At 45.3% G+C, this 240,245-nt stretch overlaps 10 protein-coding genes and 1 long non-coding RNA gene across 18 annotated transcripts; 6 read left to right on the forward strand and 5 right to left on the reverse strand.

Annotated features, from left to right (window-relative positions):
* Positions 1-2,761: 2,761 nt before the first annotated feature.
* LSM11 (LSM11, U7 small nuclear RNA associated) lies at positions 2,762-16,699 on the reverse strand. The gene is made up of 4 exons (XM_068161457.1): positions 16,198-16,699; positions 12,155-12,294; positions 11,342-11,425; positions 2,762-9,867 (listed from the first exon to the last, which is right to left on the reverse strand). Exons 1-4 carry the CDS (start codon positions 16,616-16,618, stop codon positions 9,463-9,465), a joined length of 1,050 nt encoding a protein of 349 aa, XP_068017558.1. The 5' UTR covers positions 16,619-16,699; the 3' UTR covers positions 2,762-9,462.
* Positions 16,700-18,507: 1,808 nt separating this feature from the next.
* Positions 18,508-26,084, reverse strand: THG1L (tRNA-histidine guanylyltransferase 1 like). 5 transcript variants are annotated; one of them, XM_068161470.1, is made up of 6 exons: positions 25,891-26,084; positions 24,316-24,492; positions 23,725-23,894; positions 22,953-23,041; positions 22,251-22,358; positions 18,509-20,004 (listed from the first exon to the last, which is right to left on the reverse strand). In XM_068161470.1, the coding sequence occupies exons 1-6, from the start codon at positions 26,082-26,084 to the stop codon at positions 19,843-19,845; spliced, it is 900 nt and encodes a 299-aa protein (XP_068017571.1). In that variant the 3' UTR covers positions 18,509-19,842. The 5 variants fall into 5 exon arrangements, with proteins under 5 accessions (XP_068017610.1, XP_068017571.1, XP_068017591.1 ...); XM_068161490.1 differs by lacking the exon at positions 25,891-26,084 and adding an exon at positions 25,798-25,884; XM_068161479.1 differs by lacking the exon at positions 25,891-26,084 and adding an exon at positions 25,332-25,565.
* A 208-nt stretch (positions 26,085-26,292) lies between these two features.
* Positions 26,293-35,752, forward strand: SOX30 (SRY-box transcription factor 30). The gene is made up of 5 exons (XM_068148120.1): positions 26,293-27,028; positions 28,850-29,089; positions 30,554-30,733; positions 32,013-32,505; positions 34,440-35,752. Exons 1-5 carry the CDS (start codon positions 26,323-26,325, stop codon positions 34,780-34,782), a joined length of 1,962 nt encoding a protein of 653 aa, XP_068004221.1. The 5' UTR covers positions 26,293-26,322; the 3' UTR covers positions 34,783-35,752.
* A 6,786-nt stretch (positions 35,753-42,538) lies between these two features.
* Positions 42,539-74,287, forward strand: ADAM19 (ADAM metallopeptidase domain 19). 2 transcript variants are annotated; one of them, XM_068161525.1, is made up of 23 exons: positions 42,539-42,596; positions 42,842-42,927; positions 45,565-45,635; positions 55,503-55,581; positions 56,635-56,711; positions 58,309-58,501; positions 58,975-59,040; positions 60,390-60,461; positions 61,299-61,465; positions 62,591-62,675; positions 62,908-63,047; positions 64,449-64,626; positions 64,931-65,020; positions 66,258-66,453; positions 66,662-66,770; positions 67,283-67,487; positions 68,032-68,112; positions 68,437-68,545; positions 68,648-68,783; positions 69,022-69,088; positions 69,656-69,871; positions 72,336-72,482; positions 73,239-74,287. In XM_068161525.1, exons 1-23 carry the CDS (start codon positions 42,539-42,541, stop codon positions 73,311-73,313), a joined length of 2,703 nt encoding a protein of 900 aa, XP_068017626.1. In that variant the 3' UTR covers positions 73,314-74,287. The 2 variants fall into 2 exon arrangements, with proteins under 2 accessions (XP_068017626.1, XP_068017634.1); XM_068161533.1 differs by lacking the exons at positions 42,539-42,596; positions 42,842-42,927; positions 56,635-56,711.
* Positions 74,288-75,831: 1,544 nt separating this feature from the next.
* On the reverse strand, positions 75,832-86,109 carry NIPAL4 (NIPA like domain containing 4). 2 transcript variants are annotated; one of them, XM_068161557.1, is made up of 7 exons: positions 85,935-86,107; positions 83,856-84,104; positions 81,142-81,198; positions 80,073-80,163; positions 78,842-79,002; positions 78,173-78,756; positions 75,832-77,744 (listed from the first exon to the last, which is right to left on the reverse strand). In XM_068161557.1, exons 1-7 carry the CDS (start codon positions 85,969-85,971, stop codon positions 77,733-77,735), a joined length of 1,191 nt encoding a protein of 396 aa, XP_068017658.1. In that variant the 5' UTR covers positions 85,972-86,107; the 3' UTR covers positions 75,832-77,732. The 2 variants fall into 2 exon arrangements, with proteins under 2 accessions (XP_068017658.1, XP_068017648.1); XM_068161547.1 differs by lacking the exon at positions 75,832-77,744 and having other exon boundaries at positions 77,754-78,756; positions 85,935-86,109.
* A 5,356-nt stretch (positions 86,110-91,465) lies between these two features.
* On the reverse strand, positions 91,466-150,794 carry CYFIP2 (cytoplasmic FMR1 interacting protein 2). Its single transcript, XM_068161572.1, has 31 exons — positions 150,672-150,794; positions 143,494-143,634; positions 141,323-141,412; positions 141,165-141,242; positions 138,844-138,945; positions 137,650-137,831; positions 137,244-137,340; positions 136,429-136,557; positions 134,982-135,086; positions 131,894-131,985; positions 128,875-128,992; positions 127,894-128,013; positions 127,273-127,398; positions 125,935-126,101; positions 125,513-125,660; positions 125,042-125,195; positions 124,335-124,491; positions 123,503-123,599; positions 122,871-122,947; positions 121,700-121,808; positions 121,272-121,391; positions 119,201-119,400; positions 118,622-118,709; positions 107,606-107,749; positions 105,977-106,067; positions 105,248-105,378; positions 102,103-102,175; positions 101,499-101,593; positions 96,790-97,028; positions 96,182-96,329; positions 91,466-95,618 (listed from the first exon to the last, which is right to left on the reverse strand). Exons 2-31 carry the CDS (start codon positions 143,608-143,610, stop codon positions 95,451-95,453), a joined length of 3,762 nt encoding a protein of 1,253 aa, XP_068017673.1. The 5' UTR covers positions 143,611-143,634; positions 150,672-150,794; the 3' UTR covers positions 91,466-95,450.
* FNDC9 (fibronectin type III domain containing 9) lies at positions 116,080-118,589 on the forward strand. Its single transcript, XM_068161585.1, has 2 exons — positions 116,080-116,188; positions 117,148-118,589. The coding sequence occupies exon 2, from the start codon at positions 117,155-117,157 to the stop codon at positions 117,815-117,817; it is 663 nt and encodes a 220-aa protein (XP_068017686.1). The 5' UTR covers positions 116,080-116,188; positions 117,148-117,154; the 3' UTR covers positions 117,818-118,589.
* Positions 150,795-153,480: 2,686 nt separating the features above from the next.
* On the reverse strand, positions 153,481-185,575 carry ITK (IL2 inducible T cell kinase). The gene is made up of 18 exons (XM_068161598.1): positions 185,545-185,575; positions 184,688-184,881; positions 174,516-174,620; positions 171,435-171,516; positions 170,110-170,238; positions 169,121-169,161; positions 168,176-168,327; positions 167,202-167,267; positions 166,961-167,015; positions 164,506-164,585; positions 163,718-163,854; positions 162,902-162,976; positions 160,186-160,357; positions 159,231-159,447; positions 158,391-158,455; positions 158,189-158,307; positions 156,477-156,634; positions 153,481-155,953 (listed from the first exon to the last, which is right to left on the reverse strand). The coding sequence occupies exons 2-18, from the start codon at positions 184,856-184,858 to the stop codon at positions 155,882-155,884; spliced, it is 1,896 nt and encodes a 631-aa protein (XP_068017699.1). The 5' UTR covers positions 184,859-184,881; positions 185,545-185,575; the 3' UTR covers positions 153,481-155,881.
* Positions 185,576-195,817: 10,242 nt separating this feature from the next.
* On the forward strand, positions 195,818-197,523 carry MED7 (mediator complex subunit 7). 2 transcript variants are annotated; one of them, XM_068161606.1, is made up of 2 exons: positions 195,818-195,877; positions 196,474-197,523. In XM_068161606.1, exon 2 carries the CDS (start codon positions 196,493-196,495, stop codon positions 197,183-197,185), a length of 693 nt encoding a protein of 230 aa, XP_068017707.1. In that variant the 5' UTR covers positions 195,818-195,877; positions 196,474-196,492; the 3' UTR covers positions 197,186-197,523. The 2 variants fall into 2 exon arrangements, with proteins under 2 accessions (XP_068017707.1, XP_068017716.1); XM_068161615.1 differs by lacking the exon at positions 195,818-195,877 and adding an exon at positions 195,881-195,927.
* A 3,277-nt stretch (positions 197,524-200,800) lies between these two features.
* LOC137446160 (uncharacterized) lies at positions 200,801-227,471 on the forward strand. The gene is given in 18 exon segments (XM_068148552.1): positions 200,801-201,040; positions 202,966-203,310; positions 203,737-203,787; positions 205,622-205,701; positions 205,937-205,993; positions 206,946-207,060; positions 207,665-207,704; positions 208,139-208,229; positions 209,162-209,296; positions 213,470-213,542; positions 213,545-213,649; positions 217,976-218,320; positions 220,930-221,277; positions 222,427-222,504; positions 224,166-224,221; positions 225,064-225,148; positions 225,614-225,644; positions 226,653-227,471. Coding segments are annotated over 18 exon segments (2,154 nt in total). The 5' UTR covers positions 200,801-200,994; the 3' UTR covers positions 226,726-227,471.
* A 949-nt stretch (positions 227,472-228,420) lies between these two features.
* LOC137452873 (uncharacterized) lies at positions 228,421-239,459 on the forward strand. The gene is made up of 3 exons (XR_010990186.1): positions 228,421-228,561; positions 232,914-233,010; positions 239,197-239,459. It is a non-coding gene; the product is annotated as an uncharacterized lncRNA (long non-coding RNA).
* The last annotated feature ends 786 nt before the right edge of the window (positions 239,460-240,245 follow it).

A 240,245-nucleotide genomic window follows, 5' to 3' on the forward strand; every position in this document is an offset into this window, starting at 1 on the left:
TGAGCAAACTTGGCTGGCATGTTTTAGCCATGAACCTCAACCCCCTGAGCAAGAACTAACTGTAAGCACTGTTATCTCACATATAGCTTTTCAAGCCTGTCAAAATACTGATTCACCCCAAAGACAACTCCAAACAATGCTGGGAGAGTTGCTGTTGGGAGTATCTTCCCATCACAGGGCCTGTTACAGCATCTGCACCAAAACCTTAACTTCCATAAAACACCAGGACAGGCACATTCCTGCTCCTAGCCACATTCACAAGGTGTTAGAGAAGGTGGCAAGAGAGGCATAAATGTATTCCCCTGAGCATTGTTTTGAACCTGTTAATCCCTGTGTTTGGAAATGCCTCTCAGCAAAGCTCTGGATACAAGGAGGTCCTGTAAAAAGTGTCCATTCCCCCCACCACCACCTTTTCCAGCTTCCCACTCCTCCCATTTCGGAGCCTCCAAGCAGCTAAAACAGGTTTTCCTCCAGTTGGCTCCTTCCACCACGTTGATATCTTTAGGATGTTTCTGAACACTTGCTTGCTTTACCCCAAAAGGTGGGAAGTGAAGTTCTGCAACACATAACCATTCACATGAGGGGTGCAGCATTTTGGGCCTGCTCCAGGCACCACAGAGCAGCAGATGCAGCATCTGATGAGCACCCAGACTCCTGGGCCTGAGCTAGGAAACAGGCTGCACATACTCCAAGGGTCCACTCGGGATTTTTGGCTGCCCCAGTCTCACCTCTCACCAGCGGGAGGTGTCTCACTTCCACAGTCACAGGTGGCACCTGGAGACACAAAGTGAGCAGAGCAGCACAGCCACCCCCTACGCACCCTGCCATCGGCCAGAAGCTGGTGGTGAGCCCCACCACCACCCGCACGGGCTCCTGCACTCCAGCAGGTTGCCAGGACCGCGGTTTGAGGGAAATTGGCCGTCCCCGGGAGCCGGAGCCCTGCCCGCCCCGCCGCCAGCCCCGGGGTTTCCCTTCCGCCTGCTGCCACCTGGTGGGGCGCGGGAGCAGGAGCGCGGAGGACGCCGCCCCGGGGTGGCCGCAGCGTTGCCAGTTCTTCCCAGCAAGAACGAGGCGAGCTGCGGGGCACAAGTTAGTTGTGTGGGATAATAAATCATTCACAGCGAGGAGATACAGCTTGGAGCTGAGAACTGTTCAGAGAGTACAGGTAGCCTCTGATCAGGGAAAAAAACTGCCTCAGCATGGCAACAAGAAGTGACCGTGCCTTTCTAGCTATGAGGGAGGTCTTCTCTGTTATCTTGCCAAAAAACTCGGCTCTCTGCTCAAAACAGGGACAAAGCAACAGCAAAAAGAGGAATTTAAAACATTCTGCAATTCCAGGAAAGCAGCTAAAATCAGAACTGGAATTTCTTGCTCTTTCTGAGCACTCCAGCTCTCATTTTTTCCTTCACTTGAGCAATACTCCAGTTAGAGAAGAATGTCAGTCTACATTCTCTCACACGTGTCACCTACATGCAAAAAAAACCCCTACACCACAAATCTTCCAAAGCTAACAAAGCAAGCAGAGGTATTTGCTTTGCTTGGTGAGCAGCAGGAGCAAGGTGAGACATGACTGCACTCATGCTGGAGCAGGTGGAGAGGGTTGGATGGGTGCTTCACACCTACCTCAGGAGCTAACCTAGCCCTGATTTCACTCACAGCAGCACAGAAAGGGCCCCAAAAGCTCCAATCTGCTACCTCAGCACAGGAGATGGAGTCTTTAGTTCAGCTGCACTGTTTTAACAGACTTTTCCATGCTAAAAAAATATAGTTCCTGAATAATCTTTAATGTTCTTGTCCAGTAAAACACAAGAAGAAAAGCCCAGGTAAGGGGGTTGGTGGCAGTATAGAACATTGTTTCCCCAAAAGCTGTGGAGCTGAACTATTCAGTCAAGAGCTTTGACTCCAATTCAGGAAGGTATCTGAACGCTCACCCACCTTTAAGCACCTTTTCAAAGGAAAACTCATGTCCTTTGCCACTGCAAATTAAACAGACACAGCTGCACTCCAAAGATCAGGGAGTCTACTGCCACCCTGGCTGCAAATCATCTTGTAAGACATCAGGGAAACATCAGACACCGGAAAACCAGAGCAGACTCCCCGTGTAAAACACCACTTTAAAATGCAAATGAAGGTCAGTGGGTTGCAGACCTTCTGTGAATTCCCTGTCTGCTCCTTCTCATTACAAGCTTCCCCACATTGCCACTCCTGGCTTTACACTGCAGATTTTGTTAACAGTGCCTAGGGTGTAATGGGAGTTACTCCTTTCACAAACACCTGAATTCCAGCACTCAGGCATGTTACCTTCTCTGGGAAGCAGCACCTGTATACCCAGCATCTCTGATCCCAATACATCAACATCAGTTACCTTGGGGGTAGATAGGTTTGTGGAGGTCAGGTTCTCCACTGGCTATGAACACATTGGACCAGGTGCTTGGATTCTGTCTCTGGACCTTCCTGATTCCTGGAAAATCATCTCCTGATGCCATGGTGGAAGACCACACACTACAGTAAGAGATTGTTGAGCTCTTACATTCTCCAACATGAAGTTCACTTTTCTGCACCTCTAAAAGACAGCTGATATTGCAGATCAATATATCTTCCAATACACAGGTGACAAGTTTGTCCCCAAATCAAGTAACCGGGTAGCAGTGCTAGCATTCAAGCCTGGTGGTCTCCACATCCAGGCATCGGTGCTAACTGCTGCAGTAGCAGCTTCATCACTCCCAGAAGCGTATTGACAGCGCACAAAGAACCCACCAAAGACTTTGAAGCAAACTGTTACAGGGTTATATTTATTGCATTGAACTCTTAGCAATTTGAAATGTAAACATTTCTATCTGGAAAGCAGAATATTGCAAATTCAGTATTGTTCAATATGTTCATAGCAGCATCAGCTTCCTAAGAAATCAAGGATTTAGGAAGACAGAGAAGGAATTACAAAGAACTTACACTCTCATTCGTCACCGCTTGACCAAAACACAGTATTGCAGCTGTGAGACAAGATACTGAACTCACCAAATCTGGCCTTGAAGACAGAAGCAATTCCAAGAGTGAAGTGCATCATTGTACCTGATATCCTGCACATCCGTGGTGTGCCGAGACACAAGGCTAACAGTCAAGTGCCTGAAGAGGGCAGAAGATCGAGGGATCTGCGCTACCTGACCTGATGCAGTGTTAGTAACAACACTTAGCACTTGTAGAGCACTCACAGCTTCCCCAGCTCCTTGCCATGGGCAAGGGTTGCTCTCAGATGAGTTACAGCTGTGGAGCAAAGGGAAAGGGAGGGAAGTGACTTGCCAAGGCCATTGAGTGAGCAAGTGGCAGTAGAGAGAGCAGAAGTTTGTCAGCACCTGACTTCCAGTCCCACCCCGGTCTGGCAGGGGCACACTGCTCTCTGTGCTTCGCTAAGGAAATTTTAGAGACAAACCATTGGTTAACAAGTCCAAATCCATGCAGCTACAGTGGATGCATGCACCACCTGAAAAGAGGTCAACACAACTGCTCCCCTCCTAATGTCTACTTAGAGTTAAAGAAAACAAACACTTCTCGTTTTCTCATTTCAGAATGATCTGTCACACTGAAGATACAATGACACAGCTGCACTTTGCTCTGAAGCAGTGGAAATCAGAAGCGATCGCTACAGGAGCAGGAGCAGCTTTCATTTCTTTCCTGAGGGAGAGCACTGATCTTTTGAGAGGAAAAAAGGATGGATATGTTTTTGCACAAACTGATCAAACTACTTTTCATTCTAAACGAATACAAGGCTGACTGGAAGTCTCAGGTGTACCAATTTTCTGCAGCTAAGTCATCCAAGTGTACACTGTGAAGCTAACAGCTAATAAAATAGTTATCCAGGAACATCAGAAGGCATTTTCCTTCCCTGACAGGCCTTCACTTCTACCAGCTAAGAGCAAGAGCACTTACAGTGACATCTAAAAGGACTTGCAAACATCACGAGACAAGCCATCTGATATTCCTCCACTAAAGTCATCCTTCCTCCTGCACCCCCAGGAAGCTAACAAGGATAACCAAGCCTCCTGCCTCAGAAGGGGCAATTTGCTTACTTGTTTTGTCTCCCACTGGGTTTCCTCTGCAAAATTTGAGAGTCAGGATCAAGCACGTTGGTTCTCGGGGATGGAGTCTGGCAAACTTCTGGGGTGCAGTTCCTGTGCTGTGAAATGCTCACAACATAACAGAGGCCACCCTGGGCTCTGTCTCTGCAAACTCCCCCTTCACCTGTAGAGCAAATTGCCAAATGCTGGCCAGATTATGCCAGAATGTACAGGTTGGAAAGCAAGCTCCCAATTCAAGGAGATACCAATGAGTGAAGTAATTCCTCTCTTCTTTTTCTTTGCCTGCTTTCCCACCTTGTGCCCCTGCCATGACAGCCTACAGCTGGAAAAATGCCCCGAGAGGTACATGTTACACTTACAGTGGATTGGGCACTTTTCCCCCCATTAGGAACAGAGTTCATCAAGTGCACTGAGCCTGTAGTCCCAGCTGGAGGAAAACCATCAGACTGATAAGGGTGACTCTTAAATAGTAAGGGTTTTCCCCACAACTTTTCTACCAGGTAACAATTGATGCTTTTTCCTCCTGGTACACTGGCAACACCTGACAGGAAAAAAGTTGTGGGTTAAAAAAAGTAGTTGTGAGGTGTTTTTTCTTTCCAAGCAAGTTTTAACCTGTTATAGCTAGCTGTTGCCAATTTCATCTTAGGTTGTAAGTCAGAACACCCAGGTGCAGAGCTTGCAGTTTAAGATGGTGGTTATCTGGAGATCTTCAGAAGCTCAGAGTGTTTTCAGTTTGCTGACCCTGCTGCCTTTCCACTTTTGTTCGAGATTCTGGAGGAAATAATTGCTTCCACCTGTCCCATTCAGGTCATGCCAGTAAACAGCAGAAAGGGTAAGTGTGGACAGCTTGTTGGACAGAATGTCAAATTCAACAGATCAGGCATCTTTCTACCTCTGTTTCTTTTCACCTGGATACTTCTTCACCCACAGGGATTCACAGGTGCAAATAGGTGATTGCTACAGCAAACTAGGAAACCCTAGGACTGTGGTCAGGAAGCTAAGTTGAAACATAAGAAACCAGGAAAAAGAAAGATATAATCAGCTTATTCCAACTGATCCAAGCTAACTAATTCTTCTGACCAAGTAATTCCAGAATTCTGTGGAGAACAGTATGAAAATCAAGGATAGCCAAAGGCTATTAGGATGCAATACTAGAGGGTAACATTCCTTAGGGAAGAGGGGGAAAAAAACCAAACAGTGAGCAGTCAAGCCTGCTCCTGCTGAGAGACCTTGCCCTGCTTCCAAACGACACAGAAGGGAAAGCTGCATCATAAACAATGAATCCAGAAACTGAAGGACAAGAAGCAGATGGAAAACAGCACTCACTGACTGCTTCAGTAATCACCTGGTGAGGACATGCTAAGTACCTGTCTCTAAGTCAGAAAAACAACCACCTTCCAGACAATTAGCAAGCTGGACAAATCAGTTGAGAGAAGGAATTAAAACCATACTATTGACAAGCTCCTTTTTTTCCCTGTGGCCTTATGTATCCTACCACCACAGCCCTTTTTAATGAGTGTTGGGTAAAAATGAAGCACCCATGCAAAAAAACCTTCCCCAAGAAATAATCCCAGCCACAGTACCCACAACTGCAGGGTAACGCTGCAGTGCTCAGCCTGATTCTCCCTACCAGTTCCTCTCCTTCCCCACAGTGTGGCAAGGTTCTATGCTGTGGTTCCATGAAAACCCCCTTGAGACTATCTGCAAAGGTCCCTAGAATTCTATCTGTGTACAAATAAAATGACCTCTCAAAGTAACTATGAGACTTGGCTCCTTTATGAAGGGATACATCATGACACCACGAGATCTGTGACACCATCATCTAAGACCATTGCATCACATTGTTTCTGCATAGTTTCCCAAGTTTCATATTTGTCTGCCATTTAGAAATTATTCTAATCCATTCTCACAACAGCTCTTCAAAGGTAATTCAGAAAACTGCTCCTTGCAGGAAGTCAGACCCTTGCCAGAAACATGCTTTAGGAATCACTGCTGAGCCCCAGGCTGAACAATGCCCTAGAAATGCTGGACACAATGCAACCAGGACTCTTTATCAAGTTCTGTCTGACCCAAAGCTTGCTCACTCTCCCACAGATCTCTGGAGATTGCCTCCTACTCTCCATTCTTTAGCATCATGACTTCAGGTGTCCATGCTCACACCATCTTTGGACACAGCAACAGAGGAATGGTGAGGAGCACACAGCTTTTTGAGCTATTAACCCAGACTGTATGCTGAGTTTGGAACAAGGAAAAGCCTGGAAAGCAGCAGTACAACAAAACAAAGCTCCTTTGCTTCCAAGGGTTGGTTGAGCTTTTGTTGTGATTTTTTTAAACAGATTTACACAAATACTTAATGAGGTAGAAGACTTCATTTCAGAATATCACATTCAGCTTTATTGAAAGAGCAACTTGTCTGAAGTGTTCAATGTGCAAGTGACAACACACATACAGCATCACTTGCTCAGCCACAATCATGATGCCTGAAAGAGGCAAAACTCATGAAATAGGATTTTGATAAGGAGCTTTAAGAACATCAGAAAGAGAAGGCAAAAGGAAGACATTCTGGAAGATCCAAGTTTGTAAAAGAGGCTGTATTTAGGAAGCAGCTTGGAAATACTGACAGCAGAGAGGGAAATAGGAAACAAAGGAAGAATGACCAAATAAGGCAATAAATCGGAACTGGAAGAAAGAATTTTAACCAACTCCACAGATGAGACAACAATGAGAATAGAGGAAGGACTGTTTAATAATGAGGTAGAGCAAAAAAGGTAAACAAACTGTATAGGTCTCAACCAGGTTTGTCAACTGAGGTGATTTTGGAAGAACAGGTCGGTGATGATATAAAAATCAAGGCACCAATGCAAGTCTAAGCACCAGCAGTCTTCTTAGCACATAAAAAAAGAAACTTGTAGATGTGAAGCAACAAGCACCTGCAAGATTTCAAAGAAAAACTTGTGAGGAAAGCAGAGACCTCTAGTAGCAACTGAGAACTTGGTGAGGTGACAACTGACAAAGGAAGAGGGCACTACAGCCACAAGAACATATATGGTAGTTGTATCTCACTTAATGCACAAGGCAATGTAAACGAGGCAGACAGAGGGAATTAAGAATATGAGGTAAAGAAAAGCAAGAATTCAGTTAGATGCCATAGCCTGAGTGGAACTCTGACAACCTTTGGTCAAGTCTGAAGCAAAGAGGAGAGCTCAAAACCAGGAGCCTTTGGCATGAATGGAAAAGGCAGAGGAAAGTTATCCCAAGCAGCTGAAATATAAACAGAACAGTCAGAAAGCAGAGGGGGGAGGGGAAATACTCACTTGCAATAACTGCTTCTGAGAAGTCAGGAGCAGGAATAAGCCCCTTCTTTCCAGCCTCACATATTTCTCAATTTTTGGAGGTTCTGATTACTTGGCAACCACACAGAGAGCCAACCAGGAAAGGTTCAGTGAGCCAGGACAACTAAGGGTGAACATAAGAACAATCTTCCTAAACCAGTTTAGAATGCCCTGAGGAGACAAAGTACTTACAGGAGAAGGGAAAACAACAACAATAAACCAAGGGGGAAGAACTGCAGACCACATGAACAGCAAGAACAGCACAAAAGGAGAGGAAACAAGAACCCCCAAGAGAAGAATCTTTTCAGTACCTAGACTCAGTTTGTAGCAGGAAGGGATTGCAGCAATAAAGCTATGTACAATAAGACACTGTAGATACTCTTTCCTCTTTTTCTTTTCTCCACTCTTGATGAAATTGTTTTGCCTCAATAGTACTTTTTATTCTGAGGCACTTCTGTCCCAGGGTGAACTTGGGTTTGCAGTTCAGTGGCTGTGTGTTGATCAGTCATCCAAGTCCCATGCCATCTGAAATGTTGACATGAAAGTTTCAGGCTCCCCCAGAGGCAAACAGCTGCTTTGTGTGTCCAGGAACTCCTGCTAAATGATGTCTGCAATTCACCCAAACACCAGACATACCCCTAATGACAAGCAAGCAGCATGCTGCATTTGCAGCAACAGAAATACGTGTCACTGAGAGTACAGCTGCTCACTTTGAAGACTTGTGACCTCTATATGCAATACAAGACCTACTATGAAGCAATTTCTCAACTTCATCTTAAACACAAGGAGCTGCTGCAAAGCATAAGGTACTTGAGATGAATTCAGGAACAGCAGTGCAAAATCTAGTGTCATTTGACAACTAGGGGAACAGACTGGATAATACAATATCTTCATTTAGCCTCAAACTTTTGGCATGTAGCTTCCTTGGAAAGCTGTTTATATCAGCAGAAGCCTGGCCTGATCTATAGTAGCTTAACAACCTTGCTAAAATAACACCACTGATAAGCTGAATTTGATTTTTATACTGCAGACTATGCTCAGGCACAGCTTCAAAGCTCAGTTCAACTGGAGTTAGATGATGCATTATTCACATGGATAGGAAAGACCCATGAAGATCTCTGCTCCATGAGAACTGCTGGAGACACAGCACCTCTAGTTTCAATAGAAAGGTGCTTAGACACAGTACAGTTGTGCTCAGCACAAACACTTAGATCTGAGCAGAAAATCTACACCTCTGCAAACTTCACAATTACACTCAGTAGCAAATGGGTGAAATGTAAAAGTACAACTCTCCATCTCTTCCCACAACATTCACAGATAACCTCCAAACTTGGAGGTCCCCAGATCAGCTAAATTATCTGCTCACTGGTGACAGAGGGCTGAAGCACTGAAGTACAAACAGAAGCCTAAGTTTAAATACTGAAAACTAACATCCTGCCATCATTCACAGGAAAAGAGCAGTTTTCAGTGAGGAGGTTTTCCATCACACAGGGAACTAGAGAGCTAACTACAAAAATGAGGCTAACAGCCATCAGTAGTATGTCACTACACCTATACAGAGTAAGTGACTATCAAAATCATGTCTGGAAAAGAAGATATTTGTGTACCAACAGCAGGTAAACTCTTTGTTTCATCAGCAATCTTCTCTTGAGATAACTCACAACATGCAAAATAGCATTTGTGATTCATTTCAGGTGATCTCATCTTAAGCTCCTTAAATTTGTGCTACAAATAGCTCCTATAACTGAGCACACCAAAATTCTCTTCCAACCCTCTCCATTCAGCTTCTTTCGAAGGAGCAGTACAGTCTGTGCTTACCTCCCTCATCTCTCAGAAACAGCTGCACTGCTGACCTTGTCCCAAGACCCCCCAAGAGCAATCTAAGGAGACTCCCTTTGGCTCAGGCTGCTCCAGTTACAATTACTTCCCCTACCTTCTCCAGGCAATGGGAAACCAGTCACAGTACCATCATACATAACAAGAACACTAAATAGCAACGAGAGCTGCAGCAGCAATTCATGCTATCAAATAAATACACTGATGAAGGCTCAGCCAATTCAATGTGCTAAATGGACAAGCAAGACATTCTCTCCTCGAATAAAAATCTGGTTGATGTGGCGTGTGAACACCTGTTGATAATCCACCTTGGGCCGCCTTTTCTTCCGTGACTGGCTTCTCACACGGGTGCCCCCAGCACTGGCACCCTCTGTGTGGGCAGTCCCGCTGCCCACATCAGCTTCACCTCTGGCAGCCAGATGCAAGGTGTCACCTGGCATCTTCTTTTCTCCAGCTCTGCCCAGGCGCTTCTGCCTCTCGCGCTCATCTTCTGCTCTCCCTCGTCCTGATCCAGCTTTCAATCCCAGCGCCTGAGAGTCCTTTGTCAGGGCTAGCTCCTCTGAAGCAGTCTTTGAGTCAGCTCCTTTCTTCGCTGAGGACTCCTGCAGTTTGAGTCTATCAAAGAGCTGTAAGAGAACATTTGTGTTTATCAGTGTGTTCGGGAAAGCAGAGAGGCTGCTTGCTCGGCATTCCTATGGAGCATTTGCGTTTATGGTCCCAAATCAGAGCTCACAATGCACAAGCAGTGAAGAACCTTTCCCAGCAATGAAGACTTTGCTTTCTTGCCAAAGTCAAACAGTGACACAAGGTGAACAGATCTCTTGCATGTGCATGCGTGCACCAAGAAATTCAAGCTGGGGAGCAATACTGATGGGCAGCAGCATTCAGCTTTGGTCAGGAACAGAAAGGTACCATCCTTGTGTCCTCAGACAGGACAAGAACCCCTGTGACAAGGGGCCACCTCAAGGCAGGACACGAATCCCTGTAAGGGGCCTCCATCAGCAAAGAGTGCATGCTGGAAAAATGATGGACCTTTTTGGTTCCCCCCGACTGAAAGATGCCATGTGGGCATTTTGAGAAGAGAATGGACCACAAACAAGAGACAAAGGCTATAGCAGCAGACCCAAAGCACTGTATGGACTCATTGATCTAAGAACACATGGGGCTGCTTTTCACCCTGGCAGAGGGCAAACTTTTACAAAATACTGACAAAAGAAAAGGATTCTCAGCCTGTCCCTTCCCAGCAACAGGATGGAAAGCCAGACCCTGTGAGAGTGAGCTAAAGGAGCAATGACAAGTTGATTATTTTTAACTAATCTTTAAAAAAGGAAGGGTGGGGTCTATCAGAAGAGATTTAAATGGCAGGAATCTGAAAGTAAATTCCTCACAATGAAACTGTTTAGAAGTTTTTGTGATGCTTCTCTGATGTTCAGAAGGCCCAGAGCTATGCCATTCAACAGGAACAGCCCTACCGCAGTTGTTCTCCTTCATTGTTCAGAAGTTCATCTATCATCTCTTCAGTTCCTAACCTCATAAACATCTTTTTCTGTTGGGTTTTGGGTTTTTTTGTTGGTTTTTTTTGGCAGCTGGAACCTACAAAGTGCCTTGCTTTGGTGCAATATGAAGAATCTTGGGCTTCATAGCACCTAGAGTAGAAGTTTGAGTGACCAAGGCAATGCACTGTTTCGTTGGCAGCAGACATAGACTGTCGGTCCATCAGCGTCAGTACCACTGCCAAGCTGCCTGGCAGGACAAGCATGGACTCCATCAGCCACAGGTGAAAAAAATCCACAGAACAAACATCAAAAACCATGCACTGAGCTTATAGAAGGTCAGTATATTGCACTAAGCAGTGGCAGTAACTGTGATCTGAGAGTAGAGGCTCTCAAGTAGAACTTCTGTAACACTGAGCTATGGCCAAAGCACTTAAAAAAGATCAGAAAATCCTTTTTTTTCCCCCCCTCCCCAGTTATTTTTGAGTAATCTGTAATAAAAGAAGGTTAAACATTCAAATGTAAATATAATTTTCCAATCAATGCTCCACTTCTACTGCTTTGAAGAAGGAAATACTGACAAAAGAAAAAGGAGATGGGTACCTACCCTGGTTAGTGTGAGCTGAGGCTCTGCATAGAAAGCTTTGCCCATTACTGGTTTCCTGTATGTCTCATCCACGTCTGTCAGGGCCTAGAAGATAACAGAAATGGAAAGGTCAAAATTAAAAGAAAACATAAGGAAGTTTTGGACTGTGTCACAGCACTATGAAATTATGTTCTGAGGGAAAACTCCAACTAGGACAAGCTGTGCTTTGGAGCTGGCTTCTTAATCATCTAAGTTGTACTGAGGAATAAAAGCAACAGCCAAGCCTGGCATCCATTCTGTACAACTTTCAAAATTCTTGTGAGACTCGCCTGCAAAATCCTCTCCCCACACACCATTTCCAAACTTTCCACAGCTCCAGGCTCACAAATACTTAATAGCTGATTTTCTACCCACTATCTTTAAGATCTTCTGAGGTAGAACACAGGGAGAAGCTTTTGCCACTCACACCCCAGAAAAAAAAAACCAACACAGCAAACACACAACAGTAGTGGCTAACGCTGTAAGATTGGATTTTACAGAGAAAACTTTGGAAGGTTCTGCTACTCTTCATATCACACCTTTCTGTGTTCTTATACAAACCTTTGGAGATGCTGGGAATTCTTCAAAGCGCCCCTCTCACCTAAAACCAATCTAAAATGGCTAGGCACCTCTTAGATGTACCAATCCCACACCAAGCACCACTTATGCCTGAAAGCCAGCACTAACTGCCAGAGCGCAATAGCTTTATGCAACATGATTAATCTTCTCAAAATGTAGTTTGCTTAAATCTGTTGCAAATTTCACATTTTCCATAAAGGCTGGTAAAATAATTACCATATTCCAGAATTTGTCAAATGCAACCAAAAACCCTGTGCAGACTCCACGAAGCCCTTTGAAAGTGCGGATATGGACGTTGATTTTTACACCATCTCGGACACAGCGATGAAGTTCTCCCAGAGGGCTGCCTTCATGGACTAAAACAGAAAAAGAGTATCACTGGCCTTCAACAGAATATAGTTGATAGATAGATAGATGCATATGTATGAATGATATGGAGAAATCTACTCTGTGTAGAAGTATGGCAGATCTTGGTACAACGTCTTCACAGCAACAGAAATCAGAAGCCCTAGAGAAAAGTAACGGGCTGCAGTTGTAATCACTACCCCATCAAAACTCTTCTCACAGTGGGAGCAGCAAAGACTCTGGAAAACATGAAGGTTTTGCTTTCATAACCCACAGACAAATCAGCCTTAGCTGAAAAATCTCTTTGCTACATTTAAAAAAACCCAACCCACACTAGGTATCAAATAGAAGTGGTTCAGAGAGCTCACAAAGGCAGGGAGAGCTCTGCAGAGAAGACAAATGTCTAGTGAAGGCTACCTCAGTTTAGTTACCCTCTGTTAACACAGTATTGTATCAAATGTGGTCCATTTCTTTTCAAGGAGATTTCTGAAACAATGACTCAAAGCTCTTCAACTAACTCAATTGGATCTGTTTAAATTGATGAAAATGGATTGTTTTAATTAGGACTTTCAGCAGCCAGCTGAACACCCTTCAAAGATGTACAAGTCTTTGGCAAAGAAATAAAATGACTGTAAGCAGCTGCCACCAATGAAACCAACACTGAAGCATAGAAAAATAATGCTTTTAGTCAATACAAACTCAAAGGAATTCAGTAAAACATAGAGCTTACCTGGCACACACAAGCCTTATCTGCACATTAGAGATCTCTGCAAGGGTAAATTACCTAGAGGGGTAGCTATTATTTACTTCACAACATCCACCCTCACCATGGCAAAGCTGTTACAGTGGTAAAAATACAGCTCCCCATTTGCTTGTGCAAACATAGCCCTGGGACTGCTGTACAATTCCTACTAAGAATCTAAAATCTCACACAGTTCGTCACACTAACTGAGTATCTCAGTCAGAGATGATCTCTCTACTTTTGTTTCAGGAACTATGTTGTGAAGGTTTGACTTGCACACTAGAAGATGAATCCTTGAGTGTAAAATGTCACCACATGGCAGCAGATCTGCAGCACTGGGCTGCATGGCAAATCTTAGCCACAGCAGGGAAATCTAAAGCATTTTCCTCTGAAGTAACCTAATCACATTTATTTTTTTGAGATCTACTGTCTTCTTGTCAGCCCTCTCAATAAGGAGGTCTTTTCCAACCTTATTGATTCTATGATTCTCTCCAGGTGGTTAGCTGGAGAAAATTGCTGTCACATGAAGATAAGCTGTCTCAGTAGCCCTCAGCTTTGCTGGTGAGGAAGGTCTTTTCATGGGTCTCTGTGCTTTCTTCAGCCAAACTGATGACAAGCTAATGTTCTGAATGCACAGGCCCATCACAGGAACCCCGATGACACCGTCACTCCATCAGACTGATGCTATGAATCAGCCAACAGTGTTTCTCCTAACCAACCCTAAGAATTTGCAGCATCATTTTACATCTAGATCCTCTTTCCTATTTTAGATTCCAATGTTCCCTTCACAGAAGCGCTTTTAAAACTTATTATAAAAATCCAAGTACAGTTTATTTCCAACTACACCTCTGCATTAGGCCCAGTGGAAAACACCACTTCACAGTTCTACCAAATCTTCCCGCTTTTCCCTGCTGTGTGAGGTTTTGGCTTCACCAGAGCAAGCCTCCAGCTTCACCTGAACAAAAGGGCAGGACACATCATCCCAAAAGTTTTCAACAATTTAACATCCATCTCTCATTAAAAATAAAAGCAGCCACACAAGGAATTTGTTCTCACAACGCGTCTCCTGTGCAAGCATCAAAGCCTGCAATGACCCAGCTCTGCATGCAGCTAGGTTTGCCCATGGCTTTGGGTGCTGTGAAGTACCAGTATTAACACTTTTTCGATCCATGGATAAAGGAGCTGCCTCTTGTTTTGTACTCAAATCCAATCCTTAGTTGTATATAATAAGCACAGGCATTCTGAAGAATGACTACTGTAAGCCAGAGGGCAAGTACCCCAGGAGGGAGAAAACAAAGACCCAAACTCTGGTTAAATTCAGCCCCTTACCCTCAGGGTAGACTTTATTAAGAGGCAAGATTTAAACAACATAAACAAGCAAAGCAAGTTAGAACAGTCGAAGCAGCTCAAAACACTATCAAAGGCCTTTCTGCAGTAACCACTTGCACAGGAGTTCTCTGCCCCTTGGTAAATGCAAAGTAATGATGAACAGTTTCTCCTGAACCTATCCAAGAGAGGCACCACTAAAGCAGCTTCCCTCCTACTTTCATGGCTACATGTGAAAATTTCCCTCATGACAGGGAAATTTTTGGCTCCATTTTACATTGCTGATCCACTGCATTTAAGGAGCACATTGTGCCTTGTCACAGCCACCTGGCAGCATAGCATCACAACTGCAGATCACAGCAAACCATGTATCACCATTACTTCCAAAGGCAGCTACCATCCTAGAATCCAAGTTTCAAATGCTGGCCCACCTGCAGTGCAGGCAGGCCTCCTGTTTACTGGCAAAGCACACAATTATGGCTATAAATGATTCTTAAAACTCTCCAGACTGCTGAATAACACTTCCTAAGTCAGTTGTCTGTCTTCAAAGTCCATGCTGCCCAGCCCTACAATTCTGGATATTCAATGCATGCTCTCAATGGAAGCCTGCTATTTATTTCCTAGGCCATCATTACAGTTAACTTTTACAGAGGTGTTTCTGTTCTTTTTTCCCATTTCCATCACAGTAATCCAAACAGAGATATTTTATATTAAGATCCTAAATCAATATTTGAGGTTAACTTTTGGAAGCCCCACACCAGCAGAATCACTATACTTGTGCAGACTGTTAAGCTGACATGGTATTTAGGATCACGCAGCACCTACGGCAATGAATATATTTTGGTGTCAGAAAGTTCTGCCCTGGGCATTCAGAATTGAACATTCTGGGCTTTGATGTTTTATGACACGTACATTAAGGTGATGCCAGTGACTAGAAGAGATACTTGAAGTCCTAAACTCAGTGTTTTTAACTAAGTGCACTAAAGCTACACCTCAATGCCATCAGAGTCTTGATGTAGATGCATGAGCTGCATCCCTTTACATATAGAGGCTATTACCCTGACTGCTTACATAAAGGTATACAAGCAACCTGTACCATCATCAAGAGCTGATGAACTCAGTAACACACAGCTGTCACCTGCCCTCAATCCACTGTTCTACCATCATGTTACTAGAAATGCCAGCACTGTTTATGTCCCTAGGATGCACACTTAGTAACCAAGATATAGCAGCGTGGTACACTTGTGCTGCAGTTATGATTTAACCAGAAGCTGGTCAGGCTCCAACCCCACCCCTGGTTTAAGAACAGAGCTTTTGAAAGCAGAGCAGTTTCTCATCCTTTTTCCTCAAAATCAAGAGGATGTAGTTATAACTAACCAAGTAAGAGATGAGGATGTCAACACAAGAAACTCAGCGTAATCTCTGAGGAAGTAGGTTCTGTGGAACACACCATTCCTCTTTTCTGCACACAGTATTACACAGTCTTACACCTCGCACGCAAGTTACCATCTTCTAACCAAAGTCCGTCAATCCTTCCTCTGAGCCACGCACACCCTGCCGTCACCCAACCACTTCCTCCTAACTCCCCCAAACTGCATCCCAACCCCACCTCCGGGCCCAGCCTGCATCCCTCCACCTCACCTCAACCCCGCACCCAGGGCGGGCGCAGCCCACGCCCTCACACCCTCCGACATTCCTCTGCCCTCAGGCCGCTTCCTCAACCCATACTCCAATTCCCACCACACTGCCCTTACCCACCCCAGCACCCTTCCAGCTGTCGCCTCTCCCCACCTCCCCTCCAGCCGGGCCGCGCTCCCTCAGGCCGCTCTCCCGCCCGCGCCCTTACGGGGCATCCTGGTGAGGACGTTGCGCGGCGCTCGCCGGCGCCGGGCCGCTGCGCCGCCCTCGGCTGCCTCCTGCTCGGGACCCGCGTTCACCATGAGGCTGCGGAGGCGCTGGATGCGCTCGGGGTCGGCGGCGGGCGGGCCGCGGCGGGCGGCGCGGGAGGCGGAGGGGCCGCGGCGGGAGGGAGCGGCACGACGACCGCGCGGGCGGAGCAGGCCGCGCTGGAAGCTCTCGTACTCGGCGAGGTTGTTGAAGCAGGGCGCGGCGGGGAAGGGGAGCGGCGTGTTGGCAGAGTAGAGAGCCAGCAGCGGGTCGAAGCGGCTGGAGCTCACATCCAGGCGGCTGGGGCTGGGGGAGCGCTCGGCCCCCGGCCGGCGGCGCCGCTGCTCCGCGCTTCCCGCAGCCCCCTCGTCCTCCTCCATGGCGGGCTGCGGGCAGCGGCCCAGCCCGCCGCCGCCAGGGGCCGCTACCGCACCGCCCGGCGAGTCCCCGCGGGCCCGCCAGCTAAGGAAGGTCCGGGCGGCGCGGCAAGGGCGGCGCGGGGAGGGGAGACCGCGGAGCACCGCCCGAGACGGGCTCCGAGAGGTGGAGCTGCTCCGCCCACCGCATGACAGGGAAGACGCCGGGAAATCAGATTCTCCGGTGTTGGTGTGGCTTCCTTCTTGGCTACATCTAAAGTTACGGTGCAGCTCCACCTCTGGTCGCTGTACTGAGGCCTTCCCCTGCAGCCCCCGCGGAGCCCCCCGGCTCTTCTGGGAGTGCTGCCCCGAGCAGGGAGCAAAGGCTGCCTTGCCTGGTGCCCAAGCAATGACACGGCTCCTGCGCAAAAGGTGGTTGCGATGTAATTTGCCTTTTAAAACGTAGTTCCGATGTTATTTCCGGTTTAACCTGTAAAAGGCTACACAGTGCAGAAACGTTTCTCAGAAGAATGCAAGGCAACTCTTCTAATGCTGCAGAGTGGTTTTACTGTAGCAATTCCATCACCCACGACTAATCTTTCCTAACTGGTTCCTATACATTTAATGCTTCCTGTTACAGCAACGCAAGAGGCTGTGGAGCAGCTTCAGAGGAAACACCTATTTCTTCTGTGGGTCACAGTATGGGGCTTCTGCAGCTACAGAAACAGGACACAGGTGCTGTATGCCACTAACACCAGTTTGCTTCCTGAACTTTGAGAAGATTTCCCCTACAGCTACAAAGTCACATACGACTTTTCATGCATGAGGGTACCAGGAGGAGTTAATTTCTCTGTCATTTACATTAATACAAATTAAAAGTCATGGCTGTACAGACAATCTCTCTTGGTTTAAAGGTCTGCATCCATATATGAACAGGTATGTTTACTTATTATATACTGTTGTAAGGATGAGTGAATTAGAAAACACTCTGAGGATCAAATACCTAATACAGATACTTCTTTTATGCACACACAATGTACATACATTCTACATTTATGTATCAGGTAGTCATAATATAGATGATTATAACCCCACATATATATGAGACAGTCTCAAGCTGTGCCAGGGGAGGTTGAGGCTGGATGTTAGGAAGAAGTTCTTCATAGAAAGAGTGATTGGCCATTGGAATGTGCTGCCCAGGGAGGTGGTGGAGTCACCATCACTGGAGGTGTTTAGGAAGAGACTGGATAGGGCACTTGGTGCCATGGTTTAGTTGATTAGATGGTGTTGGGTGATAGGTTGGACTCGATGATCTCAAAGGTCTTTTCCAACCTGTTTAATTCTAATTCTAATATTAACATCCAAGCATGAATCATATTTGCCATATTTAATCCTTACTCATGCTGTAAAATCCAAAAGTTATCACCTCTGAACAGTTGCTTTAATATATAATGTCCAGAGTCCAACACCAGATAGTCATATATGACACTTCAAAGTCATCTAAATGACATTTGTGTTTACAAGACAAAATCCCCAGACAGATAGACAGGAAGTTCTTGGCGGTGCAGTGAGTCATTCAGAATCATGCTCTCAACCTCATCTCCTCTTCCTGGGAATTACACAGCCCATTCTACAGACTCAAAATGAAATGCATGCTCTCATTGCATGTACTTAACTGCAGGTATTAGCACACAGCAGTAGAAAGGAAGCCCTGTGCTATTATGAATACACAGACTCAGTGCTTTTTCTCAGAAAGAAATTACAAAGTAGTCAGTTACATCACTACCTCTTTAGTGATTTTAAAGAAACCCAAACCTCCAAAATGTACATCTTAACATGTAAATTCTTCTTGTGGGAAGAACTGAAGGGGGCCTACAGGAAGGCTGGGGAAGGACTTCTCAGGATCTCAGGTAGTGATAGGACTAGGGGGAATGGAATGAAGCTGGAGGTGGGGAGATTCAGGCTGGATGTGAGGAGGAGGTTCTTCACCATGAGAGTGGTGGGACCCTGGAATGGGTTGTCCAGGGAAGTGGTCGGGGCCCCGTCCCCGGAGGTGTTTAAGAGCAGGCTGGATGAGGCTCTGGCCAGCCTGATCTAGTGTAGGGTGCCCCTGCCCGTGGCAGGGGGGTTGGAACTAGATGATCCTTGTGGTCCCTTCCAACCCTGAATGAAACTATGAAACAGACAGTAGGCTGCTAAACAAATTCCTGGGAAATTAATGCAGTACACTTCTTCAGTCACATTTGATCCTTTCTTTCCATTATTATGGCCAATCCCAAGTGCTGGTTATCTCTCCCTTAGCAACAGCCTGCCCTATTACTGCTCTAGCACCATGATTTGAAAATCACTGTGGTTAAAAGGAGTAATAGTATCCTTATAAATACCCCTTATACCATGATAGTTGTATTTCTATACTGAAATAGGTTGTTTCCCCAGCATTGCTACCTTCCACTTAACTGCACAGTAGGAGATAACTTCCCAGGCTACAGATGATGGCACCACAGTGTCTACCCATGTCCTAACAAAATTCATGTCTGTAGTGTAGCTTTATGATTAACTGCACTGCTTGGAACTTCAACCAAGTAGGAGTCCCAGGAACGAGAAAAGCCAACTAATAAACAGAGCAGGGAATAAATTATTGTTATTTTATTAGTTTTAAAAAGTATAAAACCCCTGTACATTTGACAAGGGCTTTGAAAATCAATCACAGGAAACTGTTGGGCTACCCCAATTCCTTCCTGTGAGAATCAGAGGTGTCAGGCAGTTGAACAATTTGTCACTGAACACACTGGCCTTGGGATTTAACACTAAATGTCAATTGCAGTATTCTGGTCCATCTCACTTGAAACAAAAGTCAAGAATTATTTTCTCCTTTGCTGTTAACTGTTCAGTGATGCAAACTTGTTTATAGTTGGGCAGTTCAGCAGAATACCTCATGGTTTAAATGCTATAGAAATGCACAAAATGTATGGGTGCTCTTTCTACAAATATGCAAGTACAAGGAAGGAGCAGTCTTAATTTACAAGGAGTTCTGAACATTCAAAAGATTATGTGATTGTAGATTTTCCATATGGGCATATCCTTGTGTGTGAGACAACATACCAGTGTCTCTTTTTCAGGGGACAACAGTGCTAAAACCAACTTAGCTGTTGCAGAGAGGTACAAGTTAACCCTGTCAGACACTCCTCACTTGTCAGCAACCCAAGCAGAACAAAATGTAAACTACCAGTCAATGCTCATTAGAGGTATCAGCTATCCTCAGACAGAATCTCAGGATATTCCTCCCAGAACTGGTCCCCAATAATGTCACAGTGCAGGGGAACAACTTTAGTCTTAGCCCGGGTCACTTCAACTTCCTTCTCTTCTGCTTCCTTTGGCAGTTTTATTTTCTTAGTCACGACTTCATTAATCTGAAAATACAGTTAACACATTAGCAGACATGCAAGACTCCAGAGGGGATTCACAAATGGACAAGAAGCAAAGCTACAACAAAAGCAACTACCAAGCACAGTTATCACCAAGGTTGGAAGAGACCTCAAAGATCATTGAGTCCAACCTGTCACCACAGACCTCATGACTAGACCATGGCACCAAGTGCCACATCCAATCCCCTCTTGAACACCTCCAGGGACGGTGACTCCACCACCTCCCTGGGCAGCACATTACTAATGACGAATGACTCTCTCGGTGAAGAACTTTCTCCTCACCTCAAGCCTAAACTTCCCCTGGCACAGCTTAAGACTGTGTCCCCTTGTTCTGGTGCTGGTTGCCTGGGAGAATAGACCAACCCCTTCCTGGCTACAACCACCCTTCAGGTAGTTGTAGACAGCAATAAGGTCTCCCCTGAGCCTCCTCTTCTCCAGGCTAAACAATCCCAGCTCCCTCAGCCTCTTGTCGTAGGGATTGTGCTCAAGGCCTCTCACCAGCCTTGTTGCCCTTCTCTGGACACATTCAAGTGTCTCAATGTCCTTCTTAAACTGAGGGGGCCAGAACTGGACACAGTACTCAAGGTGCAGCCTAACCAATGCAGAGTACAGGGGCACAATGACTTCCCTGCTTCTGCTGACCACACTATTCCTAATGCAGGCCAGGATGCCATTGGCCGCCTTGGCCACCTGGGCACACTGCTGGCTCATGTTCAGACGGGTAACAATCAGCACCCCCAGGTCCCTCTCTGTTTGGGAGCTCTCCAGCCACTCCAACCCCAGCCTGTAGTTCTGCGTGGGGTTGCTGTGGCCAAAGTGCAGCACCCAGCACTTGGACTTGCTGAATGACATCATATGGCATACTACAGAACTTGAACACTGCATCTTTTGAAAGAGAATCAATTCTCAAATCAAAGACCAACACACAAGCAGTTGAAACTGTGTGACATCATCACATGGCTTGAAGAAATTATCTACCAATTCACATAACTGCTTCCAAGTGTTCTTGAATAAAGTGCAACATCTAATCTGGAGCTAAAGCAAATGAGAAACCTCAGAAATGTCTGCAGTTAATAAAAACCAACCAAACAAAAAGCATAAAGAACAAGTGAATATGTTTTCAGGGATCCTGATAATATGAAACACACATATTCAGTACAAGGGTGATGAGACTCTGGAATAGGTTGCCCGGAGTGGTTGTAGAAGTATTTAGTATCACTAAGGTTGGAAGAGACCTCAAAGATCATCGAGTCCATGAGGTCTGTCACCACAGACCTCATGACTAGAGTAAGGAGGACACTACTGCCCACTACAGGCTTGAACTCACAAACCTTCCCATTAAGGGTCTTATGCACTACCAACTGAGCCACAGTGTTTAAGGGCAGAGTGGATGAGGCCTTGGGCAACTAAATCTAGCTGATGGGAATCCCTGCCCATGGCAGGGGGATTGGAGTAGATGATCTCTGAGGTCCCTTCCAACCTAAGCCATTCTATGCTATTTCTAGTTAAGATCTTATAGTACAGAAGGACACTAAGGTCATAAACATTTACGATTTTCTGGGGTCTCATCTCATACAAAACACAGGATAGGAATTTCTTTCACTAATTCTGTATCAATAATGTAATCCTAGCATGAACATTTCCAAGTTACCATTAAAAAGAATTCCCCACTAATAGCTGCAATCCTTACCATGCCCCTTTACAGAAATAGAAAAAGAGTAAAACCATACTGTGAGCTGAGCTACTTTGCTGAACAGAAGTAATTCCTTTGCAGTGGAAATACTTGGAATCTAGTCCTGTGAAGTGCCTGGCAGAGACCCTGATTTATCAAATTGACAACAGCCATTAAAATGTAATTTTTCAGGAAGCAGAATACTTCCTCAATTGTCAAAGCTGGTAACACTAGGGAGCCAACTGTACAATTCATTATACATGGGAGATTTACATAGCAAATACATCAGTCTCATGAAATTCTACATATACATTGGCATTAGTTGATAAACATTTTGCCTCAACAGTCCTAGTTTGTATCTAAGCTAGACATCACTGACTAGTCTTTATGCTGTGCTCATAGACACAAGCATCTCAAAAACACCTCCAAAACAATTAGTCATCGTACACATCCTCATATGGTAACTATGGTTAGTTTTCAAACACATTTACCCATAGACTTGTGTAGCTTGTAACATCACAGTGCACCTATTCAATACACAAAGTAAGAGTTTTTTTACCTTCTGCCATATTAAGACAGTTCCTTTTCTATACATCAAAGGTTCATTGTTGTAATTGATGTTGAATTCAGAAAATAAGATTTCGTTCTTGTCTCCAGCCAAAGTGCCCTGAGAGAAAATTAAAAGTATTAGAAAACAAATAAACCAACAAGCTGAATCATTAGGGTAGAAGATGGCTGAATATTGACATTAAGACAGTTTTTTCACCTTTAAATTACAAGGGTTAGTTATCTCTCCCAACAGAAGAGCTACTGCCAAATGAAGATACTAAAAGTAGAGAGGCTTTTTATTACATTTTCAAGACCAGTAGAAGACATTCAGCAGACACCAGGAGAAAACAGAAATAAGCTGCTGAAGTTTGCACAATGAGACAAAATACTACAGAAGGGACTAGAAATAAATAGCAGCTGAATCCTGCTACTGTACTTAGTGCATAAGGATACTGGACATTTACATGATGTTTCTTTCTGAACTTGCTAACTAAGAAATTAAGATTCTGCCAATATTGGACAAGAAAGATACTACTTGCTAATTGTACTGACACACAGACAATTCAAGAAGTTGTTGAATCTACAGCCACAGAATTATTACAAGAAGAACAGACAAACCAAACAGTGCTGCTGGGCAAGCAAGATTCCACTTTGCAAATCTTAACTACTTTCTTTGTAGCTGGAAAAAACAATGACCTGAAGAGACTCTTACCTGGAGCCTATCCTGTGCTTGCACTGGTGTCAAACCACTTCGCTGTACAAGCATCCAAAACACTGTATTATAAAGGTTATTAATATGGCCTACAGAAAAAAAATGAGTGAGAAAGAGTATTTAGTAGAATGATTACTAAGGGAAAAAAAAAAAGCTTTGTTTCCAGAATTGTATCCAAGAAAGAGCTAGGATTAAAGAGGAGTTAATAGTATCAGTTGCTAGAGAAGATACAATCTTTCTGATCAATTTTGAAGGTACTGCTTATGGGAAGAATGACTACAAGTTACATTTCATTATCACTCTGAAAAGGCAGTGCAGAGCATAAAGGGCATTTACATGTAAAGTACTAACCAAAGCCTGGAAAGAAAATCCAATGGTCTATTCTAGTATGGAAGATAGAGCACTTTTGATTGCTACATGGTGTGAATTTGAACACTCACATCTCTTCACCAGAGATTATTACCTTGGCTAAACAAATGTGGGGCACAGAAAATAATAGATTCAGTTTATTTATAATTCTAATGTTTTCTGTATTGAATTCACTCCCAGAATGTAACAAATCTAACTACAGCCCACAGGCTCATAATTTCAGCCAACATTCTGTGTTCATATAAAGCCCAATATAATTGAAATGTTATGTATTTAAAACCACCATCCTGTCTGCTGTTCTTTCACTGGTACCTATATACAAATACACTTGCACTAAATGCATTTCCACTTGGAGAGGAAGAAAACTCAAGTGCACAAATCTCCATTTCTAAGAAATGCTTACAATCTGCTTGTCTCCAGCTCAGGTAGTCCTTTAAATTTTGGTTGCTGGGATACAACACAATTCGTCCATCAAATCCTGGTGGGTACAGAAGCTGCTGGTCCTTGAAGTAATCCTTCCAATAAAAAACGTAACTTGAGGCAAACTGGGAGACCACATGGGTCATGAACTTACTTGCAAACACAAAGCAAAAGGGAAAAAGAAACATGTATTACTATATATCTGTGATTATCTGAGTTATCAGTAAGTCTGGTGGAGGGCAGCATTTCTTAAATAGTGGACTAAGAGAGCAGCAACAGCGTAGTCTTTGAAGAACAGAAGTACAGAGAATCAAGAAAAAGAGATTTGGTGTGGTAACACTTTGTTAAAACATCATTTGTTTTATCAAAACTTAAACTCTCTGCACCACTGAGCATATTTTCCTGAAAGATCACATGCAAAGAGTTCATATGAAGGACCTTAACTAACTGTCATGTGTGCATCCAAATACAGCCCTACTTCTGTGTGCAAAATAAAGGCAAATCTAAAGAAGAATTACAGCTTTTGAAAGAGATGTTAAAAACAAGTTCACTTCCATATCAAAGCAGCTGTTACCTTGCTCTTCTTTTAAACCATCTACTCTTCTTCTTGAAAACAAAACTATATTCATCACTCTGTCCATAAGCAATAGCAATATCCTCCAGTTCTTGCATCACTGTCTGGGCACACCGGGTCATCAGTTGAAGAGCACGCTCATCATTTGGTTTTTTGAACTCATGCTGCTCAGAGAACCTTTAAAACAAAAGTGGTTGAACAAGAATCCCTTAAAAAGCTACTAAAAATGAAAATCCATTCATTTTCCTCACATATTGATTTCCAGCATCCTGGCACAAACACAATAGTATCATAGTATCATAGTATCAGTCAGGGTTGGAAGGGACCACAAGGATCATCTAGTTCTAACCCCCCTGCCATGGGCAGGGACACCCAACACTAGATCAGGCTGGACAGAGCCTCATCCAGCCTGCTCTTAAACACCCCCAGGGATGGGGCCCCAACCACTTCCCTGGACAACCCATTCCAGGGCTTCACCACCTCATGGTGAAGAACTTCCTCCTCACATCCAGCCTGAATCTCCCCACCTCCAGCTTCATTCCATTCCCCCTAGTCCTATCACTGCCTGAGATCCTGAGAAGTCCCTCTCCAGCCTTCCTGTAGGCCCCCTTCAGATACTGGAAGGCCACAATTAGGTCACCTCAGAGCCTTCTCTTCTGCAGACTAAACAGCCCCAACTCCTTCAGTCTGTCCTCAATACTGATACCTAATACCTAAATACTGATACAGACATCACTCCAGGTATGAAAGGTAGTAACAAAAAAGCTCTTTTTATACACTCTGGATAACTCATTCTCCTTCCCATCAGTATCTCACACTAACCAGTCCTGCAAAATGACTGGTTTCCATATTTTACTTGGAAAAGTGTGACAAATATTACTTTTTGTAAACTCACTTTCTCCAGGGGCTTATTGTATTCTCAGTCCAGTAAGGGCAACATTATCAACGAATTTGTCAAAACTTGAGAGCTTTACCAGAACAAGAGATCAAATCTCCAGCAAAAATGTGTCACTGACCAGTCTCTCGCTCGAGGGAACTCATTTATCCCAAAGAAAGGTGAATGCCATATAGACGCTGATTCCAAACGCGAACAAATATCCCTGTGTACCAGCTGCTGTCCTTCCCCCAGCACACCCAAGGCATTGGTATACCACTTCCCTACCATCCTGCCGAAGGTACGGTTCTGAAGCCGCCCATGGCCCTTGAAAACAAACACCCGCAGTAACTTGGAGAGGCTGAGCGAAAAGTTCGTGTGGATTCGGGAAAAGACGTTTAGTAACCACAGCACCTGCTGAATTCACGCAGGGAACAGCCAAAACCAACTGCACGGCACCAGCCGGGATCCCTCTTCCCACCACAGCACTCGGCGCTCGCATCCTCAGCGCCATAAGGCCGCTGAAACTCCTACCAAAGACCAGCCGCACCCCGCCCGGGCTCCGCAGTACCCCAGCCCCAGGTTTTTCCTCCCGGGCCCCACCATACCCAGCCCGTCCTTCCTCCCGCCCGCTGAGGCGTCGCCATAGCAACCACACCGCTATAAGGGCCCCAGCCATTGGCTGCCCGCCCGGCCTTCACCTGTGGAAGTTGCGGCCGTCCAGCCGGACCACGATCCAGCAGTTGGGCAGACAGGTGTCATCTGCCTCGAAGTCCCGCACATACTCGAACTTACTTTTCGCCATGGAGGGGAGGCGACGGCGGCCGCACAGACAGGGCGCCCACCACCCGCTCCCCGCAGTGATGGCCGATGCCGCCCGCCAATAGGCCAGCATGGCCGGGGCGGAAGCGGAAGCGGCAGGCCGTTCTGGGCGCCTTGGCGGACCTCTCTATGGTTGCAGCGGGCCCCGTGGCTGGTGGCTGGCGCGCGGCGGTTCTGCCAGCGGTCCCCATGGCGACCACGCTGTGCCGCCGGGACACGAGGCGGGATCGGTGCGGCCGTTGGCGGACGACTGCGCGAGGCCGCGGCGAGCGTTGGCCCAACGTCCGCCAGCGGCATCCGGCCGCGGCGGGATGGAGGGGGTGGTGAGGGAGCGACCGCTGCGCTCCAGGGCTCCCCCAAAACCGCCCCCGCGAGTCCGCCGCCCCCCACTGCGGCCGCCCGCCCCGAAGGAGGAGGCTAAGGTCCCATTAATCAAAATCGAGAAGCCCGACCCGGAGGCGGGAGATGCCCCGGACAGGAGAGAGTCAGGCGCCCAGTTCAGGTGTTTCCCAGCCCGGGAGACAGTTAAAGAGGAGGCCCACGGCACCATCAAGAGAGATGGAGACCACAAATGGGGCGGTGTAGAAAGCCAGAACGAGGTGAAGGTGCTGGAGGAGTGGGAAAATGGGAAGAAGCCCTGGAGCGCTATCAAAGTGGAAACCCCTGAGGTGGCTTCTGAGACCTGGAGGGTGAAGATGGAAAAGGGAGATGGCCCAGAAAGGGAGAATGCTCCGGCTGGCTCCCTTTGTGGGCCTGCTCGTGCCAGCACTGATGCCATCAGAGTGCAACAGCGTCAGGGGTTTGGGATCCTCGCTGAAGATCGGAAGTTTCCAGTTGTCCTTCAGCCCTTACCTCCTGGGACCCGCATACAGATCCATGGCCCCGTGCTACCAGAGCTGATGCGTGTGACTCAAGTGCCAGAGAAACAAATGCCGCTTAAGTTACAGCCTGTAGTGGCACCTCCAGTAAAGATTGAAACTAGAAATGTGCCCCTCACAGTACTGCCCTCTGATTCAGGTATTCTGCTATGAGAGCTTGCCAGGGTTCAGGAAGAGGCATTCAGTTCTGACCGGTTACCGGATAGGAGAACACAAATGGAAAGGTTGTGTTAGAAAACCTCTTTGCTAGACAACTTTCCTCTTCAGCATAACACATAAGCACGTTAGGAGCACAGAGTTCCCTAGTGGTTAGTTAAAATCAATGCAGTTTTGTCCACTTGCTCCCTGACTGCGTTAAACTCTGTAGTGTTCAGGGATGCACGGAGTTGTTCAATGTCTTAAAATGAGGTGTTGAAAGACTTAAGGTTTTTACCTTTCAGGAAATTTTCTTTCAGGAAATTTCTTGCTCAGGGATCAGTTGTAAGGGGTTGTGGGTTCCTCATGCTGCTAGCTCAGTTAAAATGAAATCTGTGTTTGCAAAGAGCCAAAGCTGGGTGTCGTGTAACAGTCATTTGCAACCACAGGTTCCTCCAGGAAAATGTGTCTTAATCTGAAAAAAAGAGAGGAAAAAAGCAAACACAAACCCCCTAGAAACTCAGCACAACCATAGCCTTAGCTGAAGAGCCCACAGGTGTGGGACCATAGCCTTAGCTGAAGAGCCCACAGGTGTGGGACCATAGCCTTAGCTGAAGAGCCCACAGGTGTGGGACCATAACCTTAGCTGAAAAGCCCACAGGTGTAGGACCATAACCTTAGCTGAAGAGCCCACAGGTGTGGGACCATAACCTTAGCTGAAGAGCCCACAGGTGTGGGACCATAGCCTTAGCTGAAGAGCCCACAGGTGTGGGACCATAGCCTTAGCTGAAGAGCCCACAGGTGTGGGACCATAGCCTTAGCTGAAGAGCCCACAGGTGTGGGACCGTAGCCTTAGCTGAAGAGCCCACAGGTGTGGGACCATAACCTTGGTGAAAAGCCCACAGGTGTGGGACCATAACCTTAGCTGAAGAGCCCACAGGTGTGGGACCATAACCTTAGCTGAAAAGCCCACAGGTGTAGGACCATAACCTTAGCTGAAGAGCCCACAGGTGTGGGACCATAACCTTAGCTGAAAAGCCCACAGGTGTAGGTCCATAACCTTAGCTGAAGAGCCCACAGGTGTGGGACCATAACCTTAGCTGAAAAGTCAGCAACTGCACGTGTGTAGGACTAAACTGTCACACAGTCATTGGATCTGGTCCCTGAATTGTTGGGGCTTTGGATCCATAGTTCTGGTGGTGATGACAAATTTGCAGTGACATGAACTACAGTGTACAATGTTTAGCTGATAAATGTGTAAGTTTCTAAGTTCATAAGAAAGCAATTTAGCCAAATGAAAGCCAGACTAGTGTTTTAACAGTCCCATATGGTTTGTGTTTGGGATATATGTGTTTTTTTAACAGCATGTAACAGAGCAGGTAAATTATTTGTTAGGCCTTGCTTCAGTGAAGGTCGGTGGAGCCTAGAAAGTTCCGTGTAACATGAGGAAAAAAAATTTCACTGTGAGGGTGATGGAACACTGGAACAGGCTGCCCAGGGGGGTTGTGAAGTCTCCTTCTCTGGAGATACTCAAAACCCACCTGGATGTGTTCCTGTGTGATCTGCTCTAGATGATTCTGCTCTGGCAGGGGAGTTGGACTAGATGATCATTCGAGGTCCTTTCCAACCCCTCACATTCCCTGATTCTGTGGTACTCTCTTGCCCTTTGATATGTTTCTAGGAACTGTTTTGCAAATGGGCACTGAGGTTTGTGTGTTCCAAAGCCATAGTGATTTCTTTTGACTGTTGCCAAATACCCTCTTGATGTACTTGTGTTGCTTCTATTGCTTGGAAGATGATGGTCTTTCCTGGTTTTGTTGCCTAGGAATGCCAGATACTCCATTTGGCAAGGACAAAAGTGGCCATGTGAAGCGTCCAATGAACGCGTTTATGGTGTGGGCCAGGATCCATCGGCCTGCCCTAGCAAGAGCCAACCCTAATGCAAATAATGCAGAAATCAGTGTTCAGCTTGGACTGGAGTGGAGCAAACTGACTGAAGAGCAGAAGCAGCCCTATTATGATGAAGCTCATAAAATTAAACAAAAGCACAGAGAGGAGTTTCCTGGTAAACACATATTTATTTACCTGAATGCTTTCGAAGTGCAAGGTTTAGTGAGAAATGGATCTCTTTCATTACAGCAAGTAAGAGAGTTCCAGAAACATTACAAAACTGTCAAGGATATGGCCCTCCTCCTGTCAGCTTTCCAGTGCCTGAATGCACATTAATTTTTTTAAGCATCCAAAAAATGCTTCATCTTTCGTAGCGTCTAATGTTTCTCATGGTCTTAGATCACCACAGCTACAGCTGGTCTTCTGAATGCTGTAGTAGTTTTAACAGCCAGATAGTGAGTTTAGTGTGAGTATGGCTTGCTGCTTCATTTTGCATGCCCCAGAAAGAGCTGTCCAGGTGGCCTGTGGTGACACATCCATCCATTCCTTAAAAGCAGGAAAGGGAAACGGCCCAGGAAGTATAAAGAGTATTGTGTTCTGTGGGATTCCCAAAGAACAGTGCCCAGGAAGTATAAAGAGTATTGTATTCTGTGGGATTCCCAAAGAACAGTGCCCAGGAAGTATAAAGAGTATTGTGTTCTGTGGGATTCCCAAAGAACAGTGCCCAGGAAGTATAAAGAGTATTGTATTCTGTGGGATTCCCAAAGAACAGTGTGGAAGATGTTTCTCAGCCTTTTGTCAAAAGAGTTAAAAACTTGCACTCTGAACAAATTAACCCCTAAGAGTGCAGTTCAGTAAACCAGAACTTAAGTACTCTGAATGCTTTCAAAAACGAGATACCAGGTGTTGTAGTCCTTTCTCTATTACCATACTCCTGCTAATTCATGGTTATGTCTAATCCTGCTAGACAAGATCTGACTGATCTGTCATGAGCAAGTGAAAGAAAAAAGTAGCACCCTCCTTCTCTTCTTAACACCCTTCAGGAAAGAAAAAGAAGGGCTTCCTTTTACGTGGCATTAAGAGTTAGTCTGTGTAAGAGACTGAGCTACTCACTGTCAATTCAGAATACATGTTAGTCTTTGGTTAGTGTTATGTCAGAGGCAGATGTAACTCCTCCCAAATCTGTATAGGATTCCTAGTGGTTTTTATTTTCCATTGTATCTTGTAACTTACAGGTGTGTGAGAATGAATGGGTTAAGGAAACAGGAAAGGTCTCTGTTTTGAATACAGTCATGGCTTTCTTCTGCACTGAGAGCCCATTGTACAGTGTCATGTTCTCCTTAACATGCTTCCCTCAGCTGTGCCACATCACTCCCCCCTGTTCTCTACTTCTTTGTCTCACAGTTAACAATTTAGTAACACAACAGCAATGCCCAAATATGTCCATTTTATTTCCACCTCTGATAAAATGCCCCATTTGCTAGCTCGCAGGAGTATTGCCATTGACTATAGAAACAGGTTTTGGACTGCTTTGTTTTCGATACTACAGGATTACAGGTATCATAGCTTGACATGAAGAATGAGACCATCCCCAAAACTGGATGTCTGCATCTTTTGGTGTTTTTTCCATCTCTGACAGGCTGGGTTTATCAACCACGCCAAGGCAAAAGGAAGCGTTTTCCTCTGCCTGTCTCTGCTGTATTTTCCAGCGCTTCTCAGAGCATCATTGCTACAAATCCAGCTGCCGTTTGTCCCTTCCAGCCACCTGCTTGTTCAGTTGTCATCCCCAGCGTTCAGACCGGTATTGGACATGCAGTCTGTGAGTTTTCAGGAGTGAATTATTTTAGAAATTCAGGATTTATCTATTGTAGTAAAAGTTACACATGTGGTAGTGTAGATGTAGTTAAAATGATTTCTCAGTCTTTCTTGACACCACTGTTTCTGTTGGCTCTCCTCTGCCTCTTAGTCTCTACCTACTATTTCCACTGCCTCTTAAATTCTTCTGGCATCTTCACTGCCCACAAGTCTCTGCTATTTTCTTTGTAGCTCCTGGTTACCTCCTGCTGTCTCTTGGTCTTTCTGTATCTCTATTACTCAGCACTCACTTCCTGTTAAGCTACAGCTGTTTCTTGTTCTCTCTCCACCTGACATCTATCTTCTCCCACCAGCTCTTAACTGCAGCAGTGTTCAGCACTGCCTTACTAAACCTGAAGAAGAAAATGAAATACCTGTTTATGCTGTTTGGTAATATTCAGAGGTAAAAGTGAACACTCACCTCTGTTCTGGTGAAGTTCTGAGTTAGTAATGTGATCCTTTCTCAAACCCATCTGTAAATTTGACTGAATAAAGTATTCTTGGTTTTCATTTTATAATACTATGTTGTCCTCAGATGCTACTGTGTTTCATTCCAGGGTTTACTACCCTGTTCTGGTTGAAATTATTCTTAAATATAAACTGTAAAAAAGTAGATTAATTCTGTTGACTCAGAATTTAGACTATTGGCCGAAGTAGTTGGGTTTGAAAAACACTTGTGCAATGTGTTTTGAAATCTTCCTGTGTAAAGGCAGCCCTGTTGAGATGATGTGTGATTTAAAAATGTACATTCAAGTGTATGGTCAGCAAAATGTTTCAGAGATTAGCATGGTGAAACATAAGAAAACATTCTGGAGAGTAGGATGTTTTAACAGCGGCTTCTGTTCCTCACTGCTGCTTTGGCACCACACAGATTCGTTAAGAATTTGGCTCACTCCAACTCAGCTGGTAGATTTAGGAGGTCTTCTGAGCTTCAGGCACTAAATGCCAGCCTCATTCTGTGACTATATCAGAAGACACAGCCCACACCACCCTCATAGCCTCAACACACACTAGTGAGTTCCTTCTTCTCCCTTGAGTTTCTGTAGAAGGAAGCTTGAATGTGGGTCCAAATCCATCTGTCAGAATACATGCAGGCCAAGTGATGTGTGACTGAGTTGCAGGGAAGTAATGACAGAATGTGTTTGGGGGGAAATGGTTGTCTCTGGCTGTGGTTTGTTATGCTGCTGTTCATGAAATCTCTTCCTTCATTCATGTCTAATAAGTAACTGTTCTGTTTCCTAAAGGTGGGGCTCCTCCTGCCATCCGTCTGCCGGCTCCTTCCCTTCAACGTGCTGGTCCAATTACTTTTTTCCAGACTACTAGTACAAGCACCACATCAGTGGTTGTTCCAGCTCCAACCCTACCCCTGTACCCCGTAATTTCACCACAGCATGTTGCTGAACCTGCTCAGAGAGAAACTCTGAATGCATCATCTGGGCTCAATTGCTCTCCGAAGAGACTTACACCAGTTTTCACTGAGAGCTTTAGCAGAACCCCAAGTAGCATAACCACCACTAACGGCAGATTTTCTCTCTGTAATATTGAGCCCCCAAAGGAGTACCTAGGGCTTCCTATGTTTCCTAGACCTGTACCTCTTCCCCAAGCTACTCCTTTTCTTCCCTCACGTATTTATGAGTCTCCTCCCATTGGTCAGCCAGCCAGTCTGTTTGGAGTACCTCCTCGGTTTCCATTCTACCACCCTTACATTGTGCCTGGACCTCACTATTTCCCTTCAAGGTAATGAAACCCTTCATTTCAATACCAGTAAGAACAAATTACAAAAGGCAGAGAGTCTTTTGACTTACTGAAAGCAGATGGAGCATTCAGAAGGAGAGATGCTCTTATCTTCCTATAGCTGCTATGTGGTAGGACCTGCTGACCTGAGGCTGCCCATTCAATATGCCCAGTTATTGAGGGCTCCATAGTACTGTTGCAGTAATTGGCACTCCCGAGACCACGGTCAATAGAAGTATTTTCTCTCTACTTTATGCATCTAAGTGCAGCTGATCTCTGCAGAAAAGCCTTGGGAAGACATAGTATAAATGTATTTTGAAAACTATTGGATAGAATTAAAGTAGATGTGGGAAATGTCTCCTAGCTACAATGATTGCAGCTGTCGTAGCTACCAGTGGTTCTGAAATCCAGCCTGGTGGGAAATGTCTTCAGAATTCTTAGACAAGTTCCTCTGCAGTCTCTGGGCAGTCAATCAGAGATCACCTAATCAAAGAATTTACAAGCTAACACATACTGTCCCTTGGGTATCTCCTAAGCTATGCATGCACAGAAAGCATCAGTGCCCTCCCAGCAGCAGATGTGCTGCTCAAAAACAAGTCATCTGATGGCCTGCTGATGCTTATTCACTGTAAGGCATCATCTTTTCTTTCATGGCTGTGCAATATCAAACAGAGCAAATTGTTATGGCTATTAAGACTTAAAATCTGCCCCTTTATACACTGCTCACTCCTACCAATAGCAACAACCAATATGTTCCTGTGACAACAAGCCTACATGGTCATAAATTAGGCTGATGATGACTCATGACACTCAGAAGAACTTTATGAGCTGCTGCAGTATAAGTTATTTCTAGTTTTGAGGTCACAGGACACATATTCCCCAAACTGCTAAGCATGAGCTTTGCTTAGCCCTTGATCGCTGAAATGAGAGAGTTTTTGAAGCCGATGAGGAAAAGGAGTGTTTTGTACCCTAAAAGACTCTTCTGAGTCCATACACATCAATGGACTTCTGAAGGCTGGCAGCCCTGCTAATGCCAGGATCTTTCTAATCCAATGATTTATAAGTCCACAATCCTATAAACTTGTATCTTGCATACCAGAATCTCAGAAAATATGCAAACCTCAGAATATTTTCTGAGTGGCACTGACAGTGCAAATGAATGTATGCAGATTTATGCACTGTAAATGTTCCCTTAGAAAGGTGAACAATCTCCTCAAAACCTCAATGGACACACAGTGTCTGCACTGTAGAGTCCTGTTACTTCTTCACATGCTTTGTATTCTTAGCAATGTAATCAATTTCTGTAACACTGTAAATTACAGTAGCTGACATACTGCATCAGAATAAAACTTGCAGTGTCTGACACCAGAGGACCACAGTTACATCTGGCACAGTGACTTCCTGCAACCTACTATGGAGTTGCTTTTTAAAAGTTCATTACTGCACATTCTTTAAACAGTAACATTGACAGCCACATATGGGGCACAAGGATTCCCTCCTCCTGTTCAGTAGCAGTGTAACAGATGCAAGAGTTCACTCAGAGAAGAGATAAGAGCATTTTATGCCAGCTCTGTCACAGAAATAACACAAACTGATTGTTGATAATTTGTTTTACTGTTCTGACTATGTTGGTCATCATCCTGCAGGCTGGTCAGATGCTGGTTTTTTCCATGGTATTATTTCATTGATAAATACAGGCATTTGTGTTTGTCATGCCTGTATCTGGCACGGAGAGCTGCACGTGCACAGCTATGGAATCTGTGCATGACTCTGGTTGTGGGCCCAGTCTAATTTAGGCATGGTTTTTAAGTCTGCATGTTTGGGGTATTTCAACAGGTTGAGCTGACTGGCACAGACCATTAGTGTCTTTCTTAGCTGAATGGATGTCCAGGCAATCTGCATTTCTGAAAGCCAACTTTCAATCTCTTTCATTGCAGCACATGTCCATTCAGCCGGCCTCCATTTGGCTTTGGGAACTTCTCCAGCCCAGTGCCTGAATGCCTTGGCTTTTATGAAGACAGATACCAAAGACAGGAGGTGATGTTTTCACCTTTAGGCAGAGGCTATCCTTTCAAGGAATACCCAAAGGAAAATGAGAACCTTGAACCGGTGCCATGTCACAGCAGCTGCAACACAGATCAGTATTCCAGTCCCCTACCACAGCTGGATGTTGAAGTATTGGAAGAGGTGTTGTCAATCACTTCATCTCCCTCCAGCATCCACCTAGTCAATGTAACTGACAGTGATGAGGAAGAAGTAAAGTTGTTGCAAGAACTGTAATTTTAAAACCAACTTAAAAACCAGACAAATCAAATATTGTAGAATGTTATTAATGCTTTCTTCAACACTGACTTCAGTGTGTTCAATGGAAGATCCATGTAGCTTGAGAGATCTGGAGAGGTCATTTTGAAGTCTGATGATCTGTTTGCATTTTGAGAGATCACATATAAATCTGGGGAGGTCAAAAGCCTCTGGAGTTTCACCAGCTTCTTCAGGGCATTGTTTGGGCTCTATCTCAGGAGACCACTTGCACAGGAATTTAGATCTAAGCATGTGATAATGTGCTTTCCTGAGGAGAGGTGTGTTTAAGGACATCTTTTTAATGCCAAAGTAGGCCCTTTGATAGCATTTGCCATAATTTTGTAAGTATTACTTTAGGAGCTTTAGCAAGTGAAATAGTTCTTGTTTATGACTGTAATGTAATTCTTACTGCAGTAAAATACTCTAAGGCCTGGAGAGTGAAGTCAGTTGTTCTGCAGTGCTTTACATTTTTCCCTTGATGAGGTAGTTTTCAGTTTAATTTGGTTAATTTGTAACTGTAGTGCCTTGTTTGTGGTAAAACTGCGATATAACACACCAACAATTTACATCAGTTTCAGTAATATCTTGGTCTGAAACAAGTGCCATTAATCAAAATGGGATTGTCCAGAAGGTGTGGTGAGGCATGCTAGCACCCAGAGAGAGCAAATCATATGAGTTCTGACCCTGTGGCTTACACTAGTAGTCTATGACTTTATCCCTGAGTGTAGTTAGTGCTGCAAAGACTTCTCCAGATAATACCAAACTCCCTGAGATGTATCAAAGGCTTTTAACAGGGAGATTCTCTGTGCCGAACTCAAACAGTAATGAAATTCAAAATCTTTTGGCCAAAATGTGTGGTTAATGTTACTTTCCCCCCCATTTTTTGGAACAGAGGGTCATTTTCTTCTGTGACTCTTGTTATGTTGCTGCTGTTGTATTTGAATAAACTCACCTGAGCAATATACCTCTAGTGCTTCATTTTAAACCGTGGACGTTGAGTGGGGACGGGCAGGTCCTAATTCATGTAACTCACAGGCTTACTGTGCATCTAAGCTGCATCATGGCTGGAATGATGAGCTGAAGTCAGTTTTCCAGACAATATAGAATTAGAATAGAATAGAATAGAATAGAATAGAATAGAATAGAATAGAATAGAATAGACCAGACCAGGTTGGAAGAGACCTTCAAGATCATCATGTCCAGCCTACCATGCAACCCACCTAATCAACTAGACCATGCAACCAAGCACCCTATCAAGTCTCCTCCTAAACACCTCCAATGATGGTGACTCCACCACCTCCCCAGGTAGCCCATTCCAATGGGCAATCACTCCCTCTGTGTAGAATTTCTTCCTAACCTCAAGCCTAAACCTCCCCTGGTGCAGCTTGTGACTGTGTCCTCTTGTTCTGGTGCTGGTTGCCTGGGAGAAGAGACCAACCTCCGCCTGTCCGCAACCTCCCTTCAGGTAGTTGTAGAGAGCAATAAGGTCTCCCCTAGCCTCATCCAGGCAAAGCAACCCCAGCTCCTTCAGTCTCTCCATATAGGGCTTGTGTTCCAAACCCCTCACCAGCTTTGTTGCCTTTCTCTGGACACGTTCCAGCAAGTCAACATCCTTCCTAAACTGAGGGGCCCAGAACTGGACACAGTACTCAAGGTGCGGCCTAACCAGTGCAGTGTACAGGGGCAGAATTGCCTCCCTGCTCTCTGGTGTATATATGTGTGTCTGTATAATTGTGTGAATTCAGCTACCACAGAAATGTGGGGAAAGCTGGAAGCTGTGTATGGAGAAGTCCATCCATCCTAGGCTGTGAGAGGATGCTGAGGAATGGTTCAGAGGATGCTAGGCTGCCCATCTCGTGTAGGACATCTTATATTTTATGAGTTGTCAGACTGGAACTGTTGGGCCCTGAGCATCCTGTCAAACCTGAGCCCTCGGTTCCCAGTATCCATCAAGACAGTGTTATTGGCAAAGATAGGTACAAATTAAACTTCCATATGCCTCAAAAGATAGTCCTAAATCAATGTAGAGTAGACAGCCTCTGAGTTCATTGCACTTTAACTTTTCAGTCTCATATCAACATTTTCATGCTTTCCTGCTTCTGTAGGCTCATAACATTTTCCAAGTCCCAAGATTGAAACCTCTTGTTTTAAAGAACATGAAAGCACAAATCCTGTCCACCCTACATGTTGCAACTATTACAAACAGCCCCCTGCACTTGCAATGCAGAGGAATCATGAAGAGGAAAGTCTTATAAATAGTAGAAAAAGCCTGCTCATTTCTAAATTATCTTCTCACTGAAAGCTGATCTGGCCTGCAGGAATGTGTGTGGGCATATGTACTAATTCCTACACAAGTGTGTTTCAAGGTATAAAACAGCTGTTTGTGGGATTATTCTCTAGATCTAACTTTCCTCTTCTCCCATTTTTCTTTTTATACTCTATGGAGTAGGATATAAGACATAGTTTAATGCACCAGAACCTAGAATTACTGCTTGCCATGGATAATACAAATTTCATTCTTCCTATATGGGAGTCTCCCGCACCATTTGAAGGGAGATGCCTCAGGGGTACTCGGTTTTACCCTGCTCTTGTGAACTCAGTGCTGACAACTCAGTGTGAGCTTCAGTGGGATGAGGGATTCAGCACTTGCTATGCAACATCCATCTGCTAATGGGACCTATGCTGTTCATGTATGAAAAGACAGTATGATATCCTCAATAGATACTTACTCTGTTTACAGAATCACAGAATCACAAAGGTTCGAAGAGACCTCAAAGATCATCAAGTCCAACCTGTCACCACAGACCTCATGACTAAACCAAGGCACCAAGTGCCACGTCCAATCTCGTCTTGAACACCTCCAGGGATGGTGACTCCACCACCTCCCTGGGCAGCCCATTCCAATGGCTAACAACTCTCTCAGTGAAGAACTTTCTCCTCACCTCAAGCCTAAACTTCCCCTGGTGCAGCTTGAGACTCTGTCCTCTTGTTCTGGTGCTGGTTGCTTGAGAGAAGAGACCAACTCCTTCCTGGCTACAACCACCCTTCAGGTAGTTGTAGACAGCAATAAGGTCTCCCCTGAGCCTCCTCTTCTCCAGGGTAAACAATCCCAGCTCCCTCAGCCTCTCCTCGTAGGGCTTGTGCTCACGGCCTCTCCCCAGCCTCATTGCCCTTCTCTGGACACGTTCAAGTGTCTCAATGTCCTTCTTAAACTGAGGGGCCCAGAACTGGACACAAACCAGTAAGGCCAGGAGAAGAGAAGACAGGTTTAACACATCCTAAATATATATTAATGAGCAAACAAAATATAGGCCTGATCACTCCTTCCCTCCCAGCTAGACCTGAAATCCTGAATTCGTCATGTGGGATCTGTGTCTGCAGGTCTACAGCACTGGACCCAGCCTTCATCTGAGCTCATTTTGAGACTATTAGGTCTTGTCTGCAACAGAAGTGAAAATTATACAAACTACTCATCCAAGCCCAGCTTCCTCTGAATCATTCTGTAGCATGCACTGGCAGCCCACATGGGGCATTATCTTGTGACAGAAGAGGTTTTTAGCTCCCATTTCTAGGTCATTGTCAAGCCACCTTCAAACTTATCTCCTAAATGCAGATTCCTGACGTGCCAGCTAGCTGTGCTGGTATTTCTCTTCTTGCAATGTGTGAAGTGGGTCATAGGCAGGGCCATTCCCTTGGTGCCCTGCTTCATGGCAGGGCAGAGAGTGAGACATGAAAGACATATTCTGCTCTCTTATAATTATTTTCTTCTTTCTCTGATGTTTACCTTAATCTAAACTAAAAATTGCCTTGCATGCTTCTTAGCCTGAAAACCAAATGGGGTGCAGATTTTTCTGAACAAAGTTTATTTCTCTTCCACTGCTGCAGAAGTCTGAAGACTGTAGTGCTACCCAGTACATCACTGCCTGAGGCTATCCATTTGCAGAGACTGGTATTTTTTTTTCTTCCAAATTACTGGATTTATGGACTGAATGTTATTAAAAGCCATTGCACCATTATACCTGTTCCCCTTCTCTCGCTGCTGTGTTGGAGAAGCTTGCAGGCAAGTGTGGAGGGGAGCACTACAGATGTACAAATACAGTTAAAAAGATGCAATGTGTTGCACATACAGTCTTCTGCCATGAAGTTCACTTGCCTGTAGGAATGAAGCAAAAGCAGCAGCAGTGACCCACCCTTCAAAAAAATCATAGAGAGTGCTTTGATATGATTTCAGTGACAGCACATTGGGACAAGCCCTTGTCTTGTACCTGATCATCTTACAGCACTTCTCCCTCTTTGGCTGGACAGCTGCTCTAGAGTTCTTCTAAGTATTCCTGCTGTCCTGCATGGGTGGTGGAAAACCAAAGCTAAACAGAATATTCTGGGCCAGCCAAAGCTGTTCTCAACTGTTAAGACTCAGAATAAAGAGGTTCACTGTTAAATCGCCAGTTCCCTTCACAGCCTTCCTCCTTTGATCATCTGAGGGAGAAAAATGTCCTGAAAAATGGAAGTTTTCACATCCCACTCAAGTCAGCCTAAGACAGAAAATTTCTTTTATCAGCATGAGTATCTGTAAAGCAGAGGCTAGGCAGGACAAAAAGTCTTCTACCTTCTCCTGCTAAGACTTGGATTCTCAGTAACATTTTCTCCAGTGTCAGCAGGAGTCTTTTCAGAGCAGTTCATTCAACAACAGCTCCTATTTCTGAAGAGAGAGTTCCAATGAAATATTACTGAGCTTTTAGTCTGAGGTATATATCTAAGTCATTCTCTGCATAAATCTGTTTCTTCAACAGGCATTGTCCTCTGTGGATCTAGCTTTCTATTTCCTTCTAGGTGGCTAACTCCTAATTTACTATGAACATAGTGAGATCTCTCCCGTCTCTTCATCTTTTGCTTTCCACCTACCAACGACAGTGTTAATTCATCTTGCCAACTGTTGAGTATGTGCTGAAACTCCCCTTCAAAATCTTTCTCATCAGCTTTGCCCTAGGGAAACTGAAACACCTCATTTTCAAGCCTACTGAACGATCTCATATACTGACCATGCCCTGGGTGCTGCATGGAGGCTGCAGGTGTGTCCATCCCTTGATCACAGCGGATGTAACTGATAAGGGAACAGAGCACAGGCTCCCGAATTCCCAGTTGATGCTTTTAATCGAGCAGTTGGGATCCTGGAGGAAATGAGTCTGAGTCTGTGTAATTCCCAGATAACTGAAAGCTTGACCTTTCTCTGTGAATCAGGCAAATGTCCCATTGACTCCAGTAAGATCTTTTTGTAGAGATGGGTCAGGGCAGGATCTGACTCATTCTGTGCCAGAGGCAGGTAGCATTGCAGCACTGTTAGTAAGGGCAGAATATCCTGAATCTTTCCATGCAGCGATGTCTGAGTACTGTAAGTGATATATCACACAAATATAGATTAAACTATATATAACCACTGCACAGTCTGTGGCTGTATTTTTATGGAGGGAGTTTCTGGTGATTATAAATTGAGATATCAGTTCTCATATTACCAAATTCCAAAGATAAAAATACCCCTCCAGAAGAAATGCAAATATTGCATGTATCTCATTTTAATGATATTTGGGTGGTGACAGAAATCACAAGCAGATAGTAATTGGCCTGAGCATTTTAACAATCTTAAGATAAGGCTCCTTTATTCCATGTTATGTTTTTGGGGGGTTTTCTTTGGGGCTTTTTGTGTTTGGTTGGTCGGGGTTTTGAGCTGATCTTCTTTTAGAGAAATATATGGAGCAGTCCCTGGAAGGATTTGTTGTGCTGAGAAGGTTTGTGGCAATCTTTCCATGCAAATATACATGGTCCTCATCAAAGTTTGTTTGTTTTTTTTCCTTTGTGCAGAAGGAAATTTTATGCAGGGATGAAAGCAGATAGCTAAATCTGTGTCCAAATTTGGCTTGCATTTTTACTTATTTATAATAAAGGCATCAAAAATGGTGCCATGGTTTGCTTCTATATTACAGGCAGCTATAAATAAATGGGAAAGTTCACCAAAATGTCAAGTTTTCTCTTCAAGGTACTCCACGTGATTAGGAGAGAGCTGGAATCTGGTCCCTGGATTTTTATTCTGGGAAAAAACATGATTTAGTTGTGTGACAGAAAAGTTGTGACCTGTCTATGGGTCAGCTAAAATGTTGTTCATAGTCTGCTCACCTTGATAATTCTCTCTAGCTGTCCCCAGGACATCCTAGCTTTCTTCTGCCAGGGTTATATCAGGAATAAACTGACTTTCACTTTCATAAAGGTTCAGTGTGTGAAGTGCTGAGGGAGAGTGGGGGCATATATGAAAGCCTTAAACCAAAACAGCCATGTTTCCTTTGGGCACACTGACATGGGTTAGCAAAGACTTTCAGTAAGAGAGAGATCAATGGTTTCAATAGCATAAATAAAGCTCTGGGCAAGAGACAATATCATTATTATTATTATCTAGCAAACCTTTATTCTGAATGAAACATTCATTTCCTACCAGCCTAATTTACCGATATACTCTGAAACATAGCCAGGTGAAAACTCTCCACATTTCTTAAGCTGGTTTCCTGGTGGTTCACCTACACAGCCACTTTAAGTACAGAGATGAATGGAAAGGGTTATGTTGATAATGTGGATCAATGGCTGCCTAAAGAGTGTGCTTAAGAGGCAATGCTTTTTCCTGCCACTCTGAGCTGACCCCATAAAAATGCTTGTCATGAAAATGATAGTGTGGCTACAGTTGAGCTAACTGAGAATCATAGCAGAAATAACCTGACACAGGGGAAGGCAGCTGGTTTTCACGGGCTCAGCGTGTGCAGGGAGCATCTACAGCATCACAGAGCTCATGTTTTTGCAACTGGTGACCTGAGCACAGCCCTACTAACTTGGACTCTCTTGCTGCAGCCTTGAGCCACAGTGGCTAAGCCAGCAGTGAGGCACTGCATCTGGCAGTCCTTTGGGTACTCATATTTGTGAAGAGCAGAGGTCTAGCAAAGAGGTGGTGTGTATACCACAGCCTTGTGTTAGTGCTGAAGGATGCAGGAGAAGAAAGGGATGCTTTTCTGGGAGCTTTATGGGAGTGAGTGGACATCACTGAAGGGCAGCACAAGAAATATGAGCTGTGGATGCTCCCGTGCCCTTCCCCAGCCTTAAAGAGACAGTGGACCGCTTGTTGCTTCTGCCTATTTATATGGGCACAATAAATTTCATCCTATATCCCTTCAGTTGTCCAGAGGTAATGCGTTTCCCAGGAGCTGAGGGATTCAGGATGGCTGTGGAACCATGAAAGGTTTGCTAGGATTACATACAAATATAATAAACGAATAAAGCCATAGCACATCTCCTACAGGAGCCTCTTCACAACGATTTGGCTGCTGCCTTCCACCAGGTCCCCTCCTCTTCGCTAGCTTTTAAGGTACAACAGATTTCCGTGCAAAAGAGCTAGGGCGGGGGGAGAGGGGAAGAGGTTTTTCATAGGGATCCCCATGGAGATGCTTGGGGTGCTGGGAGGACAGCCCAGCCTCACATCCCCACGCCCAGGACAGAGCTTCTATTGCACGCGAGGGGCATCTCCGAGGTGCTGCTCAGCGTGGGGTGGAGGAAGAAGAGGAGGAGACACCCCCGTCCGCCCCCTCCCCCAGGCAGGGGGCTGCAGAAGCGGATCTCGGGCCGGTGGTGGGAGGAGAAAGTCGCGCCGGGCGGTTTTATATACGGCGGGGCGGCGGCGGAGCGCCGTGTGCTGCCCGGAGCCATGCGGGGCCGGGGGCTGCTCTGCGGCATCGCCCTCTCGCTGCTGCTACGGCCGCCCCGTGAGTGCAGGGTGCCCGGCTCGGGAAGGGCTGCCCCGGCCGCCCCCCACCCTGCACATATGCCTCTGGCTGCATGAGCCCCCAGGGAGGGAGGGAGGCAGACCGGGTGGATGCTTTGAGGGGTGTGGGGGGGGGAATCCTCCTGCTTCCCTTACAACCAGCGCAGGGCTCTCCCACCCGCCCCGGCCCCGTGTTCTGGAGCTCCCGAGGGTGGGTAATGAGCGGCTCCTCTTGTGTCTCCCCAGCGGGAGGGGTCGTCGCCGGCTCGGAGCCGCAGCCCGAGGTGGTGGTGCCGCGCTGGGCAGCCCCGGGGAGCCCCAGCAGCGAGAAGGTAGGTCACGCCCGGCTCCTTGTTCGTGTTTTGCTTTCAAAGCCCCGTGTCGTTTCCAGGGGAGGAACGATGTCACGGTCAGGGCAGGACCTCGCCATGTGCCTTTTGGGGTGTTTTCTAAGCTGAGCTCTGTGACAAGCCGCGGTAAGCCCATCTGCAGCACGGCCAGCTGCTGCGGCGCCGCCGGGTGCCGAGGAGGGCTGGGAAAACTGGCTGGCACATCTCGGGCACGGAGCCTGAGACCGCGCCGGGTGGCTTGCGGTCACTGTGCAGAGGTTTCTGATGGTTCGCTCTCTGCCATGCCTTCAAACCTGGATCGGGTCTGCCTGATCTAAATGTCTGAAAGGGAAGCGCAGCGACGCAATCAGGAGCAGAACAGAGGCATCAGCTTTTGGAGGTGATGGTTCCGAGCTGCGAGGGTGCTTCACTAAGAAAAGTCACCCTGAGCTCAGGTCTGTCTGTGTCTTGCACACCACACGTATCAGTACAGGTCTTACTCCCACTTCTCTTCTGTGGACAGCTGAAGTGGCATGACAGTAATCTGCAGCCATTCTGAGAAATACTGGGGTTTCAGGCTTGAACATCAACCACAAACCACGGCTCAGCTTCCCAGGATTTGCATTACCACAATCAAGAAGTTATCAGTTGCATAATCAAATGAAAGAGGAAAATCCAGTGGGTGTTATTTACATTGTGAACCAGAAAAAGGGAAGCTGCAGTGTTATACTAAAGACAAAGCATGGCATCTCCCCAAGAGTAGTGTTAGTATGGGATTTAGCTCTTCTCTATATGTGGGACTTTATAGAAGTTTTTATTCTGTCATTAAAAAAAAACCAAAACAAAAAAGGCACTACAATGACTCTCCCATGGTCTCAATTCTCTTTAAAATATCCTTGGAATACTGCATGGAAGTTTTGGTCCTTTATGTTATTGGTAGTGCTACAAATAGATCTGGACAGCCTTTCCCTTTATAGAGATTTGCTGGGTCTCCAGGGTTGTACTTGGTTTGTTTCAGGCAAATTCCTCTTGGCTTTACAACCAGTGCTAGCAAAGCTAATGTACAGCTGGAATATTTCACTTACACATCAATTGATGGACTCCGAAGTCATAGGATTATTGAAGGAGAGGGAAAGTGTTGCTGAGTCTAATGATGCTTGCACACGCTTTGTGAAGAGACTTTGATGGTGGTGGAGATCCTCAGATCTCCCCAAGATACAGGTGAGGTAACCACCACTGCTTACATGTTAGTCAGGAGAGTGACAGACCCACTCTGAGATGCACTGAGCACCTGTGCTTCAGTAAACTAAACTCAGCCCTGTGGAGTTAGCCACCATAGTAAATGTGTTAACTTCTTTTGCATCATCTGTGTGGGCCTAGGGCAATGTCCTAGAAATGGAAAAGAAAGATGAACAAAATGCAGAATATGAGCAGGGAGGTGGTAAAATGAGAAATTTGTAACTGAGCTTGGAATTGAGGTGGCAAGCAAGTGTGTCACTGGGCTGACATTTTTCATCAGAACGTCCTACTCAGCCAGCTTTGCTTTACTGTGCCTTCAGTAGACCTCTTCTGCAAAATCTCCTCCAGCACTGAATTAGGAAATGGTTTGAGTTAATCCTCTCCCCAGCTTTTATGGCTTGTTTTTGTGTGTGTTTGGGTTTTTTTTCTTTCAGCTGAATAGAGAAGTCTGTTCTTATCAGGTGGATAATTTCTCTTCTGGGAAGTTTATTCATCCATTTCCTATATGTGAAAGCACTCAGACTCAGAAATCCCCAGCAGGTCTTAGCTTGTGGTCTTGCTTTGAGGGAGGTAAAACTGGAGACCTTTAAGTTGGTCGTCTAGGAAGCATGTTCTATACTTTTGGTCCCCACTGGGGTTTTCTGTGTTTTCATTGTTTTACATTTTTTTTCCCCCCTTAGATGTTGAGTTTAATGTATGCATTTGCCATTGCATTAAGAAATTGGAGTTCCTTCTGTTAACACAAGTAGGCCTTGGGGAACCTACTGTAGGCAGACGGCAAACCAGGGCTGTGTCCTTGTGTTGAAACACATTAGAAAGTTGCTGTCATGGTTCCCAGTGCCTTGGCAGGCTGGGACTAATACAAGAGCAGCTGTGAAATACTATCTGAACAACAGCTACAGCCTAAGATGTCTAAGGGACTCTGTTGCACGCCTTTTATTGTCATTTATGCTGTGACGTGATCCTGAGCACAGTGTAAAGAAGGGAGTGTAGTGCATCCCTCCCACCCAGCTGCGCCTCTCAGCACTCCAGCAGCAGGACTTGTTGCTTTGTCTGAGCCCATTATCCCTCCTGAGACACCAGGATCATTAGCTCAGTTACAGCATCCCTCCAGCATGACTGTAGTGCTTCTTGGCTCTGCATTGTGGCATCTGGGCACAGACCCCGACCAGTGTCCACTGAGATTCATGACTGTGGCAAAGAGATGCAGCAGCCTGTCTGGAGCTGGGAGCCACTGTGGCCCATTTCTTCCCTTTGCCAGCACTGCAGGTCTAAAGGTAGGAGGAAAGTGAGGAGTGGTTTAAGGTCAACTGCAGTTTCCAGTGGAATGATTTATGTTTCTGGATGTGTTCATAATTATGATGATGTATGAGTAACAGGCACTGTCTCTTTCGCACACAGCATCCATTCAGAGCTGAACTTACAGTAAAGGCAGAAGGCCAGGAGCTCATCTTGGAACTGGAGAAAAATGGGTAAGTGTGCTTGTGTCTTAATTGTGGTCACACTAAAATAATGAATTAGGATTACAGTGAAGTCAACAGGAAAACCTCCACTGACTTCAACAGGGTCTTAATAATGGCAGGATGAGGAAGTCCTTTTCTGGATTTCAAGGTTATTCCAGGTCTGAGTCCCCACTGATGTTAATCAGCCAAGCAGCACTGACTGTAACAGCTTTGTCAGCAAAAAGCAGATGGTGACCTGCCCCACAGTGTGTATACTTATTTTTGCATCATAATTCTTACTACTAATTAGAAAACATTGCTAATATGAAGTCCATTATTTACCAAATGGCTGAATGCTTTAGAGTCAGTGTGAGTCTAATGAGGATTTCATTTGCTATGATCCAAAGAGGTCCTGCTCTGTTTCCTAGGAGAAATGGTCTGACAGTTTCAATTCCATTAGTGCCTTTTGTGCTAAAGTAGACTGCCTTAACTGAAATGCAGCCTCCTCTCAGGCATGATACAGCAATGCTGTGTGGTGTAACAGGGCATGATGTACATTGGATTTAGCTGAACCTGCAGGAGACAGAGGCAGGTCGAGGGATTCTGGTCTGCAGACTGCTCCAGAGGCTCTCTGCCCTTTGAGTACATTAGTTTCCTGTGGGGGAACAGTAGCTGGAAATTTAGCTGCATGAAGCTTGTCTTTGAGCAGTCCCCTTGCACTCTTTGTGTTTTATTAATTTTTAAATGGATCTGAAGATATGCCTAAGGAAACACAACCAAATGTTTGTCTGCTAGAATCAGACATCCCAACCACAGAGTTTGGGGTCTCTGTTTTCCTCCTGAAAGAGTAAAGTGTCAGAAGATCTTAGTACTTAGATGCCAGTACATAAAATTAAGGGACACTCAGGGCCATTTTGGGGGAAAACCAGATTTTTCTTGTCAGCCTGCATTATAGACTGAAATCTGATGAAAGATGAATATATCCTGTGAGGTGTTTTCTGTCACAGGCTACATAAGCTATGGGGAGTGCAAAAGCTGGACACATTTCCCAGGCATTCATGCACCTGTGTAGAGCTAAACAGAACCAGCTATAAATTCTGTGTGTTTTGGCATTTCTCAACTGGAAAAACGGAGAGTGGTAGATGAGACCAGACAGCATAAGCACTGCTAACTCAGTCCTGTCTAATGCAGGAAAAATAGGTGTTGCTGATGGAAGTGGTCAGCAAAGCCAGACTTTGAGCTGAAGCTGGAAGCTACACAACTGCTAATACTGCTGCAGGTCTCCTTCCTGGTGGAAGGACTGTCAGGTCTTGCCTATTCCATAGTTGCTATGCAAAGGTGAATTTATTTCTGACACAGTAGAAGCTGGCAGGATAAGGAACCTTGCTGAATTAATCCATTTGTGCTCCAAGCATGATGACATAACCTCCAGGTGTCTTGTGGGAGCTGTGCTATTTCCAGTGCAAGCTCATTGCTGGTGTTAGTAAACAGAATTACAATAATAGAAGCCTTCCATTGTGTTTATTTCCTGAAACACGTTTTCATGCATCGAGATGTATACACACAGGTTTAAGTGTGCTCTCACACTTCCCCTGTGGGAAGAATCTCCTTACCAGGACTGATGAAATACAGCGAGTGGTTTGGAGATTCTGTTTTTGACTCTTTTTGTGTGTGTGTGTGTGTGTGTGTGTGTGTAAAATGCAAGAGATTCATAGGCAGCAGTGCTTCACATGGGAGCCTTGCCAGGCCTCGAGTCCTTGTTCAAGGAATGTGGTGATACAATCCCAAAGTGCAAATCTGAACTTGAGTAGATGAGAGGTTCTGGAGAGCCACCACTTTGTGAACCTGCAGAAGTAGTTTAGAGACAAATTAGAAGAGAGATGATGAAGCAAACAAAACTATGTTGTCTCTAGGAGCCCTGTGCATGCTGTAATTCTCAACATCCATAGAGTACTTCTAAGTGAAGACAAACTGATCTCCTTGTTACAACATGCAGCAAGGAAGAGTCCAGCCTCGTTGCTCAGGTTGCCAGCCTGGGGTTGCTCCCTAGCATCCAGGAGCTCACCACTGCTAGTGCTTATCTTACAGAGAAGACTGAGATTTTAGATGAGATTTAGGGTACTGAGTAGTTGCAGCATCAGTGACTTCTCTGCAGAATTTTTTGGGCACTCAATGGAAGAGAAAGTGAAATTCTCCAAGTGAGAAGTGTCCATCCAAAGCCATCTGAAACCTGGCTGTTCCTGGTTTCAAGTTCACATGAAAGGGAATATAATAGTACTGAAGCTTTAAGGAAGATATTTGGGGCTATTAAAATGAAAATAAGCCCCAGAATTCTGGGTCATGTAATTGATGCACTTTAGAGGATCTTCTGGAAACCCACTTTGCCATTGAGATTGGTGCTCTCTGCATCCCCTCAGTCCTGGGCTCAGTGCAGGGGTGCTGGCTCCTGTTGTACTCTCACAGCCACATCTCAGACTTCCACCACTCAAAATAAGCATGAAATGATTGGCATAGTTCAAGTCTGGTTGGGATATGATCTACCCAATGGTCCCCAAAGCTAGAAAGGAGGTATGCCAAGCTAGGGAAACTATCGCAAATGATGTTGCCAGTGAATTAGGCAGCCTCCTTACACATCCACCACTCTTTTTATGGAGACACAAAGCTGATGAGAATGAGCTTGCTTTGAAAGGGGGAGAAAAAAAGAGTCATCATCTGTATGGCTTTGTTAGGGATGCACTAGCTTGCAAGAAATGTGCTGCTTTCAGTATGTGGAAGTAATGTTCACAGCAAGCCTGATTTCATACTCCATATAAAAAGGACATTGTGTTCACCCACAGAGGTGCAGCACGGAAGTTATTGCATGTCTTTCTTCAGAACTGTGCACAGCTCTGTAGCTTGTGCTAAGCTTAGCACATGTCTGAGTTTGGGTTTCACATATCTATGAACACAATTATTGCATTAGCAGTTAGCATAGTATTGCATTATTTCCTGCTCAGGAGTTTGATAAGGCGGAACCACGCCGTAGTTCCAAGCCGAGTTCACAACACTGGTTAACGTTTCTGAGCAATGATAAAATTCTATCTCCTAAATGACTTCAGCTTGTTTTAAATGACTCAAAACCATGTCCTGCAGCTGTGGGATTGCAAAGCTCAAAGCTGCACAAACAACAAATATATGTGGAGAGATGCCTATAAAGCAGCTTTAGATTTGGCTGGGGCTTAGGAACGGAAGAATCTGAGTTGCAAACCTTGGATGAAAAGTGACTTTTTAAAAGGCATTTGCATTTCTTAATAGAAAACAGCTTTGAGCCAGGCAGGGAGGGGATGCTGAGACACTCTGAATGTGCGTGGCAGCATTGCCTGGTGTGAGCCTTTTCTTTCTAGTGAAGAGGAGAGCTCATGTTTGCACAGCAGGAGCCCACGTGGAATTTGTCTTCTCACCTGAGTGCAGGGAAAGTATCAACAAGGCTTTTCTTCCCTCTTCTCACCTTCCTCTTTCTGCCTCTCATGGGGACATGAACTTGGGAAGATCCACTCAGCTGCAAGGGGCAGTGGAGCCTTCTCCAGGAGACATCACCTTCTCCAGGAGACATCACCTTCTCCAGGAGACATCCCTGCCTGTGGGGGTATCCCATCGGTAGTGCAGAACCTGGCTGCTTGCTCTGGCTGCATATTTTGACTGCCACTGCCTGCAGCAACCAGGATGGTGTGGGACACTTGGTGGCAGAACACCAGTGGAGATGTGCAGCAACTGGCTGAGGACACTGCAAAGAAAATCCAAAGCTCATCTGGCCTGACTTTGGGAACAATCCAGAGAGCTATTTTTAGGCAATTGAAACTGATAGGGAGCAGCATCATTTCCAGGCTTCTGGCCCCACCTGGGTAGGCACTCCAGCCCTTTTTGATGCTCTGATAAGCAGTCTGATAAGAGCTCTCTGTCACTTGTATTTCACTGTTTCCTGCTTTTGCTCATGTCTAAAGCCTCTTCTACCAAGTGAGTGAGGAGGAGGGGAGGTTGCTGCCCACCTCCAAGCAGGAAGGATGTATGAAATTATTCCACTGATGGGCTACACATCATCAGTGTCTAACGGGCTTCCTGCATGGGGAGGGGGTAAGGGTTATGTGAAGGAGGGAAATTGAGTTTATCCTGCTCTACTGTCTCTTGGAGTCATCAGAAAAACAGGATTGGAAAGCCATGGCTGCATCTCAGCCTCACAGTTCCCTTGGGATATTCAAGTGGCTTCTTTGTATGGGGCAGGGAGGAAGAGATGAGGAAATGGAGTCCATTAAATCTTTTGGTCCCTGACTCATTATCAGCCAGTTTCCCATTTATTTTATTTCCTTTTTCCTCTCCAGGCAACATTTATGGTTCCCATTGGTAAGCAGAGGGGCTATGTGACAAATGTTGCTTGGGTCCTGTAACATGATTTACACAGTGACTGTTGCAGATGATGTGGGTGGCAAAAAGAGATGGAGAGTCTTTAGCCTGTGATGTTTTCCCAGGCATTACAAACAGCTAGTTTAGTTCCACCTCAATAGCTGGGAAGTTACTTGTTCTTTCCAAAGTGCTGCTGTTCACACAATAAACATGTTCTCAGACATATCAGCAAAAGCTCTGGAGGAAGGCAGCTTAGCAGCTCCAGGCTTTGTCTGGATGAAACTCACCAAGAAAAAAAAGTAGTTTGGATTTCATTGATTTTTATGAAGTGACAAGTTTTGGCTGGAGGATTCCAGAGAGGTGAAGTCTCTGATTTCCCACTAGTGGGGGATGTGAAAAGCAGGCCTGCCTGTTTGTGTTGCCATGGATCATGTGTTGGTGGTGTTCAAGATGGGGGTCACATCAGGATTTGATAATAATTTCTGACTTTAGGGAGCATTCAAGTGACTGGGAGATGAGGGATCACATTCTCCTTCTTACCCTACTTGGATCCTGTTGAGAAAGAGTGGAGTGGGGCCACAAATTGTAGATGGAAAACTGATGTCTAAACTTTCTTGGGAGAGTCAATTCCCTCCACCGCAAGATGCTGGCAGCCTGTCTGGATAGATTTATTGTGATTTGAGGAAAAAGATGTAAGAGATTGCAGACTTCATTTCTCTTGCTCCCATGACTGAAAAATTAAGAATCTGTTTCTCACAAGAGCTTCATGGACCATTTAGCATCTGGGGTTTGTGAGGAAATAAGAACTATATGTTCCTTAGATACTTATGGGTGTTTTCAAGTTGGCAGCTGTCCATGCAGACTAGTCCCCCTGTAAAATGAACCCCAACAAAGTTGCTCATGGGACCAAATTATAAAAAATTATCCTTGCTCCAATTAGCAAGAGCACCAGAATGCCACCAGGGCCCTCCCAGTGCACAGGAGTGGTCTCGGGCTGGTGGAGCTGAGCATGTTCACAGCAGTCACCTGGGACGGAGGGCTCTGGGCTCTCTGACTTGTGCTAACAAATGGTGCTCACAGGTGAGAGAAAACTGCTCCCATTTATCAGGAAAATAGAGGTGAGGCTCTCCAGAGCAGCAGGCAAATGTGCACTCCCTCAAATGAACCTGGTTGTGTTAGAAAGGCCCCAGCTTTCCTTCTGCTGTTTTTGGGTGTGTTTTGATGTGCTGTGCAGCCCCTCCCCTCAGCTGCTTCTCCACACCTCTACAGTGTCCAGATGAGCTGGAGATCACTTGCACTGTTCCCCAGTGCCACAGGGGCAGCTGCCCACTAAGAAAGCTTGATTTTTGCCCCATGTCCTCAGCCTGCCTCTCCCACTGATTGCCATCAGTTCATGTGAAGCATGCAACCTCCCTGGCACAGCATCTCGATGTGGCCAAACAGAGCCACACTGCCCTGTGATGTCAGATCTGCATGGCCCAGGGCTTCCCGAGAGCAGCACAGCAGTGTGGGGAGGAGGGTTTTGTTTCAAACAATGATATCATTGACAGGCTGGAGCAGGACCAAGATCACTCCACACTGGTCATCAGCAGAAACAGTCTCAAGCCATCTGTACATTATGGCACTGAGCCACTCTTCCTTCATTTGGCCTCCTCACTTGTATTGAACTCGGCTCCCAAGGTTTTCTGGGGAGCAAATCCTGCCAAGAGCAGGCTGTCCCACCCTGAATTAGATGCTGGGCTGGATATTAGGGAACAACTGATCTTGCTGAAAGCTGGCCACTGTTGGAAAGGTGTGAAGGCTTCTCTGGAACACCCTGAACACTGGTGTGTAACTTACCCTGGCCTCAAACAGCCCCTCATGGCTGCAGCTGTGATTAAGATCTAGCAAGGGAGAGTCCTCCCATCCAAAAATGGCTTTTCTCGGACGTAATCAATTCTTCATGCTGATAGCTCCTCTAATGAGGAACTCCATGCTGCCTTTTAGGAAGATGATGTGTGCTAGCAATCTTGTCAGCTGCCTGACTGGATTTCAGAAGCCTTTAAATGACCTTATTTTGCATCCAAACTTTTGCAGCTTCATCTCTAGCTGCTGGAGAGGTAGTCACTGAGGCATATAATGTAATAGTGAAGACAGGATGGAGTCATGCTGGGTTTTTTTCCAGGCTTTCCTTCTCCAGCAAGGAGGTGAGCTCTGTGCTTTTCTGGAAATGGTGAAGCAGGACCTTCAACACTTTGCAGGGCTGAACTTCCCTGGAATCAGCTGTTCAGCCTGGCAGTGATGCTATCCAAAAATGATGGCAGATAAGGTTTTGGGGTACATGTATCTCAAATCTCTTTTGTTTATCCCACAACAGGCACAGATAGCAAGGAGAGACAAAACTGGTAGGAGTAACTCTGGTGCACTTTGAGATGAAAAGAAAGCTTCTTTTGTATTTATTTACAGTTTGGTGGAAAGCTTGATGCTGGCTGAGGAAGTGAGTTGGGCTGGAAAAGAACTTTCGCAGGCACAAAGTGCTATAGCACCCCAAGGGTGTTGCAAGACCTGCTGTTGTTTTTCCTCTTTCCTCACTGCTCTCCCCACCCCACCCCAAGCAATACACTGTGATAGCCTTTCTCAGCAGTGCTGCAAAAGCCCCAAGGCTGCCCTCTGTTAAGGCAGGGAAGAGACTTCAAAACACGACTATTGCAAGCTCAAAATAAGAATCTGGACATTTTATAGAGAACCTGCAATGTAGGATAGGAGTCAACTGATGGAAAGAGGCTTGAAACTCACCTGGCACTGCTTAGTCAGATGGTTCCTGCTTTCAGCTCAGCAGCTGTAGAAGTGCCCCTTAAATACAGGCAGACCTCTCATCTTTGTAATTCACTCCAGAAGGGGCTAGAGCCTCACTCTGCAGGTAGGAAGAGATGTGCCCATGTGTGGTATAGCTTCATCCCAAAAACCTAGTGTGCTGGGCTATAGTGCTCAGCATGGCCCAGCTTGGTGCTGGGACTGGGCACCAGTGCCATGGGGATGGGCAGGCATGAAAGCACTGAAGTTTTATGGCCAGTGCTGGAGAAGAGATAAAATGGCTATTCATAGTGAGTGCTTTCTAAGAATAAAGGAGTGGGAAGAAAACATAAGCATGCTTGTTTGGGAATGGAACAAGTAGGCTGTGCAAGCCTCAGCTACTGGAAATCCATGGGCTGGTGTCTAATTCTGGCTTTAGTAGCACTAGGCAGATGCACACTGGTTTACTGTACACTCTCAAGATGACAGACTTACACTGACCAGATACCTGCCAGGGCACGTTGCTAAAGTCAATTTCCTGGAAGTTAATGCAATCTGTTGACAAACTTCATGCAGCCTCCTGCTGAGCAGGCTGCCGCAGTCAGGGAGATGAAGGGAGTTGTTGTTGGTTTTTTTTCTGTGGGATGGTGCTTCTGTCCCTATCTTCAGTTTACAGAATGCAGCAATCTTGTCTTCTGATCACTGACAGGATCAAGTGATGAGAATTTACACATCAGAAAGAAACAAAATGAGCTTTCAGGGGCTGCAGTGAACTTTGAAGGTGGAGATAAAAGCTGTTGTATTCCCAACATCAAATGCTATCCAATCCAAGGCAGCATGGGTGGTTTGTCTGACACTAAGCCACCAGTACTTGTTCAGGTGTCTGAGCCTTTGGATGCCGGATGAGGGAAGCACTTTCAAACACTGATAAAAGGTGGTGTTTCCTGTTGCTCTGGTCTGATTTAATTGGATATCCCAAGCACCCAATCCCTTATTTAAACAGAGAGGCTTTCAAGTTAGATTAGACCTGACTGCCACATACCAAAGCCCAAGGCAGATGAGAAAAATCCGCAGAGCTGCTTCTGATGCAGATTTCTTCATCTAGCCTAAAGAAATCAAGAAGCAAACTTCATCTTTCTTGCAGATAATTTCATGCAGCAGGTTTTTGAACTATTAAAGAGGGAGCTATTAAAGAAAGAATGAAGTACAACTGCATTCTTGCTGGCATCCCCCTGCCCAGGATGCACGTGGCATCCTCGTGGCATGGCAAGTGTGGCACTTTGGTGGCCTGGCAGCACTGTGGGGTGGCTGCAGAAGTGTGTTTCGTAGATGGGATGTGTTCTGTGATCCTTCTCCAAGGTTTTTGAAACGAGGCCATTGTTTTTAAAAACTGTTTTAAAGCTACATTTTATGGCTGCTCAGATAGACACAGGATATGACCTTCTTGGTTTGGCCCAGATTTTGACTTACTGTACTTTTTTGCACCACTGTTTAGCAAATGCAGATGTTTAAAAAGAAGGGGAAGGCTGTTTCCTCTGGAATAAAATCAAAATGCTTACTCTTCAGTGCACAGGAGCTCCTTTTATAGCCTTGGTCTGATCCTGGGCTGAAGACAGGGAGAATATTGTCTATATGAGGATGGCATGAAAACATTCGAATTGGGGAATCAGCATTTTCCTAGGAAAAAGATGAGAATTGGCTTCTGGGCTGAAGTTGAAATGCAGGTTTAATTGTAGTCATGTTTGCACACTGGAAGGAGTCTGGATTTGAGCTGATTATTCACACAAATGCCTTGATACATCCTGCACTGGCCTGTGGTGCGCTAGCTACACTGAACCAGATGATTTTAGTCTAATGCCAGTACATCTGGGGCATAACTTGCAGGGGTGAAGGAAACTGCAGAGAGACTTGTTCCCAGTGAACAATGCTGGTTTCTGGGTTTTTGGGTGTTTGGGTTTTGTTTGTTTGTGGGTGTTTGTCGCTTGAATGGTTGGTTGGTAGGTTTTATTTGTTGGTTTGTGTGTGGGGTTTGTTGCTTTTGTTGTTGGTTTGGGGTTTGTTTTGTTTAGCTGTTTGGGTTTTTCTAACTGCTTTCATAAAAATGGAGTTGTTCACTTGCAGCTGTTGGAGCTGGGTATCAGCATCTAACTGTACTCAGGCTCCCCTTTATTGTTTCCATTTAGTAAATGGCTTGAAACAGCACTTAGGAAGATGGTTTGCTCCACCCTTTCAGAAGTGAATGTGCTCCATGAGCAGCAGACAGATGGATGTGGCAAGGTCAGCTGTGCTTCCACCTTGTGAGCCTCTGTTGTCACAGCGCACTGTGCGCAGGGTAGCACAGCCTGCAGAACCAGTCCCGCAGCAGCTCTGGTGGCTCCTGTGCCACCAGGCAGCCATTAGCTGCTCCATCCCTGGGGACAGCATGTTAACAAGTGCTTCACAGATGGGAAGTGCTGGTTCAGAGCAGAATGCAGAGATGCAGCACAGCTGCTGTCTCGCAAATACCTGTTTCCTGCCTTCCCTCTCTCTGTTGCAGTTAGTGTCACGCTACCAGTAGCAAATAGTGACCAGCCCGAGTCTGCAACAGTGGTTCACAGCAACAGGAATGCTGACTTCAGAAAAACCTGGATCTAGCCAATGTTCTAGCACACCTAGGAAGCAGAAATGCAGGTCTAAAGAAAAGTCTTACTGTCTTTATTTAGTATTTTTTTTAACCCCTGTCTTTGATGCCTTCTACCACATTTGCAGAAACCTCTTCACCCCAGGCTACACAGAGACTCATTACAGCCAGACTGGACAGACCCAGACCATCCCTCTGGCCCACACGGTGAGTGCAGGGGATGCTTTCCCTCCCATTACATGCAGGGGAGATCATCAGGCAGAGGGATTAGAGAAGCAGGAGGGCTTCTTTCTCCAGAGCTGTCTTTGAGGCCACAGGTCCCCACAGCTCTAAGGGAGCGCAGTCTGGCTTCCTGACCTGGGGGGATCCAGTGAGGTGGTGTCTTCACCTCCCCAGAATAGTAAAACTATCCTTCTGTTCTGCCCAAGTGCTGCTGTGAGAGCCAGGGTCAGCTGTCAGTGTTGCTCCCCCATCTCTGGGTGCTGGGGAAATGGTTATGTCTCCTGCCACTCATCCTTTTGCGTTTAGTTTTGCCACTGGGTACTCCATGCTGGGGGCATTCCTGCCCTTTGGGAAACCCAGCCCATGTAAGCTGGCTCCTGTTCAGTAAAATTCCCATAAATTACTGCTCTCACACGGGCTATGGCTGACTCTGCTGCAGTGGCACAAAGATCTGCATTGGTTGTGATGCGAAAATAAGAGATAAAACCCCCATGAGATCATCTTTCCTAATGCTGCCCCAGGGTGAGGGGAAATGATGTGATGAATATGTTGGTGTTTTTGCCCCAAAGCCTCCTTGTCCCTGCCAGAGGCTGCCTTTGTCTTGCCAGGAGCCCACAAACAGGGGACTTCCCCACTGCCTGTGGCATCATCCTCTCTGGGGCTGAAGGCACATCCTTTGGGGCCTGACCCAGGGCCAGCTGCCATCGATAGGCAGCTCCCATTACAGGCAGAAAGCTTTGGATTCGCCTTAGTGCTGCAGCGATCCGAGTTGCTTCCTTGGGGATTCAAAGCTCTCAATTTTTACTGGCAACAAGGAGCTGTTTGATGCACTTGCACGGGCTGTGCGTGGCAGCTGAAAGGCCAAATTTCCATGCAGCCTCACAGAGATTTAGCTCTGATAGTCAACTGCCAAGCACTGTGGAAAGAGAACAATTGCTAGAGTATTGGCCATGCTCATGTAGGATTCAGCAATGCCTAAATATAGCACAGGGCCAGCCCAAAACTGCATTGCCAGCCCCACTCCCCTCTGCCTTCCAGGAGCACTGCTTCTACCACGGGGTCGTGCGGGGCCAGGAGCACTCCAGCGTCATGCTCAGCACCTGCCGAGGGCTGCGGTAAGTGCCTGGTGGTGCCAGAGCTGTGGGAATGCTTCTGCTGGGCTCCTCAGCCTGCTGGCACATGAGCTCTGCTACCCAGCAGCTCACTTGCTGTCTTTCTTTCTGGGCAGATTGACCTTTTCTCAAATGTCACCCCACCATGAGTCCTGGGCATAAAAGGAAAGAGGCTGGGGGCAGTGCAGACATATGGGTATCATTAGTAACTGTGGCCTCTTAGCCAGCTCCCAGACTCCTTCCTCCTTTGTGCTGGCAAGGTGGACTCATGCAATAAGTGAGTTTAGCTCAAGTCCATTTGAGAAAAAGACTTATTGGTGACTCTAGGCTGCATCCCTTACAGAGATGGGGACAGGACTTACCATGTCCCAGCCCAATACTATCCTTCTCTCAGCTTCTCAATTAGCAAGATTTCATGTGCACTTTGAAGCAGTGTCTTCAGGTCTGAACTTCCTCCTGAGCTTTGCCCCCCTGCATTCTCTTTGGGTGGTGTCAGGGCTGTGTGTTTTATGCACTTAAAACCTTCATTTGGGTATTAATGGAGTCTTTGGCAGGAAAAGACGTTTTGTGTCCTCAGCAGGAGTAAAAGAAGCAGCTCATTGTGACCAAGGAGCTTCATTCATTTGCACCAGCTCAGAGTTTGTTTCCAAAACACCACATGGGCTTTATTGATATTAGTGGTCATCTGCCCATGAGCAACGATTGGAAGCTGTGCTGGTGGGACCAGCTCCAGCCAGGAAACAGCCTGGGCCAAAGCAAACCTGAGACATCTAAAGTGAATGTAGCACAAGCCAAAGAGCCCAGCAAGATAAACAGGACAGTGCAGCCACCTGTGGCTCACAATAAACAATCCAAAAGCAAAACTAGGCACAGGTGGTCCTTGCTTCTGCATGCCTGTGTTTTCTGGGGCTCTGCCTTCCAGCTGCTGAGGAGATAGGGCTGTCTGGGTGTGCACATACAGTAGGGTTCCTGCACCCCGAGCTGTCAGCTTGTGCTGGTAATGTCTCAACATGGTTTTCCACTTGCTGGGAAGGCACAGGAGCTGAGCACGTGGCTGCTTTCACTCTGAGCCTCACCAGGAGGCATGCTGCCCATCGAGACACACATCTTCTAGTGGACATTAAACACAGATCTCCTGCCTGTAACATGCTTATTGAGAAAAGCAGAACCATATGGCTGTGTGTGTCCCAGAGAGAACTGTGTGGTTTGGCGTTTTTTTCTGTGGACAAACAAAATCTTTGCAATTTTAAGGCCAGTTCTGTTAAATACAAATTTCCTTAATTAGTTGAAAAGTGTCCACAGCTCCTAAACACAAAGGTAGTCTTCAAAAAATCAATACCTCTCAGATTATTACTTGCATCACAGGCACTAGTAGCCCCTTAATTGAATGTGTGAGGCCCACTGAATAGACTTTAATATATGCAAGCACAGGAATCTGCTCTCTCAACTAAAAGTATTCCCATCCTCTTATATAATTAACTGAATGGCCTGGTGAGTGCCTTGCCAGGGTCAGATGGGAGCTCAGCATCAGAAGAAGAATTTGTCTCTGGTTGCTGTGATAGTAATTAACTTTCCCTCTTATTGCTTCCTGCTTCAACAGAGGACTTATCGTGCTAAACAGCAATTCCAGCTATATCTTAGAACCAGCTCCTGACAGCCCAGACCAGCACTTAATTTACAGGCTGGACAACCTGAGGTTGCAGGGAGGAGCCTGTGGCTACCAGGGCACTGGGGATGCAGCTGAAGACTGGCTCAGGGACTTCACAACTGGGATGAAACCACCTCATCAGCGGGTGAGCAGTGCCCAGACTGGGCCCATGCATGATGCCCCAAATTTCCTACCTTTTCTAAGAGGGAGGGGACTGCTGTTCTCTGGGAGCATGCCTCAAACAGGGAAATGCAGTAAATATTCAAGATGGGGTTTAACAAACTGATTGTCAAATAATGGCTCCAACAGGGAAATAAATTTAAGTGCTTGGGACTGCTGTGTAGTGTGAGGGAACCAGGCTGTAGCTGCTCCTGCACAGATTTGTTCATGTAGAACAAATGGGCTGGCTGAGGGTAGGCACATGAGCACTTGCAGTAGCTAAAATGACTTGTGATACTTGGTGACTGTAGATCAATAATATCTGGAGGTCCCAGTGTGTGAAGGGGTGGGGTGAATGGCCTGTGAAATACAAGCAGGAAAAAAATAACCTGACTATAGATTTTGCCAAGAGTTTCTTGGGGGATGTTGAGGCAATAACCTGCGTTGCTGCTGCTGCAGGTGAAACGGGAGACTCTGCAGGCTACGAAGTATGTGGAGCTTCTGCTTGTGGCTGATTATGCAGAGGTAAGAAATGGGATTGTGACCCAGAGCAAGCATCCTACCTGCAGAAACTCCTGGGTGGTTGCAGCTGGTGCTCAGGGTCTCTCTTGCCTACGCTCAGGTCCTACCCTCACCAGCAGACAAAGGGCTGCATCTTGGTCACTTTTGTCATAATAGCCACGATTCCTCTGACTGCACTGTCAGTCACTGTTGGCCAGGGAAAAGATACAGGCTGTGATTTGGACAAAGGTCTAGTGTTGAAGGTCAGTTCTGGATGCCCAAGTTACCAATGGTCAGCCCTAGTTTTTGATGGGAGAAACTGCCTTCAGCCTAGGGTGATTTGTGGGTTTCCAAGATTGATGTGCTTCTAACTCTGCAGTACACCTAATCTCTAGAGAAGATAACTGCAATTATCCTCTGCTCTGAGCTGGTAGCAGATATATAAATAGACATTTTTAAGGCTCCAGATCATAGAATAGGGCTGGAAGAGACCCAGTGAAATCAGCAATCCCTCCCCCATCCCCAGCTTGGTCAGCACAGCAGACATACTCACTGGCAGTGCAGACTGTGCAGTGTTTTGCTGAACATTTAATCTCCAGCACAAACTGGAGTCAAGCTGCTCTTATTCATAATTTACAACTTGAAACTCCAGTAGTGAAAGCCATGTAGTGCTCTGGGCTATAATTTCTTCTGAGCAAACAAAAAAGGCAGAACCTACTTTGGTTTCTCTATTAGGCAGCAGGAGATGAGGGAAGCTATGACAGAAGATATTACAGCCAGGAACTGCCATATGTTGTTCCCCATTAGACAAGCTGGGGTAGGCACCCTGGCAGTGTCGCTGCTGACTGCCCTTGCTTTACTGTCTCCCTTGCTAGAAGAATACTCCCAGGTTTTGTCATCTGTTAAACAAAAAAACTAAACATTTTGACACATTAATTCCTGGAATCAGTTTCCTAAAATTAACCTGTTCATTGCCAAGTGGTTTTAATAGGCAAGTTTGTTGGATGAGTGAGATGTGATGAGCTGCAGCAGCCTTGACCTTACACATGAACTCATGTTGCCATATATATATATATATTTAACCTGGCACATTTGTCAGTTCTTTGTCAGCCCCTCACTTTGGGGACTGATAAGTTTGTGTTGCTCCCCTGTGTTACTACCACTGCATGAGTGACATTGCTGCAGTGGGATGCCAGGGATGAATGTTGAACATATATGTATGGGTGGGCTTATAATCAGATGTACAGTGGAGGAAGGCTTTTGGGCTTCACTTCATAGTTACCTCCCTGTTCCCAGAGTAATGTGACTTGTTTAAACACATTTCAGCCCTTTATAGTCATCTTTGTGCTGCCTGATGTGTTCATTTTGTTCAGTTTCAGAAGCACCACTTCAACATTGAAGCAACAAGGCTTAAATTACTGGAGGCTGCTAATTACGTAGATAAGGTGAGATCAAGTGTGTGTGAACTGAGGGAAGCAAAAAGCAAATCCTGAATTATGAGAATTAATTGTGACAGAGGAAAAGTGCCTTCCTGGGAGAGAGAAGAACATTTTGGCAGTTCTCAGTGGCTTGGGGAGTGAAGGGCATCCACCAAGCAATTCTGTTGTGGGACATAAGGGATGAGGTGGGGAAAAATCCATTCCTTACTTTAGAGCCAACATGTACATCTGTGTTTTAATACATCTGTAGTAAACATGTCACCTAAGTAATGCTGTTTGACAAGGGACTAAGGTAATCGCATCACATGCTAGAAATCTTGGTAAGTGGAGCTAGAAGGAGCCTTCAAAGGTGATCCTTGCAGTGGTGCCCAGTGCTACTGAAGTAAAGATCACTACTTTTCATACCTACTCTCTTCATACTCCTCCCTTTAAACTCCTTCCAGCACTCACTTCACCCTGCTGCACATGAAGACTCGTTCTGTTTGTATTCAGTGTGAGCAGCAGATTATTTCCTTCCTCTTTTCAGGAATTTTGACACATCTAGAGATAAGGATGATGTCAGCCTCCAGTCTTTTTTCCCCTACATTATCTCTTTGTCATTTATTTTAAAATGAAAGTCTAATGTCTCTGTTTCAGTCGAGTTTAGGTTTGTGAGTTGTTCTCATTTCTCTCTCTGCAGAGCTGTGGTGCCAAGTGGCAATGAATTTCCAGGGGTCAGCATCTTCTCTGGATATGTGTATCTGCAGTAGGATTTAGCAGGGTTTCTATTCAAGACTTAAAACACAGTAAAATTAATTGGTTCATGTGCTCATTTTGTTGTCCCCTTTCCTTCCTGTATCTTAGTTTTACAGATCTTTGAATATCAGGATTGCCTTGGTGGGGCTGGAGATCTGGAGTAACTGGAATAAATGTGATGTAAGTGAGAATCCCTACTCCACCCTGAAGTCCTTTCTGGCCTGGAGCAGTAAGGAGCGGGCGTACAGGAAGCACGATAATGCTCAGCTAATCACGTAAGTTTATTTCTCCTGAAGTAAGTTGTTCCTGACAAGTGGGTTGGGTGGGTGGGAAATCAGCATGTAAGACTAAATCGTTCTAAGATTCAGAGTGGCAGGTTTATGTACTGGCCACTCAGCCAGCATTAAGCTCTGGCACCCAGAGCACAAGTACATTAAGAAAAGTGAAGGTCCCAGGCTCTGCAGCAGACTCAATACACATGCATCAAATTGCATATCACAAGCAGCTGCACATGAGCTCTCACAGCTACACGTGCAATGGCAAGAAAATGTGAACCATAAGGAAAACCTGCAAAGGGGAGCTAAGCCCTTTGTGGAAGGCATCTGTTCCTAACTCCTCCCGCTGAGACACAAGGGACACGGTGCTGGGAACTACCTAATGGCCTGTGGTTCATCCTACTCATTGCCTTAGGCCAGTAGCTATGGCCAGCAGTGCAGATGTCACTGCAAGAAAAATGTGCAGCATTTGTCAGACCTCCTTACCTCTTCCATGGTAATTAATCTACCAGTAAATAGTGATGAGTCAGAGGAGAAACTTGTAGGGCTGAAATACAGACATACATTTGCCTTTTCCCTTCTTTGGTTGAGGGTTTTTTCCTCTTTAACATTACTATATTTCATGTTCACCTGTTCACGTCCTGAGCACAGTTTCCAAGGCTTGCTAGGAGGGATGGTGCAGAATTGTAGCCTGCCAGGCAGGAGTCAAGTATAGCTACACCTGAGAGGTGTTGCCTAGTACTCTGTCAAGTCCCTGAATCCTAAACTGGCAAATATCAGGCTTAAGGTACATTAAGTATTCACAGGCAGGACCAAATTAAGGATCCAGAAATGGTCTTTTCTATGGTTGTTGCAAAGCTCAGCAGGAGCACTTTTTGGCACCAGACCATTATAAAAAACCAGGATTGGCTGGCTGGCCCATAAACCAAAGTATTAAATCCAAGAAAAATATGTCTTAAGGCTTCATAAATCTGCTATAATGCTTTTGAAGATACCACTAAAGAAAATGTATTCACCTGACACTGCATGGATGTATAAAGCTGTGGGCTGCAAGATGTGTGTCTTTGCTTTGCTTTATCAAGTGCCTCAGTGGCATTTCATGGTCTTTTGGGTTGATTTTTTTAGGGGTGTGCCCTTCCAAGGTACCACAGTAGGTCTGGCTCCTGTGATGGCCATGTGCTCCGATTTCCAGTCAGGAGGAGTAAACATGGTAAGCAATTGCTAATACCTAATATGGTATTTCTTGCCAGCAGTGAATACAGAGGGTAAAGGCCTCCTGAAGGCCAGGAAGAAAATATTTCCTGTGAAGGCTTTTGGCTCACCTGCTCATGGGCAGGAGCAGCTTCAGCAGATGTTCTCTACGTGTAGTAATGATAAATGTTGCTTACTCCATTGAGAGATGCGCAGGTAAAATGCTGACATACATCTTTGTCCTTGCACAGGATCACTCTGATAATGCCATTGGTGTTGCTGCTACCATTGCCCATGAGATGGGACACAATTTTGGCATGAATCATGATTCAGCTGGCTGCTGTACTACCCCTGCAGCAGATGGAGGCTGCATCATGGCTTCTGCAACTGGGTGAGTTCATTTTGTAGAGTCTCATGGAGAAATTCGAAGGGCTTTTTCACAAGAGTCTTGGTGGACTGAGAGCCAGAAATGCAGACTGAGGTGGGTCTGTTGCTGCCTTCTGGAACCAGTGTCTTCATAGAGAAAATACTGCTGGGAAAACTCTGGCTTGTTGATTGGTAGCAACTGGCTAAATGTTCAGTACTGCAAAACCTGGACTGCCTATTGCCAGTGAGTACAGCGGCATGAGGGATGAGCAGAACATGTGGGACTTGGCATGTAGAGCTTTTTACATGGGGTTTATTTCTGTGTTACATCAGAGATGTGTAGGTGGTTAATAAGGTTTCTAAAGCATCTTGTGCAAAAGCTTGTTTGTGTTATAATGTGGCAATGAGAGGGAAAAGAATTGCCTCAGGAAAGAACTTTATTTGGCTTTATTAAAAAGCACAGCAACAGGGCTGTGTTTCTAAGGTAGGAGACATGAAACCAGATAGACTGCATGTTGTCTTAATACTGCTTGGTTTCAGTGATCCACAGGAAGCCTGTTTAAAAATGAAGAAATAGCTGCCTTTGAGACAAAGTGGAATTGAGGGTGGCTCAGGAAACCCACAGGGATTCCAGAGCTCATTTTAGATGGGGAACCACAACAGCTTCTGTATTTCAGTCACGTAAAAATGTCAGACAAACCCATTCACTTCAAGCTGCATTCTCTGTTTCCTCAAGCCTTCCTTCTCGGGATTTAGGAGGTCTCAACAAAATTTTCTCCATAGATGACTTCTTTTATGCTTACCATTTCCTCCAAAGAGGCAAAAACATTTAGGTGAGAAGTGAAAACATTATGGCATGCAAGCAGAACATGCAACATGAATGCACACGTGCACAGTCACATGCAGAGTGCCTAGGTTCTGGCACTGTGGCAGCAGAGATTAATAATTCATGCAACAGCAACTACTCACATCCTTTGCAGTGAGGCAGTAGATAGGGAAAAGGAACTATTATTTTTAGCAGTTAGAATCACAAGCAGTTATTCACAGTCCAAGTGCTGTATTCTCCGTCTCATTCAAGCAGTTAGGAATAAGCCACAGCTTCAGTATTGAGCAGGTAAGGATGGACACACTTGTCAGCTGTCAAAGTCAAAGCTAACTCAACATATTTTGTTTCTATGTCATTTGGTTTTTTTTTTTTTTAAGGCTAGACAGTCTTGCAGTGCAATCTATCTTCTCTTCAAATGTAAACCTGATGGATCTGATTTTGAACGGGGATAGGAAGTCGTGATCTACCTTAGCACAATCTCATAGGCTTCAGAGTGACCTTTGTCCTCTGGCACTGGTCAGGATTTGCTCATGCTCTTTTTGGTTCTCTAAGCCATTGCCCAGATGTGTGTTGATGTTTTCCTACACTGTCCATATTCAGGCACCCATTCCCCAAGGTGTTCAACCAGTGCAACAGAAAAGAGCTGGAGAAGTATCTGCAGTCTGGTGGAGGAATGTGTCTGTCCAATATGCCAGATACCAAAAAGATGTATGGTGGGAAGAAGTGTGGGAATGGCTACTTGGAAGAAGGAGAGGAGTGTGACTGTGGAGAGGTGGAGGTAATAATTGTTTAGATCCAACCATTTGGGGTTTAGTGGGCCACAAAGGTTTTGTTATGTATTTTGCAAATGCAGTGATGTGATCTGTAAACAGCTATTGTTTGTGCAGGAGAATTGGATGCATTTATACAGTATGCACTGTACACACTGGGGATCACAAGTATATAGTAACAGGAAGGCTCTTACATTGTTTGCATGTAATTAATCATGTGCAAGGTTAGCATCAGCCTCACACTTCAGTGCTCTTGCATGTTCTTGTCTTGAGTATCTGCTTTGTAAACTGCTTCATCTTGCTGTCTTCCAGGAGTGCAAAAACCCCTGCTGTGATGCTAGCACCTGCTCCCTGAAGCTGGGTGCTGAGTGTGCCCATGGCAGCTGCTGCCATCAGTGCAAGGTGGGATCTTTGGGTTTTCCTAAGGGAGGGGAGGGAATAGTAGTGATGGAAGTGTGTGGCTGAAAAATGGAGTGGGAAAGGGAGCAAACACAGCCTAACATGGAGTTAAGCTCATCACCTGCAAGCCTGGTCTGATTTTTAAGTACAACAGCTACAGGTGCAATCGGACTGTTGAGGTCCTTTCACTAAGCTGACTAGTTTAATTGACTTTGTTATCACAAGAAGAGCTGTGAATGCTGCTGGCATGAAGTCACAGTGTCTCTCTCAAACACTTAGATGGGATGAATCAGTGTGAATATTTCTTTCCTTTGGCTCTACAAGGAATCTAAACAGACCTCTTAAAGCAAACACTTCCTGAGGGGATTAGGCTGTATGCCATCTCTGCTCTGAACCCTATTTTCTGGGATGCAGTTGAATTCCTTTATCCCAGGAGCTTGATCCTAGCAAAAAGGATTATATACATGTGCTTACATATTTTAAATCTCAGCTTTCCTTATAGAGGCTGGTTAAAATGTGTTTCTGATTTTGGAGCCAGAGATCTCAAGGTCTGACAACAAATTTGCTCAAAAATTAATATAGGCAAATATATTGAGCTCATACTTGTGTTTGCCTATTGGCCATGCACTCTTACAGACTTATCCTGAGTGTGTGGAAAGCAATTTTCTAGGAATCAATCCAGACTTACTCCTTTCACAAGAGACTTAGAAAACCTCCTGGTTGTAACTGTGTATGCCTTTCTCTTCACCATGTCCATGGTGGACAGAACAGAAGTGAACTGTGTAAACTTGTAAGCAAGGGAGATATAAGCTATGCACCAGAAAAATGTCTCCAGCAGAAATGATGGGGAAAGACTGAAACAAACTTTCCAGACAGGGAGGCTAGCTTACACAAACATCTGTCAGAAGTAGTTTAGGTAAACTGATTCCTACCTTAGGATAGAGGGAGGTGGATTCTTGTCCCCTTGAGATTTGGCAGCCTTACTTTCTGTGCATGATCTCATTGCTGCCTGGGGAAGGGATACAGCCATTAATTTGATTCTCCAGAGGTCACCCTGTTAATGAAGTTACAGTGTCACTTGGAACACTGCTGGCCTCAAAAAGCCTAAGACAAGGAGGATGAAGAGAGACATGCAATATTTTTATCTTATCTACAGGGAGACATTGTGCAGACATAAACCCACAAAGAAGCCAAGCAGTAATTCAGGGTTTTTTTTCCCCCCCCCTTTCTGTCTTTTTAGCTGATGTCTCCAGGAACCCTCTGCAGGGAAAGATCAGGACTCTGTGACCTCCCAGAATACTGCACTGGCGAGTCACCGTTTTGCCCTCTCAACTCTTACCTAATTGATGGGGCTTCCTGCGATGGAGGAAAGGCCTATTGCTACAGTGGCATGTGCCTCACGTACCAAGACCAGTGTGTGCAGCTCTGGGGGCCTGGTAAGGACACTGCTTGCAGTGAAACATCTTGTCCTTTAAGCAGGAAATGTTATGTGGCATCCTATCTTGCTCACTTGGAGGAGGCACCGAAATTTCCCATGCTCAAACCATTCCAGAAAAGAAAAAGCCAACAACTGAGTGGTTGATGTGGGGTGAGATGGGCTGCCAGGCTCCACAGGAATCATCCATAAGAGTCTTTTCCATGCAGGAGCAAGGCCAGCACCAGATGCCTGCTTTGAGAAGGTTAATGCTGCTGGAGACATCTATGGGAACTGCGGGAAGGACATCTATGGCAGCTACAAGAAGTGTGAGATGAGGTAGAAAGCAGCCAAGAGTTGCTCCTTGGAGATGTTTTCCTGTATTTAAAAAATAGGGGCCAGTAGATAAAACTGATCCATGCTTTGGTTTCAATCCCTCCCTCTGCCTCCTGGGAAACCAGCTGCATCCTTGTTGGACTTAGAGCCCTTATGACCGAAGCTTGAAGTTTATCATTTTCCCCCCCTTTTGCATTTTCAAACATCTAACTGATGGGTTTTTTTTCCAAAGCAAAAGAAGAGGGGATTTTCAAATCCATAAGTAAAATATAGCTCTTTAACTGAAACAAAAAAATCCTACTCTTCTCTGTGATTTTTGCCTACCTATGGGGACAGTGGAATGGTACCACTGGTACCCATCAGCAACTGTTGCTTGGGCTAGCTCTTGGGAGGTGCTTGCTCTTCTGCTGTTGAACAATGACTCAACGCTGCTGCTTTTATTTATGAGTAGAAGTGATGCCTGCAAAACATTCAGCAAGGCAGAATAATCACTTTAGCCTTTCCTTTGAAATCAGAGATGCTAAATGTGGGAAGATCCAGTGCCAGAGCTCTGCTTCCAAACCCCTGCAGTCCAACGCGGTGGCCATTGACACAACCATCCGCACACAGAGGATGCAGCTGAGGTGCCGAGGGACCCATGTGTACAGATCTGAGAGTGAAGAAAAGGAGATGCTGGATCCTGGCCTGGTGTTGACTGGAACAAAATGTGGGAGCCATCATGTAGGTATAGTCCTGCCTGTAATGGCCTGGGGGAAGGTTCAGGAAAGTGCTGGAAAAGTGCTTTGTGATTTTTCAAGCCATTCATTTACGTCTAATGCCTTTCTAGGGGATTTTTATGTTTGTCATAAAAATAAATTCCTAAAGGCTTCTGAGAAGCAATGGAAGAATAGGCTCTAAAGGCTATACCATAAGTCTTTGCCAGACAAAGTTCAGGGCCAGTGCTATATTTAAGATTTGTTAGTTGGTTTTGGTTGTGTTGCTTAGAGGTGAGACATGGAATTGGAACTCAACAAGAGCTCCTCCGGGGACTTGCCACATGGGCATGGCCAATCTGTCAGCTTGTGAGTTTGGATTCTTGTCAGCTGGGATGTAGGGTAGCAATTGCATGTTTGCTTGGGAGCCAGGTTAACTCCATGGCCTGTTGTTCCCCCCAGGGTAGTACTTGTACTGCCAAATTGTCTGGGACCCTGCAAGTCACAAAAGGCAGTGGTGTGGTATATAACCCAAAGAGCTAATGCTGATTTTTTGGATCCTTTCTCTGCAGGTTTGCTTTGAGGGACGCTGCCAGAACACATCCAACATCTTTGATTCTGAAAGCTGTAGCAAGAAGTGCCATGGCAATGGAGTAGGTGTCCTCCTTTTCCTCTCCATTTCAGGCTGAAGCAGGAGGGGTTGCCCACCATTCAGCTGTGGGTGGTCATCCAGCTCAGTTCTGATCCTGTGCTACCTGATACCAGGTTCACACTGGACTTGGGCTTCTTCGTTATTTTTTATCCAGCAAGGGCTTGTTTGCTTGTTGGTTTGTTGGGTTTTTTGGCAGGGTTTTTTTTGGGTTTTTTGGTTGGTTGGTTGGTGGTTTTTTTTGTATGTGTGTGGTTTTGTTTGGGTTTTTTTCTAGCTTGCAGATTCTTTAGGAGCTGGCACTAAAATCTGAGTCTTCCTGCTCCAGGTCTGCAATAACAACAAGAACTGCCACTGCAACCAGGGGTGGGCCCCCCCATTTTGCAACAAGCAGGGTAGGGGAGGAAGCCTGGACAGTGGTCCTCCCATGCCTGAAGGTAAGTGGGACCAACTCTGCTATAGTGGCACTTCAGAAGGAATTGAATTAGTATGGGAGCAGAGAGTTTTCAATTTAATTAACTCTTCTTTCTTACCCTCAGGTCCTTCAGCAGTTGTGATAACTCTTGCAATCCTGGCTCCCATTCTCCTTCTCATTGGAATCCTGTTTTTATTCTATTATTTCAAGTGCTGGAATAAACTTGCCATCTGCTCTCTAAAGAAAACCCCACAATTCAGGTACATTGTCAGTACCTTGTCTGCTTACACCCCACCCTCCCAACCCCCCTTTCAGTATCAGGACTGAAGATAAATTGCAAAGGCTGGGAGGAATATAACTAAATGGGTTTATTGGTATAGTCAGTATTTGCTTCTCTTTTTTATTTAGTCCACTCAAAATATAGTGGAAAATACAGAGGAGAAAAAGATGAAAACATAGCAAGGAAATAACACGTTCTTTTCTTTTTCTCATTGCCAGTGACACATCTGGAAATGGGCATGCAAACCCTGCCTTCAAGTTGAAAACTCCCCAGCAGCAGAGGAAGGTAGGGGCAAGGTCACCTTTCCACCTGCCTGGGATGGGATGAGAAGCAGCTGCCCTGAGATGTGGGATCTGGTTCCCTTTCACACTGCCATAAGGGAATAGTTTTGCCTAGGGGTTGGACAAATAGACAAATGTCATCCAGGGCTAGAAGTCAGTGGAGGGTGAAGGCAGTATCTGTTTCTAGCAGTTTCCTTAAAGGCAGGAGCTGGGATTTGACCAGGCCTATGTAGCCACTTGTCTCTCCTGAGGATAGATCTTCCTGCCACATCTCCCTGTCAAAACTGTAGAACTTGCAAACCCTGGGTTTATTTGGAAGTGGCACTTAAAACTCTAATGCCAGAACTACTCTGTTTTCTTGATTTCCATTTTTGCCTCATGATCCCAAATTGTCCCACCCTATCTAATCAACACCTACTAGACATATACAACACATACTGGGGCTTCAGGGCAGTATTTCTCCTATGTGGCTCATAGACCCCATGGAGGTTCTCAAAAGTGTGGCTCAAGAATGAAGAGGTTGTTTAAAGTGGAAATGCATAACTCTAGGGCTTGTGGTTCTTCTGCACAGGTGATTGGCTTCCCTGAAATCCCATCAAAACCTCCTCCTCAGCAACCTCCAGGGCTTCAAATGAACACACAGAAGCCATCCACCTTCTCCACTAGCTACAGCTGTGGTGTGGGGCAGCCTGCTGGGCCAGCACAGCCGACACCTGTGAAGGACATTGCCCGGCGGCCACCCCCGAGCAGGCCAGCCCCTCCTGCTCCCAAACCCCCCGTCTCTCAGGTAAGGAGTTGCACAGCTGCCCAGATGTGGTTTGATGGGAGGTTTGTTCTGAATGAGATTGGTGAAGCCTCTCTTAACACTGGTGGGAGTGCAGGAATTACCATGCAGTGTGTGCTCCAGCTTGCTACAGGGCAATTACCAATGGTCCTCCTTGCTTTGTAGCATAGCTGACAATGGCAGTGCTGGACACTAGCATGCACAATTAATTAATTCACAATTAATTTTAGTTCAGGTCCCCTGCTTGCTCTGACCTGAACCTAGAGTCAGCTTGGATCACAAAGCAACATTCACTTTTCCAAGGTCTACTAAACATTTTCATCTGCAAATCAAATAGATAATTTCCAGGAACTAAAGGACTGTACAGATTTTTCCCTAAGCAAGCCTAGCTCTTCCTGACCATTGCATGTACTTTATCCCCTTCTGAGATTGCCAGTCAGTGCTAGGTCTGATGTTCAGTACTGAGTGCAAGATCTTCATTCCTTGGGATGATACCCCAGCTACTTTACACTTGGCTATTTCTTGGCTAAAGCCTTGGGTGCCTCAGACAAATGTTGATGTGGAACAGAAGTAGGACCTTTAGCATATTGCAGAGAAAACATTTGACTTAACCCAAAATGACTTTATGTTATGTGAGCATCCTAGCCACGAGGCTGAGAGTTATAAGGAAAGGGTTTTGATTTACTTATGCTGGTAATTTTGTTCAGAGCTTAGTACAGACCCCATATTCTTATGGAAAAGGTGGCAAATCACTCATACTGACTTAAAACATTTCTCTACTAGCTTTATTAGGTTAGGGCCAGTAAAGAAGCAAAGGGCTCAATTACAGAGGATAGCAGGAGGCTAGCTCCAAGACAGCCTCTCTCTGAAGGATATAAAGGAAAACAAACCCAAAATATTTTAGCAAATGAGATTTGTTTCTAGGTCCATTGTTCCTGTGAACAGCTGGCACTTCAGCAGGAAAGAAAGCTCAAACAAAAGGAGGAAGCTGACTGTAGTCAATAAGGAATAGGTATCCTTCCCAGCTGGTTGTTGACAAGATCCCCACAATCTATTGTGCTCCCTCCCCGACCATCCAGTCTCCTTAGCTCAGTCAGACCTACTAGATGGAACAATTTTCCTAGGATTTCCAAAAGAAACCTTGCCCCTTCTCAGTTGGAGGAAGGCCACAAGATGTAGAAAGTACACGGGAAATAATGTCACTGTCTGCTAGTGTCAGCGTCCTTCCTAGATGTTTGCAGTGTCTGCCAGATGTGCTCTCTTGCAATCCCTATAGGAGCTCTTTGGACCCAGCGGTTGGTGGTGGAATTTAGTCTGCCTTGTCCTTCCTGCAGTCACAGGGCAAGGTCCTTGGAGAGCAATAGATCCTCAAGCATCAGCTGATGCAGCCGTGGAGCGTTGCCTTTATGCATAGTCTAAGGACAGTGAAGGGTTTTTGGGTGCCCTCCAAGCTGTGAGTGCAGCTGTGTTTATTAGAGCAGCGCCTGTAAGCCAGAGACTTAGCACAGGGACTAAGAAACAGCAGGCAGTTAGTTCTTGTGTGGGTAACTTCTCCCCAGGGGTGTGCTTTGCAGTGAAACTCATTAGACAAATGGAAAAAGTAATGCTCTGAGTATCCTACAAGGGACAGCTGTGTGCACAAACAAAGCCATAAGCCATTGTAGGTGGCTGCAGGGCTTCATGTATGTGTTTGTATAGGCTCATGTATAGATGTCTGTAGGGCTTACAGGCATTTGTATGGGCAATCACACCGTGAGTGTATGCATGTGGAACTTGCTTTCAGGTGCATCAGTAATGGGGCTCACTGAAAGGCTCTGGAACATAGCCTCCCTATTACCTGCAAAATCCAAGGCTTAAAACTTCTGCATTTTCTAGCAGCCAGCACATAATGTGCCTTCAGCCTATAGCTCTATTTAGGAGGCAGAGCAAGGTAACCCCTTTTACCTTGTTTGGTTGCCCTGAAGCCAGCTGCCCAGCAGCCTCAGGCCATCTGTTTTTCATGAGCCTTGATGGGTGAAAAACTCATAGATGTTGAAAACCACTAATCACCTGTGTAATACAATTAGCCATGATGGCAGCCACCTGTGCTCCCTCCCACCTTGCTTCAGAGAGGGAGAGGTCTTTGCAAGCATGGTTTTAGGTGTCTCACTTCAATCTTTTGTCTCAGGCAAGGATGCTGTAGACTGAGTTGTGTGGACTTCTGCCTAGTCTGCAAGGTTTCTTCTGTTCTTTGTAAATCAGCCATTAGATTGTAGTATTCCTGGGGCTAGAGACCTTGAGGTGTGCAGCTGCATACCCAGGCTGCTGTCTCAGACCTACAAAAAATCCACAAGAGTCAAGAGGTCTGAAGGGCCTGTGGCCATAAGCAGAAGTTCAGGTCATGTACTGTGAATGCAAAGTTTTTCTCTGTTCTCAGGCTGAGTGTCTGTCTAGGCTAAGAACTCAAAACTGTTTTCTTTCTGTGTAGGATATTTCTAGGCCCCAGCCACCCCAAAGAGCTCTGCCAGCTGATCCTGTCCCAGCTAGACCCAGAGCCTGGCCAGGGAACAGCTCTGCCACCTCACTGCCTCCTGCACACCACAGAACCCCAGGACGGCTCCAGCCTGCTGCAGAGGTAGGCTCCAAGTGCAGTGATGGGGAGCACAGCAGCACCCCCTCACCCCTGTGTTCAGAAGGGAGTAACTTTGCTATCAGACTGCAGACACCTTCATGCACAGCCCTGGTGGGTGGAAATTGAGAGGCTGTTTGGTTGGTTACCTTTGTTACAAACATCTCTGTTTTAACCTGTTCTTATTAAGCAAAACAGTGAATTCAGTCCTTCACATCCCTGAGCACTTCCTCAGAGAAGCCATTTGTGTGAATGAGGCTGAGCAAGGGGGGTGGGGGGTGGGGGGGTGAGTGACTCAGAATGGTTAGTGAAGGACAGAAAACAGGAAGGTCCATGCAATTCTTGAAGACACTGGTAAGAAACAGAAATCCTTTCTAGCCATGGGTAAGGAGATGCTTTCTCTGCAGGGAGTGTTTCCCAAAATTGCCCTTGATTAGGACAGTTTATCAGGAATTTCAGTTGCTGAGTTCAGCTCCCTGCAAACTGGACCCCTTGATACAAAACACTCCTACTCCACATGCCCCAAGGGCTGCTTCCAGCCTGAACTATACTTGAGGCTAGCTGTGAAAGAGAACTGCATGAGCTTCACCATGCTCCTAGTGGGAGAGCTTCCTGTGTGATGGATTTGGGTGTGAAAGAATGTGAACAGAGACAGGCTTCCTCTGGCTGGCTCTAAACTCAGCTCCAGGACAGGAAAGGGCAGCTTTGCTCTTTCATCAGTGCTCACTCCTCTCTCTTGTCCCTGTTTTCCTTCTCACCCAGACCACTGGTGTCAGGACAGCTGGAGCAGTGAAGGTCTTCGAAGTGGGACATCCAGGCTCCCGTGGGCACTCATGAAGCAGTCTGTTCCTGACCTGCTCTGTCCTTCACAGGGGACTGGACTGCCTTCCTCACCCAAAAAATATTCACTGCCACAGACAACATTTTGATTCCTCTCCTCTAACCTCACCTGTTTCCTATGTGACTCAATGAGCTGCTGTGCGGCTTGGCAGGAGCGCGCCCAGGGATGGTGCTGGTACGTGCCAAGCTGGCCTCAGCGTGCTCTGTGATGGCCTTTTCCATGTAGGGATGACTTGTTTATACGGTATTTAAACATTGTTGTGCAATATCCAATGCAGGGATGGGGTGCTGGGGGGTTTCACGTGTTTTTAATCACTTATTTAAGGGTTATGAGGAACAACAAGCATTAAGTGCAAACGCTGGCTCTGATGGGCTTGCTTTCATGTAAGGCCCAACCCTTTTGGCTTCCTCAGCCCATCCATGCAGCTGCAGGAACATATGTTGGTGCTATACAGAAACTGCTGCCTCTTGGGAGAGCAGAAGGCAGCTCTTGATAACTTTCTTCAGCTCATTCTCAGTTTACAGTGGGTGGTAAGTGGGGCCATGACAGGGAGCAAAACATGGAAATATTCCTGGTTAATGCAAACTGTGGGTCATTGTGGATTTGGATTAGATTTAACAGACTGATTTTTTTCCCCCATATAACCATTTTCAGCAAGAGCATTGCAAGCTGTCTGTCCTCCAGCACTCACTTGTCTTGCCTCAGTGCAGTAGGACCTGACAGCATTCCCTGGGCACAGTGGCCTGTGCACCTTCATCCATGTCACTGGGACACAGTCAAGGTACGACAGGGAAACCCTGGCCAAGACACAGAGCAAATGGTCATGAGACAGCTCAAGCAAAAGCCAGTGCTGAAACCTCCTCTCCGGCATACGGTACCATGGATAATCAGTAGACACTTTTGCACATGTCTCCTCAGGCTTTGGTCTGTGCTGAGCAGTAAGTCAGCATGGCCCCTCTGTTCCTCATACCAGTGAAAAAGCTACCTTAAAATTGCCCAGGTGGTAAAACTGCAGAAAGATTGATGCAACACATGGTGCTTTTCTAGGGCAGCTCATTTACTCCAAGGTTTCTTCCACAGTGTGGATGGAGAGAGCTTGTCTGTGTGCACTTTAAGCAGCTGATGGTTCTGACCCCGAGAATCCTCCCTTATGAATTAGTTTCTTTTCTCCTAATGGTTTGGGCTTTCGTACATTTTCCTTTTTGTTTTCCTCAGGATTTTAAATGACAACCTTTTGTTATGCCAATTTTTTTTTCTGTTGTTTATTTTTTCCTTGAAATGATTTCCCAGGAGAACACAAGGAATTCTGGAGCTATGGTTACAACAACAGCTCCGTTGTCTGATTTATTGTAGACAAATCCTCAAACAGTGTGATTGCTGCTGCACATGTGAGAAACTGTGTTATTGGCATAGAGGAGAAGTCTTGTCTGATAGTTCTCTTCCCCTAAAGAGACTGAAAAATGCCTGATTAAACCCTGAGCACTCATTAGATTTGTAGTTCTGTGTAGCAGAGTATCTGTAGGATGACTTAACCCACTCTAGTTTTCACAACTTTACTACCTCTTTCTTCACAAGGAAACAGCTCACAGGCTGTGTCTTGAATTTCTGGCTGATTATTCCTTATCTTGATCATTTTGGGCCTTTTTAAACCTTCTATATGCCTGGAAAACAAACCAACCTAAAATATTTCTCTCTGGAATCCGGGATGGCAAGTGAAAGACTTCAGCTTTCTATTTGTTGTTTCTTCCTATAGTTGGATTACATTACATGTAAGCAATCTATATTCAAACAACCCCAAGTCTGCTGTCTGTTGGGGTGTGCAGGTAATGTGGCTGTGCAGTAAGCTGGGCACATGCTGTATGTACCCTGTAGTAGTACAGATTCAACCACAAGAACTTGATCTCATATCTGAGCCCTTGCTGAAGACAGCAGCACACTCCTGCTACAGGCCCTGAGCTTTACCAAATGACCACCCAACATCACTAAGAACATTCTGACAGCATATCATGTGAATATGGGATCAAGCTTTAAAGAAGTGAATAAATTCCCCCAGAGACACAAATCTCAGATCCTAATGGAAAAAACATCATTGCTGGAATATCATAAAGCCTCCAAAAGGCAGTTTGCAAACAAATCCTTTTAATATTATTTCTTTATATGTGTGTAAGTTAAATGAATAAGAAGAGAGGAACTGCAGGAGGAGAAAATGATGGTAAAATGTGATTGATTTTGTTTGTTTGTTTGTTTTCCATATTTCTTTTCAAAAAGAAAATGCTACCTGGGAGACCACACACCAAAAATGCATCTCACTTTCTCGTGTGTCCACATATTAATGGTTTACAATAATGCTCCCTGTGCATCTATGCAAATACTTGAAGAATGCAATTCATTGTGCCTTCTGCCTAGTTTTAATAAACTTGTCAGTTGTGTTTAACAAATACTCTGCTGCTGTGCAGCGTTTTTGGTTCGTGTCTTGTCCAGAGGTGGCAGGATAGCTGGAGGAATGGCTTGTATGAAATGCAGTTCTAGGCAGTGATGAGTCTATTTCTAAATGAATCTATTTCTAAATCAAAGTGCATAAAGCATTGCACCAATTAGGATGCCAAAAAACAAAGCTAGAAGGAATTACTGGGATTATTTTCTGCTGCCAAAGGAGGGCGCTGCTGTTTCAAGCTCTGCCCCTCTCTGCAGCGCCTGGCTGGTTCTTCAGCCTGGTTCTCTTTTCTGCTCTATCCGTAAGAACAGAGAATGGTTGAACTTTCAGATCCACCTGCAAAGGTTTGGGTTGGGGATTTTGTTTTGGGGGGGGTTGAATTATTTTTTTGGTTGGTTTGTTTAGGATTTTTATTATTAAAAAGCCTTTATTTCTCTTTCTACAAAAGTACTGAAATGTCTTCACAGAATAAGAGATTGCATATTCCTCTCCCCACGAGCCCCAAGTTGCATTTGCTTAGTGATGTCCAGACCCAGGTATAATCAGGCCAGCATCTCAGGCAGCAGCAGTGTGTGCTGTGGTCCAGGGCTAACCCAAACACAACTGCCTCTGGACTGAACTAGCTGGGTAAACCTTGCTAGAGCGGGCTCAGATTTTGCTGTTCCTAGTCTAGGATTTGCCAGGAGCAAATGAGTTCCAGGCTCCCTGTGTAACAAGACTTAGCAGCAAGAGGGAGAAACTTTCAGCTGCAGTAATACTCTCCTTTTTCACCTTCAAGCTCAGTGTTGTTTCTGCCATCCCTTCATCCTCACCACTGATACAGTTCCAAGAGGGTTTCAAAGGTGATCTGTGAGGATCCCACTGCTGTCTGGGTACTCCTACAACTACCTGAAGGGAGGTTGTAGCCAGGTGGGAGTTGGTCTCTTCTCCCAGGCAAGCAGCACCAGAACAAGAGGACACAGTCTCAAGCTGTGCCAGGGGAGGTTTAGGCTGGAGGTGAGGAGAAAGTTCTTCCCAGAGAGAGTTGTTGGCCATTGGGATGTGCTGCCCAGGGAGGTGGTGGAGTCCCCATCCCTAGAGGTGTTCAAGAACGGATTGGATGTGGCACTTGGAGCCATGATTTAGTTGTCAGGAGGTCTTGGGTGACAGGTTGGACTTGATGATCTCTGAGGTCTTTTCCAACCTTATTGATTGATTCTATGATTCAAGACTCCAGTAACATCCATGCTATATTGAGAGAGATGGAGAGTGGTGAATGGGACCACTCTGGAATAAACTGCACCCCTACAGCTCTGCAGAGCATCACTTACTTATGCCAGTTCATCTCAAATCTTCCTCCAAACAAAAGAAATAAAAATTTTCAGGCTTAAATGATAGCAAGAGAGGTCCTGGGGCTCAAAGATTCAGGAGGCTCTCCAAAGTCAAGACATTATCTAAGGAAAAAGGCATATAAAATTTGCAGCCACTTGGCCTTTCAGGCTGCAAAGTTTTTCACAGACCACAAAAAGTCTTGAAGATGGTGGGGTAATATGGGGTTTACTATGCCAGAACTTCCTAGCCTAAGTAGGGGCTGATCTTGCTTGGGTGAGGTCTCTATCCAGCCCAGTGGCTTCATCAACCACATCAACATAGCCTGAGCATCATAGCTGGTAAGGAAAAAATCCCAAACAAACAAGCAAAGGCCCACACAGAACTAGCTAGCAGTGTGCTGCAGGGAAACTCCTGCACCTCACAAACCCAAAACCTGATCAAAATTTGTCATGGTCCTGTAGAAACACTTCCTGGCTTGGGTTTTGCCACAGAGCCTAAATGGGCAGCTCCTCCAACATTCACCATGTTTTGCCCATATTCACCAATATCCTCATCTCAGATTTGCAGAGCAAGTGATTAAACATGGATGAGCAGAGTCTGATTAGCAGGTGTGCACCATTCAGTCCTTGTCCCTCAGCTCCATTTGAGATGCTGGTGTGTAATGCTGAGTTCATGCAAGTGTCTAGAAGAAAAAGACAAGACAAAAACTACTGATCAATTACTCATTCAGGGCCTGGAAATAAACACATCAATGGCCACCCAGGGGAAAGAGTGCAAGACTAAACACTAGTCCCAAGAATAAGAGATGGGAAGGGGCCTCAGAGAGGGGCTTTGCCACAAGAATATCATACTTCAAGATTTTACTTTTCAGTGGTTGCATGCACTGAAGCCCAATGAGGATTAAGCATACCCCTACTGCTACACTGATTCAATTCTAAAGCCCAGAGAAAGACTTGGCTTGACTCAACCGAGCTCTAGATAAGCCACTGTTGGGTTTTCCCCTGCTTTTCCATTTTAAATTGTTCACTACCATCTGGGATGTTGACATCAAGCCCCTGCCCCAACCTCCAGAGCCTTGTGTATAATGCACTAGGTGTAGATCATAAATACTTTGGGTTTATCCTCGGGGGTGATGCTGGAGTTGTCCACCTCTATCAGGATGTTCTTGTCGTCTCGGGCGACTGGAGCTTGCTCTCCACTCTGAAGAACCTGTGGTAGATTCCATAAGCTGACATCCATGTCTTTGAAGGCATGAAGCAAGAACACCCCTAATATGATGGTGAGGAAGCCACAAACTGTCCCAATGATGTCAGTTACAGTCATGGTGACCCACTCCTTGAAGAGGATGATGGAAGTTGTGACGACGATAGTGGTGAACAGCACGTAGTAGATAGGAAACACCAAAGAGGTGTTGAAAATGTCCAGAGACTTATTGAGGTAGTTGATTTGTGTAGTGATGGATGCCACCAGCGTGACAACCAGGATCCATGTCAAAGGGTGCTGCAGAACAGGCTGGCCAGCAAAGAAGCCCTTGATGGCAATACCCAGGCCCTTGACTGAGGACACGGAGAAGGCACCGATAACGGAGCAGATGGTGAGGTAGATGAGGATGTTGCTTTGGCCATAGCGGGGTGCGAGGTAGAAGATCAGGATGAGGCAAGCAGCCAAGAGGATCGCAGCATAAGCGAGGAAACCTGGAAAAAGGAGACAAGTCAGTGGGCATGGGGAGCAGTGTGAACTATCCTGCCCCAGGAGAGAAAAGCACCACCTCCTGTGTACCTGGCTCTTTCAGCTTAGACAACATTTCATCCAGAGTGGTGACCTCCTCATCCTCTGGGGCGTGTATGACCATCACAGTGCTGCCCACGAGGCTGAGCATGCAGCCCAACTTTCCCAGCAGGTTGAGCCGCTCTCCAAGCAAATATGAAGACAGGATGGCACTGCATAGGACAGAACATCAGATGATGCTTTAAAGGTCTTTAAAGAAGGAACAGTAGATAAAATAAGGTAAAGAATGCCTTCTTGTGATACAAGTCTGCAGTAAATGAATTAGATTCCAGTGTGTTAATACACAAACACATTGCTTCCGCTGACAGCTGAACCTGCAGAGATGCAAGTGTGATCTATAGATCACAGCTCATGTATCAGCAAGGTGAAAAAATGCTGAATGTGTTAGCACATCCTCAGAAATGTTTTCAGGGTCTACAGATTCACTCATGAGCTGTTGAGCACTGTGAAGCCTTTAGTGCCCAAGGAAGCTACTTCAGGGACCGGTGTGAGAGAGGAAAAAACCTCAGCCTAACAACAAAAGGACTGAATCATCAGAACCATTAAGCCCCAGATAAACTCTGGAAGTACTGGGGGCTCTAGATATACCTTCAAAATTATTCAGTTATTGTCCAGAAAGTTTTGGGGCAAGACTCCAGAGCAGTCCCAGCTCTCAGTGTGCTTACACATGTCACCTTCTGTCAAACCTTCACTACCCGGAGTCACATATTTTGACCACAATCCCCTCTTTAAAAATAAAACATACAAAATAAGGTTTCAGCCCCTTTGGCAACAAACAGAAGTACAAAGACACAACAACAGAGCACCCTGAAAGCCTAGAAAATAAAAAGCAAACAAAAGGCAAGTTTCAAAACAAGTCTGATATGTTTGACTTTTAGACTGTTTGGCACAGTTTACTGTAGGAATCAAAACAAAGAAATCAACCTTGGTTTGGCTGAAGGGCTGGAATCAGGGGGGAAGTAACACTGACATTTGCAATAATTTAACCTGAAGTGTGTGTGGCTGCTATCCACAGGCAGCACTTCCAGAAGGGCACGCTACTTAATCCAGTGGTTTCCAAATGATCCCCCCAAAGGACAACTGTTGGAGTGGCTTTTGGCAAACACTGAGACAAATTTTCCTCCTGTAGGCAGAATAAATCATACTAGCAGCACTTCCAAGTCTTTCTGTCTTACAAAACAAACAGACAAAGCAAACTGCAAACTAGAGACACATAAATCACCTTATGAGCACGCTCAGAGCCCCCAGAGGCGTGACAATAGTTGCAGGAGCAAAGGCATAGGCGGCAAAGTTGGCAGCTTCCCCTCCACCCACTAAACAAACACAAGAAAAATAAATACCAGTGAGTTAAAGCATACTTTTTGTGTTTTCTCTTGTGGGCTTGCTAACCAGGAAGACGTCAGCTAGAGAGTGGGCTTCACTACGGGGGTTTCATGCTGCAGCTAAAGGGGGCTGAGTAGTGGGTGAAAATCTTTCTAATAGAAATGAATGCAAGCTGGGAGGCATTCTTGGAGCCCTGCACCCACGTGGGCAAGGGCTGGGGGTGCCAGGGCTTGGCCATGTCACAGCAGACACAAATTAACTCATTAAACCAGCCCAGACGGGCAGCTGCAATGTATTTTGCTGATTAGTTGTGGGAGCTGTTGGGAAGCTTCTCCTCACCTACAAAATGTCTCCTTGGGGCTGTGGAGTTTCTTTCTGGTTGAGCTGTCCCTGTTTTCTTGAACAGTGAGTACTGTGTGTGTGCTTGTGGGCTGTGCTATGGTGTTTGTGGAGCAGGAGTTGCAAGGGCAAAGCAAGTTGGGGGCACCTTGAGCTGCAGCTGCGGGAGCCAGAAAAGGCTGTCCTTTGCACTGCTGTGAGTCCAAGTTTGAGAAGAGACTGTACTGCTGCAGCATGGAAAGAAGGCTTGTTCTATTCTTAAGAAAGAAGCTGCTACCAGCATCTCCTTGCTATCTCCCTTGTGCTGCAGCAGTAACCTATCCTGGGGCATGCGTGGGAGGCTGTTTGCCCTGTGCCTGGTCCTACCGGCAGAGCCAGACTGCTGCTTTATTACAACCTGGCTTTTCATGCTTTTGGTCAGGTAAAACTGAGCTAGCAAGTTCTACCAGGCCTGCAGGAAGATGGTGCTGGAGAGCCTGCATGGCTCCCTGCCTCCACTCTCCTTAAGGGACCCCTGATGATGAGGGGACACCTTGCTGGAAAAAGGACTTTAAGACACAAGGCTCATTTCACACCTGATTTACAGACCCAGGAAAAGCTGTAAACCCAAGGAAATAGCTCTTACTTACTGGTTAACAATCCAGCCCACCACAGCCAGTCCTTTAGGTAGCCGTGGCCTCCATCTCCTGGGGAAGAAAAGCACAAGAGTTAACAACCATGGTCTTCAGAGTACGAGATGGGAAAAGTCCTTCTGGAGAAGGAAAAATTGCAAGGGGAAGAATGTGCCAATGAAAACTTCCTGTAAGGACAGAACATGCAGATGTGGCATCCTACATGGAAATGATGTTGAGTCAAGGAATTAGCAAAAGCTGGCACTTAAGGCTGGACAATAAATAAAATCACAATAATGATGAAAAGAAAAGGACAGATGTAGTAAAACAGTTGTTTTATCCTGGGTGGCAATGGGAATGTCACCCACTGCCCCAAAGCTACAGAGATTATCAGCCTGGGGTGCAGCCTGCCTTGCTGCAGCATGGATCCTGGGGCTATCCTTCATCCCCAAGAGCTATTCTCACTGGTTCATCAAGGTGCATGAGCCCCTAAACCCAGTTCAACCCCAGCTGAGCTCCCATGGACTGCTCCTGTTTCATCTTGCATGTTGCACTTGCCTATTTGCTGTGGGGGTGCTCCTGGAGCAGAGGGACAAATGATGGCAGAAGCTGCTTTGTGCTGGATGCCCCCCACAGAAAGGCTGTTCCTTGGGATAGTGCCACCCTGCAACCTGCCTGTGAGGATCCTGTGCTTCACCTAGCATTGAACCAGCTTGCTGTGGAGTCTTCTGCATGGCCACTAAGGTAAGGCAGGGTTTTTCAAACTCCAGCTCGTGTGGGGGTTGTAGCTCTCAAAGATGAAGTGGAGAATGCTGGTTGGTTGCTCTGTACAAGCATGTGGTGCATTAGTTTGTGTTGCTTTGAGGTTGTGGTGAAGGCTTCCTGCATCCTGTCCCAGAAGGTATCTGCTCCTTTTGCATCATAGTGGCACGTCATAAGGCTTCAACATGAGCTGTCAGAAATCCTAATATTGACTTTATGTGGAACAGTCACAATGTGAGTGAGGGTTTCTGGTGAAAAATGATTCCTGGTGTTGCAACACTCAACATGTGCATCTAAAAGAAGGAGGATGGATGTAGTGTTGGGAACTAATCCAGTTCTGGTCTTATCCCACAGGCTGTTAGCCTTTAGGGGCCTGAGCCTGTTGACAATGTGAACCCTGAACTATCTCAGAGAGAGCCCATGGGTTTGATGCACCTGCCCTGACTGGAGCTGTCAGCAGCAGCAGTGTTTGATCTGCCTTGCAGAAAAGTGATGTGCTCAGATAGCAGGGGTGAAACACTTGGACTGAGAGATTCAAGGTCAAGATAGGGAAAGGGAGAATGAAAAGGTGGCCAGGAATTTGTTAGAATTCAGCCTCTTCTGGTTTCTCAAGTTTACAAATGCTGGAGTTCAAATGTCATGCTTTGGCATTCCTCAAAATTGCTGACTTGTTTCGAGGTTGGTTTGTTTGTTGTTTTTCTTTTCCTAAGAACCCTTTTTGTCAGCTGCAGTTTTCTGTCATGAATCTCTAATTCCTGGTTTAAACATCCTGGAAAAAATAGGGAGGGGTTTGCTTTTGTTCACTTTGTTGTGGGAGGAGTTCATGGAAGGAAGGAGCAGAGAGACATCTACAACTGAAGTAATACTGATATTTCAGTGTGCACAGAAGGTGAAAAGCAAACCTATGTGAGTTTAGCAGCTGCATGTAGCCAGGCTAATGGCAGGGGATGGTGATGGACTAGAGGCTGGACTATGGTTCAGGTGCCTTTGGTAGCTTTGCTACTCAGCTGCTGCTTGGTTCTGGACAGGCACTTCATTCCCTGCACAGTAAAATAGAGACCACAGTGATACTGACTTGGTAGAATGATTTAAGAATTGTTCCTAGAGCTGGGAAGTGGTAGCATTTTAATTACCCCTATTTTGGTTTATAGTTATGCAAGTAGGTCAGTTACCAGGTTGGATTTACACTGTTGCTAAAGTGAGTGTTTGCAGCGGTGATGGGATGCGTCCAATTCCACCATGCAATTCTGCTGTAGGCAGTGCTCCTCTATCATCTCCCATCCCTATATATGTGCACACAAACACAGGCCTTGCCCTGAGAGCTTGGTGTCAGAGGAAAGTTATCTACAATTGTTGAGCAACATACCTCAGAAGTATCCTCTGTGCAAACCACAGGCAGGGTTGACACAGATCACAGGCGTGCAGCCCTGCATTAACAACTGGCTCTTGCTGATGCAATTAAAGCACATGGGGCCTCATCCTCATCTCAGTGCCTTGGTAGTAAAGCTGTCTAGTGCATCAGCAAGAGTGAGACCAAGGTCATGGAGCTGTGCTCTTCTGCTCCAGTCTGTGGCACAGGGATCACTTGCATTTTTTGTGCAAAGGGGCCAGTTTCAAAGAGCTTTCAACAGTCTCCTGGCCTCACACTTTCCCATGCAAAAGCTGTGACCAGCATGCATTCATCTGGTGGGTGCACATCTGACCACACATTGCCTGTGACTTGCTATTTTTGGCTCATGATGGGACTGCTGCTTTCAGCTGAGCTCTTCCAATGCAGGGCTCTAAATGAGCTCCCCAGCTCCAGCACATCTTAGCATACATGTGGAAATGGTCTGTCTTACACTGCTGATAGAAGGCTGATGTGTACCCAGAGGTATGCCCTTGCCATATAGGTGCTGGAGTCTGACTGAAGTGTGTGGTTCTGGGAACAGGTAGACTTCCCTCCCTCCTGCTCCCCACAAAAGCCTTACCTGCCCTAGTGCCTCCCTTCTCCACCAGCCGTAGCAGGCCCTTCTTCTTGAGGATGACACTGCTTCCAATGAGGAAGCTGGAGAAAACAGCCAAGCCCAGGCCAATGTAGAATCCATAATTGCTTTCCAGCCGAGTTACCCAGAAGTTATTTGAAGTCTCATTGTCCTGCACAAAGTCAGCTGGGTCAGCATCTCCAATCACCTGGCACACAACCCGGTGGGAAAGGCATGAAAGGGTGACCAGAGACCCTGTGAGACCACCATGGAGATAAAACAGCATATTACTGAAATGACAATCAACAGTGCCTCTATTGCTCTTCGCACTCATTTAGATGTCTCTTTGAGTAGCTATCCATGCTGACACCCTAACAAATCCCATCAGCTCTCAAAACCTCAGGATGCCTCTTTACTTGCATGTGGAAATGGCAAGGTGTCGAGAGACAGATCTGTGGAGCATAGTTCAAGCATAGCATTGACACTGAGCATGTTTGCCAGTCTTATACACCGAGCTGGAAGGGAGTCACCATCCCTAGAGGTGTTCAAAAAACTTGTAGGCATGGCACTCTGGGATATGGTTTAATGGCCATGGTGGGGTTAGGTTGATGACTGGACTTGAAGATCTCAGAAGTCCTTTCCAAATGAAGCAGTTGGATGATTTAATTGAAATAAGAACTACTGTAGTAAGTGTAATTTGAATTCCCAAATATCTACTTGAGTCTCTCCACCAAACTCCAGTGTTATGAGTTTGAATTATATCTTATCAACACTCAGCCTTGCTGATTCAAAGGCTTTGGTGTTTTCCAGCCAACTAACCCTTTCATCTGCCAGCTTGTTTGTAGGTTGAAACTCTGGGTTTAATGTGAAGTGATGCCAGTTCTTTGTAACTACGTCCAGCTCTGTGTACAGAGAGGAGCCACAAGATTGCTTGTAAGACAACAGGCTGAGTCTGCACCAAAGTTTCATAGATGCTTCTACTGCCTAATGGTTTTATTCTACCAATTTGTAGAGTGAGTGCTCATAAAATATGCCAAGTCCTGCCAGCATGGAAGGACTAAAAGAAGGCAATATTCTGCTGTTAACAAAGGCACCAAGTCCCTGCATCTCTAGCCAAGGTGTGCTGCTGTGTGTGGGTGGGAAAACTGCTGAGTTTCTTCCTACCCTTACATTTCTACCACACCCAGCACACCTCCCTGTTGCAATCTTTACTCCAAGTGTAGTAAAGGCAGCATGACTGCAACAGTAGGGGATGGAACAACCAGGTGGAGTGTTACAAAAGTCCCTTTGTAGTAAAAGACTTTAATTTTCTGCCTGAAATGAAGTAGGAATTATGGAGCAAGTATTTGTGTCTCAGCAGGCAGGGGTATGCAACAGTGAAACTGGCTAGTGATGCTGGCCAGTGTCCTGTCTCTTCCTGAACCAAGAGACTATTTTAGGACTTCTGCACCTTCACCTTGTGCCCCCTGCATATGTCAGAGGATTTGGATCCATAGTGGATATAAACTTCTCCTAATGGAGGAAAACAAACAAAAAACCAACCACACATAAAAACCCCACCAAACACAAACCAGTGGCTTTCTAGATAAGTTTCCAGAGCTTCCCTAATAGGTTTATTTTCTAACAGCCAAACATCCTTGATGTGGAAATAACTCCTGGGGAGCAGAGGGGACACACTGCCTCCTCGGCTAGATAAGTGTCTGCAGTGTGCTAGTGGGCACAAGCATAAAGCAGCGGGATTGAGGTGATTACCAATTGGATTAGGTAATCTTTAAAGGAACAAAAAATAGATTCTAGCTTCTCTCTAAGGCTGGCAGAGCCGGCTGCGTGTGGCTTATAGATGAAGGGAGTTTTCCAATTCCCTTACAGACCTCAGAACAAGGAAAAGAAATCTCAAACCCAGAAAACCAGCAGCGACAGGAAGCAGCCTCGAAGCTGGGCGGGGTGGATGAGACCGACGGGGGTCCAGTGGAGTTAGCCCCGGTGCAGGAAGCCCGGGCTGCCGCCTCCCTCCTGGGGACCTTTCCCGTCGGGCTGAGCCCCGGGGCTTGTCCCACTCCCCTCGCCGTGCCGGGGTGCACCCACCGTTGCTGCAGCTGCTGTTCCATTCCAGCGGCTCCATCTCGTTCGTCTTTGGGACGGCTCAAAGCATCGCGGCAGGGACCGAGTGCAGAAGCAGCTGCTGGCGGGCTGGGGCCGGGCTGCCCGCACACCTGCCCGCCCGGCTCCTCCTCCTCCCCTGGGCTCGGCGCACCGGCAGCAGATGCCTGCCCAAGCCCTGCACGCTCCCATGAGTAAACCACCTCCCCCTGCGCCCCAATCCCCGTTGCAGAGCCCCATTGCTGCCCTGGCCCTGCCCGCTCGGGGGCCGGAGGGGCAGAGGAGGAAGGATGTGGCGGCAGCAGCGCGGGGTTCAAAACTGCTTTTGCACAGATTCGGGACGAGGCTTCTCTGCCTCAGCCCAGACAGGGATCTCTCTTCTAGAATGGCTTTTTTAAACTTGGTGCAGGTGCTGGTGGAGCAGGAGGTTGTGCTTCTGGTTAGGTGGTGTGGGAGCCCAGATGCAGACGTGGAGCACTGGGTGTATGCTTAATGGATTGTGCACCGTGCAAAGCTTTGGACTTTGTATATGTGCAGAGCATAGTGGAATAGAAATGAAAAGTAAACAAGAGAAATTAGATCCTGAATAGTATTTGTGCTCCCAAAAGTATTTCCTCTTGCTGAAGAGGCTGTCACTGCAGTTGTGTAGGAAGGAGACATTTCAGAAAGTGTCCTAATAGGAAGGAAACATTTCAGAAAGTGTCCTATTGCCTCAAGAATGGGTGTTTGTTCTCCACTTAGCATTGTAGCTGTGTGCAGCAGGTTGTAGGACTGAGGGGTCAAGAAACATCCATGTGTCTAAGGAAGATGGATATATCCTAATGGAAGTGTTGGGTTCCCAGCATCATGTACTTGCTGGACAAAGGCATGTTCCCTGCTGAAGCTTGCACCAAATTTCCCTAATGATCCTTCCTGACTTTTGAATTGTAGTGGGAAAGGCCAGGCTCCTGGCAAAGGTGCACTTGGGAAAGAAATATCAACAGGAGATGAATGTGACGCCAAGGGCACGCTTATGTTGTAATGTGTTGTGTAACACAGGGCTAGAAGTCCAGGACACAATTTTGCTATCAGCAGCTGTAGTTTAAAACATAGGTCTCTCCATACTGAGTTCCAGCCCTGAGAAAGTCAGCTGCAGTCTGTAGGTTCTTCCATCACTTAGACTGATTTTATACCCTTTTATCTTGTAACTGCTTAGTTGACAGGCCTCATAGCCCATACTATGGGCTGCAGCCAAAGCCTCTCTTGCTAAGAATAGCGTATGAATGTTTTGGAGCTTTGTTGCACACCAGTGTGTTCTGCCTTTATACCCACCCTCTTGTGCCAATGTCCTCCCTTCCTGTGTTTGTGCATGGTGAATGTGTGTATGCAGAGACCTACTGCTGATACAAGCCCTTTCCTCGCAGCAGGAGCCATTAGGCAGATTTTGATGTAGGTCAGCAGAGATAAGTAAACTCAACCACAAATCCAACAACTTTCTGTCAGCAAGCCCACATTTATAACTAGAAATGAAATCTGTTATAGCACAGCATAAAGAGGCAAGATCTGCAGGCTCTGAATGTGTCTGAAAATGTACTTATTTTTCTTCCCTCATAAAATGTAAGCATTGCAGCATTGCTAGCACCATATGGCTCCTTCACTCAGCACCTGATCCTATCTCTGTACAATTGTTTTCCCAGCAAATGAAATGTTTAAGTGCTCTGTGAGTCATTTGTCTGTAATCAGATCTGTTCATCAGTCATAGACCTGTGGGTCACTGCCTGGGAGAGACTGTGCCAGCCAAACCCCATGTCTTCCCCTTTATCCCAGAAGCACTTGATGATCAACCCAAATCATGTGGCAACAGGTTTTGATGCAGGAAATTAGAAGTGTGCTAATTTACCAGGGATCTGGGAGCAACTTCTGCTGCTGTTATATGTTAGATGGGCAAAAGGCACCCTGAGAAAGACAAATGGTGGAAGGATTTGGCCTTTATTTGGTAAATTTACTCACTGATGTTGGTTAAGAGTTGCTCATGCAAATGTAAGGCTGATTGCAGAAACTGAAGTGATGGTGGTGGAGCGGGACAAGTGTTTACAGCTTGCTGGAATTTGTGTCCCCTGGTCCCAGGCTGCTCTGTCTGCTCACTTTGATGCTCAGCAGTACTGTGGGGCTCTCCCCTTTGCTGGACCTTCTCCAACACTCTGAAGTCTTGCTTGTAGCTGGGGAATCCTGATGCTGATGTGGTTATCGGTGGCTAAACTGCGTCCAAAATAATTCCCAAGCTTTTGTGAGTGAGCATTGTCGACATCTGTGCAAAGAGCAGTTGTGCACAAAGAGGTGTTAGGGAAGGAGCCAACTTTTATGGAAGGAACTTGGGATTACAGCCACAGGAGAAGGGGTGGTGCAGTCAAGAGCAAGAGGCATTCCGAGTCACAATTTTACCTTCATCCTTCAGCTTGATTTCTGGAAGGAAAACATGCTGCTGTTTACATGCCCATCTTTATCCTCAAAAGATATTTGACCCCACAAGCCACTTTTTCTGAATTTGTCAAGGGGTAAGATCTACAAAGGAAGCTCTCTTAAGTTCTGGGAAGAGAGGAGACATGACAGGATAGAGGTCACAAAAGGAGAGGACACTGAAATGTGAGCAGGAGCATGCCTAGTTGTCACCACTGTGGGAGAGGCTTCAGTCAGATCTCACAATCAACCACGGGATCCAAGTGTGTCATGTATCTCTCTCTGGTGCAGGGGCTGTGGGGGTGTGGTGTACAAAATCCCAAAGTCACAGGAGTTGCATTTGATGGATTTAGCAAGGCTGCATGTGGCAATGTGGGAGACAGAAGCCAGGTAGGATTGGCATGGAATTGCCTGCTATGCTTATTCAAGGGCAAGTTGAGACTGATAACAATAAAACAGGGATGGAACCGATGCCTCCTTCATTGCTTCATATCCTCATTTTAATGGGAAGGCTGTAATTAAGGGAATTTAGCTCCAAGCTGTGACCTCAAGGGTTGATACTCACATCAGATGTTTCCTTAAAAATAACTCATCAGAAATCAGGGAGTCTTCCTTAGCAGCTCATCTTCTAACAATGTAGTTCCTCCTGAAAGACTGGTTTCCAGGCCAAAAATTTTGACTGGAATCCAGGGGGTAGAGCAAGAGAGCTTTGCATACAAATAACCTCCTCAGCAACATCAGAAGTCCTTTCCCTTGCTCTTCTTTGCTCATCTCTTCTGGTCTGGAAAAATATGATGGGTATCAATCGTCCAGTGTTACAAATGATGATGGTGAAAGTACACTGCCAGTAGGTGATAAGAACATTTGCCCTTTGATATTTGTTAGGCACCTTTCCTGTGGAAACTTTGAGGAAAAAAGTTACACAGCTATGGCTTTGGGTAGTTGGGAGGGCTCCAAGGAGATGTTTGCTTCTTCAAAGAGAGGGTAAAACTTTCTGACGATGACCTGATTATGCAGGGGTTAAGGGAATTGCCTCATGTTCAGATGGTTGCAGCACTACATGAAAGGATGCTCAAAGCTTTAAGGGCTAGACTTTTTTAAGCAGACAGCTTTTACTTCAGTCTGTCTCAAGATAACCATATCTGTAGTGGCCGAGGCTGTCATTTTGTGCTACAGGAGTTTAACACAGAGATCCCAAGCCTGTCACACCTATGGTAGGTACCCACCCTTGGTGTACTGCCCTCCTTGTGCCAGGGCACACACCTGTGGGTCTGTGCTGAGGAGCAGCTGAGTGATCCAAGGTCTTTAGGCCATTAAACACACCCCAAATTGTTTCTCCCAGGGCTGACAAATTTTTATGCAGATCAGTTCAGTGATGCAGGTCATTGTGGCTCCATAAACCATGTATGTTGGCAGAACAGGAGTGGTTGGTTGGTGATGGATAGGTGATGGATGTTCAGAGGGCATAGGAGGCCGGAAGGCATCAGAGCAGCAGGGGGTGCCAGTGGAGGAACACAGTTATCAGCAGATCATTTGTTTGCAGACCTTATCTGCCAGGTGTTTGCATCAGAACTTGAAATGAAGCAAAACTTCATGTGAAAGGCACCCTTGGCTTGCAGGAAGGAGTCACAAAAAGGGTCATTTTGTTATGATTTTTGAAAGAGTAAAACAATCATTAATGAACTGTTCTTTGCATGGATGAAGTGCCTATAATCTGAAGATGCAAATATATCATAGAACAGCTTGAGTTGGAAGGAACCTTAAAGATTATCTAGTTCCAACCCTCCTGCCATGGGAGTAGACAACTCACAATAGACCAGGTTGCTGAAACTCTTGTCCAGCCTAGTCTTAAACACTTAAACAGAAGCGTGAGGAAGAACAAAGATGTGAGCTTCTGTTTTTAATGCTGATCCCTTGGGGTTGGTTGTCAAAACTCAGTCTTGGCCTCTGATACTCAAAGCAAGTATTGCTGCTGCTGGCTCCAGGTGACACCATGCAGCCTGTAAGCACTTGGCACTTCTTAGGGCTGATGTTTGTACTGAGGTATCCAAGAGACAGCACACAAAATTAGTTTAAAAAGAAGAAAAAAGAAAGGGGGGGGGGGAAAACCCACAAAATCTTGATGGAGGAAAGGATCAAAACCAAACAACCTGCCCAGTGTCAGTGAGTCAGGGAGAAAGCCCTACTCTCCTCTGCTCTTCCCTGTTGCAAAACCATGTTGAAATCAGTAAATATTGGGCAACTTGCAGCCATCAGGCAAGCAGTCAGCTACAGGAGTATGTGGTGCACAAAGCTGTTGGCACATCATATGTCCAGGGACTTAAAGCACGTTGGAAAGATCAACAGAGCTGCCTAGCCATGGAGTAAAATTCACTACCAATTTTATGTGAAGAATCACTGCAATTGAACTTCTTTTAAGCTAAGAAGCTGTTTCCATGAGGAAATTTTGGGAAGAAGCTATGAAAGGGAACATCAGTTACAGTTTTGTCTAGAGCTGATGAAACTTAGATGCTCCCACTTCCATAGATCCACTTGTTTCACCCTAATTCCTCAGGTCTTTTCCCCCTTGCTTCCCACTACTCCTTCTGCAGTCAGCAACCATGGCTGCTCCTTCAATGCTTTTAACACAAATCTAAGAATGGTTTCAAATGAAAACTTGGGGGGAAAAAAATAACAAGGAGAGTCTCCTGGAAAAAAAGGCCCCTGTGGACTTGACAAGGCTGTGGTAACAAGAGGAAATTAGCTCCTCAGTTGAGCTTTGTTTTGAGCAGAGCCTGTCAAATGCTACTGAAAAGAACCGTAATTTCCCCTCCCCCAGCCCATTTATACTAAAATAAGTTTGCAAATGAAAAAATCTCTCGTGGAAGGATGTTTGTCTCCAAAATCAGTAACTTTTTGATAGGGAAATGTTCATTGATTGCTTTGGTGCTGGCCACAAAGCTTCACTTTTATTTTTCAATTCTATTTTTGGGGTTGGGAAGACTAAATCAACACATGCTGTCATTATTCCCTTGTAGCTTTCTCTTTGTGCCAGATGCAATCAGAGGCTCTCTCCAAATAACTGCAATGACACCACGAGGTGAAGTCTGCCCATTTAATGAATGAGCCCGAGTTTTATTTCTCTTTATCACAAAAGTCATCCCACATTTGTTGTACATCTTGTCGGTGGATGTGTTATGGGGCGTATCACCATGTACCAGATGCTTTACTCTTGCAGAAGCATTTCTAATGGGGATGGAAGCTTCTGTTAGCTAAATTTTTTTTTCATAGGACAACAGCAAAAAGAAGAATACAAAAATCAAAATGTCATCTCCAGCTGCATAGCAAATATGGATCAAAAATGTAACACCGTTATCAGCTCACGAGCATTAAATATACCTCACCATAAATAAAAGTCATTGTACAAAATAACTCAAGCAGCTTTTCATACAAATATGGTACATTTGACAAGAGTTTTGGAGAATATTTTCCATCTTTTCTTGGTGGATTTTTGTTTGGGCTTTTTTTACACTTTTGTTCTCAAACACACATAAACCTACTGGACTGGAGGAATGCAGGAGAAAAAGGACTAACGTTGTTCGGTGCTAGTAAGTGCTGTCAGAGTTTTAAAGGAACACCACTGAAGTGCTGAGCTTGAGCTAGTTTGCTTCCCCTGTCTGTTGTATCGTTGGAAGTCAAGTGCAGCATCGTCCACAAAAGGCACGTGCTCTGCCAATAGTCACGTTTCATAATGTCAAAGCCAGAGGGAACGTGGAAATAACCTTGTCTTGGCTTCATCCATGACACAGGCCATCATTTCTCCTCCTTGTAATTCCTGTATCGAGCCAACAACTTGTCTCTGAAGTAGACATTCCAAGTGGGGGCTGGTAAATCCTGGGGAGTTTGCAGACTACTTCAGAGTAAGCAGAAAAATAAGCAAGCCCAGTGCCAGTGGACTTAAAGTATCCAGACAGGAGTCCACATTTCCCTAGGGAAAACTCTCAGGGATCTGCAGGTTGTAAAAGGCTGTGAAAATGTAGGGTTAAAGCCTATCTGCAAGAAAGACACCCAAACTTGGCAGAAGGTCTGCAAGTGTTGAGAATATGCCTGACCCTGTGGCAATCTGTACTATTTAGCTCTACAAATTTGCTCCCTATTCTCATTAACATCAAAAAAACCAAAAAGGGGGGGGGGGAATCCTCTTTTCATGGATTTATTTAAAGACATAAGCCTGGACCTCTTTCTCATACACAGTCAAGGAGGGTTAGAGAACCCAAGCTAAAGACTGTTTGTATCCTTTAGATGATAAAAGGACAGTAACATCAAATCTCAGAAATTAAGACCAGAAGATTATTCCTAGCTGATCTCTCATACTACTTGAGCAACAAGGCAAAACTTCTGCATACACTCTACAGTCAAACACTTTACATGTTCTTCATGCACTTTGGACATTTTGCTCAAAAACATTTCAGCCCTCAGAAACTGAAGGGATTGAATTTCCACCCCCCCCAGCAGTTCTGAGGGCAACAAATGAAGATTTCATCTACCTGTTCTTTCGTGGGCATGCCACTGTGTTTTCCAGGCTTTCAGAGGATTATTATGGCAGAACTACAGCATAAGAATGCAGAGTGATATTCATGTTTAGGTAAAATATCTCATGATTCACTCCAGACCTAAACAGATGAAAAGAGGCATTTAAATTCACCTGATGATATCCTGTTTTGTCTAAGCAGCTCAGACTGGGCCATGTGGGGCAGTTCATTCTTTTGTAATAACTTCTTGCTTATGCTGGTTTCTGAGAGGACTCCAACATCCCACAACATGTCAGATGCAGCAGGACATTTAATTTGTACTGTGCACAGAGGTGGCTCTGGGAGCCAGACAGGGACTTGTGCCACCTTTTCAGCAGCACTTTCATACCAAAATAACAAGCACTTACTATTTAGGTCAGGGAAAATAGGACCTTGGCTGGATCTATCTTCCTCATATCTTGTTTTACACAAAAAAATAAAGTGCTTGATTCTCCTCTTCCTTTTAAAAAATATATATCTGTAGATACCCTTACTCCAGTAGTGTAGAAGTGCTGGAACATGATGGAAAACCAGAACTGACATCTGCAGTGTAAGAGTAAATAGGGAGCAAGAGCCCTACAGTGTCATTGAGTCCCAGATGCTCTTCTGCTGCTCTTTCTCCTCCATGGCATGAGGAAACTTGCCTTGCCAGGTTGGGTCCTTCCCTGCCACTCAAAGATTTCAGCCAGACTTCCTGAGATTTCATTTTACTTTCAGATTTCTATGCTGCACAATTTCCTCCCTGCAGTTTAAATGTCTGTCTTGGTAATGAAAGGAAACTCAAGGTGTGACAATGTCCAGCACTTTTTCACGTGTTGGGGATTCATTGATTATCAGGGGAGTAGGTGGTGAGTGTCTGGGAAATCTCTTGCTCACCGTAGGCTGCTGGCTGTTGTTTTCTGAGACAAAATACTCCAGCTGGGGCACTTCTAATTAAATAATATGTTCCTTCTGAGAGAACAAATGCCCAGGCTCTGCCTTTCAAACATCTGTAATAGCATGCAGTTTACAAGCACAATGAAATGCGTGGAAGGGAAATACATACGTTATCACATCTGTATACTGGAACAGCAATTATCTGCTGGGACCTGGCTAAAGCTGAGAAGTTAGAATATTGCTAGTGGTGAGACTAGCATGATTTTCTCGTGGAGCATGAGGTTTGATCTGCTTTAACTTCAAGTACAACCATTTGTGTCACTTCAATGACACAACTGAGGGGAAGCAGGGAACACCATAGGTTATGAAATCCTCCTTGAAGTTCTGACTGAAATTATTCTCATTATCCAGGGATCTTAGGCTAGCTGAGTGGGAAAAGGAAACAGACTCTGAATACTTTTCATTCCCTCTGAATGCTTTTAAACCTGGAAAACTGCATATTTTTCAATGCTTATCATGTATTTTACCTCTTCGTAACAATATCAGTCTCTGAGTGATGGGAAGTTTCCTAAGCCATGCTAAGAGTTACCATTCGCTAAAGAAAGATATTTGGTCACTGTGCCCCTAGGAATTTGTGTAGAACAAGGGAAATTAGCATCCCTGATCACATGAAAATTACACAGCCAGCTCTTGTCCTTAGCTAATGATAAACTATGCTCAAGGTAACTACCCTTGCCTCCTCTCAGGAGCAATGATTCTTTCCACCCAAACTAATATATTCAAGAGCACATTCACATGAATGCAACCTCTTCTGTAGCCCATAATAAATCTTGTTTAGTCCACATAAGATGTGTCTTCAGGGGAGAACCCTTTACATTAAAGTGGATGTTCCATAGCAGGGAAAAAGCTAAGCCATTTTCTTTTTCTCCACCTCTCTGAAGTGCTGAGCATTTGGTGACTGCATCACTACAATTCCAAAACCCACAAGCCAAAGGTCTCCTTAACAGATGCCAGAAGGTCCAATGGCAGAGCATGAAGCTAGCTCCAGCCTGGGCATGCAGCCATCCAAGACAAGCCCAACATGGCTCCTCTGTGCCCATCACTTGATCCTCAAGATGCTGGCACAGGTGTCATTTTGCCTTCATTCCTTCTTCCCCTGGAAGCATGAATCAGGGGCTTGTCTTCAGCTCCTCCTGCTTGGTGGCTGGTGGCACATGTCACTGGGGGTGTTGATTTGCCCCATTGCTTGTCTGGTGGGAGTGAGTTCCTGGTGCTGCGGATGCGCAGAGCTCCTCCACCAGGACCCCCACATTCGGGGCTGCAATATGGCTTCAGAGTGATGTGTTCAGTTGGATGAATCACAGGGACAAACCAGACCACTTCATGGAAGAAAAGCACATTTTGCCCACCCACACCCACCCACCCCCAAGTCTGAAAGCTACAAGTACAACCGATCACAGGGATGGCACAGAAGAACATGCACTCAAACAGGGCTGGGGGGGAAGATGTGTCCTTGGGTGTAGTAGGCATACCCAGTCTTGCTTTGTTGCCAGGTTTCACACCATCGAGTTTATCCCTCCCAGCTGTTCTGGGTTCAGTCCCTTCTCCCTTCCCAACCCATACAGGGTCAATGTCCACACTAGCAGGTAGTGGCCAGCGACTGGTGGATGGGGGGCTGGAAGCAGCGCACGTGCTCCACTGTGGAACTGTCTGTTTCCACTGACTTCATGTACTTGTTCAGGATGGCAAAAATCTCGTTGTTCAGGATCTGGTACTTCCTGATCCTGTCAGCCATCTTCTTCAAGGGCTGGAGGGATGGTGAAGGAGAAAAACAACAGATGAAGAGAGTTTTGTATCACCTGATCGGCTATAAAGTACCAGTGCCTCTGCCCTGCTGCTGCAAACTTCTGCTGAAGAAAAGCAGCTTTAACACGTGTTACAGTTCCACTTAGCACCTCCCAGGGACCAGTGACTCACTTCATTATAGGGTTTGATGACTCAAGACAGAGCATTAACAAAGTTAGTGAGTGGTCCTAAGTTAACCATTCTAAAGTCTAGACTCCCAGCTACTTATTGATAAAGCCACTGAGATCACAGGATGGTTGCTGGAATGATCAGCTTCTCAGGTCCAGCTGCCCAACCCCAGGAAGAAAGGAAAAGCTTTGGGAGAAAACAAGATTCGATTGTCAAGTCAACTAAAACTTTGGCCTCTCTGCTGAGACTGAAGATGGAAATCTCACAGTGAATGAGTTCAGTTTGGGTAAGATTTAACACCAAGCATGGCTGCCACTTAGGAGTTTGGTCAAAGCAAGACAGAAAACAGAGAAGTGTGCTCCTTCAAGCCCTTTGGGTTCTCATCATTCAACTTACCACATTTTTAATGATCTCATCCTTCCCATCCTGCCTCTGCACCTTCAGCAGGTGGTAGCAGAAGTCAAAGAGGTCAAAGCGCCGTTGCTGTCCAAGGAGAACAATGATAGAACAACCTGCCCAGTTCAGACCATCTCCAAAGCACTGCCTGGAAGGAGGACAAGATGACGGGTTGGGGAGAGATGACAGGACAGAGTTAAGTAAGAGAAGTCCTACCATAGCACCAGGAACTTTCCTTCATAAATTCCTAGAAAAGGAGTATACACCTAGAGAAAATGAACTTGGACGCTGAGATATGCAGAATTACATGAGGGGCAGGCTGTGAAGGGTGCACCACAGGGTAAAATGGATTGAGGACTTGGGTTATTGACCTTCTCCTTCTGCACATCACCTTGGCATGTCCCTTTACTTTGCTCTTTTCACCAGCTGTTCAGATAGAAAGTGCTCTGGGCATCTCTTTATGTCCAGGTACAATCAAGTTCTTTCATCAAGGACCCACGTTCCCCCTCTACAATGGCTGAGGCTCTCACAGCATCCCAGGGGCGGGCTGGCTGGCCCCACAAGCTCGTGAGAAGCATTGACGACAAAGGCAGCCAAAGGACACTCACTCTGCAGTGAACTCGTTGGTGCCCACGGGGATGCAGTACACGAACTGCATGGCACTCCAGAGCCGGTGGAACTCCACGCACTCGTCCACGTGCATGACGCCGTTTGTTGGGGGCGGCCCGCGCCAGATGGGGTCCTGCAGGTAGCTCCTGATTCGCGTCAGGATCACCTCGAACATGGACAGCCCGCAGCATAAACGCTCCTTGGTCAGCAAGTCACCCTCCCGGGCGATGGCTATTTGCTGAGGAGGAGGAGGACAATCAAAGAAACAGAAGTGAAGTAGTAATACAGTTGGATCCTCTCGTCGGACTTAACGCTTCCCAGTCTCCCTGGCGCTTTCAACATTCACACACGTCCCATGCGAGGTCCAACCTTACCTCTGATGGCTGCTCCCATGGCACTCCCCACCAGAGAATGCTCATCCCTCAGAGGGAAGAAGCCTTAATGTTGTGCTCATTTGTATGACACCAAGCTAAGTAAGTTTTGAAAGAATAACATGTACTTCAGAACCCAAAAGCTGAAGGCAAAGCTCTGATCAGAAATACTGATCCTTAATTCTGCTAGCACACTGTCCCGTTGGTGCTACTCAGCGTGGGTGGGTTTCATCTCATCATTTCTGCAGGTTATGAAAATAAGACAGGAGACAATAGGGACATTTTACTTCCCAGGACATTGCCATCATCTCTTTAAAATATCAGTAGTCTACAGCTTTCCTGATATCTTTTGTACTTAGTATCAATAAGCTCTGAGGAAGATGAGAAGCCACTGGAACCTTAATACTGGAAAACCTGTGGTTTGTAAGAAAGCAGAATCATTTTTTTTCCCAGATGTGGAAGTTTCACACAGGAGGAGAATTTCTGTGGCATCCCCTCTGGGATTTACGCGTACAAATCTGGAGTGGCTCCCTTGGGTGGAGCTCATTTAGCTTTTACACTAGAGAAAATTGAAGAGAATTGACTTCATTTCAGTCCCATTGCTCACCCAGAAGAAGAAAAAAATGAAAAGGACATTTTAAATAAGCACAAAGGGTTTCCCCCTGGCATGGAGCACTGACCCCATGCAGCCTACTGAGTAGGGCTTGGGTGTGAACATGGACGTTGCTGGCTGCCCTGATATCTTCTTAGGTGCCCCATTTCCCATCATTTCCAGCAGCATTGCTGATTTCTGTGGCAGTGCTACCAAAAATAACACAGAAAATGGGAGCTGACTGCTGTCAGAGTCGTGCCCATGGCTGTGGGAGGCTCTGGCTCTGCTGTGCTTGCCCCAGCACTCTGACCTCATAGACAGAGCCTTCTATCCCCCTCACCACTTTAGCAGAGGCAAGCTTGACATTTACTGAGCCCCTGTCTATCCCAGAGGACTTCCTGGAGCTTTAAGTAGGTTTTAAGCATTTGTTCCATTTCCAGCTGTCCCTGTAATGCCTATAAACATTACAATTAATCATGACGGGGCTCAGGGCATCTGCTACAGCAGGCACACAGGTGTCCTGGCTGGATGACAGAGCATGAATTATGCTCAGTGTACCTGGGCCAACCTTATTCCACTGTAAAAAATTGTGAGCATGCCTGCACAACCCCTTTCCTGGCTGCTAGCTTTTGCTATCAGTACCCTAAAGCATTTTCAGTTTGGTGGCTACTGAAATTGTGTTACAGTTCCTGCTTGTGTCACAATTTTGAGGATGTTCTGGGAACCTTGGATCACTTAATGTTCAACTAATAGCAAACACCAAGGGAAAGCTGGATTGCTGTGCAGTGGCCAGATTAGGTTTGGGTTCCCTAGAGTTGTTAAACACAAGAATTGTATCACTGGTTTCACAGCACCCACTTGCATGTGTTTGCTTAGCAAGTAAATATTTATTTTATCCAGGCTGTATCTATAGCTGAAGGCTGTGCACTTTCCTCACCTGCTCCAAGCTCTTATGGGTACAGATCAGCATCTGCACACGGTAGACTACAATGGCAGCATGGGGACACGGTAGAAGTAAAGCCATTTCAAATATAGAGTAGGTGTTAGCGCTACTGGGCCACTCAGTTTAGGAAGGATGTTGACTTGCTGGAACGAGTCCAGAGAAGGGCAACGAAGTTAGTGAGGGGCTTGGAACACAAGCCCTATGAGGAGAGACTGAGGGAGCTGGGGCTGCTTAGCCTGGAGAGGAGGAGACTCAGGGGTGACCTTATCGCTCTCTACAACTACCTGAAGGGGGGTTGTAAACAGGCAGAGGTTGGTCTCTTCTCACAGGCAGCCAGCACCAGAACAAGAGGACACAGTCTCAGGCTGCGCCAGGGGAAGTTCAGGCTGGAGGTCAGGAGGAAGTTTTACACAGAGAGAGTGATTGCCCATTGGAATGGACTGCCCGGGGAGGTGGTGGAGTCGCCGTCACTGGAGGTATTCAGGAGGAGACTTGACAGGGTGCTTGGTTACATGGGTTAGTTGATTAGGTGGTGTTGGGTGATAGGTTGGACGCGATGATCTTGAAGGTCTCTTCCAACCTGGTCTATTCTATTCTATTCTATTCTATTCTATTCTATTCTATTCTATTCTATTCTATTCTATTCTATTCTAATCACTGTTTGCTAAGATCTGGTGATAGAACAGATGCTTTTCTACTAGTCCAATGACCTTAATATGCTGTTTCTGAAGAAATCTTAATCTAGACAGGGAGCTATCTGTCTTTCAGAGGATTTAGTGCCACTCATTTATGTGCATTCACAGGCAGACTTTGGTTCAAAATTCATCATCATCATCCCAGTCTTTGATACAGCACTACTGCTGTTGGGTGGATAACTAACATGGTGAAGGCAGCTGGACAGCTGTTAGACTCATAGCCAGATCTGCCTCACAGTCTAGGGTCCCACTGATTTCTAAAATCAGGAGAGGAAGTGTGCTCTTGAGCTAAGTTTTCAAAGGATGCCACTGGCTGAGCTGTTCCCTCTGTTATCCAAAGGAAAGGATTCCATTTCTTTCAGTGAAAAAACCCAGACTCACCAAGCACTTCTGAGAATTCTTACTAAAGAACCTTATGACTGGCATTTAAAGGGACTACTCTGACTATGAATCACCTATTAAAGAGCTACTTCTGCATTCCCAGTGCAAACCAATTACTTACAACAATCACCAACAATTTTCCTGCCATTGCACAAATCCAGATGTGCCACTCCTCTTTTACAGCTTGTTAACTGGCAAACTTCCAAGCACCATACCCAAAACCTGCAAAGACTGACAGATCCTCACCAACTACAGCAGCCTCGGGCCCAGTCCCTTCACAGCACATAGTTATATGAAATGCATAGGGCCACGTTTTGGGGGAGGCATCTAGCTGGCAACTTCTGCTCAGATTCTGGACAATTGCTTAAAGGCACTTATGTGTTCTGCAGGGAAAAAAATCCCATACGGCCTGTGTCCAAAACTGCATTTCCAAATGTATGTCCAAAACTGCGTAAGGAGCAAGCTTAGAAGCTATGGAAGCACCTACAGAAAGCGACTCTTGTGTTCCTTTACATCTGAGCTCAAAAAAGACCTGACACTCAATTTGTACCTGTGTGATGAGTATGGGAAAAGTTTACAGCAAAATTAACTTTCAGCAGGACATGAAGTACCTTTTGTTTTCACCATCACCATAACCATGGCAGGGATAAGCAACAAGTGGACTCTAATAGCAGATTTCAATGATGATTTTGCATGGAAAAAAGAAAGAGAGAGACCAACACAAAGACACAAAAACACAGAGGTGAATTCTTTTTCTCGAGTGTCTCCTTTAAAAAGCAGTCAATGGAAAGTGAGAGAACTGTCTACAAAGTAAGACAAAGCCCTCAGGTAGCTCAGCCAATTCCTTTGTTTCACATGATTTCCAATGAAGCAAAGTTCAAAATGTCCTTGATCCATCAGAAAAACAACACACACCCCCCAACCTTCTACAAGCCATAGATCTGTCACCTCATACAACTGAGTGTCCATTCCATTCCCTCAGCAATACATTACAGGAAAAGGGTGTGGATTTCTTCAATGCTTTGAATGATTTTTATCCCATCAGCCCCACTAAGCAGGCAGTGGAAGTTTGCCTGTTGATATCAATGGAGATCATATTTTGCCCCTTACATTGATCAGTCTATGGAGGTAATTTTAATGGTAGTCAATTTCTGCAGAAGAGATCTTTTCCAAGCTGATACCCATCTCAAGAAGATACTTAAATGGAGCTGTAATTTTAAGCATGTGCTGAAGCTCTAAGCATGTGCTAGAAGGGAAACCATTCCTAGATGTATTCCTTCACATGGATGAGCTTATAAAATGGACCACACTGCAGCCCTAAAATGGGATCACCGCAAGTGATGGCAACTGATTTGAGTCAGGCACAGCCCTTCAAAGTTTCTCCTCAAACCATCCCAGCTATTCTCCAGTTTTTTAAAACAGAGAAGGAGAGCTTTTCAGAGCTGTTATTCAGAGCTGGCTTCTCACACGCTTGCCTTGCCTTCCAGCTCCCTGCCAGCCCTCCAGACTGGAGGCACCAACACACCATCTCTGGACTCACTCACAAATTTCCCTTCAAAGCATCTGCTAGGGGAAGGATTCTGATTTTCTTCTCTGACTGATGTTTAGGGGGGGGGAGGGAAAAAGGTAAAGAAGAAAAAAAAAGATCACTTTCCCAAGGCCCAAGAGGCCATCTGGGGACTGCTATGAAGTTCCAACAAGCCATCCCTTTCAATGCAATCCTTACCTGCGGAGTGCCCAGCCTCTCTATTAAGGGAACCAGGTGAAGTGGGGCATACTTGGCTTCGAGACGCTTCATGCGCACCTCCAAGCGTTCTCCTTCTGTCAAGCGAGCAGCAAACAGTGAAATGAGAGGAGGAAGTGGAGACCTGCAATTTCCGCCGAGTTTGCTCAGAGCTGCCCCCCAGCAACCATCCAACCAGACTGGATCAGAGAGCCAAACCGACAGCAAATGAGGGAACCGGTGATGCGGAGAAGGGAGCGATGTGCGATTGCAGTGTCAGCAGCAGCTTAATCACACATGTCCAAAAGCATGTTCCTGTTACTGATTGCTCCTGTTGAGATGGACATTTCATGCTGTCATTCTCCAAAGAGGCTGTGAAATGCCTACAAAACCTTAAGGGAAACCCCAAACTGACTAAGGTTTCAGTCTGACTGTGCTACAGAAAATGCACCCCTGGCACTTGTTTCCACCTGACTTTTGGCTGTATCCACTGATCTGTTTCGAGGGGGAAGCAGGGCCAGAACTAATCCTCAACAGAAATGGGAGAGAAACAGCTTCTGGGCAGAGACCTCTGAGTCTGTCCACTGCTTCCCTCTCAGCTTCTTACCTTTGATGTAGACCCTGGGCAAAATATTTTGGAAGGGAGCAGCATGCAGCAAATCACAAACTTCTTCCTGGGACTGAGGCAGGAAGAAAGAAAGATAAAGTAAGTTAAAAAATACCTGTAGAGGGTTGAGTGAATGGCTCAGAGGCCTGGGCAACACTACAACAATTCATGTCTATGGCACCTATTCAAATCCAACCCAGCTTAGTAGTGACTCCAATGGTTTGAAGCTAAATGAAATACAACTGGAAGAAATACCTCTCAATTTAAACCAGGAAGTTTCCTTAACTCAAGTAAGTTACTTCCTGCCTGTACAAGGCTAGAGCTGTGTTTATATTCAGTCTCATTTACTAGCACTGCAGGTCAGAAAGGATAAACAACACAGAGGTTTCAGTTTCATCTTACCCTGATGACTTCCTGCTGTTTACTTTTACAATGTCCAGGTGGAAACTACCCTTTGACTTATTTCAGGACGTGTACATGTAAAATACACTGATGCATGGCTCTACTGCAAGCAGATACATAACACATTGGCCTGAAATTGTTTGGTTGTCCACATGGTGGTCTCAGCCAGGGCTATCACATCAGAATCCCACTAGTGTAGGCACCAGGGAGAATAATACAGAAGTCCAGAGCGGAATAACATCATGAGATGCCACCTGAGAGAATGCATGCTGATGCACTTGAGAAAAAATAATCCCAAACATAGATGCACAAAGAGGAAAAACCTAGAAATAGGCAGGTGGAGACTGAAGAGTGATGGCTGACAGTACATTGTATACAAGTCTGCAATGGGAAACAGCAGCGAGGAAACCAAAGCCGTTTAACACAGAGGCATTGCGTCACAACAAGGCATTCGTTTGCTCCTACAGAAGTCCGTTTCTGGGACATGCTTTCAGTTCTGAGCTTATTGTAGAGATTTAGACACACTTGAAAACAGGGCATGGCAGCGCAGCAAAAGATACTTGGGGGCCAGATGGAATGACTCAGCTGGGTCTGTTTGGGATGCACGGGTGGGTACCCCACCTTCCAGCCAGGAGGGAGAGGACAGCATAGCATGGAGCTGCAGGAGGCTGTACTGGCGCATGGATGCTGGAATGAGAGCAAGTTTGTGGGAGTGCAGTTTGTGACACAGTGCTGGAGGGACAGGAGCAGTCTTGGGGGTGCCTCCAAGGGCAGAGAGATGCTGATGCTAACAGAGTGTGCCTGTCACCTTGGTTACTTTGATTGCAAAACACTATTTGTTTCCCAGATTACTGTTCTTTCACCGCTGTTCCCCTCTGATAAAGAGAGTATTTTCACCATCTGCAGCCTGCATTCACCTGATACTTGTCCCAAAATCAGTCATCTTAGTAATAGATCTCCTCCTCAAGGCCCAATACCTAAGAGTGAGAATTCTGCTTAAAAATGTAGTCCCAATTAACCCCTCATTCCTCAAATGAAAACAACAGAAAGAGGGTAGAATGGAGCAGACCACACATCTTCACTAGAGCTGTCTCTGCCAGCAAATGCCACCAGCCTTAGATCACTCTGACAGCTATAAAGATAACTGCACTGTAAAAGCAATAGCTCCTGCTGCATTAAGAGCCCCATTAGAGGGACATGATGGCTCTACACATCCAAGATCCTCCAGTACCTGCTGCATGCAAAAAAGCTTTTACCTTCTGAATCTGTTTCTGCGTGCAAAACCGGGAATCAGAGAGGGAGAGACTTTGGCTGGCATGGAAAATAGACAGATGTGGACTTCGATGGGCAGCCTTCCTAAAGGGACCCCCACATTCCCACCATCATCTTTTATTTTCTGCTATTCTAAAATGCCAGCATGCTGCTCATGTACAGTTGCTGAGACCAAAGGAACATTTTTGCATTGAAATGAAGGATTTCTATAAGAAATCACCATGGGTCCCTTAAGTGTCTATTGAAAGGTGGGACAGAAAAGGTGAATACAGTACATCCAGCATAAAATCCAACACTGAGAATAGCAGAAAGCAGTGACAAAGCCACAAAAGGAGCAGAAACTGCCAGCATATAGTTGGCAACTCTAGTCATTGTATAAAATAAAGCCTAGCTGATAGGTGATAAACATCCTTTAGCTTTCTTCACCTTATGCAACTACTGCTCAGTGAACGTGTTTGATGCACCTCATCAGGAACTAAGGTTAAAAGGCAAAGGCAGAAATATCCACTTTGATGACAGGTAGAGATTTTCACTTTTCCCTGCACTCTGTGGTTGGTAAAATTCAGAATCTTTGAGCCTCCTTCTTGTTTTCCTTTGGAACAAAACTTTCTGGCTTTGCTTGGAACCCTCTCTTATGCTAGGGAAGTGTTTCTGAAACGTTTCTGCAAAAACTCAAACAGCCCTCCTAAAACCATTCTGAGGTGAAACATGCATTTTTAATACAAAATTGTGTTGTTGAACACACTTCAGTTGGCTCCAGGCCAAACTGTGAGAGAAATTCATTCAGAAGTAATTTTGTTGTGTGAGAACCTAGAAGCTAAGAAGATGTGCGGCACCAAGCCATAGCTTTTGCCCTCTACCAGATGGGCATCACATGAGCTGAGAGACTTGTGCATGTGCTAAACACTTGTGTAGGGGGCAAAACCAAGTTGTCACTCCAGCTAAGTTTTCAATGAAGGTAAATCATAGGAAATAGATCATCATGGCTGCTGAGTTTTCCTTCTTGTTGGATTACTTCATCCCTATTGCCATTAGCATCAATCAGTGCTTCTTCATTGCACTGGCACCCCAAAAGAGCAAAGGGCTCAATCTGCTTCTCACTGTACAAATATGTGTACAGAAAGGTGTTGATTCCTGCCCCAGAGAGCTTACAATCTAGAAATAAGCTCCAGTTGGTTTTATTTCTGTGAAGGACAAACAAGGGGGTAGCTTTGGATCCAAGAATTAAATTTAGATCTTCCAGTATTCAGATTCTCTTTCAGCAATCCCAGATGCCAGTGACCAAGCCCCAGTGCACACTATCCCCATGGGCATGGCCGCAGACCTCTACGACACAGCCCCAGAGAGAGACCCTGAGCACATGAGAAGCTGGAAAAGAACACTTCCCAAACTCTTCTGCTGGAGAACCCACTTCCACTTATACTCTTTTGCTGGCAAGTATGATCTGTTGGTGCAGGGATTTTTGCCTTACCAAAGCCTGCTCAATAAGGAGGCAGAAGAGAATGGCATTGCCCACTTCTCTGAGGCTCTGGAACACATCAGTCTTCAGCTCTGCATACTCAATGATATCCTTCAGCTGATGGTGGAAAAACTCCAGGATACCTTAAAAGACAAGGAAGGACAGTCAGAAAAGTGAGAATCACCCTCTGATAACTAGGGTGAAGAGACAATTAATCAGTGCCTGTATTTCCGTAACCACAAACTGCAGGCTAAGTGGATAGATGAAGAGTGGCTTTGATGACAACCAGCACATGGTGCTTTCAGTAACCCTTGGGAAAAAGGCTGTAATTCATGTGGAGTTGTTGATTTCCTCCTCAGAGGGGTAATGGTAGGCTGTAGTCATGCTGCAAAAAAATCTTTGCATCAACTAAGTAGAGCTTTTGAAAAATACCAATGAATTCACAACAACAAAAGCTTACAAAATCCTGAAAACAAACCAGAACCTACCAGGAGACATTCCCTTATCAGCCATCTGTGTGTTCAAAGGGAAATTTCCAGCAGGAGAGCTCCTGGTAAAGTTTCCTATAGATGTTCCAATGTCAACAGCAAAGCAGCTGCAAGCGTGTCTCAGCAAGGCCAGCTGCATGTTGTACTGGTGTGCCAGGTGACAAACCTTGTGTAATAGCTAGTGTATGCCTGGGCAGATGCTGTACCAACATGGGGGTGAGCTCCTCCTCAAGTAACTATCTCCAGCACCTACCTGGAGAGCCATATTCATGTCTTGGCAAGCGGCATATCTTGGGCATTACTTCAATCAGAGTCTTCACATACTGCAGGATGGTGCCTTGTAGCTGTCAGAGACAAAGGGAGGTTAAACTGGAATGATGGCTTCTCCTGGCAATGGTTTTGAAAGAGCCTGGTCATGGATGGGTTCCACATCTGACAGCACAGGATGAAACATCAGCTGGAATCCAAGAACTTGCTTCATTTGGATGTGACTCAAATATAAAATTCTGCTCAAGTATATGGAGCTAAGAGTGCTTTTACAGCTTCCTCCCAAATAATACATCACAGCTGCATGGATTTTCTGACTTCAAAATACAGCTTGCTGTGTTTGCATTGTTTGCAGATGAAATCCAAACAAGGCTCAGTCTTAGATCCAGCTGGACTTGTGCTCTTAATCCAAAAAGCATTTTACTAGAGCCACTAAAGGAGTCATTCCCCAGCACAGGAAATGCTGCTTCCACCTGAGGAATGGTCACTAGATACTCCCAGTTTAAAAAATGAATTTATGTGCATGTAGAACAAGTTTCTGCAGAGCTGATGTTTTGAACTAATATAGACAAGAGCAAAGCATATTTCTCAATGAAAAGAGCTTGCTGTCATTTGGAGTTCTACACCTGCATCCTGTGGACACATTACAGGGGATTAGGCACTAAACACTATGTAGCCAAACATAAGATTTTTGTCTTTGTGCTGCATGCTGTCTGACCTCACACACCAGCTACAGCATGTTTGATGGTGACACAAATTGTATCCTCAGGAACTATAGTGCTTACTGGATGTACACTTGAGATTTTCAGTTTTAAATGGCTTTGTTGGACAAGTTCAAAATGACATCATGGCAGTCAAACCAGAATTGAAATGTTTATAATGAATGAAAAAGACCTTTCCCCTAAAGTGAGGGCTTTAGGAGGAAAGCACAATGTGAAAAAAGAAATTCTTGCACACTCTCTCCTCCCTTCTTAGTGTCCATAGGGAGCACATGGGATCATTTCCCTCTGGCCATCACATTCCTCTTCTGAAAAAGGAGCACTGGAAAGCAGAGAGGGCTATTGGCAGCCTGGCTTCAGAACACCCAATGGCAGTGGACAACATGGCTTGAATAACGACTGACCTATGGCAGGAGTTTTCTTATAAAGCCTCAGAAAGTTGGTTTCATCAGTGCTGCTGCCTACTCTCTACCTTCCTGCAGCTTTCCAGGGGTGTCACAAGGCAATGAGACAGAGTGCTCTTTTGCTATTGCTGAGCACGAGCACATCTCTCTGAGGTCTCCCAGACTGCAGCAGAGGCAGTGCTGAGGGACTGCAAGTGTCATGTCCCACCCTTCCTAGTGGCTTTTCACAAAGCAGCATGCCAGCTCCACCACCCCCAGATGTAGGTGGCTGATCACTTTGAGATGGTGGAAACACTCCATCATCTCACAGGAACCAATGGGATTCCTCAGCAAGGGTGAAAATTAGATGGTTAATACAAGTGGTTCAGGCTGCTTCGAGGGACTTGAAAGTGTCCTGATGTAAACACCTTGAACCCAAAGCCCAGGCTGACTGTCCAGCCTGCATCTCACAAGGCAAGGTTTCTCCATTGCCAAAGTTAAGCTCAGAATTACCAGGCTCTTGACGATCTTCAGCAGCTCTTCCATGACCACTGCGATGCCTTGATAGCCAAGGAGCCTGCAGATCGTCTTGAAATGAGGTGGCCCCACGAAATTGCGGTAGGAGCTATAGATGTGACTGTAGGCAATGTTGAGAGGCTGAGAAATTAAAAGCACAATGACAGACAGGAGCTGTAAGGAATTCTCCTCTCAGAGTATCATGTTCCATCACTCCAAATAATTTTTAAGGAAGAGAAGGAGAAATAATAACACCCATGATAGTTTCCATTTCTTTTACTCCTTGTGGCAGAGGAGATTGCTTTTCTTCCTGCACAGGCAGATAGATTCTAATCTCAACACAGAATAGAATAGAATGAACCAGGTTGGAAGAGACCTTTGAGATTATCGAGTCAAACCTGTCACCCAACACCATCTAATCAACTAAACCATGGCACTAAGTGCCTCATCCAGTCTCTTCTTAAACACTTGCAGTGATGGTCACTCCACCACCTCCCTGGGTAGCCCATTCCAACGGCAAATCACTTTTTCTATGAAGAACTTCTTCCTAACATCCAGCCTAAACCTCCCCTGGTGCATCTTCAGGTTGCACTCGATGATCTCAAAGGTCTCTTCCAACCTTAGTGATACTGTGTGATTGAGACTGTGTCCTCTTGTTCTGGTGCTGGTTACCTGGGAGAAGAGACCAACCCCTACCTGGCTACAACCTCCCTTCAGGGAGTTGTAGAGAGCAAGAAGGTCTTCCCTGAGCCTCCTCTTCTTCAAGCTAAGCAACCCCAGCTCCCTCAGCCTCTCTTCATAGGGCTTGTGTTCCAAACCCCTCCCCAGCTTTGTTGCCCTTCTCTGGACATGTTCCAGCAAGTCAACATCTTTTCTAAACTGAGGGGCCCAGAACTGGACACAGGACTCAAGGTGTGGCCTGAGCAGTGCTGAGTCCAGGGGCACAATGACTTCCCTGCTCCTGCTGGCCACACTGTTCCTGATACAGGCCAAGATGCCATTTGCCTTCTTGGCCACCTGGGCACACTGCTGGCTCATGTTCAGCCTACTACCAACCAGTACCCCCAGGTCCCTTTCTGCCTGGCCGCTCTCCAGCCACTCTGACCCCAAATCACATCACAAGGTTTATTATCCTGATATGCAGAAACACTGGTTTAATTTCCAAGGTAATTTACTCTCCCATACATTTCCACTAAATGACTTCAGTTCACTGGCCTTTTGCCTCTTTAACCCCAAATTATTAGAATAGAATAGAATAGAATAGAATAGAATAGAATAAACCAGGTTGGAAGAGACCTTCAAGATCATCACGTCCAACCTATCACCCAACACCACCTAATCAACTAACCCATGGCACCAAGCACCCTGTCAAGTCTCCTCCTGAACACCTCCAGTGACGGCGACTCCACCACCTCCCCAGGCAGCCCATTCCAATGGGCAATCACTCTCTCTGTGTAAAACTTCCTCCTGACCTCCAGCCTGAACTTCCCCTGGTGCAGCCTGAGACTGTGTCCTCTTGTTCTGGTGCTGGCTGCCTGGGAGAAGAGACCAACCTCTGCCTGTTTACAACCCCCCTTCAGGTAGTTGTAGAGAGCAATAAGGTCACCCCTGAGTCTCCTCCTCTCCAGGCTAAGCAGCCCCAGCTCCCTCAGTCTTTCCTCACAGGGCTTGTGTTCCAAGCCCCTCACTAACTTCGTTGCCCTTCTCTGGACTCATTCCAGTAAGTCAACATCCTTCCTAAACTGAGTGGCCCAGAACTGGACACAGTACTTGAGGTGTGGCCTAACCAGTGCAGTGTACAGGGGCAGAATGACCTCCCTGCTCCTGCTGGCCACACTGTTCTTAATGCAGGCCAGGATGCCATTGGCCCTCCTGGCCACCTGGACACACTGCAGGCTCATGTTCATCCTACCATCAACCAGCACCCCCAGGTCCCTCTCTGCCTGGCTGCTCTCCAGCCACTCTGACCCCAGCCTGTAGCACTGCATGGGGTTGTTGTGGCCAATGTGCAGAACCTGGCACTTGGATGTGTTCAATCTCCTGCCCTTGGCCTCTGCCCATCTGTCCAGCCTGTCAAGGTCTCTCTGCAAAGCCTCTCTACCCTCTAGCAGATCAACTCCTGTCCCCAGCTTGGTGTCATCAGCAAATTTACTGATGATAGACTCAATGCCCTCTATTCTCTACTAAAAGAAAAAGCTTTACATACAGGTAACCAGTTAGATTTATTTTTTTTAGTATGGGCACTTGCTTTAAATGAGGTTTACTAAGAAAAGTAGGAAGAGCAGCATCTGAGCTTGAGAGGAGTTGGATGAAGCATAAAAAAATATCCTTTTTGCATCCTGAAAAGCTCTACATCAGCCTCTGTACTTAACAGACATTCCCATGGGACTGTGAAAAGGGCAAAAATTCAACCCTGGTCTAAAGAGAATAGAACCCAAGGCTCTGCCTCTTCCCCCCATTCCCACCCCAAATTTTTGCATCAGAAATCAGAAAGTGATTTTCAGGAATGTATGCTGCCAGTGTAATCTTGGAAATGTGGAAATTGCTGCCATGTTTTATCCCTGGAACATTTATAGGATCCATTTGATGATAAGGAAACAGAAGTAGGGGGAATTAACTAACTTGTGGATGTGCAAAAAAAAAAACCTCCAAAAATCCTGAACATCAGATTTAGCTGAGACACCACATGCTCATCTCAGGCTCTGCAACAGAAGTGTTGGCATCATGTTTCTGCCCAAGAGAGAAGGGCTGCTCTCCCTCCACCACATCTATAACTGCAGCCTCAGTAAACAGCAAAAAGGCATAATCTTGAAAAAATTCTGGCATGTAGGGCCCCTTCCAGCAAAACACAGATAAACCTCTGGTTCATGCTTACATCTGTCTTAAACAAGAATAAAGCACCACATTAAACTCTATCCCAAAAGCACCGTGCAAGGCTGATGGTGCTTCTTGTGGAAAGCTGCATGCTAGAGGCACGGATCCCATACTCCAGGTACTGCAGATCCCATGCTCCAGGGGTTCCCTTCCCTGCCCTTAATGGAACCAAGGGAGCAAAGGGACCAATGCACTGAAGAGCTGAGGGTGAAAGGGTGAAGCACTGAAGGAGCAGAAAAGAACAAAATGTTGTCTATCCTCCATCAGTGCTGTTCCCAGCAGCTACAATAAGCCAGCTGAAGGCTTCAGTTTTCCTTCAGTTCTGACTCATTTCCTTGAGATTGACTTTAGCTCTTCATTTGAGCTACTAATGAGTTACAAAGTTAGGTAATTTGCTAAGAATTGGAAAAGTATTGTCTTGACACTGAGACTCTTGTACGTGTCCAGAGAAGGGCAATGAGGCTGGGGAGAGGCCTCGAGCTCAAGCCCTATGAGGAGAGGCTGAGGGAGCTGGGGGTGTTTAGCCTGGAGAAGAGGAGGCTCAGGGGAGATCTTACTGCTACCTACAACCACCCTTCAGGAGGGGGTTGGTCTCTTCTCCCAGGCAACCAGCACCAGAACAAGAGGACACAGTCTCAAGCTGTGCCAGGAGAAGTTTAGGCTTGAGGTGAGGAGAAAGGTCTTCCCAGAAGAGAGATTGGCCACTGGGATGTGCAGCCCAGGGAGGTGGTGGAGTCACCATCCCTGGAGGCGTTCAAGAGGGGACTGGACGTGGCACTTGGTGCCATGGTTTAATAGTCATGAGGTCTTGGGTGACAGGTTGGACTTGATGATCTTTGAGATCTCTTCCAACCTTATTGATTCTATGATTTTGCTCTCAGTGACAGCATTTCAGCAGACTGATGTACTGCTCACTTTCATAGGCTTGTCAGTTGCTTTAATCAGTTAATTAATTGCGCCTCCTTTTGCTACATCCCCACTGCTCTGGTTCAGCAGCTTATTGCCTACTGTAATTCCTAGCTACTCCGAAAAAGGAGAAAGAAGACACAGTAAGAAAGTCTTCTGCTGTCTGTGGAACATAGTTTTACCTCCTGGTCCTGGTAGTTGAAAAAAAACCCCTTTAACGCTATTACGTGCAGAAAAGCTACACCTTTGGAGGCTCTGTAACACCCTCACAACAGCATGAACTTTCCTTCCCATCAAAACTAAACTAAACTAAGCTAAACTAAAACTAAACTAACACTAAACTAAGGGGCCCTGAGTAAGTATGGGCCAGAGCTTAAAAATTATTTAGGCAGACAGAAGCCTACCTTCAAAGCTCCTTGGATTCCAACTCCTGTTAAGAGAATGGCATTACAGCATCCTGCTTAGGTTCTTCTCTGCATTGTTAGATAACCAGGTCTTTAAATATCTACTTGGTAGAGGCTGATCCAGAGTCACTAGATAGACAAACTGACACATGTGAAAACCAGCAATAGTTTGTTTTGTTTTTTTTAATAAACATGTCTGTTTAAACATCAGATAACACCCAGCCTGGAACATCTGCCAAATGGCTGACATGATTACCCCAGAGGCAAACCGCAGCCCAGCCATACTCCCATGGTGTTTTGCTGCTATGGCTTTTGCAAAGTGTTGTTCTAGCCCCAGGTGTCCTCAGGAAACACTGTACTACAGGGGTGATCCGGGCAGCCCCAGGATGGCTCCTTGCACCTTCTTTCCATGCCTCCCTATATGCTCCTGTACCCTGTTATTTCTCCATGTTTTAGCACACTGGTGGCTCATCCAGACTAGAGGGGGAGCTAAATATCCCCATTTCAGGGGGCTTGTGAATCCACACTCATTTCTGCAAGCTTCTTTGCTACTCCATAGCTAGGAAATAGGTCCTCTGTCTGTACATGTGCCATGGTCTCCTGAAATTGGCTACCACCAGTACTCAGTTGTGGAGCGACTGGGCAGATTTTCCTCATGACAGAGCTGACATTTTGCTGTACAGACAGTGAGTGTCCAGTGCTGCCACGCAGCCACCCACCTTCTGCGCTTTCTTACCTCTCAGCAAGATAATGGGGCTAGGGAGAAGCTTTCAAATGGGCTTTCCCCTCAAGCAGGGGTCTCAGCAATAAGCCTGATCAGAAGAAGACCCATTTTAGGATGTGCATTGACTGCAGATGAGCAGGATGATTCATCCCTGCTTGTCTGCAAGATGAGGTAGGTTCATCGAGCTCTCTGCAGAGCCACACAGCGCATTAGCAGCAGGCTTGTGTCTAATAATACAGCTCTGCCAGCAATTAAAAATATAACTCCATTTAAGGGTGAGATACACAGCTTGGGGGAAAGACTGTAGGATGTAAAAAATGACACCAGTGGGTATTTTAAGACAAAACAGCTGAAGGTACAAGCTGGCTGCATAGCTCGGCTTGTTCCCCCATGTGGGGCAGCCACTTCCACCCCCTTGAAGAGCCAAAGCAAAGCCCCTGATCTTGCTGCTCTTGGGAGCAGCAGCTGCTGAAGACACTGTGGAGGTTTGCCCCATCTTTTGTTTGGGGCCAAATGGGCAGGTTTTGGGTCTGTGAGTGCAGGCAGGCTGGGATTTGCAGTGCAGGGCAAAGTTCCTGGTGTCCCATAGAGACCAGGTGTCCCACACTGTGCCTAGATCTCAGGGACAGCCTTCTGTACTTGGGAGCTTGTGGGTAAGGCCCTTACATTTCTTTGGGAGGTCAGGAGGTTATTATGGATGCTCTGGAGCAGGTTCAGCAACAAATGAAGCAAAACAAAACTCGGATGTCATTTCCATGTCTTTGAGCTTGTTGCTGGACATCATCCAAACCTGTCTGAGCTCTCCTGAGGAATGGCAGGGACAGTAATCTGGTAGGATGGATCAGAGAGACAGGTAATAGACAGACAATACTGCCTCTGCCAGAACCCCCTCTGAAAAATGAAGAGCTAATAAAAGAGGACAAAAAAGGACTTGCACACAGCCCAAGACTTCTCCAGGCTCCCAGCCAATCTAACTGCAGCACAACAGCCAAGATGGTGCCTTAGAAAGTTAAAAACAATTTTGACCAGTATGGTCAATGAAGGATCTCCTAAGTCAAACAGCCTGAATATGGCCTGGTTCCTTCCCCTGCCAGAAGCAATCTTCACTGTCCCAATAGAGCTGTTATCACGTTCAGGTGGATCAGCCAGTTGCTAAGACTATCACACAAAAAACACAACAGATTTCCTGGCTGGGGTGGACAGGACAGGCATAGTGCAGCAGGCATGTTTATATACTGTATGGAGACTGTGTTTGTACATAGTCTGTGCCTCAGCATAATGCCTCACTACGCCAGCTACTGATTTGCAGGGCCTGTAAACACTGCTCTTACGTACAAGAAGCAAATGGCCATGGCAGGCCAGGTAGCACAGCCCACATGGTGGAGGGGATCAGCAGCCCCCACTGCCAACACCTCCTGCAGCAACCACAGCTCCTTAACACCTTTGTGTTGCTGCTGCAGACACAGCAGCAGAAAACAGAGGCTGCTCCATCCCATTCACACACCATAACTATTTTTACAAGTGCCGACAGCATTCATGGTCCTGCAGGTTTCACCTGCCTGCACACTTGTTAAATAAACAGGAAAGGAATTCAACCAGGGAAAGGGAAGCAGGGGGACTTCCAGCAAGTCCAGAGTGACCCTGCATCTGGCAGTGCCATGAAAAACAGAAGCACTCATGAAAACACATAAGTGAAGCCAAACCTAAAGCATTTAGAGAGCTAAGAAGGGGTTAACAAGCAGTAAGTGCTGGGTTGCTGGTAATCTTGCAGCCTCTTTGTGGGAGACTTGGCAACCTGCTGTGTTTTATAAGTGGCTGAATGACAGAAATGGCTCAATTTCTGCTGGCCACTGGAGTGCACCAGCTGTTTGCATCCTACAGTGAGGAGTGAAGGGTCCCAAGCAGGACCATGGTCAGGTCCACACAGCGATAGTGAACACCAGTGCTGGAGCAGGCCTAGAACTGGCATGGTTTTGGCATCTTCTCATCCTGGGAAATGAGAATTTTAAGCTCAGTCACTAGCATAGAGTGGTACAATCTTGATTTTGGAGCAGGTAATAGCAACACCACTGAAAGCTTTGCCAAGGTTCCTTTTGAGCTAGCGGTATTGATTGTGGTATGCAGAAAGGTCAGCAGGAGCCTTAGCTGGCCCAGTCCAGCTATTGTTGTTTTCCTCCTTTTCCTCTCTTCCTGCTAACACATCTTATTTGTGAACAGCTGAAATTTAATTTCAAAGCAACACTGATACACAGTGTTGAACACAGTGAACACTGATAAACCCTGTAAGAAAGCAGTTCTCTCATGAAAATGTTACCACCTTGTACTATCACTTTTCTGAAGCACAGATTTGTATCCTCAGCTGTCTCCATACAGACAGGGATGTACTTCACTCACAGCATGAGACCAGCTAAGAGCTCTCTGTCTTCACTGCTCTTGTAAGGTGGACCAAGCCATGTAAAAGGAAGCCATCTGGGAGCACTTGTTTCCATCCCTGCCTATAATTGTTTTCAGCTCACTGGCAGCTGCAGCTTACTCAGTGACAGAAGGAAATACAGATCTTGGAAAACACAACCAACACATCCAGAACTGTAAAACATAAATCAAATGCAAGGGCCACACATACTCCCTAGGCTTGTAATAGCCCTTTTCTGATGCAGTTTGTATCATCTCATCACTGGTATTTAGATGATCTTTGCAAGGCTGCAAGCACTTTTCCAGGAAACACATAGAATGAGTAACTCCAGATTCAGAACCAGTATTTCTTCTGTGAAAGTTCCTCTCTCCAACATTTTGGTTTCAGAGAGCAGCAAGTTGCTTGTTCAGAGCCTCTCCTCACGAGGCCCAGTGCCACATCTGTTCCATCCTTGCCACAGTCTCAAGCTTCTCCCCCAAACACACTGGCACTGGCTTTGCCTCTCTCCCTCCTGCCCTCTCACCAGACAGGGGACATCCCTGAGTCATCCATAAGGCTGTGATATTCAAAGGAGGATCTGTGTTGGACCTGTCTTGTCTCCCTGCCATGGGAGTTGAAAACCCAGTTCCCATCACCCAGCTTAGAAAATACCAAAAACTAATGGTCATTGCTGAGGCATCAGTGATGAAAATCTCCTGCTCACTTTTGGCTTAAGCCCCTGAGTGATGAAGTATCAATGTGTACCACAGGGGAGGATCACAGATCTCATACCATGTGCCAATGCTTCGCTTCTATTCTATTCTATTCTATTCTATTCTATTCTATTCTATTCTATTCTATTCTATTCTATTCTATTCTATTCTATTCTATTCTATTCTATTCTATTCCTATCCTATCCTAACCCCAGACCCAGTTTGGGGGACAGTGGATAGGGGGGGAAAAAAATCCCAGAAAGCCTCAACCAATCCAAACAAGGCAGCAGACAAAACTACTTGGCTTGGTTTTTCCTCCTTAGAGACACAGTGGCTTTTAGGGATAACATTCCCAAATCACTCAAAGATGCCTGCCCATCCTTTCTTATTGGTTGCTATGGTGAGAGATGACGGAGCTCCCGACGGGTATAATACAAGGCAGTGTGTGAGGAAGGGATTTAGCAGAGGCAGGAGGGAGGTGAGCAGTGGGAAGAGGCGAAGGCACTGCCTGCTTGCGGCCACGCTGCTCACCAGCACCAACAGGCCACCGCCAACCTGCCTGGGGAGGTAAGCAGCTACCCGCGGCTCTGGGAGGGCTCAGCCATGGGAGCATGGGCTGTACTGCTCTTCAGCTAAGCATGGCTAAAATGGGCATTAAGATGAGCTGGTTCTTAAGAGGATTGAAGGAAAGTTAGTTGTAGTAAAAGAGAGAGGAAGGAGGAGGAAAACAAAGTGGTTCTACTGCATGCAGCTCTTGTGTGGAGCACTTGGCCGGTGGGGAGAGAACACTGTAGTGGGGCTCACAGAGCACTTTGGGCATCTGAAAGGAGTGAGGTACTGAAGTATTTGAGGCTGTTACTAAATAGGAATTTGTGAGTGGTTAGTGTCTTTTATATGGAGGAGAGCTTTGTACTTCATGTATTTATATTTCCCTAAAGGCATTGATTTTATACGTCACCAATCTTCAGATTTCACATTTAAGATCCTGATACTACAATGCTGCTGGAACAGAGAGAGCTTATTTAGCAACAAGTAAGGTACAGAAAATGCAGAGACAACTTAAACCAGTGAATTAATCATTATGCAGCTTTCAAAGCAGCATTTAGGTGTAAAATCAAAATATGAATTGGGAATTTCACCAGGTGAGTTGGAGCTAGTTTCATGATCAGTTTTATATAAATCACATCTGCACAGGAAACAAAAAAAAGCTAATAAAGCTTCCTGACCAACTAGTCAGAAAGAAGAGATTTTTCTGAAACTCTAACTAGAGCATGCAGTCTGCCCTGTGTCCCAGTTGGCTCTTTTTTGTTATGAAGCAGGGTGATACAGTAGTCTGGGCACCAGCAGGATTAATCTTTTGTAATTTCATCCAGCTAAGACCTAGCATCTACTCTAAGATAGCCAGGCATAGTCCTGAGTCTAGTCTAAGGGCCAGTAAAGCCTGTGGAAAATCTTCACTGATGCTGGCAGCCTCTGAGCCTGTGCACCAATAGGGAAACTCAGCCTCTCCCTGCATCTGGTTTCAGGGGCACGATGGACATTGAGGTACACAACATCACTTACACCAGTGCCACCGTCTCCTGGGCCATGAACAACCCCTGTCCAGAGAACTACTACCACGTCATGTACCGCCCCAACTGGAACAGTGTCTTTGCTGGCTACCTACGCCAGAACTTCCACCGTGAGGAGCGAGTTCCGCACCCCCTCAGCTCCCTTGTCCTCCATCAACTCACACCATCCACCATCTACGTCCTCTGCATCACCTGCAAGAACTCTTATCCCTCCAGCAACCACTGCACCACCTTCCACACTCTGGACAAAACCCCTCTGGTTTTTGGTGGCTCTAAGCATGAACCGACCCCTTCGATGTGGATGGTGAGCAGCCTGCTGCTCCTCTGCTTCACTGCTCTCCTGGCCTATGGCTGCCTGCAGTTCTGGTCAGCACGGTGCCACCGGGCTGCGAGGCTGAAGCATCCTGACACCAGCCCTGAAGACATGGGTGAAGGGAGCAGCTCACCAGAGGGGCCACCAAATGACAGACTGAGAGAGGAGCTTCTGGAAGTCCCCATGACAACTGTGCTAATGAGGAGCTCCAGTTTTATGAGGGAGAGCCCATATAGCTCCCCTCAGTGCTTTTTTTCCTATAAAACCAGTGATGATAAAAGAGCCATCTTGCCACAGCATGGCCTTCAATGAGAACAAAATAAAGGGACACCCTGCTTGGAGGTTTGGTTCATGCTGCTCCTTCCTAGCTCTTGCCCACAGGACTGCCTGTGTGTTCATGGAGGCTGTTTGTACCAGAACATGTTGAAGGGAGAAAGATTCTTGTCAAGTGGCAAAAATACTCTCATTTACTGAGGTCTTGTAGAAAGAAACCAAGTCAGGTCCCTGTGGGCTGGGTTGACTGCAGTGTCACTAGCCAATCTGCATCAGTGCTGTAGGTTCACTCCAGTCATCAATCAACATGCACAAAAGAAACTCCACTCAAGTACTTTCACTCTTGAGTGATTCTCCATTAGCATCACACTCCAAGCCCTCATAATGCCTGTATGCAGAGTCATCATGGCCTGACAAAAGAGCTTTTTCTCAGTAGCAAGTACTCTGTATTTGCACACATGAATATGTTTGGAATTCCCATTCTGAACTACAAATGAGATTCCTGAAGTGGTATCTTCCTTGGGAAGGAGCACTGCTTTGGAGCTCAAATTTGCTCTCCTCTCTGTGCATTTAGATGGATTTGCCTGTTGTCAGGGCCAACACCAAGCACAGAGCAGTGTCAGCATCTCCTAGCATAGGCATGTTAAGGAGAAGAATATGGGAAAACAATAAAAACAGCACACTGAATCTGCTTCTTGCATGGCTTTTCCGTTTCAGACAGCAATGTGGCCCTGTACATTTGCACCTGCCATTCTGTTAATGTCCTAGTTCTTGCATTTCTTTCTTCCTAAATAAATGCTTCCACCATCCATCCCTTCTGGCTGTTGTGGCTCATTTACTGACCTTGGATCCATAGAGGTAATAAGGCTGAACATTGGCTGGCTTGTCCCGCTGGGGTTCCTGCGTGAAGGGGATTGCTGTCCTCACAAACCTGTGGTAGGCAGGGTAGATGGGGAAGAAATTGGCAGAGCACAGTTAATTGCGCTGAGTGCAGGTATGGCATGGGCTGGGGTAAACTGCAATCAGCACTTCATCACTCAAGCTACATGAACTGGAATGCAAACTCCTGCCCCAGTCCACTACTGGTGCAAATAATGTCAGTTTAACATACCCAAAGCGGCGTTTCTTCTCATTTAGGGTAAGCAAGAAACACATATATGAGTAGTTACCACAAGTCTGTGGTACAGTAAACAACCCTCTAAACTAAACTAGCTCAGTTGCTTGCAGTTCCCTCCAGCTTTGCTGCCTGAATTTGTTACTAACATTTTCAAGACCAAGGGGAGCTGATGGGCTTCACTTTAACTGCGACCTTCACATCCCACAGAGAATGAAAGTCTCACCCCAATGCATGTGAATTTTATGTGGCAGGTTTGACATTTTGGAAAGAAAAGCAGGTGCCTCTGCCTTGTTTTTATTCCTCACCTGTTGGTGGATCCATTGTAGCAGTAGTTGGGAAGAAAGTCGAAGTTGAGCTCCCAGAAGACGTGGAGGGTGATGCGCCCATAGGGTGCGGAGACGTTGTGGTTGGCCTCCCGGAACATGGCATCAAAGCTGTCCAAAGTCATGTGCTTGCACAGCAACCTGTGCGTCAGGCGATTAATTTCCAAGAGCCACTCCAGCTCCTGCAGCACACAAAGCAGCAGCACATGCAACATATTACCAAGATGACAAGAGAAACAGCTGATTTCATCAACAGAGGAACGATTTTATACCCACACCCACACGGAATTTTCCCGGTGAGATGTAACAAATGCTACAGACATCAATTGAAATCAGTGGCCCAAGGCTAGTATCACTTCCACTGAAGGGGTCCTGGTCCAGTATCTCCTAACTCAGGTTAGGATCAGGTGACCCGCCTGGTGGATGTGGGGAGGCCTGTGGATGTGGTCTACCTAGACTTCAGCAAGGCCTTTGACACCGTCCCCCACAGCAAACTGCTGACTAAGATGTCAGCCTGTGGATTGGACCACTACACTCTGTGCTGGGTTAGGAACTGGCTGGAGGGCCGGGCCCAGAGAGTGGTCGTGAACGGTGCCGCATCCAGCTGGAGGCCAGTCACCAGTGGTGTCCCCCAGGGATCAGTGCTGGGCCCTGTCCTCTTCAACATATTCGTTGATGATCTGGATGAAGGGGTAGAGTCAGTCATCAGCAAGTTTGCAGATGACACAAAGTTAGGGGCAGATGTTAGTCAATTAGAGGGTAGAAAGGCTCTGCAGAGGGACCTCGACCGACTGGAAAGATGGGCAGAGTCCAATGGGATGGCTTTCAACAAGTCCAAGTGCCGAGTGCTGCACTTTGGCCACGGCAATCCCGTGCAGAGCTATAGGCTGGGGTCGGAGTGGCTGGAGAGCTCCCAGACAGAGAGGGACCTGGGTGTGCTGATCGACAGCCACCTGAATATGAGCCAGCAGTGTGCTCAGGTGGCCAGGAGGGCCAATAGCATTCTGGCCTGCATTAGGAATAGTGTGGCCAGCAGGAGCAGGGAGGTCATAGTGCCCCTGTACTCTGCTCTGGTTAGGCCGCACCTTGAGTACTGTGTCCAGTTCTGGGCTCCTCAGTTTAAGAAGGACATTGAGACACTTGAGCGTGTCCAGAGAAGGGCAACAAGGCTGGTGAGAGGCCTTGAACACAAGCCCTATGAGGAGAGGCTGAGGGAGCTGGGATTGTTTAGCCTGGAGAAGAGGAGGCTCAGGGGTGACCTTATTGCCCTCTACAACTACCTGAAGGGTGGTTGTAGCCAGGAGGGAGTTGGCCTCTTCTCCCAGGCAACCAGCACCAGAACAAGGGGACACAGTCTCAAGCTGCGCCAGGGGAGGTTCAGACTCGAGGTGAGGAGGAAGTTCTTCACCGAGCGAGTCATTCGGCATTGGAATGGGTTGCCCAGGGAGGTGGTTCAGTCATCGACCCTGGAGGCGTTCAAGGGGAGATTGGACGTGGCACTTGGTGCCATGGTCTAGTCATGGGGTCTGCGGTGTCAGGTTGGACTCGATGATCCTCGAGGTCCTTTCCAACCTAAGTGATACTGTGATACTGTAACTCTGCACCAAGTAAAACTCATCTGTTCCCCACTGAGCAGTGGCTAGCTTTCACACCAGAATCCTCCAGAGGTGGTAATGCTACACTACTTGACTCTGGTGCTCCTGTAATGTATCAAAGGCAGCAAATCCTGTACACACACAATGTCTCAGCCATCTCCATCTAACAGGGAGAATTAAGCCAAGATTTACTTCTCTCAGGTTACAGAAGTCTCTTGTATGAGCTCTGCAAAACCAAACTGCTGACTGTCACTTTGTGATACATGTAGATACTTAATGGTCCAGTAATAATGCAATTAAAGCTGCATAGACAGAAATAGCAGAGACTTAGCAGCATAAAGGAGAATACATGGCTGGCTGAAACCTACTGTAGATGGGACTGGAGTAGGAGACAGTTGACTGTGTATTCGTAGCAGTGTATTTTTCTATTCACACTTGCAGTCAATAACAGTTCTTACCACTATGGATGTCAGGTCCTCACTCTCAAAGCGGCTAATGGCCTGGTCTAACGATTTGTACATGGCTGCTGAGATACGCTGGGTAATGAGCCTGTTCAGGTCGATTGATCTGCCTAGCAACTGGAACAAGAACATATTTGCATGTTAGATACACATGGGGAAAAGGTACTTTATTTCTCTTTTAACAGACACAAACTAAAACTAAGCATCCCAATCTTCTTGAATGTGAAAGTGGTGATGCAAACACCTCGGCTCAGTTTACCATTAAGCAAAGAGAAAATGCGGAGTGTAACTCATTGTCCCCTGAGTGTGGTGCGGATCAGAAAGAGATTCACCACTTCTCGTTCCAGCACTGACCTTGGCTGAGCCCAGAACTAGGATGCCAGCCACCAACAATAGGATAGTAGATCAAGAACTGTGAGTAGTACCTGGACGTGCCTCTGTTTGAGCAGTGTTTCGTAGCGGTTGGATGGTGGGTATGGAATAATCACTCCGTAATTCTTACATTCAGCCCGGAAACGTTTGTCCAATAAAACACTGAAAACGTGAAGCAGTGTCAGAAGAAAAGGAACATACATTATCAGCTTCTCTCTGTATTTTGTTTCCAGAGTTGTTTTCATCCTTCTTTTCACAGAATCTTAGAACTGTTGAGGTTGGAAGAGACCTTTAAAATCATTGAGTCCAACTGCCTGCCTAGAGCTTGCAATCCCACTGCTATCGCTAAGCTACTACCACTAAACCATGTCACCTTGCTCTGAATGCCACACACTAACAACTCCAGTCACACCACTAAATTGCAGTGGGTGTTATCTGGGGACTGATGTACTGTTGAGGATCATTCCTGTCTTTTATAGATGAAACATGCAAAAATGTAAAAGATTGTGCTGAAAGCTATCAGTAGTGCCAGGTACTGAGGTGGTCCCACAGGTGTGCTCCTCCTTGAAGGTCTGCTGTGGGAACATTTGGTTGGTGATGACAATTTTTTTTCCTTCCCTAAGGCCAAATGTGGTCAAGAGACAAAACTCTTCAAAGAGTTACACTGAAGACTTTATTCACATTTGGGGACATGAGAGGAGGACTCTCATTAGAGTTAATCCATGTTCTTCACATTGTCAAAAAGGACCCATCTCCTCAAACAAGCAAGGGACTGCAGAAGTCCTACAGTTAGCTGCTCTGATGTGTGAGCTAACACACTGAGCACCCTTCTAGCTTTAATGAGTCCTGCTTTACTAGGGTGAGGAAAAGATTCATTGAGATGGGAGGTTTCTATTCATCTACCTGGTACACAAACAGTACACAAAAAGTCAAGCAAGAATATATCTTCAATAGCTCAGTTTGCTTTTCTGCTGCTCTCACAAATTGTGCTCAGACAGCTACTTAGGAAGCTAATTATTATTTTTTTCCATGTTTCACCATGTCTCCCTCCCACCATTCATTCATTTTCCTGGTCTGCACTGGACAACCAACCTCTGTGGGACAGGGATGATCTATTTCTTTATGTCTGCTTGCAGTGGCTACTCCCTGAGGGGAACCTTTTGGTTAACAGCAATTTGGATGCAGTAATATCATCAGTCATCATCAGCAGTCAGGTTTTCCTACCTGCCAGCCATTGCTTTATAATAGGCAAAGATCTGATCTGCCAGCTTGTACACAAATTGATCAAAGCACAAGTTGACCTGGAGGAGAAAAACAAGACCTTAGGAGGGTGTCACCAGCACAAAGCAGCTCCTTCCTACACAGCCAGGATCAATACAGCTTCTCACAGAGCTCTAATTTAATACACACACATATGTCACACTATCTAAAACCCACACTGCAGTTCTCACATGCTAAAGGTAAGAAGAAAAACCGCAGTTACATTTCTCATATAGTTTCTGCATGTTCTTATAGGTCCTGGTCCTCCATCCCCAGTCATCCTTCTCTCAAGGATCTCCAGTTTCTTTTTACTCTGGTATCTTGTAACTCTCTTCCCATCATGCAGACTGTTCTATGACCCCAATGTTTGACAGCTGTTTGGCTTCCACAGTTCTGCAGATAAGCTAAGATGAAGCCCTCAATCAGCAGTCTGTAAGCTCTCTGGAAATGCTGATCTTCTGAAAACACAGTCTGATAAGATTTTCTTTCCAGGAAATGCCTATAATGAATTCACTGAACTGCTGGGTTGAGCTGGCAGAAAAGCCAATGTGACCCCAATGAAGTATTTCCATACAGTATAGACAAGAAGAACTTACTTCAGCTTCAATTTCATCATACAGGAACTGCTTTTTGAACTTGGTCAAGGCATAGTATGCGCTGTCATTATAGAGGTCCAAGGGGTACAGTACGTATCTGAGGGTTAGAAGATAGATCATGTCTTAAATTAACTTTGGAACATATCAGCATAAAATGCTGTCAATGCATGTGCCCTGCTTGGTGCAAAAAATGGCTTTTCTCTGACTTCACTCCTATTACTTCCGCTGCCTCCAGCCCCTCACATACTCCCTTTCGCTCCTTCTGTCCTGCTGGCAGCTGCTAGAACAGATCTGAATTTGAGCAAGCTATGACTTGTTCACCCTGCTCCTTCTCCGCCTTTAAAAAAGCTTTTATCCAGCCCTCACTCCACAGAGTGCTCTGGCAATGGCTGTAAAATGGAAAACAAAGTTTTCCTAATGAGGAACATATTATGAACATAATTAAACGTGCATAACAGCAATTTCTCTCAGCATTTATTATGCATATAAAAAAAAGAGTTCAGGTGCTTTAGCCAGGGCTCACATCCCTTTGGTTGCACATGCTGGCTGCTGCACACACATGACAGTACCACAAGGTTGTGCCCACATCAGAGTACAACAGTTAACAACTGCTGGTTTATGACACATAAACAAGTGCCAGTGCCAGGAAGCCACCCATGTGTGTCTGGTAATGAGGTATTCCCACAGGACACATTCATGTGACAACAAGTCAAGGAACATCTATTTTCCCTCCCACGTCAAAAAGACTGTTCATCACCAGCCTAACCTTCTCTAAAGCAAGGTCCCAAGCCCCAGTGCATGCACAGTCCCAACACAGCCCATCAGCTCTTACTCCATCATGGAGGGTTCTTTGGTTTCAAGAATATGGTCTGTGAGGATCCAGGGCATGGACATCTCGATGGGGAACTGGATGCGGCGGCCCATGGTCAGCTCCAGAAAGAATTCCCGGAACCAGAGCTGGGACAAGTCGCAGCACTGCTGCAGAGCTTCTGAAACACAGAGGCAATTCCCCCGGCAGGAGGGTACTCATGTTACCCCTACAGGGATAGCAGTGAGGGAAGTGCATAGGAGGCAGCTGCTGCAGCCTCATAGTGAACTGGTTTTGAGTATGGAACATTTCTCTAGTGTGTCTCTGTTTTTAAACCCAGATCGTGACCACGCTGCCTGAGCACTTTGTAATGAAAGAAGAAAGAAGGGATCATTCCTTTTGCTCTACAGCTCCAGGGATAACCTTTCAATAGCTCAGAGTTACTCTGGCAGATTTCTTCTGTGCTCAGTGGCTCAGAATTTTGTCATGGACAGGAAGACAATTTAATCCTAGAAAATAAACTACCACATGTGGCTGTTTGCTATTGCTGACTCATTCCTGTTCACATAATGATTACTACCTAGAAGCATGCCAGAATCAGGCAGAAGTAGGGTTTCTGAGAAAAATCAGGGGAAATCTTCTACATTGGTCATGAGGAGAAAAACTTATCTACCTTTGCCTTTCTGTGCGTGCAAGAGTTGGACTCAAGCCTCCCCTTGCCATAACCTTACCACTGATGTTGAGAAGGTGGGTGAAGAAGAAGGACTGCTTGTGGAACTCCTCAATGGCCAAGACTATTGGCCCATCCAAGCTGCTCCTCAGAGTCTTCTTTGATCCACTCTTGTCTGCTATGAGGGACTCCAGCATGGTCCGCACCATGTAAAGCTTTGGAAGAAAGTTGACCTGCAGTTACTGCTCTCCCGTGAGACACACAGCACACAGCCATCATGCTCTGAAGCAAAAAACAACTTCTCCCAGGTGGCTGCTGCTCTCTGCACCTATAAGCCACTGTCTTTCTGAGCTAGAAATAATTAGAGGGTTTGGAAGCAATAAACAAATTAGGCAGCAAAGCAACATATAACAGACAACAGTGTGAGGACTTTGTGGAACAGAGTATGGAAACAGCTAATTCACAGGGTTGGAGACTCCTACATGGCCCTAAACCCCTTAATTCCCTATACAGGAGACAAACATTTACATACCTGTGTACTTGATGGTCCTACTGCTCGTCGTGGGACTTTAATATCAAATCCACCTTTAGGATCCTTCTCACCTCTCAGGCAAGGATCATTTGGAGGCTCTCGCCCTCCCTCCCAGTCACAGATTGTCTTCCGAATTGCCTGAAGGACACTGGAGTGGGTGGGAAAACAGTGCTTAAGCTTGATTCTACTTCAAGATGAAAACATTCTCTGCTGTGCAGATATAGGAGGAAAAGTATCTGAGGTGGGGCCATACACTGTCATCGCTGGGGGAGTCATGCCCATAAACTACCCTGGAAGGAGCTACTGGCCAGGGTTTGTTGACTAGTCATATACCCCCATGGTATATGCAGGGCCATGTGCTTATAGTACAAGTGTGTTAAATAAATACATGGGCTTTGCATTCCATCCAAGGACAGACTGACCTGATGAGAACATTCTTCTTCTTCCTGACTGCCTGCCTGAGTGGCTCTCGCAGGGTCACCTGGGCAAAGTCCTGCAGGGCTGCATAAATAGTGTTGCGGATGGCTTGGTTAAAGACGCTCTCCATCCGGCCCATCAGCACTTGCAGACCTTTGATCATGGCAATTACCTGAAGCAAAAATGAAAACCTGATGTGTTTGCAGTTTTGCCACTCTATGAAAAGCTCTGTAAATCCAACAGCAAGAGAAACTGGGACTAAATGTATTTAGGCTGGATGTTAGGAAGAAGTTCTTCATAGAAAGAGTTATTGGCCATTGGAATGTACTGCCCAGGGAGGTGGTGGAGTCACCATCACTGGAGGTGTTTAGGAAGAGACTTGATGGAGTGCTTGGTGCCATGGTTTAGTTGATTAGATAGTGTTGGATTATAGGTTGGACACGATCTCAAAAGTCTCTTCCAACCTGGTTAATTCTATTCTATTCTATGTCCTGTAATTAGGTGGCTGACTTTATTTTGATGTTCACTAATTTGCAGATCACAAGAAGGTGAAGAGGGCATTTGCACCACTTTGTTTCTTGCAAATGGCCTCTGTCCCTTGGCAGGCTCTGTTTCCCCTCCTGATCTCTCGATATCTTCAATAACACAATCCCAGGAATACACATGTGCTCCACCCGTGGGTGCAACTGCATGGCTTGCACAGACCTCCATCCACACCATGGCACAGCCTTCCTAGTACAAGAGTACACTGACAGTTCCCAGAAAGGAGAGATCCACAAAATTAAGACAATGTTCAAACCACCTTGGACTGTGTAAAAGATGAAGGTGTGAATACCTCTCACAGCCTGGCTCGGAGGACTATTACCACTGTCCACAGGCAGTCAGACCAAGAGTTGATGGGTCCTGGGGACTGGTCGAGGATCCCTTGTGTTTGCACAGCCTTTGGGCATAGCTTCTGATCTTGCTCACACTGCTCTGCAAGCCCACACCCTTCTGTTTATTTCAGGAGCCCTCAACACCTTTCTCAAGTTTAAAACCGCAATATTAAGAGAACATAGAGATTCACCTCTGTCCTTCTCCAGCACACAAACGCAGCCTAACAGCAGGATCAGGAAATTAGAGGAGAATTGCATTGGTGTAGTGTTTCTGTGCCAGCAGGAGCTCCTAAGAACTTAATTTGCCCTTAGCTCTGGTTAAATTAAGAGCCACAGGGATCTGGAAACCCCTATTGTGGACCACAGGGATGAGGAACTGGCTCAGATGACCTTCCCTCCTCTCCCCCTGGCCTAAGGAACATGAACAGGAAAACAGCCCTGGCTTATTCTAGTACAGCTGGCACCTACCTCCACAAAGGCAAACTTCTCTTCACTGGTGTAGTTGTACCGGGTGGCTCTCTCATACTCTTCTGCTGTTCCTGGGCAATCCTTGTTACAGAATTTATCTGTGGGGTGAACCAGCTTCCAGGAGTACTAGAAGATGGAAGGAGACACCATCAACATGGCAATGATTAAGAATCCAGGCTGGAAAGACTGAAGAAGGCCCTATGCCAGCCCTATGTCCCTAGACATTACTACAGCTGTTTGGCATTCTTTTAGGAGCAGAATCTGTGCTTATTCCTGGCCTTATTATCACTGCACCAGACACTGTGTCTGATTATTTGGGAGATTGTCAGTCAGACTGGACTTCTGACATCCATGGACTTGTGACAATTGGAAATTTTACAAATTAAGAACTTCCATCAATCATCTGAATTACAGTTTTAGTTGCTCAAGACCCAGACTCATCCCAAACAGCTTTCAGTACTTAACCAAAGCGTTCTGGTTAGGAGAACAGTCACTCAGGCCTGCTCTAATATTGGTGGGGACACTTCAGCACCTCAAAGGGTGGTTCAGGGCAAGATGATAAAGCTCTCTTTCTCCATTTACTATAGAGGATGCTCAGGGTCATTAACTGCCTGATCTTACCACTTCCATGACATGAGCACTCCACTTGGACAGCAGCTGCAGTCCCCGTAACGCGAGATCGAAGAGCTCTCTGTATTCTTCATCTGATTTCTGGCTGTCCAGTCCTGAGCCAGTGACCACCTGGAGAACATTGCATTACATCAGGGCTAGGTTCAGCAACTTGCTGCGGAGGCTTTATTAAGCCAAACATCAGCTAGAGATCTCTCTCTCAAATCCCAGCTGAAATGAATTCTGTGTGACCTACAATCAAGTTAAAGTTGAGCACTGCACATATTATCCCTCAGGAAAAGGGGTTTAGCTTGGCAAGGCCTTTTTTACTCAGGCAGTCAATTTATTTCCTGCAGAAAAATGAGTCTGACATGTCACCTCAGAGAAAACAATTGACTGGTTTCATTCCACTTTCCCTTTCTTTTTTGATGGCTGGTACTACTGAAATCTTTACTGATTCGAAGTTCAAAACCTTAAAAGCCCACAATCTCCCAAAAGCAAAGGGCTGAGAATGCTAACAATTCATTTAACCAACACTGGTGAAGGAGGATCACACATTTGCAAAAACCAGTCACAACGACATCAGAGAGGGCACTGACATGAAGTAATGGAAAGAACAGCAATGCCCTCATGAGCTTCCCTCAATGCCCTGACCAGAAAAGACCTATTTGCAAGTCATGACGGTTCTGCCACACAGCTAATAAACATTTAGTTGCATTTTTTCCCCCTGCTAGTTATTTCAACAAAGCTGTGCTCAAAGAGCAGAAGCTGTTGCAGTGACTTTTCTGGAGCACGTGATTTGCACCTGCAGAGGCCTCTCATAAATTCATTAGACACTGCCAGATTGAGAAGTGGTTTCTTTCTTTCTTTCACCTCTGTCGTTCTTCCCTCCTCACTGTAAATCCTTGGCAGACCATACACCTACTACACTTGTCCTCTCCCAGCCTTGTCCATCCAACAGTCCTGATTATGGTGAGTCTCCTCTGAGCTTACCTCACTGTTGCTGTAGCGAGCAAGCTCTGAAATGAAGCGGATGTGGTCATCTCGAATCTGGACCATCTGCTCACAGATGTTGTACTGGGGACTTATGCTGCTCTGAGTGCACGTCCACCTGGGCAAAAAAGCAAGGGTTTAAAAGATAGGACAGTCAGCTCCAGGGACAAAGCCTCGCTCTCAACTGTTCTCTTCCCTTCAATGTGCTCAAGATATGCCACCTTCAGGACAAATAAGACAACCACTGAGACAGGCTGCCATCGCATGTCCCCTGGTGTGTGGAGTCTTCAGAAGTGGTCTCATGCAGCATGGTGGGGACATTTGCCTCATCTTTCAGCCTGAACAACTATACCCCATCCACTTTGAAGGCTGCTCTCCATGTTGGGCTCACCTATCTTAATGGGCAGAGATGGATATTTCCCAGGCCAGCATTGAACAAGCTTTCAGGGAAGGATGAACTGTGAAAACTCCTCATCTCTTGCATCCTTTCTGCTAAACCTTCCATGACAAACATCCCCTTAGAGGTTATCCCTTCAGGTCTAAAATGGCTGGCTCACAGAAAGGGTCTGCAAGGGGCCAGCAAGGGAATATCCCTCCCACTCCATTTTTGGCTCTGGCTCACACTACCAGCTCAGTGAACAAATCATGAGCAGAATATGACAAATGAACTAGATTTTCATTTACACTGAGCCACCTGCACCATATAACAGTGTAATGGCATCCTAAAAGAAGGCAGTGCTCCCCTTCCAAAGGCATATGGAGAAATAATGTGGATAGGGTCTGTTTAACTTAACATCTCCTTTCTCCCCATTCTGTATTAGCCACAGAGAAACAAAACAGCTCCATCAAAACACTCTGTGCAAGCAGATTTCTGTCAGTGAGACTCTTGTGTCTTACTGTGATCACAACACAAATGTTCAGAACCCCCTGAGGAGCTGTCCAACTTAAGACAGATAGTCTAGTTGAGGATGCCCCTGCTTACTGCAGAGGGGGTTGGACTAGATGATCTTTGGAGGTCCTTTCCAACCCAGACCATTCTGTGATTCTATGATCTTCTCCAATCTAGATCAGCTGTACAAAAGGAAGGTGAGAAACCTGCCTGATAGGGACATAGACATGAAGACATATTCCTGCAGTTAACTGAATCATCTGTTGCCAGTATTTGTGGTGCTGGAAAATCCTGGAAGTGCTGGGCCACGCCATCCCTTGTGAAATCCATCCTCCCACAGTCCCATCACTCAACTCTTACCCGTTCCAATGTCCTGTGCTGCCCACCAGAGAATGGGCAGGGTAGCAGGAACGGCCAGGGCTGCCCCAGCCCTCCCTGCCACACACAGCCTAGGCCACAGTGCGGAAACAAAGCGCCATGCAGGGAAAACACCAAGTAACTCCACTTTCATGGAGACAGGGAGGAAAAGAAAGTGACAAAAACAGTATTAGTAAGACATGGGGTTAACATGGAACCACCTTGGCAGAGTTAGTGTTGGGAGTCCCATGCAATTTGCTGCGAAAGCAAGTGAGTGAGGAAGGAACGCTGGTTAGCACGGCACGGCACACAGACCTGGTGAGACAGAGTTCAAGACAGACATTAAAGTTGTGCACAGGTGAACAGCCCGTGAGCCACCTTGGTTTTGAGATGAGGCTATGAATGCAGCTGACACATGTTTCGTTGAAATGTGCTTTCTGAAGGGTTTAGGATAAAAATATGCAAACGTTTATTGGCTTTCAATTTACATTTTGTGGACTTTTATTGTCCAATTTTCAGCTAAAACCTTTTGCTCAGGAAATGTTTGCCACATTGTCTTCAAATTTCTCAGGAACAATTAATCTGCACTTTTCAACCAGCCTTTGGGGAGGGCAGGGGAGAGCTGTTCTTGGGTGAGCGACATGGTGAACAGAAAAGCTGGACCCTCCGAGGTGGAAGGAGATGAGCAAACAGAAGCAGAGACGCAAGACTGCAGATTAGTTCCTGCCCTGCTGAAGAGCCAACTCGGCTTGGCTGCTTCTCACAGACGCTGGAGAAATCTGACTTCCACACCACATGGTCCCATGGGTGAAAGGCCACTCATTGGTGAAAGCTGGACTCCAAGATCTCCAGACATCCCTTCCAACCCTTAACATCCTGTGATTACAGCCAGACACAGCTCACATGGGCTCTGCTTACATGTGGCTGCAAACACCATTCCAAGCATATCCAAACCTAACACCAATTCTAGCAGCAACTGAGCGCAATGCAAAGCTACAAAGACAAGGGGGCCCTTACATGTCTGGTATGATGTGAAATAACACCTGAAGATTCAACTGGTGGGACCAGTGAGCTGCCTGTGAAGGCAGGCTGGGAAGCAGTGCTTTACACTTCCACACCACTCCTCAGCTTTCCCATAAACACTCAATTTCTGCACTTCTCCTACAGTACTCCTTCATCTTGAGTGCACCTGAGTCCGTAGTTCACCCTTCATTCCTGCTGCCTTTCCTTATGAGCCCTGCCTGAGCTAGGAGGAGATGCCCTGGCTACTCCAAAAAGGTCCACTGCTGTGTTCATACTCTGGAGGATTTTGTCCCTGAGATGAAAAATGTGGATTAAAATCTCTCCAGAGCAGGGACACGCTGCTCACACTCACACACTGGGCGTGCACACCTCACAGGCACTCAGTGGCTGCCCCAAACCATGCACCAGCCTCCTGCCCTTCCTCCTGCCTCACTGCCAGCCACTGAGCACCCTCCCAGCCCCTGCCAGTGGGTGCTGAGGTACAGACGTGCCCTCTCCCCTGCCTGCACCCAGGGGTACGGTTACACATCGGTTAAGAGCTGGCTGCACACACACAGAGTCAGGGGCTGGTGAGGACATCTTCCCATGCAGGGCCAGGGAGGGACACAGAGGGCTGGCACGCCAGGACTCACACCTCACAGGGACACACACAGGTACCCGTGCACAGACCTCACACATGCTGGGGAGTTATAGCTCCCACAGCTTCCGGGACACACACAGAAGCCAAGAGACATTACGGCAGGCACTCACTTGGATTTGTTCTCCTCATAGTGAGCACTGGTCTTAATGTATCTGGCCAGTTCTATCTGCATATCGCCGAATAAAGGAACCACCTGCAGCTGCTGGAAAAGAAAACAAAAGATGGTTGAAACATGGCCAAGAGACAGCCTGTGGCCCCACTGCAACACCAGGGAAACTGCATCCTGCATCTCTGAGGCGATGGAAAGTGCCAGGCTGTTTAAAGCAAGGTGCAAATCTGGACCCAGGGTCATTTCATACCTAGGGAGTGTCTGAAAACAATCACAAGGCTTTCTGTGCGAGGAAAATCAGTTCCTGCAAGTGCCCTGGTGCCCTGGACTCACCAACAAACACCATGCCATGACAGTTCAGTGCTGTAACTGGCCAGAAGAAAGGCTCTTTTTATAACAGATACAGAAGTGTGTTCCTGAGCAGGGCTTATTGCCTCCCACCACAATCCTTCAAGAGAAGAGCGGGACAAAAGCCAGCACGCTGCTATTTTGGCAGCAAGGTGCTGCAGCTCCCTTCGGAGCGGAGCTGTAGGCTGCTTTGCTGCCTGGATTCCCAGGCATGTGGCATCTATCCCCACAGACTCAGCCTATGCTTTGGCACTTCTGCTGTGTGTGATGTGCCTTAAAACTTCTCTACAAGGACACAGGTTTTGCTCACCCTTTGTATCTCAGGAGTATTTGGACAAGAAATAAATTCACAGTGCACCAGAAGTACCACTAAGCTTTCAGCTGAGACCAAAGTTCAACCAAAAGCTACTGACATTGCTTCAATAAAACATGAAGCTTCTACTTCACCCAGCTACAAAAGCCTTGCCCTACAATTCAGGCAAGGTGGTGGCAAATTTCATGTCCTGTTATCACCTGCTTCTCTTCTCAGGCTGACCCCTGTGGAGGATGTGTAATGCTGTCATCAGGGATTCCCGGTGGCGCTTTCATAAAAGGTTTAAATGAAGGGGTAGTTCATTTTCACTACTCAAATTCCTGGGCAATCCACTAGAAATTAAATCAGAGGGCAGTAAGGAGATGCAGTAAGAGGAGTAGTTGGCTTTTTCTTATTGAGATCTGATAGTCTGGAAGTGGTACTTAACTGATTAGGTGAGACCACAGCATATGTTGGAGAAGAGAAGATGGAAAAAAAGCTGGGAAGAAGACAGTTATTCCATGCAATGAAACATATTTCACCTGATTCTCTTATGGCCCACAGCACTTTGCAATGAACAGCACATCTGTCTGCATACACAAAGATGACCACACTCTGGTTACACTGAGAGCTTGATTTAAACTGAGAGTGAATTAGCAAAGCTGAGCCAGGGAAAACTTGGTAGACTCCAAGGGGTGCCATGATAAATCACCTTTGCAGAGCTGCATGCCTTAGCAGTATCCCCAGTGGCATCCATGAGGAGACCTTGTTCATGCCACTAGGGTGTCTGTCTGCAGTAGACCCCTGTCAGGGCTGGTCCCAGGAGATGATGCAAATTTGGGTAAATAGGTCCTCCCTCACTCAGGGTGAGATGCAGCAGCTGGTACATCAATCTTTCATCTATCTGGGCTCCCCCATTCCCTCCCCTTGCACAGACCCAGCACATCATCTACAAACTGCAAGCCAGGAGTAAGCAGGGAGGCATCCTCTACCATCATCACAACTGACCTCTTCTTTCTGGCTCCTCAGCAGCTCTCTGGTTAAAGCTGCATGGAGAATCCACTTTGCTGCAAGAGCAATGGGGACGAAGTGCTCTGTGCCCCCTTCAAAATCATCACCTTCTCATTTTCCCTGATGTGAAGCAAATGCTGATAACAAAAACTAATCTTTTCATCTCAGGAGAAAGATTAATGCAGTGGAAGCAAAAGGACTCTGGAAGGTCCGCTCAAGCTCAGTAGGTCTAAAAGAAAACTAATTGCTCCATCTGGGAAGTTATTCTGCTGTCCTCCTGCTACACTGTTATTTTTGCTGCCAATACATTTGTTCCTTGCCAGCTCCCACCATGCCTCCGAGAGCTGACCTGCTCCACACCTAAAATGCTTCTTAGACCCAGGCTGTGTGCAGAAGCAACAGAGAGGAGGTGTCACTTCCCATGGTGAATGGTGTTGTGTGGGGTCTCAGCCCCCCTCTCCATCTGCCACGGGTGGCAGGTGGCTTGCACACACCAGGTTTTGGTGAGGAGCAAGGGATTATTATGGGATATCTCACACTGAGTGGCCCCAGGGCAACACTGCCTGGCCTCCAGCTGTGGACCAACCTATGGCTGGACTCAGCTGCACAGCTGCTTCCCACCCTGTCACGGGGTGTATCCACTTCTTATGGGCCTTTCCCCAAACCCCACATCTCAGATAAGACAAAAATGGTTCATCAAACCAAGAGGTGGGCCCTATGAGAAAGTCACTGAGCACCTTGGGTCTCAGCTGACACAAGCTCCCCAAGAAACTTTTCCTATCCTACCAGCGCACAGTTTACACCCCAAGGAAGGCTGCTAGATCACACATTGGCTGGCCAGCTACATCCTCAGCAGCTTGATGAGGGAAAGGGAGTGCAACCATCAACCACACAGATCTCAGTAAACCAGTCACGTTTGCTGGTGGCCTCAAATCACAGTGATCCTCCAGAGACTGCAAAGCTGTCTCAGAAATGTGCAGAGACAGAAGTGATGCCAGTCTGGCACACCCTTCATCCACAAAACAGATAACCCACATGCCATTCCCATCCTTTGTCATTTGGCAGGATGCAGGCAGAGCTGCACTGGCAGCTCGCTTCCCAGCATGGGTGTAGGGTCCTCAGCTCCCACCAGCTCCCCAGCTCCAGTGCCATAGCAGCAGAGCCAGTCCCAGCCACCACTCACCCATCCACAGCTCTGCTGGCACCATGGGCTGGCATTGCTCATCTCACCCACGGTGCAGCTCTGTGCCCATGCATGTTCACAGCAATTCCATTCCTCCTCCTTTGGCCTAGATCATTTCTTTACCCGCTGGGTTTTTTGGACCTGAAGATGGTTCCTGTGATTTGGGGTTATTTTGGTAGCACAGGCAATGGTACTCATGGTACAATAATTCACTGGCCTGCAATAAACCTCAACCTCACCAGACAGGCCACTGACCTTGAAGAATTTGTCTATTTTGCTAAGGTTGATTCTCTTCTTGGCATCCAACTTGTAAATGTTGCTGACATTCCCATCCATGAGATACAGGCCGAACCCCATCACCTGGAGAAGACAGAAGGGTTGCATTTCATTAGTATGAAGTAGCACAAGTCGAGTTTTCCATCACTTAGCATGAGGAAAGCCCATTTCAGCTCCTGTCCCACCTGACACTCATCAGAAGACTGTATATAACCTGTCCATATCTGTGAGGATGTACATGGTAGACAGAGGACATGTGATGGATTGCTTTGATCATTTTTTCCTCCTCCTTCCCAAATAACAACTCGAACAACAACTCCACCCAAAGGCAAACATTTACTCTAGAGAAGAACTGAAATAATTTAAAATAGGTTCTTTTAATTCATTTTTTCTCTTTAATTCAGTACAAATCATTACAGATATCAAGCTACCCACACTATGCTGCAGAGAACCTCAGCTGACTCATACCATGGTAATGAAGTTCTTATGGTAACAGGGACTGCAATTACTGCACTGACTGACTGAAAATAAGGACAAATAATCAAAACAAGCAGATACCTTGGCATGTTCACCTTGAGGGCTCTTTGGAGTTGGGAAACTAAACCTGGAATAACTGCCTTCAGCAAGGAATTATTGTTGGGAAGGGGTATCAAGAAGGAAGTTCAAAGTTCCAAAGCTGGTTGTGATTTTGGCATGTCCTATACAGTTACCCAGGTCAAGCTCATGAGCATGATCCTGCACATCCATGCACAACAAAAAAATCCCTTCCAGCTTTGAAGAGCACAGGACACCCATCAGTGCTCTCATCCACCAGCTGGAGACCATCACAGTGCACGTGCTTATCCCCAGGAGGCAGAGCTACTGGAAGCCTTGGGAGGGATTGGAGGAAAAGACATAAGCAGAGATGGGGAAGAGCAGGGTAAAGAGAGAGAGGAAGGAACACTTTTGATTGTGAATATGGGAGAAAGCCAAAAAAGGACAGCAGAGAAATGGTGGGAGAAGTTCCAAGTTACAGCAGGAACAGAAGCAGCTCATGGCACTGCCAGAGGTGCCACTTCAGAACACTGGGGTTGGACATCTCTGCGCCACAGCCACATCCAGTCTGTTGAGCTAGAAAGAAGAGGTAAAGAGGGAGAAAAGGAGAGGACTGAGATATCATAGCAGAAGACACAAAGTAACAGAGATCAGAAGGGAAACAGGAAGAGGAGGAAGGGAGCTTTCCTGCCTCATGCAGAGAGCCTTCCCATCTCATAGCAACTCGTGCGTCCGGAGGATGCTGGCTCTGCAGGGAAGGGCTGCATCTAAACCCAAAGCAGGGGAAAATAAGAAAATGAAGAGAAAAGTGTCCTGGGAGGGAATTTCATTTTACTAAAACAGAAGTGAAACTATGCAAGCACCTAGCCCCATAAGCATGGCTGAACCTCACCTTTAGGAGCATGTGTTTCTCACTGGGAGTGAGGTACATCTTGTTTTCATAGTAATCCACACAGATGTTGACAATATCAGCCAGCAGTTCCTCATAGCCAGGGATAACCTCTAGTTGTTGGTGCAGACACTGAAACATCAACAGGGACCACATTACCCACATGGACAGAGGAATAGCAAAAACTAGGGGAGAAACATATTTGAAGGATTAAGAGTAGAATGAGAAGGTTTCTTCAAATCTTGTTGGGTACTTATGTCACTGAAAGAAGACTGACCTCAAGGTACCACCTATAATGAACAACTCTCCACCTGCAGGACAGCTCTCCCCTTCAGACTGATCACAACAGCCAAACATCAGGCAGTGAGATGTGAAGCACGCCTTAGAAGCAGACTTTCTGACTTTCTCAGGTCTCTGTGCATTATTTTACCTAATTAGTAGAAGCTATAGAACCTGCGGAGGGTGGAGAGCCATGGGGGCTGATCTGCAGTCCCCATGCAGTCACAGAGAGGGATTGGATGGAGTTCCTGGGAAAACCAGGGGAAAAGGTTCTGGCAGAACCTCCTCCTCCTCCAATATCTCTTCTTGTCTCTTTTAGACCTTCATCTTTGTCTTGACAAAGACCTTTAAGACACCCAAAATGACCCATGAGAAGATACTGCTAGAATTAGATGGCCTGACCAAAAGACCATCAGTTAGTGTCGATGACCCAACAGCTATCATCACAATCTGGTCTGAAGTGCTTGTCAGCCTTGAAGAGACCATTGTCTCTCTCTACACAGGGAAGAGTTAAGTAGTTTGGATACAAAAGGACCTGCCTGCGTGATGCGGTTGTGGTTTGCCAGGAACATGGAGAGGTTCTGGGACTCCTGGATCGACTGAGGGTCTGCCATCTTCCGTAGAAACTGGGCAGCTCTGGAAGGCAGAAATCCAACATCATCAAGGATCACTCGCCACCCATCCTGCCTGTCTGACCTGCAGCCACAATACAGCAGCCCCAGCCACCTCTGCAGTACAGCCCTGCTCTGTGTTTTACCAACAAGGAACTGAAACACAACAGGGCTCAGAGATTTGCCTAAACTCAAAAAGAGAACCTACAGCAGCACAACCCCCCAACCTTTAGCCTCCTGATGTCCTCCTGACCTTGCTGTAGGAGAGCCCAGGCGCTCCCTTGCGTACCAGGCACAGTCCTGTCCCCCTTCCTGCTGCTTTGCCCCCTCTCACCTTTTGTAGGCAGAATGGTCATTTTTGACGCTGCATTTCATGTTCTTCAGCTCATCCAGGACAGCAAACATGTTAATGAACTTGCCCAGGGTGAGGAGATAGGCTTCAGAGACAAAGTCCTTCCTGCGCTCGGCGTGGCACAGGCGCTTCACCTCGCTGCAGAACCGCTCGATAGCCTTGCGCTGGAAGGCAGCAGGACAGGGTCATCCCAGCACTGCCTCATGCACGGGACTGCACCACCACTGGGACTCCTCTGCACCCACCCAGCCACCACTGCCTTCCTTAACAAAAGCATTTTCTCTTGGGGATGGAGGGTCCTGGGTCCCTCTCCACTGTCACCATGAAGCTAAGCAGCATTACAAACAACTGCAGGTAAACATCCTCAGTGCTGGAGGCCAGAAAAGGACTCAAACCCTCTATGTGTGCCTGCTCAGAGGGCAGCACTTTCTGCAAGATCAGGCTTCAGTTTTTTAGATGGGGCATAATAGGACATAAAACCTAAAAAGGATGGTGAAACTCAACTGCAGCCAGTTATGAACACAGGCAGTGATGGGCAGAGGTCTCTGGAGCCCACAGCAGCTCAGTGTTTTCCATATGGTCATTGCTCTTTTGGGATCTAAGTGCATTATTTTGTCAACTGCCTGAAGTGTAGCAATTGCTAAATTTAAGCTTCAATGCTCCTTGCCAGCTGACTGTTGAGTTCAGGGGACTGTGAGCACATCCCTGTTCTGGGTGGCACAGCAGGAGGGTGTCCAGATGCATGGCTGCATCCCACCCCAGGCACCAGCTGCATCATCAGCTCTCAGCTCTTCCTGGCTTTACTTCAGAAGTAAGAGCAGAAGACTGAATTGTGCTGGCACCAGTGGAGACACAGCAACACACATCCACCAGCCACTACCCCAGAAAAAACAGGAGCCTTTGCCACCTATTAGCTCCGCACAGTGGGGGCTCTGGTCCTCCATGAACTTCAAGGGCTGATGTGTGCTCACTCCCAACACGTATACAAAATTTTGGAGATGAGCAACATTCTCCTTCAGACAGGTCTCAGTTATCTGCAGGTAGCTGCAAGAGACCTATGAAGGGGCTCAGGGCTTCTCCAAGCTGGCCTGGCAGCTTAAGGATAGCATAGGCCTGTGTAGGGTAAGTTAAGACCAAGGTAATAAATTCTTGGTGCCATTATCCTTGACCACTCACCTGAAAATACATGAACTTCATAAGCTTGGTGACCTCTGGTTCCAGGACTTCCACTGTCTTCTCATAGATCTCCACTCGGTTTGGCTGCTCATTACATTTTACCTGTGTTGCAAAGACAAGTCACCCCTGTCAGCATCAGAGTCTCTAGCAGAGCTGTGGACTGCAACAGCCACCATCTGTTGCTTTTTTCACAATGAATCCTGTCCCCACCTGAGAGCAATAGAGGGACCTGAGAGGCACCTTGTAGGTGACAGCAGAAAGGGCTATTTCTCAGAGGTGAAACTCTCTCCTGACTCTGCAATATCAAAGTCTCCTAATGCATTTGTCTGAGGTAGAACACATGCAATATGGAGCCTGGACTTGCTACACAAGATGGGAATCTTTCATCATAAAGTTATCTGAGACTCTGTGTGGCAAAGTCCCATGGACAGACAAGGTACCAGGCTATGGCTCTGCTGTCATCTCACTGGTTCTGTTGCTGAGTTGTTAAAAGATGATGAGATTGTAAGTGGCTAGCAGCAGTGAAGTGAGTCACCTTCACTGGAATCCTAGGAAGCTAAACTTAAAGACTTAGTTGCCATTCTTCTCATTTCCAAACAGTTACTCAGAGTCATAACCAAACTTCCAAGGAAAACCCCAAATGCCCAAGGCAATGCATCCTGCTGTCCTCTGTTTTTGTTTCCAGTTGTTGTTGACACAAGGCTGTGATGGGGCTGACAGCTCTGGTGCAAATTTAGTAACCCAGCAGCTGATGCACAGTGCATGAGGGGACAAATCAGCTGGCTTTCCATCTGGGAAGATGCAAAAGTAGCTTTGCCTTTTCTGTAGTGGGGAATCTACTGCCCCTGCCCTGGTATTTCATATTGAGGTCAAGCAATACTGACAGGCCATAAGGATGCAGCTTGCATTAGAAAGGAGTGGTGCATATTTAGCTGTAGGCTCTGTTCTTCCCCTGTAAAGCCACAGTCTCTGGTGTAGCACAGGCAGGTGTCCATGGCTAAGCAGCCAGGCTGGGAGGCTGAGAACAGGCTGCAGCCATGAGCCCCATGGCAAAGCACAGGGCCACTGCAAGATCAAATCTGGTGAATCTGTAAATGAATCCCCTGCCATGGTGCTGTCTGCTCCTCTCACACACAGCACTGGCTGCCTGGGGCCCAGGATGGGGCAGACTGCAGGGACCCTACCAGCTGTACTTGAAGAGGTACAAACCATGGGATTGACTGGGATGGGAGAACACTAAAATGCCAAAACAGATTATCTGTAGCACTGTTTTGTCATCAGCTCAGCCATTCACTGCCTTCTGCTAGCATAGCCAGGAGAGGCAACAGCAGCACAGCATCAAATATAAATGGGAGATAAGCAATTACCCAATCAGCAGCGGAAATCTCCCTGTGGCTGGGTCTCATGAGACCATGGAGAGAGAATAACCTGAGGGGAACGGAGGTTCGACCTCTCCCAGGGAATCACAAACATGGGCATTGCCAGCCATGTGGAAATATTTTTTTCCTGGCTCCATGGAAGCACTGGTTCATGGAAGCACACTGCACTTGCCCCAGTGCATTGTCAGTCAGCATTTTTGCAATGAAGCAGCATGTGCTCATACTGCAGAAGATGAGCTCTGAGCTAGAGGCTGAATCATGATCACTGGGCCACATGGGTAACCTTATTCATGTCTGAAGGTGTTTGCAGGGTAAAGCCATGAAAATTCAGGTTGGAGAGAGGAGAGCTAGAAGGCAGTTGAAGCAGAACTAGCAGTAGATGAGGAGAATGATTAAATGGTGGGAGAAGATCAGGATCCTTAGGTTATCAGCAGCAAAAAAGGGCATTTGGAGAAATGTTTCTGGCATACCAAAGTGCTCCTTGATGCATCCTACAGCACTGGTGTGCTCAGCTGAGTCCTGTTCACAGTGCAGGGCAAACAAGCTGGTGTTGCAGGGATGGAATAACTTCAGGAGCAATTGTTTCTGAGGAGCAGGGGAAAGGCTGCTGAAACCAGCAACTGTAAAGGCAGTTGGCCTGCGGTGAATGTGACTGAGCTACGAGGCACTGCTAGGAGGTGTCAGGGCTTTCATGCCTGTGAGGGTACAGAGGCAGATGGCCTTTTGGGGGGCAGCAGTGTAGATCTGCTTCTGAAATAGCTACCAGCTGCTGAGGACAGTGGTTAAGACTTTGGTGGGGAGAGGACAATTCAGAGTCAGTGGTTTCTCTTCAACCCTTCCATCTACTTCAGCGTCATCTGCATTTTCTTCCCCTGTCTCCAGTACAAACAGACTCACACAGAAGACAAAACCAAGTGGGTGTTCTGGGAAGGGCTTGAGTACCTGAGGGATGGCTCGTGAGCAGCTCCTCCACGTGTAAAGCATCACAGCATACTCATGGCCTTCCTCCAGCATTTCATTCTGGGAGACAGAGAGGTGTTACTGGGGCAGGGCACACACTGGAGGCTCAGCATTGCTGGGGCAGTGTCCAAGGGACTTACCATGCTGGAGTGCACTGTTGCCTGCTCAATGTATCTGGCAATGCCAGTCACAAAGGCATTTCTGTCTTCAAAGTTGGTGTCAAAATTAGCCTGTGGGTGAAATGGAGAGATGGGGATTAAAACACAGCTAGCTGTTTGCTCACCTCATACAGTCCAGCATGGGATGTGTTAGCACAAAGCAGAATCAGTAGGGCTCCTGGGGCATGAGAGCAGCTTGTGTACAATTTGAGGTGCTGTACCTCTAGGTCTGAAGTAGATTAGTATGTGCAGCCTGAGATGTTTCTGAACCATGTGTATTCATTAGAGGAAATCCTGTGGGGTTTATGTGTGAAAATATGGCAATCAAGGTTGACAGACTCTTGTAGAATTAAGCCAAACTCAGGTGGGGATCAGCTACGGGGAACTGCAGCCACACCAGAGAGCAAACCTAATTTCTAAGGATTGTAGCTTGGTAACTCAAAGACAGATGCAGCCTCATTAATCTATATTTGTACCCTGGCTGCTAGGGGAAGACCACATCCTGTCAGCAGGAATTGCAGAGAATAAACACACAGAAAGGGCAAGGAACGAGATGTCTGGAAAACATAAATATGAAAGTCAGCATTCATCCAGATGCTATTATCAGTGCTAGTGTTGCTCTTGCAAGCAAATACTTTGGGATGAACGGTTGTTTTGAAAGCTGAGCTACTGCTTTGGGTTAGGACAAGAGAGCAAGAAAGTGCAAAGCAGGGCAGGGGATGAAAAGCAGTTTCTCAGCCGCTCTGCACTGAGTTCCTGTTCACACGCTCTGCGCCTGGGTAATTTCCTCCATGAAAGCTGACTGATGGTATCTGCTGAAGGGCAAAGCATACAGAAGTCCCAGATACCCAGAGCTGCTCTTTGCAATGACATTAGCATTGCAGCAGCCACATGTACCTCAGTAACTGATTTTCTGAGTAGGAAAGCCAGGGGTATGGACCCATGGCCACAGGGCTACTCTTTTTAGTGCCTCCAGGACATAATATGTGACAAGAAAAGCTGAGAGTGCATATGCATTTCTGGCTACCAAGGGAGAGAGCCACACAAAACCAAGTACGACAAGGAAACAGGCTTGGCTGGCATCTCTAGATCCAGTTTAGATGAGGTTTTTTAGGCCTGGCAGTGTGCACACACTCATGGCCCTGAAAGGAGTCAGTGCCATAAGGTTGGACCCTGAGCCCCTCACAGGACACAAGCCAGCAAAGAGTAAAAATTATTTGAAGAAAAGGTAACCAGAGATGATATAAAGATTTTCCAGAGACAGCTGATACTTCAACAGCCCAGAACTGCCTTTAGGTCTGATAACCCAGAGAGATATCAACACTCCTGAAGGAGCTACTGAAGCTACTGCAGGAGCCTGCAGCCTGACCTGCTGAAAGAGACACTGTAATTTCAGACCCCTGATACATGGCACAGCAATCACTGCATGGCTGTATTTAAACACTGCTGTGGGTAAGCCATGAATTCAAGAGTGACAGGATGGTGAAAGCAACCCCATATTATATTTAACCCTGGGTGTGTGCTATAGGGCAGGGTGTGGTGTAGTGGCCAGGAAGCTGAGGCACCCCACTGCAGATCCAAAAGCAGCGAGTTTGAGCCTTGCTCTGGGCTCATGCCAAGCTCTGCTGGGTCAGTGCAGCTGCAGCTAAATCAGTGGTTGTTCAAGGCAGAGGAGCGATTGTGGCAACTGCCCTCCCTTGCATGGCATCAGTTCCCCAGACCAACAGCTCCAGCTGTGCTGGAGACACAGGCTGGCCAAAGTCAGGCAGAACTTTGGTTCTGACCTACTTAGCTGCACGCACTGCCAGAAAAAGGAAGCACAGAAATATGTGTATAATAAAATACTGCTGAGAACTTTCTGCTGTTAGCACAAATCTTATCCCCTGCTTCTTATTAGTTCATGCACTCTAGTCCTTATTTTTTTAAGGTCTCTGTCTTTCTCAGCCTCAAAGATCCCTTTCACCAATCTTTATTGCTTCCCTTTTAAAGCCTTTGGGGACTGATTTGTGGGTAGATCTGTTCTGAAGATTTCCTTCAATACAGTGTACCCAGGATGTTTTCAGCTCATTCTCAAAGCACTACGTGCCCCACTGCTTTGCATGAGCTACAAGAACAAGCCCCCTTGTCCCACCACCTCTGGGAGCTGAAGGTACCTGGTACATGATGGAGGATGGAGGTGGTTCGATGCATGGCTGCTGGTCTGGGAGAGGCAGCTCCTCCAGTAAGTCCACATTGGACAAGGCATCCTCTAAGGTGACGTGAGTCGTCATGGCTCCGGATGTTCAGTCTCCGCACTAAATCCAAAGGAAAAGAGAGGGTGGTAAGACAGACAGCAGGAACAAGGCTGAGTGGCAAAGTACCAAAGGACAGAACCACAACTACCCAGCACTTCAGGAGACTTGATCTTGGTTTATCTTGTTCTCCTTTTCTTAGCTATTTAACCCTCATCTCTCCATGTCATCTCTCCTTCTGTGAATCAACAGCAGAGTGGGAATGCAGAATAAGAGGAACACAACTACCTGCTCAGGCCCTTCTCTGCTTAACTCTGTGCAAACTGCTTCAGCCAGACACAGCTGGCTGCTGCAGTGCAGCTTTGGCAGGGCTGAGTGAGAGTGTGTGCTCTGAAACACAGAGCTGTGCCATCCAAACTCTCTCTCAAAACAGCACGATTATGAAAGTATGACCAATGCTGACACTCACATGCTTTCCTCCTCACACACATGAATGGTGCTGGAAACTGTAAACAACAAGTTGCATTCTCAAAGGTGAACTGGAAAGCCTGCACAGGCAGGCTGTGGCACTGCAAGCAGCAAAAAAATAGAAGTTAAAAATTTTCTGGTTTTACCACACATGAGGTGTCCCTTGCCCAGTCCCAGCCTGCTGTGGAGCTCCTAATGGTGCCAGCTGCACACAAAATAAAAAGTAAAGGGAAGTGTTTCTGAGAGCTCCCTGGCACTTACCTTAATGGGAGCCTCAAGACAAATCTGTGTCCCTTAGATCCTTTCACTTACCTTGGCTGTAAGTGCACAAGTATGGAGGGAGGGCTGCTGTCACCCAGGCTGAGCACTTGTATAATCACAGCCACAGGGCTTCCCCAGTTAATACCTAATCCATGTGCAACAGCTGTGGCTGACCTAAAGCATTTGCCTCCTAGAAAAACACCCTGCTACATTTCCACATTTGCAGAGAGAGAATTCCCTTTAAATACTGACATATCATTTGATTAGCAAATCACTTCCCCAGTAACTTTTTCCTCACTTAGACCCTGTCCAGTTTCAAATGTGAGCCATGGAGTTTCAACACTCTAACCTGAAAGACAGTGGAGCTCTCTGCTATCAAAGTTTCCATCCAGACACTCACACCTTTCACTGAAACACCCAGCAACCTTCACTTTGGCCCAGGCAAGTGGGCTGAGCTCTTTGCCTCCCTTGTTAAAGAGCACATTTTCCAATCCCTTAATCACCTCTCTGCTTTTTCTCTAAGCCTAATCCAGTTTTGCAACTTCTTTTGCTGAAGTGCAGACACTGGAGCAGGACACGGTGCTCCAGCAGTGTCTGTGTGAGCACCAGCTACAACAGCTAGGTAACCTTCCTCCTTGTGTACAATCACATCACTTACTCTGGTCACATAATATTCAGCTGATCATCAGCTGCAAATCCCTTAGGTCCTTTTTTTCTTTTTCAACTGAATCACTGTTTCCAAGAATATACATTTGCTTCTTCTTCCCAGTGCTGGGAGCACAGGAAGACAATGGCTTTGGGACACCCATAGACAGGCACACGTACTCTCAGCAAGGACCACAGCCAAGGGGGAGGCATGCTGTGTGCAGTCCAGGAGTGGCTTCATGTTGGGTGATAAGAAGGATGAGTCTGCACTGTGTCTCTTGTCATTGTTGATGCCTGCACACATGGGCTGCAAGAATATGCATGAGGCTGGTAAAAGCCATTCCACCTCCACAAATAACTCCCCAAGGTACTAAGCAGCTAAAAAACAGGCTTGGTTATGCCTGCAGCTGAAGCACCATGAAATAAGTGCCTGGAAAAAAAAAATCTCAAGCAGACCTTTTCCTACATGCTCAAATTTGTGTTTCCTCCTTCATCTCTTTTTGTTAAAATGGTTTCCTGTTACAAATTGTAGCAACTGTCAAACCCAGACATTACAGTGCTGGCAGCCACAGGCAGAAGCAGCTTTCTCCCTGCCTGCGAGCACCCTGCCCTCCTACCTGCCAGGCAGGCAGCTCCACTTGCCCAGCCCCATGGACCTCCTTAGCTGCTCTCCACCATTCTCCTCTCTACCCACCATCCTCCAGTGCCTGAAGACTTGCTTCTGGGCTCCCAGAAGAACACCTCTCATAGTTTCACTTGCATCATTACCTACTTATGGCTTGGGAAGACAAAACCCTTCCATTTTACAGCTTTGAGAGCTGTGACTATTTATTCAGGCTAATTTCTCATTCTTCTGTAAGTCACAGAATCAAACAGAATGATAGGGGTTAGAAGGGACCTCTGGAGATCATTTACTCCAAAGAGAGCAATTTCACCTAGAACAGGTTGCACAGGATGGCATCCAGGCAGGCTTTGAATGACTGCAGAGATGGGAGACTCCACCACCTCTCTGGGCAGCCTCTTCCAGTGCTCCATCACTCTCAAAGTAAAGAAGTTCCTCCTCGTGTTTAAATGGAACTTCCTATGTTCAAGCTTGCCCCCATAACCTTGTCCTGTCACTGGGCACCACCCAAAAAAGACTGGCCCCATCCTCCTGACATCCTTCAAGTAATTATAAGCATTGGTAAGATCCCTCCTCAGTCTTCTCTTCAAACTCTGTGACCACTTATGCAATGTGCTGGCAGTTTGCTGCAGCCAAAAATGCTTCCCCAATAACTCTGTGACATGCAAAAAGCTCAGCAATTCAAGGGACAAAGTTATTGCTGTTGTTTGGGTGACACCGGAAGATAACAGTCACAGATGTAACACTGCCGGGCAGTGCACAAACCTGCAAGACTAAGCCAGCCCCTGCCCTCAAGATCTTGCACTCTAACAGAGGAAGGGAGACAGTGTGAGGAAACAAAAGAACAGAAAAGGAAGTACCAAGCCATAGAGAGCAAGTGGTGCAATCAGCTGTTGGCCCACCTGGTACTTTGCCATGACTGAGCAGAGTGCAAGAATCTGGATGCAGATGGAAAAACTACAGACTTTGTGGTTTTAACAGATGACTCCTCACAAGGACTCCACATTTCTGTTCTACGCTTTCTTAAGCCCTGTAACACAATCAGCAGAGGCTATAGGCAAAACTGTGGTCTGTGAGGACTTCCCCTGGGTCTCATGGCTGTAGCATACTGCGACAGACAGCAACCTCATGGGTGGAGCACATGATGAAGGGGCTCATTGCACCAGGACTGGGATCCTCAATCCAGATCACCCATGGAGGAGCAGCTTTGAGTGATCTCTGTCAGATGCCTGTGCCATGGTCCCTCACTTGCACCTTGGGGTGGCTGTAGAGCAGGCGAGGTCCCTTGTTGTTGGTTGAGGTCTACTGTCAGCAGTTAGAGGGGTTGAGCACTGCTACAAAGGCTCTGAAGGCATCAGTGACTGCTTGGCCCAGTCCAGGAGGTACTGAGTGATGTCTCCCCACTATGGGAGCTGTCCAGGAGACAAAAGGGGAAATACTACAGCCACAGACTCAGTCCACCCTCCCTCACCTTGCTGCAATGAAGTTTCTAACACAAATGTGCTAGGGCTGCAAATACAGCATCATCCCCTCAGTCCAGTGACAAGGGAACAGCTGTCAGGTAATGTGGCAGCAACCAAGCGGCTCCAACCCAGGGAAGACAAGGATCCCTGGGGACACTCATCAGAAAGTCTTTATTAAGCCTTAACCACCATCCACCACCTGGGCCCCAGGGCAGAGGCAGCCACAGCGGGAAGAAGCCAGTCAGCCTGTGCTTGCAGCAATGGCACACATAGCCATGGGGCTGGGGACAGAACTGCCCGGGGAGCTGTGCAGCAGCCTGCCCAGAAACAGGATTTTTTTGATGCTCTAACGTGTGCTCATCAGGGCAAGGCTTTCCCTTGCACACAGGAAGCCATGTCCTGCCTGCGCTGACTCAGACACAGCCATGCAGGCTGCTGGGAGCTGTCTCACAAAGCTATGTTCTTCTCTATATCCTGCTCCTGGGCAGAGAGATTAAAGTCCCTTGAGTCCTACATGTTTTGGCAAAACTAAACATGAGCCTGGAAAGAGCCAACCCCACCTCAATGAAACCCTGGAGAGGGATGCAGTCACCAGGCTGATTACCTCTTCTGCTAATGAGTGTCAGTGCTAATGAGTGCAGTGCTGCCCACACTTTCTGCCCATCTGCTGCAGAAACTTCCTCTCCCCATCTCATCTCTCAGTTGCAAACCCTTGGGCCATCTCTTACAGCTTCTAAAACCAAAGGACCACATTGAGACAATGGGACTTCTGGACACCACAGGGAACTGGCCACACGGTGTCCATGCATAGGGCATGGCCCCACTACCCCAAAATGGAAATGAAGAGTTCCTGATATTGTGACTCTGTTGTGGCAGGGGCCTGGGAACCAGATTTACCAGGCAGCATAGGAAGGCTTTGACAAGGAGTGACGATGGACATTCCAGGGCAGATCCTACTTTCCCCACCAAAATGCTTGTCTAGAAGTATTGATGCAGTGTCATTCTCTTTGCAGTGAGAGGAACAAAAATTACTTTATTAATTGAGCAGCTTGGGGGAACAAAGAGTTTCAAAAGCAGGGCCACAATGAGTATGTTGCATGCAGGTAAGCTCTGCTCTGAAGCTGAGAGCTTTGGGGAAATGACACAGGCTGTTTCAGCTTTTCAGTTCACCTGCTCCTACAGCATACATGCATGCTGGAGATGCAGTAGCTACCAAGAAAAGGAAAGGAAGAATGGGAACTACCCTGGAGACTGGCAGAAATACAAAGTCCAAGCCCTGCAAGTGAAGGGTGAAATGAGCAGTAAAATTACTGTTGCTGAGGAAATGGCAATGTAGAGGAGAACAAACTTTTCCTGGTCACTTCCTAAGGACCTAGGATTCCTCTACAGTCCCTGGGTAATCTGGGAAAGTCAATTTATTTTTGACCCTGTGATAATGCTTCTCCCTCTTACTTTAAAATAGCTTTTAACCAGTGGTCAGGAACCATTAAGTAGTGCAGCAGACTGACGTCTCCAGTGCATGAAAGCAGAGTGTTTCTGGTACCCACAGCCTCACACCAATAGGAGGATAAATGCTTCTGGCCACCAATGTATTTTTAGTCAAGGAGATTAACTTTCAGGGTGCAAAAGTTTAGTTTAACCCTTGCCTAAAGTGCACAGGATTAAAGTTCTCTGTGTTTTAGGATCCATGTCATTGACCCCTTCTCTTGTACTCTAAGAATTGCTGGTAATTGCAACCACCACCACAGACAGGAGGCTTTTTGCAGGAGGAAATAAACATAGCCAGGATAAGGAAGCCTGGCAGAGCTGGGCTCCTGCCCTACACAGACACAGATGTTAATAACCATGAAATTACCCTTCTCATAAAAAGGGAAGCAAAACAGCGTGACTCCTGAAGCTGGGTTTTTTGTATCTGCGCTCTATCTTTTCTGCTGTTCCATTAGGGCTGAACTCCAGCCGTTCACACTGTCCTTGTCTCTCAGCAACACAATTATATAGGAATTTATTTCTTTTTGAATAATTTCATCTTTCTTTTTTTTTTTTTTTTTCTACGAAAAGAAAGAGGGTGAAGGAAGGAGGCAGGTACAGGAAGCTGTATTTCCAACGTAGTTGAGAAACACAAAGCAAGTTTACATGCAGCCCCACTACCGACAGCTACAGAGCTTCTCGGCAAACTGCATGATAAAGGCCAGCACTGTTAACAGTTGGCCAATTACTGCTCTTCCAAAATCAATCTTCCTTCTTTTTCGTGCAAAGATGCTAACTGTTTGTTAGTAAGGTTATTACAATGAAACCAGCGAAGTCTGCTTGAGAGACTCAAGCCAGAAAACGGAAGAATTTTCCATGTTCCTCAGACTTCATTGATAACAATTAACTGTGCAGAGACAAGGAGAGAAGAATTATCCTGTGCCGAGCTTTACTGTAGAATTCTATAGCTGTGACAGCCACAAAGACACCGGGCTAGTCACCCATCTCAGTGACTAACCCCAGACAACTGTCATCACACATAACATGAGGCTGCTTTTTCTTTTGGTGTCTGTATAGGGAAGGAGGGGTGCAGAGGGTTTAGCGACTCAGCCTAATTCTTTGAGACCGTTGTGATTCAAACCCCTCAGTCAGGAACCCCCCGTGGAAAGCGGCAGATGGCGAAGGGGGACAAGCTCTGCTGCTGGCTGTGTCCTTTGACAGCACACACAACTGCCACCCTTCCCCCTTCTCCAAAACAGCCTTGAGCGTGCAGGGAGCTTTTAGTATGCGGCTCTTTTCCTTCTTATTCCTTCCCGGATCTTCCGATTCACGGAAATTTCCTGCCAAATTCATCTACTCCTCCCCAGGTGGGATGCGGCTGGCACCACGCATTTCCAGCGTCTTCGGGTGGCAAATCCGATACAAAGGAACGCTGCCCGGGGCGCACCTTGCTCCTGAGCAGTCTCACGCACGGCAAACCCGGCGCTTTGGGAAGGGAACCGTTTTGCCGACTCTAGCCGACACCAAAGCACGAACCTGCGGCCGCAGCTCCCAACCCCGGCTCAGACCCTATCGCTTCCTCCTTCCCCCGCCTCCCCCAGGGACACCATGTTTTCACGCCAGGGTGATGCGGGCGCTGGTCTGGAGCACCCGCCGGGGCCACCTTCGGCCCCAAGCCCGGCGCTGCCGCTCCTCCATTGCCTCCACTCCCCTTCCTCCCTGCGCCGAGCATCACCGCGACCCCGGCTGGGATGCGCGCTGCCGCTGCTGCCCGCGGCGGGGCCTGCAGCGTCCGCCGGGCCCGGGGCTCGGTCCTTTCTCCCGGTCCCTGGGGGCGCGGAGCCGGGAAGCGGGGGCTGGGAGAGGAAGATTTGCGCTATTTTCTTCCCCCGGCGCCTTGCAGCGGCTGCGGAGAGGCTGAAGGCTGCAGGTAGCTCTAAGCATTGTGGGATACATCCCCGCACATCCCGGCCCGCCCGGGCCTCCCGCTCCCGCTCTGCCCCGGGGCGGCAGCACCTGCCCCGCCGCTGCCCCCCCGCCGCCGGCGCTGAGCCCGCCTGGGGCAGCACCGTGCTCGGCGGCGGCCACAGCTCCGCGCAGCCCGGGTGTATGGAGGGGGTGAGGCCCCCGCACAGCCCCCGCACAGCCTCCGCGCCCACCCCCGCTCTGCTCACCTGGCGCTCTGCGGGGTGCGATGCTCCGCTCCGCGCCGCGCCGCGGGATGCTCCGCGCTCGCCCGCACAAAGAGCAGGAAATGGCTGCAGCAAGTGCACTTCCGCGGCTCTCCGCCGGCCCCTCCGCACGGCGGCGGGGGGAGCCCCGGCCCCCGCCGCGGGAAGGGGCTGGAGCCGCACGGGCGGCTCCTCCCCCGGGCAGCGCTGGGGGATGCGCGGCGGGGCCGGGGGCTGCATCCCCCGTGCGGCGCGGCCCTTCTGCCGGGAAGGCGGGGATGTCGCCGGTAAGGGGGATGGGGAGGGCCACCGGTTCCCTCCCTGGTGCGCGAAGGGGACAGGGCTGGGGGCGGCTGTTGCGGTCCCCCGAAGGCCCGACGGTGGGTGAGCGCCTTCGGGGTCCCTTGAGAAGGGAGAACCTGGTTGGGATTCCCGGCTCCCCACTGCTGAGCCGGCTGGGTCTCAGATATTCAGCCTCTTCCCTGCGGAGGACCGGTACCATCCTTGGGTTGCACCTACCAGCTTAATGAAAGCCCTGCTTACAGAATACATAGAAAACCTTGAATCACTGAGTGTGTTAGGGACCAAAACCAGAAGGCAGTGCCTTTGCTCACAGCTCCAAACATCTTCTGAGTCAGCACCACATCCAAAAGATCTTCCTTTTGGCATTTTTGGCAACTGGCATTTCTTCAGGGACAAGTTTCCAGTCCTTCTGCTCATGCTTCTTTTTATAGTTCCAATACAGCTATTCAGACCTACTGTAAAATCCAAACTGGGCCTCTCACAGCTTTCAGAAGAAATCACCTCGTGGTAATTGACAAAAACCTGTACGGACCCTGTCTTCATTTCTCTGCAGCCCTCTCAGCTTCTGATGCAGCTGTCTGTTGAAAGACTTTGGTGGATACCGAGGATACATTTGTTTGGTGGTCCTGGCATTGTCCCTTTCCTGTGCTAAAAAAATCCACTGCCATGTGGCCCCTTGTGGGCTAGAGTGACACTCCTGATTCCTTAGATATCTCTGCTTTGTTGTCCATGCTAGTGGGGTGCTGAGCTTGCTGCTCATGGGTATATGTTGATTCTGCAGGGAAGCTTGGTTTACACTGTGTCTCTGTTCCTCTAAGTTGAAGGATGCCGTGGGCTGAAGGCACCAGGTTCTGCAAACTACAATCAGCAAGACAGTCTAAGGAACTATCCATGCCTGGAAAAAAATTCTATTAAACTCATCTCTGAGAGTAGGCTCTTCCTTCCCTGTATAGCATTCTGTCTCACCTTTACCTGGAAGATTTTGTAGGCTTCATTCCTCTTTTTACTAATTATTGCTTGTCAGAATAAACTTAGTAAACATAGTTACCACAGGTCCAAAAGATTTAATAGCTAATACTGCTCTTAGGCTTTGGATGAAGCAAGGTCAGCTCAAGACAACTCCAGCAGAGAAAAATGCTGTGGATTTTTTAATCTGTTCCCATTATCAGCCAGGCCCAGGGGAATGGGAATCCCGTGAATGTTATGATATTGTTTTAATTTTCTACTCAGCATTATCTTATAGAATAATAGAACAAACCTATTGCAATTGTCCTGCAGATCTCTCTCTTCAGGCTGGCAAGAATGGCAGTGAGGGACAGGCTCCATGCAGCTGCACACACAGCTGGTTGTGTGTGGAGGACAGAGATAACATGATGGTGAGGTGATCATGAGAATGCACATAAAGTTGAAGTGGCTGCCAAGTGAGATTTAGCTGAGCCATCCACCTGAATCCTGCCATGCTGACAAGTACAGCATTCAGAGAGGACAAAGCCAAACATCACAAAGAAACAAATTCATTAAAAAAGGTGTCAGGAAATTCTTGGAACAAGCACCATTAACCCCTACTTCCCAACACATGCACAGAAAAGAGCTTTTTATGGCTGAGGTTGCTGCACTCCTGCCCCTGGTCTCAACTGAGAAGCATCAGCTGCTTTTTCTCGATGAGGTTGCTGCTTGAGTGCCTTTTTCCAACTGGGACACCAGCCTGGCTGTGCCAGTGCCCAGCCATCACAGCAGCAGGTTGAGGACATGCTGGGACAGTGCTGTGTGCCTTGGCTCCAGCCAAATGTGCCACATAGGCATAGTTGTGCATCCATCATCTCTGATAACCAGCAAAACCAGGGACAACCGCAACCTCCCACCTCCCTGAAACGCCGCCAAGCAGAGAGGATCAAAACTGGCAAAGGGGGCATGGTCTAAACCATCCAGCACATTGCAAATGCTTTCCAAAGAAATAGGGAGGGGGATGCATCAAAGAATTATCCACTTCATGATGGGAGACTGATATTCTCACATCTACTTTGCAGGGAATCTATCTAGTTAAGGTACACGAAGGGTGCAGGCCTAAACTTGCCATAGAAGCTGGGATGGTGGGAGAAGGCTGTATTAATGTCAAGCAATTTTCTTAGTACAGCACTGGCCTTTGGAGACTCCTGAAGTCCCCTGTCACTAGTTGTGGGGAAACACCCTTTGGTAGCACTCAGAGATTACTACCTCTTTTTATGAAGATTCAGACAATTTAAAGCTACCACAAAGGATGGACTTAACAAATCCATGTGTCTATATGGTAAATGACCCAATTTGCAGGGAGTCTGAATACTTCCTACCCCTGTAAACCCAGTACATAATCCACCTCTGAAACACAGATGTTCTGGGCAACAGAAGTATTCCAGAAAGGCAGAAGCAGCCTCTTCTTGCTGAGGAGGATTTGGAGGAAGAGCAAGCTGTATGATTGTAAGTGCATGAGGATGGGTTTTGCATTTTTGCTCACATATAGTGAAAGCCACAATAGGGCCTCAACACTTTATTGTTTGTTTAAACACATATAGTTTACATAGAAGTGCTGCAAAAGAAAACAACATGAAACATCACAATATTATTTTGTGCAACACTCTCTAGCTAATAAATATTACACATCCAAGTATAAATACAATCTCAGAAACATTACCTAGCACAGCAATATTGCTGCTACTTAACAGCAACCTCTTCAAGAGCTACAGACCCCTGGTTCCTCCAAGGATGGAGGGGGCAGAGAGCCAGAAATGTCTGCAGATGTCTCTGCCACAGAGTGTCTGTGCTTAGGGAAGAATAATGTCAGAGTATCCTGTGGTTGTAGGGACTAAGTGCAATCAAGATGGGAAGAAAATACAGTTTGTGGCCATCTGTAGCTGGCTGTCCTCAAACTTCACTGGCTAAATGCCATATTTAACATCACCAGGATGTGACAACAGGCTTACTCAGACTGAAGGATTAGAGGGACAAAGATAAACAGCTTAAATTCACTGTAGGCAGAAATTCAGAATCTGTTTATAGATGCTCATATTCCACATACTGGTTCAGACTACCAAGAGATTTTGGCAGCAAGCCTGATTTGAAGCACTCTGATCCTGCATTTAGGATTGACAACCTTCAATCTGAATGATAGGATTCTCCTTGTCTGGGAGAGTTCTTCTGCATGATATTTGTAGGAGCAAACCGAAGAAAAGAATGTGGAATCAAAGTGAAATGTGAAGACACCTAAGGCAGGAACTAATGCCTTGCCTGTACCCATATACCTGAAAAGATATTCTGGCTCCTACAAGCTACCATGGAACCATGGGTCTGAAAAATACACAAAACTAAGCCTCCTTCTATGAAGAAATATTTTTACACACAGTATGTGAGATCATGGGATTACATTGTTTCCTTGTTCCATTTTTGTTGGCAAACATATCTGAACCTGACATCTGTGAGAGATTCCTGCTGGAAGATTGCACCTCAGAGTTTTTGTAGACTGCTGTCACCTGAGGTTTACTCATGTTCTCACCTGCCCAAACACAGAAGCATCAAAAATACATACTGCATACATGCACTTATCATCTGTGAGTCCTCTTGACTTCTCTAGTTCTTGTTAATACTTAGCAGAAAGTTCTGGTCTTATTTACATGTTCTGCAGCGCACCAACACCCACACTTTTGGTCCTGAGGTCAGTTATGTCAAATCAGTCTTTCTTTTGCCATGAAAATACAGATTTTCATTGAAATACCAGGAGATGGATATTGTTTGTACCACCTTCTGCTGTCACCACATAATGTGGAACTCCTCATGGAATAAGTACCCTGGCAGGCCATCTACATAAGACTTTTTCTTTGATCAGTCCATTTGTTAACAGAAGAGATGGAATAGTCTTTACTTGTGATGATTCAGTTACTCTTTGAAGTATGAGAAAACTCTTCTCATTATCACTGGTGCACTGAGCACATACTCTGCATGTTTTCTCCTCAAGGCTACTGTTCTGAGCCCTCTGGCTCCTTCATTCCAAATGCACCAGTTCAGGAGTAGGTTCCTGTCTTGTCCTGGACTACAAACACATAGCACTCTGTACTGCTCAGTCTTCCATGCTTCATTCAAAGAAATTGGATGGAGGTCATGGTATTTATCTTCTAATGTAGCAAGACTGAAGCAAACTTTCAGCTTTGACTTTCCCCCTCCAAGAATGTCTCCTTTTTCACCAGTGTCTCATTTACCCAGTCAGTTTCAAGACTCCTTGTCAAGACTTCACTTTTTGTCATCCTTCCTTACAAACGTGCATGCACACGCAGACCACTCTTCAGGTTACTGGCTAACAGAATCCAGTTCTGGTTATGCCACAGTTTGAGGGAAAATCATACAGAGGAAGAACAAAATAATCTCAAAATATCAGCATTAGAAATGTAGTCCCATGTATTCCAGACTTACTCCTGCTCAAAGCTTTCAGGTCAAGCCCACTCTGAATTAAAGAGCCAAGGAAGTGTCTAAACACTCCTCCTCAGTTAAAGGCAGGTTTGGGTTTTTTTTTCCCCAGGGAAGATCTTCATTTGGGAATGAACAGAACTGGAATATCAATGTCAGCTCTCTTACTTTTGAGGCTGTATCTTCAGGAGAAATACACTTTGGTGGATTGTGTGGTTCCAGACTTCTCAGTTGCTGTTTCTGTTTGCAAGATGCAAACCACATTCTTAGCCAAACCAAAGCCCGTGTCTGTCTAGGCTCTGGAAAGACCTGAGGCTGTCTTGTCTGTCTGCAAATACCAGACTCTGCCCTCTCCTTCTCCCCAGGCATATGGCAAGTGTCTATGATGAGAGGATTCCTGGTAATGCTTTGTGTAGGGAAAATCCAGCCATCTGCCCTCTCAGGACTCTGTTAGCTTCACTTAGTGGAGGCTGCAATGATTACAGATCAAACTCAGAGATTTCACTCAGCTGATACAGCAGAACAGAAAAAGAGGGTCGGTCATCTTTCCTCTGAGGAGGGAGAGAAGAGAGAGGGAGTACATTAATGTCAGCTTGAGAGGAATGGCAAGGTTAGGAAGGGAAACCTTGTGAAGAAACTGAGTATTAACAAAAATACAATCTATTGTTATAGAGAAAGTGCCAGCAGAAGAATGAACTTCCTTCTGTGCAATGTTTCTTTCCTACTAGCAGTGAATTTTGCCTAGTGGACACTAAGTACCTTGTAATGGGTTGACTGTCACTTTTACCATCACTATCAAAACACAGCCTTCTTAGGAAGCAAACTTGAACTAGAGTTAGGTGCACTACACAGACTTCTTGGTGATGTTAGCACACTCTATAGAACCAGCAGCTTAAATAAAAGGCAAAGAGCCTAGAGTTGTCTTGCTAGTGCAGATGAAAGCTACAGATTGCTTTGCCTCGAGGATTTACTTTGTGCTAACATGTGATGTGTATATCTCTCTCTCCTCCTGAAAACCAAGGGGAAGAAAGCTCTTTTATTTCAGAGCCAGGGTTCTTCCATGACAATACTCACCATCTTCCAGCAGTGGCTCATGACCTCATAAATTGCCTTGGAGGCCAGCTTGGGTTTGTAGAGCCGAAATCCTGCATTGATTTCTTCCACCACTTCTCCATTGGTACGGTTCTCATAGGGGATTTTACCTTCACTGAAGACCTCCCACATCAGCACTCCTAAAGCAAACAAATGAGAAAAATCACAAAGAAGCAAATAAAATCCTCAGCAGGCCCATGGCCACCTTCCATCTTCCTGCACTGGGAATTTCTCACACCCATTTTGTCCTCTTGGGCACAGCAGGATTTCAGGCCTGGCAGAAGAGATGAATGGACTGCAGAGTAGCAGAGCAGAAAGCTTCTTGCAGTCATGAGACCATGACATGACAGAGGAATCCTCTTTTGCAAACCCCACTGGATGGGGAGATAACAGGTCTGACAGATGTACAGCACTGCTGTCTGCACATTGCACAAAGGAGGACTGGCCAGTGCAAACAAAGCTCACCGGTATTTCATTCAGCCTGGAACTGGAGTGAGCCAACTTCATCAGACCTGGCTTGACTGTAAATCAAACTGAGCACCCTTTTGGAAGCATTTGGCTGGCAGTGTACAGGGCAGTCTCTGATTTGTGAAGCAGAGGAACATTCTTATCAAAGTAGCATCTCTTCCCACGTCACTGCTGCTGTGCTGTGAGGTGTGAGAGACAGCTCCACTGGCAAACATTGCCCCTTGTTAAGATGTTGTGAGTGCTGATAAGCCTCTTCCATGTGCCAGGTGATTTGGAAAGAGGAACGGTGCTCTCTGAAACATCTCCAGGTTTGCAAAGGCACTTGGAGCTCCCACTGCATTACCTGTAACCCACCACATGAATGCACAACTTCAACACAGCAGAAGACAGTAAAGGGAGAGGGGAGCACAGCATTCACAAGTGCAGACCAGCAAAGGTTATAATCCTGCATTATTTACTGCTAGGCCCAGGGCTGAGTGGCACCCCATTGACTGTGTGCTGTGCGCAGCACACTGCCCTGATTCATTCTACAGGACCACGATTTGTATGTGAGCTGGAGATGGGCCAGACACATCAGTGTGCTGGATCAAGAGGCCAGGGGGTAGCCTTTGTTGTCTCCACTGCCAATGACTTTGGGGAAAAAGAAATATACAACTGTTTTCTTATCTGCGAGTGTCCAGAAGGGAGACCAAAGACCAGAGGCAACTCATGAAACAATGCACTGGGGAGCAGGAAATGAGGTGAGAAAATGCAAACAGTCAAAGAATATTTTCAGATGGGCATAAAGCAAATGGAGTCAGCAGAGCAAGCTTAGGAGGGCAGAGGGTTTGAGTGAAGCATCAGTGCCCAGCAATGACATGCAGAGACAGTGCCTAAATGCCTTTCCTTGCATTAGATAATCTTCTTAGTGACTCTCCAGCCTTTGGTTTTTTTGGACACTCTTGCTAGACCTGCATGAAACAGAGTTCATTATTTGATCTTATACAGCATTGTTCAGGTATAATACATTAAATGGGCAGTGTTTGCAATGCTCCTAAGTAGCTAGGGAGTTTACTCTCCTTTTCTTCCTTTCTCTTAAATCGTTTAGGCTTTTGCTTTATTGAGGCAAGACATCCTTGGAACCGAGAGATTGTAGTGCCTAGAAGATTTTACTTGAGGTCTGAGCCCCTAGGTTTCCTGAGCTGGTATGTGTTGAATTTTTTTCATTTCTGACAAGAGGCTCTTACCAAATGACCAAACATCAGATTTGGTGCTGTAGTTGCTGTAGGAGAAAACTTCTGGAGCAGACCACTTGACTGGAAACTTGGTGCCAGTGGAGCTGGTATACTGATCATCAAGGACAATCCTGGAAAAGAAAAGAGTCTGCTGGGTAACCCACTCCATCTCATGATAGACCCACAGGAGCATATGCAGCCTTGGTGCCATTACCTTGACATGCCAAAGTCAGACACTTTGACCACATGGGATTCCCCCACCAGGCAATTCCTAGCAGCCTGCAAGAGAAGAAGGTGCAAAGGTGAAAGCTGAAAGGCTATCACAGCCACTCAACTGGTTTTCTAGTGGCAAAGCAGACAGTACTTCTAAAGAGGATCAAAATGACACTGTACCATACAAAGATGGTGAAAACTTTAGGTTCTCATGCTTTCAGTACGTTTTGCAGCCAGCATGTTCCTGTTGCCAAGAAATCTGTTCAGCCATCAGTCTGATTTGCAGGCTTTTGTTGCCCAGAAAGGGCAAAGATCCTAAAATATCCACAGCTACTCACAGTCCTTGCTGCCTTAACAAAACAGCAGCAGTGCCTGATGCAGTTTGACTGAACACCATGTAACTAAAAGTCTTTTATCAGCAATGCACTTTTATACACATATTAGAGCAGGGCTTTAGGGCATCTTTCCTGATTTTATACATGAAGAGTGGTCAGTACCCAGGAACTGTAGGGGCTGGGGCTCTTGAGTCCACTCTTGAGTCCACTCAGAGAAAGAAGCCAAATTCACAGCCTTGTTTCTTCACTCCCAAACACAATTAAGGGAAACAGGTTAAGAATGCTCCAGGGAATGCTTTTTTATTTTTTTGTTGTTGTTCTCTTTTTTCTTTCTTTTTTTTTTTTTTTTTTTAAAGTATTGATGCTGCTTCTGTAATAAGGAGAGGTACTGGATCCATTGTCAATAAAGAGGCAGGAGAAAGGTGAAAGTTGAAATTAAGGATGGGAGAAAGTGCAGGACAAAGCCCATCTGAAGCAGGGAAAAGGTCTGTGTGAGACCAACTTACCAGGTCTCTGTGGATGACAGAGTTTTGTTCCAGATAAGCCATTCCTTCACACACATCTTGGCACATCCCCAGCAGGGTTTCCTTTGAAAAACTGCCCCTCTGGCTCCTGAGGTAGTCAGACAAGCAGCCATTCTCCATGAATTCAAACACCAGGCACAGGGGGGTGTTCTCAAAGCACACACCATAAAGCTGGACTAGCTTGGGGTGAGACAGCTTCCTGTGGGACAGGGAGGGAGGTGGTAAAGAGGCTCAATGCCTTCTATCCTTACAGCAAGCGTGTTATATACAGCTGCCTCTGCCACCCTGCTGCACCCTTCTCTCTTCAAAGCCCAATTATGAAAGCAGGAAGAAGAAAATAGGTAGAACCAAGCCTAATGTCAAGTAGCAGTAAGCATCATCCCATTTTGATGGTAATGGTTACCAAGAGACTTTTCTTCAAGGAAAGTCAGCCAATCAAATAAAAAGTACAATCCATGTATTTCTATGTTAAAGAGAGATATGTAAAAAAAATACAAGGTCCATAAACCCCAAAAGAAGTATTTCCAGTTGTGCAAAGCAAAACCAAAAGAAATAATAATAAAAAAGAAATATGTTGGGTTTTTTTTTCAGTAGAATTTCCCTCAAATTTTAAGAGATTCTCCATCTAATTGTTTCTGACTGAAACTTCTCTGCTCTCTAAAACACACCATCAGTCAACCCTGTCTTTGAGAACAGCAGAGATCTGGAAGATGATTCTGGATATTGATGGATTTAGAAGCACAGTAATGCACCTGCACTGTGATTTGCCTTCCCTTGTAACCACCAGAGCTTACTGGTCTCCCTCTGCTATTCAGATACCCAAGTAGATAATCCAAGTTTAGATTCCCCAATCACATTCCTGAACACTGTCACAACATTTTGGTCCAGTCTTACGAATCCTACAGGGTCGTATTTTCTTGGTCAATCTGTTACTTACATTAAGACTTTAGCCTCCTCAATGAAATCCTCTTCAGACATTGCTCCTTCACGAATGGTCTTTATGGCTACTTTTGTCTTCTCCTGCCAGTAGCCAAGGTAGACTACCCCAAACTGACCACTGCCAATTTCCTGTACGCTAGTGAGCTCAGAAGGTTTAATGACCAATTTTCCTGTTGATTGCAAGGGAGAAAGAGTAAGGATCTAGCAGTAAAATGTGAAACAAAAAGCTTTTGTGGGTTAAACAGTGAGACAGAACTCAAAGTGAGACTTTCTGGCTCTCCCTCAAACTGTCTGTCTGACCTTTGGGAGCTCATTTGGCTAGTTCATGCTGCAGGTCATGTTCAAGAGTAGGAACAACAACATCCCTTTTCTTCCCCCCCCCCCCCCCCCCATTAATCTTGCCTATCCAGTTCCCCAGGAAGGTTTGTTCCTACTATGTATATTGTGCACTACCAAGCACAACAGGCTTTCAGGTTACTTTGATGTCTCCAAGAGATGATGCCAGCAAAATTCTGTAGACAACAATGTGCAAACAGAGGCACCTTGCAGGGTGCTCTCAGCTTTTATGAAGTTATGCTGTGCTCATGCTCCCATCACATTTGCTCAGTATTTATTTCAGTCTTTAATGCTTGACTTTGTTAGAATAACCTTTATTAGAATAAACCAAACCAGGTTGGAAGAGACCTTCAAGATCATCGTGTCCAACCCATCAACCAATCCAACCCACCCAAACAGCTAACCCATGGCACCAAGCACCCCGTCAAGTCTCCTTCTGAACACCTTCAATGACGGCGACTCCACCACCTCCCCGGGCAACCCATTCCATAGCGCAATCACTCTTTCTGTATAGAACTTCTTCCTAACATCCAACCTGAACCTCCCCTGGCGCAGCCTGAGACTGTGTCCTCTTGTTCTGGTACTGGGTGCCTGGGAGAAGAGACCATCATCAGCCTGTCTACAACCTCCCTTCAGGTAGTTGTAGAGAGTGATAAGGTCACCCCTGAGTCTCCTCTTCTCCAGGCTAAGCAGCTCCAGCTCCCTCAGCCTCTCCTCATAGGGCTTGTGTTCCAAACCCCTCACCAACTTTGTTGCTCTTCTCTGGACTCGTTCCAGCAAGTCAACATCCTTCCTAAACTGAGGGGCCCAGAACTGGACACAGTACTCGAGGTGTGGCCTAACCAGTGCAGTGTACAGGGGCAGAATGACCTCCCTGCTCCTGCTGGCCACAGTGTTCTTGATGCAGGCCAGGATGCCATTGGCCCTCTTGGCTGCCTGGGCACACTGCAGGCTCATGTTAAGCCTACCATCAACCAGCACCCCCAGGTCCCTCTCTGCCTGGCTGCTCTCTAGCCACTCTGACCCCAGCCTGTAGCACTGCATGGGGTTGTTGTGGCCAATGTGCAGAACCCGGCATTTGGATGTGTTAAATCTCATGCCGTTGGACTCTGCCCATCTGTCCAGCCTGTCAAGGTCTCTCTGCAGAGCCTCTCTACCCTCCAGCAGATCAACTCTTGCCCCCAGCTTGGTGTCGTCAGCAAATTTACTGATGATGGACTCAATGCCCTCATCCAGATCATCAATAAAGATGTTAAAGAGCACAGGGCCCAGCACTGATCCTTGGGGCACACCACTAGTGACTGGCTGCCAGCTGGATGTGGCACCATTCACCACCACTCTCTGGGCTCGGCCCTCCAGCCAGTTCCTAACCCATCGCAGTGTGCTCCCGTCCAAGCCATGGGCTGACAGCTTGGCCAGCAGTTTGCTATGGGGGACGGTGTCAAAGGCCTTGCTGAGGTCCAGGTAGACTACATCAACAGGCCTCCCCACATCCACCAGGCGGGTCACCTGATCATAGAAGGAGATCAGGTTGGTCAGGCAGGACCTGCCCTTCCTAAATCCATGCTGGCTAGGCCTGATCCCTTGGCCATCCTGTAAGTGTTGTGATATTGAACTCAGGATGACTGTTCCATGATCTTGCCTGGCACTGAGGTCAGGCTGACAGGCCTGTAATTCCCTGGCTCATCCAACCGGCCCTTCTTATGGATGGGCACCACGTTGGCCAGCTTCCAGTCCTCTGGGACCTCGCCAGTGAGCCAGGACTGCTGGAAAATTATGGAGAGTGGCTTGGCCAGCTCATCTGACAGCTCTCTCAGCACCCTAGGATGAATCCCATCTGGTCCCATGGACTTGTGGGGATCCAGGCTGCTAAGGAGAGTTCCAACCACCGCCTCATGGAACATAGGGAAACTGTGCAGCTCCCTGGCTCCTTCTGCTAGCTCTGCAGGCCAGCTGTCAGGAAGACGTTCTGCCCTTCTAGTAAAAATTGAGGCAAAGAAGGTGTTAAGTATCTCTGCCTTTTCCTTATCCTTGGTTACAATGTTCCCCTCCGTATCCACCAAGGAGTGGAGGTTTTCCTTCCCCTTCCTCTTACTATTAATGTATTTATAGAAGGACTTTTTGTTGTCCTTCACAGTAGAGGCCAGTTTAAGCTCCAGTTTGAGACCCTGGAGTTCTCATCACCCTCAAGGCACTGCATGATCAGTTCATTCAATTATCAATGGTAATGACAACGATGACAATCTAGTGAACAGTACATTGCAACGATCTCAGGAAAAGTAGTTCTTGTGGTGACAGTCACATGAATATTCATCAGTATCCATGGGGATATTCAGGATCACCCAGCTAATCAGTGAGGATCCGTGAGAGCACCATACCATAGCTCAGCCCGGCAGTGATCGGGGCCTTTTTTCTCCAGGAGGACACCGCGTACCGCAGACGAGTGACGAGACCTGAATAACAGAGGGCGAGCTCAGTGCTAGGTACAGTCACAGTCATGGGGAAAGTTTCTGTCTACCCTAGAAGGCAGTCTGGTACTGGAAGCAGGTCTACTGTACTGAGTTCCCAGCTCCACTTGAGGGCAGCTGAACCTCTATTCAGACTGCAGTTTCCTGCCCACTAGAAGGAAGCCTGTTCTGAGCAGTATCGGCTCATTTCCCATTTTCACTCTGTCAGCAAATGTGAGCAGTGAGTCTCTGTTAACTCTGGCAAAATTCCAAATGATATCTTTTATTTGTAAGCTATGTTTGAAGCCCAGGGTTCCCCTTGGTACTTCTGGACTGTGGGGATGGGAGTCTTTGGGTGATTCTCATGGTTATGGATCCTAGCCATGTCCCTAACTGTGTCAGATCAAAGCCCATGGATATATCACCTCCTGGGCAAGAAGGCTCTACAACATCATTGAAATGGGTAGCTTGATCTGGCAGTGGTGACATACTTCTATGGGCCCCCAGGAATGAAAGTACTCTCTATAGTATATTATTGTGACACTCATGTTGGTCACAGTCAGCTTCAGAAGGAAGGCCAGAATGATGATGAAGTGCTGTAAGCTGGCCTGAGGTGGTCAGTGCCAGGATAAGTGGAAGAAAAGGTGATGCCATTTAACATTTCATGGTAAGGACAGAGGGCTTGGGAGCCTCCATTGCTGAATGGTGAGCCAGCCACTTCCTTGGTTGGCCTCAGCCTTCCCTCACCTCCTGCATTGTGCTGGTGATAGTTGATGAGTTCAGGGATGCAGTCAAACACATGCTTTTCTGCCAAGTAGTATCTCTTGGGAAAGTCAGTCGTCTCATTGATGTGATAATGCTTTATAACAGGATTGTTGTCCGTGCTGAAAAAGAGGAGGTTTTCTTTGAGAAACCAGGTTGCAGCAAAAGGACAGAAATTTGGAGACTAAATCAAACAGGAGAAAGTGGGCAAAGGTGAACCTTCCCTATGCAGAACAAGTGGAAGCAGGAAATGAGGGAAATGAGCTGCAATTGCTAATGAAAGCAGGGTACTTCTGGGTTCTGCCTCTCACTCACTCATACATGGTCTCATCTCTAGAAAGGCTGAGATTTCCTGATAAGAGCAGGTTCAGCACCAAGTTTCTCTGCCTCTTCTTTCCGAAACAAAACTGTCTGCCCCATCACTGAAACCCTTTCACTACTCTTGTATTACCCACCTCTGATGAGTCCAGCATATAGCCCATGTGGATGCTGCCAACACTTCAACTGGAGGGATAATTCCATCAAAATTGCAAATCCAGTGATTTCTCAGAGACTATTTATAGACATATATTTAGATGCAGGGAGAAGTGGAGCCTTTCACAGACTATGTGAATGGCAGCTAACTCTTCTGCCTTTTTTGGAAGTGTTTTACTCTATCATTTTCATGAGCCTTCTGCTCTCTCTGTGCAATGCCAAAACAACAGAGATCACACTCTCATAGAAGCCATTTCATTGATGTAATTGATGGGAAAAGCTGCTGAGCTCAGCTGTACCTCAATGCTTTGGTGAAAACAGAGACTGTGTACACGCCAGGCTGTCTCGAATCTCTCACCATGAAGGCACCTTCCCTACCCTGTAAGAAGAGCAAAGGAGAGAAAGCTGGTTAGAGACATAGTGGAGAAAAAGAAGCAGGCTGGGGGCAAAGCTGTGCTTGTTCCAGCCCTGTCTGCACTCAGTCATGAGGATGTGCTATACATGTAGGAAAAAAAGGAGCCATCAGCCAGCCCTGATGGCTGCCCAGGGTCTGCAGGTACACCCAGCTGGTCTCTTTTGGGTGCCATGTATTTTTAGCTCAGTTTCCTGAGGAAATGAGACTTATGCTGCTTGTGTTGAGTATGCGTGGGTGTGGGTACATGAGCATGTGTCTCTCTGTCCCTCCAAACCTCTCCTCTGGAAATTCTGAACCCACTGATTGCTTCCAACCTTATCTGACAAAACACTGATGATATTAATTACACACAAGTTCAGTGAAATGGACAGCCAGGAGAAAAGGCAAACCTCTTTGAGTGCCTCTATCAAGAGAGTAGCTACAGAACAGGAGCTGCAGAGAAATTTATTCACCACCAGGGACTCCATATGGAAGTGTATGAAAGATAATTTGTCAGTGTACCACAAATGGGAAAAGATGGTCAAGATCCTGCCATTTCATAGGTGACCCAGTCATCCAGCATATGAACATAAATGTGTAGGAAAGCAGGCTTCCTCCACTCTGCACTCACAGAGCAATTTTCCCTTTTGAATATTCTTTTGCTGTGATTGTTTTCTGCTCATCTGAATTCTGAAGTGTAACATGGGGCACAATCTGGCAGAGCCAAGCACTAAGGGATCAGATGTCAGAGATTTAACATCACAGTTTGGATGGGATATGGTGTACTGTGCTGAGATATACATTGATAATGTACTGGGTAGACCTTACATAGGCCTTTCAGTACTTAAACGGGGTCTATAAGAAAGATGGGGATAGACTTTTTAGCAGAGCCTGTTGTGACAGGACAGAGGATGATGGCTTTAAACTAAAAGAAGGGAGATTTAGATTAGATATAAGGAAGAAATCTTTCATTATGAGGTTGGGGTGACACTGTCCCAGGTTGCCCAGAGAGGTGGTGGGTGCCCCAGCCCTCGAAACATTGCAGGTCAGGTTGGATGGGGTTCTGAGCAACCTGATCTGGCTAGAGATGTCCTCACTCACTGCACTGTCACTAGATGACATTCAAAGGTCCCTTCCAACTCAAACCATTTTATGATTTAGTGACTTTTGTTTGCAGATGCTTCATCTACCACCAAGTGCCTGATTATTTTGTTCCCTCCTTTCCTCAGCCTTCCAGGGTTGTCTCTTAAATGTGTCAGCATAACATCTACCCTATTTGCTATTTGCAGTACACAATATTTAGCACAGTGAAGCTCTAAACACCATCTCCAGATGCTGCTGTAGAGGCATCTACATTGTGTAAAGTGAGAGCTATTAGGACTGGCTGTGTGGGGTTGCTTGCACAAGCAGGGGAGTATTTGAGACAGCATCCTGCCTGGCTTGCTTTAAGCACTGCTCTTGCCTTTACATCTCACTTAACAGCAAGCTTGGTCAGATCACTCATGAGCTTGACCACACTGCTGGAGGAGCTGTGGAGGCTGTGAGGTTTTCAACTAGAAAGCTCTGCAGCCATATGGGGGTAGCTGCCGCAGCAAATTTGTGTTGGTAGGACCAAAGGGAAAAAGTGAGATCAATAAACCATGCGTGGACACGTCCCACAGGAGTTTGTAGGAACTGAAAGAATCTCTAAACCCACAGAAAAACGTTTTTGCTTTCATAAAATACTATAATTCCAAGAAACACACTTAATTTGGGACTCCTGCTAGTGCAAGAGCTGATTTGAAAATAAGGTGGTGTTGTGTGTGTGTGGAAAGTTTGAACAAGAATGCATTCTTATTTTCACTGTTGTCTTCACTGGAAAACTCTGGCTCAGCTGAAAAATTAAAGATGTGTGCTCATGTGCACACCCTCAGCAAACTGAAACAACAATCCCCAAACCCCTACCCTTGGCTTTCACCCAAAACATTTCAGCAGAAGATTAGTTAGATTTTCAGAAAACTACTGGCATCCACAGGCCACCTGCAGAGACAGAAAAGATGAGCTAAAAGCACAGTTTTCAACTGACATGGTGTTCTCAAACAGTCTTATCCATCAGCCCCAGCTGCTGGGTGTGTTTGAAGAAGGATGTCATAGCTCCCTGCCCATGCTCAGCTGCCATGAAGGTAAGGGGGTGTGTGTGTGTGTGTGTTTGCTAATGGTGCTTTATCTTGCATCACACACTAAGAAAAGCCAAGGACAGCAACACAGCAGGAACCCAAGTTTCAGCTCTCTCTTACACAAAGCAGCCCTCACAGGCTTCTCCTCATTTGTCATTAATTAATTATTATTGCCCATCCACCCCACATATAACTCTGGTTTACCTCATCCCTGAGGAGCGTTTCTGCTCTGCTTCTGCTGATGTTCTTATTGTACCATCTGAAAACATCAAAAGATTGCAATTCAGCATTTCTAGGCTAGTGAAGTTTGTGCTGAAAAGCTTCTGAATTGAGCCCTCAGCACTGGCAGCAAGAGATTATGTGGGGTAGGGACATTTCAGGCTTGTGGCTTCTAAAACAAACCCAGAGCACTTGGAGGTACAAGAAAAACACAGGCACAACTTACTCATATATTTGCAGATTCTCGGGTGATTTTTCCACCAGGTAGCTGCTTGGCACGTAGCCTTCATGCCTGTTAAAACACAACATGATGAGAACAGGCAGGATTTTCTCTGTGTATGTGGGAGTCAGCCCTGAAAGCTCTGCTTGCTCTTTGCATGATAAAAATGCTGATTGTTATGTGTTGAGTAGGGTTAATGGAGAAGAAAACAACTGATTGCAGCTTGAAACTTGGAGAGTTTCAAAATGGTCACACACGTGTCCAGAGAAGGGCCACGAGGATGATCAGAGGGCTGGAGCACCTCTCCTATGAGGACAGACTGAAGGAGTTGGGGCTGTACAGTCTGCAGAAGAGAAGGCTCCGAGGAGACCTAATTGTCGCCTTCCAGTATCTGAAGGGGGCCTACAGGAAGGCTGGGGAGGGACTTCTCAGGATCTCAGGTAGTGATAGGACTAGGGGGAATGGAATGAAGCTGGAGGTGGGGAGATTCAGGCTGGATGTGAGGAGGAGGTTCTTCACCATGAGAGTGGTGAAACCCTGGAATGGGTTGTCCAGGGAGGTGGTCGAGGCCCCGTCCCTGGGGGTGTTTAAGAGCAGGCTGGATGAGGCTCTGTCCAGCCTGATCTAGTGTGGGGTGTCCCTGCCCATGGCAGGGGGGTTGGAACTAGATGATCCTTGTGGTCCCTTCCAACCCTGAATGAAACTATGAAACTATGAAATGTTATACTCTGAATATCAGCCTGAGCTAAAGACTGGTTTGAGTTTGGTTTTGTTTTAAATTGGTTTTCAGATCCTTTTTCTTTAGCTGCCTGAATACCAGCAACATCAAAAGTTACCATAAATAACTTCCATCACTTTTTTTTTCCTGCATATCAGAGGATGCTTCACAAAAGTTATACTGGAGGCCAGCATATGTATTAATGGAAAAACAAATTTGATTTAGAAATGATTTGCAAATTGGCTGCTGAAAAGGGACTTACCCATTCTTATCTTGAACCAGCCACCAATGCTCCTCGGAGCTGTCAATCACATAATATTCCTCATTACATTGTAATGTCAGCTCCTGTGGATTCTGAGCTTCATAGTCGTATATGGCCATGACTGTGGCTTCCTTTGGGTCCAGCAACAGTTTCTGCACAAATTAGGAAAATGACTCATCATATTCATATTCATAAAACCCAAAAGGCATGCTCTCTACAATGATATTTCTCTGGCAGAACTCTGGGTTCAAAAGCCTCAAAGCTAGGAAAGCGCTCCAGGGTGTCTAATGAGCTATGGGGGCAACATGAGAATTTTCAGCACCATCAAACAATGAATTTCATAGGAAAAAGAAAAATGTAGTTGCACAGAAAATAGTTTTCTGCTCCTTCTTAGAGCAGGACCACCTCTGTCTGATCGGTTCTTCACAGATGTTTCCTAAACTCCTCTTAAAAGCCCCCACTGATAAAATCTCTGTGGCCTCCCTGCTGCCCTCCAGTAAGGCATTCACCCCTAACAACCACCCCGCTTCTCCTTTCTAATTAAATAATAAGCTAATGACATTTTGCCCTATCCACAAGTGGGTTTGTAAAATCACTTCTCTGTTCTCATCACAGCAGCTCTTCTCATATCCCTCTTACTTCCCTAGTTTCCCTTTCTATAGACAGGGAAAAAAATAACAGTTGAAACTTCGTTCACCATTGGAAAGGTATTTGTGAAACCAAGCTGTCTCTGCAGGATTGAACCTAACTCTACTTGGATGCTGCTGGTTTATAGCACATGAGAAAAAAAATATGGCAAAGGTATACAGAAACCCCCAGGTAACATTATCAGAGGTGATATTCTAGGTCACTGCACTGTGGTGAACCTTAATGAAGATATATTCACCTCTGCTAGCTAAGCACACAGGGCATTAAGGATAGCTCAGCTTGGCTCATTGCACTCACCCAGTTATCTTCAGGAGTGGGAGGAAGAGGCTTCATTGAGGCTGAAATGAAATAAAGAAAGTTAATTTGAAGTACATCTAGGCAAAAACTGGAGAAACCATCAAGGTAATGAATTAATAAAGGTGATATAAACCCAGTGACTAGAATGCCTTGGTTTTTCAGAGCAAGATATGCCAACATCCTGCACCCAGCACAGTGAATTTCAGCCACACAGCAACACAGCATGGATTCAAAACTGGAGTAAAGATTGCTTAGGGAAATATTCAGATATAAGGTAAAAGTGTCTTGAGTGATTGAATGTGATTTTTCAGGAGACAAAGTAAAAAGTATGCTTGGCCATTAAAGCCATGGAGGAAAACCATGGTTAGGACAAAATGGGACACACAGCAAGTATTTCAAGGAAGTTGTTATCATGGCTTATTGACCAACTGCAGCTGATCAACTTCTCAGTTCTCCATCTCAGTCTGAAGACAGGACCAAGCATCACACCGTGGATAATATTAATTCAAACCAGAGAGCATCATATACAGTAAATGATAAACCAGAATATCACAAGAGGCCAGCAACATGTCTTTTAATGGAAAGCTAACATGATGTTCTGTACAAAACAGATTTGATACTTCACTTATGCTAGGAATGGGTGGTTGTAGCCAGGAGGGAGTTGGTCTCTCCTCCCAGGCAACCAGCACCGGAACAAGAGGACACAGTCTCAATCTGTGCCAGGGGAACTTTAGGCTGGAGGTGAGGAGAAAGTTCTTCACAGAGAGAGTTGATAGCCATTGGAATGTACTGCCCAGGGAGGTAGTGGAGTTACCATCCCTGGAGGTGTTCAAGGGGGGATTGGATGTGGCACTTGGTGCCACGGCCTAGTAGTCATGAGGTCTGTGGTGACAGGTTGGACTTGATGATCTCTGAGGTCTTTTCCAACCTTATTGATTCTATGATTCTATGATTCTATGAATAAATATTTTGAAGGACAAATCCTATACCATTTTTGCTGGGGTCATACTCCACGCAGCCAGCTGCCATCTTCTCTGTCTGAGCACAGCATCTCCATTTGCCATCTATCCAAAAATCCGGATGACACTTTAAAACCAAACTGTTGTTATTTCTGGTTTCTGGAAAAAAAGGATGTGAAAGGAAAAGGAGGGGGAAAAGGAATTTATTTGCATTCACATCAGCTCTGAAAGACATCTAGAACTGAATGGAAATAATCTGCAGTTCAAAGAAGCTTCTTATTCTTGTCAAACCAAGCTCTGGTGAATATTATCAGCTTCCTCCATTGTTGTTTTCTTTTTTTCCTGAATGGAGTGAATGCCACAACTGACCTGCTTCTGATGGAGACCATACCTCTCTATTGCAGGAGAATGGAATCCTGCCAAAGGGACTCTCTCTTTAAACTGGTAAACACCAAAACCACAGAAGGAAGGTCTCATTAAAAAATCTGGCAGGTGATGTACTGATGGTTCTCATGAAAGACCACAGTTCCACAGTGTGTATATATGTAGGACGTGGACACTTACTGCTTTGGCTTAGTGCTCAGAAGGAGCTGTACAAGCTGGCATTGAGCAGCAATAATCCAGTATTCAATGTCTGCATGAGTGATTAAATGTTCTTTTTGAAGCTCTCTGCAATGATAGCTTTCCTAAAAGGAGCAAACAAAATCTGCTGGCCTGTTCTTATTGTGCAAGGGAGGGAACCATCTCACAATGTTGAACACAAAGAGGTGATAAAGTAGAAGCTTGGAGCAGGTGTACTGCAGAATGTGAATAACTGGTTGCAAGAGTTAAGTGCCTGAACGTTCCAGTGTTTAGATTCTGCTTCATTTCTGCCTGTAGTGGTTATTGTGCCTTCACTTCAGAATCATTGCAGCCAACCACAGCACAATTGAGGAGGCGAACAGGAAATGAAAGGTCCCCACAAAAATGTTACTTAATAATCATGAACCTCTAAATAACAACAACAAAATATATTAATAAGAGCTAAATCTTCTATGCAGAAAATATTATTTTATTCAGAAAAATCTGCCATAGAAATATCTTCATCTCTTCCAGCAAAAGAACCCTCAAATTATGTAACATATTAACAGCTTCTCCTAGAAAGAGGCAAATAAAGCATTCCATGTCCAAAATTTCCACTGCTGCTGAAAACACCCCCACCAAATTTAAAAGCAATTAAAATGCCTCATTCCCCATTCCCATTTTTCATGCTTAGATATAATATAGTCTCCTCCATCACATCTTCTCTGCATTGTGAGAAAACTGCTCCGACATAAGTAGCTGCAACAATTTGGTGGGCACAGAGGTTTTATTACCTTCCTTCAGGGTAAAGACCCATCTCTGCCGGCTCTCCCGGTTGGGTGCAAACACATAGAGTATGTAGTTATCGTGGACAATCTGGGTTGGGGAGTAAAGAAGGGAGACAGATATTAGAAGCAGTCCTGGGCCCTGAAGGAAAGAGGTAGCAGCCCTCATACCAACAAGCTGTGTGCAAAACGGTGATGTGGGGAAGCGAAGTAACAGGGACTGTGCTGAAGCATCTCTTAGACTTATGATGATTGAAAATAGAGAGTAGATACCCTGGTCAAGAAAGCAGTCTAGACAAGCAGTGTTTTCCATCAACTTTATACCATTAAGACATGCCAGTGAAATCAATGGAGAGGTAACAATTTCTATCTGCAGAGGATTCAGCCTGTTACTTGTTGACTGCAGTTTAGGCTTCTAAAGCTTCTCTGGGGACACAGCATCTGTTTCTTAGCAGCTTCTTGTAAGATACCTTCACTTAAGATCTAAGAGCCAAATTTAGCTTTTCTTGTGTCTGTATAAATCTCAAGCAACTCCCTGGAGATTCTTTGCATCACTAGTATTCTTCAAAGTTTTGAATAGCTTTCAATAGGATTAGAGGGGGGAAATGAGATGGAGTAGATGAACAACAAGAAGACAAGATGCTGTTTTCATCAGTTTGGCCTTTATGATGAAAAAAAGAAGGAAAAGAAATAAAGAACATGTGTGAAGATCTCCAGAAACAAAAATTACTCAGAAATTGAATCAGATGCCTACATTCAGGCCCAAAGCTTGGTGTAACACATAATCTGTATTTCTTTTCTAATATTTATCTTTGAAATTTAATTCCAGGTGGGACCTGGCCTCTTTGATACACAGATGAGGTGACAAGAAAGTTCCTCACAGAGAGAGTCGTTAGCCATTGGAATGGGCTGCCCAGGGGAGGTGGTGGAGTCACCATCCCTGGAGGTGTTCAAGAGGGGATTGGACGTGGCACTTGGTGCCATGGTTTAGTCATGAAGTCTGTGGTGATGGGTTGGGCTTGATGATCTTTGAGGTCTCTTCCAACCTTGGTGATTCTGTGATGCTTTGAAATATTTGACCACTGTCTTTAAACATAAGTTTCTATGAGAGAGCAGCTGGTTTTTAAAGTTTCTCCAGGGGCATAGATGAGGCAGTGTTGCTTAGTGTTTAAAGAACAGGAAACATTTGCTATCTCTTGGCCTGAAGCCCTTGCAGGCACAACCAGCCAGCCATGTGACTCAGTTGCTTTGCACGCTATGGAAAGACAAATTATAACCTCTTTTCCAAAGAAACAGAAAGAGGGGAGGAATAATTCCCACTTAGTTAAAGCCACTCCTGTTGTTGTTATTGTTATGTCTGTATAATGTTCTGACAATCCAAGGCAAATTCTGAAGTATATAGTAAGCAGATCTGCAAAAGAGGTAGCCATGAGCATGCACAACTGCACACACCCGCTCATTTCTTGCCTTTCTGCAAGGGGCTCATTTGCCAGAGGAGCCACCCAAAACCAAAAAGCCACTGGTGGTTCCACAAAAGATTTACAGCTGAGTGCAGATGAGGTGTTTTATAAAAAAATCCAGACAACATAATTTCACAAAACACCACAAAACAGGCAGTGGGATAAAATTCTGATGTGCTACAAGATGGAGGGATTACCATGACCTCAGCAGAGCACTGCTCAGCAGGACTGGTCCACCAATACTGGCCAGTGCCTTCACTTTATTTTGCTATTCTTACAAGCACTGGAGATATGGAGAGACAGATTTGGAAACAAACAGATCTAAGCATTTGTCCTTCTTTAGTCCAAGTTCACTCAAGAGCAGTTGAGGATCCCCCCTCAAGGTTTCTCACAGTCAGATGGCTCCTACCCAGCCCCAGTCAAAAGCCTTCCTGCCAGGCTGCTCATCAAGAGCCATTTGCAGCCAAATGCCTGTAAACAAGACCCCAACAGGGCAACATTTTCTAATATTCTAGGTCAATTTTTATGATCTCAGCTGATGAACACCACAAGCTGGAGGGAGGGTTTCCTGACCTAACCTAGTTGGGGAAATGATTTCCTCTCCCTTCTCATGTTTGCAAGGTAACACAGAGCACGGTAGGCATGTACTTTTACCACCTCAAATTAAGATTTACAGAGAACTCTACAAGCTCCTTCATCATTTGTCAGAACGACAGCACCAAGCCAGGCCTGCAAAATGATGCTGGCTTTGAGACAACAAGAATGACCAAATATAAAGAAAGAAGAAGGAAATCTTGCCCTATGGTTGTCTTTTGTACTTTTTATAAAGTTACCTATCTTTTCAACATTTATTGTGTTCATGGCTTACAATTATTAGCTTTTACCTGCAAATCTGAGCCCAGACAATTCACTCTTTTAAAGCCACCTATGGACAGAGATAGCCCTGCATTCACTGAAAACCATACATCATAATGTTAAAGAAAAATACCATCCACAATATGATCACATTCTGATAAACGGCATCACAGGGAATAAGATAACACGCTGGGAATTTGTGTTGCAGCAACAGCAAATATTCTGTGGCATGTCTGTTTACATGGCAATGTAAATGTGTCTCATATGTGTTAATAATTAACACTAGGCGATTTGTTCCTCATCCAAGAGCTAGCACTGTCCACCTCTTGTTCATTAAGCCATCTCATCACTGAAAGCCCTCTCTGTTCTTGCCTGGAGCTGTCTCATTCACCAGCTTCTGATGTGAGGGCCACTGAATGCATTTAGTTTCAACACCACACAGGTAAATTGGCCAAACCCCTGGGTGTTCCCTGAGTGAAAGACAAGCTTTCTCTGAACCTGAGTTAGTGGGATAGCTAAGTGTTGTGTTAAATGTGGTAGAAGATCTAATGGTCCTTTCCAATTTAAAACCAACGGGCTTTAAGAGTTTATGAATCTTGCAGTAACGCTCAGGTTCTGATTCTCCAGTTCATTTCACACCTTGATCTGCTGTTTCTTCCTTTGTTGCTATTCATCCCCGTGTTTGGTTCATGAATGGCTGCACTGTGAGGGAGAATTGTATTGAAATACCAAATGAAGTGATACCTCTATCAGTATGTTCAGCAGGCAGACTCACCTGGAAAGGGTATTTATACTGACAGGGAATGATGATATCACTTTTCACAATTTCCACACATTTAATTCTGGAGAGCTCCACAGAACCCTTCAAAGTCCTTTTTTTCTAAAAGACAGAGAAAAGCACTTGGTTAATACTAATGATTGTGGATTGAGTGAAAAATTAGAGAAGGCTGTCATGTCCAGAGGAGATTTCATTTTAATGGAGCAGAAGCAAATTATGTAAGACACTGAAAAGTATAACAAATCATTCTCACACATGGCACCTCGATACAGACTGCACATACACACATATATACACAGACATATATTTCAACTAAGCACATGGATCTTAGTGAAGCAATCAAAACCTTTGATTAGGCACGGGAATGGACTGCCCAGGGTGGTGGTGGAGTCGCCATCACTGGAGGTCTTTAAGAAAAGATTGGATGTGGCACTTGGTGGCATGGTTTAGCTGATGTTGTGGTCTTAGGTCATAGGCTGGACTTGATGACCTCAGAGGTTTTTTTCCAGCCTCAACAATTCTGTGATTCTGTAATGAAGGTTTTATTTTTACCTTCCAGCAAAATTAAATGCTCCTTTAACCAATCAGAACTAGTTTTGATGAGGTGTTCAGTTAACTAACTCTCCTGTTTCATACTGAAAAGCTATGAAACAACAAACATTTTATTAAAGAGGGAAAATTTGGGTACAGAGGATTTCAAAACTTTGCATTTCATCTCAACTGTAACATTTGCACTGCATCTATTATATGGAATCATAGAATTGTTAGGGTCGGAAGGGACCTCAAGGATCACCTAGTTCCAATCCCCCTGCCATGGGCAGGGGCATCTCACACTACATCAGGTTGCTCAGGGCCACATCCAGCCTGGCCTTAAAAAACCTCCAGGGATGGAGCTTCTACCACCTCCCTGGGCAACCTGTTCCAGTGTCTCCCCATCTTTGTGGTGAAAAACTTCTTCCTAACATCCAATCTGAATCTACCCATTTCGATTTTCCAGGGAACAAAACACTCTTCTGGTTTTGTTCTGTATGGGGTTTTAGCTAAGGAGAAAAAAACAACAGGAAATTTTGAAACAAATAATATGCTCCAAAAACTGCTGACAAGTTTTTCTCTGGCAGCTTCTGCTGTGTTATTATTCATCATATACCAGATAGCTAGGAAACAGTTAGTTAGGAAAGGGTAGTTAGGAAAGGGTAAGAAAAGGACAGGCATCCAAGTGTCCTGGCTACCTTGGCGTACCCTCTTTCCTACTGAGCCCTCACCCTGCAGCTCCTCAGCCTGTGACACAGCTTTTGCAAGAGCAGGGTGAGGCAGATCCTGGCACAGGGCAGGGAGGAGCTGAGCTGAGGCTCAGTATCTGGTGCACACTTCTGAAGGATTCACAGCCTCTTCGGAGGCAAACTGGTTTCCTGTTTTGATTTGTTTTCAGTCGGGATTAGACACTCACTGTCCCCCAGCTCAGCTTTGCAACAGCATGACAGAAATTGGCAAGATTTAAGAACCCCCCCAAAACACTGCAAAAGCTTCTGTTTTTGAAACACAGGCAACTGTCAACAGGGAAGTAACAGCATTGTAACTCTCATGGGTTATCACTTGGAGACACAGCAAGTTCTCGCCCTCCCTCATTCTGCCAACCTTTGTGTCCTTCACTCTCCAGCTCCCTTCTTGCCCCTTGCTGCATACGCCACCCTGTCCCTACAGATCTGCCCCTCTGGCAGAGGCTGTCCCCACCGCTGTGCTGACCCCCATGGCTGCTCCACTGCTACCTTTCATCATTAAATTTAGCCTGAACAAGGGAAGCAGCTGATGCCACTGGAGATGGGGTGAGGTTTGCCACAGTGTTGTGTCAAACAGCCTCAACACAGAGGGGCCCCCAGGCTCCTCGAACCTCATTCTTGTTGCACAAATGGCTATTTCGCCTTTGCATACTTGGACCTAAGTAAAGAGGGAAATTATGACACTGTGGTCTCACATTGACTCTTGCTGGACCTTACTGGTGTATTTGGGTTTTGTACTTGTATTTGCTTGCAGTTTAACCAGTGCCTCTGGATTTATTGCCAGGACTGTCTGCTGTAGACAATATCTGCCTGTGTAGCACTATGGTGTGGAGTGGGATTTTTTTGTATCAGTAAACCCAAGGCTATAAAGCACTCCTATATGTAAATACCAATTAACTATCAAGAGTATTGCCAAGTCTCAGAAGGCTTCACTGCACCCCATTTCCACTGTGTATTTTCTTTAATTATTATCCATTCACATCTTTCATCCAGACTTGGCTTCTTCTGTCTCTTCTCCACAGTCTCCTCTATCATCTCTTCTGCCCCTGGGATTTCTACCCTTTTGAAGAGACACAAAGACATTTATTTCCTATAAGAACCTTCAATTTTGCTAGCACTGAACCATCCTTCATCTTATTCCTTGGATGTCTAAAGGTTAACCACATGCACTCCTCCTCTGAGGCTTTAGGAAGCAATGCTGTGCCAGTCAGGTTTTGTCCTTTTACGGCAGACTGGTTTTTGTTGATGCCACTCTGGAATCTGCTGGAAGAGAAGGTACAGACTTCTCAAGGAGCTTTGTGCAGTGATTCCACAGCTCTCATGACCCAATGATGTAATTTCAGCAATAGCTCCCCTTAATCTCTCGGTGCAATGTCAGGGTGCATCTCTCAGTCAGTGCCTTGCCCAGCAGATCCGCAGCAGATGGGACTTTGCTGATACAAGGCAATTACAGACCCACAGCAGCAGAAAAAAAACTGGAATGACTACTCCCAAACCAGGCATTACCCAGAAACTGGGCTGGAAGCTAAACCTATCCCTGCTTTTGAGATGTCTGACTGCACTTTAATCCAACAAAAGCAACTGGGCCATTTGGAAGGGAGTGGAGAGGAGAGGAAAAGCCTCTTAAAAAAGTGCTCTCCAACAAACCTCAGAGACTTGTTCTTAAGAGGGTGAGCCAAAACATGCTGACAGATCTCCATTTGTTGTTGTCAGTCTGCCCAGAGTATGATTAAGTAGATGTTTTAGCTGGTTGGTCAGAAAAATCATCAGTGGTCTTATTGTGTAATGTGTGTGGAAAGATAACCAAGGCATGCTGCTGTCCCATGAGAAGTACAGTGTGCTGCTGATCCCTCTGTCCTGGTTTATTTCTTTTGATCCATTATCTGCAATATTGACAGTTCTGGGAAGGAGAACTAACAGCTCTCAATGGAACCAGGTGCATTACAAGCCCAACTCATTACTGACTTCATCTCTGGTGTCTCACCTCCTCTTGTCACACAGCTTCAGCAGCTCCTTCGTTGATTAATCCTTTACTTTGTGTCTGCTGCATAAACTAGATAACCACAATGGTCCTTATTTGCCTTAAACACTAGGACGATTGACTATGAGATAATTCAGATAGCCCTTCCCTAAAACACACGAAGGCATCTCACTGTGCATGCTTGGGGAAGGAGCCACCTGGCATCTGCCATGTGCTAAGACTACACAACCACCAACTCTGATACTCACCCAAATCATGGCAGCATGGCAACTCAGGAAAATAAACAGCTTTTCACCAGCTCATGATCTGCAGCAGGGGAAGGGACCTTACGTGGAAACCATGGCAAGTGCGCAGCAAGCTGTCAGCAGTCGCTGCAGGTCACACAGATCGGCACTTTGAGCACACTTCCTGACCATGCCTCTGCACCCTCAGGCTCTGTGGATGTCTAAGATCTTGCAAGATATGGAGTTGTGCAATCTGAGAAATTTGCTGCTTTCTGGCTAGCACTTTGCTGTTGTTGCTATTTGTGAAGCTCATTCATCAAATGCATTGTACCAAAGTATTTAGGCTGAAAGTCCCATGGTGGATGCTTCAAGGTTTTGCTAAACCTCACTGCATTTACCAAAGGGTTCTGGCAAAAAAATAAGTAAATAAAAAAAAAATAGTAGTACCAGTTCTGGAAGCAGGGAAGGGAGAGAGCCCAAACTAGTGAAAGGTAAGGCAGGGATGGGCAGAGCCTAACTTTAAGGAAGATGGGAGAGCAGGCAGCATTGTCTGGCAGGCAGAAAGGCAGCACGGCATGTTTCATAAAGCCAGCTTGCTTCAAAAGCTGTATGAGAACTTGTGTCTTGCTTCTTTTGTGCTGGTGAGGGAAAAACTAGTAATTCAGATTCATGCAGTCCCAAACTCCTCAGCAGTGCTCACACCAAGGGCTCTCCACACTGCAGCTAAGATTTCTCTGCCCCATGTCACTGGGTGTTTGTGTTCACCTCCCTACCGCGCTGTAGCTCGTCTCTATCATCTGTAAAATGCTGTCTGCTTCTCCCAGCCCAGCCAGGCACCTTATATCAGAGAGTAGTATGGTCCCCTCTCTAACCCCACTGTCTCCCATTGGGTATGGAGTCCTTCCTCCCACCACAAGGTCCATTTGCTCCCCAGTTGCAGCTGGACATTTTTCCCTTGGTAGGAGGTTATGGAGTATCTAATCAGATATGTATTTATTTGGAAGGTTGTCTTTAAAACCAGAATTAAATTCACTTCAGACAAGCATTATACCTTCAGGGATGTGAAAGGAATTCAGAATGCACAAAACAATGGGAAATGGTTGGAATGGTCAATTTAATTAACAGGAGCATCAAAATGGAGATGTTCAGAAGAAAAGTCTTAACCTGTTTGCAACAGAGTTTTGGGGGAAAAACCAAGTCTTTTGAAGTCAGATATTGTGTAGAATCATCAAGGTAAAATTGACTGTTGGACGAGGAACAAAGTGTTGCTTTTGTTACTGTGGGTAGCTGGGCTGTTAGGAGTAACTCAACATGTAGATAATGCAACCGAAGCAGCTGAAGTATTTTTTAGGAGGCTGATAAAAGGCTTTTCAGCCAAATTTATTCCTTTGTTCTCCTGTAACAAGAGATTGAAAGCAAATTTCAAGACACACTGAAGTGCCATCTTTATATCTGAATATCAAAGATCTGAATGAAAGAGCCCAGAACAAGGCTGACTCATGCTACGTGACCTCTTGAGCATCTGACCAGTGCAGGAAGAATAGTGCTGATGTAAATAACAAGGGGACCCAGTCCTTTTCCATCTGTGCCTTTCATTCCTGCCTTTTATAAGCTGGACCAGCAATAGCTCACAAGTGCACAAAACTTAAAGACATTTATGTGCCTGCACTTCCCAGGTGTTAGGTGTAACTTCCCAGCCCTGGTAACTCCTCAGAAGACCTGTATAGGGCAAGATGCCTGTTTTTGAAGAGGGAAGACTGTGGCATACTGACATGGAACACTTCTCTGTAGTTGATACACACAGCCCCAAGTACTCTGCAAGTCCAAGCCGTGCCAAGATGAGCAGCTCTGATGCAGAGATCATGTAATGATAAAGCCACCTCATTAGTAGGATACCAGCCTTGAAGACAGTGGCCTATTCACTAAGCGTGGCATCAGCCTGAGACATCTGTGCCACTTTTATTAGACTCCAGTCAGCTTGAAATACAGGGAGAGATGATTGTTTCTGGCTGTCCCCAGGTAGGAATGTGATATGCTGAAGATTGTGTAAGAACCTCTACTTAGTGACTGAAACACTAAACTCTCTGTCTTCACTCTCCTATCTGATGACCTGAAGGATATACCAACCACCATAAGCAGTTAGGTGGATGGGATATGGGTAATTCACCAGTTGAAGTGTTTTTGGCAAGTCTAAGTAAGGATGTTTGAACCTCTGTCCTAGACATCTCTCCACAGGGATCCACTTGTCTGCTTCTTCTGTGGTACTGTAAGTGTACTGGCACCCTGAGAGTATCACATAGTGTCTGCATTATCAGTTATCCTGGTGAGGATCAAGCTCATTGAAACAGTTAAGATGATTATTCCCATGTGCTCATTTACTCACATGTACAGTAGCCATAAAATCAGATGCTGGAAATGAAGAATTTTTGCCCGTGGAATTGATTAGCATGTTACAATAAAGGCACTTCTGATGTATTTTAGTACAGACGGGGGCTGAATACATGTGCCTGTTATCAGGGCTTTATGTTAAGACAGCCCTGCATTGTGCACTGAGTAATGAATGCTAGAAAACACAGCTTCTTATTGTTGTCAGTTATTGGGGGCTCATTCTCCTAATGTGATATGTAAATATCTTTCATTAACATTAACAACGACTGTGTGCTTGGCCCCTGAGGAGAACAGCGCTTTCTGTCTCGCTGTGGCTGTGATGATGAAAATGCTGTTACACTGGCTGCAAAAATTTGCCTTTATGATGTTGGTTGTCTGGATAGGTTTTGGTAGAATTCACAGAATCATCCTTGTATCCCCTTGGCCTGTTTATTTCCTTGCTTTGAACTGCTGTAAGAAACATTTAAACATCCAAAAAAGGATTGGATGTGGCGCTCAAAGCCGTGGTTCAGTTGTCAGGAGGCGTTAGGTATTAGGTAACAGGTTGGACTTGATGGTCTCTGAGGTCTTTTCCAACCTGGTTGATTCTATGATTCTATGATCTTTTTATACCCACATCATCAAAATGCAGAGAAAGGGACTGGGTGCTAAACTCTGTTAAACACAGGCAAAACATAAACCTGGGCTTAACACCTGACTGTATGTTTGACTTTAAGCCACCCAGCTGAAATCAGTGAGACTTCTCAACCCATTAAGCAGTTTGCTAATTGTTTTACCTGGCTTTATGCACAGGCTGTTGTCACTGACTGGGGACCAGAGAAGTGTGTACTGTGCAGCACTGAATTCCGAATACAAGAAGCTGCTGGACCACTTGGTAACAAATTCTTAAAGAAACTCTCTGAAAACTCTTAGAGCAAACATCCACAGAGATTTCTATTGAGAAAAGTATAATTTAGAAGGCAAGGCAGTTGCTGGCCCCATTTGTACAGTGCACTATGCATGCCTAGGGATACTCTCCATCACTGCGGCCAGCAGAGAACAGTAATGTCCTTACCGCTTTGTCCTGAGCCTCCAGAGCAGGGAGACCACAAGCAAACTGCCTGCTGGCAAAGGTGATGACATGTGCTAACCCCTGCCAGCCCCACAAGTTGTCTGGTAAGCCTCTGCAGAGCACTGCCAAACCTGTGCCAGGTCCTGCACTAGAGAATGAACACTATACACCACTGAATCCAACACAGGCTCATGCCCTCTGGTTCCAGTTCACACACAGGGACAGGTACAGCCCGTGTGTCAGGCAGGTACTGTAACTGCCCCATCACTGCCTCTGAATTCAATTGCTGAGGGTTCACTCTGTTCTCAGCACAAAACAAGATGGTGCTTGCACAAGCTGCCCTTACCTTCCTCTCCCAAACAGTGATGATGTGACCACGCAGAGGTCACACCAAGATGGTCTGATTTTAGGGAAGATTACTGAAGAGGCTGAGGATCAGTTTTGTGAGCATTTCATAGGGCAAACTCTTTTCTCCCCATTTTGTTCTGTTCATGTAACAACTTGATTTTAACAATTTGTGTCAGAAAAAAAAAACCATGTTGTGGAAAATCAGCCCTATAATTCAAGAGGGGATTGGACGTGGCACTTGGTGCCATGGTTTAGTAGTCATGAGGTCTTGGGTGACAGGTTGGACTTGATGATCTTTGAGGTCTTTTCCACCTTTACTGATCCTATGATTCTATGATATAGCCATTATCCCTCAAATGTGTGTAAGAGCCTAAAGGTACATGAGCGTTTATGTGTACTTGTGTATCACAGAATCACAGAATGTCTTTGGTTGGAAGAGACCTTCAAGATCTTCAAGGTCCAACCTTCAACCCAGCAGCACTGCAAGGTCACTGTTAAACCATGTCACTAAGCACCAGATCCACATGCTGCTTAAACACCTCCAGGGATGGCGACACCATCACTGCCGTGGGCAGACTATTCCAATGTTTTATAATCCTTTCAGTGAAGAAATATTTCCTAATATCCAGCCTAAATGTGTACATGTTTGTAACTGATAATATACAGAATACAGGATACAGAATTAACCAGGTTGGAAAAGACCTTTGAGATCATCGAGTCCAACCTATCACCCAACACCATCTAATCAACTAAACCATGGCACTAAGTGCCTCATCCAATTTCTTCTTAGTGCCTCATCCAGTCTCTTCTTAAACACCTCCAGTGATGGTGACTCCACCACCTCCCTGGGTAGCCCATTCCAATGGCCAATCTCTCTTTCTGTGAAGAATTTCTTCCTAACATCCAGCCTGAACCTCCCCTGGCACAGCTTGAGACTGTGTCCTCTTGTTCTGGTGCTGGTTGCTTGGGAGAAGAGACCAACCACCACCTGTCTACAACCTCCTTTCAGGTAGTTGTAGGCAGCAATGAGGTCTCCCCTGAACTTCTTCCTCTCCAGGCTAAGCAACTCCAGCTCCCTCAACCTCTCCTCATAGGGCTTGTGCTCCAAACCCCTCCCCAGCTTTGTTGCCCTTCTCTGGACAGGTTTGAGCAACTCAACGTCTTTCCTAAACGACATAAGGCAGCTAATATACCAAACTCCCATCTGGCCTAACTGACCTTTAGGAAGTCCAGGGGATAAAATTTCCAAAGACACTCATATAGCACATGAAATCTATGCCCCAGTGAAAGTCACTGAGTCAGATTTTCCAAACTATTTCAGCGCCTAGAGATGCTGAGAGACAACTACTGCAAATCAGCAGGAGCATGTAGGCAGAGTGCATGCTGAATTCATCTCAAGTCCACCAAGACACGAAAAGAACCAAAGAAAATGATGTGTAAATATCTGGAAACCAACACAGTAGAATCATGTAAATGCTTCTGAACATTTTACCCAGAACATTTAACTGGAACAATTATAATGGAATTAAAAATCATGAAATAATGACATCTGAAAGCAGTTTGAGGAGAATGTCAAAGCAAGTGTACGCACAGTATGCAGCAATAAATATTTCCCTGTCTAAATATGGAGGTAAGGAAAACATGGACCATAAAATAAAAGCAAGAAAAACATTAGGTTGGGTCATATTTGAGAGCAGTGACTTGGAAGTAAAAATGACTATTCACCCCTAAAGCTGATATCTAACCTCAATTGCATTATGATTCGAGGGCACATCACACTTTGATTTTTGTGCTGGGTTCAATTTCAACTTAATTTTCTGCAAGTGAGCGAGATCAGATGGTCTGAAGTCACCATTGCTGAGCAGCAAGGCAACATGATCCCCAGTAACAGTGCCTAAACATAATGGATTAACAGCATGTTCGGTGACTGTTGGAAAACAAGCAATATTATTTACAGTTGTAATGAGGCTCAGCAAACATCCAGCTAAACAGAAGAGGGAAATAATCCATGCTTCACCAGAACACTTAGCACAATGGGGAGTGCAGAATGACTTCCAATTCTTTTCATATTTAGCAAATCTAAGAAATGCAACCATAGGGATACAATGCCTAGTCTGAGCATGGATCTCATCATCAGATCCCTTCTGAAGTTAACTCTGAAGACATGAGCTGTTACTCATGGCAGATGAGCTAATTAAAAAATATAAGACTGGTCTCCTACCAGCCACCACACTGCTGCTCTGAAGAAAAGAATGAGAGGCTGGAGATCTGTGGGTGACTTTCTTTGCAGATGTAATTAGTGTACACTTGTGATCTTCTCAGTACAGCACTCCAGCTCACCCCTGTACATGTGAGCTGCCAGGCACACGCTCACACATCTGTTACACAGACTGGTTACACCAGCCCATGCTGAATGCCAACAACAAAACCAGATCCATTCTATATAATAGCAACACAAACTTTTTCCTCCATGCACACCAAATGCTCACTGATCAGAAGCTATGAATGACCCACATGGTTACTTTGCAACTTTCAGTGGATGTAGCTGCAGCATGGTACAGAGAAGTTAAGCAAATAAAATTCAACACAGGTCACTCTTCCCTCCATTAGCATCATTCCCTTAGCAAACTTCACCCTTCCTTCTATTAGCATCCTTCCCTTCCCTCAGCAAACTTCACCCTTCCTTCTATTAGCATCCTTCCCTTCCCTTAGCAAACTTTGCCCTTCCTTCCATTAGCATCCTTCCCTTCTCTTCGAAAACCTCACTCTTCCTTCCATTAGCATCCTTCCCTTCTCTTAGAAAACTTCACCCTTCCCTCCACTAGCATCCTTTCCTTCTCTTAGCAAATTTCACCCTTCCCTCCATTGCTCTGTTAAGAAAGAGAAGATGGCTGACGTACCCCATGGCGATCTTCATAGTAAGCCAGCTTGGATTTGGTTAAGACAAAGAAGCGCACTTTGAAGTTGGAGGGTGAAGTCCTTCTCTTTTGCTGGGATTTTTTGATCAGCAATTCCTCCAGGAGCACACAGTTATTCATGGCTGAGCTGAGAATGGTTGTGTCCCAGGACATGAGAGACACTATGCAACGGGTGTCTGTCCAAGAAAGAGACAGGAGAAGAAGACAGTTAATTCTTTCTCTTTTTTTTTTTTTTGTTGTTTAAAAGGTGTTCAAAAGGCAGTGTAGGTGCTTTGAGCTTTATCTTCCCATCTACAGCAAAGCTTCCTTTCTGCCAAACCATAACCACATCCTCTCTGAAGTCATAAACTGAACAGCACATGTCGAAATATACGCTAAGGCAAATGTTGTGGAAAAAATAACACTTGAGGGACATTCAGTGAATCAATGATTAAGGATTGATTAAAGAGGTGTGACATGATTAAGCATCTGTCTCCTACTTGTCTATCAAGTAAATACAGTTATGAATGCATGAAATGAACATGGATGTATAGGGTAAGTTTCTCTACTGTCCTCTTTAGAAGTAGGTCATACACCCATATTTCTGTTTCGAAGGAATAGTGGTGCCCTCCCCTTTAGAGTATTTAACAGTTCACTGTGACTCCCAGAGATTTCATGCATCTTCTTCTGAGGAAGTTTCCCACATAAAATGAAAGTTCCTACTCTGTAAGCAAAGAAAATTGCATTCAGGATATACTTGTGTAAGGAGTGATGAACATTTGTAGTTGCTAAATATTTAAACTGAAAGCAAATGGTTGCAATAACTGATAACTAGTCAATTATCACTGGTCATGACTGACTGCTTCAGGTGCACTCCACTGAGTCTATGGCTGGATGTTCCAGGAGGCGCAGGCACAATCGATACAAGTGCAATCAGCAGTGAAATGAGGACTATCAGGACTTCAGGGCACCATTCAGGGCAGTCTGCACCTGGGTAGATCTGGAATTATAAACAAAAGAATATGTACCAAATGCAGTCAGTACAACTGCACTGTGATATTTAACAACAAATGCAGTTTGGGCTTTTTTTTTCCTCTGCTCTTCCTTTTTTGTAATAGCTTATTTTTTATTAGTGATTGTATAATTTCTGATGCTGTTGAGGACTGCAGAGATGGAGTCTGGTGGAATGGGAGGAAACTGCAAGAGAAGTTATTTTCATTAATTAGGTGCTTTCTGGAAATTATTTCAATCTAAATAATTTACTAGTCCTGACTTCTGGCTTCAGTTCAATGTAACATTAGAATACTACTACTACTACTACTACTAATAATAATAATAATAATAGAATAATAAAAAACAGGTTGGAAGAGACCTTCAAGATCATCGCGTCCAACCCACCAACCAATCCAACCCACCTAAACAACTAAACCATGGCAGAATTAGAATTAGAAGTAGAATCTGAGGACATGGCTCCCTGATGCTGGTATATTTTTAGAGTTGTTTCCAAGCCCCAAAGAAGTTATTTCATTATATTAAATTCAGTTCAGGAGGAAAAAAAAAAACAATATCTGAGCAAATATCAGAATTTCCAACACTGTTTAAATGAAGACTTGGGCTTTATAGGTCAGTTTGCAGACAGATGTAGAAATTACATTTCTCCATGGAATGTATTGGTTATCCCTTCCAAAAAGAGAGGTGGCATATCCCTTCCTGGCTGTTTTGTATTATATTGTTTAGGCAGCATGTTCCAGGGAGCATCAAGCATTCCTTTACCAATTTTGTTCAGTGCTAATTGAGAACATGCAGTTGCCACAAAAAAAAAACAATTTGAAGATAGCACTTGGTGTGCAGATCTGTAAGAGGATTTGCTAAAAGCAATGCAGTAGCATGGAACAGAAACAACGACAAACAAAAGCTGTTTGGCAGTTGAGACATCAATCAATCAATCAATCAATGTATCTATCTATCTCTATCCATCTATATATGCAGTGATCTTGCTGAAAATGGGATACATCACATATTGAAATATTAATCTAGCAAAACTATGTTTCATTTCTTGGCAAACTGACCGAGTTACAAGGAACCCTCGTGGTTGAACAAGAGAGGTGACGAAAGTCTGTGATCTCCTGAACAATGATCACTGCTGCCAAGGGGGATTTCATATCTATTTGCAGACTAGGATCTATATTTGGGCCAAATTTCCCATTCTTCTACAAAACAGCTTGCCTTGTGCAATGCACATGCATAAAAATGGCAGCATCTGCTGTGAATTTTCTAAAACTGCAGGCTGTGTAAACAGCAATTTGGATACTTAACAGACCCTGTTTAGGTGCCTACAGCTCTAAAAGACAGGACTGCTTTCGCACGTGCATCATTTTCCCCACTCTTGAGAATCTGCTGGTTTAAATCATGCTCTGAGATCCTTTCTTGTAACTAGCACACCAAAACATGGAAAGTCGGCAAACTGTACCCTGACAAACTGTATGGACTTTGCTCTGCTAGCAACAGGGAATCTCTCCTAAAGGGCTGTTGCTCTTAACAGCGTTTTGCCTGACTTTTATCAGTACAGATAAATCTATCACCAGTTTGTAACATCATTGCATGTCTAGCTATGAACGCTTCTTTAGGACTACATTACTCTTTCTAGTCTCCTCTTTGCAGCAGCTGTAGCGTGTCAAGGACTTTCTCAAAAGTCTTTGTGGCTTGAGCCAAGGGGGCTTGCAGTCTGCCAAGAGAGGTATGCATGTTGTCTTCTCAGAAAACTGAATATAAATAGAAATGCAAGGGTGTGACACTGCAGCTCTGCAGAAAAAGCAAGGCATACAGGGCAGGAAAGAGATGAGACGCCATCACATAGACCTCTGAAGGGAGCAATGCTGATGGAGATGAGCGGATGTGGGGCAAGTAGACATTAAGCAAGGGTGGTAAGTAGTGGGGGAAGAGCTAAGAAATTATTTGAATGTATTGACTGGCAGCTTGATTTCTTCATGAGATAAGAGCAGAAGGGTAAGAGTTAGAAGAGGGGAGCAATTCGATCAAATGTTCAGATAGGGGCTTGGCAACTGCACTTTGTTTAGTGTAACAAAGTGGTATGATGTGACGTGCTCTAGGAGCTTGGATGGGAAGGGATGTGCAGGTCAAGGCAAGTGAGAAACGAGGAGCAAATGAGAGAGAATTGAACAGGCTGAGCTGCTGTGGAAGAGAAGCTACAGATTTGATGCAACACACGGTGAAAGACACACACAGTTGTAAGAAAACAATGACAGATTTTGCTCTGGAGCAATAAAGAATCTGGTAGTTATACTGGAACTAGAAGAATTTAGCAGGCAGGACCAGCCATTCTGAGTTTTCCATGTTGAGTTCAAAGTGATGATGGGTCACAGCTAAGATATTAGATAGGGATAAAAGTAAGAATGACCATAAGGAAGGAATTATGTCATCGCAGCTGGATTGGGTCCCACTGATATAAACACAGGAGCTGATTTCAGTGAGAGCTGCTAGTTCTGTTTTGCAGCATCTTTATCAACTGGTAACTCTTCACTGTTACACTGGGGAGAGAGGCAGGGACTGACATATTTTAGTATCCACTCTTGCCACAGATCTACACCTTTATGCTCCTTTTTTTTTCACTTCAACCCCTTTTTCAACTTCACCCATGCATAGCAAACACACAGATATTTAAGTGTAGCAAGCCAAAATCAGAATATGAATGCTCTCTAAATCTAACAAATACATACCCAGGATGATATATATACACAAAAGCATGACTGAAGAATTGTCTTTTTATTTGATTATACATTTGTGAGAGAGTAGCCTGCTTATGTATATTTGAATTTCATTTAATTTCAACAATCATAATTTCTTATCCAGTTTTTAAATACAATTCTTTCTTACTTTCAAGACATGGGACTATAGACATACATCATATGTTATCATCCACCTGCATGACTAACAGTTTATAACACTTTTAACCAAAGCCTTAGCCATTTCAGGGCTTCAAGACCCTTCTGCAGTAGAGCAGGAGAGAGAGATACATAGACAGAGTTAGGGAGAGATACATAGAGTTAGGTAGAAATACACCACTTGTCTAGGACCAAGTTGGCTGCAGATGACTGGAAGATGTGAGAACAAGTCTTGTAGAGTTCTACACACAAACTATATAGTCTTCCTGAGAAGGTTCCTTGGATGGCATGGAATATCCCACTAAAATAGTTATCTTACTTCTGGAACTTGACCTTGCTTGGTGGTACAGTGATGTACTGAACTCATGAGCACACTCCTTTTCTTCAAGGCTATTGGCACCACTATATATTGCATGGTACAGATACTCAGTATCCTTAATAGAATAGAATTTAATCTAACTGTCCTAAATATCTTAAAACTACTCTAAGTCTGTCCCTTAAGACAAGGAAGCACAGCCTGATGAATTTTTTAGGGATCCTACATCTTGTCTGCTTAAGTGCTTCTAAGAGTGTGCTACCATGCATCCTTTGACACTTTGCTATCCATATTCAGGACAATCTGAAATATATTAAATGTTTCAGATCATAGAATCATAGAATTGTCAGTGTTGGAAGGGACCTCAAGGATCATTAAGTTCCAAGCTCCCTGCCATAGGCAGGGACACCTCATACTAGGTCAGGTTGCTCAGAGCCACATCCAGCCTGGCCTTAAAAACTTCCAGGGATGAGGATTCCACCACCTCCTTGGGCAACCTGTTCCAGTGCCTCACCCTCATGGGGAAGAACTTCTTCCTAACATCCAATCTGAAAGTACCCACTTGTAGTTTTGATCCATTTCCCCTAGTCCTATCGCTACCTGACATCCCAAAAAGTCCTTCAGCATCTTTCTTTCTAAGATACTGGAAGGCCACAATAAGGTCTCTTCAGAGCTTTCTCCTCTCCAGATAGAAGTCTGAGCTACTTTGTGCACTAAATACTCCTCTGTGCTGGGCAAGGTGAGGTTACAGATAAGCTGTTCTCAACTGTGGCCTCAGTGGGTTCATTTCAAATTATTTTTTTCTTTTAATCACCTTAGTTCTTCCCTTGCTACCTCCTGCAAATTGCTCTGTTTCTGCTCTGGAAAATGTTTGGTTTTTTTTTTTAGGGGTTGGATTTTTCTCTTAGGGGATTTACCCAAATTATGCAGTTCACACTTATATTAATGCAAACTGTGGAAATCTCCCCACCCGCACATCCTGCTCTGATAACAATGCTCATGTCCTGAAGGTGGCAAAGAAATGTATAAAGTTAAATATAGAAAGTTTGGGGCTTTAAAAAAAAAAAAGGAAGAAAAAACCCCAAAACCACAATAGACCAGAAGGCTACAACCATCCCTTCACTCCATACAATGACCTGTATACTTCTGCCATACGTAATATTTGGCCCAGATTTACTGCCTGGGTGCCTGCTCTTTCCTTTCACCAGCTGTACAACACAATGATCATAATTTAACTTTCAAGCTTCCAGAAATCAACCTGCTTTCTACTTCAGCTCCTGTTAGAGTGTGAGAAACTCTATTTAGGCTACTCAGCTGTCTTGCTGTCTTTGGCAGTTCATTATCACCCCAATAAACATGTCTCCAGTGGACCCAAAAAGCAAGACAGAAAGCTGCAGAAAAAGGGAAGAATTGCTCCGGTCTTTATGAGCCAGAGGCCTACAGCTTTCCTCTAGGTTTTACAACTGCACCTTTGAATCTGCTCACACTGCTCACACTGCTCCCAGTGAGCAAGGGAGTTGCTCTTGTAGAACCAGAGCAAGATGCTCCTGTGAGCTGTTTGGGAGCCCTGGAAAAGTAGATGCCTTGTTCTGAGCATCTGCTAGGAGGATGCAGTGAATTATCTATCCATAATTGGAATTCCTGAAGTGAATTACTCCCAGGCTTACTGCTGTTGGCATTAACGTAGAGAATATGTTTAATACTGCTGAACTTGCACGGGGTTAGGGCTGGCTCTTCTGTGATGAAGGTACAAATAATCCTTTGCTCAGCTCTTCTCTCTTAGGCAAAAAAAATACAGAAAGGAAACCTTAGTTTCATTGGGTCATACCCAAACTGAGATTTTGTTCCAGCTCCTTTTTTTCAGTGCCTGTCTATCATGCTGTCTGTTACTATTTCTTTCTGAAGACAAAGGTGTGACTTACACTGCTGGCAAAACTGCCGTGCTGCAAATCTCACCATTTATCCTGGCAACGTGACACGTTTGCAACTACCCAGGTTGCTGATGACTGGGTAGGGATTACTTCTTCATGCCATACAGGCACATTTTTTGAGACATGTTCATTTTCAAGTTAGAACAGGCAATTACTGCAGGCCGGTAAAGACACAGCAGACCCTCTGCAAGTAAAGATCCAGCAGTAATGTCTGTCTTAAAAATCAGGTAAGAGCACTGCTTCCAGAAACAACATTAAGACTATGAGCTGACTGATTCTATCAGAATGTGCCTGGATTTTGAGCCATAGCAGTTTAAAAACCCGTAGTGAGATAGCTGTTTCATTGCTAAATAACCATGCAGGCTCTTTGCTGAGATTTGAATCTGTTTGAATCAGCTACCAGGCTGTATAGTAAGAAACAGTTCAACTGTGGTGCGCTTTGAGGATTGGTGCCCCAGTTTTAACACGATGGGAACATTATACTTTGTTCCTATATTCGCAGGTGCACCAATAGGCAGCAGCTGATACTTTAGTCTGAGGAGTCAGAAAGAAAAGGCAGCACTGTACTGCAAATTCATTAACTCCCAAAGCCACAGCAGGAGACAGGGAGATGGGAATTAACCAGAGCAGATGGAGACATAAAGTTTGCTTAAGTCCCCTTCACCCCCAACAGGCTCATTTTCTCTTCTCCTCCTCCCTGGTATATCCTGCAACAAAGCCTGTAACAATCACCAAAAAAGGAAATTCCTGAGTTGATTGTTGTAAGATATAACACTCAAGCTAAGCCCAAGAAGAGATTACAACTGAGTTTCATTTTGGGCTTATTTTTTTCAGACAACATGGGGAAAACCCCACCATACTATATAGAGTGTGGTAGCAATCAAAAAATGGAAGAAATATGTTCCAGCACAGAAGACAGCAGCACTGTTCTAAGACTATGCATGGAAATGGGTTTGTATTTACTGTGCTGGTACAATGCTTGGATTCAAATTCTGCTAGAATAACTTCTTTTAGCAATAAAATAAGAAATGGCACACACTGTACACAGTGCTGCTGAATTAACAGAACTGGAATGCCTGGGATCGAAAGATGCCAGTTTGCCTAAAATTAGTTACGAAGGAAACCAAAATAAACTTAACTAAAGCAATAAATTAAGATGCTGTGTCTTTGAGGCAGAGAATATCATTGTATTCATTCACCATCTCCTGAAAGTGTCTAAGTTCATCCCCATAGTTTGGAGAAGCTGTAGGAATTGTGCTTTATTGTTGATGGAAGGCTTGAACTCGACAGCATCCTTATTTCAGGAAGGAGATGAAACATAGCAGAAAGCAAATTGGAGAGTGCTATGCATGACACTCATCCCCATTCTTAATTTCTCATTTGGAATCACTGAAAAGAGAAATGTTATCAGTTCCCCCCAGGCTGTAAAAGGTCATTCCCACGTCTTCTGAGAATCAGGCATACTACCAAGAATGAGACTGACACACTTTTTTTTTGTCTTTCATGAGTGTGACGTTATATCCCCTCTGCCTTGGTCACTGCATGCAGACTGGGAAAATGACTCAAGATCACATAAAAAAACCCAAGTGCTTGGCCTTCTGCTGTCTCCTACTATTTGAAGTCACAGCATTTTACATCCTTGCTGCACAGTTCACTCAGTGCAAGACACTAGAGAATCCAGCTCAGCTCCTGTTAAATGAATGTGAAATCAAACTCTGGAAAGTCCACTAAAACCAAAGGTGTGTTAGTACTTCCCAGCACATGTAGTTTCTTGTACACCTCTGGAGGTGGTGCTTTTTATTCCTTGCCTGTCTTTCAAGGTATGGTGCAACAAGATGATATGAGACAAGATAAGAGCCTGCTGTCACAGAAACAAGGAGAATCAGTCTCCCATCTTCCCAGCACCCTCCCTTCCTTCTGCCTGTGGGTTCTCCTCTCTTAAAAGCTCACCCTGATGCTCACAGGATAGACAGCTCAGTGACTTAACTTACTAGAAGAACTGAAAACTTCATCCAGAAAAACGACAGTAATGTTTTCTGGGGCATTTGGAATTGCATCAGTTTACTTTGCAACCCAGTGCCTGACAGTGATGGCACAAGTAGTGAGAAGAAAGGAGTGCACAGCCAGAAGTGGGGTGCTGGAGGAGCACTGAAGGAAGAAATAGCAGCGAGACCAGAAGGAAAGTGTAGGGTAGGAGGGTAAAGGAATAAGACCTCCTGTTCCAAAGCAGAAAACTTTGTAGCTGCAGCATTGAACTGCAACCCTGCTTGCAACCCTGCACTCAGTTCCATATTTATGTGCCTTGTTAGGACCTGCATCCTGGGGTACTTTTGCTTCTTCAGAAGGATTGTTTGTACACACTGAAGTGGTACTTAGAAAAAAACACCATGTTTTAAAAAAAAAAAATTAAAAAAAGGAAGAGAAAAACCAAACCAACCAAACCAATAATTAAACAAAAGAGTCATCTTGGATCCTTGTGGCTGATTTTGTGCACAATTTTCTGCTCCTGACTGTTCAGATTCTCAACTGACAAGATCACTGGCTGATGAAAGAAGCAATGTGGTAAAATAATTTTGATTATAGAGAATACAGATTAAAGGTCTCTTGAAACCCTCCTGCTGATCCCAAAGGATGTTGTGGCTTAATATGGAGAGTCTGAATGACTGCAGCCCACGGCACCAGAGACAACCACGGCCCCAGTTCAATGCCTGCACCCAAACAACTCCTTCACTCTGCAGAGACTGTTAAGTTCTTTCTATACCTGTGGTGGAAAAGCGGCAACTGGTGGCAACTTTTAAAACTCCTTCATTCTAACCATTCCAGTTTTCTTAAGCTGGCTCTTACTAGCAGGTTGTGCATTAGCACAACTCCTTCGTTTCAAAGGGCTGCTTAGCCCAGGTCCAGCGCTGAAGCGCTGAAACCTGAACAAACCACCACGGGCAAACCACCTTATCCTGTTAGGTTTCTTCTGCATTGTGCTGCCCACTGTGTCTGCCTGTTAGGAATTTGTGCACAAAGAATAAGAGCTTTCTGTACCCAGGCTCCTGGGTCTGAGCAAGCCATTCACACTTGTGACATTTCAGTCCATATGGATGCATTTCTGAAAAGAACACTAGATTAATTCACATCTTGGGGCACCACAAAATCCTTAATGTATGGACCTTTGTCTTGCTTTTTAAGTAGAAGAATAGGCTTCAAGGACAGAAAAGGGAAAAAAAAAAAAGATACTGAAAGATACTGCATCAGATATCAGATGGCATCAGATCAGTCAGCCCAGAGTCTATCAACAATCACAGATTGTGCTCAGACCACTTTACTGACAGTTTTCCTAAAATCAAAGTTGCAATCCATTACCAAATGATGAGAATACCCTCTTTTGGAAAATAGCACAGATTGAGGATTACTTACTTAGGGGGAAAAACAAACAAACCCCAAAGAAAGACAACAACAACAAAATATCCCTGAATAAAACATCATGAGCACAATGTGAGACTTTAGAATATTTAGAATAAACCAAACCAGGTTGGAAGAGACCTGCAAGATCATCGTGTCCAACCCATCAACCAATCCAACCCACCCAAACAGCTAACCCATGGCAACAAGTACCCCATCAAGTCTCCTCCTGAACACCTCCAATGATGGCGACTCCACCACCTCCCTGGGCAGCCCATTCCAATGGGCAATCACTCTTTCTGTATAGAACTTCTTCCTAACATCCAACCTGAACCTCCCCTGGTGCAGCCTGAGACTGTGTCCTCTTGTTCTGGTACTGGGCGCCTGGGAGAAGAGACCATCATCTGCCTGTCTACAACCTCCCTTCAGGTAGTTGTAGAGAGTGATAAGGTCACCCCTGAGTCTCCTCTTCTCCAGGCTGAGCAACCCCAGCTCCCTCAGTCCTTCCTCATAGGGCTTGTGTTCCAAACCCCTCACCAACTTTGTTGCTCTTCTCTGGACTCGTTCCAGCAAGTCAACATCCTTCCTAAACTGAGGGGCCCAGAACTGGACACAGTAGTTATATTTCACTGTATTAGAAATAATTAAGAGGATCCAAAGTAATTCTCATTCAACTGGAATTTTTTTTAGAGGGTGAAATGATCGACCTTGAATCTGTGAATGATATTGCATGTGTTAGGACCTTGTCAGATACAGGCCATTGCTGCCATCTGCTGAGGAAGAGAGAAAACAGAACAGAAATAGCTAAGTGTCCAAAATTCTTTTGTTGGCCGTTGCAGGGAGAAATTCGTTTAGAGGTGACTCCAGCAAGCCCATCTCCCCATGATTCACCAGAGGAAAAATCGTAAATTTTTATTTCAATTCCACCTAGAAGTTAAAAAAGAAAATAAGGAAGAAAAGGCAAGCAGTGGAACCCAGCTGGTTGTTAGTCTTTACGTGGTCATGCTTAGTGTATCCAGATGATAGGAGGATGCAACCACTCTGACACGGGTAATGCCCACACTTCTCATGCGTGAAAGCAGTACACACAATGCCATCACTACATACTACATAGAATTACATAACGTTTTGAGTTGGAAAGGACTTTTAAAGGTAGATTAGTCCAAAGCCCCTGCATTGAGCTGGGACATCTTCAACTAAATCGGGTTGCTCAGAGCTTGATCGTGCTTCCTGGAGTGGGGCATCTACCACCTCTTCGGGCAACTTTGCGCTTTAGGAGGGGTTTCTGGTGAGGAAGCCCCAGAATAGCAGGTGGGATGTGGTCCCCGGCCCCGCGGGGACTGCGTGCTGCCACGTCCCGAGACAGCGTAGCACCCTACGGCGCCACAGCCAGGCTACTGAACCCAGCAGCGCCCTCCACGGGGCACACGCCACGCCCCTCAGGGACTAATGACTTGCCCCGAGCCTCGGCTCCTGGCACCGCCTCTCCAGCGCACCTCTGCGCTGAGTGGAGCAAGCTTCTGACTGGTGTTCGGCAGAACCAATCAGTGCGTGCCCCCCCCGAAGACGGCGAGCCAATAGATGGGAAGGGAAGCGGGCCGCAGCCGGAAGCGGCGTGGTGTCGGTTCCGCTGAGGAGGCTCGGCGGGCAGGTGAGGACTGGTGGCTTCTTGGCTGTGCTGAGTGGGGTTTCTGCTGCCGAGTACGTGGTTCAGTCGCCAGTGGGGTCTTTCTATAGGGCAATCCTGCCTCGTCTCTCTTTATCAGTGTCCTGGCGAGCCCCGCGGCGAGACTTGGGCCTTCCCAGAGCCTAGCCTGGCCCACATCAGGGCAGGTCGGCGGCGGCTGCGGAGCCGCGGCGGGGGCGCGTAGTTTCCTGTGGCGATTCTTGCCCGCCGCCGCAATGCGCGGTTTCCCCTCTCGTGGGGCGCTGTGCTAATGGGCCAGGCCTCAGCTAAGAAAAGAGGATCCCCCTTCTAGTGGCAGCTCTGGTTACAGGCTGGTCTGTCCTGGTTCGGGAAAGGAATGCTTTATATGAGTCTAGTGATGTTAATCCTGCTGAAAATAATAGCTTGAGGAAAAGCTAACATGGATATATTCGGGAGATTCTTGTATTCTACACATTGAGATGGCTTTCTTCTGGCCCTGGCTTCTCACAGCCTGCTCTTTTATGTTGCCTTTGTTTCTCTTTACACGATAAAGCTGTCTTGCAGTTTGTTAAACGTATGTATCTTGGGACATTCTCTAGGTACTTTTGCCTGGCAAGAATGGGTGAACCTCAGCAAGTGAGTGCTCTTCCTCCGCCTCCAATGCAGTACATAAAAGAATATACTGATGAAAATATCCGTAAAGGCCTGGCTCCAAAGCCACCTCCACCTGTGAAAGACAGCTATATGATGTTTGGTAATCAGTTTCAATGTGATGATCTGATTATTCGACCCTTGGAAAGCCAAGGTATCGAACGGTTGCATCCTATGCAGTTTGATCACAAGAAGGAATTAAGAAAGCTTAATATGTCAATCCTGGTTAACTTTCTGGACCTTTTGGATATCTTGATAAGGAGTCCAGGGAGTATAAAGCGAGAGGAAAAACTGGAAGACTTGAAACTGCTTTTCGTTCATGTCCATCATCTTATAAATGAGTATCGGCCTCACCAAGCTAGGGAGACACTAAGAGTCATGATGGAGGTGCAGAAACGACAGCGTCTGGAAACAGCAGAGCGATTTCAGAAGCACCTGGAGCGAGTTGTGGAGATGATTCAGAACTGCCTGGCTTCCTTGCCTGATGATCTGCCTCATTCAGAGGGAGGACTGCGAGTGAAAGTGGAGAAAATGGATATAGATGATAGCAGCAACTGTCTTGGGCAGAGTGAAATGCAGAGGGAGCGTTCTGGCGGCAAGAGAGATCAGGTTTTGGACAAAGATGCAGCTATGTGTAGCATTATTGATGAAATGACGTGAGGAAAACACTACTTGTAGTGAGAGGCAGAATGGTTTGCATTGGACAAGCAGACAAGGTGTTTATTGTGTGCCTGTTGGAGGTTGTGAGTGACTGGGCAGATGAAAATGTTTTCTGTTACACTTTGTTTGACACATTCTACTTTTTTTGAGTATGTTGCTTTGTTATTTTTTTTCCCCACATGCTTTATAGTGTGGAAGCCAGTCAGGGAACTGACCAAAAGGAATTGCATTTGGCAGTTCCTGCATTTCAAGTGTGTGCTAGTTGTGTACAGTTTCAGTGGCTCCTTCCAGGAATGTGTAATTCAATATTAAAAATAAAATGTATTAAGTCTGCAAAATCCCTTCCTTCCTAGGTGATTTTTTCGTGGTATAACTGTACTCAAGAGAACCTAAGAATTCCTTCATTACAGATGTTATGTTGTGTATGTACAGATGTTATGTTATGCACTGGTTAGGCCACACCTCGAGTACTGTGTCCAGTTCTGGGCCCCTCAGTTTAGGAAGGATGTTGACTTGCTGGAACGAGTCCAGAGAAGAGCAACAAAGTTGGTGAGGGGTTTGGAACACAAGCCCTGAGGAGAGGCTGAGGGAGCTGGGGTTGCTCAGCCTGGAGAAGAGGAGACTCAGGGGTGACCTTATCACTCTCTACAACTACCTGAAGGGAGGTTGTAGACAGGCTGATGATGGTCTCTTCTCCCAGGCACCCTGTACCAGAACAAGAGGACACAGTCTCAGGCTGCACCAGGGGAGGTTCAGGTTGGATGTTAGGAAGAAGTTCTATACAGAAAGAGTGATTGCGCTATGGAATGGGTTGCCCGGGGAGGTGATGGAGTCGCCGTCATCGAAGGTGTTCAGAAGGAGACTTGATGGGGTGCTTGGTGCCATGGGTTAGCTGTTTGGGTGGGTTGGATTGGTTGATGGGTTGGACACGATGATCTTGAAGGTCTCTTCCAACCTGGTTTGGTTTATTCTAATAAAGGTTTATTCTAAAGGTAATTTGACACATAGAAACATGCTCTAGGGAGTCTCGAAAGAACTACATGAATTAAAAATAATTGGATTTTGACTTTCTTAGATGTAATTCACAATCAGCTTAGGAAAAAAAAAGTCTCTCATCACAGAGATGCTTAGACTTGCTGATACTTTGCAGCTAATATATATGCATGAAGTGACTCACTTTGCAGTGCAGGTGCTCTGTATTTGCCCTTTAGGTGGGTTCTGTGCCCAGCTGAGCATTTTTCTCAGGAGGGAGTCTGCATAATGAGCCCTTGTCCTAGCAGAGAACATACATCAAATAAAACCTGTATCAGACCTGTTTAGAGAACATTTGAGTTGTGTCATCCCCACCCAAAGCAAGAGAAAAACACTGATTTGGTAATGAAATGATGGCTTCTTTGCTCTGTCCCTGCTGTCAGGGAAATCCTACTCCCATCTGTGTGGTTTCACACCACAGGATGGATGTTTCCTGAAGTACGTACAGCACCACAAAGCCAGGTAAACTTCATGGGTGAAGGAACTTGGAACAAACTCAGATTTAAAATGTGATCTAATAAGCCATGTCTGATTCATTTGCTAATTGTGCTGTTGTCAGAACCGTTACTTCAGTGAGCAGGCAAAAGCATCTGGCCATTGCGTGTTGGGGACTGAACTCAGGGTAGATAAAAGATGAACTGAAGCAAGTTTATGACTCATTGGAGAACATCAGCTGCTATTTTAAGTGTGCATGATATCACAAGTAGCAATAAAGAAGTAGAAACATGGTTGCTGGTTTGGGTTTTTTTTTAGAAATGTATAAATAATTTTGCAAAGTTAACACTTCTATCCTTTATTGAGCCACCACTGTTTCCTTCCTTCTCTCCAGACTATTGCATGTAGGTAACTAAAGAAGTTCCAAGTGAGCAGAATTAATCTGGGGCCTACTTTGCAAATGTTTCTTCTGTCTTCCACGCGAGACAACATTTAGTGCTTCCTGAATGAGAGAAGTCATGCACTGTGGGGCTACAGTTTGCCCATGGGTCTTTTAACTTTGCCCTTCAAAAAGAACTGTCTTAGCTACTTGGTGTTTTTCTGCTGATTTTGGGGGACATTTTTATGCTCTTAATAAAGTTACAGACTTGGGTTAAAGTTAAAGACCATTGTTTCAAAATGCTGCAGAAGCTAAGTGCTAGCAGCAGGAGCTGCTACCAGTTGCAGCGGACTTGTTTGGGCAACCACTGAGGTAAATTGGTTTTTAAATCCTATGATCCCTCTGAAGGCTGCTTTCACTTTCCAAAAAGTTTCATGACTAATTTTAAAATTTTCTTAATTTCCATCCCCCCTTCCCCCTCCCCACCTCTCTTTGTGTTTAATGCAAAGCCTTAGAAAGCTGTGAGAGGCTTCCTGGGCTTTTTACAGCCAAAAGAGTGACTTTGTGGACAGGCCGAAGCATTCTGCACACGCAGGGATGTTTGTCATCTGCTGAGCCACTGGTATGATGGCATAGCTATGGTGAGTGGGGTCACCCAGCTTCTGCTTAGAGCTGCCTTGCCCTACCTTTTCCATTAGTGCAGAAGTTTCAGGATCCTGCCATCAAATATCAGAGTTGTTTCTGTAGCAGCTGCCTGCAGTTTCCTGTTTCTCCAGAAACAGGAGGAGCAAAGAGGAAGCCTTTTCTTTAGAATCCTGCTTCCAGCCACTGCATGTAAAAATCCCCTTTTATCCACCTTTCTCGAAGTTCTCTCCACAAGCATGTGGCCAGTGTTTGTCTCTTGGCTACTTTAATTTCTTGGCTTTCCTTCTTTTTGCTGAAACAAACTGTCAACTGGTGGGTCTAGAGGCTCTCAGTGCCAGGCAGCTCTGTTGGTTCTGGTTCTAGCCCTATGTATGGTTTTTGGGTGTGCTTCTGGAAGCACTTGTGTTATTTCAGTTATTGATAAAAAATAACTCCTTGCAACAAAATTTTCCTGTATAAACCAGTGTAAAGTAGATTAAAGTTACTTCAGCCAAGAAGTTTGTTTGCCTTCCATCAAAATACAAACAGGGACAGAGTGGCCAGGGGATGCCATTCCTCAAAAGCTGCATTTCAGCAGTATTATGTCCAAGCAAGCCCTGAACCTTTTAAAAAGACCTCTGTATTCTTTGTGTGTTACTTTATATAGCAAAAGCCCACATTCATGCATTTTGAAGGGTCAGATGATGAAAGACTGCAACTCTCTTAGGATACAGCTGTTTAACACAAGAACTGCTTGCTGATCCTGCCACATTAGAGCCACCAAAGCAAACTGCATCTGCCTAGAGATGCTCTGAGCTGCTTCTGTTAGAACCAGAAGCTGATGATTAAATGCTTGAATAGTTCTTCTCAGGAGTCTTGTTATTTTCCCAAAACCTTTTATTATGTACTTTATATAATCTCTTACCCAAATTCTGTCTAGTATAGCACACAAAAAAAGTGTGGGCTGCAGTATGGGGCAGTGGGTTACTGAGGGCTGTATCAGCTTGGTGATGCTGACAGTAGTTTTGTCTACTGTAATCAGGCAGATCTGGAAAAAACGAGAAGTAGCTTTTTGAAGTAGTGCCAAATGTTTTAGCCTTTCAGTCAAACCACAGTCAGCAAGAATTCAGCTGTGAATGATACCAACAGCACTTGGCTGTGCTGCTAGAGACTGACAGGCTAGGCACCGGAAGGGCAAGCCGGATGAGACCGAAGGGCATTCTCGGTTGTGTCTGAGGATGTGCACTAAGAAGTAAAGCCAGAAGTTTACCAAAAAGGTTTTCTTGAATACAGGTGCCTGAGGGGTGAAGAGGAGTGCTGCTCCTTGTCTTCAGCCACGATGTCTTACTTCTGTATGAATTGGATTCTTCTGATCCTGTTTACAGGTAATGAAGCGGTAACTGTAAGTGAAGGTGGATGGAAGTAACGTGCAGCACTACTTCAGAGGGTTGTGAGGAGATACTCTGTTAAAATGGGAAGAGTGGCCATGTGGCACAGGAACTGCAGTGTTGTGTTATGGAATAGTACTTTATCACAGTGGCTCAATAACCTCCCGGTGGTCTTACCTCTTTAACACCCAATCATGTTGAGGATATGATGGTTTTAAAGATGCTGCTTCTGGGGCTGTCTGTAGTCTTGTCAGTGAGTGATCTTTTGGGCAGTTTTTAGATAATGATGATCTGAGATGAGCAGAGAACTTGAAAGCATTTCAGAACAGATATAAACCAAGGATATTTCATCTCATCAGGCTGTGTGAAGATGAGCACTTAGGAAGACAAGGAAAAGGTCAGCTGTGGCTTATGGTAGTTTTGTAGCCAACGTAACATTTTATTGGGACAAATTGGCATTTTCTCCTTTTTATTTCCTGAGGAAGCAGTCTCCCTAGGAAAATGCTGTTAAAGGCAAGAGCACTAAAACCAACAGGATGCAGAGTGGTACAAGTCTAGGTAGATAAACATTAAAAATTTAGTGGTAGAGTATGTTCTGCAGAAATAAAAGGGATCTTTCAGATATTATTTAGTTGATTATGAAGCTTTTTAGGATGAGATTCATGTAGAGCTTATTTTTTTAAGATATATATTAAGTGAAATACATTCTTTTCAGAGATTTGTTTCTAGTATGCTGTTGTGGCAAAGCCTGTGGATGCAGACTTGTTTTTAACTGAGCTGAGGAAAGCAGATTTTTCACAAGGGACAATTGCACTCAAGCTATACAGTGCTTGGGAGTCACTTGTGCATGTTGGTGGACCTTGGGAGCTCCCTTCCTAATTATAGACTGGGCTAGACTTTTACTAGAGATCATTTGTTGCCTGTAGCTGCTACAGAGAATTCTACCCCTGCAGAGTTTATATGGATAGATCAAAATATTTACCCTATGGTCCCATGTTACTGAATTTGAAGGGAAACATGCAGTGGAAAGTGTAAACAAGCTTTCTTTGAAGTACAAGCAAGCAGGAGCCCTGCTGTGTAACCTGGAAGAGAGTTGGCTAGAAGATAGCTGTGACTGGATCACCAGAGCACAAATTATTTTGGCTGCCACTAAATATAGCTTTTATTAAAACCCTCCCTGAAAGGAATATTGACTGAAGAGGTCCAAATACAGCAAAAGGAACACGAATAGGCTTCTGGCTGCTGGGTCTTGCTGTTTTCTCTGAATAGCATGATAGAGCCTTCTGGAAATGTGAAAAAATTACTTTAATGAGAACCAAACCAGTTAGAAACTGCATGAGGGAAGAAAATAAGGCAGTGAAAAAAGAGGGTGTAAAATTTATCTGAAAAACATCTTCTGAGAGCAAGAGACAAAAATCTGTCATTGGGGGTGAAAAATAAAAAGGGAAATGTGTTCAGCAGTGACCATTCTGATGGAACCTGCTGTTCAGTGGCTTGAATTTCCCACAATGGCTTTAATGGAAGTCAGTGTCTCATTTTTCCCCTATAAATCACTTGTATTAAATCTGAACTAAGGGAAAAAAAAAGAGAGCTAGCAGACCAGATGTGGCTATAGAGAATCCCCCTAGTTGTGCAGATCCTAACTCTTTTCCTCTCTTCACCTCTCTGCCTGGCTGCAGATGCTGCAAAAAGTGAGTGTCTTCTTTCTCTAGCTATAGACACATTCTGAACAAATCACTGACTCGAGCATTGCTCCTCACTGTGTCAGTCCTGCTGGCATTCACATCTGCTTGTGGAAATCCCAATCCAGCAGTGCCTGGTGTTGTTTGTGAGATGGGAGGTAATGGGTCATGCCAGGTATGTGAGAAGTTTTCACTTGCATGCACTGTGCTCAACAATTGCATTTGCCTTTTTGTCCACAGGCCCCACTGTATCAGGTTCAGCAGTGAGAGGAAATGTGGGTCAGAGTGTCACTGTGCCCTGCTTTTACAGTGTTGAGAAGATACAAGACATCACATCAATGTGCTGGGGTCGTGGCAGCTGCCCTGCTTCAAAATGTGATCAGACCATTATCTGGACAGATGGATCGAAGGTGACAGAGCAGTACAACCATAGGTACATATTGAAAGGGAACCTGCTGAGGGGCGACGTGTCCCTCACCATTGTGAATGCTGAGGAAGCAGACAGCGGGACATACTGCTGCCGTGTGGAGGTCCCGGGGTGGTTCAATGATCAGAAAAATGATTTCAACGTTGTGATAGAGAAAGGTGAGTACAGAGGTGCTTTTTTCATGGTGCACAGTGCTACTGAGATTTCTTAGAAGCACCACTGAAGAATTTAAGAGGAAGGACAGCATAGAGTAATTAATTAATCTAAAGCGCTGTGCTTGTACCCTTTTCCTAGAAAATAGTGCTTCATTTTCCCTCCTTCATTCCAGAGTAAAGCCCACAAAATCAGTACAGACAATTTTTTTTCCTTCCTTTTTTTTTCTTACTCAACTCTTCCTTTTCATTTTTAGTTTTTCTCCCTGTAGAAAGCATAATAATAAAGGGAACAAGTGGCTGAGCGATGTACTTGTGCAGCTGGTGCTAGCAAGTTTTTATTATAGAAACACTTTCTCTTTTTCACTATATTAATGCACACTAAGGTCAACTATAACAAATGTTGGTTTTGTTTTATTTTTTCAACATCAGCTAGGATCTCTACTGCAAGTCCTCACACTCACACCTCTGAACAGACCTCAGGTAACTTTTATCCAAGTATTCATCTCAATAGCATATATAAACTATACTGCAAATGGGGATCTTAGGAAAGAAGCAAAATGATCGTAGAAATGTCTTGGCTAAAATTCACTAAACATTGCCAGAGAACCAGAGGGCAGAGCTTGGATTTAAATTCTGCCTGGCAGTATATAGAGAGTTCAACAGAAAGAACATGAGAAGGCTGCTTCCAGGTCTTTTGTTTAAGTTGATGTTTCTTTGGTGCTGTGAGCATTGTTTTTCTTGTGGCTGTTTTTATAAGTTGTTTTCTTTGCTGCATAAAATCTCATGTTGTCTTCTGGAAATGCATACTATGTACAGTAAACCACCAATCTTTAGGAGCTGGGTGTGCCCCCTATTTATTAGATGTATTTGTCACTCTATAACATAGAACTGTTTTATTTGGCCAGCTCAAAAGCGCATCTGACTCTGGATCCCATCTCAGTGGCAGACAGCAGCAAATGAAGCATCATAGAAACAGGGCAGTCATTTTATGATACAATGGCAAAGGATTCTTCCACCCTGGTATATTATGTCTCATGTCCTGTGTAGCCTATGCATATTTAATAATGTGAAACCTCTCTTTTTAGTGGAAGAGATTGTGAAAAACTATTCCTTATGCAGTTTCCCCATTGCACTCACAAGTTTATAGACTTCTATTGTATGCCCACTCAGCAACATATTTTTTAGAAGTCTGAAAAAGTCAACTTTAATTTCCAATACACAAGAGAGAGCTCATAGTGTAACAATAGATTATTATCTGGATTTTCAAGGAAAAATAATAGGGATGCCAGATAGCAGAGATTTCTTTCTCCAGCTAAGCAACTCTAAAATGTTACAACAGTTGCATTTCCTTTTTAGAAGGAGAAGTGAAACTTTCTCAGACTGTTTCTGTTCTGGTTGCAAGCAACATGGCTTCCACTCTTACCACTCACAGGTTTTCTTAACCCTTTGACACCTTCATTAGCTGCTGGTGGAACAATTTTTTATGGTTTCAGAATACAGGTGAATAGGTGCAGGTTCATACAGAGGGAAACTGGAAAAGGCAGGTGGCCATGTTTCTCTGATGTAGGAATACTCCAGCAGTCCAAAGGAAGAGAACAGTGAAGCAGTTGATCCTGTCCTCTTCAGAATAATGCTTCTGGGATAAGGGCAACAACTTAAAATATCAAAGGAACCAGCTGGGATTGTCCTAATGTGAACAGGAGATTTTGTTTTCAGGAGGGCTGTATAGAATCTGACAACACGTGGAGAAATGGAGACTGATGATATAGAAGACAGAAGTTTATAATTCTGAACTTTAAATGCTGCAAAAGCTTTGCTCTGCTAAATGATCTCAAAGTATACTGCAGGTTCTTATGCAAACATATCACACTGTGGTTAGTCTATTATATAGCTGTCTGGGACTTTATAAGCATCACTAGCTTTGTCTAACTGTACCACTTGCTCTTTCAAGGCCCTGAGCTAATCTTAATTAGTTTGAATCAGAAAGTTTGCTTAGGCAGCCACTGCCTCTTCCTGGTTCCAAAAAAGATGCCTACCTTGGTTGCTCTTTCCTTCTAGGCCCTGTACTGAGATAACAACAAATGCTAAGTCTTTTCCTGGAAGGAATTCAAAGCTCTGAAAAGGGTGCCAGAGGCTCCAATATTCAGTTTTGTGCTGCCCCTGAAGACACCAACTGCTTTATGATACACAGACCTGAGACTCCTGACTGAGAGATACTTAAGCTTGGTGGTCCCAAGTTAGCAGTACAAATTCATCTCTGTCAAGGCAGAATGGTTCCCTGTGCAAGTGATGTGTTTTTCTTGCCTTTGCTCAGCTCAGGGGAGCACCAGTGAATTATCCTTTACCACTGCAAGAACGTCACCATCGCTCTCTGCTTCGGAAGCTCCTCACACTGTAAGTACCTCTGTTGTGCTGTAGCATAGTTAGACAAACTGCACAGAAATGAGAGGTTATTGGGTCATGCCTGCACTTCACTTCTACTCCTGAAGTGCAATTGCTAGGGAAAAAAAAATAAAATTCAGTCTGCAAATTTAGTGCTTGTGAAAGAGGGGAGAAAACTGCTTTGCCTGCATAAAGCACTTCCTACTAGTGCAGGAAGAGCTTCAGCAATATCTGTGTTGCCTTTCAGGCCTCTCATCCCTGCTCAAGCACCTTGGACTGCTTGGATGTGACTGCAAACCTGCAGGTACAGCAGGATGTGGGGAAGAGTTGAAACTGGGCAACCTGGCAGCACAGGGATGTCCTGCCCTCCCTGTACAGTGAGGTTCAAAGAGGCAGCTCTGTGTCTGTCCTGCTGAGTCCTCCAGCACATACTGCAGGATGACAGGCAGTAACATCACCCACATTTTATATGGAAGAGAAGACAGCCAAGCTAGCCTTTGGGAAGGTCTGCTGCGGGCATTTGTACTGCTGCGGGCATTTGTACTGCTGCGGGCATTTGTACTGCTGCGGGCATTTGTACTGCTGCATGTGCAGGCTGGAAGTCAGGAGCCATACTGTGTTTCACCACCTTTCCAGGATTTCTAATGAGATTAGCTATCTAATGGCTGGCTTCAGAAAGTTTTGCCTAAATAAAGACCTATGCAAGGAGAAGGCATATTTGCTTATTGGTATAAAACCTTGAAGAACTACTGAACAAGCTGACAAAAGGGTGGGATAGCAGAAGATATTTAAATACTAAAAAATAATGCCTTCACTTTAATCATAAGAAAGAGTATCTTCAGTGAACAGTATTAAACCTGAACAAATGGGATTTGTCATAACTTCAGATCCCTTGATAATCTCAAAAAATAATCTGTTCAACAACGTGCTCAGGGAGGAGGTGGAGTCACCATCCTCGGAGGTGTTCAAAAAAGGTGTAGACATGGCCCTTCAGGACATGGTTTAGTGGGCATGGGGGTGTTTGGTTGGACTGCATGATCTCAGAGTTCTTTTCCAACCTTAATGTATCTATGATTGTATGATTCACACAACTGTTAAAGTGATTCTACTTGAAACTAGTCCTGTGCCTCACATTAGGCTCCTGCTCTCAAGTGTACTTTTACTGCAGGGCTGCAAAACACACAAAAGACCTTTGGGTACTGTATGGGCTTGTTGCTTACAGTGTCACTAATGCTTGTGTGGTTTGTGCTTGACAGAACATGTCTGCATCACTTCCCAGGCAGCAGTATTCAGAAAATGGATTATACATTGGGATTGGTTTATGTGCAGTACTCCTAGCTGGCCTTATTTTGGCTCTGTTCCTCATTAGACGTAAGTATTTTTCACAAGCGGTTATTCAAGGTACATCTAATCACAGCCATGGCAGAATGCCACAAGTCTTCTGCTTCAGGGAAGTGAGTTAAGGTCTGTGATGGCTTCACCCTGTACCTTGCTCTGTGGTTGCTTGCTCAGCTCTCCCCCTTAGCCTCTGAAGCACAGAAGGGCAAGGTGCCAATGTTATTTCTTCATCTCAGACTCCTTAGCAACCAGTCGACCCAGGGGCTGATGAGGAGACGCGTGGTACCACCCCACCTCTCCTGCCCTACTTTTTTCCTACTACCCATTCCTCAGTTGCTGCAGTGTCCCAGTCATTCCCAATAATAGGAAGGGCACTGGCTTCATATAACTGTATCCACTCTTCTGGGTATCTGACTTATTGCATGGAGGCTTGTGGTCAGTCTAAGCCATATGAATTAGATCTCATGGCAACAGTGGGGATTTCCTATGCTGAAAACATTTGTTTACAGTTCCCGTATTTAGTTTCTTACTCTTGAGTTGACTTTTTGAACCTGTTACTTTATTCACTTCTGACAGCTTGCAGAAAATGACTTATTTTCTTTCTTTTTCCTTTATTTTGATTCTGGATGGACCTTAGAACGTTTATCCAATAGAAAGAAGACAAGTGACTTTGCAAAGTAAGTGCTCTGTTTCTGCTTTAGCTAACAGGACAAACTAGGTTGCAGCAAGAAAATGTTGTCAGTATGCTGACTATTCCACCATATACTTTGACTTTCTTTTTTAATCTCAAATTTATAGGAAACATTGAACAAAAATAATAGTTCCTGCTACTTATCATTTATAGGAAACACTGAAAAACAAAAAGTTCCTGCTACTTGTCATTAGTAAGCAAGAATGAGTGCCACTGTCAGTTCATTACATTAGGGAGCATGCAAAATTCAAGTGTGGGTTATCTCATAAATGGAAAAATGATTCATTATCAGTCATGTTTAAATGAGTGCTTTTGCATATATTACAATTTTCCACTGAGCTGGTTGATTTAGTTATCTGCTCTTGTGTGTTCCTGCTGCCTCTTTTGCGTTTAACCACGTGGCTTTCACTCTTTGTGCAGCTTCATTGCGTTTTGGAAGCCAGGAGGTTCAGGGAACCATAGCGCCCTGGAAGATGAGATCCATGCAGAAGAAAACATTTATGTAATACACTAAGGACTGGATGTCTGCTTGCCTTTGTCATCTCTGGGACATTCAATAGTTTGCAAAATATTAGCTGCTTGGCAGCTAAATGTGACTGGAATAGAATAGAATTAAGCGGGTTGGAAGAGACCTTTGAGATCAAGTCCAACCTATCATCCAACACTATCTAATCAACTAAACCATGGCACCAAACACCCCATCAAGTCTGTTCCTAAACACCGCCAGTGATGGTGACTCCACTACTTCCCTGGGCAGCCCATTCCAAAGGCCAATCACTCTGTCTATGAAGAACTTCTTCCTAACATCCAGCCTGAACCTCCCCTGGCACAGCTTGAGACTGTGTCCTCTTGTTCTGGTGCTGCTTGCCTGGGAGAAGAGACCAACCCCCAGCTGGCTACAACCTCCCTTCAGGTAGTTGTAGACAGCAATAAGGTCTCCTCTGAGCCTCCTCTTCTCCAGGCTAAGCAACCCCAGCTCCCTCAGCCTCTCCTCACAGGGCTTGTGCTCCAACCCCCTCACCAGCTTTGTTGCCTAATACTGAAGCATTATTCTCATAATTTTAATAAAACAAAAGAAAGCTACACTTTTAATTGAAAACTTTATCAGTGTGTTCCAGAAACAGAAACCCCCAGTGGCTTGAATGGAAATTACCAGAATCCAGTTATCAAACTCTAAAATAATTTTCCATTACATTTATCACCTGCCTCAAATTCTCTCTTCCTTTTGGGGAAGAAAGGAGGAAGTGCCAGAATGGCTACTCCATCACAAAAGGAAAGCCACACATGTTTTTAAAAAGTTTGTCTTTGCTGTGTATTGCATCTGTCAGCTACAATCTCAGAGCTGCCATGACAATGACAACTAGACTCCATCCCACTGACCACAACTCTCTGACATCTTTCCTTCAACCAGTTCACAACCCACCTCACTATCCAATCATGTAGATCATGCTCCCTCGGTTTAGCTGTGAGGATGCTGTGGGAGATAGTATCAAATGCTTTCGTGAGACCAAGATAAACCACATATACTGCACTACCATCACCTATCCACCTGGCTATGTCCTGGTAGAACGTTATCAGGTTTGTTAAACACGACTTCCCCTTGGTAAAACCATGTTGAGTGCTCCCAGTGACCCTCTTATCCTTGATATGCCTGGAGACAGCACCTTTCCAGGCATGGTGGTGAGGCTGACCGGTATATAGTTACTTGGGTCCTCCTTTTTGTCTTTTCTGAAGTCTGTAGTGACATTTTCTTTCCTCCAGTCCTCAGGCACCTCTACTGTTCCCCATGAATTACCAAAGATGATAGAAAGTGGCGTAGCAATGACTTCCACCAGCTCCCTCAGCACCTCTGGGTGCATCTTATCAGGACCTGTGTATTTATGGATGTCCAGATTGCTGAACTGATCCCTAATCCTGTCCTCATCAACCAAGGCAAACTCCTTTATTGTGACTTGGTCTGGGGCCTCAGGGGTCTGGTACTCCTCAGGACAGCCTCCATCAGTATAGAGAGAGACACAAAAGGCATTCAATAGCTCTGCCTTCATTTTATTGTCTATTACTAGGTCATCCACCTCTTTCAGCAGTGGGCCTACATTGCCTCGTGTCAGTTTTGTCTGCAATGTATTTAAAGAAGCCCCCTCTGTTGTGCTTGACCTCTTCTGCAAGGTTTAATTACAGGGAAGTCTTAGTTTTCCTAGTTACCTCCCTACATCCTCTGACAACAGCCTTATATTCCTCCCAAGTCACCAGACCCTCATTCCATGATCTGTAAGCTTTCTTCTTCAACCTGAGTTTGTCCAAGAAGTCCTGGAGAGCCTGATTAAGGTGAGATAATGCAAGTGAGTGTGCTTGCAATGACTCATGAAAGGGGGAAAGGCTCCTTGTTCTATTGAGGAAGGAAGAAATGAAAAGCAAATTGGGATAGGTGAAGCTGGTGTGCTTTGTATTTTCACTCATCTGGTGTGTTGTCTTGGAGCTGTCTGTTGGAGCATGCTTTGGAAGTTAAAAGTGTGGAGGTGAATTCATTGTTGACTGAAGACCTCAGATATTAGGTGATTACTGATTGCTAGGCTAGGAAAGGCGATGGAGGAAACTAGCTCTGCCATGTTCTGTCTTCATGTCACATGTTGCCTTGTGCAAGGAAGTACTGAAATCAGAAAGAACCTGCAAGCTGTGGTTTTGCATTTGGCTATTAGTGACAAGTGCTGAAGTGACTGACTCCACCGCAGACCTGGCTTTTCTTGTGCTGGGCTGAGCATGTTGCTGCTGTTGGCTCTAGCCCATGCCTGGATCTGGAGGAAGTTTGATTTGATCTCTGAACTTGGTCTCAGAAAACATCTTCAGCAATTTCTGCTTTCTGCAACTTTTACCAAAGCAATCTCTACTGGGATCAGAGTTAGACAAGTATGTGACTTCCACAGTTATCTAATTCCAGCTATTCATGTTCTTAGGGAGTTTGAGGACCACCCTTGAAGACTCCTAATCATGAAAACTTCTTGCCTATAAGGATTTTTGTCAAATATTGCAGACTGATTCAGACTAATCTTCTATCAGAGAATTTTCATGCAAAATAAATTTATGGAATATCTGATAACCAAAATCTTGCTTAATGTTTCCTTCCTCTTGAGCAGTTATTTGGTAAACAGACTGCACAGGCTGTGCAGGGCAAGAACCTTGCCTTGGATCTGCAGTACAACACATACAAAACACATGCAGGCAGAAGCTCTCTACTTTTGCATGACTTCCACTCCTGTCAGTGGATGTTGGAACAGGCATTTCAAGATGAGCTCCAGAGATGTGCAGGTTGAGTCCATTTACCTGTTAAGAGATGATCAGCAGCACACAGACTTGCAGCATATTGACCATGATAGGGTTGCAAACTGATTCTTTTGAGATGGCTCCCTGCCTTTCCTTTTCTGCCTGCAAGAAGCCACTAGATAGCAGTACAGGTGCAGAAAGCAAGCTGTGTTTTTCTGGCTCTTCCCAGGAAGCTTGGATTTTGAATGGCCTTTTTCAACTCACTATGCTGCATTTAGCCAGGCCTTGCTAAAGAAACAAAGCTGACATGATGCTGTTATTCATCCTCTTCCTTCCCTAGCCACCTGCAACATGCTGTTTTGACAAACTTCATGGAAACTGGGAGCTGGATAGAGATTCAGATTTGTGTCCCAGGTGGGATTCAGCTGCTCCCTGAGCTGAGCGTGGGCTTGCAGTCACTGCTAAACGGTGAGCAATGGGAGACAGAGGAGAAACTGGGATCATGGCAGGCAAAAGGTCTCCAGGATATTGGATGCATCAGGTTTCATTAGTTCTGTTCACAGAACAGCTGGGGCTGTGTGTACTTGGCATTCTATGGGATATACCTGGTAGAATACCGCAGATTGGATATTTTACTGACTGCTGGTTAACCTGCCTTAAGTGTTGACAGTAAGACACTGCTGTGTTGTTCTGTCTGTCCTGCTGCCCTGAAGGGGCATGTGAAGGGACAGAGCAGTCAAGTGGCATCACTTTGATTGAAAATAAGCTCAGAATAGTTCTCTGAGCTTCATGCTGCTGGCTACATGCTGGTGAAAGCAAGCAGGCATCCTGACTTTGCTGGAGCCTAGTCTGTTGGGGTGTAACACAGTGATAGGGCGGTAGGTGAGGATGCTAATGAGATATAGCCTCTGACTCTGATGTACTACTGAGTCCAGCAGATCTATGAGCACAAGAGTCCATCACTAATGCTGTCTTGAGAGGGGATATCAAATAGCTAATTCCTCTCCAACCTTCCTGTGCTACTCAAGATTTTGTGGCCCTGTTCATGGTGCCACTTAGGTTTTCTGGGTTTACTCAAACTGGGCTACCTATCTAATCCTGCTGTAGAAGCTCTTGCATACCTGCTACCATTCTTTTTGCCCTTCCTGGAACCCTGTCTGGATCTAACATAGAGTTTGAGGGGACTAGAAATATGCATATGATCCAAGGTATGTTTGTACAGTGGTGTAATGCTGTCTTCTGCTGGTTTCTACTGCTAAAATCCAATTTGCCTTTTTTAACTCTACCAAGCAGAGGGGTGATATATTCATGGACTTCACTACTCATGGTAAGGCAAAAATCTCCTTTCTGGAGGGGTAATGTCTGGTTAAAGTCCATCATTTTATCCTTGGAACTTGAAATTGCTTCTCCCATTTGCACCATGCTACATTTATTTGCACAGGATTTTGTCTGTCTGCAATTCTTCATTCCTAACCTTAATGCTCTGAATTACTTTTGCTTTATTGCTGATCTTTTCCAGAGCAGAACTTACAGATAACTACTTCTATCAATTTGTTTGAAAGCATAAAAAAAAAAAAAGTCAGAAGGTTTAAAAAGTATTTCTTGGAGATTGTGTTGCAGATCATGTGGAAGGACATTTTTTTGGCACGAGAACGTTTGTGAGAGTGTTTCCAAGGCTGGTTTTGCAAATAGAAAATAAGAAGCTGGTGAAATAGAGAGGGAAGTCTTAAAGCAGAAGGCAGAATCAGAGGAAATCAAGAGATTTAAAAGTGCAAGTTAAGATAAAATCAGAGGTGGAGACTAAACCAAATCTTTTGGAGTGTAAAAGTGCAGAGCTTGGTCTTGCTGCTTGGCACCACGGAATGGTAATGTGCCTTTTCTTCCATGCAAAGGCCAAAAAAGAATAGTATATTGAAATCTGTGGAGGTAGCACCATGCTGAGTGTCTTCGAAGAGGAAAGTGAATGGAATAGAATGGCACAGAATACAATAGTTCAGTTAATCATCTACTCCAATTGCCTGACCGCTGTGCTGAACAAAACTTAGTGCATGCTAGTAAGGACATTGTCCAAATGCCTCTTAAACACTGACAGGCTTGGGGCATTGACCACTTCTCTAGGAAGCTTGTTCCAGTGTTAGCCTCCCCTGGCACCGCTTTGAACGGTTCCCACACATCATGTTCTAAGATATCACAGAGATCAGCATCTCCCTCTCCACATTCCATCCTCTGAAAGCCATTAGGAGCAACAAAGTCACCCTTCAGCCACTTGTCCTCCAAACTAGCCAAACCCAGAGTTCTTAGCTGCTCCTTATTGGACATTCTTTCTAGCCCTTTCACCAGCTTTGCTGGCATCCTTTGGATACACTCAAGGACCTTAACATCCTTCTTAAATTGTGGGTCCCAGAACTGCACACAATACTCAGAGTGAAGCTACACCATTGCCAAATCCAGCTGGAGAATCACCTCTTGACTGGCCTCTATCCGGAAGCATAGGAAGGAAGCAGTTGTGGGTACATAAAATCTGGAAATGGAGAAATGAGACTCCAGTGGAGCTCACTCAGCACCTCTGCAAAGTACAGATTTCTCTCCTTCCAGTCACTGCCCTGGAGTCTCCATCAGCTAAAATGTCCCATTTTGTGCTGTTTCACTGGATTATGATGCAGATCTTTATAGGTGAGTCTTCACCTGCTCTTTGTGTTCTTGCTCAGGAGACAGGAATTCTGTAAAATTAGCAGCAGTGACACTTCTGTTATGAAAACAAAATGGTAACAAAAGCTTGGAATTGTAGTCAGAACTTTAAAAGTTTTCTTAGCTTAGTGAGTTAATGCTGATTGAGAGATTGTTATTTTATTTTCTGTTTTGTTTTTAAAGGATGTTTGTGGTTTCTTCTGTGTACAGGCTTGATTAATTTCCTTGTCCCCCCCAGATTATCTCATTCCTTTCTTACTCCTAAAAGTGTACTACTGGCTTCTCTTCTTCATCTATCTCCCCACCACACTACAGTGCTGATGCAGTGTAATGAATGCATGACAAAGAAAGGATATTCTGGAACTCTGAGGGCTGTCTGCTGCTATGAACTGAGCATGGGAAAGCAGGGCTGGAGATTCTTCTCCTTTTACTCCCACATGTTCAGTTCATCCATGTAAAAATCTGAATCCTGAAAGAGATAGAGGTCAAAGAAGAGTAACTTGGCAGACTGGGTCTTGTCAGAGTGGTTGGTGTCAGATACATTTCTGAATGAGCTTTTAAGCATCAATAATGCAGTTTCCAAACTGCCTGCAGTGGCTCAGGAATGTGGGTTCACCCACTTTCAGTGGGACATAAACTCCTAGTGGGAGTTGTGCTTTTAAATCGCTTGGGCATTTCAGGAATTTCTGTCTCAGGTGACTAAATATGAATGGCTCATCTGTGCCAGGATGAAATACTGCAATAACTCCTACAGTGACTGCAATGCTCTTAAATAGATTTGAAAAGCAATGGAAAAGTCTGCTCAGCAGTGAGGTGCCCTGAGCGGCAAGAGGTGATCCCTGCCCTGATAAAGCAAAGTAACACAACCTCCATGCTGTCTGCTGCACAAGTTGAGCTTTGCCAGCCCTTTTGCTGTAGCCCAAAGAATTCCAAAGTGGTTTTTTTTTGTCTTTTGCCACTCTCAGCAGAAGAAACAGGAGGGCTCTTTCCTTGCCATATCTTCAGCCTCAAAATAAATTGGAGGCACTTGCCTCCATTTGTTCTTATTTCAAAAAAGTTCTTATATGCAGTGCTACCAAAGGGTGAGAATGCATTCTTGTTGCCTTCTCTTTAACTCAGCTACATGCTGAGAATGGCTAGTTTGAGACTCGGGCAACCAGCAGAGAATGGGCAGTCAAATGCTTCTTTTCTGTTTCTCAGTCATTTTCTCTGCATTTTCATCAGTACAGAAGCTTCAAGAAGAAAGAATAAAAAATAGGGTTGATAGGGAAAAGATGTCAGGTATCTTCTATAAAGAAGAAAAAAAATATTCCAGAAACAGATCAAGGAAATAACAATTATTTTTCAAGCAGCTTTCTTGGCTGGAGGAGAGACAAGAAAGCTGGGGAGGGAGTTTTTAGGGTATCAGGTAATGATAGGACCAGGGGGAATGGAAAAAAATATAGGAATGGGTAGATTCAGATTGGATATTAGGAAGAAGTTTTTCACCATGAGGGTGGTGAGACACTGGAACAGGTTGCCCAGGGAGGTGGTAGAAGCTTCATCCCTGGAGGATTTTAAGGCCAGGCTGGATGTGACCCTGAGCAACCTGATTTAGTGTAAGGGGTCCCTGCCCATGGCAGGGGGGTTGGAACTGGATGATCCTTGAGGTCCCTTCCAACCCTAACAATTGTATGATTCTATGTATGTCTGTCCATGCAGTGGCAAGGCTGCAGGACAGAAGACCACCACAACAGCAGCTATTGGTGTTGCTGCATAATACTGCTGCTGCTGAAGGTTGGTTCAAGAGAGACTGTATAAAATATGTGTGTACCTGTGTGATCTGAGCAATTAAGAATCCTCTTTTCTATTTTGGAAGATATATTTGATATCTGCAGTCCATTTCTCTCTCACTTGGATTAAGAATGTAGGGCTCCAAGCCCCACTGACTTCAGTGGGACTGCCCAGGCATAGCTGATGCTCAGGGTGCCTTGGATCAAATATGGATGCTGAGGAGGGTCATTGCCACAGACTCTAGGATGTTTCAGCAACCTCCTAATTATTATTACTTTATTTTTTTACTACTTCTTTCAGAAAATGTCTGTGGAAGAGGCTATACCTGAGACAGAAGTTGTTTAGTCCTTGCAGAGGTTCATACAGTTGAATCAAGGCTGTTGTGGTGGAATGGAATGGGGTGGAATGGAATGGAATGGAATGGAATAGAATAGAATAGAATAGACCAGACCAGACCAGACCAGGTTGGAAAAGACTTGCCACACCAACCTGCAGTGCAGGCAGATGTTAGCAATAAGATCTTCACATAAATTATTAAAAGAGGATTTGAAACTGCAAAACCTGTAACTTTCTAGCACCAATACGGATGGGAAACTGCACTGGAGACACTCTGGGGCCTTCTGTCTTGCTTCTTCCTCTGGGCATTTATTTATTTATTTAATCTATTTATTTATTTATTTAATAAATTCAGATCTATGCTCCTTTCAAAGAGAGAAGGCAGCAAATTTTAGTTGGTTAGAGGCTGACTTAATGAAGCTGCTTTTCTGATATGTGGGATTGCGATGAAATGAGCATAGAAACTAAGCCCATTTTTCCTCAAGCAGTAGTGACCTTAACTCCAGGAGCAGTTCAATATGGTCTCAGTTTTGCACACAGCCTTGCTGGGGTGACTGGAAACTGTGCATTGACCTGCTTAGTGACTAACCCCCTATCCCCTTGGGATGGTTTCAAGCTCAGCTGGAGGACCTGTGCTGTTCTGTTGTCACAGAAAGAGGCTGTTTGCTTCTTTTGCTGTAACAAGGCAAATGAACTTACCCTTTACAAGGACTAAAACAAGCAGCCATCTTGCAAAGCCTTATCCTGGATTCAGGAGCTCATTTTTTTTTGGCAAAAAAAAAAGGAGAGCTTCTGTCCTTCACACCATATTGCATGCTGTTTTGTCTGCCTCTGCTCCTCTAGCATTTGGAGCTGTGGAAACCTGAACCGCTTGGCTTCTCTTGCAAATGGGATAAGCAATAATGAAGCTGAAATGTCATCCCAATAACAAGTCACGAGACAGCCTGCCACAGACTAAAACCTCACCTGGGGAATAGCCCATTAAAGACAGAACAAAAGAGACATGGACGCCGTTGGAAGCATCTGTTTGCTATCTGGGAGTCACGCCAAAAAGAAAAGGCGTTCAAACAGCTGGCAAAATAGAAATGTTTGGCAAACCAGGGCTGAAGCTGGTGATAATAGCAGCAACTGCTCTAAGTCCTCTTTGGAGTAAGCAAGGTGGTCATGAGACATCAGATCTGTGGGATGATCATCCTGCTGAAGCAGAGGACCAGATCTGGATGCTCCCCAGGTCCTTTAGTTCCTGCTCCAGCATGTGTAAAGGATAACATGGGGGGAAAATGGCAACAGGGTAGGAGGATCAACACAGACTAGGTGACTGTAAGCCAGAAAGTATTTGTTTGTTCATAGCAAGCTATTTTTTGCTATAGTGCCTTTCATGAAGGAGAAATCCCTTTTAGGACAATCTGGGAACTGAACAGGCAGTTCAAGAAGGAACAATGTGTAGCAAAGATTCAAACTGGAGGCCAAGATGTGTGTTGGCTGTAAAGATCAGTTGAAGCTGGTCATTAAGAGTCAGTGCACAAGGAAAAGTGCATATGGTCTTTTTAACATCAGCATAATGTGAGCAGTTAAATCTTGCACACAGTGCTCTGCAAGATAAGTGGAATAGCTGGCAGGGCTTGCTCAGAGAAAAAGCAGTGCACTTTCTGAGAACAGGTTCCCATAGTTAGATCCTACTGCTCTGCCAGCTTAATTAGGCCCTAATTTCACACATGAATAGGTGTTTTGGAACCTGCTACTTACACTGTCAGAGAAAGGCAACCATGACAGCATTTTTTTTTGAAGGAGGTGATTGTGGACTGAGAAAACCAGATGCATTTCACACCAGGTTTCTGAACAACTTTGAAACAGTCTCTTAGAAGGGAGATGGAACAGGAGTAGAGTTCCCAGATTCCATTTTCACAGGTCTAGTCTTCACTCAGGCTGCCATCAAAAGACCTCAGCTTCCCTCACCACATAGGTGATGGTGACTGGGGCCAGAGCATGGAACCCCTCCAGCACCAAGCCACTGTCTGCAAGCTCCTGCCTATTGCCCCTAGTACCCTAAGCCATTAGCTGCTTTGGGAGAAGGCTTGGGGTATTAGTAACTGTTGGCTGCCTGTAGGCAGGAGTGTTTCTTTTCCTGCCTCATTGTGTTGTTTAGATAGAGTCATGCTTTGGAGACTGTCAGCATTCATCTTTCCTTTTTCTTCCTTACAGCCCATGCCGCATCTGAAACTGTTGTTAGAGCAGTGATCGGGCAAAGCGCTCGGTTGCCTTGCTACTACCAGGTGGCACGACATAAGGATATCTCTGACATGTGCTGGGGCAGAGGCCCATGCCCAAATTCCAAGTGCAATGACAAAATTTTGCACACCACTGGGAACAGGGTGACGTTCAGAAGGTCTCAGGAATACAATCTCCGGGGCTATATTTCCTACGGAGATGTGTCTCTGACGATCCGGAGAGTGAAGGCAGAAGATGCAGGCACTTACTGCTGTCGTGTGGAGATCCCAGGCTGGTTCAATGACATCAAACAGAACATACAGCTGGAGGTGGTCAGAGGTGAGTTTGAGGACCTTTGTGATACAGCCAGCAGGGAGAAACATAGAATCAACAAAGTTGGAAAAGACCTGAAAGATCATCAAGTCCAACCTGTCACCACAGACCTCATGACTACTAGACCATAGCACCAAGTGCCATGTCCAATCCCCTCTTGAACACCTCCAGGGATGGTGACTCCACCACCTCCCTGGGCAGCACATTCCAATGGCCAACAACTCTGTGAAGAACTTTCTCCTCACCTCCAGCCTAAACTTCCCCTGGCACAGCTTGAGACTGTGTCCTCTTGTTCTGGTGCTGGTTTCCTGGGAGAAGAGACCAACCCCCTCCTGGCTACAACCACCCTTCAGGTAGTTGTAGACAGCAATAAAGTCTCCCTGGAGCCTCCTCTTCTCCAGGGTAAATGATCCCAGCTCCCTCAGCCTCTCCTCATAGGGCTTGTACTTGAAGTCTCTCCCCAGCCTCGTTGCCCTTCTCTGGACACGTTCAAGAGTCTCAATGTCTTAAACTGAGGGGCCCAGAACTGGACACAGTACTCAAGGTGTGGCCTAATAGGAGTTTAAAACTGGAGTTTTGCTTGGTTGGTTTGTTCATTTTGGCCAAAGTGTTCTCCCTTAATGATGTAGTTTTCAGAGAGATCTGCAACCAGTTGCCAATTTGACTCACAGTTTTGGTGAGAAAATAGTAAATTTTACCTTTTATTTTTCCTTTTAAATGAAATATTTAATTTCTCATTGTGTAGGTGTATTTGACATTTAACAAAATGAAGGAATGAAATGAGAGACTTATCATTTAAAGAGCCCTTGCAATAAGACTCAGTTTTTCATTTGGGGTTCACCTCAACACCAAAAAGACTCTGGTTTAGTACATGTCATAAGAAAGCCCACATGTTGAGAAATTTTATCTTGAAGGAGTTTTTACACAACCACAAAATTCCCCTTCCTTTTTTTTTGCTGAATTGCAGGCTAGGGAAAAGGTCTTGCAAAGTCTGTGCTTTGCAAAGCAGAGGCAAGAAGATGGCACTCCCCACACACACACTGCAGAAGGACAAATTTCACCCTGACTTTTCCAGAGTGTTCAGGAGTGCAGTTGGTGCTGGTGTACACAGCGCTCTTCTATCATAGAATCATAGAATTGTTAGGGTTGGAAGGGACCTCAAGGATCGTCTAGTTCCAACCCCTCTGCCATGGGCAGGGACACCCCACACTAGATCAGGTTTCTCAGAGCCACATCCAGCCTGGCCTTAAAAACCTCCAGGAATGGGGCTTCTACCACCTCCCTGGGCAGCCTGTTTGTGGTGGGTTTAGGCTATGCCTTTAAAATTAAGTTACAGATTTTAGAATAGAATAGAATAGAAGAATAGAATAGAATAGAATAGAATAGAATAGAATAGAATAGAATAGAATAGAATAGAATAGAACAGAATAGACCAGGTTGGAAGAGACCTTCAAGATCATCACGTCCAACCCTTCAACCAATCCAACCCACCTAAACAACTAAACCATGGCAAGAAAAGTAGAAGAATATAAATAAATCACTGTTGGGTGTAAGAAGGAAAACAAAAGATTATTCTAAACAAATTCATTGGGTCTAGAATAAGAGGAGCTGTACCATAACAATTCTTCCTCTTTTCTCCTCTCTTCTCATCTTGTCTGTTTTTGCTTCACTTGGGAGAGATAATCTGCGTGCTTTTGGCTTGTCCTTGGCTAAGTCCAACTCCTCTGCTCTTTTCTCTTGTCCCTTTTGTACAGGGGGGAAAGAGGAAGACTGAGGGGAAGAGACTAGTAGATTCCCCTGGTCTTTGGCCAGGGGGGTCCTTATGCTGTTTATTAATTGTGAATATCTGTATAATATTGCAAATCCTGTATACTTGGTGCCATGGTTTAGTCATGAGGTCTGTGGTGACAGGTTGGACTTGATGATCTTTGAGTTCTCTTCCAACCTTGGTGATTCTGTAACTCATTGCATTCCATTGCAGAGTTTAGGTGTTGCTGGTAAATACAGCTTCATTTGCTTCTAACTGAGTTGGTCTGGCAAAGTTAACATTGGGAAGGAGAGGGAAACTTCAACCCACCACACTGGTCCAGTGTATGCCTGTTGTAAACTGTGGATCAGGAAAGTGGAGGAAAAATTCTGCAATCCTATGTCTGTCTCTTGAGTTGAAAGGCAACAGGGCTTGTGGAAATGCACTGGTTGAAAAGACTGGCAAGAAGCTTGTGACTGAAAAAAAAAAAGGAGCTATTTTATTTATTTTATTTTATTTTCATGAAGACATTGAAAAGAAAAATAATGAAGTTTGTAAGTTTTTCCATTCTACCACACAAGGTTCTGGTCCTTCCATTTCTCTAAGAGGGCCAAGGAGGTGGTGTTTGAGAGTTGGAGACCGAAACAACAAACAAACAGACCACCGAAAAAGAAAAGCCCCAAATGTGCTCTGGCTGGGGAATGTTTTCTGCTAGTAAGACAACCTTTTAAAATAGTAACTCTGCCATCTTAATTCTTAGTATTTTAGCAGCTAGATAATATTCATTCATTTCTTGGCTGCCTTTCCTCAGGCTGGGTTGTGAATGCTCTAATCTAGCTTTTCTCTTGGCTATGCTTTCTCCATGCAGCCCCTCCAGTGATGACAACCACCACGAGAAGGACAACCACCAGACGTTTTAAAAGAACAACTGTTGCTCCCCAAACAACCTCTGACCACCAAACAACAGCAGAGATTGCTGTCCTCCTGACAACCACCATCCCAGAAGCAAAAACTGACGCCACTGAGTCTCCACCACTGATTACACTGGAGACCACTGCTCCCCCAACATTTGCTGTGACAGAAAATGATGCTTTTCAAGCAACTACAATGGCAATTAGTACTTCCCCAGATTTTTCAACTGTTTTCCAAGCATATGACATGAGGACTGAAGATTATGGCATGCTCTTCCCAACAGAGTCTGTCCCTCTGCCTGGAGGTACGAAAAATAAGCAGCACTAATCCTTTCTTTTTTTTCTGTTCAGCAGCTATGGTCTGTATTAGCCTGACTCTGGCATCATAGACACTCTCCAGATACTTCTGGGATTTTTTCTCTGAGATGCCTATAAGTACTCTTCAGTAGATTAAAGGAAACACAATATTGTGGACAATGCCAAAGTGGGGTGCATGGCCAAGATGGTGGTGGAGGTGAGGAGAAGTTCTTCACAGAGAGAGTTGTTAGCCATTGGAATGGGCTGCCCAGGGAAGTGGTGGAGTCACCATCCCTGGAGGTGTTCAAGAGGGGATTGGATGTGGCACTTAGTGCTGTGGTCTAGTAGTCATGAGGTGTTGGGTGACAGGTTGGACCTGATGATCCTTGAGGTCTTTTCCAACCTTGTTGATTCTATGATTCTATGAAGATAGCAGAGGGTCAGGCTTGTATTCAGAGGAGTTTTCACAGGCTGGAGAAATAATGTGCCAGAAACTTCCTGAGGTATAACAGAAAGTCCTGCACCTGGGATGGAGTAAGAGATTCACCTTAACTATGCACTAATTTTTGCTCTTGATTTAGGAAGGTCAATTGAAATGGTCTGCTGTAAATGTTAGTTTAGAACTCATTCTGCTTGAGCAATCAAGTCAGTGAGAATTGAAACCATGCTTCAACTTGAGTACTTACGTTGTCACCACACGCAAAGGCTGCTGTTATTATCTGTTACTATCAGTGACCTATGATCATCCAAACCATTCCTATGTTTCTACTCTAGCCACATGAGTGACTTCTTCTTCACAGACTGCACACAAGGCTGATTTTTGTACATTTTGGGGTCTTGTATCACATGAAGTTCTTTCTGATCTGAACCTCTGAGGACAACTTTTCTGTGTCCTCTCTTGTCTCCCAGCTGTAGCAACATGTCCTAGTTAAACTTGGTAACAACTCATTTCATCCACAGCTGAACAAACATCTAACTAGTAAAGCTGTCTGTACAAGTAAAGTTATCTGGGTAGGATGAGCTGCAGATATCAAAACTGAGGTGCAGATTTTCACCCCTTAGTTGCAGATGCAGAATCATGCAAGCAATTTTCAGTGCCATGTGAAGACCCTCCTAATCAGTGATCTGTATAAGCATTCCTTTTTACCTTCTTTCAGTGACTACTGAATTACTCACTGCAGAGGAAACTGAAAGTGCTCACACTTCTCTCGTGGTGGAAGACCTGCCAATTACAGGTGAGTAGGATAATGTTGCAAGGTCAGAAGCTACATGTTCAGAGAAACGAAGCTGTCATAAACTAAAGTATTGGCTATTCTTCAGAGAGCACCAAAGAGGTACTGATAGCTCTTCATTGCACCTGGAAGTAAGAGGTATTTGGAGTCCACACAGAAATGGTTTGAAATCAGGATGTGAGAGCAGCTGAGAAAAAGATGGTTTTAAGCATACAAGGAAAGCAGATTTTGAGTCACCCACTACTGTCAAGTGTCTCAGGTCTGAGAGAAGTTAAGAACTGGTCTTTGTCACCATCTAAGATGAATTCTCAGATATCTGATTTGTCATCACTGTGAGTTCATTGAGCTTTAAATTTTAAATCCTCCTGGAGTGTTGTTTGCTTTGAGCCTCACTGAATATATGCAGCTAGATGTGGCTGCAAGCTCAGGTCTCCAGTGCTCAACATCAGTCCCTGGTTATGATGCAAAGCAGCAGGCAATTACCACAACTGTCAGTCATTCCATCAAGAGAAAAGGCATTGGTATACAAAAATCACAGCATAGATGAGAAATGAACAAACTTACCTGAAGTTTGCACTTTATGTCTCTCATTCAAGTATAAAAGTAGAATGGCTCAAGTTATTCATAGTCTACCCACCACATGCCCTCAAACAAGGACTTAAAAATAGGAAAGCTAAAATTCAAGGATGACATATCATATCTGGATGTTAAGACAGTCCTTTTAGTTTCAGCTAGTGCCAAGGATGTCTTCATTCTTGAAAACACAGTATTTAGATTTTAGCTCCACCCCTAGACCTGGAGGCTTACAGCAGAAAGAGAGTTAAAGCAACTGTCCCTTTATGCCCTTGGAGAAGGCTCACAGAAGAGACTAAACTGGTCTCTTGAGCATTTGTGAGGGTTTCTCACCCTCAGTTGTCATCTTTCTGATAGGGTTCCAGAGAATGCCTAGGTTGTGCCAGGGTAAATAACAAGTTTTGCAAAAGGTCTTACCTCTGGGAATCTGGGGGCAAGTTAAATTGTGGCTGGGACCACAAAGGCAATAACAGCAAAAACTGTACCATGGCTGTGTGAGTCACACTCCCACTCATGCAAGGACTTGTGTTAGGCTGCTTCTGTGAGCCAAACTGTCATAAGGTGTGAAAATGCTGCAGCACAATTGAGCACTGTCTAGTAAAAGCCACAAGCCAAGTTAAGTTCTCAACTCAGACCCCTCTTGCTCTGTGAAATAATGCATTAAATGGACCAACTTCATCCTTATTGTAATGTTCCCTCACTTAGATTTGTACCTCACTTAGATTTGTACCTTGTTTACTATCTCTGCTCTCTGCAGCATTCAGTTATGATTAGAGAAGTGAATACTCCTTCACAGCAGACAGATTTTTACTGTCTTGCTTTATGTGCTATTCCTGGGAAGCCTCTTTCCTTGATGAAGACTGGCATTTCCCAATGGCTGCCTGATGTAGCATTAGTTTCCACTACTGTGGTGGAAACAGATTGATCCCTTTTGGCTACAAGGAGTTGTATTTCTCCTATTCAGGGCCACATTTTGCCCTCCCCATTGCCTGGGAATTTGCTACTGCTTGACTAGAGCAGTGACAACCACAGTGTCCCTCAATCCTTCAGGTGGGTGTGCCAGTAATAATTTCATTCTCTCTTATTTTCAGAGATTTCAATAAGTTCCAATGAGAAGGCTGAGAAACATGATGACAATGGAGAGGAGGTAAAACTTCCTCTAAGTTTCAAGAGTGTTTAACTCAAAGCCATAAGGATAGCAGGACATGCTAGTGAATTTTGATGTATTAGAATAGAATTAACCAGATTGGAAGAGAACTTAGAGATCATTGAGTCGAACCTATCATCCAACACTATCTGATCCACTAAACCATGGCACCAAGCACCCCATCCAGTCTCTTCCTAAACACCTCCAGTGATGGTGACTCCACCACCTCCCTGGGCAGCCCATTCCAATGGCCAGTCACTCTGTCTATGAAGAACTTCTTCCTAACATCCAGCCTATTCATACTAAAAGAACAGTGTTTGCTAACAGTAGCTTGGACTCTTTAGAAGTAGCTCAGGAACCATCTATTCACCTTTCCAGTGGATAAAACCAAAGCCAGTGACCAACTGGCTGAACACTTCAGAAAAACCTCATCCCCATGACTCTCCTGTAAGAGAGGCAGCAATAGCATCCTTGGAGTATGACAAGGCAAAAGGCAACTTAGGAGGGTTGTTACACTTCCTTTTCTGTAATTAGGAGAAGGATGAGGGTGACTACATTTAGACATTATTAATGAATTCATGGTAAGTGGGATGGATTTAGGCTCAAATACATCAGAAGAAGTTTTATTAAGTACTTAACAGGTAATGACTGTTGTCTATCATGATCAGCTTGGCGTGTTTTCTTCATAGTTTGAACTGGCAAGCTCAGAAAAGCATTGCAAAATCCAGCCCAGGACAGATATTTTGGGGCTCTTAGCCAGAAGGGCAATGCACTCCTGTGTGAGCAGGTCTGAAGTGAACATGTTTCTAAAGCCTTTTCGGTTTTTCTTTTCTGCCTTCCAGTTTCCCAGCCATGCCATTCTCATTGCCGGCCTCACAGCAGCATCCATTCTTTTCATACTGATGCTCTCATTGCTGTTTTGGAAACGTAAGTATCCCTAAGCAAATAATTGATTAATGTTTCTAATGCTGGCCTAGTGCAGATGTCCTTCTGTGCCTCTGGTTAACCTTCTGTAAATCTGCCATGGCCCCTTGGTTCATTTTATGGGGGTTGCTGCCCTTACTCCAGGACTGTACCACCATGAGGAGACCAGGGAGCATAAGTTGGTGGGCATGAAGCAGGAGGAAGCCTGTGCAAAGGGCCTGTTCACTCACATGCTGCAGGTCTGGCTCATCTTGTTGGCCCTTGCTTTTTAGTAAAGTGGTCCTGTACTTTCCTGCAATTGCTCCTGCCAGACATTGATGTAACATGTCAGAATGAGATCCTTTCTTTCCTGTTTAGCCCAGAGAAATTTTGCAACTTGCTGCCTTTGCTTCTGCACTCATTTGATGAATTCATTAGAATTATAGATTTCTTTTTGCCATTGTGACATTAATATTATTTTGCTTCTAGGTAAGCACACAAAGAAGTTTATAATGAAAAGGTAATCCATTTTGTAATTTCCTATTAATAGTTCCAGTGTAATTTTTCTTAGAGGCAGGAAGGCATTGGCCATTAATTGCAGTGGGTGTAATATTTGCTTGTGGTGCCGAGTACCAAACTTGTCTCATCTGAGCAAGCTTCAGATAACATCACTCCATAAAAATCAAAGAATGGTTCCTGGATACTTTATCTAGGTAGCAACTCACAGACATCCAGAGCACTGGAGAACTTCAGCAACTGATACTTACTGTTATGTAATGACCTCGATTTAAGGAAGTCCCTAATCTGCTTTATTCTTTGATCAAGTAGCAGGGCATGACCCTAGTGGGGTTATTTTAATGAAATGAAGTGATAAATCGTTATGATGATCAACTGGCACAATGATTGCTCAGAAAGGAGATGTATGGACAGTCCTCCATGAAGGGTATACTGCAGCAGTGTGTCAAACCAAGCTTTCCACCACTACAAAGGTCTTCCAGCTCTCATGGGGCCACTGCACCCTCTCTCACACTCCTGGGGTTGCACTGAAGTGTCTGAGGTGATAATTTTGAGGCAGATATGAAATACAGAAGTGTGATGACTCACCCTGTGGAGGTGTAACTGGTAAGTTCATGTGTACTGGCTTATCTTAAAGAAAGGATTTTCTCTAGGCAAACCACATGATAGTCCAATGAAGTATCATCCCTTTGCCATAGACCAGTAATGTTCAGTGGTAGATTGTGCCCTCCTGCACACCTCACCAAGGAGACAAAGACTGGGGGCCAAGGAATCTTTTTAGCATCTCATGATGTTTACCCTCCAGCTGCCACAGCCCTTTCCTGTCCATTAGAAGAAAGTAAGCAAAGTAAATAATTCTTTAGTGTAAAAAGCAGGCACTAAGCCATTGAAGTTGAGGGACTCAGTAGCTTCTGGTCTCTGTTTCAATGAGAATTTGCTCATGTTAGGGATAAGAAAGGATGCAGCGATGTGCTTGTGGCCCATCCACAGAGACCTATGCTTCTCACTACAGCCTTCGACCAGCAGGAGACCTTGAGAAAGTCTTCAGTGGCCCTGAAGGAGAAAACAGCATGCTTTCCCTGTGAACAAGCTCCTACAGCCTCTGGAGAAGCCATGGAAAATTAAAAGGGCTTGTTTCATGCTTTCCCTGTGAAGAGCTCCTACAGCCTCCAGAGAAGCCGTGGAAAATAAAAAGGGCTTGTTTCATGCTACATTGAGAGATGCTTATGAGCCCTCAAAATACCAGTGGCTGTCAGCCAAAACCCAAAGCTTCATCTGTGAAAAATCAAAACCTTTGTGCAGATTTTGCCATGCCACCTTTAAAACTCTTTGCATAAAGAAGTCTCTTTGAGAAGGTGATTATGCATTATTCATAGGAGTTCCTGGGATCTACCTTCTTACTAATACCACGCTACAGAATTCATTTGTTTTCCTCCATTTTTACTAATGCTCTTCCCTGAATAAAACTTATACTGTGAGAAACTGAAGAGAGAAGAAATAATGTAGAATGCTGCCTAAATTATAACTGCCTAAAGGGGGAAAAAAATAGTAATAATTAAAGAAATAATCAGTAAATAAAGTTCTTATTGCCTTTATATAACCAAGGCAAAAAAATTAAGCCACAAGAATGCTGTAAGTATAAATCAAAAATGCAGATTACTTAAGGGGTACCAATGCTGCCTGTGATTCAGCATGTTTGAATGACCTGTGGAGACTTTGTTAATAAACTTTGTAATTTACCACTAGCAATTGTATTTTTTATGCCTCATCTTGAGGCATTTGAACAGGATTAGCGATTCCCCGGGAGCTGAGATGACTGATGTGCTGTCTCAGCTCTCCAATGAAGTGGTGCAGCATTTCCAGAGGTGGGAATATGCCCAGAAGACCAACTTGCAAGGAAATATTCCTAAAAGGGACTTCACACCCTCCCCCCTTTTGTATCTCCTTGAGGTCTTCACTAACCCTACTGGAGTGATTATGGGAACACAGCATGGGAGAAGATTCAAATCCATGACAGTGTACAATCTCCATGCCTGGGTTCACTGAGCCCTGCTAGGGCGAGTTCAGACAATGGTAACTTGAGTACTTCATGTTCAAAGTATTCAAGAGAATACTGTGGGAATAGCATCTGATCAGCAGAAACCATCACGTGGCAGCTCTGGTTTTCCCTGCTAGTCATGCTTAGGGCTGCGGTGAGACTTTGTGGCTCTACAGCATCTTCTTGCAGACCGTGAATTAGGGGCTGTCAGTCCTTCTCCTTTGACCCTGGGTTCAAGGTCCTGTTCTGCCCCCTGATCTGGTGGCATTGTGGAAGGCAGAGGAGAGTCCCTAAACAGGATGTGGCTGCAGGCTCCCAAGTTGGGTCTGCTCAGCTGAGACCCCTTGTCTGTCCCATGCTGGTTAATGCAGCTGCTACTAACCCAGTACTCAGCATGTGCAGAGTCCATGAGCCGGGTGCCTGTCACTGCTTCCAGGCATGGATCCCCCCAGAATCTCTAAGGAATAAAAGAGGGGAAAAATAAAACCCAAACAGTTTTGATGTACTCCTTAAAAACACCACAACAATAAAAGCAAGCAAACAAAAATCAACCACAAACCTTCCTTTTCTTCCTCTTTTTTTTGTTGTTTCTTATTCCCCCAAGCAAACTTGCTAATTAAACCAGCAATTGCAATTTCCAATTGGCAAGGGCTGGGCCAATCCTTTTGCTCTTATTAATTAGCTCTGCACTAATGACTTCTTCAGAGCAGGGCTGGTTCTTGCTGGGGAAGGTTCTGGTGTGTTTGCCGTGGTGCTGGCTGTACTTGAAGGTCCTGCTTTGGGAAGCTGCACAAGGGCAGAAGAAATAGGAGTCAACAAAATAATTTGATCTGATCAGCCATGTGGAAATGCAGTCCAGGAATCCTGTAGGGGAGCTCTGAGTGTAAGTTATGTCTCTGAGCTTTTTTTCTATTTATCTTTTTAGTCAACACAATTACTGAGGCTGAGGTTTAGGCTCAGAGTAGCAACTGGAAGCAAGGAATCTGGGACAGTTATTTTTAAATGGAAATACATTGAAGTAATTTCTGAGGAACTGACCCTGGCTGTCAGTATGCTCAATAAAAGGTTAAAGGGAATGCTTTAAAAATGTATCTAGAGGAAAAAGAAATGATGTTTTCCAAAAGCAGGAGAAGCCCCAGAATGCATTTTCTGGGTCTAGCGAAGAAAAACTGGATGAAAGCAGATTTTTTTTTAGAAAGAAAAGGCTGTCAGAGAGTGTATCATTGGCATCTAGAAACGTTAGTCTTTAAGACCTTTACCATGGAAGGAAAAAGAAGTAATGCACTTGAGTAAACATAAAGCAGTGCAGCCCAGAAAACCTTCCAGTAAGCAGCTATAACCAACACAGAGTTTTTAGCTGTGAAGTTCTATGGGGCCGGTGTCGGCGAACTTGGACAAAAGCTGGCCCCTGGCAGCTGTGGGGCTCCAGCTGTTGCGTTGTGCGTGGCGTGCACTTTGCCTTGAGAGTCGCATCGGTACAACTTGTTGCTGCCCTTTTTACTCTCTGAAGTAGATCTCCCTGCAAAGTCTGCCCTCGCTGCCTCCCGTCCCTCCCAGACTGCTGCTAACAAACAGAGCCATTGGCTTTATAACTGCCACGCGTTTCCCCAAAGCCTCCAGTCCTCCCAGACCTCTCATCCTGCTACCTCTTACGCTGCCAAGTGCTAAGACCTGCAATCACCCAGGTTTAACTCCTCCCCCCGGTGCCCTGAGCTGCTGGAGTTATTACAGCATTTATGGGCTTGCACTGGGAGCCTGTGGTTAGAACGAAGCAGGTTTTAATTTGTTCAGAGTCCGTGTCAAGCCTAAATGGTCTTATATCTGGGGAGTCTGGCTCTGCTCCATGGAGCAAGGTGGTTAATTAAAGAAGGATTTAGCTTTTGGTCCAAGTAATAATTTTCACTGGACTCCAGCACTTTGTGGACAAATGTCTGCAGCAAAAGGACCAATTAAATTGGGTAAGAAGGTCTGACGTGAGGAGATAATGGCTGAACTACATGATCAGTATGGGGGAGGCACAGAAAAGCAATTAAAAAGGGAGATTGGAATATTTTGAGACATGGGATTGGCTAATGAGAAAACAGGAGGAGATACTAAAACAAAACCAAACAGCAACAACAACAAAAAAGGAAGGCAAGTGCTGAGTTAGGAATACAAATCCTTTAAAAAGAAACCAGAGGAATGAATTAAATATCATTTTGAGATTAATAAGAGACCTCTCTTAATAGACTTTAGTGGAGCTGACTGCTCTGATGGTCCCTTTCCAACTCAGCAGCACATTTCATTACCTTTCTGTGTTTGTTTCTTAGCTGGAATGTGCTTTTCTAGGCATTTTTTAAGGTTAATATAAATAAATCTCTGGGTTCCAAAAGTGGAATCTAATTGGAGCTTAAGAAAGGGAAAGCAGAAGGGGAGAGTGTGGCTGAGTATATAGGAAATTAGAAATAAGAATAAATAGCGTCATGGGACTTGGGGAAAGAACAGAGATAACCACACAGTGTGAGATGAATGCATGAAAAAGTGGAAAATTTTAGCCTGGCAGAAAGAGGAACTGGGATGTGCTGCTGCAAGCGTGACAGCAGATGGCAAAATTGAGCTGCAGAGGAAGTGCTGGAGAGATTAGAAGAGGTTGTAAAGGCATTGCCGATTTGCTGCCACCAAGCAGAACAAATGCAACCTCCTCCAGTCACTATGAAGGTACCGGCCAGGACCTCATCTCATAGCTGGCTCCGACACACGCTTTCAGCATGCTTGGCCTGGGCTCTGGCTTATGTGTCCTCTAGCAACACAAGTTTTTTTGCAAGTCTCAGTAACAGGTGTTCCTGTTACTGTAATTGGTGCTCCTGAGCCCCAATCCCCGCTGGGAGCAGCGTGGCTTTGATTTCTCTTGCTATTTTAAAACATAAACCCTCAGGGCTCAACACCTCTTGCAGTCACTGCGCCAGAAGTGACTTGGCAAAAGAAACATCCACTACTAACTATCCTTTAGCTCATCTCAGCATCCACTGCCTCCTTCTATCAAGTCTGTAAGAAAAGGCGGTGATCTTTTGCACAGAGCCCTCCAGATGATGGCTTTGGGGAGTGCTCAGAACTGATAGAAATGCTGAGATTAGCCTGGGGCTTCCTACGTAACAACCTTTGGTAGGAAGCTTTGTCTCCTCCCCTCGTACCTCAGTTTAAGAGCCCGCTGAAATAGGAGGCCCCAAGGACACTGGGAAGCCTGAGGAGGTGGTGGAGTCACCATCACTGGAGGTGCTCAGGAGGAGACTTGATAGGGTGCTTGGTTGCATGGTTTAGTTGATTAGGTGGTGTGGGATGATAGGTTGGACGCAATGATCTTGAAGGTCTCTTCCAACCTGGTCTGGTCTGGTCTGGTCTATTCTATTCTATTCTATTCTAGATGCAAACTGAAGTGTGCAAAAAGCATTAGAAGGACTGGGGACAAGGTTGCTGGGAAATTGTCTTTGGTAGAGGTTCATTGACTTTCTTTAGCCTTTCAAGCATGGAGCCTTCTCCAAAGGGAAGGGGAAATCCTCCACTTCCCCAAATGGCTTTTTAAAAATGGATTTATTTTTCCTTTAAAGAATGGAAGAAGCTGCATGCTGCTGCTGTTTCAGAAATGCAGGCTTCTGTGGGTGTTTTTTTATTGTTGTGGTTTTTTTTTTTTTTAACAAAAATATTTCAAGGAAAAATGAAAGGGGTTTAGGTGTGATTTTATTTATTTATTTGAAGCCTAGGAAAAGAGGAGTAGGGCAGGTAGTCCAAACCAGGGAATAATTCCTGCCTGTAGTTATGTTTTCTGAAACAAAAGCCCCTGTACTCTGCTTTGGTTAGGCCACACCTTGAGTACTGTGTCCAGTTCTGGGCCCCTCAGTTTAGGAAGGACATCGAAACACTTGAACGTGTCCAGAGAAGGGCAACAAGGCTGGGGAGAGGCCTTGAACACAAGCCCTATGAGGAGAGGCTGAGGGAGCTGGGGTTGTTTAGCCTGGAGAAGAGGAGGCTCAGGGGTGACCTCATTGCCCTCTACAACTACCTGAAAGGTGGTTGTAGCCAGGAAGGGGTTGGCCTCTTCTCCCAGGCAACCAGCACCAGGACAAGGGGACACAGTCTCAAGCTGCACCAGGGGAAGTTTAGACTTGAGGTGAGGAGGAAGTTCTTCACCGAGTGAGTCATTCGTCATTGGAATGGGTTGCCCAGGGAGGTGGTTGAGTCATCGACCCTGGAGGCATTCAAGAGGAGATTGGACATGGCACTTGGTGCCATGGTCTAGTCATGGGGTCTGTGTTGATAGGTTGGACTTGATGATCCTCGAGGTCCTTTCCAACCTAAGTGATACTGTGATACACGGGCATGGCTCTCCTCCTTCATGTATACGCTCTATAATTCTGTTGATGTTAATGAACCTTGAATCCTTGAAAGTAACCCCTTTTCATGCTCAGATGTACATCTAATGAAGATTCAGGGTTTCAAAGCTGCTCTCAAACACCAGAGCTGGTGTCATGCTTAACTAAGCCATCCAGTAGTTAACATACACCACACAATCATCTGCATATTTAATACGGGGCCAAGAATTTCAGTGGAGAAATCTATAGCTTTTAATCCAGTGATGAATCATTTATGGGATTTTGGGTTATTCACTTTGCACTGAATTAAGTTGTCTCTCTATGACAAAGTGAGACACCCCCCCCTGCCATGGCCTGCATCACAGAGCAGGCTGCACAGTGATGTATGTTGCGGGGATGAATTATTTATTGGGCGTTTTAGATCGCTTGCCCAGCAATGGAATTTTAAAGCTGTTCATATCCCTTCCTAAGTACATAAAAAGGATTTTATGTACATGAAATTCATCTCTCCTTCTTCCTCAATCTCTCTCTCCAGTGCACTGGTGAATTATCCATGAAATTTGGGTTGGGTTAGTTTTGGATGCAAATTTTCCCTCGGGGGACGCAACGGCAATGCATTAGTGTGGGGGACTGTTTGTCCAAGACTGTTTTGGACCTGGTGTGCAGAAGGTGTTCTGTGAGCCCTTCAGATCTCAGCTGTGTCCTACTTTAAAAACTGGAACTGAAATAACTGTGACTTCTTGGCTTGTAATACACGTGGTGTAGTCCTATGAAGCCCAAGGGAGCTGAGTGCAGAGAACTTACCAATGAACCTTAGCAGGGGAGTATGGAAACTCCCAAGGACCGTAACGATCCAGCACTGTTGTGTTGCTTGTATTTTTAATTTCAGCCTGTAAACATCAGCTCATGCCAGGACTGAGCTCTCCCAGGACACTCCTGTGAGCTCTGCTTCAAGGACAAGGGGAAATCAGTCTCTTGATGGAGTGGTGAGTTGATGCTGCTTTTGAATTCTGCTTGGTGTTTTATGTCCTTGGTCCATTATCTAATGGAGACTATGATGAGGTAATTATGGAAATACACAAATTGCAACCTCATGAATACCAAAGAAATTCGTGATGATCCATGCTAAAAGAATGCATAAAAATGCAAATCATTTGTAAATGGGGAGCAGTATATCTTGTTAATATTAATAACTTAGAGCATTTAATTGCATCAGATCTCGATGAATTCTAACCCAGCCCCTCTGAAGAGAAGTTTTAAGGCTCTATCCTGTGAACTGAGTAACCTGAGGTCAAGGGGACCTCTAACTTGGATCCAGTTGGTAGGTTATTGCTTTTGGCTCCTTCCATAGTGAAGGAAGGGAGGATAGGGCAGGTCCAGAAGGTGTCCCAGCCCACCTGACGAAAGGTGTGGGATGCTCTTTTGTGGGGGAGCTGTGTGCAAGACCCTGAGTCCATATCATAGGGACTCACAGTATGAGGCTTTGTGTCTGTTGTGTGGCTTTCACAGTACAGTTAGGTTAAACAGGACTGCTGAGGAAAATGTCCTGTGTGTATAACACCTCATTGCCTTGTGAGATGTGCAGGTTCTGCCCTAGCTGGACCAGTGCTGGAGCGCATGGCTGTCTCTGAAATTACTAACAGTGGATTGTCCTTCAGCTGGGATCAAGTCTTCAACTTCTTCTCTTGAACAGGGTGTTGGTGGTGTTCTAGCTTTTTAAAACATTTTTTCCTAGTTGCATCATTAATGGTTAAGATTATGTAGTAGGCTACTAAGTGCAGAGCTCTACTAAAGATCATCACACTGTCTCTCTAGAAAGCTAGCTTCTTAGCTGTGGGCAAAGATGTCATCAATCTGCTGAGGTTTCTCAGTCTACCTGCACATCTGGCAAGCATGTTCCACAATGAGGCTCCAGTGTTAATGCTCATGCTCTGAACACCATCAGCATCATTGATGTAGAGATCAGCATCATTGATGTAGAGATCAGCATCTCTACAGGCCCTTTGCTGGCTGTATCACAGCACAGGACGGATTGCAGAGAACAGAGTAGGCAGAGGATCTGCAACTTGCAGAAGGACATTAATCATCATAAAATTGTAATGAGAGGCCCCTGACTGTGGATTTCAGTGCTATTTCTGACCAAGCTGATCACTTATTTTCTCTCTAGATCCCTTAGTTTACAAAGCTGGGGGATGTGTTCATCCTTCCTGAGTGGTTTCTAGTACCATAACTGTGCAATAAACATACAGCAGGAGTGAGAGGAGCACAAAGCCTACAGCTGAGTAAGCTGAGTACATACAGATGCTGTCTATGTGCCTCTGCTTTCCCTGGAAACCTTCTCTGCTGTGGTTGCCTTCTTCAGACGGATTTCATGTGTAATGAAACCTCTCCAGTGCTGAAGAGGAATGGAGTTGGTTTCATTAAGCTTGCTGAGAGATGCCCAGTGTGAGTATGCAGATTACAAAGCCCATGGAGGTCCTGTCACAGCAATGTCACCAGAACAGTCTGTATCAATTAAAATACTGGAAGCAAGGTGCTGGGAAGCTACAGGGCCTCTCTCTCAGCTGCATATAGGAGCTGCATCAAGGAGACTTGATGAGGTGCTTGGTGCCATGGGTTAGTTGTTTAGGTGGGTTGGATTAGTTGCTGGGTTGGACGTGATGATCTTGAAGGTCCCTTCCAACCTGGTCTGGTCTGGTCTGGTCTATTCTATTCTATTCTATTCTATTCTATTCTATTCTATTCTATTCTATTCTATTCTATTCTATTCTATTCTATTCACACTGCTTGAGTGGTTCTTCTGTGGACTGACGATGGGATTAGGATTTGCCTCCAGGCTCCTCTCTGGGTTTTGCCATATCACATTCTATTTTGTCTGAGTTTGCTCCCAGCAGCATCCTGGGGAGGAAAGGAAGAGGAAAATCCATCTGTGTTCAGAATTTTGCCTTTTTTTGGAGCTGTTGTTGTGATACCTCTGGCCAAGTACTGGGGGGGAGGCAGGGGGAAGGGATTGTTAGGAGTCTGCTGGGTTGAGACTCCCCCTAGATATCCTCTCACTGAAGCTTTCCCAAGCCATCATCAAACTCTTTTGTTTGTTTCTTTTCCTTTAAACTTTGCCAGGCTTGTCAGTGACTGACTGGATGTCTGGTAGGTTCATATTTATCAGCTTGCTCTTCCCCCTTTAGTTCATTCATTTCCTGTCTGTAGCTGAGTTATTCCACAGGAAAAAAAATTGAATTTTATAATTCAGAGATACTGGATGGCACTTTCAGCCATGATGCCTGAAGCTTCATAAAACCTGATGGAGGAGAGAGGAATATTCCAGGAGAAAAACGAGGAAAGGTCATGATTTATTGCTTATAAACAGCCCCTTGGATCTTATTATCTTTGCTGTGTGGAAGCCTGGAGATCTAGATTGAGCTTTGTAATTCACATTGAAATTCATTGTATCACATGTCTCCTGTAAAGTCACGTTCTCGAATGATACAGCAAACCCTATTAAACAGGTACTCATTAAACTACAACACCTTATAAATCCTTCCTGAGTTCTGTTGACAGTACACATCAAACATAAACCATTAAGTGCTTTTCATTTTCCTGGTAGTCTGCGATCATAATGCATTACATGACAAAATAATGTGTTTACATGACAGATTTAATGCTTGATCTGCTGCATGAAATGCTTCTGAGCACCAGAAGATAAGAGAAAAATGTAACATTATACTTCCAAGTGTCTATTAATTCTTAACTAATAATAAATTACAGTGGGATGTTGATAGAAATGGATGAGAGAGACACATACACATGGGAGGAATTCATGAGGATCAGCGACACGGCAATGAATACTAAATGCAGACATCATAGCCAGAGCTAAAATGAAGCATTTCTGCATTGGCAAGAGAGCTTCTAGAGCCCGTGGACTTGCTGCTGTTCCATTTGAGTGTACTTCCTCTTTTGTAACTGACACTGACTTGTAGTGAAGGTCATGTTAGACAGATTTATTTTCACTTGTCCTTCCCTTCAAAGTTGTGCCAGGAAGGAGTCCCAGCTTGCTCTGTCCAGGGAAATGGCCAGGCCCATGGCCAGAATTCAAACTGGACACCAAGCCTAGGGACATGAGAGTTCTCTGTGCTGCCGTAGTGGGTCTTCCTACTAGCTCTTTGTGTTATGTTGGGATTGTAAGGGTTACTTTCTTGTCCCTCTCAAACCTCGTGAGCAGCAAGGCTTGATGTAGTGAGTTTTCTTCATAAATTGTCAGCCTATGCCCAGCCTGACAGCTGAAGGAGCACTGTGGGATGGGTCTGTGGACCCTGGTGCAGCTCTGTGGACCTTGCAGCTGCATAGCAAGCCTCTGCATGGATGCTGAGCAGGGACGATGAGGGACAAGAGCAATCAGCAAACCTCCTGTGGTTGGGAAAGCCAAATCAAAATCAACCCTTGCTTGCAAGTGTGTGTTTGCAAAGTGTCTCCTATCACCAAAAGGAAGTAACCAAGTTTCAGGTTTTTTTTTCCATCCAAAAGATCCATGCCACCTGTGCACAGAGCTGGGCATGTGACTTCCCACACTCATCCTACTCCAGGCTATGCAAATCAAATCTCAAGGGGAGTATTTCTCCCACTTGAATGAACAAGTTCCAGCAACAGACTTTGTGCTTTGGTTTGGGTATTGCTTCCTAATTGTCTGCAAAATAGAACACAGACAGATTCAGCCTCAAGGCACTCTGTGCCAAATTCCATGTTTTTCTTTTGTAAACTTCTGAGGAAGCTGTTTTTAATGTTGTGGTTTGTTTGTTTGTTTTCATCAGAAACAATTGCTGGGTTTGGAGTTTCTTATTTAAAGGAACAGTCCTTCAACAGGTCTCATTTCTCCACAGTGATCCTAGTCCTCAGCCAACCTTTTCCCTCCATGCATCCCTACTGTAACTCATGACTTAGTTGACTTCAAGCCCCAGCAGATAACTGCCAGGGCCTTGAATATGGAATTTTGAAAGTGATATTCAGCCACTTCACAAGTTTAGAGTGTGAGGGCAACTGGGTCTATTAATCTTTAAAAAGAACCCAAAGCTCTGCTTTTTATTGCAAGTGGGAGCTGAGGAGGAATTGGTATGTGGGAAAACAATGCTGTAATAATGACATACAATCAGAGGGAGGGTAATAAACCTGCTAGTTCTCTATATTTACTGGGACAGTTTGCTGGGGAGCAGGAGTTGAGGCTTGCTTAACTACAGACAGCTTTCCCTTTCCAGTTTTTATGGCTTTCTGAATCACTTTGCTCATCTGCTTCTGGAGTCTTTTATTTGCTGATAAGGGCTGTTAACCAGTTGGAAAGTCAGACCAATGAAGTTATGTAAAATGCAGTGAACAGTCTTTGACAGGTTAGAGTCATGATGCCAGAGGAGTGGAAGAGATGGGAGGGCTCATGCCTCTCCTGTAGGAAAGGGAAATGTCCTGAGAGGGGACAAATTGCAGTGAACCATCTATCTAATCTCTCTTTCTCTCTCTAATCTATGTATCTAATCTGTCTACAAAGCCTGTCAGAGTTGAAGGAAGGTCTGGGTGACACTGTTAGCCATATGATGTGCTTTTTGGTAGTCCTGTAAGGAGCAGGAAATTTGTCTCTGCAATCCTTATGGGTCCCTTCCAACTTGAGATATCCTATGATTCTATAGGTACACATACCTACATCTGTCCCTGCTCCTTGACATCTGCTGGTGCTGATGAGGCAATGATTCCTTCTTGCTTGCTCCCTTCCCTTTTTTCTCCAGAGCAACTTCTAAAGTCTCCTTTAATCAAGAAATGAATAGTAAATGCTGATTTGCAATGGTGCTCAGAATGCCTTGCCCAATGTAGCGGTGTCAGCAGAGCATCTCTGAGTGAGGAAATGAGCAGTTAAACTCCAGGAAGGCTTGGAGGTACATTAAAAGCTATTTTCAAATTGATTTGTCGTACCTTGCTTTATCTGGGAGCAAACAATAATAGAAATGGAAAAGGTATCTGATTTTAACATTGCAGTTTTCCTTTGAGCAGTCTCCAGAATTGACTCGCTGCAAACCTGGACACAGGGAGCAGTGCTGTGGCTGCAGCATTTTCTTTCCTAGCAAAGAGTTTCTAGGAGCAAAGCATCAGACATGTAGGCTTTCTCATGTGTCCATGGGTGCTTTGACAAATCCCAGGCTTTGCTGAGAATTCAGATTTTCTTGTTTATAAGCTGTGTCTGGCAGTGTGATCTTATTTCATGGCATTTTGCCCCTGAGACAGTATTTTGTAACCCCTGGAGCTCTGCCTATGATGCCTCTGCAAAATTTAAGAGGAGAGTGCTCTTAGTCTGAGTTCTTAAAGAGATATTCAGCATGGTAAGCTGGAGTGTAGGGCACGAGGTCTTATGAGACACGGTGAACCTGTCTCTTTTTGGCTTGGGATGGGAAGTTTTTCTGGCAAGAAGCAACAATGATTATGAAGGCATTTTGCTGTGCTTCCTCTGCCTTTATTTATTTATCTATTTATTCATATTTTTCCTTTCTGAGAGAATTGAAAATTTACCTGGAATGTCACATCTGGAAGGCCAGGTACAAGTTTTTATATATATATATATATATATATATATTTGTGTGTATATCTATCTATCTATCTATCTATCTATATCCCTGTGTTATCTTAAACCTAGGAACAGTAAGGACATTTTTATTATGCATCTAGGATGGGGAGTTAGGGCTCAGTATCAATTGGAGCATGGTCTGTGGGTAAAAAGTGCCTGTTTTTGCAGAGAGCTTTTCTGGCTGTCAGAGGTACTTCTACAACAAGGGGATTTACTTGGTGTTCTTTTTGTCAATGTGCAAGTTGAAAGTGCAAGTAAAACTCAAGCAATAATTAATTCTCTTGAGGCATCACAGATATAAATGGGTTTGATTCTGTACTAATGCTACATTATTAGACTTCTTTCTCCAGTTTTGTCCTACTCTTTTGTAAGTTTCCAGAAGTGAAGGCACTATAGCAGAGCAGCTTCTTCCTAGTGATTATTGACATGGAGAAGCATTCTTTCTTTCCCTGTGTCACATCACAAACTATATTCCTGATATTGTATGTGGCTTTACCAGGCAACTGGTGTAACTTTCCAAACGTTGTCTCCTTAACAGTACTTTAGAAGTCGGCTGACTAATGTTATTTGCATATAGGCAACAAAACTGACTGCTGGGGAGTCACTGAAATCAATGCATTTTGCAATCTGCAGATCAATGCATTCTGCATCTGCAATCAGTCCTTTACTAAGACAATTATAGAATCATCCAGGCCAGAAAGGACCTCCAAGACCATCCAGTCCAGCCATTTTGCCCACTCCACCACGTCTGTCACTACACCATGTCCCCAAGCACCAGATCTGCAAACAATGCATTCTGCACCTGTGATCAATGCATTCTGCATCTGCAAACAATGCATTCTGCACCTGTGATCAACGCATTCTGCAATACATTTCAATGCAATCTGCATCTGTGATCAATGCATTCTGCATCTGTGACCAACGCAATCTGCAATGCATTTCAATGCAATCTGCATTCGCGACGGCGAAGTTCTGCCAAGGCTGAGCGTAGCCGAACTTGCTAGCACCAAACCTGGCCACCTACAGTAGCAATCTAGGTTCATAGAATGGCTCAGGTCTGAAGACACCTCAGAGATGACCTACTCCAACCCCCCTGCTATAGGCGGGAGATGCCGGACAGCTACACCACGGAGCACCAGCGCAGCAGCCGCGGGACGTGCTTACGTCATAAGGCGAGGAGCGGAGCTACAGTGGAGGACCAAGCTCAGAGCCCGGAGCGTACAGCATCCACGGGCATAGAGACGAGGAGGCAGAGCGGTCGCGCCGAATCCGTAGCAACGCGCTGCCATAGGGCGCATGAGCGGAGTCCCTAGCAAAGCGCAGCTCCTGTCCCATGGTAACGAGGGCTTCTACGGTGCCCGCGCCAACCCCACCGCGAACGCGCCGGCCCCGTTGCAGCACGGGCTCTGACCTGCTAAAATACTCCTTAGAGTATAGTAGATAAAGGTGGTTTGGTTTTTTTTTTTTTACATTTTAAAATATTTTTTAAAAGTATAAATAAATAAAATAAATACATAACATAAATAAATACATACTTTTAATACCTATATAGAAACCAAGAGATTCCTGTTTAACTCCTCACACTACGAGTTTAATGAATTTTTAATCTCTTCCCCCTCCTCCCCT

Source organism: Melanerpes formicivorus, unplaced genomic scaffold (genome assembly GCF_026170545.1).
Source record: "Melanerpes formicivorus ecotype bairdi unplaced genomic scaffold, bMelFor1.0.p_v2 SCAF_2, whole genome shotgun sequence".
NCBI classification, from domain to species: Eukaryota; Metazoa; Chordata; class Aves; order Piciformes; family Picidae; genus Melanerpes; species Melanerpes formicivorus.

What these genes read in the sequence shown, in the direction of transcription:
- LSM11 (XM_068161457.1), bottom strand. Translation starts at nt 16,618, where the DNA reads ATGGAGGAGGACGAGGGGGCTGCGGGAAGCGCGGAGCAGCGGCGCCGC. An exon ending in TTGACAAATTCTGGAATATG is followed by an intron (nt 11,426 to 12,154) that starts GTAATTATTTTA and finishes GTTATCTTCTAG; the next exon opens with GCCCTGACAGACGTGGATGA. An exon ending in CTCAGCTCACACTAACCAGG is followed by an intron (nt 9,868 to 11,341) that starts GTAGGTACCCAT and finishes GTTCTCTTACAG; the next exon opens with CTCTTTGATAGACTCAAACT.
- THG1L (XM_068161470.1), bottom strand. Translation starts at nt 26,084, where the DNA reads ATGCTGGCCTATTGGCGGGCGGCATCGGCCATCACTGCGGGGAGCGGG. An exon ending in TGGTTTAAAAGAAGAGCAAG is followed by an intron (nt 23,895 to 24,315) that starts GTAACAGCTGCT and finishes TGTGTTTGCAAG; the next exon opens with TAAGTTCATGACCCATGTGG. An exon ending in CTGTCTTAATATGGCAGAAG is followed by an intron (nt 20,005 to 22,250) that starts GTAAAAAAACTC and finishes CTGTATTTTCAG; the next exon opens with ATTAATGAAGTCGTGACTAA.
- SOX30 (XM_068148120.1), top strand. Translation starts at nt 26,323, where the DNA reads ATGGAGGGGGTGGTGAGGGAGCGACCGCTGCGCTCCAGGGCTCCCCCA. An exon ending in AGTACTGCCCTCTGATTCAG is followed by an intron (nt 27,029 to 28,849) that starts GTATTCTGCTAT and finishes TTTGTTGCCTAG; the next exon opens with GAATGCCAGATACTCCATTT. An exon ending in CCTCACTATTTCCCTTCAAG is followed by an intron (nt 32,506 to 34,439) that starts GTAATGAAACCC and finishes CTTTCATTGCAG; the next exon opens with CACATGTCCATTCAGCCGGC.
- ADAM19 (XM_068161525.1), top strand. Translation starts at nt 42,539, where the DNA reads ATGCGGGGCCGGGGGCTGCTCTGCGGCATCGCCCTCTCGCTGCTGCTA. An exon ending in GTGACTGTGGAGAGGTGGAG is followed by an intron (nt 64,627 to 64,930) that starts GTAATAATTGTT and finishes GCTGTCTTCCAG; the next exon opens with GAGTGCAAAAACCCCTGCTG. An exon ending in GCTGCTGCCATCAGTGCAAG is followed by an intron (nt 65,021 to 66,257) that starts GTGGGATCTTTG and finishes CTGTCTTTTTAG; the next exon opens with CTGATGTCTCCAGGAACCCT.
- NIPAL4 (XM_068161547.1), bottom strand. Translation starts at nt 85,971, where the DNA reads ATGGAGCCGCTGGAATGGAACAGCAGCTGCAGCAACG. An exon ending in GTGGGCTGGATTGTTAACCA is followed by an intron (nt 80,164 to 81,141) that starts GTAAGTAAGAGC and finishes GTGTTTGTTTAG; the next exon opens with TGGGTGGAGGGGAAGCTGCC. An exon ending in GTCTAAGCTGAAAGAGCCAG is followed by an intron (nt 78,757 to 78,841) that starts GTACACAGGAGG and finishes TCCTTTTTCCAG; the next exon opens with GTTTCCTCGCTTATGCTGCG.
- FNDC9 (XM_068161585.1), top strand. Translation starts at nt 117,155, where the DNA reads ATGGACATTGAGGTACACAACATCACTTACACCAGTGCCACCGTCTCC.
- CYFIP2 (XM_068161572.1), bottom strand. Translation starts at nt 143,610, where the DNA reads ATGACGACTCACGTCACCTTAGAGGATGCCTTGTCCAATGTGGACTTA. An exon ending in CTCGCTACAGCAACAGTGAG is followed by an intron (nt 128,014 to 128,874) that starts GTAAGCTCAGAG and finishes AATGTTCTCCAG; the next exon opens with GTGGTCACTGGCTCAGGACT. An exon ending in AAAGAACCCTCCATGATGGA is followed by an intron (nt 123,600 to 124,334) that starts GTAAGAGCTGAT and finishes TCTAACCCTCAG; the next exon opens with ATACGTACTGTACCCCTTGG.
- ITK (XM_068161598.1), bottom strand. Translation starts at nt 184,858, where the DNA reads ATGTCCTGGGACACAACCATTCTCAGCTCAGCCATGAATAACTGTGTG. An exon ending in CTGGTTCAAGATAAGAATGG is followed by an intron (nt 167,268 to 168,175) that starts GTAAGTCCCTTT and finishes GTGTTTTAACAG; the next exon opens with GCATGAAGGCTACGTGCCAA. An exon ending in TCACCAGCACAATGCAGGAG is followed by an intron (nt 162,977 to 163,717) that starts GTGAGGGAAGGC and finishes TCTGTTATTCAG; the next exon opens with GTCTCGTCACTCGTCTGCGG.
- MED7 (XM_068161606.1), top strand. Translation starts at nt 196,493, where the DNA reads ATGGGTGAACCTCAGCAAGTGAGTGCTCTTCCTCCGCCTCCAATGCAG.